A 288,358-nucleotide genomic window follows, 5' to 3' on the forward strand; every position below is an offset into this window, starting at 1 on the left:
TTAGCAGATTTACACAGCCACGTGTTGCCAAGTGAAAGCATATGCACTACTGTGACAGCATGGCATCATTAACACAACTGCATGCGAAGGCTCCGACTGGTGGTATCGTATCAGCTATAACATAGAATGAAGAGCACTTATTCCCGTTTTCAGTCATACAGTCTTTAAAAGCCTACTTCCAAAGCTTTTTATTTACGTTTCTTTATGCATGTGTTAGGGGGAAGGGCATGAGCATTGTGACCATGCAGTGAGTCAATCTGTCTAGCTTCTATTAAAACGTCACTTTGACCATATGCACAGCTGGCTTCGTTGCCGCTCATTCCAGCGTAGAATTTCACAGTACTGCATGCTTGTAGAACTAAATAATAAGCAAGCTAACATTCTGGTTGCAACCTTACACTAAATAGAGTATTTATAGGTCTGTTCAATTTGCCTGCACCGTGTGAACTGGTTCATGAGATGCTGTACCCTGCAATTCGTTTCAGCAATGCAGCAATAACACCCTGTGAGTTGTGCCATTAATTTCAAAAGACCCAGGAAAAGTGCAGGGCTGGTTAACAATCTTCCTGGACCCTCCCTAATCGTTGCACCTATTGGTGCAGGCATACAGGTGTGAAGCAGCAGCGCAGCAGAAGATGCCATACATAGGCGCAAGCATTGTTAAAAAATTTTAATTATGGGGTTTTACGTGCCAAAACCTCGATCTGATTATGAGGCACGCCATAGTGGGGGACTCCGGCAATTTCGACCACCTGGGGTTCTTTAACATGCACCTAAATCTAAGTACACGGGTGTTTTCGCATTTCGCCCCCATCGAAATGCCACCACCATGGCCGGCATTCGATCCCGTGACCTCGTGCTCAGCAGCCCAACACCATAGCCACTGAGCAACCACGGCGGGTATGCAAGCATGTTGAATCCATGGTTTTGTGTATCAGATGCGTCTATGCAACAAGTCCATGCTATGTTGTTTACATCCATTTTTATGCATCTGTACACTAGTATCTTGTGCACTATTTGCAAAAATTCGCAATTAAGCTGTCTTTGCTGAACAAACCAATGGTATTTCGGATTAAACGTTTCTGTCAACAGGTCAGCACTGGTGTTTATCTTTTTATTGCAGTATAAAATAAAAATAGAGAAAGAAAAAAAAAAGAAAAAAAAAAAGAAAGAAACTGCTCGCATGCTCGCTAGCGAAGACACAAATTAGGTTCAGTCGAAGATAAGTTCTATGGCGTACATTTCTCTTAGAAATATGCTGCCGGATTGTTTGCAGTGTTAGAACGGTTGCTTTCTTGCTGTATATGTAGATCAAATGCCTCAGATGGCGACCATACCTGTGGTTTGGGACCGGTCACTATGCTGTACCCCACCTCGCAAACTTATGCAGATCGCATACATCAGACAGATAAACATAAGGCCTGCACCGCATCTGGATCTAGAGACAGTTCTAAGTTCTAAGACAGGCTCGACAGTTCTAAGTGTTGTGTTGTGCCTGCATCGCTGAAATTCAGCTGCACAATTTCTTAACTTGGCGACAGCTATTATCTGACACCAGGACTACATGGACTAGAGTCAACATTGAAACAAGTTTTCTTCTCGAAAGCAGATTGTTTGGATGCATCTGTGTATGTTTACTCCAGCCGATACCAGACAAAACTGTGCAAGACTTACTGTGCATATTGCATTAGCTATTGTGTCACTTCTTCACATTATGGGCAAAATGCACTTTGCAAATACAAGTTTTCATAGCAGAGTGGATACAGAAACAGCGCCAGGATTTTACTGTTGGAGAGGCACAGCATGATTCTCAATCTCTTTGGGAAGCCGGTGAGCACTCCATCACTTGGCACTATATAGTGGGAGGGGGGCAATGGGGGGCAGGAGAACATACTGGGGGACCAGCCTCTGGCCCTCGCTCCCCTTAAAAGCCACCCCCTACACTAAACAGCTGCATTTGCACATGAAAACACACATACATACACGCACAACACGCAAAAAGCTATTGTGCAGCTAGGCAAAGCACTTTTCTCGAACAGCCAAGCACCGCTGCAAGTGGCTGCACATGCCAGCATGGCAGCAGAGCCCAGCTATACGCTAGATGGCGCCACTTTCCCAAGATGACAGCATGCAAGTTAAAAAAGGTTCACACACTGGTTGGAAGAGAGAAAGTAGCTGTACCACGGGGATGTCTGAATAATCGAGCAGATCCGGAAATTCGATTGGCAATTCTAAACAAGTTAGTCCTTGATTGTCTTTGCTACGAGCCGTGTCAGTCGCAACGTGACTTTTTCACCAAACCTGAAACATTTAAAAGGTGATGTGCAAAACATGGCGTCCACAATGAGTTTTCAGCTTAGCGTTTTACTTCTGGTGTGTGCAGCCAGCAAAAGCACATCCTTTGAGACTGGTTTATTACTCGGTGCGAGCCGTTACTGAGGTGTGGATTTGAAACCACCTATTATACATGTTTTCAAGTTTACAGGTTTCCAAGGCAAAAATTCAATATTACGCATTATTTTGTTACAAATATTCGCACTAACTTTGTTTTGTGCTCTACATGGACTCAAAGAGTGGCGCCATCTGTGTATGTACTTCAGAGGCCACAACAAGAAATACTGTAGCAGATAAAAACAATGTGTGCAAGTTCAGAGGATTGCAGTGTCCCCTGTGAAAGCCTGATGCAGTCGCAGTAAACGACTTCAGCACCAGAGGAATTGCTCAAGCCTACCGATTCTTTTTCCCCACACCTTGTTTACCCATCACTGCCACAGTACAGAAGGCTGCATGAAGTGTGTTTTACTTGTTCGAGTTGAGTGTGTCGGGGATTGTGCGAAAAATTAGATTTTATCAAAAGCCATCAGCAATATGATTAACCAAGAAATTTTGGGTAGTCATGAAACACGATAAAAAATTCAAGACAAAGCACTTCTTCAATGTATGATGTATATTTCTTTTGTGAATACATCTGTTATGTACAATGAGACTATCTTATCACTGCAGTTAGTTACAAATGTTGCAGGTCCCACAGAATTAATGTGTGAAAATTATAAATGCCTACATAAGATTGCATGTATGGTTGCTTAATATGCAGTCATGTGCATTACAACATGGGAACACTAAGAGCTAAATGTTTCTAATGTGCGAAGCAAATGCCACAATTACACAATAACAATTAAGACAGAATGCTTCACAGAATAATAACATAGCTCCAATGAATCTCACTGCAATAAGTAGGCTTTTAGCACTAAATGCACTAGACCCCCAAATTGTACTTAAATATGATGTGGCTTTGTGGTATCTTTCCTCGTATTTAAGGAAAAAAAAATGAAAAAAAAAAACTTGTGTATAGTCTAAGTACACCTAACTAATATAAAAAATTGTAGTGGTCACCACTCTGTTATCTTTTACTAATGCGACAGGAAATCATTTTTTTTCAGCCTTTGAGTTCCTTTCAGCCTTGGGGTCCTTCTCAGGATTGCAGTCTCGGCTCCGCATACTCGTCAAGTTGCCCCTCGTTTGCTTAAGCACCATCTTTGTCTTGTTCACTGCAAAGACACCCAATACATCAATGTCAACCCAGAATATTGAAATAACCAGCTAAGAAAAAATGGGACAGTGGCACCAAGTCTGCTGCGCCATGTACACATTCTCTCTCACGTACACACTAAAGGCATGATTTAATAGCCCCTTAACTGCCATGAGAAATTTTTAAAAATTGATGAAAAGTCTGGATATTTTTACACCTGCAATTTCCTTGCCATTTTTTTTCTAAGGAATGTGATACCAGCAATGCTTACAGTGCTTTTGTATCTGGCCTATCTTTTGTATCTGGAGCAGTATCACTCAATGCCACACAAACCTTTGCTGCTGATTTTGTCACCGAGTACACCTATTTTCATAATTTTTGGAGCTTGCTTGGATAATACGATTTTCAGATGATACGTTTTATTTTCTGGTTCCCAGAAGATCATATCAACGAGATTACACTGTATTAGACACTATCCAATTGAGGATTGAAGACACTATCCAATCTTTCCCCAAATTCATGTGTAGAATGGCCCAAAATGCTCAAAGAGGGAGGTATGTAGCATTTTTTGTAGATTTAGCTCTTGCCGACATTCTTTTGCACTCTTCAGGAGCACCTGCATAGTGAATGCTGACAATAGCATAATCATATGGTTGTTTCATAGAACTCCGGCAATGCTTTAAAGTATTGACAATGTGCAATACAGTCTTAAAGCTGTATTACGAAAATAAGCGGTTTAAACAGCATTAATCAGACATTTTTGCATTTGAACCCACTTAAGGTAGTTATAAGGCTTAGTTGTTATCTTACATGACCTCTGAAGCACTGCAAGAGTGCTCTGAAATAAACAGTAGAATATGCCTTAACTCTACCATCTTCCTCCACCCTCGCATTTTGGCAGTTTTCTCACTTTTAGTAGGTGTGCATTAACTTGTTTAACATTGCACTTCAGTCCACCCATTCAGAAGGGTCACCTATAAACAGTCAGGGTTCGTACAGGTTTCCAAGGCAAAAATTCAAGGAAATTCCAGGACTTTCCAGGACCTGTTACAGCTTTTTCAAGGACTCAAAGCGGCATCCAAAGTACAGGGTTCGTACATGTTTCCAAGGCAGAAATTCAAGGATATTCCAGGACTTTCCAGGACCTGTCAGCAGGTTTTTCAAGGACTCAAAGCGGGGTCCAAAGTAGGATTTCTCTACTCTAACATTTCCAAAAATGACTAGTTTTATTGACTTACAATACATAAATGTATATCACAATTATAAAAAAAATGTCTAGCCTTGATAACTTCTCAAGATCACAACACAAAATCAACGTTTACAACAGCAGCTGAGATTTCTCCAGCATAGACTGGGTAAAGTTCACCACAAATATTCGAAATATTCAGCATAGGGTTATTGCACTAAAATAAAAAGAAATAAATGTATATCCCAATGATGTTAATAATGTCCAGCCTTGATCACCTTGCAAGTTCATAACAATACCAAAGAAAGTTCACAAAACAAAATGAATGCTCCCAACAGCTACTCTGACTTCTCAAGTATTAACTGGGCAAGTTTACCGAAAATTTCCAAACCATTCAGTGTAGTCTTCCTACATATCCATTATATTATAACAAATAGATGTATATTGCAATTTTGTAAAACATGTCTTATCTTGATCATTTCTCGAGTTCGCAATATTAAAAGTTAACACAACGAACACTCACAATAGCTGCTCAGGCTTCTGCAGTATTAGCTGGGTTGGTTCATCAAACATTTTCAAGACATTCAGCATACCGTATTTTCCGTGTATAAGACGCGTTTTTTGCTGAATTTTTCGTCGGTGCTTCTTATATAGAACGGTGCGACCTATGTACGTTTTTAACAGTGAAGCTGTTAAGCCAGCCGTAATTTGTGGTTTGTAGCAAGAAAATATGAAGAAATAAAAGAAACTTTCTTGCCGAGGCCGGATTCGGACCCACGTACTCCCGGTCCCAAGGCGAGCGTCGTAACCGCTAGGCTATACAGCCTTTTTCATGTAGGCTATACAGCCACGCTTGCAGAGCATGCATTTATGTGGGCCATATGATTGCGTTCAAGCGTCGTCGTCTTCGTCCACAGCTTGCGCGTTCGCACGATCGTGCTCTGCGAGGTGAAGAGGTTTTGCGCACTATGAGAGAGAGAGACGCATTCACGGAGCAGGTCTGCTGGAACGTGTTGTCGGCATAGCAACGTGGTGTCGGTGTTGCAAGCTGTGCTATGCAACGCGCAGTGACGGCCGTAAGTCCGAGACGCGCGAAAAGAAATTATCATCATCATGAGTAATAAGATGAAAAGTTTGTGCGCACTACCGGAAAATACTGGGCTACGATCGCCTAGCTTCGCTGTTCAAGCGTTGTGCGGCCGAGTACAAGGTTAAGCGTTTTTTCCTCTTTTTTTTCGGAAAAGCTACCGTCAAAATCGGATTCGATGTTATGGCCACGCGAAGCGCGCTGGTTGACTTAATTGCTACGGGTTCTGTGCGCGCTATCGAGGTGCCGGGTTCTCGTGATCAAGTTCTGGAGCGCCGTGCGAGAAGGATGGAGCCGCAACGCAAGCGGCGGTAGGCCGACCGCGAGTCGATCGACCCCGAAGTCGTCGCATCTGCAGACAGATCGCTGTCAAGATACGGCGCGCGCTGCTGGGCAAACTACGCAGTTGCTACGAGAGTACAGGCACCCCCCCACCTGCCTCCCAGGCTGCCTTCCCGCTTTCCTCCCTTGTGCGCGATTCGGCTCACTGTCGCACGCTTTCACTCGCGGGGGCGATATTATCGCCCTTGGATTTTATACGGAACATCGCGGCAACCACGACGGCAGAAATGCGCCTGGAGTGGAAATATATGGCGCTTGCACGCGTGACCTGCGTTCACGGAGCAAAACATCATTGTAACTTTTAAAATCACTTAGCGAAAGAACAGGTGCGTTTTATGCACCGGTGCGACTTATATAATGTTTTTTTTTTCGGAAAAAATACCGTTTTGAGGAGGGTGCCTCTTATGCAAAGGTGCAACCGGAAAATACAGTAATGCTATTGCACTTATCTTATGATAAATAATATTATAACAAACCTCCACTCAAAGGCACTGAGCATCAGTGGTAAAGTTGCTCTCCACTATAGCTCCCTTTAGCTTCACTGGCTTCAGCTCGCGTGCAAAAGTGAAAGTGGGACAAGGCAGACCGACGGGCGAAGAGTGAAACAAACGATAGGGTGAGGAAAGCAGCGTAAACACTGCCAGCCGAGCAACCATCGAAGCGCGGGACGGGTCTCTCGCTCCGTTCGCGCTTTGAGGAGGTGAAGCCTTTTATTTTTTCCGTGCAGTTCTGCAAAACGCAACCATGTGTGCTCTTGCCATCGTATTGTTTCTGAAATGGGGAGTGTGTTAGATCGACGCCGATCTACCACAGAAAGGAGGTCGCAATGTCAATATCAGAGTGCATTGCTCATGAAATTAAAGAATTTTCAAGGAAAGAAAAAAATTCCAGGACTTTCAAGGGCCTTGAAGACACACTTTTCAATTTCAAGGGTTTTCAAGGATTTCAAGGACCTGTACGCACCCTGAAAGTAGGATTTCTTTACTCTAACATTTCCAAAAATGACTAGTTTTACTGCACTTACAATAAATAAGTGTATATCACAATTATAATAAAAATGTCTAGCCTTGATAACTTCTGAACATCACAACACAAAATGAACGTTTGCAACAGCGGCTGTGATTTCTCCATATTAGGCTGGGTAAAGTTCACCACAAGTGTTCAAAATACAGTTAAACCTGGATATAACGAAATTGAAAAATTCCCGAAAAAATTCGTTATAAAGAGGATTTCGTTATATGCAGGTTCGGCACGAAAATTCGAAAAATAAACGTTTACCGTATTTACTCGATTCTAACGCACCCTCAATTGTAACGCGCACCCGTTTTCCGTTTTCGTCGAAGCACTCATCCTCGGAATGTCACACCAGGTACCGGATGTGTGGACGCGTGTCGTTTCGCACAAGCGCGAGGCATCGTAAACGAAGAGCGAGCGTCACGATGGCGTCGCAGCGTCGTATAGTGTTACAGTAGAACCTCGCTGTTACGTTCCCGGGGGCTCCGTTTTCCAGGCTGTTACGTCGTTTTCGACCGGTCCCGGCACAGCTCCCATAGAACTCAATGCATTGGTAACCCCGCTGTTGCGTCGCAACTGTGGGACCGTTCCCGCATCATACGTCGCGAACTGCCACCCCGCGCCGGCCCGAGCGGTCATTTTGACGTTTCATGTCGCTTGGCTTGGTGGCTTGATGATGACATTTTGGCCGCCCAAAGTGCCGGGGGCGACGACTATGACGTAGTTTCGGTTTCCGCCAGCAAAAGTATGGCCCTTGAGATCCGTATTTGCTATATAAAGATGGTGTCCATGACGCGTTGTGGCCCTAAAATTGGTTTTGGCTCATAGATATTCCGTATATAAGGGTACGGCCACGCTAGCGGCAAAAAACGTGCGCGTCATGCAGCGAGCGGCAAGTTGCCGCGCGTCAGCGTCAGCGCCTTGCCGCGAGGCCACCGTGGCACGCGCGTCTCGCCGCGCGGCAGCGCGATAAGATCTCTCGCGCTCTCCGAACGGGCGAGCAACACCGCGAGCGCTGGTCGTTTCATGCGAGACGACGATCGTCGATTGAAAACCCGGCGCGGACCGGCGGCGTTCCGGTTGTGATGGCTCCGTGACGTCACCCTCGTCGCTCTTGATTGGTTCTTCATCTCGCGGCACGCGGCATTTGCCGCAGAACCCATTTCGCGCGGCACGCCGCAAGACCCCCGATTCCTGCTGCTTTTGCCGCGCGTTTCTGACGCGCGTTTTTGCTGCGTGTTTTTGCCGCTAGCGTGGCCGTACCCTAAAGTCCAAGGGCGATAACGCAGTCGCCGCGCGCCGTATGCTGTATGTGCGAGTGAAAACGTGCGAGGGGAGCCGACGACCGCGTCTAAATCTCGCGCGCGCAAGAAAAGCAGGGAGGAAGCGCGCCTTCTTTCGTTGCGCTCGAGGCACCGGCGAGGGGGGAGGGATAGCGGGGCGGCGCGCGGTCGCGCAGGACGTATCTTGAAAGCGATCTGCGTTGGGGCAGAGTCTAGCAGTGTAGGTGCGTCGGCGGCTCGTAGCTTTCTGCGTGCTGTGTGTTCTTGGCGCTCAGTTTGCGTTGAAGCGATAGACAACAGCACGAAGGTCACTTCGCTCGCTTCTCCAGCTGCGCCTCCACACGCCGCCAGCGTTTGACAGCGCGTGTCCCCGCTCATCGAGTCTGATCTGCCACAGCGTGTACCAGCGCGTCGGCAACATCAGCTGGAAAAGGAGAGAGTGCCGGCTTGGCAGGCTAGGAGCAAGCGGCAGGATCAGATTTGAATGAAGGGAGGGGGAAAGGTCACGCCCGCGGCGGCAAGATCGCCGGGTCGAGGGATGCAGGGCCGCCTCGCACACGCACGCACGCACACCACGCACGCACACGTGCGCTCGCTTCGCATTCCATCGTGGCGGAGAAGGTGCTTCCGGTTGCTGCTCGCGCAAAAATGACAAAATTTGGGGCGAAATCTGTAGGTGGTCGGAGGGGAAAATTCGTTATATCGAGGGGGTCTCCCGCTGCCACTTCGTTACGTAGAGGTCTCAAATACATGTGCTTCTATGGAGTAACAACGGGGAAACGAAAAAATTCGTTATATCCAGGAATTCGTTATATGGAGGTTCGTTATAAGCAGGTCTAACAGTATTCAGCATAGGGTTATTGCACTACAATAAAAAGAAATAATTTATCCCAATGATGTTAATAATGTCCAGCCTTGATCTTCTTGCAAGTTCACAACAATACCAAAAAAATTTCACATAACACAACGAATGCTCCCACAAGCTACTCTGACTTCTCCAGTATTAACTGGGCAAGTTTACCGAACATTTCCAAACCATTCAGTGTAGTCTTGCTACACATCCATTATATTATAACAAATAGATGTATACTGCAATTTTGTAAAACATGAGACGTCTTCTCTTGATCATGTCTCGAGTCCACAATATTAAAAGTTAACACAACAAACACAACAGCTGCTCAGGCTTCTGCAGTATTAGCTGGGTTGATTCATCAACCATTCTCAAAACATTCAGCATACCGTATTTTCCGGAGTATAACACGAGTTTTTTTCAGATTTTTCGCCAGTGCGTCTTATATAGAACGGTGCGACCTATGTACGTTTGTAACAGCGAAGCTGTTTAAGCCAGCCGTAATTTGTGGTTCGTATCAAGAACCTATGAAGAAATAAAAGAAAATTAACTTTCTTGCCGAGGCGAGATTCGAACACGCGTACCACCGGTCCCAAGGCGAGCGTCGTAACCACTAGGCTTTACAGCCACGCTTGCAGAGCATGCGTTTATGTGAGCCATATGATTGCGTTCGAGCGTCGTAGTCTTCGTCCACAGCTTGCGCGTTCGCATGCTCGTGTTCCGCGTGGTGAAGAGGTTTTGCGTGCTATGACAGAGAGAGAGAGAGACGCATTCACGGAGCAGGTGTGCTGGAACGCGTTGTCGGCATAGCAACGCGGTGTCGGTGTTGTAAGCTGCACTATACAACGCGCAGTGATGGCCGTAAGTCCGAGACGCGCGAAAGGAAATTATCATCCTCATGAGTAATAAGATGAAAAATTCACACGCACTTCCGGAAAATACTGGGCTACGATCTCCCAGCTTTGCTGTTTTGCATTGCGTGGCGGAGTGCAAGGTTAAGCATTTTTTTTTCTTTTTTTTCGGAAAAGCTGCCGTCAAAATCGGATCCGATGTTATAGCCATGCGAAGCGCGCTGGTTGACTTAATTGCTACGGGTTCTGTGCGCGCTATCGAGGTGCCGGGCTCGCGTGATCAAGTTCTTGAGCGCCGTGCGAGAAGGATGGAGCCGCAACGCAAGTGGCGGTAGGCCCATGCACCGCGAGTCGATCGACACCGAAGTCGTCGCATCAGCAGATCGCTGTCAAGATACGGCGCACGCCGCTGCACAAACTACGCAGTTGCTACGAGAGTACAGGCAGCCCCCCACCCCCACCCTGCCTGCCGTCCCGCCTTCCTCCCTTGTGCGCGATTCGGCTCACCGTCGCCCGCTTTCACTCGTGGGGACGATGTTATCGCCCTTGGACTTTATACGGAACATCGCAGCAACCACGACGACAGAAATGCGCCTGGAGTGGAAATATATGGCACCCATACGCTTGCGCATGACCCGCGTTCACGGAGCGAAACGTCACTAACTTTTTTAAATCGCTTAGCGAAAGAGCAGGTGCGTCTTATGCACCGGTGCGACTTATATAACGTTTTTTTTTGTTGGAAAAACTGCTGTTTTGAGGGGGGTGCATCTTATACAAAGGCGCGACTTATAGACCGGAAAATACGGTAATGTTATTGCACTTATGACAAATAATATTATAACAAACCTCCACCCAAAGGCACTGAGCACTATATCTCTCTTTAGCTTCACTAGATTCAGCTCGCACGCAAGAGTGAAAGTGGGACAAGACAGACCGAAGGGCAAGGAGTGAAACGAACGATAGGGTGAGGAAAGCAGCGTAAACACTGCCAGCCAAGCAAGCACGGCACGGGTCTCTCGCTCCGTTTGCGGTTTGACGCAGTGAAGCCTTTTATTTTTTCCATGCAGTTCTGCAAAACAGAACCATGTGTGCTCGCGCCGGCGTACTGTTTCTGAAATGGGGAGTTCGTCAGATCGACGGCGTTCTACCACAGAAAGGAGGTCGCCATGTCGATATCAGAGTGCATTGCTCACGAAATTCTAGGACTTAAGGAAGGAAAAAAAATTCCAGGGCTTTCAAGGGCCTTGATAACGCACTTTTCAATTTCAAGTGTTTTTAAGGATTTCAAGGACCTGTACACACCCTGACAGTGTTGCCAACTTTTTTTCAAATATCCAAACATGCATTCCTCTACTGTTGGCATGCCAGAAACATTACATGCTGTACTTGAACAGAGCGTCACCATTATGGTATTTTAGCTAGAGTGGCACATCAAAAACACCTAAAAAATAATGCTGTCATGGAAATGCTGCAGCCGCACAAGAGTAAGTCTGACAGCTTAACTGAGTGGGAGCCTACGTGAACTACTACTATCATCCAGACACAGAGCCAATAGCGAGATCACATAACATCACCAGCTCCAAGCTTGACATTTTAAAGGAATGTGGTACTGAGCATGTTTTAGGACTTTCACTATTTTATCCTTACATAAAGCTATGCATGCAGAGATGTTGCATAAATATATGCATAGATATAGTGGCTTTAGAATTAAATTATCGTAGACTTTCGTAAATTAGACTTTTTGGTGAATTTGATCCCAACCAAAGGTCCTGGTCAATGCCCACACATTTCTGTGTGCCCAAACTTTAATTATTTCGATTCTAAAGTTAGCCTTAGTCGAATAATTCGAACTTGATTGGTCAGCACACATGCACCTGACCCCAATAATGAACCCTTTAGCGACAGCAGCTGTCTTTGCGGAGCTTAGGGGACAGTGAATACACTGAACACATGTCATCCCCCTCTAAAGATGCCTATTTTTGGTCTGCCCTAAGAAGATATTCAAGCGAAAGTGGTAGCTCACAATGAATGATTACAGTATTTACACAATTCTAACGCGTGCCTTTTTGCCCCAAGAAAATTGGTCGAAAAATTGCCTGCACGGTGCAATCCAATACAAAACAAAAAATTGTGTTCACGGCGTTTGCAAGAGCCTACCGTCAGAGTCAGTCTAGCCAGCATCATCGCTATTTCCATCGCAATATGTCAATGGCATAGAGTTAGTAAGAAAATGTGTGGTATATAGCATCCTCCATATTCTTGTCTAGTGTGGTGATGGTGCATAGCTCTCAGTCCTTGATTACGAAAGCTCATTCAAAAGATAAATTATTTTACATGCTAAGCTAGGGGCAACAAGTCGTGTGACGTGTTTTTGGCATTCCCTAGAACAGCATGCATCACTGGACGAACTAAAGAAGTGATTAGTCTAGGCGTGGGCCACAATCTCGTTTGTGATGGTGCGGAGTCATTCTGTTTATCAAATGACTCCATAAACAGAATATCAAATGCACAATGGATCATATGGAGGACAGGTGGTGGTTCATAAACAGCAATAAAGTGCCATCTGAGAGTTTTGATGATGGACAATGGGTGCAAATAAATTTCTATTCTGTGAAATTCGCTGTTCTCTTTTTTTTTTTTTGCTTTTTTTTTGCTCATCACCAGAATCAAAGGCATGCTACATTTTTCGTTAAAAAAAATCGGGTGTGCGTTTGATTTCTATTTTGTTTAAAAGCTCTAATGTCATTTCTACATTACTTTTCTACTTTGCACATACAAAAAGCAGGTGCACCCAATCAAAGCAGAGTTCTTATTTTGTCACCCAAGTGTTTTCTGAAACTTACCACATTCCTTGACAACCAAAATGAGGTGCTTAAAGAATGTGCTCATCCACAGTGGAAGCATACGGTCTGTACAGCCGAAATTACCGAGACAGAGTAAAACTTCTCTAAACCCCCAGAACTTCTTTGCACTGCATTGTGATTCCATGCAATCATTCACACCATTTCACCTCTAAAATATTTTATGGTTAGTGCCAGTAATATTTGAAAGGACAGACAATATAGTATCTTGGAAATACAATCACGGTTGATATGAATATGAAGAAGATAGATGATAGAAGATAGGCATTCCAAAAATTACCCAGCCAAAGTCCCTTGTGCACAAAAGCTTTGGGGTGATGTATGAACACTATCACGCTGCTCTGGAGGACATGAATCCACCAATCACAACCGTGAGCACTAACATGGTGAGGAAGCCAATACGTGTTTGTAGTTTTTACCACTGTGGCAAAAAAGTAGGCTGTAACGTGTAGATGGCCAGTCCTTTTGCTGTTGCAATGTCTTGCAGATAAGTTACCGCACATTAATGTCTTTGCTTAACCCTTTCAGACGCTGTGTACACAATTGTGTAGACCAAGATAGTGCATCAACAACAAACGTACTCATGAAAGTATTAATATTTAAAATGTGTCACATATATCTTGAAAGACTTATGATTGGACTTGTGCTGCAATTTTGGATAACATGTGCAAAATGTTTCAGTAAAATGAGGGGCAAGGTAGATGGTTGTGTTTTCCTGCTTGGTGTCAGTATGTTGTTGTATGTAGCGGGTTTAAGTCTTTCATGGTTTTTGACAATGTCATGCACCAGGCATAATTATCAAGAGGCTGGATAAGTGCCTTTCAAGCTTTTCAGTACCCGAAATAGTTGACGTTCTCATATTTGATGTTCCTGTAGTAAGTTTTCGCGTGGAGTCCCCATTTTGTAAACTTGACAAAACTCACTAAAGAATTGGAATTCTTAATCTTTTCTGCAGCTGTACACTTTCTATAATTCTAAATATGCAAAAAATTTAGCCAAAGTAAGTTTTCAATCAACCAGGGAAAGTGGCGTCTGAAAGGGTTAACAGCCCGGCCGACTGCCCAAGCCCTATAGTCTGGCCATGGCATTCACTTGCCCTACCCTATCACCCCAGGCAGACATGCATCGCTGACACCGCAACTGCCATCCATGCTGTATGCAGTCTGTAAACATCGTACTAAAGATTTTTCACAAGCACACGCAAACACGAGCCCAACTGGTGGTCAGCTGCGGAGCTGAGTTCCTGTGTATGTTTATCAAGAGGAATTCAGAATTTCAGATGATACAAATAGTTTACCTATGAAATTCTGTTAGACGCAAGGTAAGATTCTACAGTAATCAGCCAAGCTATTAGGCATGAGGACATACCATGGTGCCGCCTGCCACCAGCGCCTGAATGAGGTGTAAAGTTGGATCCCGTGCCGGAATGTCTGCTTCAACGCCATTGTGCACTTTGTTTTTTGTTGTACTGCCGCAAACTTTTGGTTGGTTGCTGTAGTTTTACACAATGGCACATGTTCTTTGTTTTGATTTTCAGGATTTATTCACTGTATGAGAATATCAAGTGTTTGTGCCAATCTAGGTCAAAAGGATTCAATTCTGGGGCCAGAATTTGCTCTACGTATTAGGGCAGAAATAAAAAGCACTACTATAACTTCTACAGAAGCTCAATGGTCGTAAAGTCCTGGTGGAAAATTTATGTACAAAATAACAAGTTCCATTCGTAAGTGTGAAGCACTTGAATACTTCAAGCAAGATATATGTGACTAATGCAGCCAGTCATGTGCATGGCACAGCAACATATCTCTTAAACATACAGCCTTTGGTTGGTTTGAATATTTTAAGGGATGTTGTTAATATGTTAAGGAATGTGAGGAGTGGTCCTATTTTTGTTTTGCACAGTAAAATTTACGTAACTTTATCTACTTTATGTATAAAGGCCATTTTTATTAATGCTGTAGATAAAAAAAAACACACAAAATTATTTCTTGTTCACTGCAAGAAACGCCATCACCAACTGTAACCTGGCTGTGTCACATCTGACAATCTTTGACAACTTACTCGTAACGAAATTCCAAAAAGGAATCTAACATATTCAGGCTGTTGAATATTTTATGACCAATTTACTTTCGCATAGACTAGGTCTTGTTACTGCATTCTAAATTAACAACCTGACCAAAACAAGAACAAATCCCAGCCTTGGCTGGATCTATTCCGCAATGAGCGTAATTGGCTCCAGAGCAACTTTTTTTGTTCTAATACAAGGAGCAACGTTTATGAACAATGAAAATAAAGTGCATTTCCCAAATCGCAGGATAAAACTGCCGCATGCACTCTCGCCATTGCGAAGCAATGTCAAATGATCCCACTCTCAACACAAGAACGACTGCAGTGCCGGCACTTCCAGCGGTGGCCCTTGTGCCCAATGTTGGTAGATTATGCTTCTGTGACTGAATAGGCAAATCTTACTATGAGCAGAGACTTAGTAAGCTAGAAAGGAGAAAACTAAAGACTCGTGGCAACACCACTTTGAAATTCCTGAGCCTACTCCCCATGACATCCAAGTGATTCCATTGAATTTGCAAGTAATCAAACATTCAGCCTGGCAATTTTTGTCGACTTTTCTTGCACAAAAGGGGCCCAGATATGCCAAAATACTGCAAAAGCTGGACTTCAGAATGACAGAATGGGCACTGTGGTTTGGGTGAGGAAATTAAAGGGCAGTTTTACCTCCAATTTCGCTGCTACTAATCAAGCTTTGTCCACCAATGAAATGCAAATGGGATTTTGAATGAACTTTTATCAGTCTAGAACAATTTAGTGATCAATAATTTATTCACATTAATTTAGGGCAATAAATTTATCCCTATGACATCATTTGTGTTGCACTTGGAGTGACAACAAACAAGGCATTAAGCACTTGATACAGGCGCTCAAGGCCCAGGTACCAGATACAAGGAAGAATCTATTCTAAATCTGCAACTTAGTTGGATCCCGTATTTGTCCTATGCCCTATCAAGCTTATTGTAGTACCACACATTACGTTCCTGTGTGCTTTATGTCAGTATGTAATTATTCGGTCTAATGCTTCGTATATGCTGTATATGTTTTGTATAACTCTGTGTAATGCTTCTACCTTTATGTTATCCTTATGTTATTATTTTTGTGTTCAATTTTACTTTGTATGCCCCTCCCCTCTGTAATGTATTTATACCCTGAGGGTACTGAAAATAACTAAATAAATAGTCAAGAAAAGTGAAGCGGCAGTAAAGTGGCATACACTAACAAGGCGCTACTATTTGGTAATCCAAGTAGAAAAGACTGCAGCCAAGATGAAAACTTACATTGACGAGAAATGGCTTTCTCCATTCCTTCCTTTTTCTCCTTGAACGCCTGAAAGAAGACCAACGAGTGTAAATAATTCCCAATGATAACTGAGAAAATCACTTGCCATAGTTGACTCATCCAATGCTGCACTAAAATTAGGTAACAAGTTGGCTAACATTACAAGAAAGAGCTAGTGATTTAAATTGAGCAGCATGTTACCAATGGCCTTTAAAAGTGCACTAAAGGCAAATATTAGGTCAAATATTATAAAAATATTTTTTCAGAAATCTCGCAACATCTATTTTGTGCCAAGAAATGACTTAGTTGCAGAGTACAACTGAAGGGGCCACATTCCTCTGCTGCAATTCCAATAGCTCACGACGAGGGAGGCAGTGTGACACAGCATACACTATCACCCCCATTTGCTACTGTCGGTGAATAAAATGCCACCTGAAAGCTGGCACTATGGTTTTTTGTGCAAAACATGGAAGGATTGGAAGAAATCAAGCCAGGACAGTGCAGTATCTGTGTTAAAGAGGCCCAAAACAAACAGCCTGTTTATCATCAATATGACCTGCCAATCATTTTCAAAGGCTCGTAGAGATGGGCCTTTATAATTCCCTCAATAATGATACTTTGGCTCGTGATGCTGGACTCGACTACAGCAATTTAAGCGTGCCAAGATGGCATATTTTTGGCTGCTTGCAGTCAGCACAATCTTAGTGAGTCAGCAGAACCAGCGCAGCGCTACATGATACCAAAACCACTTAGACATGAAAGCGCAGTCGGTGCGGGGCTGAGCGCAAACGAAGCTTTTTGATTGCCTCCAGCGTAACATGAATTAGTTAGTTTTGAGAATCGAATAGAAGTGGACAAGTAGAATTTTCTTCCATGTTAGAATGCAATGTAATCCTCTTTTTATTATTGGCAGAAGAATATACTAGTGCTAAAAATTGTAAAAAGGCACTGTGATGTCATCGGGCTAGTGTTGATATATCCCTTTCGAGTTCTACACATTTGCCTCATTTTCTCTAATACTAAAGCTCTGTCCTTTGTAATATTCATGCCATCGACATTTTTTTTAGCATTACTCTATCACTTGAGCTTGACTTAATATTTGCCTTTAGTGACCATTCAAAGGATGAAACTAGATGAACAAAGTTTTAATTACATCATTTTTTTATTAATCTTGGCTCTGACTGCAAATGATGCAATATGCACTTGCTAGTTATTTCTTTTTTTTTGTAAAAACCCATCTTAGCTACTTGTCACACAGCAAGCAGAACAACTTCCCAGAATATTAGAGAAGTGCTGTTAATGTTTACTTATTCCTATGGCAGAACTTGAGTCATACTGAGTGACAATGGACAAGGCACTTGAGGCACAGGTATTAGCTACAAGGAGCAATCTATTCTAAATCTGTAATAACTGCAAAGTAAGGACCAAAGTTCTATCTTTAACACGTTCTGCTTCACAGAGATACTGTGAAGCAGAACTGGCTTGAAAGAAGCACATGCCAATCCTGCCCATCAATCATTTTGTTTACATGAATATTTTTACACAAGTACTACCGATGAGATGCGTCTCTGCTTCATTTTTCAGTCACACCACAAACACTGATGGAAGCCGACTGATACAGTGTAGACCGCTTATAACGTAAGTCACCCGAGTCGCGAATATCCGCACTATAAGCGGTACCGCACTATAACCAAAGCAACAATTTTCAAGGCCCGCACATATGCAAAACATGTGCACCGAGGTGCCACGCGTATGCGACAGTCGAGGATTGCGGCTAGAACGTTTGGATTCAACTTGCAGTCGAATCTCGTTAATTCAAACCAAATCACGCGGCGGCGCCTCCGACCAGCATTGCTCCGGCACCGCCATAGAGTAAAAGCTTAGGAGAGACCCCTCAATGTCTCGCGCGAATAAAACAAAGAGGAAAAAAAAAAAAGCGCGGTGGAAATTTCACCTTCTCTCAAATGGCAAGGTCGCCGATTCTGTGTTGCGACGGAACATGAGTGTACGTGCCAACGTCTCAGCCACGCGTAGAAAATGGCAGTGAACCCTTCATTCTCCTTTATGCTTCCTCTACTTTCTAGTCACGTGTTGACCTTGCACGCTGCAGCTACGGCACAGAGGGAAGCAGCAGCGCTGTCCCAGGCCGGCCAACGAAACTGCCCACGCCGGCAAACGCCCGCTTCCTGATAACGGCAGAAAACGAAACTTCGGGGAGATGGCGCCAGGCCGGCTGGAGCGGCGGCGCCTGCACGGCGGCGGGCGCGCACGGTGACAGTCGAAAGTGAGGGAGCTACGAGGGAGGGCGAACGGAGCCACCGAAGCGGCGGAGTTGCTGAGGCGAAATCCGCTTCCCTGCCGCCCTCCTCCCTCACATTCCACGGTCTCCGTGTGCCCCCTTCGCCGTGATGTGACGGCGCTGCCCGCTCCCTGAAGGTTTGTTTACTACCGTTATCGTGAAGCGAGCGTTGGCCGGCGTTGGCAGTTTCGTGGTGCTCGCTCGCTATGCGCGCCGTGATATTTCACGACTCGCACTCAAGATTCTGGTTTCAGCCTCACTGGCTGTTCGTTCGCACCACGTGCCCTTCTCCTCCACTTTGTCTCTCTTTCTTCCTCGAGCACTCCTTGGGGCGCCCATTTGAGGGGAGCATTCGCCGTCTTCGCTGACTTCCGTACTCCCAGGCAGCCATACTGTAACCGGTATTTCGCTTCCCGCAACTGCACTATAAGCGATACGTGTATACATGGAGTGCTATGGGAAAATTAACGGGAGTCTGAAAAGACCGCACTATAAGCGGTTACGTTATAAGTGGTCTATACTGTATAAAGGTAGTTTATATTATAAATGCTAACATCTCATAAATGAAAGTTCAGTGGATATGAAAGTGCACTGCTGAACTCAAAGTCAAGGGTTCGATCCCGGTCGCAGAGGCCACATTTAGTGAAAGAGCCCACTGTCTTGATAAGGATGAAAGTGAAAGGCATATGCTTAGCTGCCTGTGGAAAAAACATTCAGAAGAGTCAACAGTACGTAACTTTTAAAGTAAAGCTTTCTTGAACTACTTTCCCGGGTTTGGCGTGGTTACTGTCCACTGGGTCACTCAGTATCACAGCACAAGAAATACAGAATTCTTAAATGTAGCTAGACGTATGTCGTACTTCTCTGTACATATACCTGCCATCGCCCTTCTTCCCTCAACAAGCACCATACATTGCCTTCGTTCTTTTGACATCGCTGCATAGACGTCTCACACTGGGCATCCGCCTGATTTGGTGTTTTCATTTCGGCATGGCTTGCGAGCGGTGTGTCAGGTGTATCATAAAAATTGCATGATATTAAAGATATCACCTTTGTGATGAATAAATATAAACATTGCATGAGATTGCACAGTGCATAGGATGAAAGTTAATGCAATTGTACGTAGTGCCGCTAGTTGTACAGGATTTAATTACCTACTTCACTAATGCTTCGTTTCAAATTGATTCCAACATGTGTGCTGGATTTGCATCATTTTTTGCAATATTTTTGCACAAAGAGCAAGAAATAAGTTTTGGCCAAAAGTTAATAAATATGTATTTTTGAATTTTTGCAGTTGTACGTCTCCAACATTTACGGTTATGTTAGAAAAACAATTCTGTGGCGATTTAGTGGTAAATGTGAGAGAAATGCATTAGCATTATGTCAAACCTTTGAGGTCCCGGATCCATGATTTAAACCTCGTTCACCACATACACTTTTTTCCACTTTGACATTTCTAATGCTAACGCATGAAAAATCTGACCATTATGTACACAATATGTCACATCGAAAAAGGTAGCTGCACACTACTACAGTATAGACCACTTATAATGTAACCTCTTATAGTGCAGGACCGCATACGATACGGTCTTTTCAGACTCCCGTTAATTTTCCCATAGCACTCTATGTATACACGTATCGCTTATAGTGCAGTTGCGGGACACGAAATACCGGTTACAGTGCGGCTGCCTGTCGTTGCCAGTCTGTAGTGTACTGGGAGCCCCTATATTGTGATGCTGTTTATATTGGCCAGACCGGCAAGTGTGTTAACGCCAGATAAAGGGAACATTGATATACTCTGAAGTGAAGGATCATGCTCTTCTGGTGTCTGACTATCGCAAATGCAGGTGAAAAGCATGTTTCACATGATGCAATTATCCTTGCGACTTTGCACTTGGAGTTGCACTTGATGTTGTATGCCATTGGCCCCTTCATTGGCCCCTTCAGCACCTTCAAAAATTTTTTTTGAAGGTGCTGAACTTCCCTGCAAAATCACACATGCAGCATGAACGGGCAGCAAATATGTAACAATGTGGATCATTAGACAAATCACTGTGGCCTGCCTGCTTGTTTTTTATTTTGGTAGAGTAACGAGTTCAAACTGGAAAAAATGTTTCTCTAGAGCAGTTCCTATTTTGCTTTACATTGTTTTTACGAAAGTGGACTAAATAATCCTGCTCCAAGAATAATTCACTCTTCCACTAGGTGCTTGCAAATGTGAAGATTGCAGCCGTAATCGGTGCTAGTAAATAGCAATATACAAAGTCCACTGTGCTGCAAAATGCACAGTGCAAAATCATTCCGAGCCTTTATTCGAAAGAAATTGATATTGAATGTTGCCACCTTGACAAGATAATGCATGAAATAGTCGAGGCTTACCACATGAAAAAAGAAATTCCTTGTGCATTAGCCAACCATCCTTGCACTTTATGAAAAATAGCCTTTTTACCTAATTAATTATGATGTTGATACTCATGTCTCTCCAGCTGCAGTTTCATCTTTTTGCAGCCTGCTGATAAATATGACTGTTTAAGGCCAGTTTGCATGTAAGTATGCATGTACCATCGCTTTCATAGTTGTTTTTCAAATAAACCTTCACTTGTTGATGAGTGCTCATCCTTTCTAATCCCTCTACGTCTCCGTGTGTTCGTGTTGTTTTCTTCTACCACGTGCAATGTTTACAACCTCACCCAGATTTCACTTCTACAATGTAGTAAACATCGCATGCCACTGTTTTATGTGGAGACAGATCATTTCGGAATGGCAAAACTGTAGCTTGCTCTTTGCTATTACACTGACAACTTATTGCATCCACTTGCATGGACCCAAATGCACAGGTACAATTGACCACATTGCACAGATTTTTGCTTCTGCAGACCTCATAGACCTCTTCATTGTACATAATGCACAACAGCACTTAACTTTTAAAGTGAAGCTTTCTTTACCTACTTTCCTGGGTTTGTCGTGGTTACTATGTGCTGGGTCAGTCAGTATCTCAGCAGATATGTTAATGGCTATACATATGAAGGTTATGTGTGCACCGAGTGATAGTACTAGCGAATGGGTTTATATAACCCAGCGATGCTCCTCTACAGTCATAGGGCAAAAAAAAAAAAAAAATGTTTAGGTACGTTCAGTTCCAAAACTATGCACTCACTGCAATTTCCTCATGTGCACTCTGAAGTTCAGCAGTCTGCTTGATGTCTTTCTCTCGGAGTTTGCACAGTTCCAGCTGCAGCTGCTTGTGCCGAGAAACAAAAAATATCAGATAATTAGCAAAAATTTAGTAAAAGGTATTACATATGTTAGCTGAAAGGCAGGACCACCTATGTGGTCCATGAAACAACCTCAAAAGCGAGGCTGGCACCCCAGAGGAAAATACTCCTCAAAGGCTCAGATGTCAGTCTGAGCCCAGCAGCAGTACCTATGTAACGCAATAAACAAGTTCTCGTAGATCAGACTCCCGAACCGTTCTTCTGGCCTCAACCAAACAAAGAAGGTGATATCCCTACTGAAGGAGACCTTCGCCAGGTTTGACATATACTTGAGGAGATCGTCAGTGACAACGGCCTACCTTTCAACTTATAAGAATTTAGAGCCTTCTTGAAAAGTTGGGGTATCATCTACAAATTAAGCTCACCGCATTACCCATGGTCGAACAGAGTCAGCGAGCGATTTGTCCAGACTGTCAAGAACAGCCTTGAAAAAATCTGTGAAGGACGGAAAAGATGCAGATTTTTGCTTCTGCAGCTCTAAAGCCCTAAAGCATCTTTCTCTGGTTCTTCTCTAGTTGAGAAGCACCCCGATGGACAACGTGCCCTCGCCAACCGAGCTCCTTATGGAAAGACGACTGAAGATTATGGTACCTCTTTCACCTCAGCAACTAGAGTCGCATTACGATTGAGATGCAGCAAGAAAGCAGTTTCTCTTTTGGCAGCAACATGAACACAAATACAGTGCTTCAGCAAGGGTAAGAAGTGTTGTTCTACTGAACCACAAAGAGACACCTGATCTAATCTGCCAGGCTGAACCACAACCGCCGATCGTATATCATCATAACTAAAGACGGCTCCACATACTGACGCAACAGTTTTCACATCAAACCAGTCAGAGGTTACTTCGGTGTAAGTGCCACGGAAGACTACTACCCACCGACTGAAGATACCCCGATGAAATGCCTGATGACACGCACAATAGGCACCGTCCTACACTCAACCACCACACAGCGCCCAAGCATTTTCGACTCCATTGTATATTAGCAGGAGTGGAAGACAAATCAAACTGCCCTTAACTTATATAAATTAATTGCCTGAAAATTGAACAAGCACAGAGCAAAAAACACTGGAATGGTGGTGGCACTCTTCAAACAAACATCTGACATGTGTTATATAATAATGCACAAGTCACCTCAAATGCGCTTTGCTCTGGCACTGGGGCAATGGTGAAGCTGCAAATCAATCTGAAGCTATCAGTGAGGCAACCTTTGATGGTCTGGCATCCCTTTTCAGCATCCTCGAGCAGGCTCTTGCATTCTGGAGGCTGCAACAAGTAAAATACAAAATTAAGCAAAACAATGTGGCTACTAAAGAAACAACACACATTTTTATGAGTGAGTATTTAAAATGCTAAATTTATAGTCACTGGCCCAACAAATGTGCCAGTGACTCTCTGTTCCAAAATATCTTAACTGTGAACAAACATCCACCTTAACACTTGCCGTACCACGCCCATTGGGCATCGTTAGGCAGCTATTGATGGTTTGAAATGCCGCTTTCAAGAGCTCCTGCGCCGCTTAAAGACACACTGCGCCATCAGACGTGAAGGGGAACTATATTTTTGTTTTCTAAGCAGTTCGCTTTTTTCCCACCAGATGGTAATTTTTGAACGTGCTCCAAAGTTTCGCGATCGTCAAAGCAGAAAGCAAAAATGGCCGCCTCCAAGAGAGGCGCGCATGCGTGGAAAAGATTGCAAATCTCGTGATTTCACTGCGTCTGTGGCTGATTTTATCGATGGATTGAGCAGAAGCGTGTCTGAGGATGGTGCTTTTTCGTCGGACTTTGTCTCTGCGAGCGACGACGACGCAAACCAGCCCAGAACAACGGCGGCCGTAGCCCGGCACGCCCAACTGTACTGCTTGCAGTTAAATTTTTGTAGTGGAACACCTGTCCAATGAAAAAGTTAGATTTTTTCGGAGATAGTGCCTATTAGATGGCAATACATTTTGTTATATCTCATAATTTTCGTTACATTTTTGTCTTAGTATATACAAGCGTGTCTTTACAAACTTTGTTCAATTTTATCCCACATCTTGATTCTGGCAATTTATCTTTTTTTATGACATATCTCGTTACTAAAGCTTTGATGCGTTAAAAGTGCATTCATTCTGCTTTTTGTTTATGTGTTACATAAAATATTGAGTGCAGTAGTTCCTTCAGAAAAAAAAAAAAATCTGGCGTAACCTACAAAAAACACCTATTTCCCCCATGGTAGGGAAAAAGCTGAAGCACATAATTCTTTAATCAACGCAAAGCTTCCTCTATCTTCCTCCTCATGGTTTTGCATGTCTGCTTGGTCAGTTCCTCACGGAGGAAGCGGGCAGACCCCGGAGGCAATGTAACAGTAAACTAGGCTGATCCTGGAGAAAGTATAACAGTAAAGTGGGCTGATCCTGACGATAGTGTAATGAAAACTGGGCTGATCCCAACAATGGTGTAATAAAACCTGGGCCGATTCCAGAGAAAAATACACGGTTGCAAAGGTCACGTAGGTCGTGGGGTGGGAGTCTCCGTGGTATTGGGGTTGCATGGGTGGGAGGACATGGGTAAAGCTGAACATATAAAACACTCATTGTGAAACTGTGTGTGGCATTTGCACCTGTGCCATGGGACCGAAGCACATTCTTAAAGCCAAGAAGACGAAAATCTTGATGGGCACGCATGTGTTTGCTCCAAAGCCAAGCGACAAAAAGCTTCTGTGATGGGAGAACGTGGCAGGCTCTGGCATCATGTCTCTTTGCATAGCATTCAATTGCAACATTCCAACATAGCTTTGCTTAAGAAGATTCCAACAAGTCGTTACAACTCTTTAGTCCAGTAAAACCTTGTTACTTTGACCCTTGTTAATTCAGAGAATCTGATAATTTGGACTCATCCTCTGGTCCCAGCAGGCGTAGGCATTATTTAATGGAATCAAACTCTCATTAATTCGGATGTATTTGGCCACACACCGGTTAATTCGGACAACTCATGGAGCTCGGCGTATGCAGAGTGCTACAAATGTACGACGCAAATAAGCAAAAGCAGCGCTAGTGTCCAATTGAAACGAAGCGGCGGAGTCCGCATTGCCATTGTCATCAGCGGAAATCGTACATGAACAGGAACACCAGAATGCTTCATGCCTATTTGTGCCGTTATAGCCTTCATTCTTGTGTTTACCGCTGCGCATAACACTGCGTCGGCCACGTGCCTACAGAACTGCATCGTCGCCGTCTATGATCGCATCGATAGTGGCTGCAGTTTCATCCACAGCGCTTGTGGCAAACAGTGGTTTCGTTTTGACTCAGTGCAATGACTACGCATGCAATGTCACAAACACGTATGACAGAAGATGTTGGAAAAAGCGTCAGCGAAACTACTATGAACGGACGATCTGTTGGCGACCAGCTCACTGGCGAAAAAATAATCGGGATGTGTGCGTCGTAGTGAAAAGCGATTCTTGGACTGAACGTGCGTATTGGACTGTGGCCACACTGTGAAAGAAGGCCTTTGCCGCTGCGAGCGCTAATCAGTCACGAGATGACAAGAATTGCAGCTTCCGCAGTGCTCTTGTGCAAAATAGAAATAGGATTTGATGATTTATTCAGTAAATAAAAGTGTGTCAACCTTGTGATGCCCAACGTATCATATATGCTGCGCTGAGTTTCATGCCTCAAAATGCTGACTGAAGTGCGGAAAATCTAATACAAAGCCCATAGTTGCATTTTTAACATGCTGGAGTGAAGTTTTAGCAGTGGACAGTGTACCTAACCATTTGCTAATTAATTTGCTAATTAATTAGTACAGTAATTAAGTTATAATTGAAAAACATTTCTTTTTTTTTTCTTCTACTTATGTACTCTTCATGACCAGAAATAAATGTCAACAATTTGTTCCAATTTTTCTTGATGTGGAACTGTGTTTGGGCATTACAGGGTTAAGGTAATAAGCACTTGTTTATCATTTTTCTAATACCCTCGATAATTCGACATTCAATTAATTCAGACATTTTCTTTCGGTCCCGTAATATCCTAATTAACGAAGTTTTGCTGTACAGTATAGACCACTTATAACATAACCGCTTATAGTGCAAGACCGGATATAACACGGCCTTTTCAGACTCCTGTTAATTTTCCCATAGCACTCTATGTATACGCGTACTGCTTATAGCGCAGTTGTGGGAGACGAAATACCAGTTACAGTGCAGCTGCCTGGAAGTTCGGCAGTCCACCGAGACGGCGAATGCTCCCCTCAAACCGCAGGTGTACTCCGACGCAACGCACGTCGAGCTCCACGGCATCATGGTGGCCGAACAATCGGCGTCTATACTTCAACGAAATGACGCAACCGGTGTGTCTGGTGCCATCGGGCGCATTCTAACATTGCTAGCACGTGAATAGCTCCGTTCCTATTTTTCCTCGCGCAGAGCGGGCAGAATGACGTAATGGCGGGAGTGCATGAAAGCGCGTCCTCTGCCACGGCTCTCTGCGCATTAACAAGCATGGTGTCACACGCGCACAAGCAAACATGAACACATCTCACTTGATGACCGCGGAAACTCGCTGTCAAGACGCTATAGTGAGGAAGCGTGGCAGCAGCAGCGAGCGAATTGACCTTCATTCTGCGTCTCGCATCAACGCGAACTAAGCCACGAAAACTTGGCGCATGGCGGACTGTGCTGTCTTTACGGCGCAGCATCAGCTACACACATGGCGAGAGCCACGAAGTTTCTATGTTGCTTCGGCTGAAAAAGTGCGAAGTTCGAAATGTAGACTGCCATGGCAAATCATTATGATCAACGACATAAACGAACCATGATCTCCTGATAGCGACATAGTAATCATCAACTCTTTGCAACTTTGCATGGAAGCGATGCATCGTGCCGCGTTCAGCAACGATAAGATAGCAACACATAAGCTGCCATTGGTCCAAATTGTCCTAGTAGGCGTAATGCACGTGGTGCCACATGGAGAACTGTGCAAAAACGAGTGCGTCGCCGTCGTGACCTCAAAGGTTTCAAGCAGTGCGGCATAGAGAACTTCACAAAGAATGCCCCCGCCGTGGCCTCGAAGATAGCACCGGTGTGCATGCCAGTGCTATCTCGTAGGCCTCCACTGCCATGCACAGGCTGCCTCGCCCTGATACACGCTGGAGACATACCTTGAAAGCATGGTTACCCTAGTATGGTTGAAACAGAGTGACTTTCCTTGTCGTTTTTGAAATCCACGTGCGGCTCACTCATTTCGCCGGTCATATTTTCATTGCATCTGGACAGAAGTGGGGGGTGCACTCTGTGGACCTAGTTCGGTCACACTTCCGTGCTTCGAAACTTTGTGTGCACCCTCCTTTTGCAGCGACCGGGTTTGAAGTATTCTTTGTAAAAGTATGGCACTTTTGGATATTTTCATTATATCTGGATGCAGTTTCAATAGGCAGGGTCAGAAAATCGTAAGTGCAGTGAAATGTGGTCGTTCTAACTGAGAATTTGTTATATCTGGGATCGTTATAAGCGAGTTCGACTGTACTAACATTAGAAGCCTTTAGAAGACTGAGCAGCAGCAGCAGCTGCAGAGTGTGGAAATGGGAGGAGAACAGGGGGGGAGTAGAGCGGTCACCAACATGGCAGCATGGCCAGTTTGGTGCACCGCCAAAAGGCCAACAGCTCACTGGAGTTTTGAACAACTGCATCAATTGGGTTACTAGAAGTGTCAAATGCCGCCATATTTCAGCCTTATCAAATTGACCTTCAGTAAATCTTCATTATAAACTAAACGTGGTTCATTATAGCCATTTAAGAAAATGTTTGCTTTCTTAAAATTATTTTTTTATGAGAACTTCAGGGGAATTCACTTTAGTTATACCTATTTCAATATAACGAGGTTTGACTGCACAGTGGCCAATCAACTTTACAGACTTGCTATTTTATTTAGAGTGTCACGGCACCACCACGTTTCCCAAGAACTAATACTTAATAGTGCCCCAATTCAGACACCATTTATTTTTTTTACAAAATATAAAAAATGTGTTGCTAATATCGCTCTTGTAAATCATGCAACTAGCTGCATTTCTCAGAGTAAGATGTCTAGGCTTTTCGATGCTCTGCTTAACTGCTCAGAAGGCTTTCTGGGTGTCATTTTTGAGTTGTTTAAGCCAGAAGTGTTGTGACATTGAGCACATTATATGTCATCATGTCGCTCCGAAAGTCACTGTACTCAACAAAGACAGTGATTATGTGTGTCCTTGCCTGGCAATGTCTCATCAGAAACTCAAGAGGTGATCATGATCAGAAGTAGTTTGTTGATCTGCCACTGACAAATGGTAAATTTGGCTAAGCTTAGAGGGTGCCAAGAAAAACCTTGCATTTCATCCTAAGAATCTGCCAGGGCTCATGAACGACTGGCAGCATGCAGCTGTGTCACTTAATTGTGACCACCATACTTCGCTGCATTTCTACCACAAGCATCAGACTGTGTGCCTGAGAATGTAGAATGCATAATTAACAAAAAAATTAAAGCAGGCATTATTGCATATGAGAGCAAAGCCAAGCAAAATCCGCATTAGGTTTTCATGGTTAAAATTGCATTTCCCCCATAATTTGGACTGCATGATTTTTCACTCTTCCCTTTGAGAACAAAAATCTTGGTGGGCAACTAACTGAGTCCAACAGTAAATCATTGCCGCCTGGCATACCTCATTAGTGTGTATGCACATTTTACACGTTGAAAAGAAAGTGGAGAAAGCACAAACCAACCTCTGTACAGTCAGAAGCAAAATCAGCAAGAGCATCCAGTGCTTTTTCAACAACGCCTTCTACTCGACGGATCAAGCAGATGCTCTCATCCACCCTCTTCTTAAGCTGTTCATGGTCTGATAACTGAACAATGGCACACATCCGGATTCCAGGCGATGAAAAGCTGCAGGACATTGCAGGAAGTCCACTCTTTGAAGCTGGACAAACAGAAAAGGTGACGACACAGTCATCAAACAGCCTCTCTCCCAATGCTGCAAATTGTTTTGTACCAGTCAGCCCTCATCATTATATGAATCTCAAATAGCAGAGAGATTTCAAGCAACAATTATTTTGCAAGAAATTGACTCTACAGATTGATAAAATTCATAAATGATAAGATGTGCCCCCTGCCCCTTCTCCCAACCCTTATTTTCAGCACAAAATGGACAAAAAAATTTTCAAGTAGGTATTGTGACACTAATTCTGATTATTTATAGCATTCTTCTCACTTCAATGTAACACCTAATTATCACCTCTGCATTTGCAGGTGTCTAGGGAAAACATTTGTGCACAACATACCATCAGGTGTTCACATACCAGATATCCTTCCGAGACTTTAAGACAAGTCATGGACATATCATTATTCGAGTCTGTTCTTATTACCAACTGGTACGTTATGAACATGAAGTTTTTTGTTTAAATACCGCGGTTGTATACAGAAAGCAGAGTGTCCATGTATGCGGAGAAAGTAACAGTTTCACATAGACTTAGAATTTGCCTTTAATGTCCCTTAAAGGTTACTCCCAGCACTATGGCAACTTATTCCTTCTGGTAGTGAAAGAGAAAGTTCGCATCGGTCTGAAGGTTGTATGAAGCTATAAATAAAACCATACAGGTTCCTCAGGAAAGAAGCTTCCAACTGGATTTCATTAGGTCACTTCAACTTATCGTGTATAACGCTTGATTGCTCCACAAGCTCACTCAATAAATATGCCCTCTGCACAAGAATGATTCTTTATGCAATTGATCAAATTTTTTACATGGAAAAGATTGTGCAAACAGCAAGGTATTTCTGGCTGGTTTGGATTATCATTGGGCATTTGAAACACTCTCCGGTTAAAAACTCAAACTTTAAGGGCTACAATGCAAGCCAACTGCCACAGAAAAAAACAAAAAAAACAATGCCTACGAGACTGAGAGTCGGACCGGTCCAGCAGATCTCCAGCTGGGCATGTTGCATTGGCCTTCAGCTTCCATAAAGAAGCATTGTCCTTGCCTTGCTGGCAGGGCTGGCAGTTACCTCCAATGCTGTCGGGGGCCGAGTGCACAGTTGAGAAACTCCAATCAGCCCTCATGCGGTGCTGCCAGTGCTCCTTGAATACTATCATTGAATCAGCATGTGCTGAGTAGAACTCGTGCTCTGGCGTAGGATCCGAATCAATACCCAAGTCGGGAGAGGTATGTTGCGACCTGGACTGGGAAGTGGAATGACGACAGGCACCCAGAGGGGTCACAGGCTGCCTCAAGGAAGAGTCTGGAGTGGCCTGGTGGGGGCTCAATCGAGGAGGCGAGCTGCTGCTAACAGCACTGATGTACCGCAGCGATGCATCTGACGTGTTCGAGTTTCCTGCACCTAGAGAACGTGATCATTTCATATTACCAAGGCATTCACGTTGCATTACAGTCATAAAAGTTCATAAGAAACTGTGGCCGCTCCATTTTCCAGACAATAACTATTGTTTTCTTGAAAAGGCTATGAAATCAAACTGCACGAAATGCCGTTTTATACTGACAGTAGCATAGAATGCAGGATTTCTTTTTATAATAAAAACAGCACAAAAGACGGGACAAAAAAGAGAGACAAATACAAAATGTTGTGTTTGTCTCTCTTGTCTCGTATTTTACTCTGTTTTAAAATGTTACGTAACAACTAGCCCAACAGCAAACTCTCCTGCAGGATTCCTACTGCACGAAGAGCAGTTGGAATCCTGGCACCAGGCATGCTTCAATTTAAAAACCACAAAGCGTGCCATAAAATAATTAAGGGCCCCAATTACTTTTGTTAAATCGTTATTTCTTTACCATGCAAATGTTCTCCTCTTCAAGCAATCCAGCTGAAGTGGCAGAGCTGAGCTATTTGCTGTAGGCAGTTTTATAAAACTTAGTATAGCCCTTAAAAGGTCAGATATAGGCTACCTCCACTCATTAAAATGGCTGCTTTCCTAAGCCACATTAATGCGATTTTCTTGCGTGCCTCAGCTATACATATGCAAAGTTTCACTTTCTCTGTAAGTTCAGTCAAGTATTTGCAAACACTGTTAAAGGGACTCTGAAATTATTGCCAATTGTGTTTGAATACATGCAATAGGTTGTGAGATATATTGATGAAAAGTTTTGAGCATCCTGCACAAGCCTTGAATTACCGTATTTACTCGATTGTAACGCGAGTTTTTTTTTTCCAAATTTTTGCTACCTGAAGTCTATCCTCGCGTTACAATCAAATACTGAAATTCAAGTTGTCTAAAAAGTACAATGATGCACCCAATTCTAATCAACGATTGAAATGTGCGAGTTAAAGCACGCGAGGGACGCGTGCTTTCACGGAGAGAGAACAAACGGCAGAGAGTAAACGCGAGAGCACGGTCTTCCGTCGTGCGAAAAGCCGTGGAGAGATGGGAGGGAGCGGAGGCGACATTTAGCTGCGGCTCCAAATGCGTATTTTGCGACCGGGCGCAAGGGGAACTGGCGACTCAATCTCCCACGCAAAAGTAGGAAAGTCGGAAGGCAGCACGGGAGGAAGGGGGTGTGGCTTCTACTCTGCCGGTAACTCTTTGCGCGGCTGCGGGATGTCGCACGCACCGTATCTTGAAAGCGATCTGCACACGACCCTCCTACATTTCTATGCGCTATGCTTTCACCGCTCAGTTTCCGTTGAAGCGATAGACCGCACGAACCTTTGCTCGCTGCTGCTGCCACGCTTGCTCAAGCCAGTGTTTCGACAGCGGTTGTGTGCAGTCATCGAGTGCGATCTATTCATGTTTGCTTGTGCGCACTGACACAATGCTTGTTAATTCAGTTAGTAAACAAATGTGTCCAAGTTAATGCAGCCGATAAAACTACTATTCTCACTCTGTATAGCTCTCTACTATTTTGCTATCACAATTGATGCTTCGCCTTTCGGGCGATACTGCGACTTTTTTATGCATCCGGTAGTCTCGTGTTACTTTAGCGGTTTTCTTTTATTTTTTAATTTTTGCTGGACGCAACAAAGAGTCACCTCTCACGTTACTTTCGTGGTTTAATTTTTTCTTGATGGTGATGTGTGGCGTTTATTGGCGCAAGGGCCAGCTATGGCCAAAGAGCGCCATGACATATGGTAATAAAATGTTTATGTATTATGAATGAAGTGATTAAATTGAGTTGCTAATGTACATGTTATGTGGCTGTAAAGAGGCCTAAGAACAGGTCGCTGTAAACAGCGTAAAGTAGAATGACAATGATTCATGACAAAATAAAAATGAGCATAAAAGTTTCACTACAAAAAGGTGATATAATAAGTGACATTATACAAGGACTTCTGCCTCCACAGGGCTCTTGAAGTAGAGAGCTGAGAGGCGTGTGGTATAAGAACTTATGTCACTGCGGCTACAGCCTTGAAAGCGAGGTTTTATTTTTTCTTGATGGGCGCAATGAAAAGTCACCCCTCGCGTTACAATCGAGTAAATACGGTAATTTACAGTCAAGCACCTTTATAAAGAAGTGCTCGATACAGGTCACTTTGTTGTAAAGGTTGCGCATCGCACCACCCACAGTATAACTGGGACATAATTATTCCTTCGTTATACAAGTCATTTCTTTGTAGAGGCGTTCAACTGTATAAGTATTGCCCTTCTCTCCTGGTCATAATGATGTCACTTCACATGTTATTGCTTGCCTCTGCCCATCTGACCTCAACTGGGAATTCACAAAACTTCTATTATAAGTTCTGTCTGTGATCAGCCATTGCTCTGGTGATTGTCTTGTTATCACACCAACTGCTACTATGCGTGGCAGATGCTCGAACATCAGCAGATAAGGAGGTGCTCTTATGTAAGATAAAGTTTTGTGAACATGAGCCCAACATGAAGCAGGCGAGCAGTTCCTGCATATCTATTAACATGGCTGCTCAATCAAAACACACAGGTGCAGGCTGCTGTGCCACTCCGAAATGCATGAGTGCGGGCAGGAGAGTGTGTTTACACTCTTACCCGTGTTGGCACTAGTAGTCATACACCACTACAAAACGCCACGTGTGTTTCCAGTATGAAAATGCATGTTGCAGCGTGCGCAAGCTCTTTAGAACGGCGGTATTCATGATGAATCCCTCACATCTTGACATATTTTATTATGCAAAGAATGCTGTGTAATGTGTCCATATAGCGGAATCCCGTCTAGGGCTACCCCAAATTTTGGGCGGACGCTGAATGCTGGCAAGCACGGCTGACTGACATATCTAGACATATCTGTAGGGAAAACAAACCAGGTGGATAGTGTGCTATCTGTTCCGTTTTGCCTTTGAGGACACGAGCATGACCCAACGTTTTGACCATGCGATTGTGCCACAAGGACAGCCCAAAGTCTGGCTTCTGAATGCAAGTGGAGGCCGAAAATATACCCATAAATTGTGAAATGCCTATAAATGATCGTGTCAGACAGCTTTTAAGTCATTTTAACAAGAATATAAGATTAACTTGTTATAAGCCCACAGACAAGGTAATGTGCACGAAAGCATGAGAAACACGAAAGCATGAGAGCTGGCAGTCACAAATAATATATGTGTCCGCTGCACTAAGTCAGTTTCAGAGTAGAAAAACAGCTGTGATTAGACAGTACTGCTTCAATTCTAGAACATCTCTATGCACAGCCAAATTAGTGAAATCAATTTAGCTGCTTTACACATGTTGTAAACTGGCAAAACATCCCCGAGAATGTGTTCACTCCGCAACAACGCTACTGCTCCGCTACCTTCAGCCTGTGGCACCACGAGCTGCGCCAGAAAGTGCAACCCATGCTCCCAGCGATTTCGGCGCACGCAACAGGCTGCACTTTGTGTGTTTTGATCAAGCGGCCATGCTGTTATTGTCAAAACAGCAGTGTGTAAATGTTCTTTTAAAGGTATAGTTCAGAAGACATGAGTGCTGCATGCCATCCTTTGCCTCTTGGGTACCATTATGATCGCCAACTAAATGCGAAAAACTCATTGGAACATGTGGGGATCACTTCAGCAGGCAAGAGCTACTAAAGGCTCAGCAGAGAGATCCATTTTGTTGCCAAATCATTGACGGGCTTGAAGAGCCGAGCTCCCCAGAGGAGAGGGGTGGCAATGCTGTCAGGCGCACACGGACAGCTTGTATTGCTGTTGGCGCCGAGTGCAACACAGCTGGTACTGTTACAGGCACGTTGAATACGCGTCGTACTTGACGCCAATGGAGTTCTGCGCTATATCCCCTCTAAGGAGGCTCCCCAGGAGTCTTTCAAGGTGTTGATACCCTGAAGTCTAAGGAAAGCCACCATGAGCTTTTTTTCATGACTTGCCTTTGGCCGGACATGTGAATGGCCTTAAAGGGCCCCTCCCCAAGTCTGGCCATTTTGAGCTGACAAGCACAAGCGCAGTGCATACAATGTGCCCTAACGATTGTATCTGCTAAGTATTACATCCCTATGTGCTGCGGAAAGAGCTTAAATTTCAAACCAAACGCCATTTGCCCTTCTCCTCCCGGGCGCCGCGCTCCCAGCCAGAGAGTCGACGCGCAAGTGCACTTATGTACATGGCAGTGTTGTGACGTCGCTCTTAGTGACACGAGACTTCGAGAATTATTCAAGGCAACATCAGTTAATATTTGTTTAATTTGTTGCTTCAATAGATGAATGAAAGTTTAGAGAAATAATAAAACATACAAACTGAATCTTGGCATGTTTTTGTTTCACTTCATACTGTAGCAAGAGAGATGTAATTCCGTTTCATCTGCTTGTTCTCATGTCGTGCAGTCGCGCGCACAGAGAACGAAACTATTTCATTTTCTACCGTGTTCCAGCACCGCAATCGTGCTCTTTTATCTTCTCACGCCTGCCTCTTTGCTCGTGATTGGGGCACTGATCAGGTGTTCTCGTGCAGAGTGCGCAAAATTGTCCGCTGCGTGAAACTAGCCAAGCGCAACGGCTCACGCACGAGATCGTCACCGGAAATGCGCCACACAGCAGAAATGAGCGAGAGAGAGAGAGAAAAAAGAAGGTGGTGCTGTGACGTATTCGTCACACGATCCTCTGGCTTGTGGAGGCTCCATGTTGGCGGTGACACTCGCCTCCTGAAATCATGGGTTCGCGCCACTTCAAATAATTCTATCTCTGCTATTAATGACCTAATTTGAAAAATTGTTGCAGTAGCACACTCCTTGGAGGGCACGTAACAACTTCCAGTGTACAGTTAAACCTGCTTATATACCGAAGTTTTTTATATTCCCCGCCGTTACTCCATAGAAGCACATGTATTTGAAATCTCTATGTAACGAAGTGGCAGCGGGAGATCCCCTCAAAATAACTAATTTTCCCCACGAACAACATAGAGATTTTGCCCCAAATTTTGTCATTTTTGCGCGAGCAGTAACCGGAAGCACCTTCTCCACCACGACGGAATGCGAAGCAGCGGCGTTGCGCTTGGCGAGCTCGAATTCACGGCGACTGCGAGGCCAAAGCAAGCGCACGTGTGCGTGTGTGCGAGCGTGCGCAAGGAGGGCCTGCATCCCTCGACCCGGCGATATTGCCGCCGCGGGTGTGACCTTTCCCCCTCCCTTCATTCAAAACTGATCCCGCCGCTTGCTGCAGCTGGCCTAGCCTGCCAAGCCGGCACTCTCATTTTCCAGTTGAGGTTGCCGCAAGTCTCTGCGCTTTACTTCACTAACCTGACACTAGGTGACACTATACGAAGCTACGACGCCATCGTGTCGCTTGCTCTTCGTTTCCGATGCCTCGCGCTTGTGTGAAACGACACGCATCCAGGCATACAGTACCTGGTGTGACATTCCAAAGATGAGTGCTTCAACGAAAACAGAAATCAGGTGCGCATTAAAATTGAGGGTGCGTTAGAATCAAGTAATTATGGTAAGCGTTTCTTTTTCGAATTTTCGTGCCGAATCTGCATACAATGAAATCCTCTTTATAACAAAGTTTTTCGGGAATTTGTCAATTTCGTTATATCCAGGTTTAACTGTATAACCAAAATTTGCTATGTGGCCTGGTGAGGGGCCCTTTGAGACTCTCCAAAAGTTGTGCTGCTCCGCTACCTGGCCAAGCATCAAGCAGGATGCTCTTCACTACGCCCGCTCATGCCGCGCGCACCAATGCATGAAGCCTCGTGTGGAAAAACCCCCCGGCTCATGCAACCAATCGACAGCCAGCTACCCTGGCAAGTCCCAGCCTATGACATTATGGGACCCCTCCCCAGAAGCTGAGGAGACTACATTTTTATCCTGGTTGTCACAGATCACTTCACTAAATGGGTTGAACTTTCTGGGATAAGTTGACTGAGGTCTTTATTCGTTTCGAACTCTGGAGAGTGAGCTGTAATTTGCGAGGTCCAGCAGTGGTGTCGGTTCATGTATGGCTTGCGGTGAAACTTCGGCTAGGCACACGGACGCAAGTTCGCTGTTCAGGTCCTGCACCGTCAGTGTAGCGCAAGTGTTCAAAGGCCAGTTACTCTCTGGTTCGGCCAACCACAGAGGCCTGGTCCACCACTTCGTCTCTCGTGCTAAGAGCGCTGCTGATACTCCGCGTGTCAAAAGGTCTGCCAGGTTGTCTGCACTCACGCAATGACGCCAAGTGTAACCTTGGGTCAAAGTCTGAATCTCACGAATACGGTTCCTTACGAAGGTCTCCAAGCGATTGGCGTCACCAGAGATCAAATGCAAGGCTATCGTTGAATCAGTCCAGAAGGAAGCAATACATGATGAAACCTCTGGCATTTTCTGGATGTAATGCCATAATCTCGCTGCCAAAAGACAAGCAAGCAGCTCTAAATGCGGTAGAGAAATCGTATTCAGTGGTGCAAGGCGAGACTTGCTAATAAGGCGCCGGACTGTAACACCGCCGTGGGCTAGTTGTTGACGTACAAACACTGCGACTCCGTATGCATGAGGGCTGGCGTCAGTGAAGAAATGTATTGTCGTGCTTCCTTGGTTTAGCGATGCTAGTGAGATGCAACATTGAATGCGAAGGGTAGACAGGACAGCCAGTTCCGATACCCAGTTCTTCCACAAATCCTCAACGTCTGGTGGCAGAGGCTCGTCCCAATCGATGCCGTGCCGCCATAGTCATTGAAATACGAGTCGAGCTCTCACGTGAAATGGAGCAACGAAGCCCAATGGGTCGAATAGCCTGGCGAAGGCTTCTAAAACAGTTCGCTTCGTTGATGTCTGAGTTGAAAGGTACGAAGGGACAGCTTGGGTGGTGAGGATGATGTCATCGGATGAGTGGTCCCAAAGCAAACCAAGTACCTTGGACTTGGAGCCCTGCTCACTGACATTCTCAAGTGTGAGGCCGTCGTTCAAGAAGTGAGTGCAGAGTAGGCGGGAGTTTGAGCACCATTTTCTGAGTTCCATTCCTGCGAGGGTAATAACGGCACTCGCTTCCCGGTATATCTCCAGAGCCTCCTCTAAGGAAGCCGTGCCGGTTACCAAGTCGTCCACGTAGAATGACCACTATAGGCGACTGCAATGTCCGGGTGTTTCATCTTCCATGTTTCAAGGTGGTGCTGCAGGGTTGCTGACAGCAAGAACGGGCTAGAAGAAGCTCCGAAAGGGACGCGGGTCATGCGCCACTCGACGACTGTCCGTATGGGATGCTCACATGTCGGTAGTCAGTCGATCCACAGAAAACGGAGAGCATCTCTATCTTCCGAGCAGATATATATCTGGAGGAATGCCTTCCGGATGTCAGCGGTGAGAACAAATTTGTTGCACCTAAACTGCCAGAGCAGCTGCAGTAGTTCGGGACCAAGCTTGATGCCTTTATTGAGCACGTCATTCAAAGACAGTTCACCGTATTCATGAGATGAGGCATCGAACACGACGCGCACCTTTGTAGTCATGGCTTCACGTCGTACTACAGCATGATGAGGTAAGTAATAGACAGTCTGTCCGAGCGGTTCAGACGGCACTACTCTCTCCGCATGGCCTTCCTTAAAGTACTCGCTGATGACTGCATTGTATTCGCGTAGAAGTTCTGGCTGATGCTCAAACCGCTGAAGCTGACGCTTGAGCCTACCTTCAGCTACCGTCCGGTTCATGCATGACGTGAGACCTGGCGTCTTGATCGTCAACGGTACTACGTAGCGTCCTGCGCTCTTGTGCACTGCGCTTCGAAAGTGGATGAGTGCTGGGTGCTTGTTGACATTGTGATCACCCTGTGTGTCGGTAACACCAATGGCATCCAAACGCCACATCTCTGATGGTTCTCCTGGTATGGTCTCAGTGTGCCAGGAGTCGGAGCAAGTCAGGAAAGGGGCAGTTGCACTGGTGTTCCGCGATGACAGCGGGTGGTAGGTACTAGCGTACATTCCTTGATGAACTCGGCCAAATATAGTCTCTACTGCACATAGGTTGTCGGTGAAACGTTCGACATGTCTGGTCACTACCCTCCAATAGTTGTCTGACCGGATTAAAACACTTATTGTCGAGTCTGGAAGCTGGTCCGCTGGAGCTCCATCCGCGAAGGCTAAATTGTGGTCACGAATCACGTCGATAACGGTGTGCTCTATGGCCGGACTCTTTATGGTACAGACCTCCGGAACCTCCAGAGCTTCTAGATTGACTTCAATAGACTCTGTGCGGCCGCATAGTGTGACGTTCACCCTTCAACACTGGTAATGCCGTGTGTATCTGGAGCCGCCGAATGTGCACACGTCTAACTCTTCATTTCCGGTGCAAGGAAGAGATAGCTGCTGCGACAGGTCTTTACGTATAAACATGCGTTGGCTGCCAGTGTCAAGCATCAGCCGTAATGGCACGCGGCTACGGTTCCCGGACGCCCACACTGTGGCTGTCTAGAGCAACACAGATGACGATCGCGTGCTGCTCGCAGGAGATGTTACCTGCCTTTCTCGCATGGCCGCCTCTCGGTTTTCAGCTCTGACAGGAGCAGTGGATTGCGGACTGTGGGTGACAAGTTGGCTCCAAATCTCACACAATGTAGAAAGGTGGCGTCCTGAGCATCGGTCACACTTGAGCCATGCTGCGGTTCGGCAACTGCGAGCAACGTGCCCCTGCTTTCCGCACGTAAAGCAGCATTGCTGGCTGGCGCTTATCTTCCGCAGGTAGTGTAGTCCGGCAATCACGCATCACATGTCCTTGGAGACCGCATAGGGGACACGTAGTCGGTCCAGGTATTGAAGTGGCACCTGGTGATGAGGACAGTGCTGCTAGTGCTAGGGCAGACGGTAGATGAGGCGGTGTCATGACATCCGCTACTTTGCGGTTTACTAATGTCCTCCCTGAAGGGCCCTTCTCGCGTGACAGACGACCTTCCTTCCTCCTTTCCACTTCAACTTGAAGGAACCTCATGATTGCCTTCACTTTTTCTTCTCTTGATTGGATTGATCTGCAGAGGTCCGCGCCTGCATCGGACTTCGTGCGCTTCTGGTACAAGATCGGCAGGTTCTCTGGCAATGAGCGCATCAGCACTCGGTTCAAAACAACCACGTACTCTGCAATGGCACCACAAGACTGTCCAAGCAGCTGGTCCTGAACTGTGTTTGCTCCTACAGGTCCCGCAGCCTCGATATTAGTGACGCTGACTTGATTGGTTCAATGGCAAGTAGGCTGTCGATTTGGTCACATATGAGGATGTCCTTACGGCCAAAACGGTCGGTGAGCACCTTGATGGCGATCTTGTAGTTGGCTTCTGTCAGGAGTATTCCCACGATGGCATGCTTTGCAGCTCCAGCCATTAAGTCCTCACTCAAATACTTAAACTTCTCGATGTCAGTGAGCTCGGGATGCGTGTGAATGGTCGCCTCGTAGTGCTCCCAAAACCCCTGCCACTCGCAGTTTTCATCGCTAAAGACAGGTACTTGAAGATTAGGCAAGGCGACTCATAGGGCTGGTGCTCGTGGACTGCTGTGATCGGCGAGGTCTTGACCACCGATCGAGTGAGCCATTCCCATGGCCCACTGCTGGATTCGTCACGTCTCGGCTGGTTGCCTTCGACGATGGCAGGACCAACCGACGCACACATGTTCAGCGCAGACTGAAGTCAGCTGACGGCGTTGATGATCTTTTCGTGATACTCGATGGCACCCTTAATTTCTTCCTAAAACTCGTCACCCTCAAAAAGATCTGCAATTGGTTTATCCAGATCAGCGAGAGCTTTGTCTTTGTCGTGCAGCCTGTCGTGCAGGTCGGCGGAAGACGGTTGAGTGCCTTGCAGAAGCACCTCCCTGGCCGCGGAAAGGAGTTGTATAGTGGCACCTATAGGATGCCTCGATGCCTGCACAACTTTTCCATCCTCAGTACGGTATTGGTGTGATGGATGTCGGCCTTCTCCTGGGTTTTCGGCACCAATAATGTAGCGGCAGAGAAGAGACCGACACCCGCGGTTCCCTGGTCAAACACTTTCTCTTTTTTCTTTTATTATGTGTTCACGAGCCGCGCTGCCACCTGGATCGCCACCTTCTTTCGGTTTTTTTCGTGCCATGCATGGCGTTTCCCGCCAATGCTTTTCCCGCGTAGACTCAACAGTGCGAGCTTGACAGAAGGCCCAATACGACTGGTCACATAGGGACGTGCACTACGGTGTCAGCGGTCTCGTTCTCAGGCGCAACCACGTCTCGAGTGATGCTGCCAAAGGCATCTCTGCCTCCTTGTTGGCCAAGTAGTTGGGCCCAAACTGAGTCGAGACCAAAATGTCCCCTCTGGTGTAGAAGTTGGCTGACTTCCAAGGGAGACCAGTCTGCAGTCCAGTTACCGTCTGACCTCAAACCTTTCGTTGCCAGAAGCAGCAACTGGAAAGAGGGGGATGCAGTCATCAAACTGCAGGCAAACCATGACCCTGCTGGCCCCAAGTCACACCGTCGATACAACCTGCAGAAACGCATCTAGGCAGCCTTTCTCCTCCTAGCTGGTAGCCGGACTTCATTCCCTACCATGCCGATGAACAGAGGAATGCCAGTACGGTGCAAGGGCACACACTGAAGCAGTTACAGGCCATTTCTGCCTAATACACTCTCTTGTGCTGACCTGCCTTATGAAGTGCCTAGTCAGCTTTCTCCCATTAGCAAGTAGCTGAACTTTATTCCCTACCGTGCCAGTGAACAGAGAAATGCAGCTGCGGCGTGAGGGCGCATACCAAATGGTGACAGGCTCTTGTGGCCTCGTGTGGCCCAATCCTAAGCCTGGCAAACGCCCCCCTTCTTGGGCAATATGTCAAGCAGGATCCTTTCTTGGCAATCCGGCTATGCCGGGGAGCTTTCCTGTCCTTACCCCTGCATCATCCAGTCTTCTCCCTGTGCCTGGTTCTACCATGCTGCCAGTCTGTTGCTGGCCACGAGGCCTGCAGTCTCTCAGTCAGCCACTACGTAGGACCCGCAGTGGCTGACTCCTGACTTGGGGACCACGAACTCGTGCCAGCTTTGCTGCAATCCTGTTACCTAGGCTTCAGCTCATAGGGGCAGATCTGCCCAATCAAGCTCTGGCCGCTGGTCGAGGGTGCTTGCTCTGGCTACCGCTGCTCTGGTTGCTTTGGCTGTCGTGTCATGGGAACTCTTGACGCTTTCCAGAGAGGGTGCCACATACCTGTTGGGACCCCCACCGCTAGGAAGGCTGGGACGGCGACAAGGGGACTCGGGGAGAAAGACAACATGGCGTAACAATAAGCGCGTCATTCGTTCGTACTCGTAAAACCTGACATCTCTCAATCTTCCTCCAACCCCTCGACAACACGACACTGACTACTGCGGCTGCCCATCATCCTGGCCAGCCGTTGCAGTCAGCACGCAAACCTGGAAGCCCAGAGACTTTCGTGGTGGCTGCTGCACCAAAATGGCAGCTATGTCTCGCGCGTTCCTGGCAGCTCCTGTCTGGTGGACCTAAAACGTTGCTGGCTGACCCATGGTGCCGTCCCATGGTGCCGTCTCACGGTGCCGTCTCACGGTGCCGTCTAATGGTGATTTCCCATGGTGATTTCCCATGGTGCCGTCCCATGGTGCTGTTCCTCCCCATCCTTCCTCGCCTGCCAACTTACCTCCTGGCAGTGGGCGCCCTTGCTGGTGTGCGGGACCAGCAAGGGCGCACCAGCAAAAGTGGTATTAAGAAAGTTACAAGTGCAGTAAGGACAGCTACAGCTTGTTGGTGATGCTAGCACATACAAGAAAGAGCTGTTTTACCGACTTATGTGCACGAGATGCCAATATAACAGCGGAAAGAAATGGGAGGCACAGCCCAGTTTTTATCTCAGAAAGTATGTACACTAAGCATGTGAGTACTCAATCTATCACGTGGTTTCTGCGGTGGTAGAGGTGCTGGCAGGCATCTGGACTCGCATCAAGTAAAGCGACATTTGAAGGCGAATCAGAAAGTCTTTGCCCTTATTTTTTATAAGCCAAAATAAGGTACATACAAGTAATTACAAATATACATACTATTCTACGTACCTTACACTAGTTTTCCACAGTCTCCACGCCGGTTCAGACATTTGTTCCATTGCGGCACTAAATTTTAGATGCCCCTGTGGTAGAATTCGTCCGGCTGACTGTGGAACCACCGTCAGACGGCTGTCTTGGTTCACAGCCTTTTGCGAATTCACAACACCACCACCTCACATTTCTAAAAGCGAGACACCTTTCCCCACAGGTGGGCTGCATTTCCCTGTGGATTTCGATGGGCGTTCGTCCCTTGCTCCATAGAAAACGAATCACACTTCCTTGCTCGAACACCGTGGATGTGTGAAGCACAACCGCCATCTTCAACTAACAGTAGCGCCAGGCCATGGAGCTACCGGCAGACAAGGCCGAGACGGTCCAAGAAAGGTCCAACGCTGGGAATGGATAAGTTGACTTCTCATTTACAGCCATAATTTGGCTAAAAAAAATAAGGACAAAGACTTTCTAATTCGCCCTCGTATTTGCCTGTTTGAACTGCTGTGGCATCTTCTTCCTCTCCTGGCTCTGACAAAGATGACAACGCCCTTTTGGACTTTGCCCCGCTGGCTTAGCCTTTCTGGCAGAGTCAACCTTGCCATTTGGTCTCGATCAGCTCCTTTGCAGGCTGGCCTCTGTCTTTAGGAGGGGGAAAAATGGAGATCGAGGTGCCTTCCCACGCCTTGTCCCCCAGTTCGCGCACTGTGCTTAGCTCAATCTACGGGAACCGCCGCCCCAGTGGCAACATGGCGGACAAAACTAGCGCACCGAAGCTAAATTCCCTGGCAAACCGTGCTTCTCCCTAATAGCGTCGAGTCACTGCGCGAGCAGACGTCACCGGGACGCACCTTGATTGGCGGCCCCCGGGCGCCCTCTCCACCCTAGCTCTCTTCCACTGAGCACTTCATTGCTGCAGCAGATGCTCACAGGCCCGCAATGAGTTGGTTACAGGGGACCTTTGCTCCTGCGACTTCTCATTCTTACGCTTGATGGACACGGTTAGTTCTAGCGCAGCGGGCACACATACTCATGTCTTGTGATGAACCTTTGTCCATATGCGCTCTGACTGTTGCACTGTGCTGTATCTTTGGTTAATAAACCCATGTTTGTGGGCGATCTGATTCCGGAGCCTTCTCTGTGCCGTATCACAGAGCCATAGCACCTTCATGCGTTGCATCGTGCTGTTTCCCAACTGTCGCTCGTAGGGTGAGCCTAGCACAAACCCATCTCCACAAATAAAGTGGATGTGTGGGACTGTGCTCTTTCATACCACAACAAGTAGACAGCGCACATTCACAAGTTGGCATTGTGTGCTTAGTGGATAGCAGCCACGTAAAGTAACATCTTAAAAGGAAGCAAGGAGGGCAATTTCGATAACATATGGTTCTTTTGATGTAGTGCACTGTGACAAGATCTATCATGAATGGCAGGTATTTATTATTTTATTTTATATTATAGTTATTTAAGCAATACCCTTCATGTTTAAAATTATTTTGTTAGGCTAAAGGAATACAGTCATGCCTCATTAATATGAACACTGGTTTCTGAATGAATACTGTCCAAAAAGAGAGTTGTCCCCAGTAATGAATCTTGATGGAAAACACTTATTAGGAAAAAGTACAGTAATTAGTGTTTCTGCTCATTACGTTATTATGGTCGCCGGTGTCTTCAAAATATTGTGGTGCAATTTGCAGTGCCTCGCAGGCCACGAGTATTGTGACAGCAGGCGTCACATTCATGGAATTCCAAAAAAGTTACTTTTTAAGGAAAGTTACAAGTGCAAGAGGGACAGCTACAGCTTGTTGGTGAAGCTAGCACATACCAGAAAAAGCTGTCTTTACTGACTTCTGTGCACAAGATGCCAATAGAGCAGCTGAAAGAAATGGGAGGCACAGTCCAGTTTTTGTCCCAGAAAGTATGTACACTTCAGAGAGCATGTGGGTACTCAATCTATCCCGTGGTTTTTGCGGTGGTAGAGGTGCAGGCCAGTGCGGTAGGGCCAAAAGTGGTGTGTATCGCCACCGCTAGCATGCCACACACATTTTGCAGTCAATGTACATAAGGCTTTCAGCGCCTTTCTTTTCTACTTTTTGTGCATTTCTGCCCTGTCTACTACCCAAGCAGTGATTTTCTATATTAATAAGGTGCAATGTGTTCAGTGCCCACGAAAACTGTCTATAATTCCAGTCGTCCATGTTAACAAGGGTCGTGATAATGAGGCACAACTGTAGTTATTTCTAGGGCACTGAAAATAAACCACACTAGTCTAAACCGAACAGTTCAAGAAAATTCAATTCAGCTATAAATCTATGTAAATTTTGCTTCGCAATGCAAATGAGATTGACAAAATACATATTTTACTACGTAATGTAACTTCACATTGTGGCAATGCAATGCATTGTAAGTTTTTTGATATAGAACATACTAGACAATACATGAAATGTAAAGAGCAGCTAATACTTGAGCTTTTAGTCACGACCAGCCTTTCATTATGAGCTGTTACTGCGGCAACCAACATTTTAAGGTAGCAAAGCTACAAACGCACACTTTGAACTTGGAAGACAACTTTAGCCAAGATATACAACAATCTGCATGTATAATGCCTAAGCATCCGGATAAGCAACAACCAGGTGTATGCATGCAGCTGAACTATTATCTACTATAAAACACTTTACTGTTGCATTACAAAACAACAAGCATGGTGCACTTGATAACAGCTTAAGTAAGTAATTTATATGTACCCTTGAGCATGTGCACAGGAAATGAGAGGGGGAGGGGGGCTATAACATTTGTGTCAAAGTTATACACTACAAGTGCCACTTATCTTGTTTTGTGGAACTTTCTGGGCTGATTTAATAAGAAAGTAGCTCACTGAACTGTTAATATTGTGCTTGCTTCTACCAATGCAATATTCATCCTATAATTTATATAGAATTTCATAAAATGTATTGGCCTGTTGTTGGTTCCTTTAAAGACAACAATCTCACAAGCTCATACTAGTTATGTGATCAAGAGAGAAAAAAAAAAGCTAGCATTAAAAGGCAAATAAATATAAATAATAAATGTGGAAGAGGGGAAGAGGGTATTAGGAATGCAGAAAATAAGGAAAGTCTTACCTGAAGTGCTTCCAACTTGGAACTGTTCTTTTGCTTTGAGCTCAAATCGCAGGCATTTGTTTTCATGCATTGCTTTTTCTAGCTTCAGCTCGAGCTCAGTCACTGCACTCTGCAAGCTGGAATGGGAAGGTGTGGGGCATAAAAGTAAGAAATACAGCAGTTGTAGAAAGTCAAGGTACCATTGCTTCCATATGAAATTCTGTCCATACACTCCGAGATTGAGCTAAAGTAAAAAGTACTTTGAAAGATGCTGCAGGTATGGTATTTACTACGGTTTCCCTCTACACTACCACAAATATATTAGCAGGTGCCTTTTGGCATGTTGTATTTACTCTCATGAATGCATGTGTATACGTGCATAAATATCACCGATACTCGCACAGTAAAAACAAAGACACATAAAAAATGCTACAAAATGTTTAGGAATAGCAGCAAATTTACAAAGCAAGGCAGTGAATGAGGTGCACAAAAACCAGTATGCAAAAATGCACAAAACTTGAACTTCACCATAGCCTGAAATTGTGGTGTGGAAACATTGTAACAAAATGGCCAATTGCATTCTTGATGTCACAAGGTTCCACGAACAAGCTGAAGAAAGAACATGCTTAGCATTCTTCCTATGAAAGACAAGTGTAAATGTTATGCTTGTCAGAGTGAACACTTTTCAATATTGCAGCCAAAATGGGCTAGGTTGCAACTACAACCAGTGTAAAGTGAAAAGTTTGTCTAACCCTACAAAGTGTGGCAGGTATGAATCAGGGGAGAGGGAGCAGACACAGGCTGTAGTTTATAGGTTTACAAGTTTATTGCTTCAAAGTGGTTTTAAGTTTTGACATATGAAATACAGAGGGAGGTCCCAGAGTCAGAGACTGTATTGGGACCTCAGTGCTTAGTTTTATATTGTTTTCTGACCTTACATTGCCAGTGCAGATTTAATGGTTTGGATGATTAAAGTTTACATCCCAGTAGAGGGAACAGCATTGATTAAGGTTGCCAATCGTCCCAAATTTAGCGGGACAGTCTCGACTTCTGAGTAAATGTCCAGCGAAACACTTGACCCAGTTGGAAATGCCAGATGGCCAGAATTTTGTTTACTTTCTACTGGATAACAATAAATAGACCACATTTTCAATTTATAATGCCTGACAGCTCATTTTTTTTCTGTTCTGTTGCATTGTCACAAACATAAAGGCAGACTCATTTTTGTCGTGGCTCCAGTTCTGTTGTAGGTAGTAACCATTGACAATACCTCAACCCATACTGGTAGCCACATTAGTCAGGCAACTATACTGCACTTGTCTTGCTGTAAATCATGACACTACAGGACCAAAAAAACTTCATTGCACGTGCATAATAGCGGCTCCTGGCACTCACAGGGTCGGTCATTGCCGCTGCCACTGGAGATGACTGTGTTGGCTTATGTGCAGAAAATGACGATTATGTGTAGAAAACTATTTTCTATACCATGCGGTTTTTAAGTTGTAACATTTTGTGACACGATAACGCGATTTCCTCACTTTATTTCTGTGCAAAACAAGGACGTATGTGGGAAAAGTCTCATTTCCATTGTGTGGAATGGTTTTCCTACCCAATATAAAAACTTGAGTTAAAATAAAAAATATTTGGGACCCTTTTTGGGACTGTCCTTATCTGAACACATCCAGCCGACTCCTCCACTGCAGTGACATCATTGTGCTTTTCCGCTAGGCTGGTGCATCGATCATATAAACGGGGAGCATTTCAGATAGCAGGTATAGCAGGAGTAGTGCCCAGAAGTAGTTTCCCCATACCAGCCTTAAACAGCTTGCTGTGTACGCTCTCGCATGCTTGCCACCTTAACGTACCGTAGCAAAAAATATGGACACAGAAGCTCTAAAAACTAAGCTTAGCTCATTTCATGGCTGTTTGTGTGTGTGTGTGGTACACACACACACGCACACACACACCCACTGGGTGACCCAGTGCCCTCAGCACAGCAGCCCAATGCACTGCCCATTTCACCACCGACTACCCAGTGACCCAGGTAGATGGTCACTGGGTCATCCAGTGCGTGTGTGTGTGGCACACAGACACATTGAGTTCCCCCAAATCTGCCCTTATCAGAACTACTGTTGAAGAATGCTCAGTGCAAACAGTATTTTCGTATTGGAATTATCCATAAAATCAACTGTCCATTAAATTGCATAATTTACATAAAATAATAAAAAAAAGTCATACAGCAGGATAACAATGCCTCAGCAACTTAAAGATGCTTTTTAAACGAGAGAGAGAACAATAAACGAAAAAACAATAAACATAAACAAAAAAATAAGAACCTATAAAGCAAAAAGCCTTTGAAATGTTTTTTTCTAAGGACTGCTACAGAGAAGGCATGCGGTGTGACTGCAGTGCACAGAAGACCTTGACCTAATTTGTGTACTTTTGTGCTTTCTTTGTTTGAGAGATGTACCATTAAGCACAATCATTTGGACACTGTACTGTAGTTAAAATGTCTCACTTCAATTACAAAAATCAAATTGGATTCTAGGCTTACTGAACACTCATTTATCTTCCAGAGATATGTTAACATTGTGGGAAAGCTGGCCTCTCAACATTTTAGCGAGAATAGATGTGCAGATACACACATTCTCAGTATGCAACGAAGTGAAAGTGCAACAATATTTAAAAGGAACCTAGAGCAGTCCAAAAGCTAAATCTGCTACAGTAATTTGTCTTTGAAGAAATACAGACATGAAATTTTCTACTTTTCATTTAATATGATGGTGTTGGAGCACCCTAAATACTTTACAGGTATAATTTATTTATTTTATTTATTTATTTCAATAAACCAGTTTCAGTGCCCAGGAGGTGGATGTATCATGACATCATACATTGGCTTGTTTCATTCTTGCAATAGCAGGGGCTGCCACATGTGAGCACAGGGTGAAGAAATGCATGCAGCACTCTTGTTCTTACTGTTGCACGACGTTGGAAAATTTCACTCCGTGTCGTGACATCACAATAATGTGTATTTCTCAACCTGCATACTTGTTAAATACCATCGTTTTACGTGCGAGAAGCATGTGGTAAAATTTCTACAACATCAAAAAAATCCTTGGTAACTGGCCTACACAAACAACGGCGCGAGTGGCCCTGAAGGCACTGCTGCATTATTTAAAAGACACCGGACTCAGTGACAAATTGTGACTCTGCACTGTGTTACGTAGGATGGAACGTTGACACTATGCAACACGAGAACGCCTTCGCAGACTGCGTGACAGTGCCCACAGAAACGGTTCCGTTTTGTGTGTGTGTTTGATTTTCTTTCCTTTTTTTTACCTTTACTTGTTTTTCTCTCTCTTTTCTTTTGCATCCCTTTACCTCTCCCCCGGTACAGTGTAGCCAACCGGATATAACTCCCTGTCTTTCCTTTACCTTTTTTATCTCTCTCTCAAAAAATGTGTCGGTACAGTAAAACCTTGTTAATATGTACCTGTTCAATATTTAATTTCGGTTTATATAGCTACGATGAAGCCCACAGCCTGTCGCCATTGAACTTCATGTATTGGATGACTGCGTAAGCCATAATCACAAGCCCCGAATCAGGGAAATGTTGTTCGCGCAGACCCCTAGATAGTGAAATTGCCGCGCATGGACATTTCACGGACAGCAGTCCCCACTGATAGTGACATCTAAACAGGGTGGTCATGACACGTTTCCTACTCCCATAGCGTCTGGCGCTTCCACGTCATTGACGACGTGGAAGTGAGTGACGGCCCTTCCGTCCCCAATGCGGCATGTGCATTAACCGTCATGAGGGCGTTCACAGTGCAGTGGGGCCTGGCACTGTGAACGCCCTCATGACTGGCTTGTGGCCTTGTGGAGTTTGAGGATACTGTCGCCATTGCAAGGCTGCCATGGTGGCAAGTGAAGATCAGACTTTTTGCCGCCTGCTCGCAAGTAAAACTTGTCTTCGTGCGTGTTGGGGGAGCATAAAGAGGTAGTTCTTTTCTTGCCGGTAAGTCTTAATACAGTAAAACCTCGATAATTCTAACTCGGTTATCGGTTAATTCGAAGAATTTGAGTGGTCCCGTCATTGTCGATGCAAATTCTACTGGATAATTATCCGAATAGAGCTGCGCGGCTCTATTCGGATAATTCGAAAGTTCCGGCTGGCAGAAACATGTGGCTGTTAGGCTAGGGCGCTCCGCACAGTCGCCAACCGATTTTCCGAGGTCGTGGGGACCGAAAAAAAAAATTATTAGGCCCCTTAGTGCGGCTTAAAAAAATCTCTAATAATGCCCTGCCTCATACTACGCTTGGAGGGGATCGACTTGCTTGGATTTGCGCAGCAGTGACGTTGTCTCTGTGTACAGTCGACACGAACGTCACCGCGTTGGCGATCTCCGCCAACGGAGTTCACCATGGAGATCAAAGAAACGAGCTTCGCACCGCTTAGCTCTCGTGAAGGCACAGGAGGTAGCGCTGATCACCAAGACATGGATCTCCGAGACACTTGCTCAGTGTGCACTCCAAGTTCAAAATAGCAACCGAAACTTTAGAGAAAAAAAAAACTTGGTGTGGTGTCAGCGCGCACAAGCAAACATGAATAGATCACACTCGATGACCGCAGACAACCACTGTCGAAACGCTGGCGCCAACGTGCATGGCCGCCACAGTGAGCGAAGGTTCGTGCAGTCTATCGCTTCAACGGAAACTGAGCGGCGAAAGCACAGCGCATACAAAGGTAGGAGCCGTGTTGCAGAACGCTTTCAAGATACGGTGCGCCCGACCGCCCGGAGCCACGCAAAGTTGCTCACAGAGCAGAAGCCGCAAACCCTCCCTCCCTCCCTCCCTCCCGCTCTGCCTTCCCGCTGTCCTCCTTTCGCGTGGGAGATTGCGTCGCCATTTCCCCTTGCGCCCGGTTGCAAGATACGCATTTGGTGCCGCAGCACAGCGTCGCCCCCCCTCCCTCCCATAACCCCACGGCATATTGTGTGACGGATGAAGTCGCGTTGGCACTCCGCCGTGCGTTCTCTCTCCGTGAAAGCGCTCGTCCCCCGCGCGTTTTCACTCGTACATACGGCGCGCGGCGACGATTTTATCACCCTTGGACTTTATACGGAACCTCGCAACGGCGGCGGCAGAAATCCGCTTGAAGTGTCCATATTAACTGCCATCGCAATAAAAAACAAACTTCCCACAATAAATGGTTATGACGATAGTGCTGACCGCATATACTAGAAAGAAAAAAGAAAAAGAGCAGTACTCTGGAACGTTTTGTCAGCCAAGACAGAGCGGGCGTGGCCTCCGAGACTGAAGGATGGCGCGAGGTCTTTATTGATATCGCGCTCCTCCCGATCTTGGAGGCTATAGAGCGAGCCACTGGAATCCAAGCCAGTGCAAAATCCAACATGGCGTCCTGCAAGATTGGGTAGCGTGGCTCGGAATGAGTGATTTAATCCGGAAAATCGAACTTTGGGGTCTCAATTCTTCCGAAAAATTGAGTATGAAAATGCATGAACTCAATGGGAACCCTGACGGTGCATTTTTGAAAGCCGGAATATCCAGCAAGTCTAAATTTTTGGAGTCAAGCACCCGCACACCCGCTTTGGCGGCAGTTATCGATTCCGCAAACATTGTCCGCAACTTTGTTGTGTGCAGTGCGGGTGATGAAGCACGTAGCATATAAATATGCTACGTGTTGTGAGTCAGCTGGAGAGCATGGCACTTGGGGCAGCGAACTACCATGCCAAGTAATCCGGACAAGGAAACTAAAGGTGATTTCTTTTTGCGGCAAGTTCTTGCTTTTCTTTTTTTCATTCATTTCGGTTATTTCAAAAATTCACTTAATTCGAAGAATTTTTATAGTCCGGTGGCCTTCGAATTATCGAGGTTTTACTGTAGTACCTCACTTAGTGCACACCTGATCCACATTCCCTGCCAACTACATATTAACGAGATTTTCCCAGCAAACCACAAATATTCATTGGACGTACCACAAAAGTCCAAATATCCAAGACATTTAACGACGTATAGTTTACATCTATAGTATGTTCGACTAGTACGTGGCAGCCAAGGGTCATCCAAAAGACATCGAATGTCTTTGTGATTTGTACATCTCTTGCACATTCAAAGCTTTCGCACATTATCGTACATTGTGCGTTGTGAGTAGATGCACACACTATGCCACAGAAATACAAGCAAATTGTCTCTAATGTCTAACAATAGGAAGCTAGGAGAGCCAAAAGTCACGCTGTTGCCTGTTACAGCCCTGCAGCGGGGCATTTACTTTGTTTTTCGACATTATCATCACTGTGCATGTTCGAGAGCCTACGAGAGGGAAAATGTGTACCTGAATTGCGAAATAGCCATCTCTTCATTCTGAAAAGATTCAACTGTAGTAATAAAGCCCAAAATTTCAGTTATGACCACATTTATTTTGCAATTTAGCAAGACCTCTGCACGCACTGCTGGAAGTCTAGTAACGTTGCTGCTGGACACCACGCGCAAAAGTCAATACTTTCGGCATTCTTTCTCTATGCTTTCGGTCTTGGTTACGTTATTTTTCTTTCTCATACAAAAATGCTTTATTTTTCAGTTATATCTATTAGTACACTGTTAAAAATACGTAATCATTAACTTGCTGATATATTACGACAGTTTATAAAAAAAAAGAAGCTTGAACTCGCAATAGCTTTGACTTCGCATCACCACTGATGCGCAGCAACACGCGCCCCAACGCAAGTGCGCGACAATGTTCCGCGCGCGAGCAGCGTGTGCTTTATTAGTGTGTCTTTTTGACTTTTGTACGGTTGACCATGGCCCTAGTGCGTATATACTAGGCAGAACTGTACAGTTGCGTACTGGAATTTAGAGCTGTGCTTCTGACTGCTATTTGTGGTATGTTTGTTCGCTTTGAGGAGCACTTATGGAAATGTTCTGAGGGCAACATTTTCATGGTTCATTTTCGCACATGCTTGTATCGCTTGGTTTCCGGCGCTCCTATTCAAGTGTCATAGATATTTCTTATTTGCAATGCCTATCTCTAAGTCTCTGGCAGCATTATGTTATTGGCACTTCCGTGGTGCGAGAAGCTGCCTTGAATCCGGTGGCCCCAGAAGCAGGTGCTGGCAAGCAGGCCATGCACTTTTGGTCATTAATTAGTATGTGCTTTTACCTCCTACTAATCAGTTTTATTCTTTTTAAATATAATTGTGGCACTGTGCCTACTAGTCATTCTCTGAGTGTTAACACCCTTTTCTCGTTACTTTTGTTTTAGTGAAGTTTAATTTTCAAGAATCTGTTTTTATTTAAGTTTTTTTTAAGTCAATGTTTAGCCTGTTTGTATACAGCTAGAACTTGTAATGAATATCTTCATACATGTGCCTGGCTCAGGGCCCATCGTTTTTGTAATAAAGCTTTATCAATTGTATAAATAAAAAGTAATATTGGTATGACATTGTGAGTTCCACTGGTGTGCTTACTGAACTCACTATTTTTCATTTAGCCATTGCAGGATTTGTAATGATGCATAATGATCAAAATGCAGATTTAAAATTTTGTTAGCACAGTTTTCGCATTTTGATGAGCGCTAGAACTATATATAAAAGTTGACAGTCACTTTAGCGAACACTGAAGAGGATGAAGGAAAAAGCCTGGCATTAATTAAGTTACAGTGGAATCTCGATGATACGATCACGGCTAATACGAATTTTTCTGAGGTCCCGGCCAAGCCCCATTACTTTGCAACGTGCTAAAGAACGGTTGTTACGAATCGATTTTCGGCCCGCGTCGGTTGATACGAATAAACGCCGCCCAACTGACGGCCGCGAAAGAACAGCGAGCAGTCACGCGACTGCTCTTTTGGTGCGGAGGCGCGGACGCGGCGCCGGACAGCGCGGAAGCCGCGACTGGGCGCGAAGAGTTTGAAGCAGCGGCGCTTTTGTTGCTTTTGTGCTTTTCCTTTTGTCTCTTCACTCGCTGCGGCGGGCGTCCGCTCTTCCCCACGTGCGGCCGCCGCAGCAAGCGAAGGCTCGTGCGGTCTATCGCTTCAACGGAAACTGAGCGGCGAAAGCACGGCGCATACAAAGGTCAGAGCCGTGTGGAGATCGCTTTCAAGATACGGTGCGCGCGACAACACCGTCAGCCGGCACAGGCGGAAAATAGAAGAACGCATTTGTTGGCAGAGTAAAAGCCCCCCCACTCCCTCCCTCCCGCGCTACCTTCCCGCTTTGCTCCTTTCGCGTGGGAGATTGCGTCGCCAGTTACCCTAGCGCTCAGTTGCAAGATACGCATTTGGTGACGTAGCACAGCGTCGCCATGCCCCCTCCCCCTCCCTCCCTTACCCCAACGGTCTCTCGCGCCATGGAAGTCGCGTTTTCTCTCCGCTGTGCGTTCGCTCTCCGTGAAGGCGTATCCCCCGCGCGCTTTTACTGGCACATACGGCGCACAGCGACGATTTTATCGCCCTTAGACTCATGCTCCACGTCTCATGCTCCTCCTCCGCATCACCCTCGTTGATCTCCTCTCCCATCGGTGGGCACACCTCGTTGAGAAGCGTGCTCGCTACCGCCCTTGTCGGCGAGATTTTACCGCGGAAGCCGCATTATAACCGGTATTTCGTCTCACGCGGCTGCACTGTAAGCGGTATGCGTATACATGGAGTTCTATGGGAGGGTAAACGGGAGTCGGAAAAGGCGGCATTGTAGCCAGTTCTTCACTCTAAACGGTTATAAGTGATCTATACTGTAAATGCTTTTTATGTGCATGTGCCTGAGTGAGTTCACCTCTGACTCTTAATTTAGCAAGCTTTAATTGTGTTTCGATGATACGAATTTCGGCTAATACGAATATTTTTCGTTACCCCGTGAGATTTGTATCATCGAGGTTCCACTGTATTTGTCATTCTCATTCAAATGCGTTGTTACTTCCGATTGTTTTCTCCTACTGAACTTGTGGGCTCGAGTACCTTAATTACCTGTGCCTTAATTACCTTCGTCATAATCACCAATGGTTGCGGGTTCTGCTCCCAGCAAAGGTCGATGGTTTGAGTGCCCTTAGTTAATTGTATCTTAATTACCTTAATTAACACCAAAAGTCGTGGGTTCGAGTGCCTTAATTAACTTGCCTTATGTAACTTCACCCTAATTAACACCCAAGGTAGTGGGTTCGACTCTACGTTCACCATGTCAATTGGAATCTGACTTGGAGATAACTTAGGGATATGGCCGGTTTGCCCATATCTCCAAGTGGTTTTGACTCCCAACAAAGGTTGTGGGTTAGAGTGAGTGGCTCAATTGTCTCTATCTTAATGAACTGTGCCTTAATTCGCTTCGACCTAATTAACACCAAAGGTCGTGGGTCCGACTCCTACCAAAGGTCAAGGGTTCAATCCCCAATTTTGGTGCCATTGAATTTTGGTGCTGTAACGCCGGACATATAATTTTTCGACCCATGAGTCATCTAAGGATTTCAGCTTAATCAGTGTTGCAATTTATATTATCACATTCGCACGTTTACAAAACATTTCAAACAAGGTCACTAGCTACATGCCGACAATGGTGGTAACTGTGCCATTAGTGTGCCTCAACAGATGTACCATCGAGGCCAAATTAAATGCGAACAGCGGAGCATGTGGCCGAAGTATAACTAAAGGTTTACGGTTCATGTTGTCTGCCAGTCATTGTCCACGTGCGTGGGGATGTAGTTCTCGAGGAAGAGTGCAGCGCTGCTCACCCTATTGCGATAAACGTCACCCGTATTTTGTCCGAAAGTTGTTTTCTCATTTCTCCATGGCAGTGCCACATCAACCTGGCAGTACACTGTTATGGTGGCTAGCACCATCGCTACATCTGTAGCATTATATAGCTGGCACGCACCCGGCTTGCTAATGTGTGTTTGCTTTGCTTTTGTTATTACCATCAAAGCTGCCAGTGTCTAATCGTAATTTGAATAGCATGAAAAATGTATTGCATTGGATGCGCAACAGCAGTGCTAGCCACCTTAACAGTAATCGCAGATAGGAATGGCACTGCAATGGCGGGGTGAGAATACAAGCTTCAAACAAAATACAGGTGACATAATATGCACTAGGACAAGCAGGCTAGTGCGTATTATCGAAACCACATGCATGTGTACAATGATGGCTGGTCAACGCCGCACACTGTGCTTTTAGTTATGCTTCGGCCACACACTCTGCTGTTTACATTTCATTTGTATTTGATAGTACATCTGCTGTGGGGGCACTTGCAGGTATGCAGCTCATTACAGCGTCAACAGGAAAGATCCACTAGATGTTCTATGGACCTCCTGCATCCCTAAAATGAGCATCTATTAGAGGTCACTTATGTCCAGCTGCGACATCCTTTCAATGTTACAACAACGTGATCTGGATGGGACTTAGATTATCCATGGTACGTATTTGTAACGTTTTTTGGAGAAATATAGATATCTATAGGATGTGTGCAATGTTTCAAACATGATGTTCTATGGACATCTATGGGACATTAATGGTTCACTGGGTTACTGTTCTCTAAGCGCCATCTTCCCAAGCAACAACTGCCAAGTTGCAAGTGCATATCGCCCATCAATGCAATGTGCCATTTCTTATCACGATGTGCGCACACGTTTGCACACATGGCTCGTGTAGCTGGATGTTGGCAATGTTCTAGCCACTTCTTTTGATTACATTTCTGTGTGTCAACAATTAGTCAACACAGCAGTGCAGCCACATGTACTACTATGAAAATGCACTAGGCTAAATATTCAGATATAACTCACACCTGCAACTTACTTTCAAGATTCTGAAAGTGCAAGTTATACACATGAAACTGTGGCAGTTTCAAGGAAGTAGGCCTACCTTTTTTTACGATCAAGTTCCGCAATGGCCATCATGTGCTGTTTGTCAGCATTCATCTTTAGAAAGCTCTTGCTCTGCTGAGCTTCTCTTCCAACCGCCTCCAATGTTCTTTGTAGTTCATCGTTTCGCCACATCAGTTGTCTGTGTGCCTCCTTGGAAGCACCCAGTTCTTGTTCTAGGTGGTTACAGCGAGAGTTCATGTTCTCGAGTTTTAACTTCGTGGCACTGATTTCTTCTCGAAGTTGCTCACTCAAGCGCTCATATTCTTCAAGCTTCTCAGTGGAAGCTTGCAAGACTGCCTCCAGCTCAATCTTTTGTGTCCTCAAGTTATTGCACTCCTCTTCACAATTTTGAAGTTTACTAGTGATCCGCTCAACCTCATCTTCCCCTGCACTGACTTCAAGGATCAGCCTCTGCTTTTCCTCATAAAGTGACTGCTTTTCACACTGCAGGCCATCCACATGTGATGATAAATCAGCTATTTTGGCAGCTAACTGGTCCTTTTCCACCCTCAAAAGCTTGTCGCTTTGGCTGAACTCATCAGAAATTTTTTTTGTAGCCTGCAGTTCATTCATGGCTTTCTCTAGCTTTTCTTGCAGCTGGCTCTCTTGCTTTCGCAGTGCAAGCAGAGTATCTCTTAGATCCTGGTTTTCTACTCGCAGCCCTTCTAGCTTTGAAAAGGCTCTGTCAATATCAAATTCCAGGTTCACCTTTTCCCGAGATAGGCTGTCGCATCTCTCCCTCAGACCCTTGATCTCGTCTTGTTGGTTCTTGTTCTGTGTGGACAGTGGACCTAGCTTAGTCACCAACTCGGAAATCTTGTTGCTTGTGGACTCGGCGAGTACTTCATGTTCATGCTGTGCTGTTTCCAGCTTCTGTAATAGCACTGCTTTCTCCTCCAAGAGGTTCATGACCTTGTCCCTAAGCAGCACTTCTTCTTTGCCCAGTCTTGCAATCTCTTGAGCTTGCTGCTGAACCCGTGCTACCAAAACACAATTATCATCACACACCACTGCTTGTTCAGAGTTGGGCTTTTCAATGCTTGAACTCTTAGTTTGCTCCAACCTGGTGGGGCCGTCAAGCCTCTCAAGAGACAAATGGTGCTGGGGTTCCCTTGTAATGGAATCAGCCCTCCTTTCAACAAGGGCCTTGTAGTCTTCTTGAAGAATCCGGTGTGCTTCATGAATAGACTGTAGTTCCTTTTGAGAGTCTGCCAGTTCTTTTTCCAAATGCAATTTTGAGTTTTGTTCACGAACTATGGCTCTCTTCAGTATCTCCTCCCTCCTCTCCTTGCACTCAAGCTCTTTCTTGCACTGGTTCAGTTGCTCAGTAGCATTCACCCTAGCATCTGCTCCAACTCCTGAAGGAGTGCTGGCTTCTGCAACGACCGCTTTTTCAGATGCTGCAATGAAAAATGCTTTTGTCAGACGCAAAGTAAAACCAGCCCTGATATAAACATTTATGAAATTCAAAAGTGTAGTAATATTTTTCCGAACGATGGCATATTTTTGCAAAACACTGATTCAAGCTGCTAAAAATTGACTTGAATTCTTGAGTTTTACGTGCCAAAACCACGATTTGGTTACGAGACATGTCGTAGTGGGGGTACGGACTCTGGATCAATTTTGACTACCAGGGGATATATAACGTGCCCCCAATGCACAGGACACAGCCGTTTTTGTATTTCGTCCCCAACAAAATGCGGCTGCGTGGCGGGATTTGATCCCTTGGCCTCATGCTTAGCAGCTCAACATCATAGCCGCTAAGCCACCGTGGCGGGTAAGCTGGCATAAATGACTGCCACGTGGAAGTAAGAAATTTCCAAACCATACAACACTTTAAGAACCATAAGGCACCTTTTAAACTGCCTTTTTCTTTTAACATATAAATCTGTGCTATTAAAACAAACACCGTCTTTAATTTGGTGGGAACATGCAGCTCTGCACAGTACTTTTCATAGCAACAGAATTGGTTTAGGTACCACTTAAATCGTGCCCCTCAATGTGAAAACCTTCATTTATGCCAAATGTTTCTGTCTGTAGCTAACTCTTACACTTGCAATGCGTTTTGTACCAGGTCAAAGTCAATGAAAATGAAAGTCAAACTGCAATGAAATTTCACTTTGGCTAAATTGGTCATAAATGAGTAGTATGAGTAGTACAGTAGAATACCATTAAACGGAACCTCAAGGGACCAGAAAAATATCTTCCGATTAAAAGGAATTCCATTTGCCTAAAGAGATGTGCATAGGTGTAGCGCTATATGTTATACACCCTCTAAACACTGTTAGACATGTTAAGAATAAAGAAGCGAATGTAGCAGCTAGCTTGTCTCATGGTTTGAGCATGGTAGACAATTTTTTAGTTGGAGGAGGCAACGGCAACGCACCAAAGCAAAAACATAGCTTTTACTGCTGGACTCTGTGGCCGAATTAGCCTGCTGTTGTGCAGGTGAAGTCCAAATTATCAAATATCAAACGGTGCGCTGAAAGGTGTCCGAAATTTCAGTCGCGCTTATTTCGGTCGTCTATGGGGCGAGTGGCGGTGCTGCAACGCTGTCCAGACTGCACATGCTATGAATGAAATATTAATATATTAATTTTTCTGCTTGCTTGAGTCTTTCATTGCTTTTTGAGGATGACTATGCAGTAGACAGGTGTCACAAAATAAAAATCCGATTTCTGACTTTTTCTGAGGGGGAAAAACACTTTAGAGCTTGCTTCTATTGTTCCGTTTACTGGGTTGCAAAAATTTTGGCGCCAATTAACGAGAGCTTTCTTGCATTGGCCAAATACAAAACCAATCAATATTATTCTGTTTAACCAGCAATTCTGTTTAAGTGATTGCTGTTTATCGAGACTCTACTGTATATACCATCAAAGAAATCTTGGTGAAGCCGCAATGCTGGTAATTGTATAATTTTATTATTAACTGCCTCTAGTTAGCACCTAAGCGGATGATGCAGGCACCTGGCGGCTAGTGGATATAATGTGGAAATCCCCAAAAAGGCTCCCAAAACTTGCAACACCCTGCAGGTGCTACCCGATATCAGAGGTAATGCCTAGGCATGTGCCAATTCTAAACGTTCCAGGTTTTGTCAGATTTTCCACAAGCAGTGATGGCAGCATTTTCTTTGGGGGTTTTGGTATAAAAATATTTCATTGTGGGGTTTTGATGTACTGAAATTGCACAGCTGGTTATGAGAGACGCCTTAGTGCAGGGTTCCGGATTTTTGACTACTTGAGGTTCATTAACCCTTTGACTGCCGGGTATCTTTTTTCCGACTACTTGTGAGCCCCTGCTGGGTTTTTATTACGTATTGGTTCAGCAGACATTTCATGCTACATTGAGGCAACTTCTTCATCCTCACTTCCTCCCAAGTGAGATTTCATCAACAATTCATAAATACCCTTGCCTGTCCAAGATCAGATGAACCTGCCAAACTAGACTGCCATGGCTGTCCTGATAAGTCCGAAGGAGAGAGACACGAACGGGACATGTGTTCTACCTACTCTCAAAGTATAGCTTACAAGTTTTGTTTCTTTAAATTCCCTCTCCATAGATGGCACAACTCACATTCAATGGTCTTTTTAGCACAAGTTGCTGCTGTAGAGGCAGTAAGTGTACTGAATACGCAAAATGAGTGTACTCGGCAGCACTACGGGCTGTGTGAGGGTCGGTCACCGAGATATCTCGGGAGTGGAGGGTTAGCATCCACCCAATACACTTTTTTTTTTGCATTCTGCCCCCATCGGAATGCAGCCACTAGGCCGGGATCGAACCTGCAACCTCATGCTGAGCTGTGCAACACCACAGCCACTGAGCTATTGTAGCGAGTGGTATCAAAAACGTTCAATTTTGAAAGCTTTTCGCGACTCACCCACTCATGTCTCAACTGTAAAATTTTGCATGGATGCTGCTTCATATCTACAATATCTGAAACTACTTATTACGCAGTCCAAAATTTTGTAGCAGTCGGCCTTTACAGTGGTGGGAATGTCCATCAGCATTTGGAGCAGCCACTGCAGCAGGCAAAATCTAATTTTGGAGCACCTACTGCTGTGTTTGGAGCAGGTGTAAGCCTTCCACGAAAGTGCATGCAGAAAAACAAACTATAGTTTAGTGTTCTCTTTAGTTCACATAATCATTTACTTATAAAAACTGGGAGCAAAGTAAGTGATTCACCGCAGCAAGCTACGACGGCAGCGGCAAGCATACATTAACAGCGACATGCTACCACGCAAGGAACATTAAAGGGTCACTATAAAGAGAAACATTCTTAAATTTCGTGGTATTAAGTATATTTATTATTAGAACAGCAAATGAACGTCACAGTCCTCAGTGCTACCTTGATGTCATGGATTTCGAAGTACTTTTTCGTATTTGGGCCGTTGTGGACCTGTAAAAGCTTTTGGAACTTGCCAAGTAGTCTTCCGCCCTTCTAGGATGCAATGTAGTCCAACTCCACCGAAGAAAAGTTATCTGGGCCCGAGCAATCGCCATAAAAATCTATGACGTTATGGTGAGCTGGGGCGAGAAATTCAAGGCGCGGTGCCCACTTGTTTTTCGTTCTTGCATCTCTTTTGGCTTACGAAGCCTGTTTTCACGATGAGGGTAGCTCTTTTGTTATTTATATAAGTAATGTAATAGTGCAGCTGAAATCATCTTTCTTTTATTTTCCTATTAAAGGAGGACCACTTTGCAGGTTTGATATTCTGCATATTTCAATTTCGTTTTATGAGCCATATCAGGGCGGTGCGAGCATGTATTTATATTCTTTTTTCCGCACCTGATATGCACTTGCAGGAAAGGCGTATAGGACTAGACTACTTGCTTGTTCGCGTTCAACTTTTTTACCACGAGCTTTACGAAAGGCACATGTATTACTAAAGACATAGTTGACAAAGAGTATGAAACGTGGTCTAGTACATGATCAGCATACATTTGGTTATAACGCCGAATGCTAAATTCAGCAACTTCAAACCCTATTAAAAAAAAAAAAAGTAATGCAGTGCCACTAATAAAGTTTCAAGCAAGCAACATGAATAAGTATGGTGGACACTGATCAGCTTTTCGTCTACAAAGCACCATCACACCTCAGCCCTCAATGCGTAGAACTACTGCGTTGATCACACCATCACAAAGCTAGCATGCCCACCCAACTCTTTGTAGCCTCATGCACGCCTCACAGTTGGCGTATAAAAAGAGGCATCAAGTAGATTCTGTGACCTTTCATAGCACCAGTCCCGGCTGTAAGGCCCTGAATGAATGCGGCCAATGAATGCAATGGTGCCATGGTCTGTTTTGCATTGCGTGGTAGCTTCAGAATTTTCACACCAGAAAAATTACATTATGGTGCAGCAGTGGCGCAATTTAGGTGAAAAAGACAATTCTGGAGCAGTGTGGAGAAACAAATTCCAGTCAGTGCAGATTGGCGCAATTAGCACAGCATTCCCACCACTGTCTTCAAATGCTGCAAAAATGAACAAAATTGATGACTAGGTATTATTTGGTCTTGCATACAGCTCTCACCATTCTGTAAACTGTAAAATTTTGCACTGAGGCGGCTGCATATCTACAATGTCTGAAACTAAGCTTTTTATGTGGCTTAAAAATTCGTTGCAGTTGGCCTTTCAGTACTACAAAAGTTAACGAAATTATTGGTAAGGTAGAGTCAAATAGGTATTTCATCTATACGCACCAAGATGTTCCGTGAGAAGTTCCTGCAAAACTTGATTATTTATGAACATTTCCTCCAGCCGAAACTCTAGTTTGCGCATTGAGTTGCCGTGAGATTCTAGCAAATCCGTTTGCTTCAGCTGCCGAGACTCAGTGGCATCCTGAAACATAACAAAATAAAAATATGCTTCACCAATCACAGGAAATGGGTGGGTCGGTTCAGTGATTGAAACTACTGAAACTAATGATGAAATTATTGTTCACGGCATTATAAAGAGAAATGGAGAGAGAGCAGGACACCGCCAGGGGGGTCCGAACAAACATGAACTTAATAAATGCAGAAGTGATAATTTTTTTTAAGATAACGAAACTTTTAAGTCCTTAAATCACACAATTTTAGCCATGAGTAAAGCAATGAACTATAATATGAAATGTATAGAAGTATATCTCTTGTCCATGGTTTAAATGTGTACAATTAACTATAGCCTAAAACGTAAATAATATGCGTCCTGTCCATGGGCTTTCAGTAAGTTCGCCACAAAGATGAAATGCAGAGAGGCAGCTGCTGTGTAAAAAATGATGAATGAGCACTCTTTGCAGAAAAAAGTACTTGGACTGATTCCATTGTGATCTTTTCACAGCCCACCTCCTGGTTTTTGTTAAGAATTTCTTTAGGCTTGTGATACAACCTCATTCATTACGATGTTAGAAAACATGTGCAGCTTTCCTTGTGGCTCACCATCAGCTGGATGACCTTCCCTCTAAAAGCAGGCTGATGTGTTCAGCTCTTGACTACCACAGAAGGTTCTAAATGGCATCTTCGGCATTGCTCATAATGAATAAATCTGTTCACACAGTTAAGGTTGCTACAGGGGAAAGAAACTCATTACAGGGAGTCACACCTTTCCTTTGAGTGAAAACTTCACCATGATAAAACTTGCACACAATTATGTTAAATCATATGCTTGATATAAGTGTTATTCCTATCAGGTTTTTGCACTCTGCCGCTATTGCTAAAATGCAAAAATACATATGGGTTCCTCAAAAATCAAACTTTGCAGTTGCAGAAAAATTTGTTGAGGTCCGAGAATCAAACCTGGAACAACTGAACATGATGTACTGTAGCGTGATAGACTTCACACAAAGCGAAGTAACGCACGGACCAAGTGCTACACTCTGGAGCACTGCACAGTCCGTTTTTTCTGGCCAGAGCCCAGCCCAAGCCTGCAAGTGCCATGCGCTGGCCTGCCCAAGCTCGGCCCGGTATTTTCGAACGCCGTCCAGCCCGACCTTGCGGTATCACTCCGCAAGCGGTATCACACGCTGCTCAAATATCGGTAAAGGAGTTGCGTGCAGAATGCAAGAGAAAAATAAATATCCTGCGAGTTTTTCTTGCACAGTTTGCGTTTTTCTTCGCAGCACCAGAAACTGGCAAAATAGTTTTGGACCAGGACAGCCGGAAAGTGGGTAAAAGTTTTGGACCGCAAAGGGTTAATTTAGTTTGTATGCCTATGTTTACAAGTTTATACGGCCGATAAACCTACTACCCTTACTTCACTAGCTGTCCACTAATTTGCTATCACAATCGATGCTTCACCTTTCGGGTGAAACTGAGACTTTTTTTTAATAGATATCTCTTATTGGCCAATTCGCACTTTCAGGAAAAAAACTATAGTTTTGAAACTAAATTAAAGGGAAACTGAGACATCCACCCAAATGTAGCAATTGCTACAATGGAAACCCAACCGGGTTCCTCGAAAGAAAGCCTCGCAGTTGAAGAAAAATTCGTCCTAGTCCGGGACTGGAACCCGGAATCGAGTTCGAGTCTCGGGTTCGAGTCCCGGACCAGGACAAATTTTTCTTCAACTGCGAGGCTTTCTTTCGAGGAACCCGGTTGGGTTTCCATTGTAGCAATTGCTACATTTGGGTGGATGTCTCAGTTTCCCTTTAATTACTTATCTCCACCTAGCGGATTTCCACTGAATTATTACGTCATAGTTTTGAAACTGCAATGATGAAAACTGTTTGCAAGATTTTTAGGCTAAAAATTTGTGAGGAACAAGACTATAGACGTCTTGAATTTCTAAATTGCTTCTATCAAGAAGAAAAAAAAAGATTTCTGGATCCCCATAACAAAAAAACAAAAAAAGAAGAAAAAAAAAAGTTTTTCAAGTGATGCAGTTCCTACAGAAAAAGCTATAAAATTGCAAGTGGCTGCCGCTATCCTGTAATCTAGAGCGTCCTGAAGACATTTATTCAAAACATTTCATATATCTTTAAAAGTTTTTAAAGTACAGTTTTCCTAAGGTAACACCCTCATTTGCTCAATGGGACATGCGTAATTTTTTTCTCACTTGTTCCAAGGTAATGAAATTTACAGCATGCTATAATCCTGACAAACCATCCTGCCAAATGTGGTTAAAATCTGTATTTTGGTTCAAATGTTAACCTTTCAACCACACATCCCCACTTAAGGGCACCAGCAATTCAAATCTGATTCAGACAATAGGAGCGCTCTCTAAGCATCAGGTGATGGCAGTAAAGGATCAAGACCACAGAACCTCCTTGTTCGCAAAGCTTGCTTTTGCTCTTCTCGCTTACTTCTTTTGCATTAATTTTTAGGAGGAGAAATATGCTGCCGTGGTTATCTGAAGCTACAGTCTCTCCTCTTTAATATGGTACAAAGATGGCGGCACTGTGTCAATGGAGAGCCCCGTTATCTGCAGTGCAACAGCATCTTTCAACTCAATTTTCTATCCAATTTTTTGCCCCTCTTACATTGCCTGCATAGCCATAGGAAGCTGCTCGCAAGTATGAGCAAGGTTTCTACTCCAAAGGGTTTTTTTTAGCAGTTTATTCAAGGCTTGAAGAAATCCCTGCCACACCTGCGACAGAACTGTGTGCTTCTCTATAGCTTAAGTGCATAAAAAAATTCGCCTTTTTTGAAGGCTCCAGTAAGGATTTTTTATTCAATACACCATCAGGGTTACAATAACATGCTATATATCAATAGAAACTTATAAAAAAAAGCTTGATTTTCAAGAAATAAAGTTTCAAACACATTTTAAGGTATAATGACTAATATACTTTATGAAAAACTAACTTTATTTAAAAGTATAGGAAATGTTTACAATGTTGCACTGCTAATATAAAAAAGAATAGAAAACGCATTCTCAAACATGCAAAGTGTTCTCACTCCAATTCTTCCTTACAACTCATGAAAGTTTCTGTAATCTAGCTCATGCGATGTGTGCTAAAAAATATTTTCTGCCTTGTGGAAATTGCCTCTTTCTCATAGGACCCACAAATATTGGGCAAACGTCACAGTCTGCTGGGCTGATGACAACAAATCTCCACCACATCCCGTAAAACACTGTAAATAAGACATTTAATATTGCCAACATCATTATGACATCTCAATCAGCACAAGAAATTAGTCAGCTGCTAAAATCCCGAAAAAAACAAATTTCCAGACAGCTGACAACGCTCGGAGCTGGTTTTGCAGATCTCAATCATCCGAATTAAAATGCCATGATCCGACATCTTCAGACTGATTGCTACTATTGGTATCCAAACAATAATTTGAGAGTGCAGCAGAATCGCGAAATTGTTGTTCTTGCGAGGGCTCAGCACTCAGCTAATGTGCCAGCCACCTTTGCGATCAATGAGTGCACAGCTCTGCGCACTTGCTAAAAAAATTGCCTCCACAACAGCAAAAAAAACCTTTACTTAGGAAACGAGTCTACTCCCTAGTATCTTAGACTATGTTGTAGGTGACGCATTTATTCCATAAGGGTGCCTAGATCCTAGAATTAGGGCACGGCACTCATGGGTCACTCGTGATCCATGTGCAATGGCCACTATAAGGAGTGTGAATAAAAGAGCATAGTTTTAAAATAACAAAATTTCAACAAAAATGACATGACTTAAATTAGGGGCATACCTTACTACTGCAACAGCTTTATACATTCTTCAGTTAATGTGAACATATGAGCCACAGATAATATCAAAGCAAGCAGGTCAGCTGTACCACACCAGTTTTGTAAAGACCTTACATCACTGAAAACAAAGCCCCGAAAAGTAAAAGAAAAAAAGTGACCTTTGGGCTTTCTCCCAAGGCAGTCTCCAACAGTTTCTGGCATGATTCCTTATGCAAGGCCAAGGTGTCTTCAAGTCTGGAGCCACACTGTTGAATTCTCCGCAGGAGTTTTTCAAACTCGCGAGTTTTTATGTAGCTGGCCGGTGTGGCTCGTTTGCTACACCCTAAAGTAGACAAAGCTTTTAGTCAAGTTCCACTCTGAGTTCCAAAACAAGAGCTAGCAACATCCTGGCACTATCACATGATGAAAGCTTTAGACACTGGAGCTACGGAAGACATTAGGAAATGTTTTGGGTCATTGCCGAAAAGCCGAATCGACAGCCTGCACATGATGTAGGCTTGGCTCCCACTGACCACAAATTGATTTTTTTTTGTTTTTTGTTTTTTGCGAGCAGAGGGAAAAAAATAATAATCAAAGAAAGAAAGAAGGGTATTGTAAAGAAGTATCAGTGCAAGAAAATTGACCAGAGCAACTCCTAGGTAAAAGTGTGATTGAAGTTAAGAAAACAGATTTCCTACTTAATACTGAAAATGTTTCCTGCATACAAAGCAAACATTGCATTACAGATCTGCTCATGTAGGTATATTAGGGTAGGCTTTGCTTGACGCTGAGTGGCAGCTAAAGCATCTGTTAAACATGACATAAAACGACACACAAAATTTCAAATAAATAATCATGCAAGAAAGCATGCAGCATAAAGTAAACGACCATGCAGCTAATGTCAGCATAGGTATTCACATAAATGCAAGACAAGCAACATTAAAAAAATCGCTTTAGTGGAATGTAGCACTTACATACGATATGATTTACGGTAGCCCATTCTTAAATAAAAGATCTACTATAACAGAATTTTTTTTTTTTTCAATAAGCAAAGACGCATAGACTAAGTAATGGCTGCAGGCTTGTTAGAACTTAGCTGTGCTGAGCAGCTTAACACAGCGTGGTGATACTCTCCCCCCCCCCCCCCCCCCCCCGCCCCCTTCTGCTTTTTCTTTCATAATGAACTCCTTTCCCAGCTGAAAACCTGAGGTGCAGGTATCACATAAAAAACTATGTAAAAGGTTGCTTGAAAAGTTTTTCAGTAAGCATGTATTCATTCATATCTTGCAGTATATCTCGACACAATTAGGCAACTGTGCACAAATTGGCACCTCTGCACGATTGAGCACAATCTCTTTGCCTGCCATACATGGATGATAACACTTGCTGCAAGTGTACTGAAAATGCATTGAAACATTTCTTCCAAAGCGTTTTCAAAAAAAGAATAAACCGTGCAGGTACTATTACAAGAGTGCAGCCATTACATGCATTTATAGAGTAGCTGTACAGGCAATTTAAGCAGTAACAAAGGAGGTACGCTTAAACATTGCATCTCACAAACACAAGCTTTGCTAATGGGGATGCCAGGTCACATAATTAGTGAGAACCATTTTCGTCATCCAGTCATGCCAACTTTGCTCCGCATGGGGAATCACAACTAAAGCACAATGTCTCAAGCATTGGTAACCAAACAATAAGTAAGCCGCTGACTGCAAACAGAAAAGAAACAGTGCCTGCAACTTCCTCGTACAGGCAAGTGAAAACCAGAAGTTAATCAGTGGAGGGCAACCAAGTATATGGCAGCAAACCAAAACGAAAACAAAGCTTCTAGGAAATACAGGCCCAGGTGACAGGCCACTAGCATTCCCTCGAGGCAGTGCAGCAGGCTTGTGCAAGCATGGCACCCCCACCCCCTTGACTACCTCCATCTGCTGTTGGGCAGCTGAGCCGTTTCCCTCGGGACACGTCAGGCCAAGTGTCCTTGGCTTTCTTGACCCCCGTGTCTGAGCCTGGCTCCTGCCGTCCACCAACCACAGCCTTTCTTGCCTCCTTGGGCGACCTACGCGGCTGCTTGCTCCACTCTTTGCGGCAGACACCACCCATTCGCTGTTCTGAGACACTACGATCTGGCTCTGACCATATGTCTGAATCTGAAGACCAGCACTGGAAACGGCCAATAGGCACTAGCGGCTCTTGTGGTGCATTGTTTTCCAAAGCCGAATTGCGGGAGTCTTTCCATCGCAGCAAGGAAGGAGATGAAGAAGAGGAGTAGTCTGCATCTGCATCAGCCTCCTCCGCAGCTACAGCTGAAGCCACTGTTGGGAGGTTGGAGCATTCAGTGGTATTCAGGGCTTGCTTTTGCCAAGTGCTCCGCAGGTAGACATTCTCAGGAAGGCCCCTCTCATTCAGCAGGAGCAGGATGTCATCACTGTCACTGGCTTGCACTAGAACTACCTGGTCCTGATAACGCCACGATGCATCCGTGTCCTCCCCTTCACAGAGAGATGCCGGTGTGCCAGGATGGCGACGCGAAGGGCACCTACCTCCAGTTGCTGACGATGCCCTCTCAGGACACTCTTCCTCCAGCCGCCTAGTAAGGGTCGAGATCTCACTCTGCTGCTGCTCCACTCGATCTCGCAACCTGATGATGTGCAGCAGAAGCATATGGATAATGTTACTGAGTTAATTTGCAAGACATGGCTTTAGCGTGTCCCCAGAATAATAAGACAGATGGATCATGATGCTTTGGACAAAATCTTATGTTACAAAAGTGAAAAAGCAAGAATATGTTTTGTTTACACGGTATATTTGCATAGTTTCACAACGGCATGCAATTCATCTCTCAAATAGTAAAGATCTAGCAGCACGTAACACGCTGACATGCTTATTAACTCCATTGCACTGACATATTTTTATGTCACCAAGCTGCACTCAGAATATAACTGTAGTGGAGAACTCCACATTTACTTTGACCATTTGGGCACCTAGGTTTCAGTATATACATGTAGTGCACACCCAAGTCTCAGTGTATAGGCGTTTTTGTGTTTCACTTCCACTGGAATGGAAATGCAGTAGTCAGGAATTGAATCAGTGGCCACATGCTCAGCTGCAGAACATCGCAACTACAGAGCCACTGCAGTGGATTGCTGCTTTATATGTCAAGATTAAGTTCACTCAAAGCGCTAAACACAAAAAGCGTAACAAACTGAAAACAATAGGCAGCCATGGCAGCCATGGTACTAAATGTGCCTGTTCAACATATGCAGTCAAGTGCAATGTCTACAGCTATGTGCAGCATGAGATATACCTTACAGGGAGGACTGAAAGAGTACTTAACTGCAACAATAACAAGCAAACTGAAAATGAAGCCGAAAAAAACCACAGGGAAAATTTATTTCCCCTTTACTAATTTCCTCTGTTTTCATCCGCTTCATTGTTTTATGGCTTCTTATTACTAATAAAAATTTAGCTCTTCAATCATCAGGAACTTCAAAAGCTAACTTGTGAAGTAAGTTGGGAAGTATACAAGAGATAATTGAAAATGCAAGAAATACAGCTATGAAGCGAAGACATCAGTAATGGTCATCAGGCAGTATTGCAGGAGTATTCTTTCGTTGTGTAAAAATACTAATCAAGTCTCAGTATTATGATTTACTACTGAAGGCAATCTCAAAGTATTCTAAGAAAGGCAAGACAATAACTCCTTTTAGATTTGATAAGCCTCAAAGTTTGGTGAATTCTGTTATATATACAGGGTGCCCCAACTATTATGTACCAAGATTTAAAAATATGCCAATGCCATGTAGCTGGACTTAACCAAGGTAATGTTGTTTGCTGTCACTTGGAGACTCAGATTATTTTTTGCACTCCACCTAATTACCTAATTAGTCTTAATAAATCAACTTCTCATATGTTATAATTAGATGAAAAGTGTCAGTGAGAAAATTACAGAGCAACTCCTGATACAGCTTTCTGTTGCTCAATACATGCTACATATAAGTGTTTCTCCGAGCGTGAAAGAAGCCCACGAATACACGCAAAATTGCCATGCGACTGGCTGCTTGAGGCACCGAGTGTATTCGCAGGCTTCTTTCACACTGGGAAAAACACTTTTATTTAGCACGTATTGAGCATCAGAACGCTGCATTGGGAGTTTTTCATGTTCTCTACAATTTTCTCATTGACACTTTTCATCTAATTATAATACCTGACAAGTTGATTAATTAAGACTAATTGGGTAATTAGTGGAATGCAAAAAATTATCTATGTCCAAGCGACAGCAAACAACATTAGCTTGGTTCTGTCCAGCTATTTGGCATTCTGTCCTTATCGGAACACACCCAGTATCTGCTGTTGTACCTCTCCCAGATATAAATAGCTCGGCAGACACTGAAGTTTAGGCCTAACGAGAAAACTTTTGCCATTAAAAGCTTCTTTCTTCGGGCAACATAGCTTGAGAGGAATGGGACAGTTATGTTGAAGGTGGAACGGGATGCTGTCCCATTCCTCCCCACAATAGTGCTGATGATATGGGTAGCAAAGCAGCAGAAGGGTTGAACCATATTAGCCCCATTAGGTCTATAAATATTTGGTGCCGTGAAAATTGGATAACAGATAGGTTGTTAAGATAACAATTCACGTTAGGTTACAAAATTTGATTTGAATCTTTAGCGGCATTATAAAACGTACATGTTGTTCCAATGAATGGTTCTGATTACACCTTCGCGAGTGGCCTGGAATAAGAGCATGAATGGTAGGCTAAAGTAAGAGTGCATAGAATTCTAGTTAAACCACCATAAAACCACTTTGTGTATGCGCTTATTTACATTTGTCCATTACTGCTCCATCTCAATTTGCAGAATATACCAAGAGTATACAAAAGAAAGCATATTGAGAGGGCTCAAACATCAGTTTCATGCTGGATGCTGTGAGACTGGTATGTGATCAAAAGAAAACTATAAGAGATGTGGCAAAAGCTCTTAAAGTATCAAAATCATCACTTGGGCAAGTTGAAAATAAGTACAAGGGTTGTGGTGAGAGTGGCAGTAGCCTTTTGAAGTCCAACCTGATCTGTGGAATAGTCTTTACAGCAGAAGATGAAGTACTTTTGAAATAATATTTGCTGAAGGCAAGCAAAATGCATTATGGGCTTGCAAGGATGCAGGTTCGTGTACAGGCGTACCAGTTTGCAACAGCCTTAAACCGCAAGTGTGCAACATCATGAGATGCCAACAAGCTAGCTGAAAGATACTGGTTTATGGGATTCATGGACCGCCATCCTGAACTATCTCTTCAATTGCCGGAAGTGACCAGTCTCAGTTGGGCAACAAGCTCTAACAAGCACAATGTCAATGCTTTCCTTTCAAACCTAAAAAGCGTCTATAACTGAAGCAAGCTAACTCCAGACTGCATCTACAATAGTCACCAACGGTCTTTACAACTACACACAATCAATCAAAGATTGTCACAGCACATAGAGAAAAGCAAATTGGTGAGTTCACATCAGCGGAACGTGGCAAATGAGTGACTGTCTTGTGCACTATCCGTGCCACAGGAAATGCCCTGCCTCTGGTATTTATTTTTCTGCGGTTGAGATTTAAAGATACATATATTTCTGAAGGGCATCCCAGCTGGAAGTCTTGGTTTGGCAAGCAAGTCAGGATGAATGTCCAGCGAACTGTTTCTACTGGTATTAAAGCACATAGACATACAAAGTGCTTAAAGGAAGAACCTATTGTGTTAATTCTTGAAAATCATGGAAGCCATGTCAGCTTCAGCACCATCAACAAAGCCAAGGAGAGTGGTGCCATCCTGCTTACGTTTCCACCACACTTTAGCCAATGCCTGCAGCTGCTTGACGTGTCCGTATATGGACACTTCAAATCTCGGTACAATGCTGCTTGCAATGATTGGCTCATAAAGATACCCAGGAAAGACCATCTCTGTCTACAACATTGGAGAACTAGTGGGATCTGCCAATGTAATAACGGTGATACAAAAGAAAGTAATCTCCGACTTTTAGAAAACTGGTATTCGGCTTTCTAATAGTGAGCCCTTCATTGTGGATGGCTGCACGATGTCTGTCACTGACAGACCCGGCAGTTCTCGCAACGAAGAGATATCGCCGAAGACGGACATCATCAGTGAAATGGACAGCTCAAGCCTTCTACAAAATGTGTTGAACTCCTATACAAACACCAGCACAGCTAAAAATGCCTTCGCAGATGTCTACACATCTCAGTCAAAGAAGTGTCAGCATTAATTGCTTCGCCAAGCAGAACTGTTCCAAGCGACTTTCGGCTATACCCTAAGGCTGCACCGCGTAATATAGGGAAAAAAGGAAGGAAGAAAGGTAGGACAAAAGTGCTGACAGATACCCCAGGGAAGCATGCAATTGAACAAGAAGCTGCGGAGAGATTGGCATGGCAGAGTGTAAAAAAAAGAGTGCTAAATACAGCTAAGACTGTCACCAGTATCTGAACAATAAAGAAACAGCATCGCACAAGTGGAGTACAGACTGTTGCCATTACCTTTGACAATGCCGACAGTGACATATCAGGTTTATGATGCTCAGCTGCACGGCATTTCTGAGGTTGATTGGCAGAATGAAGCTGTTAAATTGACAAATGACAATTCTGTTCTTGTCAGGTTTTCTAAAAAACAATCAAACATCTATTACATGGGTAAAGTCAAGAGCAGTGACAACTTTGATGTCAGTGTCTGGTTTTTGCGGAAGAAACATGAGTTCGAACTTTTACTTTCCTCCTCGTGAATATGTAGCCATTGTACCAATGACTGTCATTCATTGTAATGAAGCTGCCAGTGCCAAGGACAATTGGGGGAACAAAGTGATTGCAGTTCTACTTCAAGATTGATCTGGAACTATCAGCTTTATAATGTTCACTAAAGCGGTACCAAATGCTTTGTTAAACACGTCCCATTCCTCCCAATTGATGTCCTACTCCACCCTAAGGTAGAGATGGAATGGGACAGATTTTAGTTGCAGTAATTTTTTTACACTAGGAGTACTATGAACCAGTGCTTCTCGGAATTTGTGCAGGGTATTTAGGTATCACTTGTAAGCCATCTAACATTTGTTTGTGTTCGAAATAAACAAATAAAAATATATTCATGAAAAGTGTCCCATTCCTCCCAACTCTCCCCTATGTTTGTTATGACTTCGGACACAAAATAAGCAAGCCACGTTTCCACACTTTAGGTCATCACATTCAGCTGACAAGGCATACCATTTCTTTTTAACTAAAACAAAATATTGCATCATACAGGGAGTCTCGTTTTTGAAAATGTACACAGAGAAGGAAAGGCTCAGAAGAAAATTCTAGGTTGAAAATGAGAAGTGGATGCATCAGAAATGGCTCACAAAAATCCCTATTTCTGAAACCAAATTTAAAGATGCCATTACCATTTCTGAAAGTGATGCAGAACAAAGGAATCAGACTTCCACTTCAGTGTGCCCAGCAGCCTTTAAAAAATATACTTAAAAGAAAAATATATTTTTCTTGGCAACTGCAACTGCACAGAGACATTGAGGGTCCCAAGAGCAGTAAATTTTCTTTTATTATTAGATGCCTAAATATATTAGAAAAGCTTTCATTTGTTAATGTGGACTGCGAGTAAAAGTAGTATGCACAATACACTACTTCAATTAAGAATATCCAGCCTTTGAACTTCCCTGCTGATGCCAGAAAATCATGCATTAACATGTTCACTGCAACGGTACATTTTTTGAAGTCTTGATTCCTGTGCGGGATGACCTACCAGTGGGTCCCTTCTAATATTTCTCTGGTGCGTTGTGACCCATCTGTGAGTCACCAGGGAGTTGTGCTTCTTTGAAACTACCTCAAGCTGTGGAGGGATGGTGTCACAACTCTTTAAATCAGAAGCAACAATAATTTATCCTGTCCTTTGATTTCAAGCAAAGCCTTTGCTTGCTTACTGCAGGAATGCCTTGCATAGCCGCACAGGAGGAATAACTGCTGTGACCAATGCCACAGTGAATGTGTTAAAATTAATGACATAAAAATTTCAAGCCATTTGAGGTGTTAGTGCCATAACGAACACATACATTTTCAGCTCGTCTTCCATGAAGGCAAAATCTTCTGGAGAAGGTGGGATCATCTTGACATCCAGTTTGCCCGTTGATGGCTTATTCATGTCAGCAGTCTCGTCTTTACTTCTACAAAATAAAAAATAAAAACTAAGCATAATCACACACTAACAGCACTTAAATTAAAGATCAGTGCAAAACATACTTTCTTGAAAGAGATAAGAAGGACTGCATAGTTTTGTCCAGTGAACCTCTCTTTGACAGGTGATCACTTAGAATACTGCTCGTGTCAGAACCTGCAACGAGAAAATACATAAAAACACTGAAAGTCCTAATAATAATTGAAGCTTAATTTCTCAAAGGTGCACCATGAGCTATGATTCATTTAACTTTTAAAGGTCCTTGGTTTTTTTTTTTCCATTCTTACCAATAGGAATGTGCCAGTAGGGATGTGCCAGTAGGGGTGTGAAAATATTCGAAACTTTCAAATAATCATCACATAGTGTCCTATTCAATTTGGTCTTCAAATCAAATAGTGACTATTTATAAATGCAAATATTTTTCTAATGCTTCTCGAATATTTCAAAACTTCAACTGCACCCAATGAAATACAAGATTGGAGCAAAAGTATGGCAAATTTTCACCCCTACCGGCATAGCACAGACATAAAACATTAGAACTTGCGTAGTAGAGCAGGCTACGCTGCTTAGGCAGCCATACTTTACAGGCTATACAGCAATCATTCCCACTTTCTGAAGAATCCTGTGCACGTGAAGAAACTAGTTTGCTCTTAATGCTCCATTTGTACTTATAATAAACCATGTTGCATAACATACTATGTAATGACAGAAACGTGTTAACTTTAGGAATACCAGGATGTGAATATTACTTTATAGTAATTGTGATAACGACTGTTCATTATTCTAGAACTATTCGATAATCGATTCGTGTTTGATTCAGTCTCAAAAATCGCTATCCACACACCCCTAATTACCAGGTTACCGGTGCTATGGCCCGCAGTAGCAAAGCTGGTGGCGACATCCTGTGACAATTTGTTTAACTACAATGCATTCGATTTTTTTTTTGTCGCATTAGTGTTATTATCAAAGGAAATTATAATAAAAGTATGTGTGTCAATGATTATGTCACTACCAACGCTTTACATAGTAGTTGGGTAGAATATGAAAGTTGAAGTATTAGTTTTGTGTGCTCTCTGGTTAGACATTGCGTCCCCAGATCATACTGTGTACTGAACTTACGTCCAACGAAGCATTACAATGCTGTAGCAATGCGCCGGTTTCCCACCGAACTAGCAGACTAACAGGAGCACAGATGGTATGGTAGATGGTGCGCTAGTGTGCGTCCCTGGTCTGCGTGCTCACGCGATCATCGCTGTTCTACAAGCATGCCTCTTACGTCACGAGGCAAGCTTATCAAAACTGAAACCAGGACCCTTGTCGTGAGATACGAGCATATAACTAAACAATTGTCGTGCGCTGGAGCAAACAGGTTTCATTAGCATGATTACTGGATCAATAGCTACTTAAAAAACAGAGCGCGGAAAAATTTGTGCCAGTACTCTTTTAAGATATTAGCGATTCAAATGAATCCAAAGTCTTTGGATTCCTGTAACATAAGCCCGCAAAAAGGAAACCACGTGAAAAGGAAACATCAGGAGCAACATGTAGCAATGTTTTAATGTGTCAGCATTCTTTGGGCACTTTTCGGGGGCTATGTGCATATCTAAATGTCTTCCCCGCTTCTCTGGGTCACTGGGTAGTGCGTGATCAAATGGGTAGCACATTGGGTTACTATGCTGGAGGAAGAGGGTTCAAAACCAACAGTTAGACCGACTTGGGTCAATGAGTATGTGGCAATGTGTACATATGTACCGCTCTTCAACGAAACTCTCTCATTCTGACATGGGTCACGGAAGATGCGGGACTGGGTAGGTACCGCTGTTTGAAGAAACTTGGAGCACTGGGTATGTGCCACTCAGTCTGTGCTAGTCTTCTATGAACCTCTTTGATGCCTACTTGGGTCACTGGGTATGTGCCAGTAGGTGTGTGCCACTCTTCAATGCACATCTTTGACGCCAACTTGGTTACTAGGTACGTATGAGCCACTTAAAACGTGTCACTCTACAATGACGAAAAATATCCCTAAACTCCTCCAATGTTGAGCGGAATCTAACCCACATCACAAGGGCTCTTCAAGGACAGCAACCCGAAGCATTAGCGTGTCACAAATGCACTGCATATGTGCCGCCTTTCAATGAAAGCTTTTAACACCAACGCTTTAGTGAGCTGCGCATTCAATGAACTGGGTATGTACCACTCTTCAATGAACTTCTCACCAACTTGGGTCACTGAGTATGTGCCACTAGGTGTGCAGCAAGCGAAGGAACAATTCTCAGTGTTCACAGGCACTGGTGCACCACGCTTCTCATCTCGGAGGCCATGTGCAGTGCCACTAGCTGGCACAGCGCGTCCAGAAAGAAGCATGAGCGAGGAGTCCGGTTGCTGCATGACGCGTGTCTCAGCGTTTGCACACAGCGGCGAGCTGTGCAATTCTGAGGCCACGCACAGGCTTCACGGCAGCAACGGCACTAGATGGCCCTGAGAGTTCCTAGGCAAGCGTGAAGGAGGAATCCCAATGCAGTAGCCTCCTACAAAGCTCGTTTCGATAGTGGCAATACGTTGCGCCGCTATGTTGATTCAATGCTAATGCATTACCACCAACAGTCATTATGAGATGGGTTCTGCTGCAATTTTTTTCCACACAGTAGCCTGAATAAAGCTTTCCTTCCATGTACAGTTGGGTGCATCTACAACGAATACCTCTACTATGAAATGACCTGTATAAGAAAGAAATAATTCTGTCCCTGTTTTATTCTCAGGTGTGCTACGTTTAAACAAGGTGACCTGTATAATGAATGATTTCGGAGACACTTGCTTACAAAGGCGATTGACTGTACTTGTGATTCTGTGCTATATTGCACATAGCAAGCACAATGGCACACTTTCAGGCTTACAATGTTACCCCTTTATAGACGAGTGTTGCCTACAAGCAACTTCCCAGAAAAAGAAAAAAAAAATCCTAGTTTCGGTATTTAGTACGGAGTTTCTGGCTAAATGTCTTCGGCCAACACTGAATGACAAGGGAGCAAGCGCGTCATTTGTTGGTTTAGAGCAGGAACACAGGACAAGGACTTACTTTCTTTTGAAAGCACGGTCAGAGGAGACAGACTGATAGACATCCAGCCACAGTGGTATCACACACACGTAATGTAAAGCAAATGCAATGTACACCTATGGTTCACATATGCTGAGAGCTGTCTGTAAAGTTCCAATGAAGCCATAGGTGGTGTGGGGTTAAGCCCTTTTCTACCTAGTGTTGCCTACCTATTGATAAAAAGGTTTCCAGAAAATATCTTTCTTTTCGTTGACTAGGCCTATTCTCCGAGTATTTTGCCTCGGCGAAACTGCATTGCGATAGCAAATTACTAGACAGCTATACGAAGCAAGGATAGTAGTTTTATCGGCCGTTGTGGGGGTCCACTCTGCGTAAGGCTAAGGCTGAAGGCAAGCTCCGGATCTAGCCACACACAGCCGTTCCGACGTACTCCCATATCCGTAGCGCGTGCGATCGCAGCTTCGTAGGGTTCGGGCGAATAAGGCAACGAGCGAGTCAATTCAACAACATTTATTGCTGTGGGCAATAATACACACTTGCAGAGAGAAGTCCACTCTGTAATAAGGAATAAATAGGCTTGCCTCGTTGCGTGTGGAAGTCACGCAAGCGAGGTCACTCACGGGTTGCAGCGGGTATCTCCATTCCGGCAGGTTAGGTGTAGCGACGCCAGGGAGACCGGGGGTCTCCCAGTCGCGCTCTTTTATACCTTTTTACCTTTTCGCGAGGGGAATGTCCTCCTCGCCCGTCGGATACCTTCCCTCTAACCGCGACGTCGTGAGAGGCGAGCGAGAACCGGGAGAGGGCAAAGTGCCTCTCTCTCGTGTCTACCCGGCTCCCGCTGCGTGCGCTACATGCACATGCGACGACGAGCGTACACGAGAGAAGATGGGGGCGTGTGCTCTCCACACCGTATAGACTTGGAAATATTCGCTTACTAACTAAATTAACAAGCATGTTGTCAGCATGTACAGGCAAACATGAACACATCACAATCGATGACCACGAACACTCGCGGTCAAAACGCTGGGGTCAGGAAGCGCAGTAGCAGCAGCGAGTGATGAGACCTTCGTGCTGTGTATAGTTTCAACGCAAACTGAGCGGCGAGAACACTGGTTGCACAAAGGTATGAGACGCAAATTGCTTTCAAGATAAGGAGCGCGTGACCGCGCAAAATCCGCAGTTGGGTCTGAAGTAGAACGCCGCCCACCCTCCCTCCCGCACTGCCAGTGCACTTCCCTCCCTGCACGTGCGAGATTGAGCCACAATCGTCAGTTCTCCATGCACGTGGTCGCAAAATACACAGTTGCTGTCGGAGAACAACGCCGCCCCCCCCTTCCTTCCTTCCTTCCGTCCTTGCTGCCCTCCCGCAGCCTTTCGCCCTCCCGCAGCCTTTCGCCCTCCCGCAGCCTTTCGCCCTCCCGCAGCCTTTCGCCCTCCCGCAGCCTTTCGCCCTCCCGCAGCCTTTCGCCCTCCCGCAGCCTTTCGCCCTCCCGCAGCCTTTCGCCCTCCCGCAGCCTTTCGCCCTCCCGCAGCCTTTCGCCCTCCCGCAGCCTTTCGCCCTCCCGCAGCCTTTCGCCCTCCCGCAGCCTTTCGCCCTCCCGCAGCCTTTCGCCCTCCCGCAGCCTTTCGCCTTCCCGCAGCCTTTCGCCTTCCCGCAGCCTTTCGCCTTCCCGCAGCCTTTCGCCTTCCCGCAGCCTTTCGCCTTCCCGCAGCCTTTCGCGTGACGGAAGACTGTACGTTTCCTGTCACTTCCTTCTCTTGCATGTGCCAGATTGAGCCATGATTGTCAGCTCCCCTCGCGTGCTTTCACTTGCACATCCAGCATACGGCAACGGCAGAAATGCGCTTGGAGTGCCCTTATAATTGCTATCACAATAAAAAAAATTTCTGCTATGTATATATCTCCTCTTCAAAAGGGTTAGGCAAGAGTTCCTTCCAGCATGTCAAAGTTCTGCTTTTGTTGGGTGCTGATCACAAACGCAGCCTTTTAAAAGCGAAGCTTTTCTTTGTGAACCTCGCCGAGTTTCAGGACTACGGGAGCTGCGTGGCTGTTTTGTCGCCAAATCGGATAAACAATCACAGCGAAGCACGCACGCCATTTTGCGCCGATGCGTTCCTTGCAGCACCACCAGATGGCTCTCGCTACCATGCATCCGCTGCACCAGCTGTATGAGGTAAATAAAAAAAAAAAAGACCCAGAAAGCTCGCCTTTGCGCATCTACAGCTGCACGGTAATGAGGAAGTAAACGCTTCTCGAGGATAGAATGGATTCAAATTGCACTACGTAAGTATGTGCATGCTGCCTCTGAAGTCATGACGAGTTCAAGGCATCAGTTGTACTAGCTAGTAGTCAGCAACTCCGTTTAACAAAAGGCTCGGTATAATTTGTGTGCGATTGTGTGTGTATGTGTGCGTGCGTGACTCTTTATGCACTCACACAAAGCTTCACCGTATATACATGTAGATTCCAACTCGTTGGATCTGCAGCATTTTTACCAGTGAAATTGCTGCACTTGCATGACGCAAGTTTTCAGTAGCTGGAAAGGAGGACATCATGGCCGCCCAAGTGAGGGCATCAAGACGATGCACACATTGCTTCATTACTCTATAGTACGACCGAACATCCAAATCGCCGTCTGCCTGCCCGTGCCATGTTCAAGACTGTCTTCAACTATTTCCATTCCATAGGGTCTTCCCATGTTCAGAAAAGAAAGTGTCCTGCCAACAAAAATGAGGATTTGGGCACAGCTGTTCTAGTGTAGGTCAACATTAATCCAGGCAAGCGTAAGAAAAATCACAAGGAGCTCTGGAAGAAGTACAACTTCCATTTTGAATGCTCTCTCCAGGCACAATTGTCATTTATCGAATGTTTGTTTACATCAAGCCCAGGATCCCAGAATGTTCCTTGGACTGGTGAGGTGCACTTTTGCAGGAATTCCCAACTTGCACAGTGTACACTACAATACTCTATCTCAGAAGTTCTTTGCAGCCCTGTGGAAGCTGAAGGACTCCTTAGCCAATAGAAAGGCCAAATGCCCCTCAAGATATGTTTATCCATGCTGTGCCCTCTGCTCAGCATCTGCTTGCCATCCTGTCGATACATGCTTCACGGTTGGTGAATTAACACAACAAATGTTATGGCGTTGTAACAATATGCTGTGTTTACATGAATGCGACAGCGGGGCTTCGCTTCATATGCACGCTCTCTCAGCAGTTCCTTGCTGCCTTCTTAGCCAGTAGTAAGGGTGAACGTGGTTATAATTGTTTACCAAAGCCACATCGTCTGCTCAGTGCCTATTTGGCGTTTGCTCGCCACCGCCATCATGTACCATGCTAGAGTGCAGTAGTAAATTAATGATACAGTGAACAATTAGATCTTTATAGCGTTCTGCATTGTCAATGCATGACCAGTTCCAATGCTGTGATGCCATCTGCTAACTGGAAATAAAACCATTTTTATGACTTGGCGCCACCTCTGTAGTCCTAGCAACATCAAAACAAGCAGCTGATCTCAATAACAATGACAAAACATGCCTAATGTTTTGACTGCAGCGTGAGATGAGACTAAGCGATGTGATTTTACCATTTATTTCTTGCTGTCAGGGTGGAGAGCCAGTAACAAGCGCGAATTCGGATCGAAGCAACATGGGCACTTCCATGTTGCTATGCACTCACGGTTAGGGTGGCTATTACGGTTAGTGGCAGTAACTGCCACACTAATTCGTGCTCTACAATATGCATGCTGAAAGGGCCTAACATGTAACGTATCATGTACAAAGCTAAATTGAAACTAACTAATCGACCAAAATTGGACAGTTACACTCGGAACTATATTGCACTGTACAAGGATATTGCTTGTGTACACCTTGTACCTTCGGCAGTGCTGCAAATTAGTTGTGAAATAGAGTATAGTGTGATACCAATCCACATGTCTACATACACCAATACAAGCTTTCAGTAAGATCGGCAGCAAATGTGTGGTGCAGTATTTTTGAAGGCCATGTTCTCAGTCTCCACTTTAGTAAAAGAACTTTAAGAAATACATCAGTACATTTTGAAAAGTGTGGTGTCCAACATACAACACAGCTATGGTTCCAGCACTTTTCCGATTCAAGCTCGACTGTTCCTCAACTTTCGGGGCCAGAGGTCAGGATGAAGCTGTCTACCAAGATCACCAGATGAATATTTTTTTTTATTTGGGAATACAGTAAAACATCATTATAATAATTCGAGGTTTGTAGAAGCAGAAAATTGTGGAACAGAGACACAGAAAGGAACGAACAGACGTGGAAGTAGCTGCACCGTCAACTGATTTCTTTATTAAAATTCCCATGCTTTTTATGCCGTTGCCAAATCTCATCTTTTATCCTCCTGGGGCTTCTCACAAAAAAGCTACTTCTCTTGTGAAAGCCACTGACGGTGTGCTTACACATTGCACTCCTGTTCGACTTATCTCCCGAGTTAACCTATCGTCATTCTTTTTCAGCACATCATGCAATTTCGGGGTGCACGTGCGAATTTGTTTCTCTTTTCCTTTTTTGTTCATTTTGCAATCTTTGCAGTGCAAGGCTAGATAGCTGCCAAGGGTCCCTGATAGTGATTATGCGTGCTCTCTTGTCTGGTCATTTAGGCTGCTTCTTGTTTGCCTTATGTATTGTTTTTCACAGGAATGGGGGATAGTTTATACAGTCAACAACCGATTTTCCGGATGCCTGATTTTTTCGACATGCCCAATATTTCTGACCCCTTCATGGTATCGCCATGTACCCCATTGAGTCAGTGTATAAGAACGTCTGAAATTTCGGACGCAAAAAACCTTCACCGTCCGATTTTACGGACTTTTTCCCATGACTGCAGGTCTAAAACGGCATTAATCGAAACCACCACTGCCGCCACTTTTATTATCTCGCCACCTCGAACTGGCGATCTCGCACGCACATCCGCTGGCAGCCATAGCCACCACCTTGGCAACGCTAGGCCCAGCTACTTCGACATTCGCTACCAAGATTCTTGTTCGGTGCCGTGTTTTTAATTGAAACAATTCACCGCTATTACCAGTGGTGCCGACTCCGCCTTTGTAATCCTCGCCAATGGCTTCGAAGTTCAGACGGCACGATGATGCAAAATGCCGGTTCCCGAAAGTCAGTGAAGCATATGCAAAGTATTGCAGTGAAGCATATCAAGAGTGTCAAGTAGCAATTGTCACGGGACACTGTCTGTATTCCTTAATTATACACGCGCACGCCCGCCGTCTGCTATCACAGTACGAGCACCGATACGCCTATTAAATGTACTGGCAGGCCTTTAGAGCTATTTCGGACGTGCCTGTGGATATTTGAGCCCTTGAGCGCAGTAAAAGGCATGCATTCATTTTTTCGGACTGCTCGATTTTTCGTACGTTTTCGCGGCCCCTAGGGAGTCCGCAAAATTGGACGTTGACTGTACTACTATAATTTCATGCAACTGCAGTATCTTGTCTGGTGTGCGATCTGGCATTGTGGCCTGTTTTCCTGGTTGGCTCGTGCACAGATACTTTTTGCCTTGTTTGGTGCTGAGCACACTACTCGGACGCTGTGCCTCTTACATTGCAAAATGACAAAAAGGAAAAGAACCGAATTTGCACGTGCACTGTCAAATTGCATGATGTGCAGGAAAAAGAATGATGATAGGCAAACTCAGGAGATTCTTGAAGCATGAGAGATAAGTCGAACAGGAGTGCAATGTGTAAGCACACAGTCAGTGGCCCTGGCAAGAAAAGAAGTAGCTTTCTTGCGAGAAGCCCCAGGAAGATGAAAAGGATGAGATTTGGCGATGACATAAAAATCTCAGGAATTTCAATAAAGAAATCAGTTGACAGTGCAGCAATGTCCACATCTGTTTGTTATTTTCTGTGTCTGTGTTCCACAATTTTCTGCTGCTACAAACCTCAAAGAATGAACCAGCTAGCTCAGTTAAACACCCTTTTGACAGTCATTATAATAAATCGTTTACTGATCATTTTACACCCATTAGGCAGAAATCTGGTGTCACATGATGCTGTTTGTAACTCAACTGATCCAGCAATTGAAAACTCCCACGAGATTTCCCCTACCTGGCAACGTGTAAAACCAGCCAAAACTGTCGAGTCAGTAGCCATACACACACACTGCTGCCACCTCACCACTCTCTACCAATGCTGCAGACTCTCTCACTCTCCTGCACTCTGTTCACACAGTGTGGTGCGCCTTGGTTGAAATTTGTGCACTATTATGCCATAATGAAATACAAACAGTGGAGCGCATAGCTTGCAATAGATGGAGGAAGGATGCTTCAATACATGCTGCGCCGTCTATCTTGGCTGCGATAACGTGCTGCACATGCATAGTCAAGGGGCTCCGCATCCTGGAACCATATGTTATAGCAATCCATCATCTTTATCAATTGTTCTCCCTTTGTGATTGGCTTAGACAAAGCTGAACTGCTGTTATCGCATTATTACTGGGATCACAGCAACGGCAACTAGTTAGCATGGAAAATTAAATTACCTAATACCAAATTTAACCACTGGCCATGTTCTTGATGATCGTTTGGCTTAGCATTTCATCAACATGCTGGCGAAGTATAGCAAGCCTCCAACTTTGTACAACGCTTGTCACTGTACGCAATGGATACAGAGCTCCTACAAGCCTCTTAATTCACGCAATGGCTGTTGCTAGATGCCAACATAACGATATGCTTTTTTCTTTAGAAGTGTCCGCTAGTGAACAGTGATGAGCTTTGCATGAAATCATAAACTTGCAGCGCTTGACTGGCATGCTCACTTAACACTGCAACACCAAAGAACGTAACTATTTGTGTGCACACGATGATGGAAAAGATGGATTAGCATTCACAGCTCAGACAGCTGCATTGCATTAGAGAAAGGAGTCATCTCACTGATGAAGATGTAGCAGAAAATTATCTTTTAATTATCTTTACAATCCTTCAGTGGTGCACAGTGAGCTTTGCATTGGCTTATTAAGTGGTCACTAACAGTACCCTGCTTGTCCTTCTTGGTGGCCAGTGTCAGCCACAAAACCAGGCAATCGTTATAACAAAGTAATGGGTATAACAAAGTAAGTACGGCTCCCCCTTCAACTTCGTTATAGCAAGGTTTTCCTGCATGTGAAAAGTTCTTGCATTCAAACCCACTAGCATTAATTTAAAGTAGCATATGAAGAACTCTCTTCAGAACTTTTTGTGAGACATGCTTGTGTCAACACAACATAAAAGCACTTCCTTCTTTGTATCGCAATCGAGGAAAAACACTGAGCACCTCTTGTGACCATGATGCCGTTAGTGTTGAAATTTGCATTGCTTTTGTCCTGTAGTATAAAGAAATAAACTAATGGTATTCTGAAATAAGTTCTGTGGTAATCAGATACCATGGCTGCATAGTGGTACCTTAGTAACTATAGGTATCACTTCTTTTGAAGACAAATAGAATAAGTCTTATCTTGCACAGTTCCTCTGCTTTATGTCACTAAGAGAAAATAGGAACTTTTTACTCAAAAGCTTATTTTCCAAGTTGATCTGGTGAAAGCAAAAATGCAGTCTGGATGTAACCAAGCAAATGCTGACTAGTGGGCATGATGGATATTTACTGAAATGGTCATGAAGTGCATAATCATTGTTTCTTACTGTACGGTGGGGAGATAGTGAAGAAAAAAGTGGGGGAAAGGGCTGGGGGGAGCGGGCTGGTGCTTTCAGATTAAGAAGTACAGAGAGCTACAATGCACCATGAAGCAAAGCTCTTGACAAGGTCAGCCCCACAGCGACAAGTGTCGTCTTGATACATCGAGGCCGAAGGCAGGTGCACACTGGGAGCAAGACTCGCGTCAAAATAAGGAAGATGGGCAAATGTCACTAGCTGACATTTCTTGGACATGTTGTTCCTTGTGCTCCTCAGGCATTCAGTTCCAGTTTTCCATGGAGAAAAACAACATTTCTTGTAGCCGCGGCGCGGGCATTACAGAGACTTATTGCGGATTTTGAAACTGATATCAGATCAAATTGTCAGCAGCCACAAACCTTCCATTATCAACTGCCACTTAAATACATTAATTAAAGTTTATTATTATAAAACATGTTGCTGGGCTAGTTGATGCATAATGAATTGGCAGAATTGTGGCACGGCAAAAGACGAGGGACAACAGAACCAACATACGACAACAGCAACGTATATGTTGTTTCTGTTGTTCTTTGTCTTTTGCTGCATAACAATTGTAGTAATTAATTTATTATTATAATTATTTAAGTAGTAAACGACATTAGAACAGATGACCTGCTTCCTGAATGGACTTTTAAACAAGCCCTGCAATGCTACATGCAGATTTACAGAAACTAAACAGCTCAGTTGTCTTTCATGGATATATGCTCTGAGCTCACCAAGAAAGCTTAGCGAGAAGGAGTGGAAGGAGTTGGACATCTCCTTGCTGTCTGCGACGAACTGGCGTATCTTGGCCACCATGGCTGACGAAAGAGTCACGGACCCCAATGATCCAGTCTCGTCGTAGGCCAGCAGCTGCCCTAGGAATTTTGCCAGCTCTTCCAACCGGCACAGAAGCACTACTGACATCTCCTGCATGTCTTGCAACTGCTGCTCCAGGGCAGCATTCTTCTCCAGCAGATCAGCATCTGTCAAGACTGACTGCTCATATGCAGCAGGTTCATCCTTGTGCTTGGAGACCATCACCTGCAAAAGTACAGATAACCACCTCAACAATTTTTTTTTTCACATTTCTTGAAAAAAGATTTTATCAAAAAATAATCTTTCTCCTACTATCTTTTTTACAAAGTTCTAAAAGCTGACAAAGCATCTATAAACATTCCATCAATGTCAGCCCTGTTTCATGTCTGGAGTATTTATCTGTTGCTTATTTTGTTATGATCTGTCCTTACTCACTTGCCCACCGAGTACATCCCACGAAGAACTAACATGCATTACATTGCAGCAATTTTGCCTATCCAAGAACATTTGGAACAGATTTCGCACATTTATGGCAGACATCATTGCATAACAAAAAGGTGTGCTCTAAATAATCAGCCCATCAAATGAGGACATTTTTTTATTCAAAACATCAGAGATCAGAAAGAAAGACTCGATTTATACAAGAAAGGATCAGTGTGTTACCACAGTGAACAATGGGCTGCTGCAAACATGGTGTGGCAAGTTCAGCAGAGTTTTAAGGACAAGTTGTTTCACTATACCAGAGTTGCGAAGTGGGACCCTCCATTCGATTCCGGAGAGTGGAGATCCCCCATTATTCAACTCCTTTTAACTTGGAATGGTGAGAGTTGGACCATTCCCACTCCTGGAATGGCTGAGGTGATTCATTCCATTCCTCTAATTATAGTAAATGAATGCTTTCTCTATAATTGACTACTTGTGTTGGTTTGCCTATAATAACTAAAAACATATTTTTGAAGAGTTAAGAGCTGCAGTATACTTAGCCAGCGGACTCCCCGCGGTAACTTGCGACAGATGCGAACAGTACAATGTTACAGAGAACTGTTTTGCATAATAAGTATGCCTGTTATTTGTGAAGCGCATTGTTGTCTGTAACCTCTCTAACATCTACTGTAACTGAGAAGCCTTTTCTCAATTGTGGTTTTGGTAAAAACCTCTCTGCCTGTGTTTCCAAAATGATCATGAGCACACCATAGCATTGCACAAACACTCGGACGGCAGAGCACATGCCTGGTCAATAAAGTACTCATACTTAGGGTCCTTATTGCACAAACACATATACAAGATGAGTATGCAAGAATTACATGTGTAATAGGAATAGACAAAGAAGACATAAAACAATATTATATAAAATTTATTCTCCTGCTTGTCAAATAGCTTCAACAAACATATCTTAGCTGTGCGGGTTAGAATTCATGAATATATGATGTGATTGCAAACTACACTCGGTTCTTGTGATCAAAATACCTCCCAAACATGTCACTTCGTGGTGACAACCTGTCTTGCAGTACCCTCTTTGGAATCCCTTCACTAGTCCATACATGGACAAAAGTGAAGAAACAGAGCAAAGGCTTAGCCACTCTATATAGGCTTCTTCAAAGCCATAATGCAAAAAAGAGGGGGTTCATAATCATTGATGCCTTCAGATGTGAAATTCAGATGTGCCTTCAGATGTGCCTTCAGACGCTAATTTCTGACATCATGGTGAACCGATTTTTGAAATAAATGCCTAAAGCTGCCCACTGATGAACGCTGAAGTTAACTTCACTTTGGCTGCACCTGTGTTAGGCAGTTCACTACCACGTCGCACGCTGTGATATTGTCACGTTCTAGGAGAACAGAAGACCTGAAGCGTTGAGGTGTTGAGCGTCGAGTCTCTGACCGCCAGCTGAACAAACGCAAAGCTCAGGCACCCGCGCGTGAATCGGAGTAACTTCGTCTGCCTCTTCGCTGGCGCCCGTCAAAGCAGATGCCGGCGCATGGCGCGTGGACTAGCGCGCGTCTTCGGCTTTCTAATTATGTCCCACATGTTGCAAGGTGTGGCATTATTCTCCCTCCTTGGAAGAGCATCGACTCGATGCTAAAAGAAGCACACACACTACAGGGCGAACGTAGAAGTACATGCGTGGAAGACACATGCACACACGAACGCTGGCTGATGCGCAGTCATAAAACGCAGGGCAATGTCACTGAGGCAATGATTGTCCATGACAAAAATAAATAAAACAAAGGGAATGGCATGGTCCACAAACTATGGTGGTTATGGAGTGCGGTATGGTTTCAGCCGCACAACGTGCACAATCTCGGGTAGTGTCTTTCGACGTCGTGTTGGTTGGCTGCCGTCAGGAAGAATTTCGTAGTTGAGGTCACTCACTCGCCGCAGCACTTTATAAGGTCAGAAGTACCGGCTGAGAAGTTTCTCGGATAGGCCTTTGCAGCGGACAGGAGTCCAGACCAGAACCCGATCTCCTGGTTGGTACTCAACTTGGCGATGGCGGAGGTTGTAGTGGCGTGTGTCGATGCACTGCTGTTTCTTGATGTTCGTGCGAGCCAGTTGGTGTGCTTCCTCGGCTCGTTGCACGAAAAGCTCGGCTTCTTGGTCAAGACCATCAAAGGTGTCGCATGGAAGCATTGCTTCAAGCATGGTCTGAACTTCACGACCGTAAACAAAGTAGAATGGCGTGAAGCGGGTGGTCTCTTGCGTCGCGGTGTTGTACGCAAACGTTACGTAGGGAAGTACTTCATCCCACGTTTTGTGCTGAACGTCTACGTACATAGAGAGCATGTCAGTCATAGTTTTGTTGAGCCTTTCGGTCAGGCCATTTGTCTGCGGGTGATAGGCAGTCGTCTTTCGATGCGTCGTGTAACTTAATAGGAAAACGTCTTCAATGAGCCGTGCCGTAAATGCCTTTCCTCGGTCGGTAATGACGCACGAAGGGGCGCCGTGACGCAGTACAATTGTTCACAAAAAATAGCGCAACATCGGAAGCAGTGCCTTGAGGCAGAGCCTTTGCTTCAGCATAGCACGTCAAATAATCTGTGGCGATGATTATAAACTTGTTTCCCGAAGATGACCGAGGAAACGGGCCCAAGAGATCCATGCCAACTTGGTCAAAAGGTCTTCGAGGTGGGTCAATGGGTTTCAGTAATCCCGCAGGCTTCACAGCTGGCGACTTCCGGCGCTGGCACTCACGACAGGCTTGGACATACAGTTTAACGCAAGTGGCGAGTTTCGGCCAATAGTACGATTTGCGCACTCTAGCAAGGGTTCTGGTGTAGCCTAGGTGGCCAGACGGAGGTTCATCGTGGCAGGCGAACAGAATTTCGGCACGAAGCTCTGCTGGCACGACCAAAAGGTAGGTTTTGTGGCTGGCAGCGGAGTTCTTCTTGTACAGTACGCCCTGTCGTAAAGAAAAGGACGACAGTCCGCGAGCTAATCGACGGGGCAGAGTGGCGTTGCGGCCTTCTAAATGTTCGATAACAGGCCGCAATTCCTCATCTACGCGCTGCAGTTGGGACAAATCTGTCACACTTACAGCCCCAAGGAGAGCGCTGTCGTCCTCAATGTCGTTATCAGGAGATTCGACAGGCGCGCGCGACGTGCCGGCGTCTTCGTGCGTGCGCCCGGACTTGTATGCGATGGTCACATCGTATTCCTGCAGGCGTAGGCTCCACCGTGCCAGTCGTCCAGAAGGATCCCTCAAGTCTGCCAGCCAGCACAACGAGTGGTGATCTGTCACGACCTTGAATGGGCGGCTGTAAAGGTAAGGCCGAAACTTTGCAAGAGCCCATATGACCGCAAGGCACTCTTTCTCCGTAGTGGTGTAGTTGGACTCCGGGCACGATAGAGTGCGACTTGCGAAAGCGATAACTCTTTCAACGCCCTCCTGCCGTTGTAGGAGTACCGCACCCAAGCCAATGTTACTGGCGTCGGTATGAATTTCAGTCTCGGCCTGTTCGTCAAAGTGTCCAAGAACGGGCGGTGAAGCTAAGCGGTGTCGGAGCTCGGTGAAAGCGGCTTCTTGGTGAGTGCTCCAAGTGAACGGCATATCGTTTCTTGTGAGACGGGTAAGCGGTTCAGCAATCTTCGAAAAATTACTGATAAAGCGCCGATAGTACACACACAGACCCAGGAAGCGCCGGACACTTTTCTTATTGGTAGGGGTTGGAAAAGCGGCCACAGCAGCAGTTTTGTCGGGATCAGGACGGACACCTTTCGCGCTGACGACATGACCGAGAAACTTCAGCTCTTGGTAGCCGAAGTGACATTTCTGAGGCTTTAGTGTAAGGTTAGCCGATCGGATTGCCTCGAGTACCTGACGGAGTCGGATAAGATGCTCAGAAAAACTGGCTGAAAAAATGACAACATCATCTAGATGCACGAGGCAGCTTTGCCACTTCAGGTCGGCCAGCACAGTGTCCATCATCCGTTGGAAAGTTGCTGGAGCAGAGCAAAGACCGAACGGAAGCACCCGGAACTCATAAAGACCGTCCGGAGTGACAAAGGCAGTTTTTTCACAGTCCCGCTCGTCGACCTCAATCTGCCAATAGCCGCTTTTTAAATCAAGAGATGAAAAGTACTTCGCTCATCGTAGCCGGTCCAGAGAATCATCGATGCGCGGTAACGGGTAAACGTCTTTTTTTGTGACGTCGTTGAGCTTTCGGTAATCAACACAAAAGCGAAGCGTGCCATCCTTCTTCTTGACGAGTACGACCGGTGAAGACCACAGGCTGCTTGAAGGCTGGATGACGCCATCGTCAAACATTTCCTTTACTTGTGCTTTGATTGCCTCGCGTTCTTTTTGCGAGACACGATACGGCTGCTCGTGGATAGGACGCGCATCGTCGTAGGTGATTATTCGGTGTTGTGCGATTGGCGTTTGACTAACTTTAGAGGAAGACGCAAAGCATGCCTTGAATTCCAATAATAGTTGTCGCAGTGCCTTCTTTTTCTCCTGCAGCAGCTCGTTATTGATGTCAATGCCTGCGAGCAAGGCTTCATCGGCGTCGGTTTCTTCAGAAGCGAAGCACTCAATCACGTCCTCCAAGGCTTCAGCGTAGGCGATGGCAGTGCCGCGAAAAATGTGTCGATGCTCATTGGTAAAATTTGAGCAATATTTCAGCCCGGCCATCTTGAAGGTCAATGATGCCTCGTGCCGCGCAAATTCCGAGGTTCAGCAAAAGGGACATGTTGCCTTCTGCTAGGACTTGACCGTTGCGCGCCCCTTCAGATATCACCTGAACCATAACGCTGGAACGAGGCGGTATAGTTAGGCTGTCGTCGGAAACGCGAAGTCCGGCTCTATGGCGGCAGGCATCATCTTGTGCCGTAGCGTTCCTCGCAGAGAAAGTGATGTAACGCTTCCTGAGGTCGATGATGGCACCATATTCCCGGAGAAAATCCATTCCAAGAATTAAATCACGGGAACATTCACGCAGGACCAATGCAGCTAGCGAGAAACGTGCAATTTCGGATTCGTATCCTAACGGTGCTCACGCCAAGAGGTGCAATAACGTGTCCGCCAGCTGTACGAACTTGTGTCCCAGTCCAAGGCATAATAACTTTCTTGAGAAGGCTCGCCAATTTTCCGCTAATAATGGAGTAATCAGCGCCGGTGTCGACTAGCGCACTGACATTTCTCCCGTCGACGAGCACAGGTATGTTCATCGCGAACTTGTCTGCAGGCTGAGGTACAGGCGTCGTTAAATCTCCGTCAGGTCGCGGTTGCGTCGCTTGGAGGTCCAAATCTCTGGGTACAGGCGTCGTCGAATCTCCGTCGGGTCGAGGTCGCATCGCTGGGAGGTCTTCAGCACGTCGCGCGTCAGCGGCCTCGCCTCGGAAGGTCGCTGACGTCAGTTTTCCAGGCGAGGGCTCGGAGACCGTCCCTGCGTCATCCTCGACGTACCTTCGCAACTTGGATAGGATCGCCGCGGTGATGGCGATCGCGACTGGCGTCTTGGTGACTGAGGCGCGCGCTGCTGGGCGATGACCGCTTCAATTTCGGGCGGCCTCTGTCCGAACCGGGGTCGAGGTGAATTGGCAGCGTAACCCTGCAGTCCAAGTTGGCGGTAGTGGCACTCGCGGTATACGTGACCCGCCTCACCACAATGATAACAAAGCAGTCGGTCGGGCGTGCGCCAAATGTCCGATTTACGTGTGACAGGGCGGTTGTCGGGAAAGTAAGGTACTGCCTGTGCCAAGTGGAGGGCAACGGGACTTGGCGGAGCTGATGCAGGGATGGAGCGGCTCAGTGTGTCTCCATACGTCTCACGCTGGAAATCGGTCGCCGCGAGTGGGGATGTTGCCGATGCGGGGAGACTGTGCCTCAACGCGTCAGCGTATGTCGTGCGCCGAAATTCACTCGCCTGGGGTGTTCTTTCGGGGCGAGGTTGATAACAGGTTGATATAAACACAGCTTGCCATCCAAATTATCCACCATTTCCAATAACCTGTAAATCTTCCGAAACTATTTTTATGAGAGTAAAGCAAACTACAAAATAATATTATGCCATTGTGCATGCCATGTGTCAAGCTATATTATTCTGTCACTTTGATGATTAACAAAAAAGTGAAACACGGTATGTTTTGCAGGGTGACATTTTTTGTTTTACATCTGCTGGCATATTAATGGACAGCATTTCTTTCCAGGATTTCACTCTGACCTCCTGTTATCCTACATTGTAGATATTTGATAGCGTGCAAAAAAAAAACAAAAAACAATGGCACACGTTACAAATTATCGTGGACTCATGTAAGGTCCATTTAAGACTTCATTCTTGGCCTCAATCCCTGTGTCGTAGGTCATGACTGCTCTTGCTAAACTGAATAATTCTTGACAACTAGAAGTTGTCCTCTTTAAATGCACTTCAATTTTGCAGCGCAGAAACGTTTTCGGGTCTTCAGAAATGCAGAATGTGCAGGCAGAATACTGTGTTGTTTATAATTACCGCAGCAGAAATTGTCACCTTTAAGTGGATACCAGAAGAACTAGTAGGAGAAATAAAATATATTGGGAAAGTCTGGTTTAGTCTAAATGGCAAATTTATTGGTTTTGTAACAAGTCTTGCATAAAATCGACATTTAGTGCTCCAGTACAAGGTGCCCATTCTATTCCCATTCCATCCCGGGTGCTTAAATATGTGTAATGATTCCAGATTCCAACTCCACAGTTGCCACTCCGCAACTCTGGGCTATACAGCATAAACAATAAAAACAATGGAAGGTCACACGTTCAGCAGCATACATCACCTCAGAACTCTCCTTCAGTTGCCTCTCCAAGTCTTCAATCCTCAGCACAAGAAAAAAGATCTCCTCCTGGAGTTCAAACACATTTTCCGACAGACCGAACTCTGACATCTTCTGATTTGTGAGCTGTTTTCGCCAACGCCGATTGGCTGACAATGCAGACTTCCGGGGACTCTGACTGGCTAGTGAGCCATGATGGGGCAAGTTTTGGTCTATTTCAATCAATGGCTGTGCATTTGGACCAGTGGGGGACTCTGTTATCTTCACTGAGAATGAGTCCTTCAGGGACCTTTGTAAAAACTTGACCTATGGATATGGGGCAGTGGGAAATGAAGATGAACAGAGGAAAAGGTCAGTCAAAACAAGGGGACACATTAAGCCTCTCATAAGAGAAACCATCCCATGCTGCTGCAGCACTGAGTTTGTTCTTTGCTACAGTTTTGCAGCTTTTACAGCTGCCCTGATTTCCAGCTATTGTCCTGCCCACTTCTTTCCCACATTTCAACTTGCACTGGCTGAAATGTCTCACATAATTTATGACGACACTAACTAGAACTGGCTTAGGAATGCTCCCTACTTCTGAAGAGGAAAAATGAGTGCCAGCCCTTTCAAGTAGTGACTAAACACTGCCTCAGGCCAAACATGGTAGAATGCAGAAGCACCAAAAAGCTGCATCCCTGAAACCTTGATGCTTTTAGAACTTTCTTTCCCATGACCCATGCTAACAGAGGTGTAACATTTTTAGGTAGCAATCTTGGCTGTGATGACACTTTCATTTCTACAGTATAAAATCGCGAAAATATTTTACCACATGATGTACAGCCTTCCGCATTTTCAACTATATCGTGCGAGCATCCATCACACGTCATTTAAGCACCTTTAAGTGGCGATAATCAGCGAGACCGGCAGGAGTACTCTCAAGTGCACTAAGCACTCTCCTGTGCAAGAGTCATCTAATGCGATGTTCCCTTCAGGACAACGTATGACCATATTATAGAGTTCTAGCGTGATATAGTTAAAAATGCGGGAGGCTGTACATGCTCCATAACATTAGTTACTGCCATAGTCAACAGTGGAGAGTTTTTTCATAAATTTTCAACCCTGCGAGATCTGTTGCCATGGTGTGGCAAGACCTTCAATATCCTTGGCTGCATCAACTCTAGAAACTGTTTCTTCCAGTGACCTGTCTCTGACGAGGTTTGAGAGGGTTGGATTAAACAAGTGTTCAGATTTCAGAGATACCTCTGGATTGTACGGGCAATTCACAACAGACATCATACAGAGGCACTGCAAGCCAGCCCCAAATGATAGCCAAGTTTTAATGCTCTTAAGATGCAATAGCAATATCACACTGCAACACTCTGACAAAATCTGAAGGAGTGAGTAACTATTAATTAATAATAAACACTATCATGCTACAATAAGAGTCAATTTTAAGAGCAATTTTTTTCCATGACTGAATACTCTTAATGAGTGCAAAAACAATGTTCTGACAACTTAGCTCTCAGAAATTTCAGCTCTCCCTCAGCCTTCCCTTGCTTTGGAAGAAACCCCTTCATCTCCCACTGGAAGGAGAGCACATGACTCCTACGTCTCATCGTGTCTCTTCTCTATTCTTTGCATGACCAAGTAAGAAGCTAGGTCCAATTCCTTTCAACTAACCCCCTTAATGTGCTTTGCATAAAGTGTTTGGATGCTGGTAACACAGTCAGAAAGTCAAGATTCAACAAGGATGCTCACTTGACAGGGAGTCAAAACTTATGGTCACGTGTCCAACGAAAGAAAACAACACAGGCAAACATGAACTGACATGAACTGACATGAACAATTATCCTTAGCCTCAGGCCACATTTTTCTCACACAGTTTCTAGTTTCCTCTAAAATGAGACAACGAGCGCACATTACACCTATTCAAGCTGTCTTATCAGGTTCTCTCACATGAACTATTTAGAGTATTATGTGATCCATAAAAAGAACCTTTCATTTCCATAACAAGGTGAAAGACATAAGGGTGCATGAGCTGGCGCATGAGCGCATGCTTTGTACCACTGCCTGCAGCATGCAAGCTTTGCTGTTGTGCTAAGTGTGCCTTATCTCATGTGCTTGAATTATATTTATTAGTCAGTACCTGCACATGTGAATGCCACAAAAATGTGTAGAACATACAGCCACAATTAAAATCTGCAGGGCCATGCAACTAGAATGTTGCACATGTAACTACAATTGACTTCCCACAGAGTACTGGGGCTCCTATTGCAGCCACAATGCTCCAAGGCTCCTTTGTGTGAAGTAAAATCTAACCATCCCCTTCAAGAGCTTTGAAAGACAAGCAGCATCAAAGGGGTGCTATCAAAAAGCACAGAAGATGTGATCACGCAAATTAAAATTAAATTCTGGGGTTTTACATGCCAAAACCATGATCTGATTATGAGACATGCTGTAGTGGGGGATTCCAGAATCATTTTGATCACCTGGGGTTCTTTAACATGCCATCAATGCACAGGACACGGGCGGTTTTTCATTTCGCCCCAATCTAAATGCCCCCATCTAAATGTGACCGCGGTGGCCAGGATCTGACCCCGTGACATTGTGTTTAGCAGCGCAACCCCATAACCGTTAAGCTACTGTGGTGGGTGGTCATGCAAATTACCGCCTGTAAAAGCTGCATTTTGCAGAGATTGCCAATACTGTTGCTTTGCGGACCATTCTGCATAAAGACCTGTGCACTTTGTCGCTGGGCTAATGAATCTGCTGCATTAGGCCTATAAAAAAAATGTTAAAATTATCAAATACTGCCCTGAAAAATTGAACGTTTCAATGACTGGTGCACAGCACAGTTCGAACGTATGCATAGGCTAGGTAAATTTGGAGATGGCAACCAGACCCATAATAGCCAAATTGATTTTCTTTAAAGGGCCCCTCACCAGCTCTGGCCATTTTGAGCTGACAAGCACAGTGCATACAACGTGCACTAACGATCGTGTCTACTAAGTGTTACATCTCTATGCGCCGCGGAAAAAGCTGAAATTTCAAACTCAACTCTGTTTTCCCTTCTCCTCGCGGGCGCCGCACTCCAAGACCGGGGGATGACGTATATCAGCAAGTGTGCCTACACACATGTACAGTATAGACCACTTATAACGTAACCGTTTATAGTGCAGGACCGGATATGGTACGATCTTTTCAGACTCCCATTCATTTTCCATTGGAACTCCATGTATACGCATACCGCTTACAGTGCAGCCGCGTGAGACGAAATACCGGTTATAATGCGGCTCCCACGGGAAAATCTCGCCAACAAGGGCGGCAGCGAGCACGCTTCTCAACAAGGTGCGTGTTCTCGGCCGGCGTGTGCATTATTCAATGCAATCAAACTCTCATTAATTCAGACTTATTTGGCCGCACATCGGTTAATTCGGACTACTTTCGCAGCTCGAGGAGCGCCGCAAAAGAGCAAGAACGGCGCTAACGTCCAACCGAAACGAAGCGGCGGAGTCTGCATCGCCACAGCCATCAGTTGAAAACGTACGTGAATGACAGCCACGCCGGAACGCTTCGAGCCTATTTGTGTCTTTAAAGCCTGTATTCTTGCGTTTACCGCTGCGCATAACACCGCGTTGGCCACGGGCTTTCGTAACTGCGTAGTCAGTTGGTCTTTATTCTATGGCGTAGTCGTCATCCACGATCGCGTCGATAGCGGCCACAGTTTTCTCCGCAGCGATTGCGGCAAACAGTAGTTTCGTTTTTACTCGGTACGCGCGCCGGCCGCGTGCCTAAAAAACTGCATAGTCGTCATCGATGATCGCATAGATAGCGTCCGCGGTTTCGACCGCCAGTTGTTGCAGCGAATGGTAGTTAATTCGTCCAGACTTGGTGCGTGCGTCGATAGCGGTCACGGTTTTTTCCGCAGCGGTTGCGACAAACTGTTGTTTCGTTTTGACTCGGTGCAAAGCTGTCGAACCTAAAGAGCACCGGCTACCTCGGGATTGTGTTTTCGCCAGCTCACTGGCGAAAACATAATCGCGATGTGCGCGCGATAGTACAAAGCGTGTCTACATGCTTGGTCTACATGTTTTGCACACGTGCAGGGCTTGAAAATCTTTATTTTGGTTATAGTGCGGTACCGCTTATAGTGCAGATATTCGCGACTCCGGTGACTTACGTTATAAGCAGTCTACACTGTATATGCTGCGACGTCGCTCATAGTGACACGTGACATGTCGAGAATTATTCAAGGCGACATCTGTTATTTGTGTAATCTGTTGCTTCAATAGACAAATTAAAGCTTACAGAAATAACAAAACACACAAACCGAATGTCTGTGTGATTTTGTTTTACTTCGAACTACAGCAAGAGAGATGTACTTCCATTTCGTCTGCTTGTTCCCACGTCACGCACGCAGACAGCCAAACTCATTTTTTACAGTGTTACAGTGCGCGATCATGCTCTGTGATCTACTTGCTTCTGCCTCAGTGTTCGTATGGCACTGACATACCACTAGCCGGGCGTTCTTGTGTGCAGCGCGCAAAATTGCGTGCTGCGCGAAACAAGACAAACGAAACAGCTCGTGCTCAAGGCTGTCACTGGAAGTGCGCCACGCAGCAAAAAAGCAAGCAAGAAAAAAAAAAGAGCTGGGGCCCCTGCCATATGTGTCATGCGATTCTCCGGCTTCGGCATGGGGAACACAGGGAAGGAATTTCGCTTGCGGAGGCTAGACGGGGCAAGTCTCTCTCTTGGCAGTGGCGCTTGCCTCCTGAAATCATGGGTTCGCGGCACTGAAATATTTCTATCTTGGCTATTAATGAACCAATTTGAAAAATTCTTGTGGTAGAATGCTCCTTAGAGGGCACGTAACAACTTCCAGCATATAACCAAAATTTACTATGTGGCCTGGTGAGGGGCCCTTTCAGGATAAGCAGCAAGTCCTTGCATCTGAACTGAAGGGCTTTAAATACTCAATCAGAGAAGATTTTTCACTGGCTAGACAACAAGCAAGAAAAGTGCCGATAGAATTTGCTAAAGCACAAAAGAAACCGTTTACACTCTCAGTCGACAGGATTGTGCATGGACGGCAAAACTTATATACTCGACCACGTCAGCACAGCCGTTGTTTTGTCAGAAAGATGGCTCACAAATAGCACATGCGCACGACAGCACAGCCAAAAACCCACATGACCTCTCGCCACTCCTTCCTTTCCGATATCATTCACTAACATTCAAAGCATAATTCCCAAGCACAACGCAATATGCTCTTTACTAGAAGACAATGATTCAGATATTCTCATGCTCACAGAAACTTGGCTGTCCCTGCAATTTCCAATAACAAGGTCCTTGCTGATAGTAAACGCTATAACATATATCGCAAAGACTGCATCGACAAAAGAGGCAGCGGTGTCCTTCTTGGTGTAAAAAATACACTCACTTCGTACGTGCTAGATCTTGACTCGACCCTTAAGATCATTTGGATAGTCTGTGCGACTAAATACACTAAAATTCTAATTGGGACTTGCTACCATCTACCTGATTCTAGCAATACTTTTTTTGTACACGAACTTCGTAATAGTATCGCTAATGCCAAAGATCTTTGTCCCACAGATGTAATTTATCTCTTCGGAGACTTTTATCTTCCACAAACTGATTCAACCAATTTATCGTCACCATGTTGCTTTTCAACAGAATTCATTAACTTAGCCTTAGACTTTAACCTGTTTCAAGTCATTGATCAGCCGACCTGTGGTGTGAACACGTTAGACCTGTTACTGACAACGCTCCGGAAACACTTAAGACAGTGCCTTGCCAAAAAGGCTTTAGTGACCATTGTAACGATCGGCCAGTGGGGGTGGCGAACTTCCTGCGACGAATCACTTCATGAAGCTGAAAATACATCCCATGGGAAAGACCAGCGGCGACATCATGGCGAGGCATGTTTCAATGAATACATGGTTGCTGGATGTCACCTGGCCGCCGACCATGACGCTGAGACCAAGGAATTCTTGGGACAGTGCACTCGACACTGTTTCGTTGCAGCCTCTGCTAGCTGCTAAGGCCGTTCGACAGACGAGCCCGCTAATGGCTGGGCCATCCCCGGAACCAAGAGGCACCAGATTGAGTCAAGCGTGAAACCTCCCGTCTACGAGCGTCCCCTCCGTTCTTTGTGACAGTGAGCCACGTGCGCCCAAGGCTACTTTTCTGAGTATGTTTAAGGAACAAAGGCAGCGGAGTGTTTATGTGCACCCTCGTCCTCAAAGCGGAGCCTTCGGCAACATTGGACGCTCCGGTTGGAGGAAGGTGTGACCGCAGGTTTCCTTGGCCTAAGGATCTAGGGAGGACAAGGTGAACTTAAGCAGACTTTTCCGGCTCATCTAGTGTGCTCTCCCAGAGAGATGTAGCTTGGTGCTCTTCCATCTGCTCTAACATGTAGCTAGTGCTCTCCCAAAACGATGTAGTCAGCTCAGATGTAGTAGCGCTGACATGCTACGACGTACTGCGCTGCGTACTGCGGCTAGTACGTGTGTCCCCTTGTTCTGCAAGTTTGCCTTTCCTATGTAAATAAACCCTCTGTTCCGTTTCTCCTAACTCTCGATTTCGTACTCTTCACGAACGAAGCAATTCTCATCAAGTCTGCTCAGACGATGCTCCTCACCAGCTCGCAGCGTAGGCCAGCTACCCATTACGTGATGCACCGGTGGCGTAGGCTAGAGAGCGACCCTCAGTTTGACGTCAGGACTGAGACCACGACTCCCGTATCCTACACCATCATTTAAACGAAGTAACATCAGACTTGCCTCTACAATTCACAGGAATATCAAAAAGGAAATCAGGGACTACAACAAAGCCGACTACAGTCAAACCAAGAACTCACCTTGATTTAACGAAATTTGCGATGTAACAAACTATTTTCATTTCTCGATCTTAGTTCCATTAAAAACCGTGTATTTTTTTCAATTTAACGAAGTTTTAGGCAATTTCAAGCATGTAATTGGCGCCGTTATGGCTAAGGTTATTTCAAGCATCCTTCCGCATGAAAAGTCTGAGCGGCAAAAATGCCGTCAAAGCGCACGCCGGGACGCAGTAGGCGAGAAACGCCGCTGCACCATTTGTTGCGTTGATAAACAAGTTGCGGAGGCGAGGCTCACGGCAGCTCGCAGTGCTCAAAGAAACACCAGAGCTGACAATTCCTTCTGCGCAAGGGGGATGTGGAGGGAGTGAATGTGCGGTAACGTGATGAGAGGAGGGGGCAGAAACGCATGCCTATCTGCCTTCTCCTCGCGCACGACCTTGCGCGGGTCTCCTCCTCGTGCACGACTACGCGTGGGCCATGCGCCGTATCTTGCAGTTAATATCTTTGCAGCAGGCGCAAACACCTAGCCAGAACGGTTCATGCCTTCGTGCACATTGGGTTCCCGCGTGTCTAGTGTTGGCGGTCGCGTAATCTCAAGTTTCCAAGACACAATGCAAAGCATTCGCTCGCGTTGCAACAGCAAGATTGTGGTCATCGAGTGAGATCTAGTAATGTTTGCCTGAGTGCACGGCGACACCGATAAAACTACGAACATTACTTCGTGTAGTTCTGACTTTTTATTCTTTTTTTTTTGCTGAGGACGAATATCTGTTCTGTTTACACTTTCGTTTTTATTTTTGTAGGTGCCAGTCAGGGGCACAAAGCGCGGTTTACGGCGCCGCACGACACTACGCACGCAAATCTCGGACATGCTCAAGCCACGTCGATGCATTGCTCTCTGCACAATCTGCACCACACGTGCTGGAGCTCATAACCGCACTAGTATTGTAGCCCGACCTTGAGATTTGTTTATAAGTGCTTATTAACAAGACACTATCCACCAGGAATGCTCTGGGAATTTTTTACTGCTGAAACCTTAACACCTTGAATTAACGAAATTTGCAATTTGACGAAGTTTTTTTGCTGCAAGTACAACTTCGTTATATCGAAGTTCGACTGTATAACAAAATGAAGGCAGAGCTTGAAGCATTTTTCAATCTAGTTTTACTTCTGTCTTTCTACAATCGGTCTGTAAATGAAAACTGGGTGCTTTTCAGGGACAAAATGCCCTCGCTTATTAACCAGTGTATCCCAATTGACACAATTTTTAGCGATAAATCTAACCCCTGGTTTACCAAATCTCTTTGTAAACATAGAGGAAAAAATGCTTGCACTGTAATGCGAAGCACACTGGTCCACCTTCTGCTTGGGAACAAAACAAACAGTGCTAGATGAATTACTGTTCTGCAATATGCAATGCCAAAGGTAAATATTTCCACAATGATTTGCCTTCCCTTTTGCAAAATAATCTAAAGGAATTCTGGAGCTTCATATCCACTGACCAAGGTACTAACCAGTTATCATTACTGCATGAAAACAACATTCCTCTTTCAAATTCTGGTTCTACTTTTAATACGTTTTTCTTGTCTGTATTCACTCAGGAAGATCATTCTGACGTGCCATATGTCCCTGAACACAACTACCAGCACATGCAGCACATTGAAATCACGGTGGAAGGCATCACATGTTATCTTAAGCAGCTTAAGGAATCTTCATCAGCCAGTATTGATGATATTAACTCCAAGACGCTAAAAATACCCTTTTCATATCCAGTGCTATATTATACCACATCTTTTGACAGTCACTGTCGTCTGGATAACTGCCAGACGGCTGGAAAATTGCTTAAGTAATACCTATTTTTAAAATCTGGCAATAAGAATTCACCTGAAAGCTACCATCCCATATCACTCACATGCATCTGCTGTAAACTTCTTGAGCATATAATTGCCTCCCCAGTTAGGCAAGTCACTAATATACACAAGGAACACTAACGGCCCAAGCGACTCCCCTGAGGAACTCAAGACGTGACGTGACTGAAGGTTCAGTAAGTTGTTAGCAGAGGTGTACTGTAGTCTAGATGCTAAGGAATCAGTTATCCAATCTAAAACATGGGGATAAACACTAAGTCCTGAAAGTTCAGCCAGGAGTCTGTAATGAGGCACATGATCGAAAGCTTTGGAGAAGTTGGGAATGTGGCGTCAACCTGGAATCTGGCGTCAATAGATGAATACAAGTTGTGAAGAAATCCAGTGAGCTGTGTGTCACAAGAGTAGCTTTTTCAAAAGCCAAGCTGGTATTTAAATATTAAACTGTGATCTTCCAAGAGAGTTATTGACTTGTGAATGAATGTGTTCCATAAGTTTGCAAATTGTGCTTGTTAATGATACTGGTCGGTAGGTAAGGGGTGAGAAACTTTAGCCTGATTTATAAAACTTATAAATATAAAATTATATTGAATATTGCTGACAGTACTCGAGAGAGACCCTGTGACACATTCTTGAGAAGCTTGTTGTTAAATCCATTGTGATCCAGTACAGATGAAGTTTTTAGTCGGTTTACTAAGGTAAGAATGACCAACTCATTAATAACAATTTCAGACATGCTAATGTCAGATCATGCGGGCAGGTCAGGGCATGTAGTGACATCTTCGCAGGTGAAGACTGAACAAACTGTAACTCAGTAACTACGTTGCCACCATTACTAGTTAGGATTACGTCAGGCTGAGAACAGGCATTTATTATGCGCCAGGATCACGAGGGTTATTCGTCAGTAAGGATACTAAATCATGGCTGTAAAAGTGCCGACATGTGTATTTAAGCAGCGATTGATATTCATTGTGATATATTTTATATTTTTGCCATGTCTTGGAATTTTTGTCTGCTTTATTCACCATTCTATAAAGGTGCTTCTTTTTATTATTAAGGTGGTGCAGGCGTTTACTGAAGCTTCTTCTTTTTGGCGTTTTACGTGCCAAAACCAGTTCCGATTATAAGGCACACCGTAGTGGAGGGTCCGGATTAATTTTGACCACCTGGGGTTTTTTAACGTGCACTACAATGCAAGCACAGGGGCGTTTTTGCATTTCACCTCCACAGAAATGCCGCCGCCACCTCTGGGCGTTTATTGAACCAAGGAGTAGTATAATTGCATCTTATGGTAAGAACAATGACGCATGTTTCGATAAGATTTGCAAAGGTGTACCTAACATAAACCAGTTCTTGAACGGAATGTGTACCCATGAACGTGTCTGCGAAGGTGACTAATTCAAAGTTAAAGCATGGGTTCATTCATTTTTTGAGGCGTCACAGGCTGATCAGATTTCATTGACTGGCCGAAATTTCGAGACGTAAACATTAAGAACATATTCTTTAAAATTAGGGTGATAAACAGAAAAGAGGGCACGTATTAACAAAAGAAAACCTGGGCAAATACATGTGTGTGTATCAGATTAAGTAATTGCAACTTGATTGTAAGTGAAATGTATGGTTGCTGTGTGGACTCAATATCTCACTTCCTTGCACTAGTGTGTGCGTGTTTCTTCATTTCAGTTGCAGTTTGATGTCTAACCATGCCATTTTTATGCCTGTCATTTTACGTTATTTTATTTTAACTTCAATGCTAAAACCAAAACACTATTCGCTGAAAAAAAAAAGGGGGGGGGGGGGTCTAGCTGTACATAACTTCACCAATAAAACTGAAAATATACGCAAAAAAATAAAAACTGAAACAAGTAGGCCGGATTTTAAAAATATATAACAGGAAATGCTGAACCATATTTATAACTAAAAATGCTGAGAATCCACATACCCTCGCATACTGCTGCTGCTCTAGACTGCACAGATACAAACAAACCCGATTACATCAAACCTGGTTAAGAGGCATTACTGTTTATCAAGAACTTCTGAATATTGTGAGGCTGCATTGAAAACACATAGCATAATGTACAATTACATGAAAGAAAAATAATATTCACACTTATTGGATAACTCAATGCAGCACTGAACAGCCAAGTAATTTTCTCTGCAGACATGACACTACCATGCCAACAAGGAAGAAAAAACACTGTTCCTTCTGCCATGACGTGTACAATGTGTAAATTGCTGCACCTCTGCACCAGATAATGCCAAGCCAACAAACTCTCGATAAACATGCACACATGAACATTCATCAGGTGGTAGCATGACGCACATGGGTCCATGCACGCCGGTCAATGAACATGCGATTTCGTGACATCAGAGTGCTCGCCTAACAGCCAATAAGTGCCTGTTCTGGTAAAGTAAGTCCCTTTAGAAAATTCAGTAGTCAATGTCGGGGTTTTAGTACCCAAGCGCCAAATGACTTTTATAACAAATTACACACTCTATCAAACTCATGGGTGCTTTTATGCAAGTGATATAAACAGGTTTGACTGTACACCCCCGAGCAAAAGTAAACAGACCACAAGCTCGCTGAAAAAACAATTCAGAATTCAGACGCACATACTGAAATTGACTAGTCACTAGTGCACTGAAAAGTTCACAATGCCAAGTTTGGATTACAGTCCTCAATTTTAACTTACATACATAGGTGGGGAAGAACATTTGTTTTATCGCGGAATCCATAGCCAGCATACTTTTGCTCAAGGGACATAAGCACCACTAAGGTATTATATAGTGTATGTGTCACAATGTCAAGCAAACAAGAATTCTGTCTGTAGTACAGACCCTACAGGCTCAATCTAAGACCCAATGTCTGTTTCATCCACTAGGCAAATTAAATTAAAATTAAGTTGTAGGGTTCAACATACTGAATCTGCAAAGTCAATTATGGGGGACACCTGGGGTTCCTTAATCTGCACATAAATCTAAGTACAAGATAATTTTTTCCCTTCACCCCCATTGAAATGCAGCCCCCGCAGCTTCAGCGGGTAACCTGGGCCGATATTTTGTAGCGATGCATTATGCTTTATTCTATATTAGTCTTATCATCCACTGCTCATGGCCGGCTGATCCCGTTGATAACGTGAGCAGACCATTGCTCCGACCACTGATCAGGCGCGAAAAGTGCGAAAAAGCATTAGCATCAGAAAGGCATCGCTACAAAATACCGGCCCTGCAGCTGCTAGGCAGAAGGCATAAAAGACAAACCTTCAATCTCACTGCACAGTTCAATAATAAAATGCATTATAAACTAGTGCTCTAGCTAGTGAAGTCGGAAGTGGCGTGCCTTTTGCTGTCTGTCCATTATTGCAGCAGAAATCTGCAATCCCACGAGAGCTATTAACACTGCATGTAATTAATCAACGAATTCATCACAGCCCAAGTAACAAAATATTTGAGAGACCTTGCTTTTAATGTACTCCCCTCCTCACAGAATGCTCCGACGTTCGGAGCCTGTGAGGCGGCGTGAATAAATAAAAAACATAATAAAATTAATAAATAACCTATTGGATTATTAAAGGAGACCTGCATGTACACTTCCCACCAGTCATACTACCTACTGCTAGGTAATTTTTAAAATAAAGATATTGTAATTGACTTTTTGGATTATTAGAAACAAACTAAACTGTTGCCAATATTTGCTACATCTGCCAGCTTAACATAAAGCCGTCAAAATGCACATACACTTTAGCCAAAGTATATGTAATTCAGGAAAATGGAGAAACATTATTCTAGCACAGTATGTGATGTACGAGAGCAAACAAATTTACCTGTGCTTTTGCATTTCTGAGCTCATTCCTCAAAGACTCCATATCGTCATCCGCTTCTTCAGTCTGCACAGACGTTTCCTGCAAAAATTCAGATGACCAGACATGGCGATAGCTTTAAAAAGAACTGAGAAAAAACAAGAACCGCTCAGTTCTTATGCTCACCATAGCAAAGTGCTCATTTCGCTTGACAGAATCGAGGGGCACTGGAATCAACTGTCCTGTTGAATCAACAGCAAACACCAACTCATCTGTGCTTCCGGCCGTCTTCTTAAGCATGCTTGTGGTAGGTGTGAGAGACAAAGCCTCGACTTCACTCTGTAGTTCACCCACACATTCCAATGCAGAGTCAAGTTCCCCAAGCAGTTCCTTCTGATAATCTGCAGCTTCTGAATTGCCACATTCATTTGAAAGATGTGGGGATGTCATGTTATTGGAGGTACTGCAAGCTGCCTGACCTTGACCTTTCAGTGGCCTTGGATCCCCAGGAAAGGCTGCTGGATCCTTTGAGTTGTGGATTGACTCTCGCTTTGCTTTCCCAATGAGAGCATCAACGACACCTACTACATCCATCAGACAGACTGGTAAAACAGAGTACTCAACCCCAAGCAGGAGGGACAGCTGCTGCAGCTTTTCTCCAAGATCTATGGGCACGGCTACCTGCGAGGCATCTGGCCCATTGTGCACATGCCCGGTGTCTTCCAAATGCTCATCATTCACAACGCCACTCTGACTGGGCATGCAGAACTGCAAACCCCTCTCTCGTGCGCTGTTCAAAATTTCAATGAGCTCTGGAACAGTACCACTATTAGGAAAGTTGAATGTGGATAGTTCAGGAAGAACTTTTGACTCCTGCGCCAACTCGCAAACAGCCTGACACAAATCCTTCACTTCTGATGTGCACTGAGAGAGATACAAAACAGTGGCTGTATCTGATCCATCAGGTGACGTTGGTGATGCAAAAAAGAATACTTTCCCACCACGCTCAGGTGTGGATTCCACTGAATAAGGAGCAGGTAGGCTTTCACGAGGCTCGTATGAAAAGTCAGTTAAGTTCTGCTGCCGAACAATCAATTTTTCAGGGGTTGCAGCTTCTTTCTGAAAATGATTTAGCTTAGCCTCCAATTCCTTTATAGACTCATCCTTCTGCTTAAAGGACGTAAGGAAGTCTTGCAATGTCTTTTCAGTTTCCTCTACAGCCTTGTTCCTCTCTGAAAGTAGCTCCTGCACAGAGAAAACATTTCAGGGTTTCAGACAAAAATGCAAATGCCATAGCACATAGTTGAAAAGCTATTATGAAGAGAAAAACATGAGCAAGTTTTTCACAGCTGTGAGCATTACATAATAGAGTTAAACCTCGATATAACGAAGTCGGTAAAAGCAGCAATCTGCATCGTTACATTGAAATTTTGTTATATTGAAATTAGACCTTTTATGCAAATAAGTACAGTCGTCAACAGACTTTTCTAACCAGAAGGAGCCACAAAATATCGAGAATCGAGAAATTGGAAAAAGCAAATTTCAATGAGAGAAAATTCGTATTGCTAAATGTGAGAGTTGGCAACGAAATATACGGTCTCATGCAGTGTTCTGTTCTGTTTCACTGTCGACCAGCTGGTTCACATATGGGTAGTATGCTCACATGTGGGTAGAAAGCACAAGAACTGCACAATGTATGATCATGTGATATGCAAGCTCAAATTGTGATTTGCTCTGGCGCCACATGTACTATTTGCCAACTATTAAACACAAGATGGCGACCCATAAAGAGGAGGAGAATGGGCAACTATGAAGGATAGGAGAAGGAAGCTTCCACATGCTGAGGTGGGGAGAGGGCTGGGTTCCCTAGAAGATAACTAAACTTTGAAGGGCGAAGTACCTTGCCTTGTGGCGTGGCTTCACAGCAGCACGCATCATGCTGCCACGAAGCCACACCCCTCAAGGAGAAATTTGCGTATAACCCGCACCCAGACATTGCTATTAAATTTCTTGAAGTATTGGTGCGGGTTATAAGTGCAAAAATATGGTACCACGCTCCTACCATGTCCACAAATGGCAGTTGCCTTAAATGTTCTCTGTGCCTCTCGTGATATCGGTGGTTATAGAGCCTTTTTATGGAGTATTTTGCTCTAGAGAAACGAGATTGCACTACTGGCAGTGCGCCGCACATTGCCTCAGGCGAAAGCACGCAAAAGCGCACGAATGTGAAACCATTACTGCTTCTACCCTGCTACTATGTAATCAGCTGCCGGAAATGCAACCGAGTGATCGCTAACATACTGTGCTTCATTCATGCTGCAAGATGTGGAATAGAAGAGGGAAGACCTGTGCAGTAGTTGGCGGCAGAATAGTGACTGGCATATAGAAGAATGAAATGAATCTCTATATGACCAAGTCCACAGACTGCTGCTACACAAGGACTGCTCGTGTTGCCAGCCCTTTGTGATGCACGGCTTTCCTCGAGGATAAAAAAATTCACTCATTTGCCAACATTGTATCGCTAACCTCCAGAGGAAGGACTTCAATTCCATAATGTGAGGTACCAATCGTTGCACAGTGACAAAGTAGCAGCGCCGTTTTCCGGAATAGTAAGTTCCTTGTACATTGTATACACACATCCACCCCAAGACCCACTCAAACTTACGCCCACTCTATCACTAATGTTTTAAGAATAAGTGAACGGAATCAATGTGCAGAAGAGTGCATGACGATTACACCAATAGCACATGAATGTTTGAAGCTGAATGTTTTGTGACGGTGCACAGAGTAAGCAAGTGACTAGTGATAATACGCTTTTGCTACAAGCTATTATGCAGTACAGAACATCTATGTTCCAAGCCTTAACTGTGAGTGGCAAGAACAAATCTACCGCAACTGATCACACCCGCGAGTGATAAGGCAAAAAATAAACAATCAGATAGCGACCACACCGAGGAACGTTACTCAGTCAGAAACATAACAAGCTGCTGCCTTCAAAGTGATTGGGAAATAAAAAATGAAGAGCAAAAGACACTATAATCCTGATTTATTTCAGAAGCACAACGTTTGGACAGATTCGAACACATTTCTAGACCCGCTTCTAGTGCTAGCGTCGTATATGCTGCTCGCAACGTTTTAACAAGGCGTAATAAGCTCAGAAAGTGCTTACATGTCCTCTAAAGCTCTGGCCAAAGCTTTGTGTCGTCCACCCAATCACTGTCTACAAAACTGAGGTTTGCTGAGCCGAACCAGCATTATGCACATCCATTGTAAACATGGAGGAAGCCGAGGCAAGCAATGGACGCGTCACCATGCGATCAAACATGGCGGCGCCCATGGGATTGCCATGAAAAGGGTGTATATTAGAGTAGGCATTCATCACGAACAGGTGCATTAGTAGCAACATCATATGAGAGTGTGCTTAAAGGGGCCCTGAAACACTTTACTAACCATAGAATGACCCCACTATTACAGGACGTCATTTTACGAATCTCGTGCCACAAAATTTTTTCAAATCCTTCAAGTATAAGTGGAGTTATTGCACTAATATGTGGCTCTCTCTTTTTGTCTTCGCTAGCGCCCTGGAAGTTACACAGGGAAAAAGCCAAGGGTGAAAGGGCTTGTCACAGCAATCCGTGGTGATCGCGGTAGACTACACTACGCAGCACACACAAGGTCGATTCACATAGGTCGCGAAGCTTCTGGCGAAAAGCGGTCCAGAACGAATTGTCACCGACATAAGCAAGGATGGTTATGGGAGCAGCGATTGAAGCGCGACTGTGTTTGGAGGGAAAGAAGAAAGTTGGGAAAAAAACAAGTGTTTTATAATTAAAGAGACACAGTTAGATTCATTCAATGGAAATAAAATTCCTAATCAATTTTATATACGCATGGCAAGAAAAGGAGACAACTCTATTTTACTTTATCATTATCAATAAACACCTTTTTTTCAGCGTCTACCGTAAGAGCGCCCATCGATAGCAGCAGGCGCTGACGCCGCTATCACTTAGAATGCAATGCAGCCCTTGAAGTGTGCAGAAAGGCGCGCTCGTAAAGTTCACCTGTTACAATACGCCCCCCTCACATGTGTTCTTTTGCTTGTCGATGTTTGTCTAAATTTGGTGATGCGGGTAATTTCGTTGTTTAACCTGTTCAGTCAATAGCAGTCAGTTGCGACCGCCAGATAATTGTTTAATTTAGTTGTTTTCGTGCGACAGCATTGGCCGACGGGCTTGGCGTCCGACGAAAGGATGAGCACTCTACGCCCAAAGCGTTCGTCGGCCTCCAAAGAAAGTATGTTCTGTGTAGGGATGCGATTTTGACACCTATACAGCTGACCTTTTCCTGCATTGCTTTCCACGCTGAAAGCTCGGAACGCCCATCAAGTCGAATGGCGGGGCATTTGAATATACAGCTGTAATGGCAGGCCTCTGAAAACAAATTTCGCGTCTTTGAGAACAAAATGACGTCACTTCTGTTTTTAACGGATATAACGTCACATTATTTTTTCTTCCACCGGAAGTGTTCCCTCCTCACACAGATGGCGCTAAGCCCCATGTGCTGCCGATGAACTGCCATGTTTTGAATGTATGGGCTTCTATGGAAGCTTTGCTACCAGGCATATTTACCTTGGCACACCACTGTTATCTCAGATGTCACATGCAGCAGACACAGATACGTGCAACTGTCGTGCATAGACCGGCAGCGCAAAAATGAAATTATTTTTCTGTCTCTGAGATCGCAGACATATACATGTTTCATTTATTTAACTCAAAATTAGCAATTAAGTATTACTGAGAATGTTCTCACAATCATGAAACCAGCCAATAGCTGTTGCCACCAACAGCTATTAGCTGGTTTCATGATTGCATGATTGCATATTACAGAAGCAAGAGCAAGCGACTATCACTGTTTCCGATACGAGCTTTTAATTTCCCTGCTGCATGAAGTGCAATAATATTTGGCTCAAATGTTCACACGGGCCTCTTGTACAGACTGGAAATATTTTCAAAATGTTCAAAAAGTGCTTCAGGGCCCCTCTACAACTAATGGACTGTTTTTATCGCATAGCTCTTTTACATCAGGATGCAAAAAGGCTGCGTTATCAAGGTTACACCACTGCTAGAGCTTTTGCACCAGCAGTTGATTGTAGATCTGACTGAAGTTGATTGTAGATGCTCATGGCAATAAGAGAGCTTTAAATGGAGTAGGTTATGCTGCTGCTCCTGCACTGACACCATGAATGGCAAGATCAGGGTGGTTAGTAGAAAATCCACTAGAGACCAAGAATCGGTAGTGTGTACATAAAGATAAATTTGAAGAAAAATTGCACAGCTCTCAGTCACACCATTAGGTGCACATGACTGCAGCCCCCGCAGAATTCAAATTGTACAGTGATACATGCACCTAAAAAAGTCAGTCGCTCTTTAAAATAATTCCACAGAAGCACATGGCTTTTTCTCTATTTTTCTATAGCCACAGATTTAACATAACTAACATGCCTAAATACCTCTACCACTGCATTTTTTTTTCGGCTAAATTATTACTCCACAACATTGCATGCCGTGAACATGATGTGGTATGGCTGAAGCTAGGAAAATAATGTTTCGCAATGGAAATGCACTGCCCCTACTTGCATGAAGCATCAGCCTACACATTAAAGTAGCTACTTCAGTTTAAACTCCAAAGTTCTCAAATTTTACTGCAATGATAGTTAAAAGCTGAAAACTGGGCTGTTGCGTCAGTCCATTTTTTGTTACATCTTCATCGTTATGCCACCGTTATTGTGTCCTTGTTATTGCATTGTCATTGTTGGGTCACCTCATCGTTTTAAGCTTCACTTTCACTATACGCCCACCGATACAGGGACTCAAGCTCCGGTGCTGTGTCAATGTGCTACCATGCAACAGCTGCACTAGGTAATTTATGCAGCATTTTGTGTGCCAAGCAGACTTGGAGAGTATTGTGGCATCTAAGTATTCATTTCAGAGGTTACACCAAGCAATATTGTAGCAGACAATGTTGTGCACATTGCAAAAAAAAAAGGTTGTTCTTGAGAACATATTAGTGGTTATGGTGGCTAGAAGGTATAGGTGGCGCGAACGGGAGGGGAGCGCTGCTCCTTTATTTCATGCCTCGCGTAGGTGGCGCTGCTCTAGTCACCTTGATGCATGCTGCTCGCGCTTGGTGAAGCTCGCTTCAATTGCGGGGCTGTCGCCACTAACAAAACACCACAATTATTTTATTCGCTTAGAGTATTTGAGCCTGACCAGTAAAATAATCAAGTCAAGGGTGACGCCGACAGCAATTCCATTCTACGAGACCGCGAAAGCAGATGATCATTGCCCCTAAGCTTGAGCGGCAACTGCACCAATTCTGAGCTTTCCTTGTCTGAATGCATATATCATCTGAATGCGTATTTATTATCTTTCCGCTTCCCGATGCACACAATGGTCGCAGTTATATAGCTAATGTGTGTTTTTCTATTCTTGACAGAGGTGAAACTTATCCAGATGTGTCACGAGAAAATGTTTGTCTCTTTTACAGTATATAAACATAGTATGAAAAACAGCACTTCAGTAGAGGAGAAAGAAATTGCAGTTTCAGTGACAGAAAACTCCCACGCAAAAAAACAAACATTTTTTATTGCACTTAAGGACAAGCATGTGCCAAGAGAAAAGAGAAATAATACAGTGTAGAGATAATTGCTGAAATGTACATTTCGTAGCAGGTAGATTGAAAACATCATTTCCAGGCAAAACTGCTCAGTGAAACATTAAATTAAAGCACACATCTCAGTTTGAGCGGTTTCATCCTTTGTTGCCTTTCTTCTCGCAGCGAATTCTGCGTCTAAGTAGAAGTGTAGTCTACTTAGAACGTAGAACTTTATCACTTTGTTTGTCGCAGATATGTACTGTGTTCATGACAGCCAACAAGCTGTAACTTGGCAAGTTTCAAGAAGGACACCAAGCCCAAAATGCTCTCTCTTCGGACTTCGTGCACACTAAAACAGTGAGTGAATGTGTGTTCAAGGGATGTCAGAAGGGCATTTAGGTTTGGCGATGGAAACAGAAGACCGCCTCAGTCAACTGCACTGGTATAAGACAGGCTGTGTCTGGAGCAGTTCCGTCTTTGAGAGGGAGGAGTTGTCTGCAGCACTCTTCACATTTTGTTCCAGCGATGCATTTTTCCACCACATAGCCAGCGATGTAATATATCAGCCTTGAATCACTCGCCTGAGTGATGTGTGCTCGATGCCACACTTTTTGAGCACCTCATTTGCCTCACTGAGGTCCCCCACATCGAGAAGCTGGTCAATCCTGTTCCGAGACCTTGCCTTCTTCACGTCTTCAGTCCCGATGAAGCTGTCCAGAAGTCCAGTGGGCACATTTCCATGACTTGGTGACTTTGCCAGGTATTGGAAGGTCAGGCAGTTCACCGAAATTAAAAACTGTGTAGGGGTGGGATGGACGTTGCACCTCGACATCTGCCTAACAATCCCAAGGAGTCTTTCAATGTGGTCCTGGCTCAGCCTGGACGTCATCAGATATCGATAGCCGAGTTTTGTTGTGACATAAGAGAGAAGAGCCAGGTGCTCGAAAGTGTGACGCAAAGTCCTTCGCTTATGCTCTGACTGAGGTAGCCTTGCGATTGTGACCCTGCAATTCTCTCCCAAGAGTTCAGATAGGCCAAAAAGTCTTTGATGCATTTTTCACGGGCTTTGCTTGGCCTTAGTTCATCAGAGCTACACCTTGAGGTCATTGCAACAACTAGTGCTCTCATTTTGTCCACAAAGGCAACAGTAGCAGTTGAATTTCCACACTGCCTCTCAATTTCATCTTTGTACAAGAAGAGGCCTCGTGGGGCCTCATCACTGAATAGGCAGAATGCGTAACTCACCCTCAAATTTTCTAGTCCATTTGGATGGACAACTGATTTGTTCACATGTGGCATTGCTTTCAGGGTTGTGTCGTGCCTCTCATCACATTTACAGGCACAGTCCAAGTGATCAACACAAGCATGTCCTTCAGGAAGTTTAAAGCCAGCTTGCACAAACCTATTCCTCACACACTTAACAAGGTGCGGAAGGTCCGACAAAAAATAGAGAAAGCGTTCTGGATCAGTGGGGTGCTGTCTTCTGCAATTTATTTTGTCTTATTTTCCACATATTCCAAATGAACGCCACATACTTCTGTTCCAAGATGCTCCGTCGCAAGTGACAAAATCAATGTGCAGTCCTGCATTCTCGCTCATAATTACCGCCTCCAGAATTATCTGGCAGAGGGTATCCGATTTGACATTGCTACGAGAAACAACCACACCAAGGATTTGATGCCAACTCCCCGAGAAAGGTTGAGACATGACAACTAGTTTCTTCTGGTTGTCTGGGGTCAGCTTCCCAAGATCAACGAAGCCTTCTATGTTGCCATCAGGTGCAAGCCTTGTACGTTCCGACAGTTTCATCTCATCGATGAGAAGACCACCATGACGCTGAAAAGGCTCCATTGATCTTGTTTTTCTGCAACAGCAGCAAACACTTCCTCACTTAAACCAAATCCACTATTGTAGCACTTCAGATAGCTATGCAAACAAGTACAAGAAGGCAGAGTCATTATCCTGTTTTTCCTGATGTGCTCGTAAAGGCGAGGGCTTTTCAGGCACATTATAGCACATTCAAGCACCCACTCGCTTTTGTACCTCATTCCTTTTGTGCTTCATCGCTTTGAAGCAGTGAGGCAAGCCAAGATCTGTTGCTGCTGCTTGATGGGCATGCCTTTAATCCTCTCTTTAAACACGGAGGAATCAATCTGAATTCTCACGTTTGAGAGTTTGGATTAGGGACTTTGCCTTCAGAATACAAAGCTTTGACCTATGCAGTTTCGCTGTCTTCATTTTTATCTTGTATGAAGGCCTTTTAACCGGGCCTTTGGTGTTCTCTTTTTGTAGGAAGCTTGATTGAGAAGCAGTTCTCTCAAATACTTGCATTCAGGGCAAGGTTTACCCGCTGTCCGACTAATTCCTGGGCAGGATGCGCTGAAACACTTGCCACCACAAGCCTTCGTCCTCCATTTTGCACTTGCTTTGAACTCGCCCTCTTCACCAAAGCCTTTGCCCGGAGTCATAGCATCGACTTGACGAAGTATGTATTCAACCATCGCAACGTTTGTCACTGACGTTTTTCACCTCTGTGGCTTGCAGAAACACTGCAGCATGAATGCTGTGATCCTCTTTAGTACACAAAACCGCCTTTCCAAAAACAAGATTCTGTCTGTTTACACCACACACGCTAAAAGCTAAAAAACTACAACGTTTTCAGCACCAGCGATTGATGCATTGCCCAGTAACAGCATGGCAACTCGCATTTCAAGAGGTCAAGCAACGGCACGATGTAGTAGTCAGGGGGCTTTCATCATTTTGTTCCCCTTGAGATTCACTCCTTTTGTCGTTCGGAGAGACACTGCTGTCAAGCCGGGTGGTCTTAAAGGGCAAGCCGGAGGTTGAATTCTTAGATTTCCTTTTCCGTGGCGCTTTGAGAGATACCATGGCACATTAGGATATATGGTAGGAACAGCATCAGCCGACAATACAGGGCGATCATGCGAGATCTTCACTGTCTCTCCATTAATGATGTGCATGAAATCACGTATTATGTACTAAGTGCAGTTCACAAAGCACTGACTGCGCGTCGAGAGGCTTATCCGCATGAGGTACTGCTCGACTCCAGGCTTTGTAGCGTTCTGGATCCTTTGGCACTACGAACAAGGACACACGCCGACCATGCTTCCTCGACGACACATATCCAGACGCGCAGCCAGGTGCGAAGCAGTGAGTTTGCGCCGCCTTCTTCAATTTCACACCACAGTCCACTTGTGAAGAAAAACACTGGGAACACGAGATAATCAGAAAAGTGCACACACTTGTATATCAGTGATTGCACCACAGAAGGAAACTTGCATGACAAAAACGGAAAACGGTAGAAATCGAGCTCGGACGAAGCAGAACGCAGTATAGCTGAAGCGGCAACCACAGGCAAACAAGCACGAGCGTGCCGGCGTGGGCCTGTCAGGACGCATCGTTGAGCCGACAGCAGCGCCACAGCGGCCACCAGTGGCGGTGGCATGAACCGAAGGTGCACTTTCTCCTAGCGGCGGAATGGGCGCTCACGCCACCTAACCTTTCAAGCCACCATATAGTGGTGTCTGCTGTGAGAACATGCTGCTGTCGCAGCAAATGAGTTCAGAGTCAGAGAATTTGTTAATATATTTTTCGAGATGAGCCTTCACTGACTTTACTTTAAAATTTTTTGTGTCAAGCTTGGCGTTTATATATTGCCACGCGTTAGTAACGCTAGAGGACGAGGACGAAGAAGTGTTGTTGGCTGCTGCGGCCGAAACAGTAAACAGCTGTTCGCTCGGAACTGACTGCCCACTGGTGGAGTTGCTGGGTACACATACGCCCTATGCCTGCTGGTACTGAACCAGAAGCTACCAACGCCAGTACCTCAGAGACTGCAGAAATCCATCGAAGCAGCTGTCGCCTCCAAGGTCTTCCACCGCAGTACAGTCCCCTGGCAAACTCTGCGATGAAAATGGCAACAACAACCGCAAGCCAAACCGAGGAGATCCCAAATGCTGCTGTACCTTGCATTGTCAACGCGCCTCGCACGCCTAACCCGTTCCACGGCGACGCCTTTGAGGACGTCGAGGACTGGTTCGACCATTTCGACCGGGTCGCCACCTTTAATGACTGGGATGGTCGCCGTAAGTTGAAGAACTTCTACTTTTCCCTTTTAGACGCGGCAAGGGTATGGTATGAGAGCCACGAAGCTTCGTTTACCAGCTGGCAGGAGTTTTACCGCCTGCTTCGTGACGCCTTCAGTACCCCCGAAAGGAAAGAAAGAGCCGAACAGGCACTATCTTCCAGGTTCCAAATGCCAAATGAAACCGTCCCCATGTTCGTGGAAGACATGACACGATTGTTCCGTCGGGCCGACCCACTAATGCCAGAAGACAAGAAGGTGCGCATGTTAATGCGAGGCGTAAAAGAACAGCTTTTCGTGGGCCTCCTGCGCAATCCTCCTACAACGGTGTCTCAGTTCGTCCGTGAGGCAACAGTCATGGAGCACATGCTTCGGCAGCAGCTATCGCAGTATGAACGCCAGACCACCATGACTGCGGCATGCTCGCTTGTACCTGCAAGGGATGACAAGGAGTCCCTTACCAAGCTAATACGGCAGGCTGGAGAAGAACTCCAGAAGTATTATGGATCGGCACCTCCGAGTGCCGCGGCTCTTACGGACGTCATTCGGGAGGAAATCAGGCAGGTGGTTCATCCCTCGCCACCAACGCGAACCGAACCTCCGACGCTCTCGTACACCGATGCTCTTCGGGTTTCTACGCCATCGACGGCCCGTTTCCCACATCCACCTACAGGGAATCCTCGACGCTTCCCAAGCCCAAGCCACCGCACGACTCTCCAATCAGGCTTTTGTCCTGGTCCGCGGAAGTCAACGGTATGGCGCGCTCCCGACAACAGTCAGTTGTGTTATCACTGTGGGGAGGCTGGACACTTCTATCGCGACTGCCATTACCGACGGAATGGTTTGCGGGGATACTATCTGGACGCCCGTTGCCCGCGCTATGGCGAACGCCCACACGAAATCGAGGAGTACTTGGAAAGCAACCGTCTTCCTCCTGTCCCTCAGCGAAGACAGTCGCGGTCGCCGTCACCTCGTCGGCACACATTACCAAATCGCGCTCGACCTGCCTTTGATTCCACTGGAGTCACCGGCGGAAGCCCGCGCCGGGGAAACTGAAAACGGCGACCTCCGGGGTTGAGGCTGCTGTCATGCGAACCGTCAAATATCCTCCGCCGACGCCACCCCCTCGCGACGTACTGCTGACGCCTTCCTTCGAAACCACCAAAAGAGCTTCTGCTACTATTACTGTTTCCGTTTACTTTTTTTAGTGAATAAGTATCTGGTTTACTAAATGACACTGAGGCGCGTTGTGCAACTACACATACTGCTCCTCAACACTGTAGCTACATCCAATACGCAGAATAACAAAGCTTTCCAGAAGTCTATAGGAAGGGTACAGTACCACAGGGCAAAGTGACTATGCAAGAAATAAGAGTAACAAAGCTTTCCAGAAGAAGTCTATAGGAAGGGCACAGTCCCACAGGGCAAAGTGACTATGCAAGAAATAAGAGTGCATTACATATTCAAGCCCACATAGAATGATCAGTAGTGGCCCAGCCAGTTTAGGATTTGAAGCAATTTTTGAAGCAGGAAAAAAGCATTTCTGGAGCCGTTTAGGAGCAGCCACACCAGTTTTTGTAGTAGTCTTGGAGCAGAAAAATTGCCTTTTCTGGAACACTTCGAGCAGTAATGAGTAGTCATTTGGTGCATCTTGTTATTTCTGTGCAATCGGTAAATGCTGCTCAACAGTAAAGGAAGACATAAGGCTAACAGTCAGCAGCAGCCAATTTAGCATGTCTTCCCACACTGGTATACCACACACAGTATGTTGAAAACAGACTTTAATTTGGGTAGGTAAGAAACGTTTGTAAAAAAATTAGTGGCTAATCGGCAATTCGTTCCGAGATCACGCATACAGGTTTTTGACAGCCGTTGTAGCAACCGGCAACTACTGTGAGTGCGCATTGAAGTTTGTTTGTGTGCTCAAGCTGTGTTCACGGAAAGCTTCGAACTGCATATGCAAATGTGTCTATCTGTGTGTGTGAACATGAATATCTGATACAATCTGTGTGCCTTATTCCAGTAGCCAATCAGCTCTATCTTCGTACATGCTATCGTGCTTTCCATAGTGTGCCGCTGTTGTCGCCGTTCCCTCTTGGCATCGCGTATGCGAATTGTTTCAATCGTTGTTGTTGACCCACATGAACCTTGCACCGACACAGACTGAGCCCCGTGGAAAGGCTGCGTGCAAGGAACCGACCTCAGCCGGGTGTTGTTTCACTGAATTAAAATTAAATGATGCGGTTTTATGTGTCAAAACTTCAACCTGATTATGAAGCACGCCGTAATGGGGGACTCCAGATTAATCTTGACCACCTGGTGTTCTTTAACGTGCACCTAAATCTAAGTACACGGGCGTTTTTGCATTTCGCCATCAAAATATTTCAGAAATTGAATAGTTTAGACAAGTGAATCATGAACTGAATTATCTGAACATTCACTATCCAACTTTTAATCACATACAGTCGAACCCACTTATAACAATAATCAAAGTGCCAAGAAAATTAAATAGTTATAAACTGGGTTGGACAAACAAAGCAGAGGAGACAAGCATCAATATTTTTCAATTAAACGCAAAGAAGCACAGTCGAACCCACTTATAGCATTATCAGTTTTAACAATATTCGCATGTAACAATGAGCAGCCATGGCACCTTGAGCTTTTGTGTGTTGTACGATAACATAAATGGCTCACTACAATGTTCTCATGCAGTTGGCTATAACAATTAAATCTAGCTACTGGGTGACTATGCCGGAAAAAAAAAAAAAAAGAAGAAAACCGAAATCCTGAAAAATAAAAAAAATGCGAGGTGCCACACTCGTTTTCCCATGCGCACCCCACACGGCACAAATCCTCCACAGCATCGCCGGCTTGAGCGCCTCTCCCCCATCTCCCTTCCACTCCTTCAAAACACGAGTCCACTGCGCTGACTTCGAAGGGGGGGGGAGTGACCAGAGAGAGGTGCGTGAGGAGGGTGCGACTGCAACGAAGGCATGGCTTGCAGAGTACGTAGCACAAAGGCGTGTGTGGTGAAGGTGTGTGACACGCAGGCAGGTGTGGCTTTTTATTTTTTTTGGCACAGTTGGCGCAAATGGCACATGCGTGGGTGCAGTCAAGCAGAATTGTAGCAAAATGGTGCAAATGGCACGGCTGGACCATGTCTGAATGATATTTTATTTGCAACATTATGCAAGTACAGAGATCCAACGAATTATAAAAAAAATAAGGTAGGCATGTCTCTATGCTACCACCACTGAACTTGCTCAGCTCAGCGTGAAGACTGCAAGAACCCACGCCTGGGCTCCCCTAACCTCACTGCTCACTCCTCCCTGCTTGTCGTTTTCATAGCAGCAACAGACAAAGTGGAAGCAAATAAGAAAAAATGATGCAAATATTGTATTTTCCCGTCTATATGTCACACCTTCGTATAAGTCGCACCCCCCCACAAAACAGCAGTTTTTCCTAAAAAGAAACGTATCTAAGTCACACCGGTGTATAAGACGCACCTGTGGCACATTTATTCAAGGCGCATTTCTGCTGTCGTGGTCGCCGTGATGTTCCGTATAAAGTCCAAGGGCAATAACATCGTCCCCGCACGCCGTATGTGCGAGTGAAAGCATGCGATGGTGAGCCGAATCGCGCACATGGGAGGAAAGTGGGAAGACAGCACAGGAGGGAGGGGGGGTGGCTTGTACTCTGGTAGCAACAACGTAGTTTGCGAAGCGGCATGCGTTGTATTTTGAAAGAGATCTGCAGATGCGACGACTTCGAAGTCAGTCGACTCGCGATCAGCTTGCCGCCGCTTGCATTGCTGCTTCGTCTATCTCGCAAGGCGCTCGGCACGTCAATCACAAGAACAACCCGGTACCTCCATAGCGCACACACAATCTGTAGCAAGTGCCAGAGGAGATCAACCCAGCACACTTCGTGTGGCCATAGCACTTAATCCAATTTTGACGACAGTTTTTCCCAGAAAAAACAAAACAAAAAAAAAACGTATACAAGTCGCACCAACGAAAAATTCAGGAAAAACCTCAACTTATACACCAGAAAATACGCTACTATTACATCGTCATTTAAACATCAGCTTTATGATTTCATTTGTGACCAATAGCAAGCTTTCATCATACGTTAATCTCAGAGGTAGAAATGTACTTTCTCTTTTTGTGCTAATGAATTATTTTGTGTGTTTAGTACTATTACTGTATTATTGTTTGTGTAATACGTCCACTGCTGGGATATATATATATATTATAAGAGGTCTTTTCACTAAGGAACCTCTTTCTGCATGATAAATGTACCCACTTCTGTATATGCACTAATAAAAATGAATGTACAACTTCAACAACAACTTGGGTGGCAGGCTGAAGCGTGACCTTGACCTTGCTAGCTTGCTTGCATCGTAGCTCACATCAGCATTTGCCGTACCTTTGCCGTACCTTTGCCGTATCTTTCTTGGCTTAAACCGAAAACACTGCACCCTAGCTATGACATGATGCTGCAGTGAAGGGCTCTGGATTAATTTTGACCACCCAATGCACAGGACATGAGTGTTTTTGCATTCAACCCTCTTCGGAATTCAGTCGCGGCAGCCAGAAGTCGACACCCGCCCTCATGCTGTGCCTGTGGGGATGCGCGACTCTCACGCGTCTCCTGTAATCCGGCTTCACCGCGTGGCTAAGTGCCGGCGGCGGTCGTGGTGGTTGCGGCGAATTACGAGAGATGGCGCGAGTGTCGCGATGCTAGCGCCACCGAACGGTGGGGTGACTTGGGAGAAAAAGGTCAAAGGCGCTTCCTCTTTGGCTTGGGATCGGCGACCAACACGCACGAACGCATCACGCGTGCGCCGGCCCGCTTCGCGGCACCGTCTCGTGAGGCTAAGAGCAGGACACCAGTATGGACGAACACGGATCGTTCGAACTCGCCACCGTTCGCGTGACCGTGCACGTGAATGACTAGGCATTGGTGTCATAGCATGGGGCGAACATATTCACTCGCTATCCGGTCGCGGTGAGTCGGACTTCCTTGATTCGGTGAGTCGGACTTCCTTGATTTGTCGCGCGCCCATGTGAATGTTCTATGGGTAGTACCTCGGCTAGCATGCATTAGTGTATGAAAGGTGCAATAAATGCCCTTTTGATTGTTTGCACTACTGTGTTGTCGTCCCTTTGTCCCAAGAGTGCGTGTGAGACCCCACATCTGGCTGCCCAATGTGGACCTCTTGGGGCATCGGACAATAATTTTAACACTTTTGCTCGGTCCGAGACAACCTTTGTTTCAAGCGAAGCATAGTCCTAGCGTGGATTTTGATCGCTAGTGTCGGCGGCGTGCTTTCTTGAGTGAGGCAACGGTGGCTGTAGCGTGTTTGAACTTTTCAACATGCTAAACCTTTCACGAGTGTTTTGTTGAAGTACACTCGTCGGTACGAGAGCCACGTGGCCTGCATCCTGGGAGAGCGAGGCCTAGCGCCCACGGAGCATTGACAAGCCTGAAGCGAGTGAGTACAGAAGCCTCGTGGGTGGTCCGAATTTCTTATGTAAATAGCTTCTTCTATATCTTTGACTTCGGAAGTCGCGGCTCAGGGAGCCGGGTGGCCGCGGGCCACGGGTGCCGCTAGGGGCTGACTGGTATTGCGGCCTGGCACCGGGCGCTCCGACACCGTCTGGGACGGTGAGCGCCGTCAACTCGGATGCTGTGTGCACCGAGCGGGGTAGGACCACCTCACAGAGCTAACGTCTCCTCGCGGCTGCCTGTTGTGCCCATTTTGTGTGATGTTTTTTATTGCGATAGCAATTATATGGACACTCAAAAGCAGATTTCTGGCGTCGGCGTCGCCGTGAGGTTCCGTATGACGTCAATGGAGATGAAATCGTCGCCGCGCGCCGAACGCTGTATGTGCGAGTGAAAGGGCGCGAGGGGCGCGCGCTTTCACGGGGAGTGAACGCACGGCGGAGAACAAAAGCGCGTTCTGCGCCGTGCTCGCTTAAGGGCTACAGAAGTAGGCGTCTCTTTCCTCCTTTACAATCACCATATATGTAGAGCAAACGCGCCTTCTTCCGACGCGCGAGAGGCCGTGGGGGAGGGGGGGGAAGGAGAGGGAAGGGAGGCGACGTTTAGCTGCGGCACCAAGTGCCTATTTATATCAGAGGCTCCGGCAACAGTCACCAACGCCGCACGCATTTTGAGCGAACGCGGGCAAAACGCCGACGGCGTCGACAACAGTTCTGCGTGTTGCCGGTGCTGCTGCATGTCCAAGTTTATACAGCTGATAAAGCTAATATCATTACTCCGTATAGCTCTCTACAAATTTGCTATCGCAATTGATGCTTCACCTTTCAGGTGAAACTGCGACAACTTTTTTTTGGATGCCGGTTGTTGTCAAAGTAGCGACGCATTAAGTCTAAGGCTTTACACAGCCGCCTGTCGCACGTTGAGGGACACAACCTAGTGGACCGTGGTGTTGAGGTGTCGCACATTGTTTCCCTCATTAGTTCGCCTCACACAAATTGAAATTACTCGTTCGACTCAAGAAAGCGAGCTTTGTTCCCGTGAACTTAGCATCTGAATAGCCGCCCGAAATTTTGCTAGCCGAATTGAACATCGTACCACGTGGGCGATGCGTATGGCGAATTCCTCTCCTTTGCACTACTTTAGCGTTTGTAGAGTGCGTTGAGTGTACGCAGCATGAGCGGATAGTCACCCCTGGTTTGTTGTCACCTGCACATCGTCGGCGCTGCTGCCCCGGACTACAATTGAGCTACCCCAGGCGATGTAGATGCCCGTGGCCAGTTCGGCGGCCACCTGTGTCCGCCTCGCAACCCTCGGCGCCTGGGAAAAGAGCCGGCAGTCACCAACGGCTACAGCGGCTCTCGCCGGCAGGACGCGTCGGCGCGAGCAACGCTTGCTTGTGCCGACTTCTGCGTCACCGTTTCCGGAGTCCTGTGCTGGAGTCGTGCCATCGAATCTGCAGAGGAGGTGCTGTGACCAACGGACGCCAGCGGTGAACCCCAGAGACATTGTCGGCTCGCATGTTGTGGATAACGTGCGAACATTTCCTTGGCGCGGCGGCCACTGTCCCATGTACTAACTTTTGTTCGCGACGCGCGCATTGATAGACCATGTGACATGTTTCGCCGGAGTATGTGTAGTGATTTAAAGTTGGGGGGATGTGGTTGATGCGCGACTCTCACAGTGTCTTTTGTAATCCGGCTTCACCGCGTGGCTAAGCGCCGGCGGCGGTCGTGGTGGTTGCGGCGCATTACAAGAGATGGCGCGAGTGTCACGATGCTAACACCACCGAACGGCGGGGTGACTTGGGAGAAAAAGGTCAAAGGCCGCCAGCGGTCTTTCCTGGGACCGTCTCTTTGGCTTGGGATCGGCGACCAACACGCACGAACGCTTCGCGCGTGCGCTGGCCCACTTTCCTGGGACCGTCTCGCGAGGCTAAGAGCAGGACACTGGTATGGACAAACACGGATCGTTCGAACATGCCACCGTTCGCGTGACCGCACACGTGAACGACTAGGCGATGGTGTCAGCATGGGGCGAACATAGTCGCTCGCTGTCGGGTCGCGGTGAGTCGGACTTCCTTGATTTGTCACACACCCATGTGAATGTTCTATTGGTTGCAATTCGGCTAGTGTGCATTGGTGTATGAAAGGCGCAATAAATGCCCTTTTGATCGTCTGCACTACTGTGTTGTCGTTCCTTTGTCCCAAGAGCCCGAGTGAGACCCCACATGCCATAGCCACTGAGGCACTGTGGCGGGTAAAAGTTTGCATTAATGAAAGTGAACTATGGATTCTACAATGGCAGAATTATTCTTGTCAGTGATAAAATACTGTAAATGTTTTTTACAACACATACCTCAATAAAACTTGCTTTCTCACGAATAGCTGCATGTAGACAATTGCATTCAGATTCAAGTTCAGCCTGGCGACTTTTCAGCACGAGTGCCTCCTGTAAAAAAAGCACATACCATTGACAGTGCAGTCAAGCATGCATATATTACATTGAAATATTATTGCAAGACACTGTATATTGCATTTCATATTAAAGCTTGACATTTAACATTTTGAGCCCAACTGAAATGTAGAAATGATAAGGTAACGGGAAAGGAAAGTGTACGAAAAACTACTAGCCATGGAAGCTAAACCCACATCATCCGCATTATGCATGCGATGCACTACCAATTGAGCCATTGCGACGCTTTGAGCACTTTTATTGGCTTCATTATCTGTTGGCTTCGTTTGGTTGCGACTAACGAAAATCAGGCCCCTCAGACTCCTTTCTGAATAGGTTGTCATGGTATGCAAAGCATATAAGAAATGCGGCATCTCAAATGCCGTGGATGGCACCAATAGTGATAGGGCTGTTGATAGTGATCAGGAAGCCTCCAACAGCAACAATGAGTAACACCCCGTCCCACTGTGGCTCATATGTAATCAATTTTCTTATTCAATGTGAAAAGAAATCGCCATTAGTCTCCCTTTTGGAATGAAAATCTTAAGCGTTCAAAGTAAAAAGTATTACTATATTTTCAAAAACGTGAAAATGCGGGTATGTAAAATGCAAACTGTCCCTTTCTTCAATCAAGCACATACACAGCAACAGTGGATGCGCATTGCCAGGACTGTTTTCTGCAAATGGTGCAACTCGTGGAAAGTGTCGGTGCTAGTTATTACATTCCTACTGCAGTCGAGACAAATTTTATTATCTGCAGCTAGCTCAAGCCTAAACGGACACTAAAAAAAAGTATCAAGTCAAGATAAACTGATAAAAATGCTCAAAAATGGCTAAGGCATCAATATTACAAAAAACAAAGCTCTAATAAGTGAGAAATTGATGTAAGTGTAAGTGCAATTGCTAGCCCAATCATGTCAAACTCCCTCATTATAGTTGCGTCACTATTATTCAATCACAGATAATCAAAAGATCATTTATCTTTACAGATTATAATGAGATGAAAACAACTAGTGCACCTGAAAGGGGCACAGTTGCATAGTTCACCAGACTGAATATGGTGGTGTAAAGCCATAAAATATGTGTAGCACGTTCTACCAGACTAGTATTTCAGAACTGATAACAGCTCAGTTTTGACACGAAGGCCTCCGCAGTAATATTTAGCCATTAGAGGTCTACCTAATACGTTACATCAAGCCTTATTTCCCGTGAAGTTGATATGTTCACATTATGCTACTTTCAATACTAATTGGGAGTTCCCTTTACAGCTCAGACCACTTATAATGTAACTGCTTGTAGCGCAAGACAGGGTATAATGCTGTCTTTACACAACAGCAGCATGCTGGTTGCCTAGGCAACGAAGCCTTTTGCTCCAGCTGCTTGTCAGTGGCGCACAGTCCGCCCCGAGTGCTTACACATTGTCGCTCTTTGACTCTTCGGTTTGAGTGCGGAAAGTAAATACAGTCGCCGAATGATATTTTCGGACATGGATGTGGTCTCAAAAATGTCTGAATTATCGGGCAGGCCGGAAAAATGAATTTTGATGATAAATTGAATTTGTTGTCTTTTTACAACTTCAGCACAGCGGAAAAATTGGCTGAGGCCGTGTGCGCATTTCGCATTTGCACGTCGCGACACGTATTGTTGCGACGTGCAGATATAGTGCATGCGACTGCAACTCCGCAACACTGTCAGTTGAAACTTGTGGGGATTGAGGTTTGCGCCGGCGCCAATGCATGGGCTTCACCTGTTCTGCCATTCCTACGCCTCCCCCCCCCCCCCCCCCCGTCCTATTCACAACTGGTTTCAGTGGTGGCACTCCACTTGCAATGGTTTTCAGTGGGGGCAGGGCGCTGACGTCGGGACGCGGCCGCGTTTGGCTGCTGACTACCGAGCGTGGCTCTCTTGCCTCTGGGACAGCGCAGGGTACGTACACGCTTTCCTCTCATTCGCTAGACACCTTTGCGACTAGGACTTGAGCTCACATATGGTGCCTTTGTCCGTGCAGTGAGCACGTACTTTGTGCTGATACTTTGTGCTGACACAAGGCCGAAGAGCGGTGCCTAGTGCTCACACAAGGTCACACCACACCAAGCCACATTGCCGAAGGCCCAAGCCGAAAGAGATTGCCCGAGCTCTCGCAAGTTGGCCCATTGATTATCACGAGGGCAAGTAGCATAGCCGCCGAGACTTTTCCTAGCGGCGTGTCCCAGCTTGAGCCTGTGCTCTTGCAGTGACGTGCTATAAGCGCCCGTGTCTGTATTTTCGCCCTTGGTGCAGGAACCCTTTGGTTCCCCGCCGTCCGGGTGTTTGTACAGTGTTGGTGCTGCTGGAGGCAATAAACGGTTTCCATTAACTAAGGGCAATACTCTGTTCTTGCATGTGTCGCTAAGTAGCCCCTTGCAGCCTGAGCTCGCGCGCAGCGGTGCTGGAGGCGACAGCTAACACGGCCCTGTGGCTTGCTACGTTTGAACCCGCGATGATCGGTACTCCTGGGAGACCCTAAGACCATACAAACTTTGTTCCACAATTTCATCAGTCCAACATGTTGTCCACACGTGAGCTTTTTGCCGTTGAGTATGCGCGCATACAAACGTTTGCTATTCACATTTACAGTAGTTGCTGGCTGATCACCAGCGAACCCCACTTCACGCACGCTGCCATCAATTCAGCCTGTGCATGTGATATCGCGCCAGATCTCCGTGTATTCATCTATGGGTACGAATCAAGGGCAAGCTTTGCACGACGGCATGCCCCCCCCTATCGGGTAGGCCTAACCAGCGCCGTCTTGTCAAGAGTCAGTGGCCAAAGTTGCGGTTTGGTGCCAAGTCAACAAAATGCTTCCCAGTGGCTGCACAGCACTTGGAAAGCAGAGGAACCACCTCGCCGACGAAAGTGAGGGCACATCCCTGTCATATGCTTCGATCTCCGCACACACACGGCAAGTTTTGAACATGCAACAGCCTATGAAAAATGCCGCTTTGGTTACAGAGTGGTACCACATATAGTACAGAAATTGAAGACACCAGCAACTTATAAGGAGTCTATACTGTAACAGTGCACCATACTGCACATACACAGGTGGAAAACCCCATTCTATGAAGTTTACAAAAAAATGAGCACCTTAGCTTGTCTCTTCAATTCATGGATCTCCATATTAGCGGACTCCAGAAGCTTGTCTTTCTGCTTACACACGGTATCGTGCAATTGGGAAGCCGACCTAACTTCCACTTCAAGTTGTCTCCGTCTCGTCTGACTTGCATGAAGACGGGATTTCAAGTGCATTATTTCATTGTTCAAACTCTGAAATGAGAAGCAGGTTATGGATGCAGGTGTTGTACAGAGATGCTCAAAACACCTGAAAGCAGCAACATTTCACAACAAGATATGCAGTGAATCTCACTAGGATTCAAAAACTAAGCGTGTTTAAATAATAAAATTTTTCAAATTGAATTGAATACAAACATTCAAGAAAATTGACCAGCGAATATCGAAGTGAGTATTGAATTTTTGATTCCAGACACAGCGAAATATGGTGTGCATGGAGTCCTCTTGAATTTACATGAATTATTTCTAGGCCTATTTAAATGCATGTAATGTTTGCAAATGGACCTCTGGTCAACTGAGAAGCTAGTAAATGAGAAACAACTACCTTCCGTTATCTGGCGCACATGATAATGACACTAACGAATAAAAAAACAGCCCATCACCAGATGCAAGTACTGTGTTGAATTCATTCAAGGAGAGAATTGTGATACATCACTACACATTGTTTTAAAGGGATGGAAACATGATACAAATTGCCAAATAATAAATAATAGTTCGCATATAGGCTGCCTAAACGTGAAGCATTCATAGTGAATGACTGTAAATTATTGAGTAGAAGTTATCTGTCCCGTGCATCCACTCGGGAACTGGTGCCCTTGTGCAGGAACAGTGGCTTGCTTGCAGCAGAATCATTCAAAATAGTCCTCACTTCCATCATTCTCTCTCCTTTGAGACTTCAAGAAATATATCCCTTACAAATTAAAAAGAAATGAATATTTAACAATTTCAAAAAGCGAATTCTTGAATAAAAAAAAAATCTGACTGCAGGAAACATCACCTTATGTCTGCATGTCAACAGTGTTTTTATTTTGACAGTGAAAGGAATACGAAGGTGCTTTAGTACTGAAATATAAAGAGGTAAAGCAACCTGTTCTTTGTATTCATATGACACCCCAAGCAGAATCCGACTTGACAACTTATTTTTCATCACCACATTCATATGCTTTCCCTTTACCTCAAATTCATTTACTGCGGGCTAAATCACCCACATCACATCATGCCACCTTCACACGTATCCCAGTGCACCAGCTATAGATTGCGAGTTGCTCGTCCTCACAACCAAAACTCCATTTCAAGGTACAGTTTTTTCTTGGGTAGCTAAAGACTGGAATGACCTTTTCTACTATATTGCCGCCATCATAAGTCATTACATAATTATTCTTTCTGGGGTTTTACGTGTCAAAACCAGTTCTGATTATGAGGCACGCCATAGTGGAGGGCTCCGGATCAATTTTGACCACCTGGGGTTCTTTTAACGTGCACTAGAATGCAAGCACACGGCATTTTTGCACTTCGCCTCTATCGAAATACGGCCGCCACGGCCGGGATTCGATCCCACTACCTCGTGCTCAGCAGCGCAATGCCTTAGCTGATTGAGTCACCCAAGCGGGTCATTTCATTACAAAATTCTGGAGATTTACCACTCATATTTTACATTAATCACCTGTCTTTTTCCTATGTAATTGCTATCCATCTTTATGTAATAGTACACCGAATGGCGTATTTAAGGTAATAAAGTGAAGTGAAGTGAACTGTCAAAATAAGTGAAGTCACTGTGAACATGAGTGTTGCCAAGTCCTTGCTGTGCTGCTTGGAGGGCGACAAGCATTCAACTACCTTCCAAGAATCTTTTCAAAGACCACTGTGGATGACAGAGGAGGCCAAGCAGGTGTCCCAGAGTTAGCTGCAGTTATGCATGCAATGACTTAATTTATTTCGACCCGTGTTTCTCAAATTGCGGACCATGACCACTAAATGGGTCACAAGCCTTTTTCTGGGGGTCGTAAAGGGTCCATCTATGTGTACATTCTGCTTGACGGAATAGAGATTAATTTTCAGTCTCAGTGCCCATACTCTTTCAACACAATTTTCGTTAGAAATCATGTTTTTTATGCAGAGTGTAATATTAGTTTTGGCCACAAGATGGACATCAAAGCGGCAAGACAAACAGCGATCTAAACCTTCGACCGCGACAATGAAACTTGTGGGGATGCGCAGACTCTCACGCATCCCTTGATGTTGTTTTCCCCACATGGCTCCCGTCACTTGCAATCCGGCTTTGCCACGTAGGATTACGGCGGCGGAGTTGCAGCGTATTGCGAGAGATGGCACTAGTGTTGCGTTGCTAACGCCACCTGACGGCGGGGGGTTACACGGGCGCAAAGGGGAGAAGGCTGTTCCTCTGTCGGTAGGGGTCGGTGAGCGATGCGGACGTCCCGCGCGTGCGCCGATCCACGCGTCGCGAGACCGTCTCGCGTGGCTAGGAGGAGGGCACCGGTATGGACGAACACGGATCGTTCAAATGCGCCACCGTTCGCGTGACCGTACACGTGACAACTAGGCGATGGTGTCATAGCATGGGGCGAGAACATATTCGCTCGCTATCCGGTCGCGGTGAGTCGAACTTCCTTCATTTGTCGTGCGCCCATGTGAATGTTCTATGCATAGTAATTCGGATAGCGTGTATTAGTGTATGAAAGGTGCAATAAATGCCCTTTTGATTGTTTGCACTACTGTGTTGCCGTTCCTTTGCCCCAAGAGCACGTACGAGACCCCACAAACTCCACTGAACATAGCCTCCCAACTGCACCCAGTTTTGATTCACTGAAACTGTAGAATTGGGGTTCAGCAAATATGGTTGTATCAAGAAAGAAAATACATCCTTTTCATTAAAATACAATAATAAATCAGTCCTTGTTAAAAAACATTACCAAGCATTTTTGGTACCTCTCTGCAGTCGTTAATGCAGTGGTTAATGTATCTGTGTCATTGAGAAACAAAATTTTCAGAAGGCTTATCAAAGTAGGTGTAGTGGGCGGGGTCATGGTAGGTTAGGTAACTACTAAAAGGGGTCACGTACTGTAAAAGTTTGAGAAACACTGCTTTAGACAAAGACTGTGAGGGTACAAGCAGCTTAAGCTTACCAGCAGCACTCTGCCATAGTAGTTTACATAATGTGACAGTGTTTACTGCAAACTACATTAGCCATGTAGAATATATAGTGTATCAACATGAAAGGAAAAACCAAATTTCCATTTAAAAATAGTAATTTTCATTGTTTCTGTGCTGAAATGAAGAGGGGATTCTTCAATGCAAGAACAGCAAACAGCAGTGGGTGAGATTCTGACTTGCATGTGCTAAAATCAAGTGAAATGTGCTACAAGTGACATGAGTACATATGAAAGGTTCTCCATGGCAAGATATTTAACATACAAAATTTTGATTGAAGCCCTCTTGTATGTGCCAAGGTCATAGAGCAAAATTCTTTCACGTACAGTAAAAGCTCATTAATTTGACCCTCATTACTTGGGAAAATCAGACACCTGGACCAGTTGTCTTGTTCCAGCAAATGTGCATATTCTGTAGCACCATGTGCTTTTAACTCGGGCTTGCTTTGCCATGGATTGGTTAATTTAAACATGCTACAGATCATGGTCAGTGCAGAGTGCTGCTAACGTGATGGCAGACAAGGGATGAAAAAGTGATGCTAGCACCTAGCCAAACAAAGTGACTTTGTATGAATTGCTAAGATCTTAATTCATAAAGGATCCTTTTTCTTTTTTTTTTTTTAACTGTGTGCATGCAAGAGGTGCAACAAGCAGTTCTTCCTCTTTCATTCACTGCGAGACATGTAATGGTGAGACAAATGCCGTGGAAACCATCAGTGGATAAAATGAAAGGCACTTTAGTGGTAATGTTCAGCTTACTGATTACAGTGCAATAGTTGATTACATTTCTTCAAATCATGAAGGACAAATTTGTTGTGCCACCACTATTGCACTCTAAAGGTCATGATGCCATCATCAATGACACCTGTCAGGTGAATGTAATGATGTTTACGTTCAGGGGCGGATCCAGGTTTTTTCTGAGGGGGGGGTCAGCTTCTGTCAATGATGATGATGATGATAGTAGCCTTTCTTATTTACCGAAATTCACCGTTTCTGCTCATGATAAACCCGCGTTTTATACGTCTAGAGCAACACCCGTAGCCCACCGTGGTGGCTCAGTCAGCTCGGGCGTTGCGCTGCTGAGCACGAGATGGCGGGATCGAATCCCTGCCACGGCGGCCGCATTTCGATGGAGGCGAAATGCAAAAACGCCCGTGTGCTTGCGTTGTAGTGCACGTTAAAGAACCTCAGGTGGTCAAAATTAATCCGCAGCCTTCCGCTACGGCGTGCCTCATAATCAGAACTGGTTTTGGCACGTAAAACCCCACAAAGAGGCAGAAGACCTGTAGCGAAGCCAGATATCGGTTTCTCCGAGCTTATAGGTAAAGGACGTTACTCAATACAGCCATGTGCTTGGCGACTGTGCCTGATAATACAGGGTGTTGAAAACTAAGCTTTACGTTTTTCTTAAAGTTAGGCACTGGGAGGCACGCGAGGACCACCTGTGCAAATAAGTTATGTAGCCAGGGGGGCAGAAAGTGAGATCATAATAATCGCTGTGAGCAGCCCAATTAACTAAAGTTGAACAATTATTTTTGTCGACTGCAGTAAGTGGGTATGTTTGTATTGAAGACTTAGAGGCAGTCGTGTTCCTTAATGCATTCAATAAAAAGTTAATTATTCTATCTTAGTCAATTCGGCTGCTGACAGCGATAATTATCATCTCACTTTGTGCCCCTTGGCTACATAACTTATTTGCGCAGGTGGTCTTCACGTGCCTCCCAGTGCCTAATTTTAAGAAAACCATAAATCTTAATATTGAACACCCGGTATATCTAGCCTGTATTGCTTCTTAAAATAAAACTTGGGATGATCTGTTGCAGGTTTGTTATAAATGCGTAAGCACGGGTCCGTCTTTGGAGTTCTGTTGGGACACCTTGTTTTCCTTAAGGAGATTCTTTGTGTTCGGCTGAGACACCTTCGTTTGCATTGGAGCTCTAACGCGGCAACCACTACGCTGGTTGTTTACGATATGGGTATCACCGTGTATGAAGACTCACGACACCACCTACAAGAAGAACGATGTAGTGTCGTAGCCGAGAGCACGAACCAGCGCCTTCATGTTTTGTTTCCCACGCGACGCCATCCTTTTACACAAGGCGCGCATCTGCTCCCATTTCTCTAACTACGCGACGCCATCCTTGGCCCGCGCACTGGCGTTGGCCGCTGACGTCACGCTGCCCCACTTCGCAGCCGCTGCTCGAGACTTCGCCCCGCTCCGCGAGAACGCCGACTCAGATAAACGGATCCAGCGGCTTTGACCCTCCTATGCTTAATGTACGGCAATAAAACTCCGAAGTTACAATGAAAAACTTGTAGCGTACGAACGGTACTGTGCTCGTACTGGATATTGTCAATGTGTAACTGTGATCACAATGAGTGCTACAGTTAAAAAAATAGTTGCCCATGCGTAGTTCTTAGTTTAGCTGTTAGTTGTCATTATTTATACAGGGTTTGTCCGAAAAGTAATGTCAGTGAGTCGATTAAAAAGAAATTATTCATCAGATCGGTACAACACAATAAAATGTTTCAATATAGGCTCCTCCTGCATCGTTACATCGCTTCTAGCGAGATTTCAAACCATCGAAGGCGTCACGGTAGGCCTCCTTAGGAATGTCCTTTAGAGCCTTGGTGCAAGCCTCTTCGACTTTGCTAACTGTCGCGAAATGATGTCCTTTCATGGGAATTTTCAAGGGCAGAAAAAAGAAGCCTGGGAGAGCCATGTCAGGACTGTAGGGCGGCTGGGGAGCCGTTGGCATCTTTCAATCGGCCAGGAAGCCGGTCACGAGGAAGGCGGTGCAGGCTGCATGGTGCGTTGTCATGGTGAAGTTTCCAATCGCCCCCGATATCAGGCCTGGTGCGATGAATCGTTCGTTTGAGTCGCTTGAGCACTTTAACGTAGAATTTGGCGTTCATGGTTGTACCATAGGGTACAAACTCATGGTGGACAAGGCCACTGATGTCAAAGAACACAATGAGCATGGTCTTGACCTTTGACTTGCTAATTCTGGCCTTCTTGGGGCGAGGGGACGCCGAGCTGTTCCACTTGGCACTTTGCCTTTTTGTTTCGGGGTCTTAATCAAACACCCAAGTCTTGTCACCTGCGATGACATTGTCCAAAACGTGGGGGTCATGTTCGCACAAGTCCCAAACCTCCTGGAACGTTTCAACTCTGCTCGATTGTTGGTCGTCCATTAACATTTTGCGCAAGATCATCGCGCACACTTTTTGCATCTGAAAATTATTCGTCACAATCTCGTGAACGGTACTTTTTGGAATGTTTACTGTCTATGTCACTAAACGGACACTCAAACGAGGGTCTGAGTACAAAAGATCTCTCGCGCGCGTCACATTTTCGTCGGTAATGGTCGTTGATGGCGGTACAGCGCGGGCTTCATCGTTGACCTCTTCACAACCTGCTTAAAAGACCTTGTGCCCCCGGTAAACTTGACGTTCTGACAAACTGTTATCACCAAAAGTTGTCTTTATCATAGGAAAACTTTCCACTGCAGACTTGCAGAGTTCCACACAAAACTCGATGGCAATCCTCTGTTCCAACGAGCGCTGCATTACGGCTTGCACAGTAAATGAAAATGAGTTGACGAAAAACCTTGTCCTTACGCTCCAGATGGTCGCAGATGACTGAGCGACCACGCCTGCGTAAGCTAACTTCCCCCTCCACCAATCCCAACTGGTCTTAGCGCACTGCGACGTATAGTCGCTTCACAATGCAATCACTCACATTACTTTTCGGACAAACCCTGTATATGAACACTTCAGCAAGTGATCTCTTTCTTAAGCAGGTTGGTCGCGGAACCGATGACAGCCAATGAGGCAACCGATGACACCCCAAGGGGCAACTAAGTTGATCAGGCGCGAAGGCGCTCACGCGGACATCGGCGTGCTTGGCAAAAGGGACGCCCCCTCGTTCATTGGACGCCACCGACGGGACGAGTCGCCGGCGCCAGGAGGTCCAAGGTGTTCATGAGAAACAACAAGTACAGCAACTTCGCGACACCACACCCCGACGGTATACAACTAAGCTTGTGAGCGAGCTAGCTTTACTTCTACATGGCTGATATCACTGATACTCGCGAAAAATACTTTTGAAGAATGCTGGTGGCCATATTTTTTGCGACAGGGCCATCCCCCTGTCAGCGAGGGGGCGATGCAGAAATCTGAGGGGGGGGTCAGGACATCCGGACATCCCCCCTGGATCCGCGCCTGCTTACGTTAATGATGGTAACAGTCATGCTGGCAGACTTGTTTCCTTATAAGATCTTTCACATTGTGAGCAGGCCAGTACAGAAAGCAACACAATGCACCGACATGCTAGTTGCCGCAGCTTAGCTTAAAGAAGTTCTGCAATTATAAAGCAGGAGGTGACCCGCCTCGACAGCAACCAATTGACAGCAGCCACTTGGCACATTTATCCCCAAGGTGATTTCTTCAACATGCGTTTTTTACAAGTGGTCAACAGTGGTTGAACCAAAAAAATGTTGCTGGAATCAATGTTTAGACAAGGGGACTTGTCTTCATCAGGGTCTTTTGAATGTTACCAGTGCAGCTTGCTTCAACAAAGCCTTCAGTTGACAGGTGTATTAACTCTTCTTTACTTTTTAATTTTCTGGTGAAAAGTCTCACCTGTAGAAATTGCAGGCAAATTTTCAGGATATGAATTAAACAGTAGTCAAGTAAAACATTCTTATCTTCGATCAATATCACTCACGACAAAAAATAATTGAATGTTAAGCAGCAGCGTTGCCTTCACTATATCTGGTGTTCGGCATTTTCAGTTTAAACGAAAATAATTATAAATGGCATGCCAATTCTTTTTCTCCAGCGATTGGTTTTGAAGGGACACTAAGTGAAACTATTGAGCCAAATTAGATCGATAGATTATTCGTCTAGAAGTCTATCACCATTTTCCAAGTGCCAATATACGAGTTTATTGCATACAAAATAGCCACCGAAGTCCCGCTGCCGCTCGTCAATTTTAATTTTCCCACAGCAATAACGGCCGAGTTGACATAATCTTCACGTAACCTTCCTCTCTGCCGCTCTCTGAATCGGTCAGTGCCGACGTCGCGAGATACTGCAGCTCAATAAAGGTGGTGCCACTTCGATTTACCATTTTCTTCATTTTCTAGCTTTCTAAAGCTCTGTTTTCACTACAAATGATGAATTCGTTATTACAGAAGCCAGGCCCGTAGCCAGGCCCGTAGCCAGGAAGGGGTGGGGGGGGGGTCTCCAGCAGGGCTGCCGCCACCCCGCTGCGCAAAGAAACTTGTCAACAGCTGCTCACCATGTGCCAGACTGAGCAGATTGTTTTGTGCTCATGTCATGTCCTACAGCGCTGAGTACATCAGCCGAACGGGCCGCCACGTAAGCGATACGTAGCATCACGAAAGAGCAGAGGATGCCGCACCCAACAGTCGGCACCCGATAAACAGAAAAGGACGGCTGCGCTCTCTACTTTTCAGCCACTGCGACCGTTCCGCCCCTCTTTATTCTAGTATTTAAAAATCACGTAATTTACATACTGCGATTTTTACCAAAAATAATTATTGAAAAATAGGTGCTTTCCTCAAATAGTCAAGGCCTTCAGCAAGTGGGCCCCTCCGAAAAAAAATTCCTGGCTACGGGCCTGACAGAAGCCTAATAGTCTTTCTGTCTAGCTCGACTTGATATTTTCCCTTAGTGTCCCTTAAAAACGGTCAGTGGAAACAACTTTACTAGAGAGTTGAGACTGCAATTGGTGCGTAGCTGCTAGTCTACATGCAGTCAAATGCAAGGAGCCTGAGAGGTCATAATCGTGCATCAGGCTGCTGCCCAAGAACTGAAACAGTTAAGGCACGAAGAGCATATTTCAAGGTTCAGTTTTTCTCACGGCTTTTAATGTTAGAAGTTTCATTCTTTTTGTGCACGACTCCGAAGACTTACTGGGACCGATACCTATTCCTTATTTTCTTTTCCATATTATTTGTGAGAGCTCAGAACCCACACAATGTAAAAATTAAATCCCACTTTATTGATATTCATATCTCAAATGCACACACACTCTTGATTCCTGTTAGTTATTGCCATATAGTGATGTGCTGTTCCCAAATGGCTTGTTTGGAGCTTGGTTATTCTTTATACTGAATGCAACTAATATTGGAAGAGCAACTAGTATGTTCAATAGGGGAAAAAAGAACACTAAGCTGAACGTAACAAATTGTTTACTGAAAAAAGCCAGTGAAAGTTGACAGGGAAAAAATACAATTTTCAGGCAGCAAAAAGAACTGAAATAAAGTATATCTATTTTGAAAAATAAAAACAGAAGACACTGAACGGTACTTATATCTGGTATTTGTTGTAAGCATATATTCGTTGCATGCTGAATATATGCTTATAACTTACGAGAAACATTTTATATTTGCTTCCCTATATCTGATAATACATGTCCATTATATCGATGTTCGACTGTACAAGAACTTTAATAAGCGGGAACTTCTTTTCTTGAATTATGGCAAGATTTCAATGGAAATAGAGAACTTACATCAATCAGCCTTTCATTTCCATAGCCAGCTTCAAGACTGCTCCTTTCACCCCGACGCACAGTGACAGTATTTGGCACTACAAAGTGGTTTCCAGCTGACCTTGATGGGTAACGACTCTTGGCAATCTGTTGAATATAAACCACAAAATTATATATGATATAAGAGTTGATTGCCAATAGTATCAGGCATCCTACAATACCCTTGGGGGGGACATGATACAAAAACATAAGGGTTCAGCAAGAAAACACCATGTCAGGTGTAATGTTTTGGTCAGACTTCACACCGCCATCTACAGTGAGACCTAATCTAAGACGCCAACGAAGTACCCGCTGTTATTACATGCAATAGCTACAAATCTGATCAACACTTGCTACATGTACATAAGTTTCCATGCAAACAAGGTTTAGCCCTAGCGAAAATTCCAATACAAATTTGTATTAATCTAAACAGTATTTGCGTTTGATGTATAAGATATTTATTAGTGTGATAGGAGTTCAGATTTGTCTAGTACAATTGGTTATTAACTGATTAGTTTGTCAGTCCATCAGGAATTTGTATTGAGTACATATTTATTTAACTATTTATTATTTATTTATCTATTTATTTATCTACTTAATTATTTCAAAATACCTTACAGGCCCGAAGAATGGGCATTGAGTAAGAGGAGCTTCAAGATATTACATGGTATAGACAGCGTATAATTAAATCAGTCTATAGGTAACCTGTATTTGTGCATATATAATGCAATACTCCTTACTGATAGGCTAATAGAAATACATATTAGGCCCACCATCAATCTACTAGGACTATTACAGATAAAGCAGTCTGGCCTTATAAGTTGAAGTAAGCTAAACTCGTGCATATTGGTGTTGGAATCCCCTTATCTATTTAACTCCAACTATCCCCTCATCATATTTAACGCCTCTCTCAAGCAGAAGCGAGTTCCAGACTGACTGGTGGTGAGGATTGTGCCAATGCATAAATCTGGAGATTAACAAAAAGTTGAGAACTACCATCCAATCTCTTCGACTTGCGGATACTCCAGAGCATATTATATCTAAATCTATGTATATATACTTAAAGGCACAAAAGCATGCTTTCCTAATCGTGCTCCACAAAAACCCAACTCCTTGAAACTATTGACGACTTCACATATGCCTTCAATAAGGCCTTTGACAAGGTTCCTTGCACTGAGTTAAGGGGGGACACGGGTCTTAGAGACCAAAAAATCGCGAAAAAAATGGGTTTCTTGAAAGTAGTATTTTCATAATATACAAACACTGCCCCACGTTCTGACCAAGTTTCCCGCGTCATGGATCAATATTTTAGTCGCAATATCAATTTATGTAACCATCGCGAGCTATATTTTGACGAAAAGAAGCATAAAAAGGGGGCTTTTTTCATGCCGCGTCGCTGCTGAACGACGTATGCTGTCACGGCCATCTTGGTCGTGTTAGAAAGAACTACTTCTCTTCTTCAATTTCCCACCACATTTTCGTTCGTCACCCTATTCGCTATTTAGAAATACCGCACCGAAAAAAAGTCCCAGCGTGCGACCCCATTGGCCCATTTAGTGCACGTGACCAAATAAAGTCCTGCGATTGGCTTAGGCGGCTGGCATCGTCTGCTGCGGCGCGCGGACGCGCTTGAAACGCGAATCGCGACGCCATTTTGAAAGCTGCTAGCGCGGTGATGTCGGAGTGTCGGAAGTTTGCCACTCGACACAAGTTTTGCAAGAAAAGAAAGCCAACGAGCTAAAACTTCGAAAAGTGCTCCAATACTGCCGAAAAACACAGCGATGACCACCCGCCGGCAGTTTCAAGCGACGGCTGCGACGCGGAATGCAACGGGCCTGGCGAGAGTGAGCGAGGCCTAACGACGTCGGCGGCCGATAGTGATCGCAGGAGCAGCGTTCGGCACTACACAAAGATGGTGCAGCCAGCGGAATTGCTCCAACGGCAGAAGCAAGCAAGGGAAAACCTCCAACAACTGGCGGGAACGTCGGTAACGAAGCGGAAATTGGACATATGTACGAGCGTCAACGACGGTGGGGACGGGCCGGCGGAGATGCGAGTCACGCTTTTATGTTATCAGTGCGGAAGCGATAAGCGCTTTGCTCTCGCGTCTAAAGTGCAGTCTCTGTGGCGGCTCCGTGACTTTTGACACAGAGGAGCGAGAATGCCGCCTTGCCGTCAAGCTTCTCGTCATTTGTGAAAACTGCGGCGATGTTTCCGAGTAGAGCTCGCCGCGCGTGACAAACAGCAAAACGGTCAGCCCCTTCGCAGTGAACATTCTCGGCGCTCGTGCGATGGTTAGCACTGGAAATCGACAAACAGCGATGAACAACGTTTTTACTGCAATGAATATCTTGCACCGTGGCCTTCATAACAAAACGTGGCAAGGCTATCTCAAGCAGAAACTGGCGCCAGCGGCGTCGTCTGCTGCCTAAAAGCTGATGGGCGCAAGTCATTGTATAATGACTTGAAAAATGACTTGAAACTTTCGAACTCCGGGAAATATAGCAGTATCCTTCGATGGCTCGTGGATGATGCGCGGCCATTCGTCGCACATCAGAGTCGGCACGGTCCCAGCATGACCCAAAACAATAACGAATGCTTGCATTCCATGATTTGGACATTGGCACCCAAGGAACAGCATGCCTCGCTTTTTGCCGTTGACGCTGCTGTGGCTGAGGCAGTAGTGAAATTTAATTCGGGGAACGAAAGAGCTTCATCTGCCTACTCCAGGAGCTTCATTTGAAGGGCTACCGAACCAGCATGAGAATGGCCGAGAAAGATAACCGACGAGCAGCAGCATCAGCCCGCAAGCGTGCATCTGCAGAAAATCTGTGTCAAGCCTTCAAAAAATGCCATTTGGGTAGCTGTAGGCAGATAGATTACATCCCTGGTGGCTACTGACCATTTAGATATGTGGGATATATCAATGCTTTTTGTTATATTTGAATAAAAATGAGCTTGTCTGTTTTTTTGCATTTTCTCAAAACGTGATTTTTTGAATCTTTGCATCCTTCCAGGAGCGATTTCGCAGTAATCGGGGCACCTAGAATTGTAATTTTTGTTGCAGTACTGAGCTACATGAATAATGCACACAATGGTAGGAGCAGATTTTTGTATCTCAGTTTTAATTTTTTTTATTGTCCGTACATTAAACAGCCACTTTGAACCCATTCGAACAGAAAGCTTTGATGTGCTGTATAATTGTTAATAATTGTTATACTAAAAATGTGTTCCTACAATTGTGAAGCTTATGGTTCCTAGTATCCAGCTATGTGCCTAAAACAAGATTTTGATGAGTAGTTTTCACTCCATTGTTCCCATAAACGATGCTAATTTTAATTACTTTAGAAATAATTGGCATACTTTAAAAACAATTACATATTTGGAATCAGCATAAAAAAACTGAATAAGACTGTGAAGTTTCATTAAATTTTATAAAGGGGGTCTTACTGAGTACACCTAGGCATAAACTCTAACATAGTACAGTATAGACCACTTATAACGTAACCGCTTATAGTGCAGGACCGGATATAGTACGGTCTTTCAGACTCCTGTTAATTTTCCCATAGCACTCCATGTATATGCATACTGCTTACAGTGCAGCCGCGTGAGACGAAATACCGATTATAATGTGGCTTCCACGGGAAAATCTCGCTGACAAGGGCAGTAGCGAGCACGTTTCTGAACGAGGTGCGGCCACCGATGGGAGAGGAGATCAACGAGGGCGATGCGGAGGAGGAGCACAAGTCCAAGGGCGATAAAATTGTTGCCGCGCGCCGTACGTTCGAGTGAAAGCATGCGGGGGACGCGCGCTTTCACTCAGGGAGAGGAGGGGAGGGAGGGAGGGGAGGGCGACGCTGTGCTGTGGCACCAAATGCGTATCTTGCAACCGGGCACAAGGGAAACTGGCGACGCTATCTCCCACGTGAAAGGAGCAAAGCGGAAAGGCAGCATGGGAGGGAGGGAGGGAGGGAGGGGGGGGGGGGCAGCTTCTACTCTGCCAACAAATGCGTTCGCACCTGTGCCGGCTGTCGGTGTTGTCGCGCGCACCGTATCCCCACACGGCTCTGACCTTTGTTTGCGCTCTGCTTCAATGAACATCTTCCGACACCAACTTCGGTAACCAGGTATGTGCCACTGGAAATGTGCCGCTTTACATTGACGAATATTATTCCTTAAGTTTCTTCGATGCTGAACGGAATCAAACCCAAACCAGACGCATTAGCAGGCTTCGCCACAAATGCACCGGGTATGTGGCATTTTCAATGCGCTCCTTTCACGCCAACGCTTTAGCGAGCTGCGCCATGAATGCACTGGGTATGTGCCGCTCTTGAATGAACCTCTCGCCAACTTGGGTCACTGAGTATATGCCAGTGAGAGTGCAGCAAGCAAGAGAACAATTCTCAGCGTTCGCAGGCACCGGTGCACCACGCTTCTCGGTCTCGAAGGCCATGCACGGACTTCTTGGCAGTGCCATTAGATGGTGCAGCGCGTCTAAAAAGAAGCGCAAGAGAGGAGCTTGACTGCTGCACGACGCGTTTCTCAGCGTTCGCACGCACTGGCGCGCCATGCATTTTGGAGGTCACGTGCAGGATTCGCGGCGGCGGCGCTAGATAGCGCCGAGTGTTCTTAATGATGCGCGAAAGAGGAATCCCGCTGCAGTACACTCCTCATACATAGCTGGTTTCGACGGTGGCAATACGTTGTGTTGCTACATTGATTAAATGCTAACACAGTACCGTCGACAGTCATCGTGAGATGTGTGCTTCTGAAATTTTTTGACTGTCTGAAAAAAATCAGCCTTTTAGGAGCGGTAGAGCTCAAAAACAACCACCTTAAGATGCCATAAGTAGACCGTGCCAGCCTGCAAACAACCACCAGCAACAGCAGCTGAGCGTGTACCTGGTATATAACACAAAGCTTTCACCCAAGCCAGCATGGCGCGCACTGGATAAAATAGTGTGAGGAGAGAGCGGCGGCATAAGCTGAACCAGAAGCAAGGCAAGGCATGGTTCTCGGAGGCTGCACGCGAGGTTTACTTGTAGTTGCCAGAGAGAGGACCAGGTGGCGCGAGTGCATTGGCTAGAGGGGAAGGAAAGCACAGGTGGCGCGGAGTTTGGTGTGGTTTGTGCAGAGAGACAGCATGTGGACAGCGTGGGGGAAGAGTCACGGAGTGCTGTAATAAAGTGAATGTTTGCGACAAACTTGTCGGCCTGTCATCGTTCATAATAAGTGGGGGCTAGTCCGGGATTGACATGGACATGGAGGCGGTGAACGTGACCAACGAGTTGCTGCAGCAGCTGCTGCAGCAGAACAACAGCTCCGCCATGCAACATGAGCAAATTGCGGCAGCAGTTAAACAAAGACTGATAGCGGCAGAGGCAGTGCCGGGAGGTTCTATGACAGCAGCGACGGCAGTTCGATCTTCCGGCGACGCCACTCCATTGCAAGGCAGCTCCCAAAATACCATGAATTCAATGACACCCAGTTCCTCGAGGAGTATTTGCACCAGCTGGAGATGTTTTGTTTGGTCTCCGGTGTTGCCAGCAACAAAATGCTCACCCACATTGTACCCACTGCTCTGGAAGTAGTGTGAAGTTGTAGTGGCGCTTCGTGACCATGTTTGCATCGTGGGAGGCATTAACTGTTGCCTTCATTGCAGAATTCTCTTCTATTGACACGAAGCGCCACTTGAAACAAGAACTTGAGCTCTGCACGCAGTACCCAAAAGAAAATTTAAAAGAATTTATTTACACGATCGCGGCCTATTATGACCAGATCGGTGGCGAAGTAGCGCAATCGGAAAAGCTTGACCACGTGCTGCGGGGAATGCCCTCGCAACTCCAAGACTTGGTAGAAAGCAAACAGTTTGCCAATCTAGCAGAGATGGATAAGGCAGCTGACAGCCTCATGGAGCACGCTTGGAGGCAGTTACAGTACAAGCCTTGCTTTCCAGTCAGCTGTGAAGGTGACTGGCCTGCCTGGAACGCAGCCCAGAGTGTTGATGGCTGCAGCTGTCGCGCCGTTTCAGTCTCTGCCGGCAGCATCCTACTGGCCGTTGCATTGCTTGGCAATACAGCCATCCTACCATCGAGATCAGCTGTACGGACTGACTGCTCGTGCTATAAGGCCACCTCTCGCAGTGATGTCACAGGATACCAACAGTGCAACTCCGGGGAATTTACCTGCCATCGCTAAGGAGGTGTGGGTCACCTAGCTTGTGATTGCCCCACAGATCGGCGTACCGGTCCGCTCCACTGCTACGAATGCAGCAGAATCAGGCATTTCCAATCACAGGGTCCCGAAAGCGGGAGGCAGTAGGTGCCACCTTGGTGGGCAGCTACGCGACTGCGCTGCAGGTAGTGTTTTCAGCCAACAGGAAGGAGACCCTGTCGGAGGTGCAGATCGGGAAGACTACGTTCCAATACAGGCTCAAGTGTGAGCTTATTTTGAATGCCGGGGACAAAGGTAGCAGAGGAGACAGGTGCCATGCTAAGGACACAGGTATGTGCATTCCCCCTGGCAACAAGTTGGTCTCGGTCTACCACAGCCCTAAAGTGCAAGATCCAGTGGCTATGAGCAGCTGCAAGCAGCCCTTCCTGTGTGTGCCAGACCTACGTCAGGACATTGTTCTCGGTAGGGACTTTTTGAGTGCTACAGACATCTCTATACACGTAGCACTATGCGGATGGACTATTGGCACCGACCCGCAATGCATTGTGCTGTTCGCTAATCGCGACAACGGTCCAGCCACAGTGCTCACAATGGAGGATGATGGAGAGTCTTACTACTCGCACACCCTCTTTGAAGAGGTTCTTGCAGATCTTGACATAGGGAGTAGTAGCATTCTAACCTGAAGAAGGCAAATACTGCGCTGTAGCAACAAAACTACAACCAAGCATGAAGAAAGTGCTTGACCTACTTCAGCCCTTTGTTCACTACAATTCCTGGGTGCACCACCCTCGCTCAGCACTGCATAGACACACGGAATTGTGCGCCTGTGAGATGCAAGCTCTGTTAAAAATTGTTGAAGGCTCCGTACATGACCTCCTAGAGCAGGGTATTACAAGGCGAAGCAGCAGCCCTTGGACTAAAGCCCCAGCGCTCGTCGTGAAGAAGTCTGAAGGCTACCAGCTTGCTGTAGACACCGACTGTTGACTGCACGAACCAAGGCACCTGCCTACCCAATGCCTTGAACGGACTTGCTGCCAGCACAACTTTACCAAGCTCCGTGGTTCTTAAGCTTCGATATCTCTCAAGGGTTTTTACAGATTCCCGTTTGCGACGCTGACCTTATGAAAACGGCCATCTGCCATCAGGGTACGTGTTAATTCGTCAGGATGCCCTTCAGAGTGGCAGGTGGCCCGGCAACTTTTCAAACCTTGATGGACCGTGCGCTACAGGGAATTAATCACCACTTCACTATGGCATTTTTACATGATGTTCTAGTCTACTCGGAGACACTTGAGAGTCAGGTTGAGCAGGTGAGGGAAGTATGTAATGAAGGTGCTGGCCTTACGATTAACCCGGACAAAATAAAGGTGTGTCATCGGTTCCTTAAGTTCTTGGGCCACATCATCTCACCTGGGCAGTACAGACCAGATGAAGAAAAGGTGCATGCTGTGCTACGAGGGCGATTCAGAAAGTAATGCCTCCAAGCCCACTACTTTGCCAATAGTACTGCAATCATCATTATTGCACTGATGTTTAAGCTATTAAATGTCACTTGCCTCACCATCCTATCTCTTCTCGTTCTAGAGTAATCGAACAATCCATGGCATCCAGTGGTGACGTCCGGTTGAAACAGCGGGCTGTAATTGAATTTGTGACTGCGGAAGGTTGTGCACCCATCAACATTCATCGCCGTCTGAATGCAGTTTACGGGAATGCCTGTGTTGATGTCAGCACTGTGCGGAGATGGGCAAGGACTGTGAAAGACCAAAATCCAGCCACATAAAATCTCCTGGATCAGCACCTAAGTGGATGGCCCGCAACGGCCCCTGATGAGGATCATCAACATCAGGTGAACGAGTTGATTCGGGGCAATCGCAGGATCAAGCAACACGAGATCGCAACAAAATTCGCCATTTCCATTTGTTCAGTGAACCACATCATCAAGGACCTCCTGCGTTACAAGAAGATTTGCGCTCATTGGGTACCACGGCAACTGACAACTGACATGAAAGATTCGAGGAAGAGAATCTGTCAGCAGCTGTTCCTGCGATATGAACAGGAAGGTGACGACTTTCTTCACAGAACTGTTACTGGCGACGAGTCATGGACACGCCCTTACGATCCGGAAATGAAGCATCAGTAGATGGAGTACCGCCACACGTCCTCTCCCCCACCAAAAAAATTCAAAGTTGTCCCATCTACTGGCAAATTGTTGTTGACCCTCTTCTGGGACTGGGATGGTGTCGTGCCTACTGCATTTCTGCGAAACAGTCAGACAATATACTCAGACCGCTATGTTGACACCCTAAAGCAACTGCAGGCCAGATTGCAATGCACTCGCAAAGATAAACAGGCAATTTTGCACCACGACAATGCTCGTCTGCACCCAAGCCACAAAACTCAAGAAGCACTGCAGCACCTGAGGTTCACGGCCACTCTGCCTCATCCTGCCTATAGTAGTCCAGATCTTATGCCCCGAGACTTTTGGCTCTTCCCCAAACTTAAGGATCACCTTAAGGGCCAATGCTACAGTTGCGACGCGGAGGTGGAAACAGCAGTTCGGCAATGTGTTGCCAGCAGCCCCTACAATTCTTCGCTGACGGCATGAAAAACCTTGTTCTGCATTGGCACAACTGTGCTGCCCGTAATGGGGACTATGTTGAAAAATGATGTCACCATTTGTAGCTGACATTGCAAGCTTTCCACTGATACCTGTATCGGTGCTATCTGTCAAACACAAGTACAGGTATCACCTTGGAGGCATTACTTTCTGTATCACCCTCGTAGATTACCCAAGACCCAGCACAATTAAGCAGCTGCAAGCCTTCCTGGGGCTTGCTTGCTATTATAAGAGCTTCATCCCACACTTGTCAATGACAGCACATCCACTCACGGATCTTTAATGAAGAATGAGCCATGGCAGTGAGCAGAGTCAAGAGCAGGCTTTTGCTGCCCTCAAGAAACCCTTAGCTCAAGATGCAGCATGTTGTGGGCCTTCCAGATCTAAACCGACCTTTCGTGGTTGAAACTGATGCAAGCGGTGTCGGTATTGCAGCTGTGCTAAATGCAGGCTGGCCCTGATGGAGTGCAGCCTGTTTCCTTCATTAGCAGGGTTCTTACAGAGGCCTAAAGCCATTATACTGTCCAGGAACGAGAGTACCTTGCAGTAGTGTGGGCAGTGGACACGTTCAGGGCCTATCTTGAATTTACCAAGTTTAAGATTCACTGTGACCACTCGTCCTTGTCAGAGGTGTTTAGCACTGACCAAGCTTCGCCCAGGGTCAAGTGTTGGGTCCTACAAGTGCAGGGCTTCAATTGCCGAATCAAGCACAGATGGGGACTGGCAAATATACCTGCAGATGCCTTGAGCAGAGCCCCTTCTCCAGTGTGAAGACCACTCAAGTGACAATCTGCATGAGACATTGTTCCCCATTGCTGCTCCAGAACCTGAAGTGAAAATTACATTTGAGCAAGTAGCAGTAGCCTTGGAAGAGGATGCCACACTCTTAAGTGACACAGGACGGCTCATCCAAGAACAAGTTCTTGACGCCCATCTCTCAAAACTGAAGACTGGTCCAAGGGACTAGGCTCTCAGGCTCGGAACCTGATCACTACTTTCTTCATGATCTGGTAGAGACAACAGAACTGGAGCCAAGCGGACTGCTGGTTCAGCAATGAGGCAACAAGAAGGTACCGTGGCTACCAGACCAGATCTGACACCTGGCACTGAAGATGGCACATGACCATCCCACTGCAGGCCATGCCGGATTTCTCAAAACCGTGAGACGTGCCTCAGCACAGTTTGTCAGGCTGGCAGTGCTGTGCTGTCTGTTAGCGCACAAAAGCTTGTAGACTCTTAGGGTCTCACAGGAATACCAACCACCGCTAGTTCGAGCTTGGCGAGCCACAGGGACGTGTCAGCCGTCACTTCTAGTGCGCCGCTGTGCACGCGCTAAGGCCGCAAAGGGGCTACCAAGGGCTATGCATGCAAGAACACAGTATTGCCCCGAGTTAGCAGGAGCTGTTTATTGTCTCCGTAGGCACCCAATACTGCACAAACGCCCGGTCCCGGGGCAGCACGATTACCAAAGGGCTCCCACGCCAGGGTCGAAAATATAGACAGAGGCACCTATAGCACGTCGCTGTGAGAGCAAAGGCTCCCACTCGGACACACTGTTAGAAAAGTCCCGGTGGCTGTGCTACTTGTTCTCACAATAATCAACGAGCCAAATCGAGACAGCTCGGGCAATCTCCTTCAGCTTGGGCCCCCGATAAGTGCAGCTTGGCGTGGTACGACTCCGCACAAGCACTATACGCCATCTCACAAGGTGGTTGCAGCACTGCCGAAGGTACGAAGCGTACACAGGCAATATCACTGCAAAGCGGTATATAGTTCTGGGCGTAACTGGCTGATTATTCGCTACACTAAAGAGGTTTATTTTTGCTCGCTACATGATACGGTACAGCGATACGAGACATGTTAAGACCTTTGCACATGCATGTCGTATACCGAGAATTACTGGGGCAGGGTCCACCGGTAACCGTAATAGCCACCCTAACCGTGATCACTAACAGAAAGATGGCAGCCCCCATACAGCGCCGACCACCCACTTCGATACGAATTCGCGCTTTTTACTGGCTCTCTGCCCTGTCAGCAAGAAACAAGGGGCAAAATTCGTCATCGCTAAACCTCATCTCAAGCTGAGGTCAAAACATAAGATATGTTTTGTCATAATTATTGAGATCAGCTATTTGTTTTCTCGCTGCTAGGACTACAGACACGGCACTGAGCCGTAAAGCTGGTTTGATTTCTAGTTAGCAGCTGGCACCATAGCATTAGCATTGGTGATGCGTTGACGATGCGAAACGCTATAAAAGCCTAATCGTCCATTGTATCATTAATTTAATACCCCGCTCTAGCATGGTACACGATGACGGTAGCGAGCAAACGCCAAGTAGACGCCAAGCAGACGCTGTGGTGCAGGTGAACGTTTGTAAGGGCATTCGCCCGTACTACTTGCTAAGGAGGCTGCAAGGTAACTGCAGGGAAAGCGTACAGGTAAACTGAAGCCCTGCTGTTGCATGCATGAAAACGCAGCTTATGGTTACGGCGTCAAAATTATTTTTGCGTAAATCTACCAACCATGGATCATGTAACAGGTGTGGGGATGCGAGACTCTCACGGATCCCCTGATGTTGTTTTCCCCGCATAGCTCGGGTCTCCTGTAGCCCGGCTTCTCCACGTAGCTAAGCGCCGGCGGCGGTCGTGGTGGTTGCGACACATTGCGAGAGATGGCGCGAGTGTCGCGATGCTAACCCACCGAACAGCGGGGCGACTTGGGAGAAAAAGGTCGAAGGTGCTTCCTCTTCGGGTTGGGATCAGTGAGCGATGCGGACATCCTGCGCGAGAGCCGATCCACGCTTCGCGAGACAGTCTCGCGTGGCTAGGAGCAGGGCAACGGTATGGACGACCACGGATCGTTCGAACGCGCCACCGTTCGCGTGACCGTACACGTGAACGACTAGGCGTTGGTGTCATAGCACGGGGCGAACATATTCGCTCGCTATTCGGTCGCGGTGAGTCGGACTTCCTTGATTTGTCGCGCGCCCATGTGAATGTTCTATGGGTAGTACCTCGGCTAGCATGCATTAGTGTATGAAAGGTGCAATAAATGCCCTTTTGATTGTTTGCACTACTGTGTTGTCGTCCCTTTGTCCCAAGAGTGCGTGTGAGACCCCACATCTGGCTGCCCAACGTGGACCTCTTGGGGCGTCGAACGACAATTTTAACAGTTCTGCTCGGTTCGAGACAACCTTTGTTTCAACCGAACCGTAGTCCTAGCGTGGATTTTGATCGCTAGTGTCGGCGGCGTGCTTGAGCGAGGCGACGGTTGCTGTAGCGTGTTTGAACTTCTCCACATGCTAAGCCTTTTCACGAGTGTTTTGTTGAAGTACACTCGTTGGTACCAGAGCCACGTGGTCTGCATCCTGGGAGAGCGAGGCCTAGTGCCCACGGAGCATTGGCAAGCCTGAAGCGAGCGAGTACGGAAGCCTCGTGGGTGGTCCGAATTTCTTATGTAAATAGCTTCTTCTATCTCTTTGACATCGGAAGTCGCGGCTGCCGGGTGCCGCTACGGGCTAACTGGTATTGCGGCCTGGCACCGGGCGCTCCGACACCGTTCGGGACGGTGGGCGCCGTCAACTCGAATGCTGTGTGCACCAAGCGGGGTAGGACCACCTCACAGAGCTAATGTCTCCTCGCGACTGCCTGTTGTGCCCATTTTGGGTGATGGTTTTTTTTCAGATGCCGGTTGTTGTCAAAGTAGCGACGCATTAGGCCTAAGGCTTTACAAAGCCGCCTGTCACACGTTGAGGGACACAACCTGGTGGACCGTGGTGTTGAGGTGTCGCGCATTGCTTCCCTCATTAGTTCTCCTCGCACGAATTGAAATTACTTGCTCGACTCAAGAAAGTAAGCTTTGTTCACGTGATCTTAGCATCTGAAATGCCGCCCGAAATTTTGCTAGCCGAATTGAACATCGTACCACGTGGGCGATGCGTATGCCAAATTCCTCTCCCTTGCACTACTTTAGTGTTTGTTGAGTGCGTTGAGTGTACGCAGCGTGAGCGGAGTCACCCTGGTTTGCTGTCACCTGCGCATCGTCAGCGGTGCTGCCACGGACTACAATCGAGCTACCCCAGGCAATGGACAAGCCTGTGGCCAGTTCGGCGCAGCGACTTCGGCGGCCGCCTATGTCCGGCTCGCAACCGTCAGCGGCTGGGAAAAGAGCCGGCAGTCACCAACGGCTACTGCGGCTCTCGCCAGCAGGGCGCGTCGGCACGAGCGAAGCTTGCTCGTGCCGAATTCTGCGTCGCCGTTTCCGAAGTCCTGGGCTGGAGTCGTGCCATAGATTCTGCAGAGGTGGTGCTGTGGCCAACGGACGCCAGTGGTGAACCACAGAGACAATGTCGGCTCGCATGTTGTGGATAACGTGTGGACATTTCCTCGGTGTGGCCACTGTCGCATGTACTAACTTAGGTTCGCGTCGCGCGCCTTGATAGACCGTGTGACATGTTTCGCCGGAGTATGTGTTTAAGGTCGGAGGGATGTGGGGATGCGCGACTCTCACGCGTCCCCTGATGTTTTCCCTGCATAGCTCGCATCTCCTGTAGTCCGGCTTCTCCACATGGCTAAGCGCCGGCGGCGGTCGTGGTGGTTGCGGCGCATTGCGAGAGATGGCACGAATGTCACGATGCTGACGCCACCGAACGGCGGGGTGACTTGGGAGAAAAAGGTCGAAGGTGCTTCCTCTTTGTGTTGGGATCGGTAAGCAATGCGGACGTCCCGCACATGCGCCGATCCACACTTTGCGAGACCGTTTCGCGTGGCTAGGAGCAGGGCACCGGTATGGACGAACACGGATTGTTCGAACGCGCCACCGTTCGCGTGACCGTACACGTGAACGACTAGGCAATGGTGTCATAGCATGGGGCGAACATATTCGCTCGCTATCCGGTTGTGGTGAGTCGGACTTCCTTGATTTGTCGCGCGCCCATGTGAATGTTCTATGGGGAGTACTTCGGCTAGCATGCATTAGTGTATGAAAGGTGCAATAAATGCCCTTTTGATTGTTTGCACTACCGTGTTGTCGTCCCTTTGTCCCAAGATAACGTGCGAGACCCCACACAGGATGGGAAGCAGACGCTGAGCAGATGACGTGGTGCGGATGAGCACATCTCGAGGGGCATTCGGCCTTCCTATCGGCTAAGAATTTGTGTACCTTCCACAGTGCTGCAGCCTGCTCGTGAGTTTGAGTATAGGCACCGCTCTTTGGTTTAGCATCCGGAAAGGATCAACACAAAGTACGCGCTCACCACACAGGTAAAGGCACCATGCTTGCACAGGCTCAAGTCCTAGACACAGAGGTGTTGGAAAACGAGAGGAAAGCATGTGCGTGCCTGCCCAGTGCCGTCTCGGAGGTAATTGACCCGCGCTCCGTCGTGAGCAGCCGACGGCAGCTATCCCTAGCTAACTCGCGATGCGAGCCCCCCCCCCCCACCACCAACCATCGCCAGTGGAGCACCACCGCCAACAACCGTCGCGAGTGGAATGGGGAGAGACATAGGGACGGCAGAACAGGTGAATGCCTGCACAAAGCACCGGTGCATACCTCAATTCCCACAAGCTCGATGCCAGAAGCCTGAGGGCCTCATAAACAGTCAGTGGGCCACAGCTCTCATGGAAGAGTTTCGTGTCGATATTATCAGGCCCTTGCCATCTGCACCTCAAGGCCACAAATTCCAGAGCTCTTCCCTCTGTGAGCGACAACAAGTGCAAAACTTTTAGAGTGTATGACTGCAGTTTTTTGTCGCCGTGGCACACCTGTGGCCATCACAAGTGACAATGGGAAGCCCTTCGTGAGCACTTTATGGTGCAACCTCCTAAAACACTAGGGCACAAAGGACCATCCTACTGTATCATACCGACCGGCAGGACAATTGCTCGAGCACCACAATGGCACCATTAAGCAGTGCCTACGAGCATACTGCTCCAACCAGAAGGACTGGAACTGGCACATAACCGAGATCGCCTTTGCAATGCGTACTGCAGACAGCATAGTCAATGGATATACTCCAGCCTTGCTGTGTTACGACGGTGAGCTCTGCACCTCATGGCAACCCGCAGGTGACAAGGAACATACAGAGCCTCTGGCAGCGGCACACCGCTGTTTCTGAGCAAATACGCTCAGAAACATCAAGCAGCTGCTTGGCAAGTGCAGAAGTACAGTTACAACCATCATCGGCAGCCAACAACCATTAAAGACGGTGACCTAGTGCTCTTAGATAGTCACACCTTGAGTGATGCTGTCAAGGGTGTCTCAGCCAAGTTGGCACCGCGGCGACGTGGACCTTATCGCGTAGTCAAGCGGTTAGGTGACAATGACTGTTTTGAAAGATCCCACTACGGAATATCATCGAACTATTGCCCACGCACACCAGTTGGTGCTCTACCATGAACCGCAGCTTCTCTCTTTCCATATTGCCTCACGTTTTGAGGGGGGAGAGTTGTGAGAAGAGAGTGGCGGCATAGGCGGACCGAGAGCTCCAAGTGAGGCGAGGCAAGGCACTGTTCTTGGAGGCTGTGTGCGTGGTTGACTGTAGTTGCTAAAGAGAAGACCAGGTGGCCCGAGTGTGGCTACGAAAGGGGAAGGTAGACGTGAGTGGTGAGGAATGAGGTGGGGTGTGCGTTGAGGGACAGCATGTGGACAGCATGGGGGAAGAGTCGCAGAGTGTCGTAATGTAGTCAATGTCTGCGATGAATGTGTCAGCCTGTCGTCGTTCCTAACAATGGCCATAGCATGTGAAAGAGATACACAGTGAAGTAGTGGGTAAGTCATTGGAGTGAACTGCAATTGTTGGTTTGTGCATGCTAGTATATTTTGAGTGGCGAGCATTTGCTGGACCAATTGGGGCTAATGGGTCTCGATGGGACAAAGAGGAAATCACAATGTTTTATTAGGCTGGGCTATTGGTTGTCAACAAGCAAATAACTAGTGTTGGTTTTGCTTGAAGAACTCTTTAGGCTAATAGGCTATTAGTTGTCAATATCCTTATAGGATACTAGTTCTATTGGAATTTTCGCTAGGGAGGTGCATTAAGTGTTAGCACACTACTACAGTTAAACCTGAATATATCGAAATTGACAAATTACCGAAAAACTTCGTTATAAAGAGGATTTCGTTATATGCAGGTTCGGCACGAAAATTCGAAAAAGAAACGCTTACCATATTTACTCGATTCTAACGCGCCCTCAATTGTAACGCGCACCCTTTTTCCGTTTTGGTAGAAGCACTCATCCTTGGAATGTCACACCAGGTACCAGATGCGTGGACGCGCGTCGTTTCGCACAAGCGCGAGGCATCGGAAACGAAGAGCGAGCGTCACGATGACGTTGTAGCATCGTATAGTGTTACAGTAGAACCTCGTTGTTACGTTCCCGGGGGCTGCGTTTCCCGGCTATTACGTCGTTTTCGGCCTGTCCCGGCACAGCTCCCATAGAACCCAATGCATTGGTAACCCCGCTGTTGCGTCGCAACTGTGGGACCGTTCCCGCATCATACGTTGCGAACTGCCACCCCCGCGCCGGCCTGAGCGGCCATTTTGACTTTTCATGTCACTTGGCTTGGTGGCTTGACGATGGCATTGGCCGCCCAAAGTGCCGGGGGCGACAACTATGACTTATTTTAGGTTTCCACCAGCTAAAGTATGGCCCTTGAGATCCGTATTTGCTATAAAAAGATGGTGTCTATGACGCGTTGTGGCCCTAAAATTGGTTTGGCTCATAGATGTTCCGTATAAAGTCCAAGGGCGACAACGCAGTCGCCGCGCTGTATGCTGTATGTGCGAGTGAAAACGTGCGAGGGGAGCCGACGACCGCGTCTAAATCTCGCGCGCGCAAGAAAAGCAGGGAGGAAGCGCGCCTTCTTCCGTTGCGCTCGAGGCACCGGCGAGGGAGCGAGGGGGGAGGGATTGTGGAGCGGCGTTGTACTGTACTCTGGCATAAACTGCGTTCTGCGTGGCGGCGCGCGGTCGCGCGGGCCATATCTTGAAAGCGATCTGCGTTGGGGCAGAGTCTAGCAGTGTAGGTGCGTCGGCGACTCGTAGCTTTGTGCGTGCTGTGTGTTCTCGGCGCTCAGTTTGCATTGAAGCGATAGACAACAGCACGAAGGTCACTTTGCTCGCTTCTCCAGCGGCGCTTCCACACGCCGCCAGCGTTTGACATCGCGTGTCCGCGCTCATCGAGTGTGATGTGTCACAGTGCGTACCAGCGCGTCGGGAACATCAACTGGAAAAGGAGAGAGTGCCGGCTTGGTGGGCTAGGCCAGCTGCAGCAAGCGGCAGAATCAGGTTTGAATGACGGGAGGGGGAAAGGTCACGCCCGCGGCGGCAAGATCGCCGGGTCGATGGATGCAGGCCCGCCTCGCATACGCACGCACGCACACGTGCGCTCACTTCGCATTCTGTCGCGGCGGAGAAGGTGCTTCCGGTTGCTGCTCGCACAAAAATGACAAAATATGGGGCGAAATCTATAGGTTGTCGAAGGGGAAAATTCGTTATATCGAGGGGGTCTCCCGCTGCCACTTCCTTACGTAGAGGTCTCAAATACATGTGCTTCTATGGAGTAACGGCGGGGAATAGAAAAACTTCGTTATATCCAGGAATTCGTTATATGGAGGTTCGTTATAAGCAGGTTTAACTGTACAACTGCCCTCTACACTTAAACCACATGTCTATCACATGAACCGGGCCATATTGGTACGGATCATGCACTATGTGCTCTCTTAGAATAGCACAAGAAAAGCCAGCAATAAAATCGCTATGAGGTGTTGATAGTTAGCAGGTGAATGTGGCAATACCTCCAATTTATGCCTGTGCGGTTAAGGGTGCTGCTGAGCATTACATTGTATTGAACAATATCCTATGTGTTCATAGTAAGCTGCAAAAGTGGAAGAAGCTCACATCGAATAATTCTGTTATACACCTTGAAAATTATGAGCAGGCCTGTACAGCAGAAGAAACAGCATCAACTTATTTAAAGTAGCAAAAGAGTGCTAGAAGACGAACAAAAAATACAACTCGAGGTGTACAAGGGGGAAACCTTGGGCCGGTTTCACAGGGAGCCATTTCCCACTGCATTTTTGAAACCAGTGATATCGATGGATTCGGAATACATCTCTTATAAACATGCACCTGTCATGGTGACCGATTTTCACATTTGCAAGCACGCAGTGGCAGACTGAATTTATTGAAGGCTTATTTAGTCCACTTCAGTGGGAAAAAAAAAAGGAAAAAAGCTAGAAACTGTTGGCATTTGAACCCATTACTCAGTCAAAAATTTCACTGTGCGCTACTTCGTTCCTTGCATCCCTGAAGAACTAACCCTCCATGCGAGGGCCGCACACTGATACCATGACAGTACAATGGCGATGGCATTGACGGCACGATCACGCTTCAAAAAATAAGCAGATAGGCTACCATAATGTGTCTGACTAGCCATGTTGTTAGTAGTTTCCTGTCCACGCCACACATGCAATTTCACAAGGGTGTTCAGCACTTCCAAATAAAATTGCAAGCATGCAGGGGTTGATGGCACAACCCAATTATAAGCACCTCTGAATCCAATGCTCACCCAAATTTTATAGTACAAAACAATGTGCACCCAAATCTAAGGTATACCAGATTTTTATAACAACAAGTACCATGTTGCCCGCTCTGGCAATCACAAATAAGATGAACCCTTATAGAGTTCACCTTCACATAATGTAAATTTATTTATGCTTAATGTCCATCTTCGTCAATCTCAGATTTTTATTGCTGTATACGAACTACATCATCTTCCTCCGTGCAGGCCACTGCATCTGATATTCTGCATTTCCTGAACGACACCGCAACCCATTACGAACGAGATGGTGGCCTACATCTAGACTGACCGCTTTGTTAGTTCATCTTGCAACACGCGCAGAGCGCCAAGAACACATGATGCGACTTCATTAACGCTAGCTTAGCACATAAAATAAAACTTTTGAATGAGCCTTTGTAATTAAGACCGAAAACGGTGTTTGTCGTCACCGCAATCCTACATAACTTTATCTGCAGCCATCTTGTCACGGCAATGACACTGGCTCTGATGGTAGATAGTTCCTAATGCCGAGAACACTCTTCCGGTTTCTTATGCGACTATGCGCAGGAATTACTGGCCACTTTTCTTGTAAAAATGGGTGCACATTAGAATTGGGTAAGAACAATAATCACTCATTGTGAGCTGCCATTCTCGCTTTGAAGTCTGCCAAAAGCAGCCCAAAAATCGGTATTCTAACAGTCCACACTGACTTAGTATTTGCCTTTACTGCCCCTTTAACGCTGTCTGTAAACCACAACATGACGTGCTCCGTACAGTGCATTGCACATTTGATATTCTGTATTTATCAAATGGCTCTGCAACAATCCCAAATGGGATGGTGGCCCACGCCAAGACTAACCCCTCCACTAGTTTTGTCCAGCGACCACACAACCCTCTAGAATGCCAAAAACACATGAAGAGACTTGCTGCTGCTAAATTAGCATGTCAAATACAGTAGAACCTCGCTTCTACATTTTAGACAAAAAACAGGAGCAAAAACGTACTAACCGGGAAATGTACGATCTGAAGTCACTAAAAAACTGGCAGACTCAACTGTAGTTGACATCTACATAATACGAATGGTTGCAGTACGAGACAACGATGCATGCCGAGCTGGTAGGGCCCAAGTGGCCCAAGACGCACGTCACTTTTGCTGCTTCGGCAAGCTTACGTTATCACTCCTCGAATACAGCCTGGGTCAGCAGCTTCTATGGGATGGGCGCTAGTTATTTTTTTCATGTACATGGAGATGCAGATTACGGCATCTAACTGTGGCATTCAAACTTTAAAAATTGTTTTTTTAAGTTCATAACATAACAGTAGACAATAAAAACCACCTTGAAGAGCGATTATGTCTCATAGTTGTGTTCGAGTCTCAGGAGGTTACGTGGGATCTAGTAGCCAGAAAACGTATCGTAAGATTGCAGTTCGGCGATGTACTGAACATAGGTCCAAAAGATCGTATTTTCTGGGAACGTATCAACCAGCAAAAAAGAAGCGCAAGTGCATTGGGTCATTTTTTGTGTTCTTGATAGTGAATGTTGGCAACAAGAAATTGTATGAAAGGGGATCGTATGAACGATTTTCTACTGTAACTTCTCTTATGAACAAACTTTTGTTATCAAAGACTGAAAGCAGCGCATCATCGTCTTCATGCTACACGAGAACTTGTTCTGTTGCCATCTTGTGATGGCGATGGTGATGTCATGCCTGCTAGGCTGGCTCTAACAGTAGGCTGCTACGAACATTGTTTTAGTTTCACATACGAATGCACCATGCAAGCAATTTCCGGGCCAAATTTCTTGAAAAAGTATTTGTGCCTCAGAATCAAGTAAATACTGTATCATTCATTGGAAGCTACCATTTTCGCTTGAACACGTTCCTAAGGCAGACCAAAAATAGAAGTTTTTGGCGGGAGATGACGTGTGTTCTACCTATTCACTGTCTCCTAAGCACCAACGAGATGGACACTGCGGCTATTGGGGTCACCATTGAGGTAAGGCACTCAACCATTCACCCATTGCAGTCAGGCACGTGCATCTGACCAGTCAAGTTCAAGTTATCTGGCAAAGGCCAATTTCAGGATTGAAGTAACGAAAGTTTGTGCTCATCAAAATGTATGGGCACCGACAGAGACCTTCAGTCCAAATCAAATTAACTGAAAAGTTGAATTAACCCGATTAGAATTAACAGGAGCCTACAGTATACTCTTTCATGAAAAAGATTTTCATGCAATAGATACCTTACCTCCATCGTGTTTTCATTGCAAGGTCCAGCCTCAAACCTGCTCATCTGACTCCTCCTCTGCATGGTAGTGGAGCATTGAGCCTCAAATTCTTGTGGACATTGCGACAATGAGAGGGATGAGCAGCAAGTGTCGGCAATCTGGTTAATAAAGGACACAAAGTTACAACCAGTACTAGAGACCGCTTCTGATACGAGGGATATGACTAATACTCTTCTAAAGAATCCTGGTTTAACAACAAGAACAGCCCCTATTAAGAAAGTAGGAGTCTCACATAAACCCATCTCCCCATATGTAAGGTGTCAAGTTGGATTCTGTGTGGCTTCTTAGATGCAACAGATTAGATTTCGCCCACATTCTAAGTCAGTTACTAGATGGTCAAATAATTATTTCCATGGGGACAAACTTAAAATGATGCGTTAATGGTTTTTATAAAGTAGTTTCTTTTCAGGAGCCACTGCATAGGGGCTTACAGACTCCTTTAAGTGTGCGAAATTTAAGAACATTAATCTTTATTTGTGCAGTAAAAGTCCCCTCTTCACTTAAACCATCATTGACGACAACTAGTGCATTACTGTCTCTTGCAATGCACAGTAGAATCTCGATGATACAAATCTCTCGGGATGGCGCATACATTTGTATAACCCGAAACTTGTATCACCCAAAAACACACAAAAAAAGGGGGAAATTAAGGTGGGACATGGCAATGAAATGGCAGACTTGCTAAAAATTTTTTATCTTATAACATTTTTTCCTGCAATCCTAAGGCCTTCCTTTATCTCCCAGCAAATATTTGGAAGAAATACGCAGCAGAATTTTAGAAAATTACACTTTAGTGCATTCTTTTCGAAATCAGCGAAAGAAAATCAGGCTTCGGAAGGTGCTATCGCACTAATGATTACGTGAGCATGGCTTTCTGTTGGCACAGAGCCAACGCCTTGGTATCGCCGTAAACATGAGAGATCGGAGATTCAGATAGCTGCAGTGCTGTATTTCTCCATGCAGAAATAAAAGCAACAAAAGCGAGCATGGAAAGGAAAACTATCACCGCGATTCGTTACTGCAGTCACATGGCATGCAAGGAGCACTCTTACTAGATGACACAAATTATAATTACTGGCGCGCTTGTTTCGCACACATCTTGGCAGGAGCGAGCTGTGCACTTGGTGTGTTCCGAAGCTGACATTTCAAGATCTGCCTGGTTATCTTGAGTTTCTTTCGCTGCTACATCCTAGCTGCTGGCAGAAAGTGATAAGGACATGATTTGCACAAGATAAGGGAATCTGCTTACCATTCTTTGCGGCTAGGAAGCTACTTCGTATTGTGCAATCTGATGGGTGCAAAGACAGCTAAATTTCGAATTATCATCGAGCGCCGAAGATGGCGGAAGGCGTGGAGGTAAGGCTACCGATAGAAGTAAATGCTGCCGATCTTGCTGATGCGGCAAGACTGGGTCGCGTGTGATTGCCAAATCCTGATAAAGTTGCAAGGTATTTGAAAACAGCCGACAAGTTGCGTGATACTGAACAAAATGTCTATTTTGGGGAGGGGGGAGTCAAGGCCCAGCTACACAAGTCGCCCTGGAAACAGGAATGCAACTGTACACAGTGGTGCAGCTGCTCTGCCCAACATTGGCTCTGCCGTCCTGATAACAACCAGTGTCTGGTGCTACTGGCATGCCAGGGCCTCCTCACTAGGGATTGTGCAGCGGCTCGACCGTTCGTATGGTCCGCTGTGGTGCAAAAAGCAGTTCACAACATTAGCACATTGTAAGCTAATGAACCGGCGCCGAGACTTTTGAAAAATTTGTATCATCTCGAAATTTGTATCAGGCATGATCATATCACTGAGATTCTACCATAAACACATGGATAACTTCAGCCTATCTGTCGAGATCCATATACATGTTCCCTAAGGAAGGACAACCAGCAAAGTAACATCACACTGAGATAATCCCAAGCATAATTGGTAATTTACTGAACAGGTAAAAATAATGGCCAGAAATGAGAGAAATAAGCCACAAAATACTTATCAGTACAGGCTTGATATCTGACCATAGCAGCTGCTTCAATGCACCAAGCTAACTTTTGATGCACAACTGCAAATCAGCAAAACGATTTGGCTACAGGACCACAAAGAGAGTTGCTAAAGACCTTTTTTTTACAATTGGCTAATGACAACTGAAAACAAACTTCGAAACACGTTTATCCCATAATTGTTTTTATGCACTTCCATACTGACTGACTGAAATAGTGCCTTTAGCTCACACTTTTCATACCACACCCAAAAGTGGGCGAAGCCAAGATATTCATAATGAGCTCAAACCTTGGGAGATGCTCAAGTTGGACATTCAAGCTTAAAAGCCAACTGCAACAAAATTCTGGATCGCGTAAAGAGCCTTGTTTAAAGAATATAGATACCGAGAAGCCTACGTGCAAAATTTTCCGTTTGAAATACAAGCTCGTAAAAATAGCCGCTTTTGATACTGAAGAAATACACCGCCATTACCGAATGCGAGAACCGGCACATGACCTAGTGCGCAGCTCCTTGACATGACCTTTGAAGATCTCAGAGGCCACTTCGTATGGTAGATACTGCGGATGCTGCGGGGTGCCATGACGAGCCCTCTCACTGCCGAGACACTTAACTATAGCATCCTCTGATTGGTTTCTGTGGTTCTCTAGGCGTGGCAACGCAAGCAAGCCCAAGCGCCCAATATCCGCGGCTGCCCGCAAAGATCTGAAAATGGCTGAAAAATCTCGGACGTGGCATGCAGAGAATTATGTCATAGCGACACCACAAGGTGAATGCATCGTCTGCCGAGGTGCTGTTAAGAGGGACACTAAAGGCAAATTTGGAGTCAACGTAGACTTAAAATACCCTTCCAGAAATCAGAAGCCTCACAACGCTTGTTTCGTGCCAAAAAAAAACTTAGTTTAAAGACCAAACTACACGTAAGCTTGCCGACACGCGAAAACTAGCACCCACACGCCTCACACATGCGCACATGGTGCAGGACACAACATTTGCGTCGAAGCACGGCGCGAGCCCAGATACGCAAGGCGCATGGGCGTGAGCTTTTGTGCACTGGTACGTGTACATGTAGTTTGGACTTGAGAGAAAATCATGTCTGAAGGGTCCGAATACCTTTAGCGCAATTTAAATGGCCCGACCAAGAGCAGGGGAGTGATGACGTTGCATACACCATCACCTCCCTTTACTGCCTGCCATCAGTGAGTAAAATGGCGACCAACGAATGGCGCTATAGTTTTTCACGCAAAACGCAAACGTGCAGCCATGAAGAAACCGAGCCAAGACATAGCGCTGGATTCACCGCTGCCGCTGCTTTTGGTCAAAGTGGCGTGGACCGTACGGGCATCCCGCACCATCACATGGACATGGAATTCTCTGCTACATGCAGTTTGTGAGAGTTTCGCGAGCCAGCAAAACCAGCGCAGCCCTAGGCAATAATGAAACTACTGAAATGTGAAAGCACAGGTGGCGCAAAGTCGAGCGAAAACGAAACCTTTCAACTGCACACGTCATTGTCAAGGGTAACATCAATGAGCTTTTTTCTAAACATTGAACAGAACTGGAAAAGCAGCATTTTCTTCCGTATTATAATGAAATGCAATAACTTTTTATTACAAGAGGTTGAGTACTAGTGACGGAATCGTAATGAGGAGTGCCTACGTTGTCGGGCTAACACTTGAATGTTTCGAGTGAGTCACAAATCGTGTATTGCATGTATACGTCAATTTCTCTGTTACTAAAACTTTATTCATGATAATATTGAGGCCTTAGGTGTTCTCGAGCATTAATCTATCACTTTAGCTTGACTTAATATTTGCTTTTAGTGGCATTTTAGAGGTTGCTAACAAAAAAAACGATACAATTGCCAGCTCTGCGGCATTGCCAAGATTTGTTCAGTGGTAATACCTACTCACTTATAACAAATTTACCCAAAGTTAAATTTCGTAGCAGTTGGCCTTTAAAAGCACAGTAAAAATGTTAAGTAAACTAGAAATTTAAGCTACAGGCACAGCAGATTTTTTTTTAATATATTCAAACAATTTGTCGTAGAATGATAAATAGCAGAGGTGGGTGAACATAAACATTTTCAAATATGAATCGAATACAAATACTAGTAAGTATCGAATCAAAATATCAAATAGTTAAGCAAGGAGGCATACATTTACTGCAGGAATATTCATTTCGGTATAATTAGGTACCATGCCTCTAGTGAGTTGGGCAGAAATGACAGCTATCAGGGACAAAGGATCAATTTTAAACACAAGACCACTGATTGTCATTAACAAAACTGCACAAATAGCCAAACAACTTCAGAGCCTGGCTGCAAACAAGCTTTTAAAAAAAATATGGCTGCTGTATGACTAGCTTTCTAAAACTTTAAATAAATGGTTGTGAAAAAAGATGAGAAGTCGTTTAAAAAGAAAGAAGAAAAAAAAAGAAAAAAATGCTGAAGGACGTGTAAAAGGACACATGTAAAAGGGCCCATTGTGAGGAAAACATCACAGGTCTTAGCACAAATAAAACTACTAAATGACTAGATTGCCAAAAACACAAAATGACAGACAGCAAGCAAAAATCGCAAAATGCAGTGCATGCAAAATCAAAACGAATGCATGCATTACCCATTTTGTTTTGGCATTGCTTAAAAAACTTTTGAATAATTAAATTTGCAAATCGAATATATACTATTAGATTTTTTAAATACTATTCGGTGTAAGACCCAAGCAGTGTTGCATGTTGCGTTTGCCACGAAGACTACCCAGTGCTCTCCGGTAGCGCAAAAGTGCCAGCCGCCATGTGGTCGGAGTATCGCATTTCAATCGCTGAGCACTGTACCGGCTTTTGTAGATATCGGGGAATAAAACCCTTTGTTGATTCAAGTGCTGGAGCCGTCTCTACACATTGGTGATTAGTCAACAAGCCCACAATGGCAGTTCATTGTGCACATCACGTAGTGAGGATGGGCAATTTGTCTCACTTTAGACCTTAGTCAGCCAGTTCCAAGCACATTAGTCTGTAAGCCACCACACATTTAAGACATGGTTTCACTTCATCTTAGTATTCAAGCGAAGCTTGTATTGCCTCACTCGTGTCGGCATCGGTGCTGACGTTGGCATACGAAAAAACCCAAACTGTGCGAAAATAAAAATTTCTCGTCTGGCTGCGGACTCGAACCACTGACCTCCGGGTTGCAAGACCACCACGCTAACCGATTCAGCCACTGTCGGTTCATCACACGCGCCCTTTAAAGTGGGGTTTTATATGCATTAAGAAGCAGACGCAACGCTCGCAGCTGGCGCCTGCGATCACATCATACCCCCAGCCAATCACAGGCGTCCCCTCCCTCCGGTGGAGGGAAAGGGTGTGATCACGTGTTCACTCGCCTCGCGCCCGCCGTTTTCCGCCAGCTCAGACCCGGCAGTCAGATGGGGAGGCCGCGATTAGTTCGTTCTGCTGAACAGCAGGCTGCGTTAAAGTAACGGCAGTGGCAGTGGGCCCGTGAACGTCTCAAAAACTCAAAAAACTAACCAACCCCTCCCCTAGGGTTGGACAAGCTTCGCGTGCACCCCTGTTCTCGGTAAGGAAGGGGTTTTAATTTTTTTTTCATTATGGTAAAATGTGTACCTATATTAATAATTCTGTCTTGAATTTCCGTTAATTTTGCAAAACTACTAATATAAGGACATGAGCAAACTACATTAAAGTCCATTGAACTTAACTTCCTTGCAAATACAGTATAATCTCGTTATTTCGAACTCCAAGGTGACTGGAAATTTATTCGAATAAAACGGAGTTCGAACTAAGGAGAGCCATTATAAATATAAACCGTTTTATCAGTGAGGAGGAACATAGCATCAAACCAGCGCACCCTGCCCCTCTCTTCCTTGCACTGGTACAAGCGGATCGCCACTTCTCCCAGCGGCATCTTGGTCTGTGATTGCTGTGATATCTGATGACTCAAAGTCAAAGGGCTACCACTGTGCTGTATTCGGCTGCAAAAAATAACTTTCAGTAGCGAATGCGAAGCGCGTTTTCAGCTGCGGCGACAATGTAGACTTCACCGCTGCAATTGCAGAGAAGCATCAGCTTTGGATTGCCAACATTAACAGAAAGCACTTGACGCCATCAGTTTCGTTGCGTGTATGTTCAGAAGATTTTATTTCCAGTGAGCGCACCGAGACAAACTCGGTACCCATAATCAAACTGGGATATGAACAAAAGGTGCGCATCTGAGTCGATGAACTAGTGCCAATAGACAAAGTCAACTATTTCTTCGTGCAAGCACATTAAAGTTATTCTGTTCAAATGTGTCCCAAGATTATCCTGCTTGGCAAACAACACTCTGGTGGAACCGGGGCCGTATAATGAAAACAGTACAAGCCGACGAAGAAAATGAAGGCGTGTCCTCTTTCGTTCTGTAACCAGAGCCATGCCTATCGTGTGCCGGCCACCCCTAGTTCCCATGGGCTCTCCCGTGCTTGAGAGTCTTGCCGGCAAGTAGTCTGGCCCGATGCTGCTCATTGCGCGCTGTATTACTTCAGAAAATTAAGTTGCTATTGCAGACAGTAGTTTGTTGTTCAGCTCTCGCGAGTCCGAGGTGCCCTTGCACGTGCACCACCCGAGACCAAAGAGTGCACATGTTCTTTCAATGCATCACATGCGTCTGGTTGATCGCGCCATATTTGTGGTCACTGTCACCAGGTCATTTTATTGAGTACTCCATGTTGACTGCCCTTCCGGTCAAGTTATATTAGAGATCTTTATTTTGTAAAGCTTTACGCTCGGTTGCCACGTAAACAATGCTTAGAATATTGTACTGCGAGAATTCTAGGAGCACGAAAGCTAGCAAAACTTGTTTCCCCGGAGCTTTGCTAGTTACCTGAATTGGGGTGTACACTGGTGCAGCCCACCGCATGGCACACAGAGACACCTCTGATTGTTTTCACCTGACTGATAGCTTAATAAAGTTCAAGGCTAGGCATACAATAATAACACATACAATAATAATCGAAAAATGTTCAGACCTGACTCGCCTCCTATTTTAATCGCCGGCAGAGCTGTGGCAGCGCCTGTAGACCCATCACCCATCGATATTGCAGATGTATCGAAGCTCAAAGCTTAGTAACGGCACGCCAAGAAGTTTCCTGTTCACAAGAACTTGTTGAGACCTCTCAGAAAAACGCGAAAACTTGCCACTCATCGAAGACAGCACATTTGCTGTGCACTCTCCAACATGCTCACACATACCAGCAGGGCGCCAGACGGTAGACGGCGCTGAGATTGCAAAATGGCGATAAAACGGTCTATACAATCAAAACCCACAATAACGAAATACCGCTACAACAAAATAGTTTCGTATCCTCAGCGAAAGCCCATAGGATTCAATGTATTCCGTACCTCTCGACAACAAACTATTGCTGAACTACAATCCTGCATCAATGAAATTTGCCAGAACGTGGCATATTACCTACTCACGCAAGGCCAGCAGTTTCCAAAATGTGCTCAAATGCATTTGCTCTGCACTAAAATTGCGTAAAATACCACCACATTATGCTTGCATGGGCGCTGCCATTTTCGTTTACAAAAACAATCAAGCACCGGAAGCGATCGCATGCCCCGGAAACACGTCATGGCCACCATCTTGTTTGTTGATCGCCCGTTTGAAGTGGTATGCGTGTTGCTCCAACATGTGAAAACAGTTTTTGCACACCTGGTACAGTGCATAATGTGTGGCTCGGTGAGAAAAGTGCACCAAAACAATGAAATCCACGTCCCATTGATGTGGAGTTGTTTATGGCACTTGAGATGGCGGCCGATGCGCAGACTGCCATGCATCAGGCTGTGATTGAGCAATCGTCCGAGAATACGAGTCTGTTGCTTCTAGAACGCCGGTTTCAGTGCCACCCGACAGGCATAGCGTGAGGATTCGGTGCCAGACGTAGATTTGCGCAAAGAGGTCGTAATCTCAATAGAGTACCTTCAGGGATGCGGCACCAGACGCGTCGGCGTCTATGGGCAACAGCGTACGCTGGAGAACAGCTGCTGCGAGCTTGGAGCGCTGTTCCTCCTTGCCTGTGCCGAGTTATGCAATATTTTGCAAAAGTGATTGTACCTCCAAAAGCAATCGACTGAGAATATTGCTCCACGGCAATGCCACCACTGCTGATTGACGCATGGGGCGCACTTTGTGCTGTCAACAAAGTGGCTCTATATCCTCAAGCAAGGATTGCCAAAATAGGCTAACGAAATTTTGACAGTAAAGTTTCATTCTACAACGCACTCCTTATCTGTGCTGTCTCATTTCGCAACAATGAAATTGTCACGAAACCTAATTTTTTCACATTTCCCGCTGATTTCGTTATTGCAAGATTCAACTGTAGCATCCAATGAATTGTACAGCGTGCAAAACCGTCACTGGACTTGCATTGAAAAGTGTTATCTCTCCTCTATCAGCGTGTTACATGTGCTGGAAGAAGCCTAGGTTCCGTATAAAGTTCAACTGCTATAAGATCACACCTTGCATGCCCTTTGCTGTCGGTGCGAGGGACATGTGAGGGTGAGCAGATAAGAATGATGGCTTGACACCCACCGTGGGAGATAACGTGGGAGATAACGTGGGAGATAACGTGGGAGATAACGTGGGAGATAACGTGGGAGATAACGTGGAAGATAACGTGGGAGATAACGTGACCAGTGCACACTGGGAGGGGGGCATAGGTGACAGCGTGATAATGTGATCAAACACGAGCTAGAAGCAAGAGGGGGGGGGGGGGGGGCAGTGAGCACACAGTAACGTGATCAAGCGCGTGCTGGGGGCTCCTTCCTACTACTTTTAAGCCGGATGGGAAAGGAGGGCCCACGCTGCTCTGCTTGCTCCAGTTTGGTGTCGGCTCCCGCCACGGAAGTTTTTTCTCTATTCCAATACATAGGACTTTGCCGGGACTAACAGAGCTGTTCAAATTATCCATCAATTCGAATTAAAATATTTTGAATTATCGGGATTTCACTGTACCATCCTCAGGCTATTACAGCACAAAATTTTATAAAACTGTAATAACGTTCATTCAAAAAGTCAAGTCTGTTCAAACGAGTCTGTGCTTATACAGGACATGTCAGCAGGTCAAGTAATGCCACGTGCATCCCTGATAGTCAAGCTTGGAGTAAAAGGTAGCATACCGTGCTTAGCTGCCTCTTAAAGTCCTCCTTGGCTTGACGAGCCTGCTCGATGTCACCTGCTGCGAGAGAGTCGTCAATCAGCTGCAGGAAGGCTTCAACTCTTGGTTGAACAGAAGACCACATTACTTCCTGGCTGTTCGGGGACTCTCCCGTTTTCTCCAGCTTCAGAGCATGCACAGAGACCAGCTGCTGGGTCTTGGTTTTACTTTTCACCTTTGGCTTCTGGCTGAGAATGTCCTTGTCCTCAAGTTCGCCAAACCTCTGGCCCTGCAGAGCAGAAACAAGAAGCAACACTTGCTATCTGGGGCACTATGACAATCAAGTGTGTAACTATGAAGATTTTATCAGAAATTCAAATTCATAGAATAATGCAAAAACATCAAATTACTCAAATTTACAAAAATGTCAAATGCCTAAACAAAATTCCAAATTTTACGTGAATTTTCAAAACAAGCAAAGCACTGCTTCCACAGGACAACATGCACATTTGTTCCTTCCTAGCACGGTGACAGACCAATTGTCATGATCTATTTTCATGTATACATGCCAACCTGTGAAGTTTAGCATTTGTAACAATCCTGCAGACACAATAATGAAGGGTAATAGTACACATTACTTTGTTTTTTTTTTCTAATTTTACCCTACGTGCACACCTTTAGTGGGATACATATGCACTTTATTAATGATGATTTCCTTTTAGATGCAGCACACAAGCTGTAAAAACTTTGAACAGCAGAGAGTGACAGGATTATTTTTAGATTACAGTGAACAGCACAGATTGAACTCCCCAATTCCTTGGTTTTTCAGATTAAGCCATAATGATGAAAATTTCACTTATAATTATTTCTAAACAAAATGCATTTTTTTTTTTCATTTATGGCTTAACAAAAGACACACAATTCTACTTGTAACTAGCACCGAGTTGATAAAAGCAACTATAGGAAATTTATTTGGGCCATAAAGGGGCCAGACGGAGTAAGCACAGCTGTGCAACGAATCCCACCCGCACTACTGATGCTGCACGCAACCTTGTCTCGTTACGATCAGTCGCAGAAAAAGTTTTCATGCTGCATCAATCCTGCTTTGGCTATCTACACAAAAAGCCTGTAGCATGTGTTGCAGACAAGCTCCAAAAACATGACAAACAGCAGTCAATAGTAAGATCAGCCCTTAAAAAGACACTAAAGAGAAAGAACAAATCAATCTATACTAATAAGTTATTTTGTCAATACTGCATATTCATTATTATAAACTACTCAACCCTCACACGGGCAACGATGACAGAGCAAACGCGACCGAGCCGTATCGCAAATCGCTTTGTGCAAACCGAGGGAGCACTGAAGGCACGGGTGCTGTATGCATGATGAGCTTCTGCTGCACTAGGGCGGCCGTTGAGCGCAGCTCATCGTAATCAGAGTTCTAGTTTGCCGGTGCGATGTGCACTATTCGCTAACTACTAAACGCAATCTGCTCCCTAAAGAGGAGCAGATTGGGCGACCATGGAGGGGAGAGGGGAGCTTCAACACGCAAGGGTTAGGAGAAGATGGGGTTCCCTAGGAGATACCGAAACTAAAAGGCAGAGAACCTGGCCTTTAAGGGACACTAAAGAGAAACCGGAAGTTGAGCTTTAATGACTCAATGCTCTGCCAATGATAAAACGGCAAAAGAGCCAGAGAAACCGATGGTGGGCTCTCTGCATTTCTCGCCCTCGGATTATATATATAATCCTGCCCTCGGAAAGTATCTTGGTGTGCCCCAGAGGCCCGTCCTTTCTCGAGCAGCTGTTCCCTCAATGCGGCCTTCATCAAACCCCCTACCGGTGCCCCTGCAGCAGTAAACTGGAGGCTCGTTGAGTGCTGAATGTCATTAAATAAAGTCACGAAATAACCATACCGAGTACGTGCGCAACTTTCTACGCTTGTTCTGTCGGGAACATCATCGCCTGGCGGACCGGACGCCTCGCCTTCCGTCGACGAAAGCGGCGCGCGGCTCACCGCCATCGCACAAGGGAACACCTACCGCTCGAGCACAGATCATTTTGCGCTCCGTTTCACTGAATATCGCTGAAATGCAGTCCTGCTTCCCTGGCGAGCTCTTCATTGCAAGGTTCAGCGGCAGCAACGGTATCCATCGCGGCTAACGCAAACGCAGCGGCCATGCAACCATGATGCAGCCAGCGCCTCGGCCGTTTACGCAAGCGGTGACGTATCATGGCGCATTCCGATTCACTGAGAGCAATGAAATCTGTGATGACACTGATTCAGCGCCAAATCTGGGGTGAGAGAAATTGAGGAAGAGATATTTGGTCTTTGTTTACGAATTTCTCCGCTAATAACTCATATTTTTGCACCCAACAAAAACTGCATGCATTCCTGAAGGTCCCTCTTTTATTCCAGCTGCACTTCCCGTTTCTCTTTAGTGTCACTTTAAGGAATGGCTTCAAGGTAAAATTTAGATCACACGCTGCCATGAAGCCACACTTCCAAGGTGAAATTCGCATATAACCCGCACCCCAACCTTACTGTTAAATTTCTTGCATTTTTGTTGCAGGTTATGCACTCAAAAATATGGTAGAACATTGAATAAACGGCTCTGTCTCTAACCACTTCGCTTCAACAATATAGTGCCGTGACCAGGATGAATACTGTCCACCGTTGAAGATCACTGCTGACGTAGCAAGCCTGTAGAAAAGGCGGAGGCCGCCAAATATTAATCTCGCAACGCAGCAGTTGTCGCAACACAACAGTGGACCAGCTGTTTGGTGCAACATCCTGTGCAATGCCTCCCCATAGAACAACTCAAACGAAAGTGTGGCACAGTCAGAGCTTCCTTGGCACAATTTTTGAAACTTGAAGAGACTTGCACTCAGTGAGATGGACATACAATAAGAACATGTAGATGATGCGGACCTCAATGAGGAGTTTGACAAATGCGAACCAGTACCAGAATTCTATCGCTTTAACAAAGTCTCGAGCCGAACGACACTGGTCAGAGCTTCGACTCAACGCGTCAACATACCAACAAAGATGTCCGGTGCAAAAGCAAGAAAAATTTTAAGTGAGACTACTGAAGGTGTAAGCACAAAAGTACGACGGAGATATTTAAAGTTACCAGCGTTTTGGGATCAATTTATACCCTCCATTCATTCGAAACAAATGTAGATAAGTTAAAATATCTGCGCAGCTTTCTATTCGGACAAGCTGAAAATGTGATCCACAGATTACTGATAATTAACGAAACTACGCAACAGCACTTGAACTACTAAAGCAAAAATACGGAAGGACCTCGCAGATAATTAATGAACACATGAGCAAGCTTTTGAACCTATGCGAGGTAAACTCATTGGAAGATTTGAACGGACTCAAGAGATTACATGACACAATTCAAATTCACGTGAGATTACTAAAGAACCTTGGCGTTCTTTAACAATCTTTAAAGTGCTCAAGGTCTATATTTATGCATACCTTTACTTCACCTTCCAACTCATTGTTGTGTTTGTCATCCTGAACACCATCCCCGTGGGCACAACAACCATTTGTCACCTGAAAATACATGTAAATGTACAATCGATAAACATGATAAACACAAGACATCAACTTACCATAGTTGGTGTTTCGTGTCATAAGCACATACAGTGCTTGTAACGAAATAACACACAGATCAATGTGAAGATATGCAATGTTAAGAAAACATAATAAATTCACTGAAATGGCAAGAAGCTTTAATGTTATAGCCAAAATTGATTTCTAAACGTATGAAGCAAATGTGGTTACAGACAAGCATGAATAATGTAAATAATTCCCAGTGTTCTTGCTCACTTTACAGGTGGCCTCAAACCCACACCATGTTAAAATATGACAATACCTTACAATCACTCCAAACTTGCTCTAGCTTTAATGTCAACTGGTAAAGAGCCAAAATAATCACAAATACATCGCAGTGAATGCAGAATCCTGTCACACCAAATTAAATTAATCCAAGATAGAAATCTAACTTAACCGTCACTTTTGGAATATCGGGAACTAAACGAGAAGACAAATACAAAAAAAAAAATCTATTTACACAATGAGCAGCAAGCATTAAAGGGCCCCTCACCAGGCCCCATAGCAAATTTTGGTTACATGCTGGAAGTTGTTACGTTCCCTCTAGGGAGCATTCTACCACAACAATGTTTCAAATTGTTTCATTAATATCAGAGATACAAATGTTTCAGTGCCGCGAGCCCATGATTTCAGGAGGCGAGCTTCACCGCCAACACAGACACTTTCTCCACTTGTCCCGTCTAGCCTCTGCAAGGGAAGGATCGGAGCTGGAAGATCGCGTGACACATATGTGACGGGCCTCGCCTTTTCTAGTTTTCTTTTTTGCTTCTAGTTTTCTTGCTGTGCAGCACACTTCCGCTGATGGCGTCGCATGCAAGCTGTTGCGTTTGTCTTTTTGCGCACCGCACGATTTAGCACGCTGTGCATGAGAACACTTGACTAGCGTTATAAGTCAGTGCTACACGAACACTGAGGCTGACGCAAGCAGATCACAGAGCATGATCGCTCGCTGAAACACAGTAGAAAATGACAGTTTCGTTGCCTGCACACGCAACTGCATGGTGTAGGAACAAGCAGACAAAACGGAAGTCTTGCTATGGTACAAAGTAAAACTTTTATTTCTCTAAACTTTATTTCATCTATTGAAGCAACAATTTAAAGAAATAACTGATGATTGCCTTGAATGATTTTCGAAGTCACATGTCACTGAGAGTGACATCACAGCATGGCGATGTAGCGCATTTGCACGATTGATGTCACTCTATGGCTGGGAGCTGGCGCTCGCGAGGAGAAGGGCGAACGGCATTTGGTTTGAAATTTTAGCTCTTTCCGCGGCACATAGCGATGTAATACTTAGCAGACACGATCGTTAGCGTGCATTGTATGCACTGCACTTGTCAGCTAAAAATGGACAGCCCTGGTGAGGGGCCCTTTAACACAGGCCACTGCATTTCATACAGATTCTTTAAAAGAAACTACTGAGTGTTGCATGAATAGAAGTGCCAGGTGCACACAACTCTTCCTGCTAAACTGCTGGCTCATCTCTGCTCAAATCCTTTTGCATATAGTTTAGTTTAATAGTACTATGTTTGCGGGCATTACTTAACCTCCAGTTTCGGTCACAATAACTCTGAAGTGGGTGTTGTCTGCAGTGACAACATTCAAAACATGTTGATTCCACTGCAATGAAACAGTTGCACCATGTGTCATGGCTATGGTGAACACTAGTTTTTGCATTGCCATGATAGATGATGGCACCATTCCATTGCAGTAAAATAGAAAATTTTTTATCAGCATCACTGCAGACAATGCCCACTTCGAATTTAACGTAGATGTAACTGCTAAGCAATGCCTGCGAACATGGTAATAAGCTGAACTTTATGTAAAGTGATATCTCCGCGCAAAATCTGAGGGAAAGTCAGCCAGTGGTTTAACATGATGAGTCGTACACCTAGCGCGCCTATTTATGGAACACTCAGTACCCTGTCAGCTGGTCACAAAAATGTTTAACGATATGTACAGATCATGTAGCACTAATGCTTGGTGAATCTTATTGCTTGGTAAAGCATATTAAAAGGTTGAATCTGAATGTATGTACTAATTTCCCGCCCTATATCTCAGTTGTATTAACGTGTTAAGCATGCTAGTGTTCTTACTTAATTCTACCAATGTGACGGATGTGCTGCAGCATGAGAAAAGCAGCAAGCACATAACACAACAAAAATCAAGTTATTAAACATATTGAACAGAAATGAACACAAAAATGCCGCAGTAATTTGAGAAAACTGTCTCCGATGTTGTGCATGTTTATGGGAGTTTTGTTACAAGCACGTGAGCGCATCCACAAGCAAAATACAGAGATCATGAGTGCCATGAAAAGTTTCTCGAAAATGAATGGCAGCTTAGAAGAAGTTGTTGCGTAGAACTCAGTGCACTCATGAATTTCAAGCCACATGTCTAGCTAGTACAGCTTTTTGCAGCATCTGTGGTCTATATACTTTTACTCATAGGTATACGATCAAAGCTGCACACCTTCATTATTTTCCAAATCAAAACGCGATGACAATATACCTGTCATACAACCACATTGGCATTGAAAGCAATGACCAGCGAATTAAACAGTAATTCCAACATCGCCTCAGAGGATTTATGTTGTGTGTCTATTCTTCATTAATTTCATCACTGTCAAAGGCTAATCAAGCTCTGACCTTTTAGGAAAGTAAGAATAAGTTTCTGAATTTGGCTTTTAGGCACCGACATGGCAAATGAGGCAGGGATTCCCCTGCCATCATTTAAGCAATAGAAAGAGCTTACCTGCACTCCTTTGGCCAACACTTTCACCACGCAATAACTCGTATTCATGCAAACAAGTATGAGGCTGGGAGCAGACTAAGAGTTTCACTTATTATGTCCAATATGTGTACATGAGATTTAATACGCAAGCTCTGTTGATAATATTTCCAGTGCCAGTCTATGCTCACAATGGGAGCTAGCAAGGGCAGTTGTTTTGCTAAGGTAGCAAATTATCATCCGTCATGTTATGTGATCAACAGGATGCAGAACTATAAAAAGGAACAAAGTTGGTTGATAAACTAACAAAACACAGTTTAAGTATACAGTCAAACCTCGATATAACGAACCTCGATTTAACAAAATTTGTGATGCAATGAACTATGTTTATTTCCTGATCTTAGTTCCATTGAAAACTGTGTATTTCTCTTTCACAATTAAACAAAGTAATTTCGGGGCAGATTTCGATTTGAAAAAGTTTTTGGCCATTTCAAGCATGTATATGGAGCCTGCATGGCTGAAAAATCTAGCAAAAAAAAGTATAAAAATCTCGGCCGACGAAAGGGTTATTTGCAAGCATCTTTCCGCATGAAAAGTTCAAGCAGAAAAATGCCATTGAAGCGCGCACTCCAGTATGCAGGAAACAGCGTTGCGCCATTTGTCACATAAGAACTTGCGGTGGCCGCAGGGTGCACGGCAGCTCAGAGTGCTCAGAGAAAAATAAGAGCTGAAAATTCCTTCAGCTCAAGAGAGCTAGGGAAGGGGCAATTGCGCAGTAACGTGATCAAGCACGCGCTAGAGGGGGGAGGGGGCCAGGCGACGCACACTATCCACCCTCTCCCCCTATCATTGCTGCAGCTGGCTGTCCATATATGGGAGGCATGGAGGTAATCGATGTCTGTATGCCGTATCATGGAGGTAATCTTCAGCAACTGCAAAGGCAGAGTTGACATGGTTGGTGCCTTCACGTGCATTTTGTTCCTATGCATCTAGTGTTGGCGGTCGCGTAATCTCAAGTTTCCGAGGCACGGTGCGAAGTGTTCGCTCACATTGAGGCAGCGAGTGTTCTGGGTCAACGAATGGTCTTTGCCCAAGCACGTGTGACACCGATAAAATTATGAACCTTACTTTGTGTAGTTGTATCTTTGCTACTGCCATCAATGCTCCACTTTTCTGACGATACTGCGGCATCGTTTTTTTTTTTTTTCTTCTCAGAACAAATATCAGTATCTTTTTGCACTTTTCTTTTTTATTTGAGGGCGCCATATGACTACGGCTGCGGGCACTAAGCACAGTCAACCATGGCATCCAAGATTTACGGTGCCGCGTGACGCAACACGCTAATATCGGGCACTGTGAACCATACCGATGCATTGCTCTCGGCGCAATCTGCACCGTGTGCACTGACGCTCATAACCACAATACTATGGCCCGACCTTCTTGCGATTTGCTTAAAAGTGATTACTGACAAGATACTATCCACCGGTAATGATTACTGACAAGATACTATCCACCGGTAATGTTCTGGGATTTTCTAAAATGATTTTCACTGCTGAAAATTTAAAACCTCGAATCAACAGAACTCACGATTAAACGAAGTTTTTCGCTGCAAGTACAATTTCGTTATAACATGCTAGATTGTATTTGCATAATATCTTGTTTACTGAGAGAAGTCTTTGTTGGCACAAAATAGTTTTAAGTATATATTGGCACATTTTGCTAATAAAGGTGACCTTGTAATGAGCAATGATTGTGGCTGTGACAGTTCTGTGTATCTATATACCTTGAAAGGGATCATTATCAGCAAAATTAGGATTATTAGTGCCACAGCAGAATAGTATGTATGAGCATGCTATATACTTACCCTCTTCCATTTATTTAGCTCTTTGTCAATCTCAGACTTGTCTTGATATGCACGCTCTAGGAGTTGCTCTAGTTCATCAACCTTCTTCCTATAAAACAAAAGGGGGGGGGGGGGGGGGAAGCTATTACAAGACTGCTTCAAGACCTTGTAAGATATTTAAATGAAAAAATCTGTAGTTCCACCCAAAGCACTCAAGTCATCATAAGCATAATTACTAGAAAAGGGGGGGGGGGGACAAAATATGCCATTAGCCCCCCCACTTTTGAAAGCAGCCACTTTTGGCTGCACGCTAGAAAGTCCAACAAAACTGCAGCTGAAGCGAAATTTGCTTACTTAATAGAGTGGCCACGTAAGTAATGCCTTTCTTTACTACATATCCCCTGCTTGGACAGCGAGGATTGTCTTTAGTGCCTCCTCGGGACGCGCTGTAGCGGGCGCACGGGATTCGCCATACACGCTCGCGATGCAGAGATGGCCTGGCGTAGGCAGTTCCAACACTGGTTCGGAGTGAACAAGCCTTGTACTATCTAGGTGTTGTTGGCAGTTCCCACCCCAACAAATGTCATTTTGTGCTATTTGCATCATACCCAGCTTTTTGGGACCGTTATATCAATATATGAAAATGCAGCAGCTTGCTATATTTTACCTGCGGGCGAGGGGGAAGTCCAGATAAAATACTATAATCAGTCGGGCCCAATGACTCGCATGTTTTACAGAATGAAATCGTTGGATTATGAAATGCTGGAACTATTGAATCTCCGTCCAGAGATAGCAGTTTCATATCTTATCACCATAAAAAATCTAATCAAACTACTTACAGGTATCACTGTCGAATTTCAGCGTGTTATCACTACTTATTGTAGATATGTTCGTGAAAATGACCTTGGTCAAACGTGCAGAGCGATTTCAATACCAATAGAACACTGACTTGGATTTTTTCTAAAGGCGTGTGTCACTTCCGACTACTACTTGTTTCCAGGCAAGAGCTTAACAGCAGATATTTCATATTTCGAAGAAATGAGGACCACTTTTGGTGACGTGCGAATTGAAAGTCAATTGTGTAGGTACTGACTTGGATTTTTTCTAAAGGCGTGTGTCACTTCCGACTACTACTTGTTTCCAGGCAAGAGCTTAACAGCAGATATTTCATATTTCGAAGAAATGAGGACCACTTTTTGGTGACGTGGATTGAAAGTCAATTGTGTGGTTGCTTATGTGCTCTGAAAGCAGTTGCTGATTACTCGCATTCTCCCAATTTTTATGTGTCAACATGGCATTTAGTTGCTGCCCCGGTATCCTCAGTAAACTATGCGGGGCACAGTGTTTACATTTAATAGAAGTACGAAACAGTGTTCTCAGTGATGAGCGATAAATGTTTATCTTGCGTAGGTTCATTGCGACCTTTGTAGAAGGTTACTCATTCAAGCGTTTCAGGGTGTCATACTGCTGCTAATCGAAATGTTTCCCAGACTTCTAAAACAACAAGATTAGATGAAGTTCTGTGCAAATAAGGAGAATTTTAAGCGCAATGCATTGGCAAACCTATCACTTTTCTGCATTAAATGCAAGTGTTCCAGATATTTACTAAACCCTCGTTTTTCCATGCGTTTTCGTGCATATTACGAGATTCGCAGCTTGTTTCTCCGGTGTCTTCAGTGAGCTAAACAAGGCATTGTTTTGGGTTAAATGCACCTTTTCCAGTAGAATATGTATGCAAGTGGTCCATAGCGTTATTAGGCGGTTTTACGAGCGGCGTAAAACTTAGCCGGCTGCGCTGGCATAATTGCAACTACAACTGAGGTCGAATATTGCGAACATAGGGTAAACAATATATCAAATTTATTTGCGATAGTAAATGTGCGTTTATCAAATACAGCTTTAAAACAATTGTAAGCAAGTATTCGAAAGTATCACTCTGCTGTTATTAGATAGGTTTCCCGATGTCCCAAGAGAACTTTGCATTTCAGATATTTTATACTTTGAAGGAAGTGGAATTATTTTAACTGCAGTGTGTTTAGTAGATTTAACGTTTCTGGCTTATTTAGCAGCATTACTAATAATTATTGAACCCTTATTTCTTTTTCTTACTTTTTCATGCGTGATATGTTAGGTTCACCTGGTGTCCTCACTGAACTAAAGGAGGCAGCTTCCATATGTTTGGCAACTGTAAGGACATGTTAGGTGGGGCTTCTGCTCTTGCGACTTTTCGTTCTTGCGCTTGGTGGACCGCTACCTGGTTAGCCCTAGCACAGCGGGCACACATACTCGATCGGTCTTGCGATGAGCTTTTGCTCGTGAGCGCCGTTTGTTTGTTTTCTCTAGTGGAGTTTGTGCATACTAATTAATTTAGCAACATGGGTTTACAGAAGTGTATTATGACGTATGCAGGAGTGACCAGAATTGCGGCACAGCAATAAGGTCAGTAACGATAGAAACTACAGATACAGGCACTCCTTTTTGTGCTGTTTCTATCATCTGTGTCCTTACTGCTACATCACAATTCTAGTCAAAATCATGTAACAACTAGCCCAATGTGTTTTTATTTTTATGCAAGACACTTTAGATACCATTATTTTCATTAGGATAATTTTGATTTTGAGCCATTGTTTTGCTGTGTACACATCTACACTCAGCGCCTGAAAGGAATCTACTAATGATTTAATTTCAGATTTTCATCTCTTTGGACCCCTTCTAGGATGAATTGCATGGAATAAGGCTTGAAGGTTAATGCATGACTCGCGCAGTGAGAACATGGCTTTGTGCACAGAACAAGATGTCTTCTTTCTGGGGTTTTACGTGCCAAAACCAGTTCTGATTATGAGGCACGCTGTTGTGGAGGGCTCTGGATTAATTTTGACCACCTGAGGTTTTTTAACATGCACTACAACGCAAGCACACGGGCGTTTTTGCATTTCGCCTCCATCGAAATGCAGCCGCCGCGACTGTAAGGTCAAGGTAATGGGGTGGTATGCAGGTAAAGTTCAAAATAGATGGGTAATTCGGGCTTTCACAATAAATTACGTATGGAAAATCTCTACAGAGTTATGAGCGTGTCTAATGAGTGAAGCAGAATTGAGCCCGCTGCCTTGGCAGAACTCTAAAAAACACCAAGACAAAATTTAGCCGAAAATTGGTGGTACGCTATGGAAACACTATGGAAATTAAATGTAGTTGGATTAAACAAAGCCTTTGCAAAAAATTTCTTAATTGTTAGAACATGCGACATGACCGCTATCAGCTATGTATTCTAGTGTACTGACATAGCTGTAGGTTAAAACAGGTTTATATTTTGTGGTAAGGGGAGGCGGGTCATGGTAAGTGCAATGTGCAACAAAATTTTTATGTTCCTGGTCCAGTTAGAAACGTTGAAAATAATTACATTTGCTTAAATATGTAGATTTATTGGAGACTCATACGTATATTTAAATATCTTGTTGCGAGGTTTTGTGCATACAAGCAGTAAACTTTGTTTCCAGCAACACCTTTATGCCCTTTATCAAGTTGTATCTTCGCTTTGTATATTCCATTCTGTCTTCGCATTTATAATGTACATTTTGCAGAACTGCTTTTTATATGTACTCACTATTGCGACTATAATCTCAGTGTAATTACAATACACCACCAGTAACAGCTGCTCCTGTGCAATCTATTGCATCGAAGGACAGCGTCATTGAGGTTTTCCCCTGGCCGTTGCATATGTACAAAAATGTAAACAAGGTTCTTGAATAACAAAGATTCATTAAAATATTTGTCCTAAACTTGTTCTTTTCATGGCCTTTATGTTTTTCATATCAGCTGCATGCACTGCTTTGCTGGTTTCGAACTGATATAGTTCTAAAGTTCGTCTGATATTTTCTTTAATAAATAGACAAAAAAAACGCAGTAGCATTGGTATCAGTTATTTCTGCCACAATTTTTGAGACACACGAAAATATTCTTTCATGAAAAAATGCATATTTTAATTGACAGTGCGTAGCGTTCAATAAGTTGTTTGCAGCATCTAATATACAATGTGATTGGCAATTGCAATGCAGTTATTATTCATGTATTTGATCCCTCGACAAATTATATAAGGATGAGGCCGCACAAATTTTGAAGGGAGGCTCAGAGTAAAATTGATCGTGAACGACTGAGGAATATGGAAGAAAGTAGATGGGGTGCGAGAGTGTTCAGGTATTTGTACAGGCAAAACATTGACTCAAAGTGGAGGAAAAGAACTAGGAAGCTTACCAGCAAGTACGCGACCGGTATACTAAGTAACATGGCAACAAAGAATGTCAAGCGTAAAGTCAGAGAGGCTGAGACAATCTTATGGGTGGCAGCAATGGAAAAGAAACCTAGTATGAGTAACTACTTAAGAGGAAAAAACGAAATCAGGAAAGAAACAATTTATAATAACTCAATAGAAAGCTCTTTACTTTTCGAAGCGAGATCCGGATGCCTTAGAACGCGTACTTATAAAGCGAGGTATAATAATGAAGAAGCATGTGCTTGCTGCAGTAAAGCTAGGGAAACGATGGAACGTGTTTTATTGGTATTGGAAAGATTTTAACTGCGCTAGAAACAGGGACAAAGAAAGACGAAAAATAAACCACATGCGCATGCTTTATTGGAATGTGAAGATATCTACCAAGCTGCCAGTTCAGGCTCCTCTGGCCTCCTTGAAGCATTTGGGTTCAGGGATAGCAGGGGGAAAGTAAACATGTCCGCTACAGAGATTAGTAAGAGGCGATTGGAGGTTTGGTGGCAGAAAAGTAGGGAGACTCCAAACAACGGAAACATACCAAAACAGAGTTCCCAGTAATGGTTAAAAAAGTTTGATGCTTGGAATTCTTTGTACTGTGGGTAATCTCAAAAATATAGGTAGGACATTAGACAAAATAAAAACAAGAGCTTGATGGCACAATCCACCACCCCGTTTCAAAGGGGACGCTTATAGTATCCATCCAACCATCCATCCATCCATCCAACAGATTGTCTCAATACCCAGCAAGTAAACCAAATCATGATTACACACTATTACGCACATGAGACTAGACACATACACTGAAAAGGGCTGAAATTCCATAGGGAAATAAAACATGTGAAATATATAGAATCAGCAATACAGAAAAGGAAAATAGAAGCACCGTAAAAAACAAAAACAAAAAAACAAGAAGGCAAACTGCCTTAAAATAAACAGTTTGAGACAACAGCAGAAATTTCAAATTCTGTTCATAAGCTATCATTTTCTGTTCCAAGTCAAACACACTTGCATCTTCATATATATATATATATATATATATATATATATATACATATATATTATATATAGTCACAATCATAAGCAAACAGGCAATGACACCAAAGACAGCATGCGGGAAAATATTGGTAGTTTTTAATTGACGTAAAGAAATTATAAATAAATGAAATGAAACTTGTATGAATAAGAACAACTGGCCACAGATGAAAAACGGACGTACGTCTTTGAATTACGTGTGCGATGCTCGTACCAATTGAGCTCCCACGGCGCCATTTTCCCATCCACTTACTGAGGTATTTATGCCTGTCTACTAGAACTAATCTCCTGGAAGTGTAAGCCAGCGCAACCAATCACGGCCATGGCAGTGGATGTAAAACATCCTATCTAACACAGGCGTCACTGTAGCATGTGAATTTACTGGATGAAGGCAACTGGTCAATATGTGCTACCAGAAGGCATCAAAGCTGCCAGATTCGAGATTCTCGATATGTAATGAATGAGAAGAAAGGAAACCGAGGGGCCCAATTTTTATTAGTCACAATTATCAGAAGCCAACAGGCAATGACACCAAAGACAGCATGAGGTAAAATATTAGTAGTATATAATTGAAGAAATGATAAATAAATGAAGTGAAAGTGGATGAAAAAACAACTTTCCACAAGTGACATACGAACCCACGTCTTCGCATTACGCATGCACTGCTCTTACCAATTGGGCCCCTTGGTTTCCTTTCTTCTCATCAATATATATATGTGTATACATAGCCCACAAATACACACAAAATTGCCGCGCGACTGGCCGCTCAAGGCACTTTGCGTGTATTCGCGGGCTTCATTCACGCTCGGAAAAACACTTATGTAGCACGTATTGAACAACAGAAAGCTGCATCAATTGAGTGTCAAATTTTGCGAAAGCGGACGACAAGAATATGAGTAAACCACTTTTTTACAGTTACACATGCACCGTACTTCACATCCAGAATGAAGATTTTGCGTAATCACTTCCGAGTGAATTTCGAAAAAATGTTTTTCATGCTGCTCTACAATTTTTTCATTGACACTTTTCATCTAATTATAATATTAGAGAAGTTGATAATTAATTAAGACTATGTAATTAGATGGAATGAAAAAAATAATCAGTATCTATAAGCGATGGCAAACAACATTAATTTGGTTCTGTCCAGCTACGTGGCATTTGCATATTTTTAAATTTTGGTACACAATAGTTGGGACCCCCTGTATATAAATAAATATATATCCTCCTGAGACTCAAACACAACTATGAGACATAATCGCTCTTCAAGGGCGTTTTTATTGTTTACTGTTACGTTATGAGCTTGAAAAATAACTTTAAAAATTAAATATCACATTTATATGCCAAAAGCTGCATCTCCATGTACATGATTCAAAATAATTATCTCCATCATCTACTCAAGCTTGCTATGGTAAAAACTGCATTTCATTGGATAAACGCATAGATGAAGATGGAACTACGTGTATTACATTGCCATGTGGCTGCCCCCGTCCAGTATTTTCACACAATCGTAATGATTTCGAAACACTCCTCAAGGTTGCTTTCGGCCGTCTGAGATGACACAGATGTCTAGATCAATTGAGTGTCAAATTTCGCGAAAGCGGACGACAAGAATATGAGTAAACCACTTCTTTACAGTTACACATGCACCGTACTTCACATCCAGAATGAAGATTTTGCGTAATCACTTCCAAGTGAATTTCGAAAAAATTTTGAAGGCAATGTGCAACGTATTGTACAAGGGGTCTTGGAGGATATTGTAATGAAGCAAATGCACCTCGTGTTTTCAGTAGCAGCCCATGCTGTGATTGCAAGAGAGCTTGCGCTGTTCTATGATTCTAGACTGATCTCCAACGATTATCCCCTTTGTAATTAAATCGCATAACATTATTAACATATATATATATATATATATATATATATATATATATATATAGCTGCACTGCATTCTGCTTGTTGAACCAGTGACTTTCAGGCTTATGGCAAATCATATAAGGTTAAGCCCTTTTTGCAATAAACCAACACACATAGCGATGACCACTACAGTTTAGACATTGTTTACAGAAGAAAACTGGGGTTGTGTTTTTGCATCCAGTGAAACATGGCGCCAAAGTACTGCCGTACATCTGCTTCTGTCAGATTAAAATGACAGCCTAACATTCAGAAAAGAATACCTTTCATTATCACGACGCAGTGGTGAGTAAAGTTTGTGGGGATTGAGGGAGGCGCCGGTGCCATTGCGCGGGCTCTGCCATCCCTCGCCATCGTTCCCCGCTGGCCTCCTTCTCCACCCGCGCCGCCTAACCGATTCCCGCGGTGGCGCTGCGCACGCGGCGGTTGGCGGTGAGGGCGGGGCGCTGACGTCACTACGCGGCCGGTTGTCGGCTGCTAGCGGTAGAGTGTGCCTCGGGACTTCTCTCCGGGACCAGCGCACGGTACGTTCATGCTTTCCTCTCATCCGCCGACACCTTTGTGACTAGGACTGGAGCTCGCGCACGGTGCCTTTGCCCGTGCGGGGAGCGCGTACTTTGTGCTGATCCTTTCCCGACGCTAAGCCGACGAGCGGTGCCATTAGTGCTCGCGCGAGGTCGTACCTCGCCGAGCCGCACTTGCCGAAAGCCTAAGCCGAAGGATATTGCCCGCGCTCTCGCGAGTTGACCCATTGGTTATCGCCAGAGCAAGTAGCATAGCCGCCGGGACTTTTCCTAGCGGCGTGTCCCAGCTTGAGCCTGTGCTCTCGCCGCGACGTGCTATAGGCGCCTGTTATTGTATTTTCGCCCTGGTGCGGGACCCCTTTGGCTCCCCTCCGTGCGGGCGTTTGTGCAGTGCTGGTGCCGACGGTTTCAGTAAACGGTTTCCGTCAACTCAGGGCTTTACTGTGTTTTTGCGTGCGTCGCTCGGTAGCCCCTTGCGGCCTCTGAGCTCGCGCGCGAGCGGTGCTGGAGGCGACGGCTGACGCGGCCCTGTGGCTCGCTAAGCTCGAACCCGCGGTGGTTGGTCTCCTGTGAGACACCAAGAACCCACAAGTTCAATGGCACAGGTAAACACGAAAAATACGGCCAACTGGCTTTGGAGCCTGTTACTGTAGCTTTGCCATTTTATGTTGCTACAAATCAGAGTTAAAAAAATAAAAGAAAGAAACAATGATTTTGCATAACTGCTTTAGCTCATCCTGAAAAAACTTGCACACCTTATTCAGCTACAAGGAGCAACAAAAAAGTGTGTTCATAAAAATGAGTTCTGCCAACTTACCGATATCTGTCCAGGAGGGCATCCCGTTCTTTGAGAGCTTCCGAAATTTTTTTCGTTTCCGTGTCAACAATTTCATGCTAAAGCAGAAAAATAGTGCAAGTTTTAAAAAATTCATTTGAGACGTATATTGGTAAGCAAGCTAAAATAGTGGTATTGGTAAGCACTATAATATTGGTATTATATTGGTAAGCAAACTAAAAGTATGCAAACCATTTGTATATCCACAAAGAACTATAATTACTGTAGTTACTCGCATGATGCTCGCATCCCCCTACATTGGCCATCAAAAATTACAAATTTTTTTAACTCCAAGTCATCATCGTACTATTGGAAACTGCTGCAGTGACAGTCCGCTTGTTCCGATGTCAGTTGTGACACCGACTCTGAGTAAGTTGAGCCCAAGTCACTTTATTCTAGGTTCAGCTAGTGCCTGGAAATAAAGGGTCTTTGCAGTTTCTGCTTGTGTAGAACTTGTGTTCTTATTACAAAGCTAAGTGTCGTTTATTCATTTCAAATACTGCTAATCCCAATGACAGGGGTTGTGGCAAAGTGGTACTAACAAATAAGAAATACATGAGAAATATGCAATTCGAACTTGTCAAGAAAAATAAAATATAAGAATAAGATACCATACTCCCCAAAAAAGGAAAGCATGAAAAATAACAAGGAAAAAACTAGAACACACACACACATCAAAGGCACCTCACCAGTTCCAAAAGATCCTCCCAATTCATTTTGCTCAACTATATCAGCGTTAAGATAATTCCACTCAATTACTGTTCAAGGAAACAAGGAGTACTTAAAACTATTGTTTCGGGATTTATAGAGAGCTAATAGAGAGTGAGAGTTTTAGCAGTACCCTGTTACGGTACGGTAAGTGCAGTATACGGTACGGTATTACCTTTCTGTACTAACCTACCGCGATGACCAAACACGTTTTAGCTGCGTGTTTGGCTCGATGCGTACGGTAACATAATAATGATGCTAATGGATAACATTCAGACCTTGCAAAATACAAGAATTATGTGTTGAGTTCCAAATATTCATTTTAGTGAATACTAGAAAGCTTTAGTTTGTCCATGCACATATTACTCTCTACAGAAGTGCAGGGTTACAGCAAACATGGATGCCAGTCACAAATCCGGTGGCGACATGTTGCAACGCTTTGTCTAAAAACACTTAAAACTTTTTTTTTATTACGTAACCACATAAAGCCAACAGACAATGAAGCCAAGGAAAGCATGGGGAAATTAAGTGTGGTTGAAATTGGAATGTATAAAATAATGAAGAAAAGGGAAATGAAAGTGGACGAAACAATAACTTGTCGCTGGCGGGAGCCGAACCCGCAGCCTCCGCATTACGCGTGCTACAAGTTGTGCTACGGTGACGGCCATCAATTGGTCCGCTAACTTGGGCATTTATGTTTACTAGATCTAGCCCTAGGAGAGTTAGCCAGCACCCCACAAGACCATGGTGGGCGGATGTGGAACATCTCTTTTAGCCCGATGGCGTCACGCAACACGTAATGAACCCTGGCATGCTATCTAATGACATCAAGGCTGCCCGATTTGAGACCCTCGCAATGAATAAACGAGTAGGCACGTGGCTAATAAACCCTCGCATGCTATCTAATGACATCAAGGCTGCACGATTTGAGACCCTCGCAATGAATAAATGAAAGAAGGGGAATTGACGGTTATGATTAACAATATCGAGCCCCTCGGTTCCCCTTCTGGCAGCCTTGATGTCATTAGGTAGCATGCGAGGGTTTATTAGCCACATGCCTGCTCTCCCAAGATCACGCGTTACTTGACGCCATCTAGTTCCACATTCGCCCACCATGGTCTTGAGTGGCGCTGGCTAACACTCCTAGGGCTAGATCTAGTAAACATAAATGCCCAAGTTAGCGGATCAATTGATGGCCGTCACCGTAGCAGAATTAGTAGTGCTACGCACGCGTAATGCGGATGCTGCGGGTTCGGCTCCCGCAGGCAACAAATTATCTTTTCGTCCACTCTCATTTCCCTTTTCTTCATTGTTTTATACATTCCAATTTCAACCACACTTAATTTCCCCGATGCTTCCCTTGGCATCAGTGTCTGTTGGCTTTTTGTGGTTATGATTAACAAAATCGAGCCCCTCGGTGTCCCTTCTTTCGTTTTCGTTACGTAGGTGTTTTTGTCGAAGCAATATATAAAAATAGGACTGTTTGTTGCAAATTGCACCGCTGCCAACACTTTACACAGCAGATAAGTAGAATATAGTTAGTTACTGCAATAAAAACTGCGTCCCCTTCAAGTAAAGGCTGCGTCACTAGATGGCGCACTAACCAAAAGTGTCCTTTCTTCTTTTTTTTTTTTTTCGTTCTTTTTTTTTGGCACGCTTTATGTTCCGTTTCTTTAGCCGTTTTTCGTTTAATCTTTTTTCTCATTTGGCCTGAGTATATTATACCTGTGTCACACGGGCACATTTGGAAGGCCTTCCAGTCAACGGCCTTCGAAATGCCACAACTCTATCGACTCAAAGGTGTTATCGCGCTGCTACACGGCACTTTTGAAAGGCCGTTGAGTGGTTCAGGGCGTTTCTCGCAAAATTGTGTGGCGCTGCGGATCTTTATTTTCGTTTTCGTGTCACCAAAAGTTAAACAACATTAAAACCACTTAACAGCACTATAATTTCTTTTATATTTGTTTATACGGCGAAATGGCGGCAATATGATGGCAGCCGGCAGCACATGGAGTAGAGGGAGAGTGTACGAACACAAGCACGTCGCTGTTGTCGAGAGTATGTGCAGTTCGCACATATCAAGTGGCAAAAGTACTTGATTGAATAATTATTAACACTCATAATAGTCTTTTTAGAGCATTTTGGTTTGATTTGTTCTTTCTAACCGTGAGTACGAGCACACTGTGAACGAGGGGGCATGTTCGCGCTGTTTCCACTTCCGTTGCTCAAAGGCCATCGAGATTTCGATCGAGTTGTAGGGTGCTCCGTTGACTCGATAGACTATTGACTCGGCGGCCTTCGAAACCGCCCGTGTAGCAGCTCTAACTTAACCTTTGAGTCAATTGACTATCGGTTGGAAGGCCTTCCAAACACCCGTGTGACACGGGTATTACTCGCCTGTTACGAAGGGTACAGCCACAAGCTCGGTTCAGCTCAGCTCAAGTTTATGCTTCTGGTTAGAAGTGCTGTCATACTTGCTGCCACTTCATCGCGTTGCAGAAGGTGAATTAAAGTTAACTCGTCCCTTGGTCCTAATATATCGAAAAATGCATGCTAGACGCAGACATGCACGGCATGGACTCTGTGGCCAACACTAGTTTCTCGCTATGTTTTGGCTTGGTCAGACTCGTCTCACAAAACACGGTGCGCACGTTACAATATGCGGTATAGACTCCTTACCATCTAGTAAGCCACACGGAAAGTCTTTCCGTACAGTAAAGTGTGCGCATGCAGAGTCCTCGGTTGGTACGTATTACCGCACTTACCGTACGGTAACTTGTCGTTGCTAAATCTCTCTAATGTAAATTTATGTTGGCACCAAGTGGCATATTAGGAAGAAAATTCAACAACATTCATAGTCTGGCTGTACGGCCCACTCGATTTCTCTCTTTGATAGTCACTTAGATTAGCTTTCGTCAGTAGCTGAGAAATTGATGTTTGTCCAAAGCTATTATGAACTGTAATGCCTTACTTTGTACTGTAATTTGTTAACATTAATGTTTGTAAAAGGGTCCCAAACCACATTTGCATAATCAAAAATTGTTACTATAAAAGATTTATATGCAAGACATTTAGTGTGTCTTGAAGCGTCGTGAAGAGAATGTTTAAAAAAACTAAGTTTAGTCATTGCCTTATTACAAATGCGAGTAATATGCTGATTCCATTTGAAATTGTCACAAAAGTGGAGACCAAGTATTTAAACTCCCCTACACGAGGCAGTATGTTACCACTCACTGTGTAAAAACAGTCAGGTTGTTTCTTATTAGTTACGGACATTACACATTTCTGGTAATTAAAAAACATCTGCCATGTCTTACACTAATGCACCAAGTTGTCTACTTCTGAACAGCTTTTGCTGATCATTAACAGAACTTTTCTCCGAATACATGACGCAACCATCAGCATACAATCGGATAGGGACCGTTATACAGTTAAACCTGCTTATAACGAACCTCCATATAACGAATTAGTGGGTATAACGAAGTTTTTCTATTCCCGCCATTACTCCATAGAAGCACATGTTCTGATCTCGAAGGCCATGCTTTTGTGCGTGGCAATCGGCAACAGCTATACGAGCAGGAAATACGTCACGGTGGCCATATTGCAAGTACACTATCGCTGGCGACTGTCGTCCGGGCGTCGCAACTCGAGAATCGAACGTCTGCGCACATGAGATTTTGCAGATTTTGTGCCTGTGCGTGTAGAAGAAGAAAAATAAATGAGTGACTACGGCTTAAGCGGTCAGCCAATAGCAATGGGTTCAATAGGGGCTGGATGGGGGAATCTTCGCGACTACGTTTAAACCGCAATTACGCATTAAGCGGGTACGTTTTAACGACGTTTGACTGTACTATCCTTACTTCATATAGCTGTCTGCTAATTTGCTGTCGCAATCGATGCTTCGCCTTTCGGGCGAAACTGGGACTTTTTTCTTCATCGCAACTTTAGTGCATTGGGAGTAAACCTTGAGCAGTAGTACATACAGTAAGCGTTTCTTTTTCTAATTTACGTGCCGATCCAGCATATAACGAAATCCTCTTTATAACAGTTTTTCAGGAATTTGTCAATTTTGTTATATCCAGGTTTAACTGTATTGTCAACAATGTCATTAGGGTCATTCCACGCCAAACGTCCCAGACATTGCTCAGATTCTATTAAAAAAAATTGCGGTCAATCATTTTTGGGGCACTATTTGCCCTCAAACTATTTTTGAATTAATTTTTTTTTTTCTGTCCTTTACAGCGACTTTAATGTTGCAGTGGTGGGCAAAACCTAGGTTGCAAAAAAAAAAAAAAAAACACCTGGAAAAATATAATACTAAACAGAGTGCCTTAAAAATCTGTTGGTTGCTAGAAAAGGAATTGCGCTTCATTATTACCTTCCATTGATGGCCGCTACTTGGTCTCGCAGTGTGCTTTGTGGTGAAGCAATACAATTCTTTTCCAATTTGACTATTTTTACAAAATTCTACAACCTTTACAGACACAATACAACTGCATCACTTGGCTGGATAGTTGGCGGTAAGTGTGTGATAAAAGTACAAAGTCGATGGGCGAGCAGTTTCAAAGTGGAAGAGGTGCAAACATTGAAAAATGTGCAAAATGTCTCATGTTAGGGCACATTAGATTGGTGATGCGGTCCAAGTAAAAAGGCATGCTTGAAATCTTTTGGAAGGGCGTACAAAGATTTATTTCTGATAGTTCATTCGGAGTACTCTTTGTTTCAGACGAGAAAAAAAATGTTATATTGAGCGTCCCATCGCGTTCCTGTGGATCGGCCCGCAAGTCCACTTGCGCTCACACTTCTCAGGGGCAACGGAAAGATGCGGCAGCGCCGCGGGGTGGCAAAATCGTATGCTGCTTTGTGTTTTCATGTTGCTGGCAACTTGGAAACAGTGTGGCTGGCTGGTACGAGGTTTAGGAAGTATCAAAGGCTGCCGATTAGTTCTAGGGGCTGCTATTTCAGTGCCACGTCACTACATTGGTGCAGGTACGACAGACGCAGTTGAACTTAGTTTGTGTGCCCAGTTTTGGCGCTTTCAAGAGGTCACAGTCTTTACTAGCGTCACCAATGTATGGTCTTTGCCAGTTGAAACACCTGTGTGGTTGTGTAGGAGGCGAGCCCAGCATTAACAGTTTTAAGTGATGATGGCACAAAATTATGAAAGGTGTGCATACCTTTGAGGGAGATCGTAAACTCAAACCTTGCTGAGAGTTCTACTTTTTCGTCAACGCTTCTCTCTGACACCCAAAGCATAGATACCCAGAGCACAGAGCACTTGATTTTTTCTGACCATGTAAATAGCTGATGGGGTGTAAGTATATGTCCCTTGTAGGGTCTCCGAATACTTGCACTGGCTGCCAACCACTTCACGGTGCCGCCAATGCCATCGCAAGCACTCTTGCCATAACACGTTGCAAAAAAGTTCTTAAAGGGGCCCTGAACCACCCCTCGAGCTCGAAGAAAAAACATTGTCTGCGGATAGCATATGCTGCTGTGAACATAGCCAAAGCTTGCAGTGGTGTGCAGCGCGTGTATCTCTCAAGCGAAGTGCGAAGTCACGTTTCTCTCAAACACTCTTTTCAACAGAAGCGTGCTCCTCACTCTTTTCTGGACACTTTATTTCATAATAGTATAGCAGATTCCCATATGCGGCTGCTGTGGCCAATAACTGACATCACTCAAAGAGGGTGTTTGGATCAGTGCGCTTCTTCCTACAGTTACTTTGTATATTTATTGATGTCGTTTAATAAACAGGCTGAAGTAAGCGAAAATATGCTTTAGAATTTCGATAATTACATACTACAGGAAGAAACCGACAGTCGTCGGCTCACACTCGGCTGCGGCCACCCGCGTAGGAATTAAATTTTAGCCACCCTGCTTATTAGTGCCGTAGCCGTCGGGTCTCACTGATTTCGACAACGGGCTCTATTCTGGACATTCCGCTATTTTCTTCGAGGCGTGACGTAAGGGCGACACAGTACAAAATGGCACTGATGGCCCCGTTTTGCTTACGTGACACAAACTTGACGTTTCGCCTAAGAAACTGAAATGAAGGTACTGAAGCTAACGTTCTTGATAAAGCAAAACAGCTTTCCTCAGTAAAAATAAAGCAGCTAGTTCAAAGCGTATAATTATTCCGTCGAAAACATGTCTCGCCTCCGTCGCCTGCGAAGTACAAGCCATCGTCTGCTTCATTAGACAAGATGCGTGTCCCCGAGTAACGGAATAAGTCATTGCATATTTGTGCCCATGCGCTTGTCTTCTACCTTGAGACAGCATACGCGACCGACCAGTGGTGATGAGCGCATGTTCTAGGCTGTGTTATCGCTATCTCGTGAAAATGCAAGCGACTCAGCCAGACTAGGCTGGTTTAGAAGCAGACGAATATAACCAATAGCAATACGCACGCCACAGTCATTTGCTTGCGACACAAGCATCAGCACTGCCATCTCTTGTTCACTTCGCTGTTTACTCTCATCACACCAGGAAACTTCAAGGCACTGCCTTGCGTACATTTCCTTTTATAGATTAAAAAGCTGCTGTTGCCATAACATCTGATGATGTGAAAAGTCATTAATCTTGATTACAACTCAAAATTGGCAGTGAAAAGTGCCAAAAGTCGCAGAAGGTTTGTAATGTTCAACCAACATTTTCAAATAAGCGCATTTAAAAAAAAATGATGGCCCAAAAAACAAATGCCAACACCACCCAAGAGCGATGCAAATGCTATGAGCATGCGTTAAGGACAAAATATTTTCATGGTCCCAAACGACGGGGGAAATGTGGCGATACGCATGCCTCTCAGCTGCCATTGCATATGGCCACTCATTAGCATAATTTGCATGGCTCGTCGCACCACAAATTATATCGGAAAATCTCTGCAATGGTGGCCCAGCTTAACATCATGCAACGTCACATTGACGTTTACGAAATGGCCCTTTGTGTGACACTCCTCACGGGATATTCCTTCAGCCAATCAGCAGGCTGACATAGCTGCTATCTTGGACCGCCACCACATATTTGCGAAACTGTAGATGCATTGCACGGGATTCTGCACGCTACCGTTCAATTTCTTTTTGAAGCGCTGTCGCAATATAGCTGTGAAGGACCACAAAAAAAGTATTAGTCGATAAAATTTGCAGCTCCACGTCACGTTTCATCATCTTAAAGAAAATTAAAAATTGCATTTTGCATAACTTCCAGCACAAATTTCAAAACATGTGACCTCTCGACAGCCAATCAGTGTGTCAACATGGCGGATAATGGCAGCCGTACAGCCGCCAATCAGAGTGTCAACATGGCGGATAATGGCAGTCATGCAGCCACCATGCGTGTCGAGAATAGAGCCCTAGTTTTGAACACTCAACTAGCCTCAAACTATGCGAAACTTAAGGTCAGACCACACTCCTGGCTGCTCCTGGTTAGACACCTTGGCAAGACTTCACAATCATCGAGCTATTGATAGCGCTTCAAAATGCGCAAGTTGGATGTGGCTACTATCCATCAATCAAGCTGGTGGAGGACAAATGCGGTCTGTACCACGTAGCACAGCCAGACAGGAGCATATGAGCGCGAGCGTGGTCTCTAGCCCTGTCGCACACAAAGAAAGCACTGCAGTTGCATGTAGCTGCAGTCTGCTATATAGCATAGATACCACAGCCGCCACAGGGTGGGTGCCGCGACGCATCTACTGGCTGAATGCACTGCGGCTCACTGAGGACAACCGCGTTTGGCATGTTTGGCGCATCATAGGCGCCAAAAGCTAAAATAGTGGTGTCTACGAGAACACCCAAAATAGAATTCGAACTGCGCGCCACAGTGACGTTCAGTAGGTGGAGCGTTGTGGGCACACCCTGCTCCACCGTAGCCTTCACAGTGCAAATCATTGAAGAAGGAGCGGAAGTACCGCGAACGCTATGTTTGATTGCCACTAACTCTGCTTCTGCTGAACACATTGAAGAACTTTTTACAGCAAAGTATTTCTGAAAAAGTCTAAATTAACTTCAAATGTATTTCTCGACTTCAATAAAAAGTGGCTCAGGGCTCCTCTAAATATTTTGCTTGCTGCTCCTACCCTAGTAACACTTGCAAGATCTGCAAGACTCAGGCAGCATTGCTTCCCCACATGCTATGGGAATGTAAACACCAATATCCGACAATTAATACCGTGACCCTCTCGTCGAGATGGCACGCCACCCTGCGCAGCTCCCACCTCGACGACCAACTCTGGGGTACCCAGCAAGCCTGCGAGGCAGCGAAGAGGCAAGACCTTGATGTCCCCACCTGGGAGGCCTAGGCCCAGCCAACTAAACTGCTGGTTTCAATAGAAGTTTGTTCCTCCTCCTCCTGCTCGCTCATGAAGTGGTGCAATTTGAGCTGCTGTACATGTCTAAAAACTCATAAAATGCAGTGAGACTTAAGATTACTGTTCTCAGCCTGCAGCGAACACCACTTATCCAATGCTGAACATGGAGGTAGCTATCATTATCGGTATCTACTATCTAGGGATGGTGTGCCCTCCAGCATCCTCTGAAGAGCATTGCTGCTTGGGCACACACGACAGCAGCCACACATGCAGTGTTCGTTTTCAACCTAGGGTACAATTGTGCATAACAGCTTTTGTGGTGTTTGCGTGAAGCCTGTGGCATTGAGCATGAGTTTGAAGTTCTGGTGTGCCATGTACACGCAAGCTGTGTGGGTGCCCCTGCCTCCGGCCAAAATGCGATGTGGTGGGCACAAAGCTGTGAATGAAGATATGGCTGCCGGATAAATACTTCAAACATCTCATCAAGAGCCCATTTGAGTTGCATGAAGTGCGTGTTACAACCCTGTCAGACGGGCAAATTCAGTGTCTCTTTAAGCGAGCGCCCCCCCACTTTGCTGTTAGTGTCATTTCCAGGCTGTCACACGGAAAGGTGTTTATGAAATAGCCATTCTCCTTTATCTAATGAAATCCGTGTTGTTTTTAGGAGTCTATGCTTCGCTACTGTCAGGACTTCTAAATGCACAGCACGTTGCTTGAATGTTGGCTGCAATGTCATCTGGTCTTCACTCGTGACAATTGATAGTGTTAATGTTATTTTAAATAGTGCCAAAAATAACATGTACATAGTGCTGGCTGATTTACCAATTCACACTGCCATCAATTCCAAATGGCATTTTCCTTTCATGTCTAGCAGTGCACAGCCATAGTGACACTTTACTAAATTTGCCTATCTGACTGCTGTATTACTGCTTATGGCCACAGAAGCTATGGCCAATCTTGACAATTATCTGTGATGGTTTCTACACTAATTGTTTGTCTTTTTGAAAGTTACCCTCTATGTTCACCAGCACTGTAGCAGTTTTTTCTTCACCTCACAAACGTTAAGTCCAACCTGAAGATAGATTTCTTGTAGGTTCCAGATTTCAAGTGTGCTACAACCAGCTCATGAAATGATCATATTTCAACATGATGTGCAGAAAACGAAAGAACTCATGTTGCATATTTCTGTGAGGTGTCCTGAAAAACTATGTGAGGCTGTAAAGTCAAACATGAACATGCTCACCAATTCTGCAAGCTGTGCAGCAGTCTCGGGGTTACTTTCGGTGGGATCATATTGATCTTGCTTCACAAGGAAGTACAACCGTAGCCGTAACTGTAAGTTGTCCCGCCGGAGTGATATTATGTGCTGCAATCATATAGATTCAATAAGAGCCAAATCATAAACAGGCCCTTTCCCATCAATGAGCAATACTGTCACCTCTCCTGCGGCAGTAAGTATGGAACTTTAATGAGGCTGTTAAAAGGGTGCATTTTAGGACCCAAGAATAGGTATTTAAGCAATTTCACTTGCCAATTGGCAAAAGAAAGGTTTTAGCCAAATGGTGCTAATTACACACAAGAGCAGGTGGCTTGCCATTATCTTCAGCAAGAGGTGGAAGCAGCAAGATATGAGAGAAAAAAAGACGGTACTTAAGGAAGCTATGTCCATTTGACGCCAATGAAAAAGACAATTATCTTGGTTAGCTGCACTCATCCAAAACATAAGAATGCACATCCAAAAAAAAAATTGGAGGACGCTTAAGCTTCGCCCTAATTTAAGAGTGGAACGCGATAGCGTTATTGGGCCCCGTTCGCATAGCATTTTTCTTTACGAGTAGGCTTCACTGCAACACAATGTGGGAAAGCCTGCTTACAAAGTCGGCCTTTTTATATTATTTTATTAATTGTTTGCTATTGCCCCGACGCGTGCACATGAAAAATGCATTAGGCAGACCATGTCCCAATTTGACCTCCCGAGGATGCGAGCCCCATCTGGATAGGATATTCGCAAGTAACCTAACCGAGCGCACCGCTCTTGGTATGGTAGGAATGCTGGAAAAGGGGTTTGTGTTTGAGTTTCCTCCTAACAGAATTATGTTTTCTCGTACATTCAAATTATAATCCGACACCACCATGTCTGTAGGTTGCAGTTAAGTCGTACTTTACCATTTTTCTGACAGATTTTACTGTGACAAATTAATTTTTTTTCGCTAACACCTTGCGCCAAGCAGAGGGCCTGCGCAGTCGGGGTGGTTCGGGATAATTTTCACCCCCAGGGACTCCGGCGCTTACGCCAACACAGGATTTTCTGCGACACGGGGCCCTTAGCACTACCGCGTTAGAAGGGTACTGCTAATCCCACAACAGGTTGACCTCTGAATTGTTTTGGATAAGCCTAGCTCATCCTCATGAAGCTGTGCCAAAAATGGTCTAAGGTGCTGCCACACTAGGCCACCAAACACCAATGCAGACAAGATACCAATGTGGATGATAAGCAGGCAATTGCCTGATGGTCTGAAGACAATCTGTGGTAGACCAAGGCCTGTTTGAACAAAGATGTTTATCCCAGGACTAAATTTACACTGTTGTAAATTGGAGAATAAAAATCAATAGCACTAAGTATCCTCCCCATTGACTGTACTAGGAGCAGTGAGTCTCTATGACCAACCAAGAAAGCTAATACACTACAAACAATGCAGCTGATGCAGCTTTATCACAATGATACCCAGACATGCAGGATCACATGCACATGCCTAAATAGCTCCATTCCTACAATGTGGGAATGGAGCTCCCGCTGCACTATGCTAGTGGCATTCGGTGACATTTTCATATTGAATCGATTGTGTATAATCAGAAATACTGGCTTTAAATATCAAACCAAATATAAATATTTACTCTTAAAGAGCATAACAGAAAGGTTGGATAAAGCCAATATTTAAGTAAACAATAATTATTTATGTCGATTAACATAAGTAATGTGCTATCACGGCATGCGTTATGCAGATTACACTACACAGATATGCACAGCGGTATTGTGCCAAGTCACCAGAAAAAATCATGACCACTAGACTACTTTTTTACACTACATTATTTCCCTTTCATCACACTTATCTATGACCGCTCATGCTGTGTGTCAGTATGTTCCCTTTGACAGCAACTTAGCTTGTCACATTTTAAAGCATATACTGGGTGTTTCAGAGAACACTTTAAAAAATTTTTAAAGGTTGCCCGTGGCAGATCGCACAAATCTATTTCATGAGCTGGTCTACTCGAAGAGTAGACCAGCTCATGTGCATTACTTGCACAAAAAATTGAAATGCATAATCGACTAATTAGCAAAAACTCACTAATTAAGTTTTGAACTTTATTACCTTATGACCCATATTGCAATTTACAAATTTCAGCCATGGAGTTTGCAAGGCGGACACTTGGAACGAATTCTCAAGATGACACCAGTTTCGAGATATTAACTTTGCAGAGAAATGCATTGGCATTCCAGTTACTTTCTTAACAAAATGTCGTTTTATGCATTGAAGCACGAATTCCTTTCATTAGACATGTTTGGTTGCTCTTGCGAGGAGGGCTTTTGTGGACTGGATACTTCTGCTTACATGACCAGTGAACAGCTGGGATTACATAACACAACATAACATAACTGACATAATCCAAGAATTCATGGTAGCTAGACAGGCATTTTAAGTCAGTGTTTTCATTTCATTTTATTTCGGCATTATGGTACATTATAACATGTACAAAATGCTGGGGGCACAGACTAAAAGCCAAAAAAAGGCTTGACAGGGTCTGTACCCGATAATTGCACTTTGACAGGGGCAACAACAACAACAAAAAAGTTCCTATGCGACAAGCTTACAATAGAGCAGGCTACGGGCTGAGCTGGCTGTTCCATAGCACCTGTGATTGTGCCTCGGCTCCCAGTTGATCATAGCGGTGGTTGTGGATGCTGACCCACAGCAATTATGTGCATATAGCCTATAAGCCAAGCACCATCTATCTTTGGCACGTTAAGATAAAAATAAATCCTCTTTCTTTCCAATTCCCATTCCAATCCTATTATTTCCAAATACAAGCATTGTTTGGGTTTTTACAGGGTTCTCTCTGCAGTGTTTTTTGCCACAAACCAGTCCAGCTCACCATCTAGGTCCATGATAACCCACACATAAGTTGATTGTGTCCATTGATGGCATGATGTATGAAAGCAGTGCGTGTCACACTGATGCACAACCCACCTACTGCACAAAGGATGCATCAAACACTTTTCTGCACACGAAATGCACCATGCAAGGCCAATAAGTTAACCTGTGTACAGCAGCACAATTGCATATGTATAGACACGAGATAATAACAGTGCTTCCACAGGTACCACTGCTCACTGCTCAATAAAGAGGATCTGGACAGAAGGGCCTTGAAGGGCCAGCAGCCTTGTGATCATGTGAACCCATTTGTGAGACAGCTAATATACAGAGCACTCTCAGCATGGTTTATTATGCACAAAAGTTAAATTTAATACAAAAAGCTTTTTAATATGGCATAACATTACATAACAGCAGATGCGAAATGATATCACTTTGGTAAGCATGAGAATGTAATGATCATCACCTGCTCGTATTCCCGCAGCGATTCGAGTTGCGCAGGTATCAAGAAGCGAAATTTCCCTGAAACACAAGCACATATCAGCCTCTATACAGAGAGAATGCGCGAAAACAATATGACGCAGGCACTTTAGAAACATGTTAAATACTAACAGCAAAAGGTCAAGCTTACCAAACAGGTCCATCTTGGCCATTAATGTGTCCCCATCCATCCTGGATAAAGAAAGAAAAAAAAAAAAAAAACAGGTCCAGCAGCTTTTCTAGGCACTAATATTCTGTGTTTTCACACTAATGTCTAGTAATTATTCTCTGTTCAGGACCAATTCCCCACACAATTTCATGGTGAATTCCCATCAAATGACCCAGTGTTTTATACACCAAAATGCATTGTTGATACATTGGCAGCAATTGGCACGACTACATCTTAAGAATAACAGGCACTACAGGTGTCCTGTAATTTTACACAATATACGTAGACATCCACATTAGTAGACACCCACAGAAGAGGAAGAGACAAATTCTAGACAAATTCGGAGTTTAAAAGAGGCCCTGCAACACCTTTTATGAAAGGCAAGGAATGTGTATGGTATTAAAGGGCACCTCCTCATGAATTTCCTCATACTGGGCATTTCCTCATATTGGCAATCAAATACTGCTACTGCCACGCCCTCGTGGCCTTCCCTCCTCAACCTCTGAACTGCTCTCAGAGTTCTCTCCTTGCCGTATGAAAATATGCCCACCATGTTCCACCCATTATCGCGTCGAACTTTTGTAAAGGCATGACCTCAACAGAGTGTGGCACCAACCTCCAACTTGTCACCATCCTGATCTCAAAGGCCATTGTATTGGTGCAGTAGTATTCTCCTTCCCCAGATGGTGCAGCTGCTATATCGCATTCAATATCTGTGCTTTGTTTTATGACAGGTGGGTCATTACTGTATAGTGTACCACCAGCATAAATTAAAATGCGAACAGGAAATAATTGATCAGAGCGCACCTTTTCTGCACAATTACATGGAAGTGCGATGTGTAATCGCTCTTAGTCAGTTTTTAATTATGTAGTAGTCTTGAGTGTAAGTTCTGAAATCTGAACTAAGCCACTGTTACATATGCAGCCGAACGTGGAAACTGAACAACACACTTGAGCAGTTTCGGAATTGTATGCATTTGAGTTTTATGCATAGTAAAATTCCTAGTCACTTCATACATTTTTATAGTGGCCCTTTGGATGGCAATCCATTAAAGTACAAAGAGCACTTACAATTCGCGGAGTTCACATAATTTGCCTATTCTATATCAATTGTACCCAGATTATTGTACCCAGATTTACACAAATTTCACTGTTATATGCAGTTCACTTTCATCACTACAGTAGCTACTGTTGCAAAAATGTAGTTACACAGGGTGGTACCAAATGTTTCCAAGAGTAGCCCCATTTCCAAGAAAGTTATTTATGTACATTCAAACTCTATCACCTTTGAAATAGTCCCCTTGCGCAGTAATACAGCCCTCAGTGTTCCTGCCACTTTGCGAATAAGTTCTTCTTGAAGTCTTCTTTCCTGTACAAGTTCTGAACCTTCTGCGATCCATGCTTGATTTCAGCAATCGTGTCACAGCAGCAACCTCTGAGCTCGGCATTTAATTTGGCTCCCACCGACTTCATTCTCTTCCCAAATTGGCAGGAACACCGAGTGTTGTATTGCTGCGCAAGGGGACTATTTAGAAGGTGGCAGTAGTTGAATGTACCCACATAAATAAATTACTTTTTTGAAAACAAAGCTAGTCTCTTTTTCATGCCACCTCGTATACAGTATAGTGGTATGGTACATTGGACTGCACTGTAATTAGAAAAAAAAAAAAAACAGCCATGAAGCAGGACAGCAAGAATGACAGCCCCATACACTGCGATGCTGCTTTGTCAGCATGTTATCCTGTCGTTCTTGCTGTCATCCAGTTTCAGCACTGTTTGAGTTTCTATGTACTATCTAGCTCAAGTAAGCATCATTCTGAAGAACGCACTGTATCTTAGTGGGACATCTTAGGCGTGAGCTAGAACATCATATCAACAATCTTTGTTTCAAGCTAACTTTCGAATCACTGACTTGTCAATGCAGATTACTTAAATATGACTGAATCAACATTCAAAAATAATCTGAAAATGTGAATATGGGCTATCCAAACCGGTACTCAATTTTTTTTTCTTCAGAACATACCACTCAAGCAGACATACCTTATAACATGTTGACATACACTGATCTGCATTTTCTTGGCAATACTCCATACATATCTTGACGCTCTTACAAAATTCCATTTTTTCCTCCCCTTCATCTCTTCACAAATGTCCAATGCACTTTGGCAGGTCCTTAGAAAGTCACACTGTTGCTCAATTCATTACAGTGAGGCGTAAACAATCATGTTACTCACTGATGTAGAGCTCCAAGTCGGGCTAGTTGGTTGACATGCATGGCAAACTTTCTTAACTGCGCTAACCCCCACGGACAAGGCAGACAAGATGTGCGCACGTCTTAGACTGCCTCATCTTTGTCTGTGTGGGTTAGCGCAGTTAAAAAAGCTTACTCCCTGGTGTCTGCTAAAGGCGTAACAGCTGCGTTCCTCGGCAGTTCACTTTCAGGTTTTTTTGTTTTGTTTTTTTCACTGGCTACAATGCTCTGCTGCTGAACATGAAGTTGTGGATTCAGTCCCCGGCCGCAGTGGCCACATTTCAAGGAGGGCGAATTGCAAAAACCCTAGTTAACTTACTGTGCGCTCGTCCTGTGGTTTTGTTTTCTCCGAGATTTAGGCACATGTTAAAAGAAACCCAGGTGCTCAAAACTGATCCGGAGACCTCCATGGAGCTAAAGCATCTCTCTCACTCCAAGTATTGCTTTGGGAGGTTAAACCCAATGAATAAATTAATCACTCTATCAATCAATAAGTTTACGTTTTTTGGGTAAAATTAGACAGAACTCACTATGCTTCAGAAACTACCGGCACCTTTAAGCATGTCTGGGACACGGAACCGGTTATCAACTTCAATGGCGGGCTTCAATGTCTAATTGAATTAGACTAACTTTACTAACTACCACTGAGTCATTTTAGAATGTGCGACTCTGGTAAAAGCAAGCCTGAGAAACTCAATTATCGCACCTTTCCTATTTTTAAGGAACTGTGAATGCATTTTCTGAAACACCCTGTATACTATCACTGCTGTAGTGGTTATTGTGAAGACTTGAGCATCATTTTCATCAGCCACAACAGACGAATTTGGAGGAAGAATGTTGAATTTAGGGGTTTAACGTACTAAAAGTGTACAGGAACGCCGTAATGGAGGGCTGAAGATTAATTTTGGCAACCTGGGTTTCTTTAACATGCCCCCAAATATCTAAGCACAAGAGTGTTTTTGCATTCTGCCCCCACTGAAATCTGATCACCGCAACAAAGAATCAAACCCGCGACCTCTTTCTCAAGGAACAATGTTGATGTGATCCTCACTTTCTGCTGATCTGCCACTGCCTTTGATGTTTAGTGTGAAAAAAAAAAAAAAAAAAGTGAAATCCCATGTGAGCTCATATGGGATTTCAACGGGTTATAAGATTAAAGACAAGTTGGGCTGCCCATCTCAAGAAATTCAATTGGAGAGTATTAAACGCGAGGACGAGCTTCGCTCAGAAGTATGAATGCTTCAATTATTTTTTTCAACACACACACGCGCGCACACATTTTAAAAATAGAGCAGGTGGTGCAATAAGTATGCACTCAAAAACAGGCATACTTGTGCCAGGTAGGAAGAGTTCCAAGCTCTAAGCAAACAATTTCACAAACTTGGGAGCCTATGGGCTAAGAATGTCTCCTATTGGATGAATATGGGAGCAATATTTCCATTCCTCTACAAGCCCTACCAGTACAATTAATTCCTAATGGTTACGGTAACCTTTTTCTTACATATCCACCACTCGTAAGGCGCGCAACGCAAGTTACATACACCTGCGAGCGCATTATAAGTTCAGCTACATAAACCAAAAGCATACGGGGGTTAAATCGGTACTTACAAGCGCACCTGCAGCTGCGTGGGAGGGAAGTAACTATGTGATCACCACGGCAGCCGAATACAATTTAGATGCATTCTGTGTTTGTCCCCAGCCTCGGCGAACATTGCGCACACCACCTCTTTTGCGTCAATGTCGACCGCAAGATGCAGTGGACGCCTACAACACAAGGTTCCATCATGAAAAACCGCGACACCGCGACGGCTGACCGGTAAATGACGCAGAGAAGATGCAGCGGAGTGCGAGATTAACAACAACAAAAATATATATATCCAAGAACACTTCCGGTCCTCTTCTGCGCCTGCGCAGTTGACACCCATGTTAACACCGGTCGTGGTTAACACCTCACGCCGTCTTCCGAGACCATCTGACCATCTTCCTTCGTGCGCGTTCACTAACGAAACAAACCGTCACGGTAAGCGAGTCGCAAGATCAAATGAGTTAAGTTATAGGGATTGATTATATCGGCATTATCGAGTCGCGCAATAAAGGTCAATAAAGCAAATAATGCAATTGAAAGCTATGACACCAACCTTTTTTTTACCTCAGTGTTAATTACTTTTTTTTTTTTTTAGTATAACAAGCGAGCAAGGTGACGGAATAGTCATATTATGCTGAGGTGTATATACTTCAATTTGGGCCAGTTGGTGCGACATACTGCAAATCTAATCAGCGCAAATAAACGAGGACGCAAGAACACATACACGGGACCAGCGCTGTATGCGTTCAACCTCTACTCAACTACGACAATGCATTAAAGCTAAGTGCCTGAAGTATTACAAAGTGCTGTGTTTCAATCTTGTACGCCTCTAGTTATGCCGCCTGTGCCTACGGACTCTGGAACCTCAATAATACAAGTAGGTCGAACAGTACAACTGAAAGACGTACGCGTGCGTATAGTAAAGTCTAACAAAATAAGGCATCGATGTTCTTAACGCATGGTTCCCACCTTCGGACATAAGAAAATATAATAATAATAAACCACTATGCTGCCGAGCACAATACCGCATTCCTGGCCGTGGTTATGGTCATGCATGGGGAAATTCAAATCGCCCGTGTGCCGAGAACCTAATTAATACCACATTCTTCGGCGCATTGCAGCCACTTCTGCTCTGGGACGAGACCTATTCAACATAAAACAAGATCATTCATACGCAAAAGGTCCCATCCCGACGCTTAAAACGCTGGAAAATAAAGGCGAGGTTTGATATGTGCAAGAAATCAAAAAGGCACATATAGCTGCACATAGCCCAGCAGAATCGTGCAATGGGCATCCTCCGAAGAAAATTAGTTTGCAGCTTAAGTCAAGATGTGCTACCTAGACATCTCCAGCGATCAATGTATCGACAAAACAGTACTTACCCAAAGCAGCTCGACTCCGCGAGAGAACTCTCGTCGACTCGCGAATCGCCCATCGCTAACGAGGTTGAGTCTTGGCGTAGCGATACTTGGGGCGTACCGAACGGCTGGGAACGGTCTGAACACGGCCGTGAGCCTCAACGCGCACCTCGCGCAACGCTCGCGTTGATCGTGTCAGACGGATATGCACGAGCTGCCACGCGCAGCGATCGTGCCAGTCACACGGTTTAAAATTCCGCCATAACGGTTGGAATGGCTGGAACGCGCCAGAACCCGGTAATTCGCAGAGCGGCGTTAACGGACGCACGTTGCCAAAAAAGAAAATTAAATCATACGAACGTTATCGATTGAACCCAAATAAAATTTATAAACGCAAAATGTACTTGTTGCAAAAACATTACTGCGACTGCTCTAAAACTGTCAGCCAATGAAAACGCTCTTTCAAAGCGCGGCGAAGCACCGCCGCACCTCAAGAGCAAGCTCCCGTGAGAGTTGTTGACGTCCTATGACGTCCTGCCCAAGTGTTTTCTGGTTCTACCTGCTCTGCATTTTGTTTCTGTCGTGGTTTCTGGTGTTGTCCAACATCCTTCTGCGTTCTGTGCCTTAGGGTTGCAGTTTTCGCGAATGACGTCGCGTTAAGTCGACATAACGAAGTCTAAACTTCGTGACATATCGGGAGTCATAGGGGTTCCAAAATGTGAAATAAGTTTTGACTTGGTCGTCATAGCCAGTGCATTGCTTGTGTATTTTTTTTATGCTTTCTGGCCTCTTAAATCCACTATTGCTTATCTAATATGTTAGCTTCCGTGATTATTTGGTAAGTGGTGTGCAAGCACCATACCGCATAACATCCGCGAAGCACCGCCGTATAATGGTCTTAAATCATTTAACCACTAAGACCCTTGGAAACCGAATGCGAACACATGCCGAAATTTGGAATAAATATTAATATCACGTGCGAGATGTTATGGCACATGTAACCATAGTTTCTGGAACAGGTTTAAAAAAAAAAAAAGAAAATAATGTTAGGCAAACCAATAAACTGTCTTAAGAGCCACAAATCACGCACATTTGCAAAGTATATAATTAATTGATGCCTACTAAAGTTGTCATAAATGTGCCACGTCAAAGGTATATCCACTGATATATGAATAACAGGGAAATAGCACCTGGTGGTGTAAGGAAAGCAATGCAGTTCAGTCCCTCAATATAAATGTACATTGTGCAATGTAGTGACTGCACTTAAGTTCACACAAATGTGCAATCCTCCTGTGGGTTATTGCTGTTCAGATAAATGTTCTGAATAAGTTTGGCCCAAGCAACAATTTGGCATGGAAAGTGAGTGCCACATTTGAGAGCATGCACCCACAGAGACACCAAGGGAAGACTGATTATGTAATGGTCATGTATAGGTTCAGCATAAGTTCATTACCCATACCAATGTCTCTGCTCTATGTTTTATCACTCAAGTTTCATCCCTATCCTTCCATTCTCACAACATATTGTGCCAATCTTACCTTGCAACAATGTGTTAACTGCAGACCTGTGTACTTGATAGCTTCTTTTCCACAAGGGGATTTCATGCAAACTTCAGATGCACAAAAACCTCACTGTACTGGCAGGGTCAAAAGTTTTATGGTATGCGGAATCTGAGAAAAAGAATATTTACTTAGCCTGGGCATGCAGCCTGTACTTCAAATGTGCTATATATATACACACACTGGTATATAGGCCGAATTGGCCAATGCGTACTAGATCTGTTGTGAGCTAATTGTGTGAGTATGCGACCAACCTATTGTACTGATTTAAATGGCTGCAAGCTAAAATTGCGCCGACATGTAAACTTTTGTGGAATGTAATCCCATAAACTCTTGACCCTGCCTGTGCATATGGAATGCAAGGAGGAAATGCAGCAACTCTAGTAGTCTAGTAGCAGCTGGCTTATTTTCTTGACAACTGAAACTGCTCTACTTTGTATTTACTTTCACTAATGTTGGTGTAATTACCATATGTTGTGGGTTATTTAGGAAGCATTCTTATATTCAGTTAACTGTTAATATTCTTTTTTTTTTTTTTTTACAAAGGAACTTTAAAGTTATGCTTAATTTGCTGGTTGGATAATACAACAGCGCAAGTGTTCCCTCTTCGCCTTCACTGTGCAGCCATGGTGTAATGGTTTAGCTCCTGGCTGTGAACCCCACCAATGCTACTTTGATCCCAACTACTATGACTCATCCTTTGAATCAGTAGAGCATTTAATTGTGTGACATGCATATGTGGTCCAGATTTCTGTTGGAGCCAGTCATATAGACTGTCACAACATATAACTAGCTGCAGCTGCACTAAGTAGTTGCCACAGCTGCAGTGTAACATGTTGGTAGACCTGAAGAAAGTTGAAGAGAGAGTTTGGCTGCAGAGAGAGGAACTGAATGGAGATTTGGGCTGCTCCACACATGCTGGAGCAGCCCAGGACCAGCACTTTATCTTTATTTTATAATGTGCTATGGTGAATCTCACCTGTATTAAAAATTATTGCATAAGGGCAAAAGTGAAAGCATATGTTTTGTTAAAAATTAAATTCTGGGGTTTTATGTGCCAAAACCATGATCTGATTATAAGGCACGCATTAGTGGGGGCTCCGGAATAATTTTGACTACTTGCAGTTCTTTAACGTGCATGCAATGCACAGTACACGGTTGTTCTTGCATTACGCCCCCATCGAAATGTGGCCGCCGCGACTCTGATTGAACTTGTGACATAGAGATCGCCATAGCCACTGGGCTACCGTGGCAGATCTAGGCTTCTTGTATTTTCAGTTTATTGGAATTCACAGGTCACTTAGAGAACAGTCCTGGAAAGGACTAATGTTGGTCATAATGAAATGGCGGAAGTATAAATAAAGGAAGGCAGAAATGAGCATCCCTTCAAACGTTGCAATTATTTCCTGTGAAACTGCTCTACTTTGTATTTACTTTCACTAATGTTGGTGTAACTACCATATGTCATGGGTTATTCAGGAAGCATTCTTTTATTCAGTTAACTGTTAGTATTCTTTTTTTGTTGTTTACGAAGGAACTTTAAAGTTATGCTTAATTTGATGCAGAAAAAATTTTGCTGGTTGGAAAATACAACAATGTGAGTGTTCTCTCTTCGCCTTCACTGTGCAGCCATGGTGTAATGGTTTGGCTCCTGGCTGTGAACCTCACCATCATTGGTTGAAGAAGGTAGTAGAAGAGGTCAGAGTAAAGGTATTGCTAGTAAACTGTCCAATCCTTCCCAAAAAGTAAACAAAGAGGGCCCTAAGAAACAAGTGTGAAAAGAAACTTGCACAAAGGTGCTGTGTCATTGCATGGTTACAGCAAAAGGGTTGTTGATTGTTGATATGCTGTTTTAGACTTCTTTCACCTGCAGGCACTGGTATATAGGCCAAATTGGCCAATGCAGAAATGACAGACTTGGGCACCATGCACAATAGATCTGTTGTGAGCTAAACTGGCAGAACAATGTAGAAAATATGATGGCAAATCAATGTTTGAAAAATGCACTATTTCACACAGAAATTGAGGTGAGATTTGTGAAGCTTACAACTTTACCAAAGCAATTATTTGTGTATGTGTGCCTCCTCTTTTACTGCACTGCAAGTGAACTTTGCTATTTATTGAGCATGTGACAGTATATATTATTTTCTTTGTATTATTACATGGTTCATACATGCACACACATGCCAATAGGCAATAAAAAATGGCTGTTTGTTCAGTGCTGTGTATAATCTCTGTTCCACCTATCACACTGTTGCGCCTGATTCCGCAATTCTTTTTTTAAACATTATAGATGGTCGGGAGATTTGCAACTTGCAGTAGTTAAAGGGGCCCTGAACCACTTTTTATCGAAATGGAGAAAGACATTTGAAGTAAAAATAGGCTATTTCAGAAATACTTTGCCGCAAAAAGTACTTCAATATGTTCAGCAAAAGCGGTGTTATTGGCAATCAAACACTGCCTCCATTGTGCTCCCATTCCTTTTTCAATGCCTTGCACTGCGAAGCCTACGGCGGAGTGGGGTGGGGCCAAAACGCTTCGCCTTCGAAATGTCACCGTGGCGTGCAGTTGAAGTTTCATTTTGGATGTTAATGTAGACGCCACAACTTCCGATTTTGGTGCCTACGACGAGCTAAACGTAAGCCAAACACGGTTGTCCTGAGCGAGCCACAGTGCGCTTAGTGGACTCGTGGCGGCCGCGGTGTAGTCGACCGCAGCGACCAATAGCAATCGGCTATATGAATGTGCTTTATTACAAAATGTAGCACCCAGAAAAGAGTGAGGGCCATGGCTTCTGTTAAAACGAGAGCATTTGAGAGAAAAGTGACTTCATGTTCCTCTTGCGAGCTCCATGCACTGCGTACGACAGCAAAATTTGGCTGAGATATTCACAGCAATGTATGCTACCCGCGAACTATGTTATTTCACCAAGCCAGAGGGGTGGTTCAGGGCCCCTTTAAAGCAAAACATTGCTTGAAGACACGCTCTTACAATTTAGCATAGCTTTGGCTTGCTTTCAGTTGTGCATGAAAAACAAACTATTGTGCAACATTGATAAACATTAAGAAATAAAGTTGATGAGGGTAGCTACATAGGCTTGTTAGTATGGTATCATCTACTTTGCTGTAACACATTCAGAATGACGGGGACACAGTAAGGCACATGCCTCTTGGAACAGCTAGGAAAGAGCCTATTGCAACGTGTTTGCTAAACTACGAATTATACTGACTCTCAGTTATTGAGAAATTTAATCGGCAATTATCACACAATTTCTTATGTCTGCTAGCTCGAACGCGTTGCTCCCCAAAATGATCACTTTATATCTACTCTTTATCTCTGCAGTGCTGCTTTTAAGTATTACAGCTGTCACAGATACACCTGGTATCTATGCAGTGAGGCTGCATAGACTTTTTTAGGTTGTACATGGATGGCACTAATTTGGTAGGGGAAGACCTTGTAAACATTAAGGGCCCCCTTTAAATTCCCTGAGTGACTCTTTTAACAGTGAGCAAACAAGGAAAGCTTCAGCCCAGAGTTATCTTGCCCAGTGTTTTATGCTTCAATGCATAAAACAGCATTTTCTCAAAAGGGTAACTGGAACGCCAATGCATTTCGTCGAACACTTTGAAAATTAATATCTCGAAACTGGTTGTCGCAAAAGTTCGTATTGCGATTCGTTCCAAGGGGATATGCTTTGCGAACTCACCGGCTATAATTCGTAGATTGAAATATGTGCTGTAATGTAATTCATTAAAAAGTTAATTAGCATAATTATGTTAATTATTCAATTAGGTATTTTGATTTCTTGTGGAAGTAATGGCCGCCTCATCGAGTAGTTTAGAGCAAGGATTAGAATTGTGCTATCTGCCACAGGCAATTTTTAAAAACTTGGTGCAGCTAAAATAAAACACTGTATATATATATATATATATATATATATATATATATATATATATAATTGGCTTAAAGATACACATCCCTACTAATCAAAGTGACATCTTTAAATGTCTCCTACCCCTGCCCACTCTACATAGAATAGGTGAGTGATGTAACTCAGGAAAGCAAACTCATTCATTTTCCTGTTGCACATCATCTGGAATACTAGCAGCCACAGCATTGCTCAAATCCCTTTTTTAATAGCATAATTATACATTGTAATTTGTTTGCCTACAACAAATAAAAACAAAAAAGGCAATAAACACAGATTTTTCAAGGCAGTGGCACACATCTGGCTGAGAAAGTGGACTGTCTACTGCAACTGCTACACGTGTAATGTATTTGTCGACATGTGCAATAAAAGGAGTAGAGTAAAGAGTGTTCAGGAAAACTTGGCCCTGTGGAAGACCTATTGGGCTGCATGGAGGAAGGAAAGGGTGAAAAAGAATGCAACAAAGGTTAACTACTGCAGTGGCAACCGCTGAATGAGGTGCGAAACAGATAATTTCATATGAACTTGTGCTTTTGTCCATTATGAAGGAATTAGGTTCTGCAATGCCTCATCTGGTATGAGAAAGAAACATGTCCGGCCCTTGGATGCACCTGACACATAAACATGTTTGGCCCTCAGATGCACCTGCCACATTGTGACTTGTCTGCGCTGCACTCTTATTTCCATCTCAAGGGCACAGCTGAATCAGAATTTCTCTCTTTACACTGTAGGTACTTGCAGGGAGTGCATGCTGTTGAAGATACGAGAACTGCACCTAAACTAATTTGAGGCCATCATCACCACAGTAACGAGAAAGAATGAGTTCGAAAGAGATGTGGTCGATTTCAACTGACCGAAAGTAGGCACGTGCATTACTGGATGATATGCCGAAAGAGGCAGGACACAGTCATAGCTGCACAGAAATAAGAGTTGGGGGGGGGGGGGGGGGAGGAGGGGGAATACCACAGTAAGGTAATTTTTAACCAAATTTATCTCTTTTAATATAGCACGCTGTCATAAAACATTTATGAGAATGGTTTTAGTGGAAAATGCTCTTCTAGGTTTAAACAATTCTCTTAGATATGACAAAAACTCTTTTAATACCACTTTAAGGAGTTTATTTGTAGTATCTCTTATTGGGGTGAAGCCATTGACGCTAATTAACTGGATGCAACACTATTGAAGACTGGCTTCCATAAAATGACAGGAGCATTGTGGTTAAATTGTAATGCTGGGCAAATTCACATTAAAGTTAGAGCTTCTGCTTGTGTCACTGAAGAGAAATTTGGCACATGCCATGCTTTGTGGGACATGCAGCAAGCTTCAAATGCAGGTAATAGCAGTTGTAAAGGATATTTTAACCCTGAGCCTCCCAAGCAAAACTCACTTAAGCAGCATATACACAATGAAATAAGAGCATGTGTGTTCTGCCAGATGGAGTTTTTATAGGTGTGGAGTAGGCAGAGGGATTGAGATGTATGGAGGAAGGATCTGGTGGATCAAGTTAAGGAAAAGAGCCTGCTGGTCAGTAGCGAGGTTGTAAGTGTTCACCATGGCCTTGAATCCAGTGTACCCTGATGCAGGCAGCTGTATTGCGATTAAGGGTATGTATCACCCAGCAGAATTCCATTACCTTGTGAACCTATTTAAGACCTTGAATGGCTACTGGGGTGTCTGAAACATCTCAAAGCTGGATCATTGGCAACTTAGAAATGACAGCTTGCATGGTGATGTGGAATAAAAATACCATTACCAGGGAACCAGCTTCTTGAGAGGCATAGCACTGGTGAACTCTGATGAAATTGCATGTTGGCCTGAAAATCTGCACTCACCATCTGAGCATGGTAGCAGCACCTGCAGAGACAAGACTGTTCTCATTACTAAGAAAGTCAGAAGTGATGCTTGTTGATGAAGCTGCGGAAATAGAACCTAGTGCAAAGTTCGTATTCGAAAAAGTTCATATACCAGTCATTACACAATGTCTGTATGAGCTCCACCTCTTTTTGATGTGCTTCAATAAATAAGTGTGCTTGTGGAAGTCTGCTTTATCTTACAGAGCCAGCTGGGCCCCATTGCTCAACTAAACAGAAACAATTTACTGGAAGAACAATGCAAAGACCACCCTGTCTTGTTCAGTCGTGATATAGCTGGATTTATGAGGTGAAATTTCGGATGTGTCTTATGCATACATAATTCGATCAAATATCAAGGTGACAAAGTGCTTTTGCATCTTTCTGAACAATTAGTTGACAGAAGAGACATTTTTATAGTAAATTCTTTCCCAAGAAACATGCATTGCTCATTTCATTTTTGACACCACCAATTGTCTCCACTGTGCAAAAGTAAATAGCATTTCTGTACATATGAACTTTGAGGTGTACTTCAGAGTGCAACTATGCTGGCAGATGCTTGATGGTGCTGTATACTACACAAGTCAGTTTTTGGCAGCAGCTAATTATTAGTAACTTATATAGTTACCTTTTCTTTTGTACGCAATAACTCCAAGTAGTGCCTTTGCAGTTAATTTTAGGTAATTTTTTTTTTTTAGCAGACAAGATTGAATAAAGGAACCCTTGTAAACTAGCATGGAAAGAAAGAAAGCTTGTCAGTGTGAACTGGTCCTGAATTGATTTTGTACAAACGTACTGAGTCGTTAGAGTAGGTCCTCCTGATCATTAAGTGACGCATTTATGTGCTCCACGTAATGCGTGTAATTTATTATAAGGTTTTAAACATGTGCATTGCTACCGACTACAGCGGCGCCACTCCCCGAGTTTTCAGCCGCCCCCTCCCAATTGACATAGTTAGCCCAAATGACAGGAGTTGGGCGAGCGATCCAATTGGCTACCCAGGTCTCATCATAGATAATTTTTCCAACTTTATGGTGAACAAATGTTTTTCGCAATAGTTAGAATGTTGGTTAATTTATTTTATTTAAAAAAAAGTAATAGAAAGAGAATACACAACAACAATTTATCACTACACGCAAGCACTTCTGGCACATAGCAGGTGACGTCTGCCTGTGTTATAACATTCTCCGTGTTGACGCGAGCTGCGCGGTCAGTGTTGGTCTCGAGCATTCTTTTCGCGAGCACCATGGATCACCCTTGTTACATTGTGGGCTGCAAATCTAGCGATCGGTGACATGTCAAGCTGCAATATCGTGTCCCTCTGCAAGGCTGCATGCGAGTGGAGTGGCTGTAGCACATCGGGCTGTCAGTATCCGATCGGCACCATCATCTACACGTTTCTAGCCATCACTTCACACTGGAGGATTACTACCACAATAGAGAGTCTTAGCGTGTCTGGTATTCGGGTAAACACAAGTACAAGCGAACTGTGAGTTTAACCGGATGACGGGATGAGTGAAGGTGCAAATGTGAATGCCATGCACGTTGCCAGCCACCTGCTGGCACAAAGCTGAACCAGGCAAACACAGAGCTAATATGGCAGTAACTAAGTGTATTCTACTTTGCTGCTGGTGTAAATTTTCGGCAGAAGTGTAATCGTGAACATGTTGTCTTTTTAAATGTTTAAAATGTTTGACACTTGGTTACAGCAATAGTAGCTCTGTGTTTGCCTGGTTAAGCTCTGCGCCACTAGGTGGCTGCACCATGCAGGCCACTGACGTTTATGTTCAATAGAGTGACCTAGAATTCTAGGTCACTCTAGTAAGCAGTATGGAGGGGCTTTATTTTCGCCTCCGCCCATCCGTCAAAATGGCCAGCTTGCCTGCGGTGACCCGAATACTGGGCATGCTAAACGCTGCGAGATAACGCTCGCAATGCACACTGCTTGGATAGTTCTCACAGGGGATCGAGGGCCAGGTGGCTAGTGAGGAGGTTGGAGAGGCTTCACACAATGGCTCCTAGACAATTGCAAGTAGACAACATCACATCGCATCATGACGTAGAGCCAGCGAAGGCAGAGCTTAGCCCCGATCACTCAGCGAACGAGTTGAGGAGAAAAAGCTTGGCTAGGGAGGAGGGTAACTTGTAATCCTGCGTAGCTCTCTTAATATGAGACGCTTCACTTAAATTGTGACGCGAATGTTTTACTGTAGCTGTACCCTACGCGTCTATAAAATTTGCCTAAACCGTTTCAGGAACCTTTTAATGAGACATGCTCAACAATAACTTAGCAGCTGTGTCACATAATTAGTATTTTTCTGTGACAAAATAATATTCTTGAATTATGAATTAATGGTTGCAGGTGGCCAGCATTATTGTTTATTTTACCAACTCTAAAAAACGCAACTTTTTTACCAGTACATTTACGCTTTATTTTTAGCCGTTTTATTTCTTAATTCACAATTACCTGCACCACATGGTATATGTGGCTAGTCATAAAGCGAAACAGAGACATAGGAAAAAAATGTGAGGACACCTAAGTACTTATGGGTTGTGAATGTGAAAGCATTAATGTCCAATTGGAGTTATGAACTCCCCGCGGTCAAGCGAGCGCGTTGAGGTGCTTGGCGCGTTTTGATTTGGCCTTACCGAGGTGCAGTTAGAACTCAGGTGAGAGCTTGTGCGGACAAGGAACGTGTGGATAACAAGCAACCAGAGATTGTCTGCATACAGCATTTAGGCACTGTTTCTGCTATTCCCTCTCCCCTTACACAATACCTGGCATGCCAGCGCAGCAGCATGTGTTCCGATTTGCCCGCTCTGCTCCTTCAAGGTGCGCTCATGACGTGGCGTCGCAGCCAATGGGAGTTTAGGTGCTGTTTCGCTGCTACAGACGCTGCTGGATTTTTCGCTCAGTGGTTGCATCAAAAAATTTGTTGGCAACTAAATTGAACTTGAAAATCATGTTTTGTAGCACACTTGATTGGCAATCAGGAACATCCCCAAGTAGTCATTTCCATTTGGCAATGACATGTGTAAGAATAAGTTCTTAAAATCACTAGAACAGCACTGCATTTTCGACATATTAACATTGTGTACTGTTGCAACAAGGAAAATGAGAAGACAAAAGGTAACACTCCCTATGTATCAAAATCTTTTCAAAGCATAGGCAGTTTCCCTGAGTTACTGTACACACAAGGGAGTCCATAATGAGCTGGTTTTTATAGAAGTGATGCTGGGATAAACATAGTGATTCGGCACGAACCTGGCAGCTCTATTCTGTACACGTCCAAGCGTAGCACACAAATTCGCAAAGTGAGGGTTTCAAATCATGAATGCATTAGAGCAATAAAGCAGCTATTGTAGTGTCAGTGATGCTTCACTAAAATTATTTATAAATTTCAGCATTTTGCTAACTTTCATGGACATATTCAACGAGTCTATTTTATGTAAAGTTAGCTGAAAAGCAGACACTAAACATTTATAGTTTGAAACTTTTGTCACCTTAACATTATCAACATTGTATGCTGCTAAAGATGGAGTGCGCTTGTGCATAATTGGTATATGTAGACACTTAGAGATGTTCAAGTGCACTCCACTTTACGCACCACTGATTAATGCAGTGCATGTGCATAAGAGACAGTCTTAACCCTGTAGTAGGTTATGCAGTTACCAGTGTAGAATTTTATATAGTTATTCTATGTGTGATGTAATTTTTGTAAACCATACAAAGCAAATGCCCTAGGACTGAGCATGGGGGACACCAGATTACACAGGAATTTATTTGTTTATTTTGCAACAAGGGTGTTCATTCAAGAAGTGCCTACACAAAGCCTAATCAGAAGTCTTAGCTGAAAACAGTGAGCACAAGCCAATTCCATCAACATCTTCCTCTTTTTCTGTATTAATAGTGTGCCTGCTGGCACCGATATTCTTAACTACAATCTACCTAACGATACTGCCGGCTGCCTTTTGGAAGTCCTGGCAAGAGTGGTTACACAATATGACAAGAATGCATACTTTCCCTTAAAGGAAGTAAGAATAAAAGCACAATAAACCAAGTAAACATTTCCAAGCACACGTCATGAACAGTAGCGACAGAGTGGCGTAGATATGGTTACATTTTCTGTTAAAAAGACAGAGGAGGGCTCAGGACACCAAACATAAAAGAAAAAGAAAACAAACTGCATTTATAAGTGCACCTGCTCTGCAGATAAGGATTTGGGAGTGGTGGAGTTGACCACAATTTGCTGAAGGACGTTCAGTTCGCTTATTGTTTTAGGGAAATGATTGAAATGAAATGAGAATAAGCTATTTCTTTGCCCCTGCTCTCTCTTTCCTTTCATCACTGCAACAAAACTTGTTCAGGCCTTGTGCAGCACTTGTACAATTGACAATGTTTTGGCTACTGATGAGCAACCATTATCACTTTTCATTTTTGCTGATCAGCTAGTGAATGTGCTCCACTCACCTAATCAAGCCCTTTCAATATATTTAACAAAGGTATAATACACATTGTGGTGCCATTATCATCAGCCTATTTCTATGTTCATTGAGGATGAAGGCCTCTCCCTGTGATCTCCAATTACTTCCGTCTTGTGCTAGCCGATTCCTACTTGCGCCTGTAAATTTCCTAATTTCATCACCCTACCTAGTTTTCTGTTGTCGTCGACTGTGCTTCCCTTCCCCTGGCATCGATTCTACAACTCTAATGGTCCACGGGTTATCCACCCTACACACTACATGGTCTGCCCAGCTCATTTTTTTTCTTAATATCAATTAGAATATTGGCTATCCCCATTTGCTCTCTGATCCCCACACAGCTCTCTACCCATCTCTTAACATTTACGCCTAACATTTTTCGTTCCATTGCTATATGCACAGTTCTTAACATGTTCTCGAGCGTCTTTATTAACCTCCAAGTCTCTGCCCCATATGTTAGCACCGGTAGAATACAATGATTGTACAGTTTTCTTTTCAGCGACAGTGGTAAACTCCCAGTCAGGATTTGGTAATGCCTGCCATATGCACTCCAAGGCCGCTATTTTGTAGCGATGCCTTTAAAGTAATAATGCCTTTTCGCGCTTTGTCAGTGGTCAGAGCGACGGTCCGCTCACGATATCAACGTTGATAACGCGAGCAGACCGTGGCTCTGACCACTGACAAAGCGCGATAAGCACGAAAAGGCATTATTACTTTAAAGGCATCGCTACAAAATACCGGCCCAACCCATTTCTATTCTTCTGCAAATTTCCTTCTCATAATCAGGGTCCCCTGCGAGTAATTGACCTAGATAAACATACTCCTTTACAGACTCTAGAGGCTGACTGGCGATCCTGAATTCTTGTTCCCTTGTCAGGTTATTGAACGTTATCTTTGTCTTCTGCATATAAATCTTCAACCCCACTCTTACACTTTCTTGGTTGAGGTCCTCAATCATTTGTTGTAATTCGTCCCCATTGTTGCTGAATAGGACAATGTCATCTGCAAATCGGAGGTTGCTGAGATATTCGCCGTTTATCCTCACTCCTAAACCTTCCCTGTCTAATAGCTTGAATACTTCTAAGCATGCAGTGAATAGCATTGGAGATCGTCTCCTTGCCTGACCCCCTGACCCCTTTCTTGACAGGTAACTTTCTACTTTTCTTGTGGAGAACCAAGGTAGCTGTGGAATCTTTGTAGATATTTCCGAAGATATTCACGTATGCCTCCTATACTCTTTGATTACACAATGCCACTATGACTGCTGGTATCTCTACTGAATCAAGTGCTTTTTCATAGTCTATGAAAGCCATATAGAGAGGTTGATTGCACTCCGCAGATTTCTCAATTACCTGATTGATGACATGGATGTGAACCATTCTACAACATCCCTTCCTAAAGCCAGCCTGTTCTCATGGTTGACTGAAGTCATGTGTTGCCCTGATTCTATTGGAAATTATCTTGGTGAATATTTCATACAATAATGAAAGCAAGCTAATGGGCCCATAATTCTTGAATGTGTCCCTTCTTAGGGATTAGTATAATGTTGGCATTCTTCCAGCTCTCTGGTACACTTGAAGTAGTGAGGCATTGCGTATAAAGTGCTGCAAACTTTTCAGCATGATGCCATTATAATGCCAAAATATTACAAAGGAGTGACAAGATGGAGCAAAGAGGGGCATTGCAGAGCCCCTCTAAATTTGAGTTTATTGTGTGTGCATGTTTATCATTGATGAAGAAGCAGAATGTGCTGTTCTTAATGGCTTCATTGCAATGTACTTGAGAAAATATGGTGGACCATGCAAATTGAAACTCAGTGATAACAAACATTAGGTACACTAGCTCCCATATAGTGGACAGGGGAACTGAAAATTACATTTCAGATGGCCTATGGTGCAATGTAGTAGCAGTTATCTACAATGGCCAGCAATGTCAGACAGGTGTATACTGTTTGTAAGAAGCCTTTGCCATGTTCAGAAATGATAAATTACTGGTTTGTCAAGGTTACCATTAATTTATCTTGCATTTGAGTGCGGGGATTTTCTCAGCGCAATGAAAACTGCAAAAGTATCTGTCATTTTTAAAGGGGGCGGCCAACATGTACCAGCAAATTATAGGCCGATTTCAGTATTCCCTGTGTTTTCCAGAGGTCTGGAAAAAGCCATTGCTTCAAGAATAAGTTTTTTAACAAACATAAGGTACTATCCGAGTCACAATTTGGTTTCAGAACAGATAAATCTACAGAAACAGCGTTATTAACAATGAAGAAAATTATTTTGAACAATATTAATGAGAACTTGTATACAGTTGGCCTTTTCCTTGATTTTAGTAAGGCTTTTGACTGCTTAAATCATATGATTCTTGTTAACAAACTTAAAATGTACGGAATCTGTGGTAAACCACTCACATTGCTTGAAGGATATCTCCAAATCAGAAGCCAGTCGGTGTCTTTAGATAATGAACTTTCATCCCTTTTGCCTATCAGTTGTGGTGTCCCACAAGGGAGCGTATTGGGACCCCTTTTGTTCAATACGTACATAATTGATATTGCAAGTACAGATCCTTCCATTGATTTTGTGATATACACGGATGATAGCACACTACTTCTTTCAGGCCCTAATCTTAAATTAAAAATTAAATTATGGGGTTTTACGTGCCAAAACCAGTTCTGATTATGAGGCACGCCGTAGTGGGGGACTCCGGAAATTTGGACCACCTGGGGTTCTTTAACGTGCACCTAAATCTAAGTACACGGGTGTTTTCGCATTTCGCCCCCATCGAAATGCGGCCGCCGTGGCCGGGATTCGATCCCGCGACCTCGTGCTCAGCAGCCCAACACCATAGCTACTGAGCAACCACGGCGGGTAGGCCCTAATCTTAACGATTTAATGGTGAAATGTAATGACCTACTAATTAAATTGTCTAGGTGGTCAAGGATGAATAACTTAAAAATAAATCCTACAAAGTCCAAGGCTATAATATTTCGCGCAAGAAACAAACCGATAATACAGCACTGCATGCTTCACTTTGAAGATCACCAAATAGACATAGTATAAGTGCACAAGATTCTTGGAGTATATTTTTCATGTTATTTAAACTGGGATGCCCACACTGACCTTGTCTGCAAGGAACTCTCCACCAGTCTGCGGGGCTCTGTCACGATACTTTACCTTTGAAATGTAAATTACAAGTTTATTACGCACTTTTTTTTTTCTCACCTTAACTACTGCAGTTTAGTATGGGCCACAATGACCAAAACAAACATAAATAAAGTTCTTGTATTGCAAAACAAAATTGTTCGAATAATCGCCAATGTTGATAATACAACTACCTCCGAGTATGCCTTTGAAGCACATAACATTGTCAGAGTCAATCATTTGTATAACTTTAAGTTGTTACAAAAAATGTATTTTTCGACGGCATCCATTGCCCATTTTTATTCTACTCTGGCATCCTTGGACATGCGTCGTGCTAACATACACACAAGAACTACTAATACATGGAATATACCACGTTTTCGCACTAATTATAAATTACAAATGTCTTATAACCTGCCCCATGTTCTAAACACGTGTAAATATACAATAGGATATACCAAAGCTGAGCTGCGGAAATATTTTGCTGAAATGCGATTTTATGTCCTCGCTTGTAGATGCTGCATGTTATGCTTTATTATTACTGTTATTATTTCTGAACATATGTATGACCATTTCAGCGTTTCGATTTTTTATTTTATTGTCCGAATTTTGTGCAAAGATTATTAGACTCTGTATGCATAAATGGTGAATGTTCTCTTTATTGAATGTGACTATTGTATGTGTGTTTTGTTGAATATTTCCTGTACCACTCGTGTGCTACTGCTTGTAGGAGTTTTCTGGACACAGTCAAGCTGTGCAGGCAGCTTTTTGCCAGAAAACCCTCCAGTTGAACGTGGAAAATAAACTTATTATGCAGGCAAGAACCCACAAAGAGTCGCCAGTGGCTAAGTAAATTTTACACTAAATGACACAGCCATTGACAGTTTAATACTATTTTGTGGTTTCATCTGGCAGGTCACTTGAAGGTTATAAACGGGCCTTAGAGACTGCCCTGCAAAATGCCAGAGGTCATGAATGGTTGCCTGCAGCTGTAAGTTTACAAAATGAAAGTTTCTAAGCCAGGATATTGTAGAGGCCACGTTCTGACCCCATGACCAGAAGCCATCCCAAATTTTTTTACAATTTGAAGCATCAATGCACAGACTATGTCAGTGACAAAATTCATGACCTCCAAGAAACAATGAACCGTGTTCTTGGATCTCGAATCTCTGCAGCTGATATGGCAAAGCTTCTCTTTAAAGGGACACTAAGGGAATATATTAAGTCGAGCTAGATTGCAACATTAAGCTTCTGTAATAACAAATTTTTGATTCGCATGCGAAATAGAGCTTTCGCGAGAAAAATTATGAACATGTAAAATCAGAGTAGTGCCAACTGTCGCAGAGTATGGTACGTACCTCCTCCTTGTGACGCATGGCGTGACGTTGGGGCACAGGGCGGTTGATGCCGCCCACCATCCGGTAGACGAGATATGTTCAAACACTACAAGCGAAGGGCGGGCAGCAGAACATAGAACGAGCCAAGACGGGAGGCTCGAGGAACGCTGCCGACACGAGTTGAGAGAGTGGCCGATTCGCAGATACGAGAGGCAGAGGTGGCGACGTGGAGATTATCTCATGGCCTCAATTTTGGTGTGAGCAATTCAAATTGAGCAGCGGCAGCAGGATGTTCGGTGGCAGTTTTCTTCACAACAAAGTCATATATTGGGCCCCAGAAAACGATGATAGACTTCTAGAGAGATAAGCTAGTAGATGAACTCAATATTTTCCTTTAGTGATCCGTTTAAGCTTCGGAGAGGAAAATATTAAGTAGAGCTAGATTGAAACAATAAGCTTCTGTAAGCAAGAAAATGACGAAAATATAAAACAAGTGGTGCCACCTGTCATGGAGTATGGTACGTACCTCTCTTGTGACGCATAAGCAACTGTAAGCAATAGGAGTCCCTAAAGCACGTTCTGATAAGGCATTTTATTCGCACATGAAGTATCACCTTAATGCCCTTGGCAGTGCAACTTATGCCACTCTCAGCAGAAAGGTCATGCAGTCAGATAAGAGTACTGACGGTACGCTAGCACTTTTAATGCAATATCCTTATAGTGCAACTCATTTTGGACGGCACCCATTTTGTAGGTATCCGTCTGACGAAAAATATGGGCCCATCCCGAAGACAGTGCAGTCTAACACAGCATCTCAAAGCGCTAGTTGTCCGAGAGAAGAATGCAAGGCACTGGCGTGCATTTTGTTTAAAGCTTACCTTGAGCACACACCTTTGGTAGGATACATAAGCATTTACCATGATTTACCTTTTGGCACAGCACACAAGCAGCAGCAGCAATCTTTGAACAGCAAGACCTGATATGCAACACATTGGTTTTAGATTATAGTGGCTTTGGGAACTTTTCTTTATAAACTTGCACAACTCAGGTACCCGTCTGGCATCATTTTACCATCCGAAGACTCCCAATGGGAGTTTGGAGACCGACAAGCGAGATAATTTTATGAAAATAATTTATTTTTCGTAAAACTTGGTGAAACGATAGTAAAATCATAAAACGAGCCCAGATTTGTAAACATTAGAGAAAATTTAGGAGAGTTTGCAGGTGTGTAATTGAATTAGACCTACCACTTTCACTGCCACAGCCAATCTAGGCATGGGGCTGGGAGACTGTCATTACGAGGATCACAATGAAAATACACTGAAGCGAAACACTACTGGTGCTACGGTGAAGTATCTGTCAAGACCTTATATGCATTTATGCGATGGAAAAATGTTGGTTATTAGCAGAGAATGACAAGGTTTCTCTGTAAATTTTTTACTTTACCTGCAGCTCCAGTACGTTACTAGTATATATTGAATCTCAAAGTAGCCACACGTGTCCAGGCCATCCATATTCATAAATGTTCTCAAAACTTATTAGGCTCAGTTTTTGGATCCTTTAGCATGCAATGTAATTTTTGTTTATCTATAACCTATCAAGTCATCTAAATACCGACTGCCGTGGTGGCGTAGAGGCTTTGGTGTTGCGTTGCTAAGCTCGAGGGCATGGGATCAAAACCCGGCCACTGCGATCGCATTTCAATGGGGCCAAATAGCAAAAACGCCCATGTACCATGCATTGGGTGCATGATGAAGAACCCCAGATACTCAAAAGTAATCAGGCATCCCCCACTACATAGTGCCTCATAATCATATGGTTTTGGCACATAAAACCCCAGAATTTACCATTTACCAGCCAGTCCTTGGTCTTTACGGCTTATCTGGCTAACAAAGACTGCTCCCAGTAAGACAGACATTTCTGGTATTCCAGAACTGTCATTTCCTAGGGGTGAGAAGTACTCTGAATTTCGAATATGAATCAAATAATCACTGCTATTCAATTGATATTTGATTAGAGAATTTACTACTTCATATTCTCAAATATTCATTTTTGTTTAATATTGGAGCCTCGAGTGAGAAAAAACAGCATGCGAGGACTGTTCCAAATGATTCTGTTGTAGGACTGCTGCACACACACACACACCAGTTCCCGAGTGAGCGCACAAGGCAGATAACTTAAAACCAGTAATGCCTCGCTTTTAGGCAGTATACAAATTTTTTGTTTTATTATTTCGCCAGTCTCACCACGTTAGCATCTTAACACAATGTGTACTGTTGTAGTATCTACACTTCTCTCCTTCAACAACACTTTACATGCACCTGGTGACATGTTCCGTTGTTTCATTACTGCCTTTGTTATGGTGCCAGAGATAAACAAAAGCAGTTGTTACTGACGAGTTCATCAGTTGTCTGGACATCCAAATGCAAATGGTACCATGTATGTCAAATGTATGTGAGCCTAATTTTTTTCACCACATGGGCTCCACACAAACTTCACATTTCACTTCGTTTAAAATTGAAAAAATATTCAATATTCAATTCAACATTTGGAAGTCATTTTTCTCATTGTATTTAATTTCGATGTTTCACTATTTGAACACCCCTATAATTTACCAATCCAGCTTACATTAGTGACAAATTTTAATCATATTTTTTGTCAACCCAGTATAAATGCACTACGAAATCTCAATTTCTCAAGATCACATATAATTGCATCACCTTTATATGCAACTAGTCCAAATGTGTCCTAAAGCAGCGTGGCTTCACATGTGAAGCTGGAAACATATATCATGGAACCCTGAGGTGATGGTGGTCTCGTGGTAACCTACAACACTAATGCATGCACTCGCACCATGACCATACCACTGAAAGCTCAGTCCATTAAGCACTCAACAGGATGTGTGGGGATGTAAGCTGAAAAGGACCCCTGCATTCTGAGAGAAGCGACAGCAGAGGACAAGGCTTTTCCATATTTGAATGCGAAGCAAAGAATGAAGAAGTCTGGCACCTCGAGTGTACACCACTAAGCAACATATCATACTTTGTCTACTATGGCCACCGCGTGAAATTTATCACATGTTAGCCCCAATTTTGTTTGATCAGTGAACACCGAATCGAATTGTACAAAATTCAAACCATTTCAAAAAGTTTCAAACATTCACATCTCCTACATTTAAGTGTAGGGATGAAACATAGCTACGTATCAGATGACAATGGGCAACACAATAATGCACATGAGCAACTAATAGAATTGGTATTTTCCATGTTCTAAAATCAAGAATATTTATCAAGCTGCAATTTGCACAGGCAACCACTGCAGTGTCCATGAACTTCTGCTGCTGCATTGTAATAGGGATGGAATACAAAACATTATGTATTCATGCAGAAATTCAGTGCACATCAACACTTAGCATACAAAACAGCCCTTTATTATCCCCCCCCCCTTTTTTTTTTGTTTTCTGTTTGAGAAAAAGAAAAATTTCCAAAAGACTGCAATAATATATAGTTATAGCAGTCTTTTTTATGGAATGCTCACTCGTGATATGGGGTAGTAGGCATTAACTTAACATTTATTTGCAAATTTAAACACACGAATGATTGCACAAGTTTTAGTCGCATGGAACCCAGCAAATTCACATTTGCCAAGAAATGGGATAGAGACTGGATGTTGTACAGTGCCATTTTCCAGACCTACCGTCATAAGCACCAAACTTTTACAGCAGGGTTATGACGATGGTCCACCTAGATTTTGCGCCAATTTTTCTCGAACTCGCAAGCAAGTTACCGAGCCAACTTTAAATATACAGCCAAACTGGCATAGACTAGCAGGCAAACATGTTATGTGTCTGAAGTTGACAAGCAGCACTCAAAGTAAAGCAGTAATCAGTGCTCCTAGCACAACTTCCAGCAAAAACTTTGTGCAGTCATTTCTTGGTACGTGTCTGCAAAAAACGAAAAATCTCTAGGATGCACTTGAGCAGCAGCAGCAGCCTTCAAAAACCATGCACACATGGTGTGCATGCTGCATACCATGCACTCAAACATTAAACAATTTTGCATGCAAAGGAAAAAGCAACCACCACTCATTGTCAGCAGAACATAAAATATTTGTCACTACATAAAATACTTATAAAATACAAAGAACTACACAAAACACTTAGAGCCAAACAGAGTTGAGATCAGAACACAGGTGAGGAGTGGGGAACAAATTGTAGCACTTGTCCCCCCCCCCCCCCATCCCCTCTCCTCGCCTTGGTCTGTGTTCACTTTCAAACTTTCCATTCCAGCCAGGAACAACTGACATTAAAGTGGGACAGGCACACTAGGGAGATTGCTGGGGGAAGCCTCTTCCCAGCAGTAGTATGACAAGGCTGCCAACAGTGCACAAAGAAATTACTGCCATCTTTTCAGAGCAGCAATATTCACTTTAACCACATGGCAATTACAAAAATTCATGGTAGAGGTGTCCACCGTTGCAGGTATCATGCCTTTTCATTTTTTTTTAAGTACCACTGCTACTACATATTGCAAAACATCCACTCAGAAATTAAGAAACGGGCAGAAATGAATAAGCATATGGCACGAAATACTTGTCATAATTTTGTCTTTATAATTTTTGCAAATGGGGAAGAGAAGCTACAGCCAGCAAGAGCAATAGCAAAATAATTTTTTTACAAGGTATTCAAGGTGTTTCATCATCACTGTCAGTGATCACAACTGTTCCCTTCTTAAAACGTCTGCGAACCACCACATCATCGTCATCATCACCGGTACTTGATTCGGAGGCATTCTTTTCATCCTCCGATGATGACACAACATGAATAGAAGCCTGGCTTGAATGAGCACCTAAAGTTTGTTGCACCTTCAGGGGTGTCACATCCTCTTTAGCATATTCTACAGACTTTGCAAGGGCCTCCTGGAAGGGACTTGGTGGCACCTTTTGGCATGATGATGGTGAAAATCGCTGTGGTGAGCCTACAAAAAATGGTGCAATTCGCTTGGGAGGAGTAGACAATGGTGTACTTTGAAGCCTTTGCTGGCTGACAGATGGCCTGGCAGGAGATGAAGCACTGCTTGCTGCCATTCTGGGCAAAAGATTTTGCGGTGTGCCAATATCTTTTTGTGGAGTTCTTGTATCACTGTCACCTTCCTTTTGCAGGACAGATGGAGAAAGCTGAAAGTGCTTTGCCTCTATCTGAATAAAGGATGAATGGCTGGGGGAATTCCACAAACGCTTCTTGAGATGTCTCTTTCCATGTTCAGCGGTGTGCAAATATTTGCTATGGGTGTCCTTATTGAGCTCCCCGCTGCCTCCATCATCACTAAACAAGGATCTACATGCTGACTTTTGAGCACCTTTGTCAAAACTTCCTTGTAGAGTGGCCTTGCTAGTGGGGTTGTCTTCCATTTCTTCTAAAAAGGAAGGCAATTTGCTTTGTTCCAATGTGCTGTGTTTGTCTTGCACTCCGAGCATCAACTCTGCAGGCGATTCATGCAGTTCTTGAAATGAACGGTCAGCCATTAGATCTTGTTGATCCTTGATGAGTGGTTCCTTACCCGCCTGTTCCATATTCACAATTTGCACGTCACACTCCGCATCATTTCCAAGCTGATCTTCAGCCTTTGCAAAAACTCTGTCGTCAGCTGTGCTCAAAGCAAGAAAAGGTTGCTTCTCCATCTTGGAACTTGCAGTGCTGTCCACTTCTTCCAAAGAGTCTGACAACTCCTCATCTGTGTCTATCACAATAGAATCCATATCTTCGCTAGGAGGAAAGAGCTCTTCCTCAGAATCATCAACTATGATGCTACCATCGTTTTCTGATGTCTGGACAGTCATGTTAGCTAATGACTTGTTAAGCGAATCGACACCATCAATGTGGACATCATCATCAATCACCACCAAAGCCTTGTTCCACTTGGATGACATACCCTCATCTCGGTCCTTAGGCACACCAGGCAAGAGATTACGCTTAGGTGACCTTGCTCGTTGCTCTGTTGGTCGAGCTTTCACAGCATTATTGATGGGCACAGTGTAGGATTCCTTGTTTTGAATCTCATCCAGTGCCATGTCACTTTCCACTGTGATCATATGTTGTGCCATCCTGGCACGCTCCTTTACACGCTCGATTTCTCCAGGCACGAATTCATCTTCTGCATCTTCCCGAGATTCTTCGGAGAACATAAGGTCATGATGACTGACACCAAAGATGTTCTTCCTTTGCAAAAGGGCAATGTGATCTTGAAGGGCAGGGTTAGTGTCTTTGTTCCATGAGTGCATCTGAGAAAGCTGAACCTGTGTGCCAGAGTGGTTGGGGTTTTCAAGAGAAAAAAGCTCCCTCAACTCTTGTTTTGTGAAATAGCGCATGGGGTCCCTTTGCTTCCCAGTTGTCTGCTTTATGATAGAATCTTTAAATATCTGGCGGCGATAGATTTTTTCTTCCACTGTGCTGCATGTTATCAAGCGATAAACCACAACATTCTTTTGTTGCCCTATGCGATAAGCACGGTCGACAGCTTGAGCATCCGTGGCTGGGTTCCAGGATGGGTCATAAATAATGACCCTGTCAGCAGAAGTCAAAGTTAGCCCAACACCTCCAACCTGAGTGGTAAGTAGAAAGACATCAGCATTGTCCTTGCTTTGAAACTGTGTGACAATACGGTCACGTTCACAGAGTTTGCTGATTGTACCATCAAGTCGAGTAACTCTAAAGCTCCTGTTAGTGAGAATTCGATGAATAATGTCTAAGATCTTTCTTGACTGAGAGAAAAGAAGCGTGCGATGACCTTCAGCTTTGAGAATTGTCAAAAGCTGTAGAACAAACGTCATCTTTCCAGACTCTTCAAGCAGATCATTATCTGATACATTACCAATGGACACTGACGTTCCTTCTTCCCTTTCAAGAAATTTTTCAATTTCTTCTCTGGTCATGTCGTCATACATACCCATTTGAACACATGCTTGCTTTGAAAGAAGTCTCGGATGATCACAAATTTTTTTAAGTACAGTGAGTTGCACAAGGGGCGACTTCTTGGTCATGAGAATATTGGCTACTTCATCAGACTCAAGGAACTCCCGATATATTTTCTTTTGTAGCTCAGACAGGTATATCCAGATGACAAGGTCATTTTTCGTTGAAGTGAATGCTAGCTTAGGGCGCAAAGAAGCCTTGCCACCTTCGCTGTTCTCTTTGTTCTCAAGCACATCTTTCTTTGTCCTCCTCAAAAAGTATGGCTTTATCAAGCACCGTAGCTGTTCTGCTATCGCAACGCCTAGAAGTTTCTCTCCTGTAGTGGCATCTTTTTCACGTGATCTGTTGATAGGAGTCTCATATTGACGCTTAAATGTAGCCAATGAGCCCACAAGTGCACCTTGATGTGTGAAGTTGAACAGTGCCCACAGTTCTTGAAGATTGTTCTGGATGGCTGTACCCGTGAGCACAAGCCGGTGCTTAGCTGGAATCTCATAGATGGCTTTTGTTGTTTTCGTCTGGTTTTTGATCTTGTGGCCTTCATCAAGAATCAGATAGCACCATACAAACTGTTGGCCATTTTGGGTACAAAATGCTTCATAGCTTGTCTGTGCCATGCCATAGCTTGTCAAGAGGACACCACCACGTCGCTGGACCCTGGCCAGGTTTCTCTCTCGCTCTTTCTTGGACCCCGAGTGGTATTCATACACACTGATGCCTGGAGCCCACGCTTCGAATTCTTTCTTCCAGTTGGCAATTAGGGACACAGGCATAATGAGTAAGACACTCTTTATCATTTCGCTGTCAAACATGCCTGAAAGAAAGGCAACAACTTGAATAGTTTTGCCCAAGCCCATGTCGTCACCCAGAACACCACCACGTTTCTTTAGGTGCAACTCCCACATCCAGAGCAAGCCAGCTCTTTGGTATGCGTAAAGCTTTCGTTCAATGGCTTGATAAAGGAAAAAACCATTGCCGATTTCAACCATGTCACTGTCACAATCTTCTTGGTCTTCCTCGCTCTTCAAAAACTCTCGCATTTTCTCCATTTTGGCGTGCAGGCGGTCGTCAGCCTGGCACTCAACAGCTCTTTCAAAAGCCTGTAATGCTCCACGGACATTCCCTTCCTTCAGAAGCCTCTTGCCTGAAAGAGTTGATAAGAAAACGTTTCAATGAAAAACAATTTTAAAGGCTCTATCTATTCTCACAGCAGCCAAAAGAATTTCTGTCTATAATTTCTCACGGCAGTCACCTCCCATTGGCTGCCCAAGAGGATGCGGTGAACTGTCGGTAGAATAGAAACGCGTCTTTAGCCATGAGCCGAGATCACGCCCAGCTCTGAAAAAAGCCCCTTGTACGCTCTTTTTCATTTGTTGGCCGGCCCACAGCACTTCACGCCTGATAATTCAGCCGCTATCACTATACCGGGTGTTTCAGCGAACACTTTCAAAAATTTTTGAAGGTTGCCTGTGGCAGATAGCACAATTCTAGTTCACTCGAAGAAGCAGACATTACTTGCACAAAAAATTGAAATGCATTATCGACTAATGAACAAAATTTCAATAATTAAGTTTTTAACTAATTACCTTATGGGGGCCATATTGCAATTTACAAATTCAAGCCAAGGAGTTTGCAAGGCGGATCCACTTAGAACGAATTCTCAGGATGAAACCTGTTTTCAAGATATTAATTCCCTAACTTTATGGAGAAATACATTGGCGTTCCAGTTACTCTTTTGCTTCAATGCATAAAACAAAGTTTTGTTAAGAAAGTAACTGGGACTTTTTGAAAGTGTTCACTGAAACATCCTGTATCACGAGTGCCTTTGGCTGCCACAGGAAATTATGGACAGAAATTCTTTCAAGGTTCTAACTGCAACTTTTGCAACTGGTGTTGCAGAAGTCTGTTGCCAGACCCAAGGGTCTACAAAACTGATAAATGGAGGCCTCAGGAGAGTACCCGAGATAAAGCGGAGAGCGCAGGATCTACAGGGCACCCAAGGGGCAATGGGGAGGGTATAAAGCTGGAACTAGGGAGGTCCGCGGGCTGGGGCTACTGAGGCCAGAGCACGCCGGGGGGCAATCGCATACAATATACACCACAGGTATGTGGAGGATTCGGCAAGCCCCTAACCCACAGACAAGTCCAGGTTCCAGCTTTGGTTGGCCCTTTGATGTCCAGGAGGCACCAAAGGGGCAGTTTTTTTTTTTTTTTTATATTGATAATTGTGAAAAAATACAAGATTTTTCCTTAGGTGCTTGCCTTCATCTGCAAAAATTATGGCACTTAAATTAGCATAAGTAATACATAAAAATGCCTCATTTTGCCCCAACTGTGGGGCAAAATGAGACATCCCCCCAAAAAAATAATTCCTTGCTTGCAAATGAGGCTCTTGTAGACCCGTGGGCTCCCGAACGCAGGCGTCACGGGCACATTTGTTGCAACTTGCATACCAAGCACTGCCAGTGCCCTTTGGTGCAGGTCTTGTGGATGGCAGAACACAGTTTGTTCATAATGCAAAAAGGTAAGGCGTACAAACACGGACACAAGAGAAGTGGACAACACGAACGCCGACTATCAACTGAAGGAAGCATAGAGGCGAAAAAAGAAAGACACAAAACTCATCTGCACATGCTCTGGAATGATAGCACCACATGTCAATCGGGTACACATGCCGGTCTACGTGAGAGATAACTATTAAGGCATTTGATCTCTTCCTTATGTAAGGTAATCGAAAGTTGACTCACGCACGCACTTCCACCATTATTGATATGCTAAGCCTCGACCATAAGACTCGTATCTTCATTCTTATGCCTGTACAATATCGCGCATTCATCTAACTCGGGCGTGCAGTTACAATCTAGGCAGTCGTGGCAATGTAAGGAAAGATTAGAAGGCGATCCACCGGTTAACGACCTTTAATATTCCATTAGTCTCCAATTACCTTACATAAAGAAGAGATCAAATGCCTTAACAGTTACCTCTCATGTAGACCAGCACGTGTACCCAATTGACACGCGGTGCTACCATTCCAGAGCATGCACAGATGAGTTTTCTTTCTTTTTTTACCTCTGTGCTTCCTTCAGCTGATAGTCGGCGTTCGTGTTGCCCACTTCTGTTCTCTTGGGTCCCTGTCTGCACGCCTTACCTTTTTGCATTATGAATCCTTACCAACTAGCTCAGCTTTCTGTCGTTCCAATTTGTTCATGTGCTTGTTAACTGAATAGGTGTTGTTGCATTTCGTTTTTTTTTTTTTTTTTAGCCTTCTTTAATTTCTATTTTCCTGGGTGAGCGAAACTTCAGAACTTCTGGCAGCCTTAATGTGCCCACCTCTGCATTATTTGCTTTAGCTTTTATTATTGTTGGCACTATAGAAATTTCTTGGCAGCTTTTATCACTTTCGGCTCAACGTGCTTTTCCGAACGCCTCTACGGCGTACGAAAAACTTGTCTCGCAGTTCAAATAAAGCGGGTCCGCTGATGGACGTTCAAGTGCTTATTGCAAGCTATTTTCGGCGAAAGCAGCACTCGCTTGTATGCCTAGACCGTCCTAGACAAGAAGACGGCAATTACATAAAGCGGCAACCAGCAATTAATGAGCACCATAAAAAAAATTATATCAGTGCTCATGAAGGCCTGCATGTCGCATTTTTTCCGTCTTAAAGAAAAAAAATAAATTATGGGGTTTTACGTGCCAAAACGATCTGATTATGAGGCACGCCGTAGTGGGGGACCACCTGGGGTTCTTTAAAGTGCACCTGGGGTTCTTTAAAGTGCACCTCTGGTGCAACTCTGGCCAGCCCCAGTCTGAACCTAAATCTAAGTACACCAGTGTTTTCGCATTTCGCCCGCATCGAAATACGGCCGCCGTGGCCGGGATTCGATCCCGGGACCTCGTGCTCAGCAGCCCAACACCATAGCCACTGAGCAACCACGGTTGGTATCTTAAAGAAAAGCATAAACTTTCTTTGACTGAGAACACTATCGAAACTGTGGTCAACTCGCTCGAAAAAAATTGAGCTTATTTCTCGGCCTATCGCAGGCACTCGGACCGTGTAAGCTATCTTTCGCGCAACAGTGACAAGCGACGCGATGGAGATGGCTGCCGCGTCCACTCGTCGCCTACACAAGTCGAACCCCACGCGAGCGACTACTATGAGCGACGTCTCCACGGTGTTGCCGGTATCTCTTATGTCAACTGCCCTATCACCATAGTTTCCTAGTCGAGCAAAGTGGATATGTAGGCACACCTGTAGGCAAAATACCACGCCACTTAGATCGCAGTTACAATATAGGGAGCGGTAAGTTCAAAATGACGCGTTATGCCCCATGTCTCACTTTTCTCCGCCCTTGCCCCAAATCCGCAAATTCTCACTTCTCTCGCGGTCTGGTAGAGGAGACTGGCTTGCACCGGCAGCTCGATTTACGCACTTATACAACGCCAGTCAGGTTCTTCAGACGAGTAATGCGACGTCTGGGACAGTGTACGCGACGAAAAAAGCGCCCCAGGACTTCGGCAACACCAGTCGGAACCTAGCCAAAATGTCTATGTTCCTTACCTTCAGACTTGTGGAGCTTGAAAAGCGAGGGCTTGTTTTCTTCCGTGTCTGTTTCGCCAGCCGAAGCCATGATGCAGCAGTACAAGGCGGCAATGTCAGCGAGATTTTGCTGCACAAACTCTGGCCAGCATATCTCCTACAGTGTGCGTTTTCAGACTAGCACAAAAGACGTAAGCAATTCACACCAACCGCCACAAACAACACGCGCCGGCGCGGGTCCGCGCTTGCGCGCGCCTTTCGCCGCTAGGTGAAGGCAGTGAAGGCGATAGCGATGATGGCTTTGTACCTTGCAATAGGGTAACAGACCAATAACAGACATAGAGTTTCATATTACTATAACTTAATTAGAAACTCTATGTTTTTTATTTAGAAACTCTATGGTAACAGATAACGAATCGCTTTTTGACCCCAAACCACTGCGACAAAGCCAACAAATTTTAAATGGCTAATTAATACGGCGAAACTATACACAACTCTATTACCATTAGTTCGTATGCGTCGTCTCTTGATTATGGTTGATTCAGCACACACTGAAAAAAAGTTTACACCGAGCGGGCTCGCAGAGTAAAAGAAAGGAAATGCGGAGAAGACAGCTGACGGCAAGCAAGCAAGCAAGACAGTTTTGAGGCAACAACAACAACAACAACAGCTGACAACGTCACAGATGACGATTGTTGTATTAACATCGTCCTTTTATATGCGCGAAAGCTGCATTGCAGCGTTATATTATATTTGCTAGCGTTATAATAATCTTTTCTCATAAGTATTTTGACAGAATTTGTCGCGTATCTGTCGATCTTGCTGCTCTTGTTCGCGACCGCTTGCCTCGTTCATCCCTAGCGCTCGGATTTTTTCTTTCGTTTATGAAAAAGCTCAGATTTATTTTCTCGCGTATTTGCTGTCAATGATTGCTTACAAGCTAGCTGGTTTTGATGTCATCGTGCACGTTGGCACTAACAACACTGTTGACAATGTCAGCGTGTGCATCGCCAAGTAACGCCAGCTCGCTCAGGGGATCATTGAAAGGAAACCCATGGTGCATGTAGCTTTTTCTGCCATTCTTCCTCGGGGGCAGAATCAGTACTACCCATGGGAAGCTCAGACCTCTTGGTTGAATGACGGCTACATAAAGGTTAATGCTGCCCTGATGCAGTACTGCCAAGAGTGTGGCTTCGCTTTCTTCGGTGGTCTCGTGGACGACTGGCCTAGCTACCTGAGCAGAGATGGTGTCCACCCGAGCCGCTGTGGTAACTAAGTGCTGGCAGACTACCTGTACCAGGAGGCCTGCACCCTGTCCATCCATCTGAAGAGAAGGCACATCCAGCTGTGCTACAAGGAGACCCAGGTACCTTCTTCATGGACCGGCTGGACTTGGCAGGACAGCATCCCTGCCATCTCCGAGGCTAACTTTCCCCCACCTGGTTTGCATATTTTCATTTCTTCTCAAGCAGCAAGTGGACCTTCCACAGCACCAGCTCCTGTCTGGAAGCCAGCACTGCTTCCTTGCAGAGGCACGACACCAACCAGCCGACCAGAACCCTTCAAGGTGCTGGCTTTTCACTTGTTGGCGGTGTCCGTGTCCGTTGCAAGGGTAGCAAGGCTTGGTGGACCTGGGACAGCCTGCCTTCCCCTGGCACAAGTGTTCCGAGCAGGGGAAAAGCCGAGGGGAGGTCTGATGAGCCAATGATCCCTGGTCGAGGTGCAAGCACCACTTGTGTCAGAACTAGGAGAGCCACACAGGAGTATGAGAGTGCTCCTGTTGTGTGCTCTTCTGTGGGAGGAGAGGGCAGTGCTCGAGAAGCAGCTGTGCCTGAGGCTGTCTCCCAGTGTGGTGACAGTGAGTGGAAACTGGCAGTATCGAAGAGGCAGTGGTGGAAAGCTGCAGCACTGCACAAGCAAGAATGGAGTTGTGACCTGGCTGCAGACAGGGAAGGCAAAGTTCTTGCTGTACGTGACAGCTGCCAAGTTCTTGAAGTTCGCTTCACCTTTGACAGTAGTTGTAAGCCAGAAACAGACAAGCATTGACAGTGGAAAGTCTGAGTCTGCTTCTTCTACTGTCTCTGATAGCAAGCTTGAAGGACAAGCCAGTGCCTCTCGGGATGCCATTTGTGATAGTTTTGGCAAGGTGCAGCATGTGGCTAGCAGGCAGAATAAAGACTGCTTGGTAGTTGCTACAGCTGAGTGCAGACCTGTCATAAATGGCGTTCTAAATGAGGTCACTGTCTGCAAATGCTGTAGGCCAGGAACAATGCAAGATGGAGGGTAGCACAGAGGCTGGTGACCTTAACAAAGCTGACAAGTTGGTGACCTCACAACACCATGCGACATAGGTGTTGTGAGGCTGCTTTGACATCCAGCTGCAGGCCTGCCAGTTCTGATGCCCAGGCTGTTCGTGAAGGAGCTGGTGCCAACACAACCAGAGTTCCTAACCCTGTGAATGTGTTACTGATAACTTTGTTTTAGGCAAAGATTTGATGAGTGGTGCAGGGAGGATAAGCACATAGTCACAGTAAGTAAGTCTCACAGAAGTCCATTTTCAACAGAATCTAAAGAGTTTGAGTGTATTAGGATTTCGTATTGCTATGTTCATGGTCGTGCCATAAAACCAAGGGGCACAGGAAAGCGACCCACGCAAGCATACAATGGTACTGGTTGTGAAATGGCAGTATCGGTAAGCCTGTGCAAATCGCCTACTCTGCACTATATAATAACCAAGCAGCAAACTAAGCATAATCACGCAACGAAGTATGATGACTTGTATCCTCAAAGCAGGCTTCTGAACGATGCAGAGAAGACAGAATTCTTTGATTTTGCGAAATGTAATATTGGCCCAAAGCATTTAAAAAATTTGGTCGGACAGATAACAGGCAAGAAGTTAACTACGAAAGATGTTAACAATTACAAGCAAAGGTTTTTTATTCCTATTCGCAATGAGCGGGCTCACGGAGAAGTTGTTTTAGAAAAAATAGACACCTTGTTAGCAAATAATCCAAACTGGGTGATTCACTATGAAAAGAATCAAACTAATAACCTGCAGTTTGTGCTGCTTCAGACAACGCACATGCGTGAGATTTTGGAAAAGTATCCAGAGATTTTATTTATTGACAGAACATATAAAGTAAATATTGATGGCCATGTCTTGTACTCTATTTTAAATAGATTGAAGACAGTGGAGGTCGTGGGAGACCTGTGTGTTATGCGTTTTTACGAAATGAAACGACTGAAATTGTGCAGGCTATGTTCGCCAAGTTCACAGATTTTAACCCGTTTGTTGTGTCGGCTTGCAGAGTAGTCATGATAGATATGAACGAGCTACGTAGTTTGACCAAGATTCTTCCTAATTCTGAAATTTTGTTGTGTACATGGCATGTGCTGGCACTGCTTTCAGTAAATGAGAAAGCTAAACTCCAGCGTGATCAGTTACTTCTTCTATTAAAAAAATATGTTTATTCCTTTACTGTGCAGGACTGCTTAGACAGGCTTGCTGAGCTCGAAGCTATGGCTTCTAAAGATGTTATTTCTTATTACGTGCAGAACTGGCACTCCTGTAAAGAAATGTGGGTACATGCATATCGGCAAAAACTTCCTACTTTTGGTAATAACACGAATAATCGCATTGAGTGTCACAATAAAAAGATTAAAAGTTCTCACTTCAAGCATGCATTTGGTTCAAGCAATAGAGGCACTAAAATTTTCTAAGTTTAAGGAAATGAAGCTGAACCTAAATGTAAGTGATGCCAGTGAGCCATTTCAGCTAGCCTTGTCCCGTAATTGTACTTCTGAGGCCACAAGTAAAGTACTTGAGCAGCATGAACGGCTTAAAGAAGTAGGTTATCTGGTCACTTCCACTGCTAATTTTTATGTAGTGGCTTCAGCAAGTTCTGAGCACAGTGTTTCATTATGCCTGACGCGTTGCATGTGTGCTTTTTATAATCGGTACAGTTTGCCTTGTGCGCACATTTTAGCAGCTCGCCATTTTGCCCAGCAAGACCTTTTTGACAAAGCATGCATACTGGACAGGTGGTGCAAAGATCATTTCCTGAGCGATACCTGCATGGCCTCTAGTGCCACACCAGTAGTGACAAGCAGCATTCAGCTGCCGCCATCTGTGAAGCTGGACACTGCACAAGAAAAGTATTCTAACACCTACAAGACACTTTGTGAAATGCCCAAGACTGTTGCTGATGTATTAGCTAATTGTGGTGAGAAGGAGCTAATGGAAAACTCTGCATCATGCAAGGCATTCTTCAGGAACTTAACCACCTTTCCTAGTAATCAAATTACAGTTAGCTTACAAGGTACACCTGCTCCATTACCCCAAATGACTGCTACAAGCAGTTGCAGGCATGCAAATAGTACAAAGCTTGTACCTTTGGTGAAAGCAAGAACAGGACGGCCAAAGAAAGCCAAAGCTGTTAAGCGCAAGTTTTTGTCATCGCAAAAGAATATAGTAGGCCTTGCAATGGTAACAGCAGAAATGTTAAACGTCTGCAAATGCTACTTTCTTTCAGATGCCGATTTAAATGCTTTAGTAGAGGGCACCTCAATATAGGACAGCGTAATTAATGTAGCACAATACTTCATGAAAAATTTCCTCATTGGGATGGCTTTCAAGATGTGCTTCTTGGCCAGAGTTTACTGTATACTCAAGTAAAAAGCTCTTTCATTCAACTCTTGCATGTCCAAAACCCCGATCACTGGCTTACAGTAAGCAATGTTGACGCAGATGAAAACACAGTCTTTGTATATGACTCAATTGAGCAAGATACTCCTTCTGATGCCATCGGACAAATCTGTCATATGCTAAAATTAGTCGCCAACGCTGACCATTCGCACTAAAGGGGCACAAAATTAGTGCAACACGCTTGACTGTGGCTTGTTTGCAATTGCGAATATGTATTATGTAGCATCAGATAGGAGTGTAGAAAATTTAAACCTTAATCAGAGTATGCTGCGCAGACATTTGCTGAAATGCATACAAAAAGGCAACGTGGAAGATTTTCCACTCACAAGCTCTCTCACTGTTCGTGTGCAGCCAAAAGATTGCATTTACGAGTTGCATTGTGTGTGCAGGCAACTGCTATATGATGGAGTAGTACTGGACATTTCTAGTGGATATTGTTCAAGAGGATTTCACAGAGCATTCCTTGGCCCTTTAGCAGATAAATTGGATAACAAAGTAATTGTGTGCTCTAAGTCATTTTTGGCTACTGCCAAGGAAAATATCCCTACTCAAAGTACATAGCATTCTTCTCTTTGTACAGTTATACAGTGAAACCTGAGTACAGCAAACCAGACCAGCATAAACTGAATTATCCTCTATATTGCACACACAAAACTTGCTGACTGATACACATGTCAAACACTTGCTCAGCTTTTTTTTTTTTTTTTTTTTTTTTTTTTTTTTTTTCGAGCCTAAATGCGAGAATACTCGGAAGCATGCCAGCAGTGTACAACAAGCAAGATCCAATCGAGTCACCATTTTTAGCGACTGGCAAGCTGTTCAAGGCACAAGTAAAAATTGCTGTCTACTATGCATAGTTTTGTTTACAAAAAAGCAGGTGCCTTTGGCTTAATTTTTCCACTGAAGACAAAAACTGTGTGGAACAAACACAATACAAAAGTTTCATTTTGTTCATAATGAAACTTTTGCGCACACAACACGAAACCACAACGAAGAAGTACACAAGGACTAGCGCAGAGATGAGGGTACATAGAGAAAGAGCCCGAAAAACTAGAAATGAACTGCATTAAAACGGATAGGCGGGCTAGTTGGTTTGGCATCATAATGAAACTTTTGCGCACACAACACGAAACCACAACGAAGAAGTACACAAGGACTAGCGCAGTGATGAGGGTACATAGAGAAAGAGCCCGAAAAACTAGAAATGAACTGCATTAAAACGGATAGGCGGGCTAGTTGGTTTGGCATCATAATGAAACTTTTGCGCACACAACACGAAACCACAACGAAGAAGTACACAAGTACTGCGCTACACAAGGATGCGCTACACAAGGACTAGCGCAGTACACAAGTACTGCGCTAGTCCTTGTGTACTTCTTCGTTGTGGTTTCGTGTTGTGTGCGCAAAAGTTTCATTATGATGCCAAACCAACTAGCCCGCCTATCCGTTTTAATGCAGTTCATTTTGTTATAGTTGAGTTTGGATTTAATGAGTTACCTAATATAGTGAACTATTTTTAGTGCATAGGCCTGCTTGTTCTAATCAGGTTTCAGTGTATCCACAAGCTACCAGTAAACACTGACACAACCCGGTGATGTGAAACTTTTTTTTTATTGTTCTAGTCAGTTTTCAGTTCTAGTCAACTCTACTGGCAAAGAAGGGCAACATTTCATCGTGAAGGTAGCTGAAACTTTTTTTTTTTTTATTGTTCTAGTCAGTTTTCAGTTCTAGTCAACTCTACTGGCAAAGAAGGGCAACATTTCATCGTGAAGGTAGCAGAACTAGTTCTAGTCAACTCGTTTCTGGCCAAGAATTGCCACATTCATCATGAAGGAAGCAGAGTAGGGCATCATTTCATCGAGAAGGCAGAACTAGTTCTAGTCAACTCTACCCAAACTAACCTAACCCCGGTGGCAATTTACAATTTATTTTTACACTTCAATGCTGTTAAGAGGTTTATTTGTTCATTAGCAATGCACTAACATAGTTCCATTGGTAGTTGTTAAACTACTTTATGGTTGCCTGTGGCATCGGGATTGTTAAGGCTCAACTATATAGTTCCCAACATATTTTTGGTCGGTTATTTGATTTGGCATGGGCAGACTTCAGCATCTAAAGAGCGTCACCTCCAGCATTGCATTTTTCTTGACACCGCCAGCTGGCGCCGACAATCCCTCGGGAACTTGTTTCTTGTGGGCTTTAATGTGGGCAGGTTCACTTTGTATTATTCAATTTGCAAACCTGATCATTCTGTTTTTAAGTAGTGCAAGTATTTTGGATATTCAAGTATGTTACAAAATTTGCTTTCCATCGGTCTGGTACAGCTTTAGCAACCAAAATCTGTACTTACATTGCCCACATTACTTTCCTGTTGCTGCAAATCTCTCGGTGGAGCCTGACCGCTCCAGAGCGCATTCTCGGGTGGCGGATAGAGAAAAGTCTTGTCATGAAGCTGTACTAAGCAGCTTTGTACAAGACGGGCACTTGTGTCCGCGGACCAACAGGCTAGGAAAATGCTACACAGCAGCACTCAGGTTGTCACAGTGACATGTTCATATTTGAGTGCAAGTTGCAGATTCTTTTTAATCCTTTGTACTTCACTATTGCTTCTTTTTTTTCTCTTTTGTACAGGTCCACTAGATGTACCAGCTGCGTGCATTCACTACCATCAAGTCATCAGGAGTGTGGGTACCTCTATGTAAATTGTACACTATTGTCTAAGATGGAAAATCAGACTTGTATAGTTTGCTGTAATGGTTCTGCCAATAAAAGTTTGGTTATGAATCTTTATTTTCTTGAAAAGCTGGCATTGTATATTTATATATACAATGCCCTCAACATTGCCTTTGACAGAAGAAAGCCCTCGACAGAAGTAACACATCGCGAAATCAAACGAATGCATGCACAGTGTGCTTGTGCTTAAGGTGAATGTAAGCATTTGCTACCGCTCCGCTCAAGATTAAGTCTCAAAGCGTGAAATTCGGTCATATCGTGCGACATCATAAAAAATTTGTCAAACTTTACCTCACTGCCCAAGCATTGCGGTAAAGCCCGCGGCAAAAGTAGGGCTGCATGAAATCGCATGAATGCACAGGTGGCGCTCTTGCGCGTGATGTGAAGTGAAAACATTCTCTGCCGCTCTGCACTAGTATGCATTTCAATGTGTTTTTTTTTCGAGCAGACCATGTGATGTCGTTACAACTCCGTCAAACTTCACAACACTATGCAAGCGTTACCATAAATCTTGCAGCAGAAGTAGCTAAGGCTTTAGTAAGTTTAATAAATACATTGGCAGCGCTCAAGTGCAGTCGGTGAATGCAAACATTCATTCTCTCTTTGCACAAAAGTCTGTGCATAGCTGTTTGAAATGAAAGTATTGCTGTGCAGGGGGGGGGGGGGGTGCGATATTACATATATCAACATTTACACACTTCACTGCAGTACTTAAGGATTCTTAAGCCAGTGTGCTATAGTTAAAATACTAAAAATTGTGAATCAATAAATTATTTTAATCATGAGGTGAATGAAAATATGCTATGCCTTACTGCACACAATTCACTACAGCACTGCATAAAAAAAAACTGGAAATTTCAAGGAACCTCTAGTAGATATATGCAACTTTCAGATAATAGCATGCATGCTAAAGACAGCATCAGCTGTCAAAATTAAGACATATCTCTCAACTCCTTACGGTCTGTCGATCCCTTTGTTCCGGAGTGTGCAAAGCACTGCAAGCTCTCTCTGCTGCAGCCTTCTTTGTGCAACGCTACTCTGTCACTTCGTCAGAGCCATTGCGGAGAAAAAAAAAGACACAAACAGTTTTGTACCCAAGCTTGACGTCAGACATCACCACCATCTGGATGCCCCCAATGCTTGACATGACGTCAAGCAATCTCCACCTCTCCAACTGTTCCCTGCCTCCAAGCAGTCCTTTTGCACATTTTTTGCTTATAATATAAGCAGAGAAGTTATGCACATAGTTTGTAAGCACCATTCTGCGATAAGTGACAGTGTACTCATGCACTGAAACCTAAGCTTTTCATTGTTGCAGTTTCAATATTGAATAGACGGGCTTGAATAGTGAAATTTTCTAATCAAATTGATACTAATATTCATGAAAAATTACCTCTAAATATAGAATCGAACATTGAATATTCCCAATTCCTAAAACTGTGAAATGAAAAATGCCGTGGAGTCTGTACGGCAACAAAAGGCTTGTTAGCATTATTGGATGCGTGTAATGCCATTAACAACTAGATGTCAGGTCAACTAAGAAGCTTGTAAATGAGAAACAAAGGAAAGTACGATCATATCTGGTCGTATAAAAAAATTAACAGCATGTCCCAGACACGTGTAGTAGAATATAGTAAAGTATAGAGCTCATTGAAGGAGCTAAGGGCAATACTGTAGCCCTGCATATCATTTTGAAGGAATCCACAAACATATGGTGAGATTGACCAAACAATAAATTGCTTTGTCTAATTAGACAGCAAATGCAAAGTCTGCCAAAGGCAAGACATGCTTACTCAACTATAGCACAAATGACCTCCTTCATATTTCTTTTTCAGAAACTAGATCACATCTGCACAACGACCACAGTTCTCCTGCACCAAAATTATTCAACGAGTCTCCATTTATATCAGTCTTTCTCCTTGTAGACTGCAAGAACTGTTGTTGTCCTTTATAGTATTTGAACAAAACAAATACTCTATTCGACAACTTCAAATAGTGAATTCTTGAATCGAATACGAATTGAATAGCAAAGACTATTTGATTCATATTCGAAATTTTGAATATTCGCACACTCCTATTATGAAATCGTAAGATTGGCTGTATGTGACGTTGCGTGAATGAATTTACAGTTTCCATTGATTTCTCTCGACCTGGTGGTCGGTCTATCCTTTGGTAGCTGCTTTGGCCCTCAGGAGTGTGTTCTAGACAAGTGTGTTGTCCTCTGTACTTAGGCACAGAGGATGGCCTGTCTATCCTCCCAGATGGTGTCCTGCTTGTCTCCCCTCACAGCCACTAGATGAGGACGGTGGTTGCAATTGATACAACCAATGCATACAATAATGCGGAACATAATCTAGGTAAATTTTGAAACATGGAAGACCTTTGTCTACCATGGCAGGTAAAAAAAGTGGTACACATATTTTTGTGTCTGAGAACAATTTCTGCACATGTGGATTGTTTTCATATTGGATCCTAACTGCACTTTAAACCAGTGTGTCACATGGCTCTGTTCTTGCCCCCTTGCTGTTCATCATTCGTCCTGCATGGGGGCTACATCACAAGCACTGAGTTTTTTATCTATGCTGATGACATGGCAACCTGATCAACATATGAGAATCTTGATATGCAATGTAAACAGCTACAAAATGCTCTTGTACTCACTGAAAATGTACACACTGTTGGTCCCCAGCTATCAATAGGAAAGTCCTGCTAAATTCATGTTACTAACAATTAAGATAGGTAAAACTAAGGTCAGTCTTCTAAATTGACTTTGAGCTAGGAATCAACCCGTCAGTAGTCATTATAAAAACGAAAAAGTTACCTCTCCTACAGTCATACAGTCATAAGTAAATACAGTCAAACCTCGATATAACGAACCTCGATTTAACGAAATTCGCGATGTAACGAACTATTTTTATTTACCCATCTTAGTTCTATTGAATTATCGAAACCTCGATATAACAAAGTTTTTTGCTGCAAGTACAACTTCGTTGTATTGAGGTTTGACTGTAAATCATTCGGGTTCAGGCTCGAACTGGCCTAATACCCCTGTCACACGGGCATCCACAAACTCCTTTGAACTCTGTCGTCTTTATCTCGAAGGAGATGCGCTCGGTGTCACATGGTCTCCCTTTCGCCAAGGAATTTTAATGGAGCTTTTCCCGAAGGGAGTTCGGCAATGACCATTACGGCTGGACAGAGTACTCTCGTTCCCAGATAGCTACAGCTAGCTGTGAAGAAAACCACCTTAATAAAATCGTAACTGGCTCACTTACAAATTTTAGCATTATTATTTGTTTTGCCTTTGGTTACACACCACGTAATTGGAGCTTTCAATTAGTTTTTAAGGACATGAGCGCCTTTACTCTCTACACCATGCTTCGCCATCCCGTATGGGAAAGTGTCATTCCGCCATTTCGTATGTTTATCCGCGCGCGAGCCGCACGTGTCGTATGGCAAAACTCTCCGAGGAGAAACACCGCAATCAGCGATCCCAGTGCCTATACTTTAACTACCTATACTTTACTTTAACGGCGACTATATATGTGAAAAGTTGCACGGGGAAGTAAGCACAGCAGCGCCGTTTCTGTCCCATGCGGCGCCCATCGAAAGCTTGCACTGTGTCGTGTAGCACCGTTGCAACTCCATTGCCATAAATCTCCATTAGGGAGTTTCATGTTCAACGGAGTTCACTGGTGCCCCATGTGACAGCGGTATAAGCCAGTCTTGAAGTAATCGGCCTTGATTCTACACTTAGTATGCAGAATTGAGCCAAGTACTGGTGGAACTCGAACTGAGGTGGCACACGTACCAACTCGCAACTTTTGTAATTTGGCCATGTATCTATCACCTATCAAGCACAGTTTCAGTGATTGAGTGCTCAGCAGTGGGCTAGACTGGGTGTCACCATCTGAGAAGTGAGGGCAAAGATGGACTGAATCGTGCCTTATCTCAATTCAGACACTTAAATTGCATGCCTAGCTTAACACATTTATGGAACTTAAAAAATAATTTTTTCCTTTTTCTACACACACCTGTCTGTTTGACACAAAGAAATGGCATAATGCAAAACTGAGCGACACTAATTATGCAGGCTATGAGATCCTGCCACACTAAATCACCTAGGAAAGTTGGTGAATATCCTAGACAGCATAGAAGAGAAGAAAAATTGAGACAAGGAAACTATGGGCAGGCTGGTGTGTACTTTTGGGCTCTCATTTATTACTGTAAGAATATTCTAGGTTCATATGTAATGTCATTGTGATGAAAAAAGAAAGAAGTTAGGCAAGGTTGTCAGCTCCTATGGGGTGTGCTTTATTAGAAAGTATCGGCTGCATTAGTACCTGTGTGGGTAATTAAACCAGTGTGTTCCGGTGCCTTAATCATCATCCAAAATCTCATTGCGTATTCTTCTAGTAAACTACTCAAACCTTAGGTTATCTTCACATACTTCTCCATAGCTTTTGACTGACAAAATTCCTTCTAGTACTTCACAGCATGGTTTCTGGAAAGAAACCATGCTATCACACAACTAGCCACGCAACTTCACAGCTTTGAAAAGTTGTTAATAAATCAGGATTACTATATCTGATGTTTAATAGTACAAGGGCCCGGAATGACAAAGGAGTGCCGTGAATGTTTCATGATACATACAATAATTGAAAATGGATTGCTATGAATAATCAATATTGGCTGTATACAGGCCTAAAAGTACTAGCTGTATAGGAGCCTAAAAGATATATAATGCTAAAATTACCAGCCTATAAGTGATGTTTGTTTTTACTAAAATGCATGAGGAAATGAGAAAAAACATTTGAACTGGTATGGTCTTTTACCAAGCACTCTGGGCCTTGTCATAGCCCTTATGCACAAGGGTCTGGAATCCAGTGCTCCATGTGCACTGCAGCATTGCAGCTTAAGCCTCCAACTAGAGACAATGCTATGATTTAAGACTTTGAAGACACTATATATATCCAGCATACCTACATCATTGAAAAAAGTACATGACACTTTTGTTATTGAAAAGCAGATTGTTGCCGAGGAAAAGGGCTGTGTACACAGGTACACTTTATATCCCACTTTCTGTCACAGCCTATGCAAGGCTAACAGTATTTGTCAAATAAATATTATATAAAAATATAGTGTCTGTAATAGAAAAAATGCATTGTTATGTTGTTTTATGGATCGCCCTTCTATAAACACATGAAGAACAGGTAGTCCCTCCACACTTGTTGCATGTTAATGGCTCACTGCTCATCAGAAGGTAAGAATGTGTACATGCCACCCATTTTTAATCTACACATTCCAAATTCCAGCCACCTTGCTTGTCTTTCCAATCGGATGAGGCTGCACTAAGCGTAAAAGGTAAAAAAAAGCACAGTCTGGTTGCCAAACAAAACATGTGTCCAAGTGCGTATGCTGCTAACTAGACGTGGTATACCTGATCGCGTTATATTGTGGCGAGGTCCAACACGAGAGTGCAGGAGCACCACCATCCCTTCTATTCATCTCGACCACCTTAACATTTGGCCAGTCACTGTTACTCATGTAGCTGTAACCCCATGCTCAATCACACACTTATGCTTTCCCGTCATTGTAACAAATTAATGAGCGAAATAAAGAAATGTATTAGTCAGGCTTATTCTGCAACCTTCGTGACCAAGAAATGCGATTATCTAGATGACGTGTGCTCTAGAGTGAAATGATTGGTTGTTACTTTTTTACTTTTGTCCCTTCTTTGGTTTTTACACGTCTATTCTACCATGCTCTGTCATTGTTTTGTGATCCCGTGGCTTTGTGAATCTACTTTTTAAATTTATTTTTCTTCTTGTTTACTGTTGCCTCGGGACAAGCTAGGAAAAGGGAATTCCTATAGGAATTGTGTTATAAATAAGACAATGTATGTGTGTATATATATATATATATACACCAGGTGTTCAAAATTAAGCTTTGAGGAATTTTTAAAAATCACCTGTGGCAGGTAGCGTAATTCTTATCATTGAGCTGGATTATTCGAAGAGGCGGACATAATTAGTAGCATGAGAAATCGAAATACATATTCAACTAATTAAAAAAAATTGACTAATGAACTTCTTTGTTAATTACTTTAACGACACATATTGCAATTTACGAATCGTAGTGGGTGAGTTTGCAAGACACATCCACTTGAAATGAATTTCCAGGATGACACCAGTTTAGAGATATTATTTCCCAAAGTGTGGGACGAAATACATGGGCGTTCCAGTTACTTTTGTGCCTCAATCTATAAAACAGCATTTTGGTAAAAAAGTAAGTGGAACAACAGTGCATTTTTATGGCGAGTTTGATGGTGCATATCTCCAAACTGGTGCCATTCTGGAAATTCATTTCAAGTGGATACGCCTGACAAGCTCACCGGCTACAATTCGTAAATTGCAATATGTGTCGCAAAGTAATTAACGAAGAAATTAATTCGTGAATTTTTGTTAGCTTTAAAATTAAGGATAAAAATGAACACCCTGTATATACATATATGAGCGTTGTCCTTCAATAAAGAAATTTCTTCTGAATGCAGTCTATCTCTTTATTTTCTTGACCTTTCTTCCTTCATCTGTGTTGCATCGTGCTGCCAAGGCATTGCTATGAATCTGCACCAACTTGCCCACCTTTCAGTCATTCTGCCCTAAGTGTAATTCATTACTGACTTTTCGATATTCCATGTATCTTGCCAACAGCTTCTGATCATACTACACAAGAATAGCTTTAGGTCCATGAATGAAACAGGAGCTTCACTTTCATGGCCTCTATAAGTGATGGATGTCGCTTCCTGATCAGCAAGCCAGAGATGGAACCTGGGCAGCCTTCACGGGGGGGGGGGAGCTTTTAAAAATGTGCGGAAGAGAAGGGGGGAGCTCACTGCATACTATAAGCGCTAAAATGCCGGCATTCCCAGAGAATGTCCGGGCCCCTCAGGGCTCGGAATCTGCCATTGCCGCAAGCTCATTTCATACTAAGCCTCGGCGAGCAAGCACCCAACCCTGTCAGAAAAAACAATTGACTCCATTTGGGAAATTTCCAATTGGCCCCAATTGGAAAATTTCCAATCGTAAATTAGTATATAGAAATTGGACCAATTGGACCAACTGGAACGTGACCAATTGGTTTTTGTGGAGTGACCAATTGTACTCAATGGGTACCAATTGGTTTGAAACCAATGCGTACCAATTGGTTGGATAGACTAATTGCACCAATGGGCAATACCAATACACATATATACCCCACAAGGTGGCCGCATTTCGATGGAGGTGAAATGCAAAAACGCCCGTGTGCTTGCGTTGTAGTGCACGTTAAAGAACCCCAGGTGGTCAAAATTAATCCAGAGCCCTCCACTACGGCGTGCCTCATAATTAGAACTGGTTTTGGCATGTAAAACCCCAGAAAGAAGAAGAAGAAGCAAACCTGAATAAGATTCCAGCTGTCAGAAACAGCTGTTAACGTCCTCTCCTCCCGGTTTTGCAGCCACCATCCTGGTGCACTCGTCGACACATACCAGGAATGCTTGGGTTTTCCTAATACCTTCGGACTTTTTTCCGGAGCTCATTGAAGCCCAAGTGCACAACTTTTCAAGTAGTTAGGCAAGGTCATTTGCCGAGTAGGTTGCCTAAATTTCGCTTTATTTATTTGACATTCATAGCACGATTGTATAAATCTTTTGGTGTCTTCTTTCATTTTTGGCCATGTAAATCGTTTTGTAAGCTTCATGTATTATTCTCCAAAAGCCATCATGGCTGCCTGAATGAGGGCTGTTATGACACAGATCCAAAACTTGTGGGACCAACGTTGGAGGCACTGAAATTCTTCCCTTCTCAGTGGGCTGCAAAATTTCGGTTCCCTCCAATACTTTGGTGACGTTCATTGTTTCTTGATGAGCCTCCTCTTGTATGATCGCCAACCTGGATAGCGAATCAGCATCTTTCATTGAAGCACCTTGGTGAATGACTTCGAAGTCGAACTGCTGATGTACTGCTGATGTTTGGCTATCCAACGTGCAATCTTACCTTTAGGCTCTGCCATTTTCAATATAAACGTAAGTGCTTAGTGATCAGCGAAGAGCTTGAAATGCATGCCTTCCAAGTAGGAATGAAAATATTGAATCGCTTTCAAAACAGCTAGTGCTTCTTTCTCTGTTGTGGTGTAATGTACTTCTGTTTTTGTGAATGTGTAGCTGTGGTAGCCAGCTACACGAAGTTGTTGATTTCTTGCTCGGCTGCAGTCTTGCTGGTACAGGACTGCTCCGGTTCCATAATGAGAAGCATCTGTACTAAGTTCGAAAGGAAGGGTAAAGTTGGGAAGGCAGAGGACGGGATCAAAGGAGATCACTTGAACCAGATGTCTGTAGGCTGCCTCACACTCCTCCGTCCAGCAGAATAATACATCCTTTTGTGTCATCCTTGTCAAACATCTTGTTTTCAAGGCATAATCTTTTATAAATGCTCTAAAGTGACTGGCCAAGCCCAGAAGCACACGGAATGAATGTCATATGGCTTAGCTAGCTTTGTGATACATGTCACAGACTCTTCCTTTGTGTTTTTGGTGGTTCCGTCCAGCACTCTACCCAGAAAAGTCACTCTGTACTTGAAGAATTCACTCTTCTTAAGGTTGACTTTCAGAGCCACCTCTGAGACAGCTGTGAGCACATGTGCCAGCTAGCTAGGTGTTCTCCATGTAAATGCTCATTCTTGGAGTATACAATGATGTCGTCCACGTAAACGTTACAAAAATGGCCAATGTAGGGTTTCAGAACAGTGTTCATCATCTTTTGGAACCAACTTGGCGAATTCTTCCAGCAAAACAGCAGGCGATTGTATTCATATAGATCAAAAGGGGTAATAAAAGCTGTATACTGTTTTGTTTCTTCTTCAAGTGGCATTTGCCAAAACCCTTTGCAAATATCATTCCTAGAAAAGCATGTGGCAGCCGCCAGTTTCATCAATAATGCTGTCTATCTTGGGCATTGGAAAAGGGATTAGGTGCATTTGGTTGTTGACCATTCTATCGTCCATACAGAGCCTCAGGCTACCATCTTCTTTCGGAGCTATTGTTATCGGTGATGCAAACGCGGACACGAACGGCCGAATGATGTTGGCATCCAGCATCTTTTGGAGTTCTTCTTTGGGCCACACCTTCATTTCCCTCGTTAGATTGTATGGCTTCTTTCCTACCACACTTGTGTCATTTAGCTTGAATGGGACATTAAACTTGGTTGTGGCTGGTGGGTATCCTCCTAAACAGACCAGTTCTGGATAAACTTGGCGAATGTCATCCCCGTTCTTTGGTACTCGCAGTGGTTTCGAGTTGGGTTCTGCATTTGCGTTATCCACGCCAGGGCACACCGACACAGTGTCATCATAGTAAATATTCAGTTTCATTAACTTCATGTCTGGGCGGGAGAGCAAGAAATCGTATTCCACGCTTTCAATAGCAAAAGCCAGTACTTCCGTAGTCTGTGACTGATATTTCAACTTAACACATACCCGTTCACAGTGTTCACGTTCCTTTCCGTCATAGCCCCGTACAAATATTCGTTTGCCAGGGAATATATGTTCTGGTTTTGCTTTGCTTTTCTTAATGATGGACCTGAAGCACCACGGTCCACAAGAGCTGGCATAGGTTGTCCGATCACTTCTAGCTGAATATACAGTAGGCTTGACGACATCAGCAAGACAGTCTTGGTAGCCAATAAGGGCGCACTTTTGATATCTGTTCTTACTTTTCGCTCTCCCTTGCGAAATATTTTACCACATGCGGGATTAATTGGTCCTGAAACGTCCAAAGCAAGTTTGGGAGTTTATTTCTTCCTGCATCCCCTGTGAAAAACGCTGGTAAGTGGTGTGAAAACTACAGCCCGATATCTTGGGAGGATCTTGGCGATGTTTGTTGGCTCTCTCCACCCAGTAGTGTGGAAAAGCTTGCAACAGCTCTAACATTGCTTTGAGCGTTTCAGGACATCTAACCTGCACCAGCCGCCGCAGTTCCTTTGGTAGCCCATGGGTAATGAGCGTTAAGACGGATTTTAACGGCAGCTTCGGCTCAGCAAGCTGAAGGAGGCGTTGTTTTTCAAGGAAATACTCTAGTGGAGTACCAGACTTGAAGCGGTAGTAAATAGCCTGGTTCCATCTTTCAACTGAATTTCTTTGAAAGGTTGTTATAAAGCTTGCTTTCCATTTGGACCATGGTTCGCCTTTCCAATCCAACAGCCGAGACTCATGCCATTTTCTTGCTAGTCCAGCAAGAAATGGTCGCATGTTAAATACACATTCTTTGTCGGACTTCCATTCGTTGTATTCTGCAGCCTGCTTGTCCACAAGAGCTGGCATAGGTTGTCCGACTCCAACTTTCTGGACTGTCAGAGGAGCCATCGAATACCTCTGGCCGTACACTTTCGAAACGACGACTGTCACGAAGGTTCACTGCTGACATTAATGTTTCCATGAGCTTGTTTTGCTGCGACAATTGCTGCTGCTGTATCTCCAATGAATGTAGAATGGCTGACCACACGTCAAATGGAGATAGCTTAATGCTAGGGCATGTCTAAAGCCGCATCAACACAAGTTTACAGAATAAGGGTGTCGGTAGATTTACTTTTGCTGACCCCTTGTCGAGAAGTTCCTTGGATGAAATGGAGGCTTCAGCCAAGACAATGCCGATGAGCTCACCTGTGGTTATATGTTCAGGAAGGTCGAGGTAATATTCGTTTTGGACCTGGCATTTCTTGAAAACCAAGCGGCCACCACAGTCTTCAGCAAAGAATGTCACCACATCACGGTCTTTATTGTCGGCTGCGCCAAAATATGTAATGATACTGTGCATAATAACACAGAACAAATATGATGCATGTCGCCATTTGTCACTTCTTCTTTATTCTCCTTGGCGCTCCCCCCTTTCACACAATTAAGCCATGCACAGATACTTGTGTAACTAGCTTAGTACCACGTTTTTATGGTTTTTATATGTTTCCACTACTTTCACTGTGCTAAGGCAGTCAGTGTGTAGTAATAGAGCTTTATGAATGCTTGTGCCTATAATATATTTTATGGCGAAAATAACTGATAGTGCTTTAGTTGTAAGGATGCTGCAAACAACACTCTTGCTTGTGGGTTTGAGGCGTCAGTGAAAAACTCTGAGCATGCATACTTATATTTCAGTTCTAGATAGTGCAGTCGTATATGTATATGCTAACCTAGCACGACTTGATAGTTCAGCGGAAATCCGCTTGGTGGAGATAAGTAATTAAAGGGAAATTTCTTCAACTTCGAGGCTTTTAACAAATTTTTCTTCAACTGCGAGGCTTTCTTTCGAGGAACCCGGTTGGGTTTCCATTGTAGCAATTGCTACATTTGGGTAGATGTCTCAGTTTCCCTTTAATAACCTAGCACATGCTTGGACGTTTAAGAAATTAGTTGTCGCACTCTTTGCACTGCCACTGTCAAGGTGGCAAATGTTTAGCAGGGGTCATTAAATAATTTTCAAGGATCGATATGTCTAAGATCTGGCAGCAATGGCCCTAACATGCATTGTGAATGGCAGTCTGCATGTCGGCCATGTAACTAGATCAGATTATTCGACATATCTACTACAGCGTGGCAGCAGTCTTCAGGATCTGAGTGAACCTTAGCATAAGGCTACTAATGGCATCTTCGGCTGGCCATTTCAGAACGCTCTAGACAGCTCTCGTGAGCGGCATTGTCTTCGGCTGGTTGAAAGAGGGTGCGCGCTTTGCGTTCGGCTGGTTCTTTTCGATCGCTCTCCTCCATCTTCGAGCGCTCGTCGTCGGAGCAGTCGTCGAGAGTGTTTCCAGCAACGTCATCACAGCACAGCGTTGCCGCTGTTGGCGACGGTCCACCGTAACCTAGGCAACCTAGGCCGCTGCATGCTGGCGTCTCAACGAACGCTCGTCCGACCTTCGTGTCCGCCGGTTTAGCTTTGGATAGGCGAAACATCGAACATTAGCAGTGGTCACGTGGTTTCGCATCTGCCATTTCCTCCTCCGAGAGCGAGTCACACGTTCGGCTTGCGTGCTTGTCCTCTACCTCCGAGTTCGGGGAACGCCGGATCTGCCTGGCTCTGCTTCGGGGGATGGAGGCGGCCAGTCGAAGATACCATAAGTGACGCACTTGACTGGCGACAGAGAGGGTAAGGGAGAAGAGGAGGGAGTGGAAGGGGGCATTGCCAACCACACACATACATAGACATTTTAGGGAGGGGACGTTTCAGTTGTGCCTCCCCTGGCTATACGCAACTGACTTTGCTACAGGAGCCGAGCACTTGGGGCACATTTCTTAGTCAACTTTAGGCGATCCCTAAGGCCAGTGGATGGATGGTGTAAGGGTCACTCCAGGCAAAAGTCTCCAAAGAGATACTTTCTGTGCCCAGGTAAGATCACAATTAAGGAAGCAGACATACCAGGGAAGTAAGGCACATATATATGTGTCCCACCAGAGGTTAGATTTCAGTGTGTAGTGGAGAACATGGGGATCAGATGGAAGGAATACAGCTATAGGTCTCACATATGAGGCAGGTGATTGAGCCAATTCGTCTGCCCAAGTGGTTGAACCAAATCCATCTATGCCCTTGTACTCAGGGCGCCTCAATAATGAGATGTGAGGACTTGTAAGAGCCTGTAGATTTATTGACAGATTTATAACATTCTTAATTGTAACTTGTTTAAGGTGCTTCACTGCAGTAAGTAATTGAGTCTTTTGTCGTAAGTGATCGAGAGTGATTTGTACTATTGTGATGTTGGGTGCTGTACTGATGGACTTGACGGCGTCGTGTGAGGTTTGCAATTCAAGTAGTAGTGAGTTGGGCGTTTCTACCTTGTACGTGATGGAAAATCTAATAGTGGGCTGAGATCAGCTCACATAGTTTTGTTATGCTCAGCATGTCACAGATGCCCATTAATTCCTGGTAAGTCTCACAAGATATACCATAGCGCAAAGTTGTGTTACATACAAGCTTTTTCCACATCTCGGACTATAGATAGAAAGAATCTGATGGGCTCAGTGTATACAAATTGTGGTTGATCGTCAACTTGCCCTCCCTAAAGCCGCATTGATTACGGGATTAAGTAGCTTTCTATGTAAAGTGTAGGTGAAGACGATTTATCATTTTCTTGAAGACTTTGCATAGACAGGTATAGTAAGTACCACAGCCCTGTAGCTAGTTGCCAAAGATGGATCCCTTGCTTCCTTAAGAACAGGACTTACAATGGAATATATATATTGACACGTATACATGTTTATCTTTCACCGGTGGCCGCTTTCCACCGGCTAACAAATGTTAAACGTTATCGCTCGGCGCAGGACGCGCCTGTATCGGAAGTTTCTAGAACGTTATCGATGCTTCTTTCCGTTGCCTGTTTTCACCGACGCTTATGTTATCTGATTGTATGACCGACGCGAATTGTCTAGAACTTTCTGGAAGACACGCGGGCATCAGGGATTAATCTGGAACCTTCGATGTCTCAGGTATAAAAGCCGATGCGCTTCGCCGCTGATCAGATTTTCGACGATCGCCGACTGTGTTCGCCGCTATCGTTGTGCTTTGAGTGTAGCTTGCTTTTGTGGGCACAGGTTCGCCCAATAAACAACCAGTTTCGTCATACACAGTTTTGCAACTGTTTTCTCTACCGTCACTACTACGTGACAATATATATATTTTTTAGGTAGTACAAAGATGCCCGAAATGACAGATTTTGTTATAATTTAAAGGATCATTATATAGTGTTTCAGGGTGCAAGTGTTTTAATATGTCGTGCATACATAATTCGATCAAGTTCCAGGGGCAGACTTATTACAGAAATTTAAGGAGGCTTTAAGCTCAGAATGATAATGGATATAATGTGGAGCATACTTGCAGTTGAGTTGTCGTTCAGCCATTTCATATAAAGAATCTTATAATGTACATTACTAGGAAACATGTTGGAAATTTGTAGCTCCCATCCTCCCAGGTGAATTCTTTGCCTGACCTCATAATGTGTTCCCTTAATTGATAATTAGCCAATGGCAAAGCGCGGGTTTGCTTTCGTGTTAGCCTTCCAAGCCCACCAAACAAGACCCACGCGTCTGAGTTACCTTTCAGTACAGTCCTGAATACAGTTTCAAGATCTCCGGGATCGGCCCAGTTTACTATTACTCTTTCAAGAATCGGCTCACTTTACTCAACGATACGCACGAGGACGCGGCTAATCCCGGGGACGCGGGAAAATAAAGCTTCTGTTTACAGCTGTGGTGCACGTGCGCAATATAAGAGGTACGTTCCATTCGCCTGCACCGCCTGAACCAGTTCACGAGGTGCTGAACCCTGCCCTTCGTTTTAGCGGTGCAGCAATAGCGCCCGCTGAACTACGCCGTTCGTTACAAAAGGTTCAGGGCTGGTTCATGATTTTGCTGCACCCACTCCACTGTCGGTGCCGCCTTGGTGCAGGCGTACAGGTGAACGGCAGCAGCGCAGCAGACGACACAGCACACGGGTGCGAGCGCCGTTAAAACCCCGCTTATGCACGTCTGCTGTATCTACGCAAGTGTGGTGTGTATTTACGCCCCAGAATTCGATCATATCTGCAGTTCAGGACATCTCAAACTTACGCACTCCGTGCACAATTAGTCGGACATAACGCCTGCACCGCGTCTGCACCTTGGCATTCGTTTTGAGTGTAGCGCCGTGCCTGTACCACAGAAATCGAGCTGCACAATTTCTAAACTTCTCGTGAACCGCCGTGAACTGGTTCACACTGGTTCACAGCTGCCGCATCGGTTTCTCCGCGGTCCGAGTTGTGCAGCTATGATGACACAGCGCTGCAGCAAACGCGGTGTCAAGACTGGTTGCTTAGATCTCGCAAGCGATTCGTGGTGACAGACTGCAGTTTCACGTATCCGTCACACTACATAAGTCTATATTTAACGTTATAATGTATTTTTAAATATATTTAAAAAATTTTTTTGGTCGGTGTCTCGATCTCCTCCTTTTAAGTATGCATCATCCCGACCAGACGGGCTTCCGTCATACTCTCGACTTCATAAGTCTTCAAGGTGAGTGCTGTAAACCATCTGTAAACACAGCGTGGCGTGTGGCGGTATAAACGTAGACAAGTAATGTACGCTTGCAGCGCTTGTTGTCGTCTGCTGCACACACGCTCGCCAAGTGACGTTACCTGGGAAGAAACGGGGGAGAAGCGTGCGTGTTCTCTAGGGCCCTCGGGTAGTCAGGTGACGCGCCGGTGATGCGGCGCACAAGACGGTCAATAAAATTGCTTTCTTTCTCTGCAGGCACCTGCTAGCTAATATGATATTTTGCTGTCTTGTAATATTGAACGCTAACTATTATTGCATAAAAATGCATGACAGTATGGTTGAAAACATTTTGCGATGATGTCCTTAATCAAAAAGTGTACATTAATTAACGCTTAAGACAACTTTCTTTCATATCTATGTAAGTTCACCGCATTGCCTAGTAATATTTGATATATTTCGATTGTTTTTAGTTTAATTTATTAAAGTGACGTCACTTCCGTGTATTGGTGTATTCGTCACTTCCGTGTAGCGCTGATGTATTGCAAAATAATGGTAAGGCGTTGCGCTGCTGAGCATGAGATCGCGGGATCGAATCCCGGCCGCGGCGGCCGCATTTCGATGGAGGCGGAATGCAAAAACGCCCGTGTGCTTGCGTTGTAGTGCACGTTAAAGAACCCCAGGTGGTCAAAATTAATCCGGAGCCCTCCACTACGGCGTGCCTCATAATCAGAACTGGTTTTGGCATGTAAAACCGCAGAAAGAAGACGTGCACAACGGCTCCAAACCACCAGCGAAAGTCGCCATTTGTACTGACCTCGTGGGGTCTTTAAGATAAATATTGACACGTATAGATGTCTATCTTTCACCGGTGGCCGCTTTCCACCGGCTAACAAATGTTAAACTTTATCGCTCGGCGCAGGACGCGCCTGTATCGGAAGTTTCTAGAACGTTATCGATGCTTCTTTCCATTGCCTGTTTTCACCGAGGCTTATGTTATCTGATTGCATGACTGACGCGAATTGTCTAGAACTTTCTGGAAGACACGCGGGCATCAGGGATTAATCTAGAACCTTCGATGACTCAGGTATAAAAGCCGACGCGTTTCGCCGCTGATCAGATTTTCGACGATCGCCGACTGTGTTCGCCGCTATCGTTGTGCTTTGAGTGTACCTCGCTTTTGTGGGCACAGGTTCGCCCAATAAACAACCAGTTTCGTTGTACACAGATTTACGACTGTTTTCTTCAGCGTCACTACTACGTGACATCTGGTGGAGGTGCTTTTGTGTCCATGCAGCGGACGCCCCCGCAAAGCCGCGACCCAAGCCCGAAACCGGAGGACGAGACCAACGTCGCCAAGGAGCAGCGAGCTAGCCGTAGGCAGCAAGGTCTTTTGCCAGAATACGGACTTCTTCCCGAGAAGACCACAGCGATCAAGGCCAAGTCAACGACCTCAATGGCAGCCCCAGCGTCCCCCATCCTGCTGCAGCAACCTCGGGAGCCACCGACCTTCCGTGGATCATCAGCTGAAGACCCTGAAACATGGCTGGAGACGTACGAGAGGACCGCGACATTCAACAAATGGAGCGACGATGACAAGCTGCGCCATGTCTATTTTTCGTTGGATGACGCTGCTCGGACATGGTTTGAGAACAGGGAGACCACCCTGGTGACTTGGGACCTATTTCGGGAGAACTTCGTGAGGACCTTCACGAGTGTCGTACGAAAAGAAAGGGCTGAAGTTCTCCTGGAAACCAGAGTTCAATTGCCGAACGAGAGCATCGCAATCTTCACGGAGGAGATGACTCGCCTCTTCCGCCACGCCGACCCCGACATGTCTGAAGAAAAGAAAGTTAGGTTCTTGATGCGGGGCGTCAAAGAGCATCTATTCACTGGATTGATGCGCAACCCGCCCAAGACTGTGGCAGAATTTGTTTCGGAGGCGACAACGATCGAGAAGACGCTTGAAATGCGGGCCAGACAATACAACCGCCGTGCGCTGACAAACTACGCCGAAGCTAAAGCTCTAGGCGCCGACGACCTGCACGAGACGATCAGAGCTGTTGTACGGGAGGAACTACAGAAATTATTCCCAAGGTCGCAGCCTCAGGTGACTTCAATCGCCGACATAGTTAAAGAAGAGGTTCAGCGATCACTGGAAGTGCCAGAAGTTCTGGCATCGCCTCAACTACAGCCGCAAGCGATGACCTACGCTGCCGTCGCCCGTCGTCAAGGCCTCCCTCCGCGCTCGCGCCAGGGCCCCGTAACGCCGCAGTTCCGTCGTCCACCGCCGCCGCCGCCAGCACGCCCGCCCGTCGCCCAGCGCAGCTACCAGCGGAAGACGGACATTTGGCGCGCCCCCGACCACCGCCCGCTCTGCTATCACTGCGGGGAAGTCGGCCATGTCTACCGCCGATGCCCATACCGCGAGATGGGCCTACGAGGGTTCGCCGTCAACGCGCCACGTCCACAGCTTGGCGAGCGACCACGCGACATCGCTGACTACCTCGCCGGAGCCCAGTGGCAACCACGACGACCCTCACGCTCACCGTCACCAGGACGTTACCTGTCGCCGCAGCGCCGACCATACACTGGCCCAGCGCGGGGCCGCTCCGTGAGCCCCTATCCGGGAAACTAAAGGCAGCAACCGATGGAGGTGCGGTTGCTGTACGACGCAATACCGAAGATCCTCCGCCGCCACCGACGACGACAACTCACGCATCATCACAACGAGGTACCAGCACACCGCCTAGCAAGAGCCTTGACGACAACACTTCGCCGCCGAAAGAAGACCTACCGACGCGACGTAGCAGCAGCGAAGCAAGCCGACGTAGCCGTGATCCGACGCCATGACTTAACCGCAACGCCAAACGACGGTCTACCGACTTAGACGTGGTAATCGATGGTCATAGCGTCACCGCTCTCGTCGACACTGGAGCTGACTATTCCGTCTTCAGTGGCCCGTTCGCCGCCAAGTTGAAGAAGGTGAGGACGGCCTGGCAAGGACCTGATATCCGGACAGCGGGAGGCCACCTAATAACGCCGGCTGGAATCTGCACAGCGCGAGTCACGGTTAACAATCGCACTTACCCGGCGAGCTTCGTAATCATGCAGCACTGCTCCAGGGACATCATCCTAGGCATGGACTTTCTAAACCAACATGGTGCAGTCATCGATTTAAGGTCCAAGTCAATAACGCTTTCAACGCACAACGCGATACCACCGGATACAGACATCAGTTACCATGCCTTGAATGTGCTAGAACAAGTCACCGTTCCGCCTCGCTCCAGTGTAATGATTTCCGTCGGTGCCGAAGTGCCTGCAGATATGGAGGGCGTCATCGAGGGCGATCATCACTTATTGCTCGATCGTGAAATTTGCGTCGCTAGAGGCATAGCTAAGCTACGTGAAGGGAAAGCAAGAGTGATGCTCACGAACTTCAGCGACGAATACAAGCACATTAACAAAGGCACAACGGTCGCCTACATCGACGAAATAGTACAAGCCGGCAGTGCTTTTGCCTTCACGGATTCTAGTGCACCTGCAACGAAGACTGTAGTACTTGAACCAACTTTCGACGTCAATCAGAACCTTCCTTGGCATAAGAAAGAACAGCTAAAAGCTCTGCTCCTGCAATACAAGGACTGCTTCTCGTCGTCGTCAAAAGTTCGACAAACCCCGGTCGCCAAGCACCGCATCATAACCGACGAATATGTCCGCCCACTCCGTCAGAGCCCGTACCGAGTTTCGGCGCGCGAACGCGAGGCCATAAGGCAACAAGTCGACGAAATGCTACGCGACGACATCATCCAGCCGTCCAAGAGTCCGTGGGCGTCCCCCGTGGTGTTAGTGAAGAAGAAGGATGGAACCCTACGTTTCTGCGTCGATTATCGTCGCCTCAACAAAATCACGAAGAAGGACGTATACCCTCTCCCACGGATTGACGACGCCTTGGATCGACTCTACAACGCAAAGTATTTTTCGTCGATGGACCTCAAAACCGGCTACTGGCAAATCGAAGTCGACGAGAGAGACCGGGAGAAGACTGCCTTTATAACACCCGACGGACTGTTCGAGTTCAAGGTCATGCCGTTTGGTCTTTGTTCGGCACCTGCGACTTTCCAACGGGTCATGGATACAGTACTGGCAGGCTTGAAGTGGCAGACTTGCCTCGTCTATTTGGACGACGTCGTTGTGTTTGCCTCAAGCTTCGAGGAACACCTCCGGCGCCTTGAAACAGTTCTTCAAGCTATCAAGACCTCCGGACTCACGTTGAAGCCAGAAAAGTGCCGCTTCGCATACGAGGAGCTCTTGTTTTTGGGCCATGTCATCAACAAGTCTGGAGTGTGCCCTGACCCACAGAAAACGGCGGCCATCACTGACTTTCCTCCGCCCGCCGACAAGAAGGCAGTGCGTAGATTTCTTGGCCTGTGCGCCTATTACAGGCGCTTCGTCAAGGATTTTTCACGGATCGCCGAGCCACTGACATACCTCACGAAGGCCGACGTCGAGTTCAAGTGGGAGACGCCGCAAATCGAAGCATTTGAAGAACTGAAGCGACGCCTGCAATCGCCGCCCATTCTTGCGCATTTCGACGAAAACGCCGATACCGAAGTCCACACCGACGCAAGCAGCGTAGGACTCGGCGCCGTGCTTGTGCAGAGGACTGACGGACTAGAAAGGGTTGTAAGTTACGCTAGCCGGTCGCTATCGAAGGCGGAATCAAATTATTCCACAACAGAAAAGGAGTGCCTCGCCATCATCTGGGCTACATCAAAGTTTCGCCCCTACCTCTATGGCAGGCCCTTCAAAGTTGTAAGCGACCACCACGCCTTGTGTTGGCTAGCTAACTTGAAGGATCCTTCAGGTCGCCTCGCACGATGGAGTCTGAGACTTCAAGCATTCGACATCACCGTCGTCTACAAGTCCGGCCGAAAGCACTCTGACGCCGACTGCTTGTCTCGCGCCCCCGTCGAACCGCCGCCACAGGACGACCAGGATGACACTTTCTTGGGACCCATCAGTGCCGACGAATTCGCTGAACAACAGCGAGCCGACCCGGAACTAAGGAGCCTTGTAGACTACCTAGAAGGCAAGACCGTCACTGTGCCGAAGGTGTTCAGGCGAGGATTGGCGTCGTTTTTCTTGCAAAACGACATTCTCCTAAAGAAAAACTTTTCGCCTCTCCGAGCCAACTACCTCCTCGTGGTACCCTCAGCGTTGCGTCCAGAGGTTCTGCAAGCTCTCCATGACGACCCAACGGCTGGACATCTCGGTTTTTCCCGCACGCTCGCGAGGATACAAGAAAAATACTACTGGCCTCGCCTCTCTGCCGACGTCGCCCATTACGTAAGGACATGCCGAGACTGTCAGCGACGCAAAACTCCGCCGACAAGGCCAGCCGGACTTCTACAGCCGATCGAACCACCTCGCCGACCATTCCAGCAGATCGGGATGGACTTACTTGGGCCTTTTCCGACGTCGACGTCCGGGAATAAATGGATCGTCGTAGCTACGGACTACCTCAACCGCTACGCCGAAACAAAAGCCTTGCAATTGCCCAAAGGCAGTGCCGCCGAGGTAGCCCGATTCTTCGTTGAGAACATTCTCCTGCGTCACGGTGCTCCAGAAGTCCTCATCACCGACAGAGGCACGGCCTTTACGGCAGAACTAACTCAAGCCATCCTGCGATACAGCCAGACAAGCCATCGCCGGACCACCGCCTACCACCCGCAGACGAATGGCCTTACCGAGCGCCTAAATAAGACCATCGCCGACATGCTGGCAATGTACGTCGACGTCGAACACAAGACGTGGGATGCCATCCTTCCGTACGTGACCTTCGCATACAACACGGCCGTGCAAGAAACGACGCACATGGCGCCGTTCAACCTGGTCTACGGAAGGAACCCGGCAACGACGCTTGACGCCATGCTACCGGACGTCACCGATGAGGAAAATCTAGACGTTGCCACCTATTTGCAGCGTGCCGAAGAAGGTCGACAGCTCGCCCGCCTGCGCATCAAGAACCAGCAGAGGACCGACAGCCGACACTACAATCTTCGACGACGCTACGTCGAGTACCAGCCCGGAGACCGTGTTTGGGTCTGGACTCCGATACGCCGACGAGGACTTAGCGAAAAACTCTTACGTCGCTATTTCGGACCATATAAGATCATCCGACGTATTGGCGCACTGGACTATGAGGTCGTGCCAGACGGCATTTCGCAATCACAGCGGCGCCGCGCACGACCCGAAGTCGTCCATGTGGTGCGTCTTAAGCCTTTCTACGCCCGCTGACGAACTTAGGTACTTTGTTACGCGTGGTTTTGTTTTCGCTTTCACATTTGTTTGTAGCATCGGGACGATGCTTTTTAAGGGGAGGGCATTGACACGTATAGATGTCTATCTTTCACCGGTGGCCGCTTTCCACCGGCTAACAAATGTTAAACTTTATCGCTCGGCGCAGGACGCGCCTGTATCGGAAGTTTCTAGAACGTTATCGATGCTTCTTTCCATTGCCTGTTTTCACCGAGGCTTATGTTATCTGATTGCATGACTGACGCGAATTGTCTAGAACTTTCTGGAAGACACGCGGGCATCAGGGATTAATCTAGAACCTTCGATGACTCAGGTATAAAAGCCGACGCGTTTCGCCGCTGATCAGATTTTCGACGATCGCCGACTGTGTTCGCCGCTATCGTTGTGCTTTGAGTGTACCTCGCTTTTGTGGGCACAGGTTCGCCCAATAAACAACCAGTTTCGTTGTACACAGATTTACGACTGTTTTCTTCAGCGTCACTACTACGTGACAATAATATGAAATGAAATCTCGATCTCTATTCCAGCCGCGTGGCCAGTGAAATCGTTAGCTTATGCCTGTTGAGAAGGCCGGTGAAATGAATAATTTAATTTAATTATACTTGCCACCTATTTAAAGAAAATGGTAGTGTTCTGAATGCTGTGATGGTGACAGAAGACAAAACAGGTCGCACAGCTTGTGATGAGGTACGTATAATTCTTGATCAAGAAGTCGCCTTAATTAACAGCTCCAGCTTGTTTATCGTCGATGCAGTTTAACTAAAGCCTGCTTCAAAAAAGCAGTATTATAGAGACATGCATGGTTCTCGCTGAAGAATGTTTGTTAGATCTTATGAAAACACGTACAATATACGGGATCGAAACATAATATTGTACGTGTCTTCTGCATGTACCAAATAGTTCTCATATACTAATCAAGCAACCATCCTTCTCAGCTCACCCTGGCAAGCTTTCGCTCGTACCTACATATAATACAGCGTGCGGCCGCAATATTATATATATCGCACTTGGATTTTATATACGGAACATCACGGCGACGGTGGAAATTCGCCTGGAGTGTCCACACACAATCGCAAAAAAAAAAAAAAAAAAAGCAAAAGTGCAGGAAAGTATGGCGAAAACAAACAATCAAATAGGAGTAATTCCATACGTACAGGAAAATTCTGGCAAGTGAAGCGGAAGTTAATATTTTGCCCTGAAAGAGCAGCTCTTGCTGCACGACGTAAGTCGCATATCACGGCATGCGATACAATGGTGAGTTTGTCAAACGTATCATGATGAACACGCGAAGCACATATACGAGCATCATCAAAGAGAAGTCATATATACAGGTTTTTTTTTTTTTTTTTTTTTTTTTTTTTTTTTTTTAATAGACAATCCAGATTTTTTATAAAGAGGCTATATAAGAGCAGCCAACATAGCATTGTCTTGCAGATGAGTTTCGAGGCTAGGCGGAAATACATTGTCGCTAACAACGTGAGGTTCAGAAGACGAATTAACAAAAAAATTATTAATTTCCTTTTTTATACAGTTGTTGAACTGGCGAATATGAAGGCACTCACATTTTAACGCACGTTATGTTTTTTTACCTCGAAAGTCGCATTTAATTCGATATATTTATGATCAAACTTCGACGGTCAATTCATGCAATACGCTGGAGCGCAGAAAAGGCGACCGCGCGCTGTCGTATCACGACAAGCGCGAGAAAGTAGCAAACCGAACGTCTCAGCTGTAGTCGCGGCAGTTACTGAAGCGTCCCATATTCGATTTGCCTGGCAAGCATGTGCGGCTGTGTGTTGAGTTAGGATTTGCCGCTGTATGTTGTCATTCGAACTTCGCCGCACACTTCTTGAATATATCGAATTATAAGGTGCGATTCTCCAGGTCTTTAAAAGATGCGTGTGGATGAAAATGTAACTGCCTCCTAATTTGCCGTTTAGACAACGGTCCCCACAAGGCCCGAATAAATATGTAATCAATAAATTTTTGCTAATTAGTCTACTGAAGCTCACGTTATTAGCGGCAATGTCCGCCTCGCTTAAGAACTCGTCGGCGAAAACACCAGGTTCGCTTCGTTCATTACTTTTTAAAAATAAAAATCAGTATTATCTAAAAAAAAAAATCCTATATATATATATATATATATATATATATATATCTTCAGTTTCACAGGTCCATCTAAATTAGGCATTCTTATTCTCTATTAGTAAAACGTCGCCGAATAAGTACGCTTTAAAAATCCTACGTTGCAATCACGGTGGTTGCAATGAGCTGGACTGTAACGAATGTAGTGGAGGTTCGACACTCGAAACAGAGCTAGCTGGTACGTAAGCTCAAACGCAGGCCGCAAGCAGTAAATAAGCCTTCTTATAGTCAAAAGAAACCCTATATTAGAAATCACCTTTTTACATGAGAAATTTACTGCTCCTACGGCTTTATAATTACAAAAAGCGCAGCAGCCCCTATGTGAAAACAAGGCGGTCTATGAAGAGCGGGTGGCGCCGCGATGGATGGATGGATGAGGCTGAACCCTTTAAATCGGGCGGTGGCATACGCCACCTAGCCATGGCTATTAACATAATTTGTACTTTGTGGTGGGTGAAATTTCACCCCTGCCTTAATTTTATCCACCAATCAGATAACCTCTGTTTGGTTATTTCTACCCGCTTAAAGTCTATTTTGCCTTCACTGTCCCTAAACCGCGGCACCCGCACTGCAGAGCTCCTAGCGGCAGCCGCCGACATTCATCGCAAACGGTGCCACCCGGAAGGCACACTAGCCAGTATATTCTAGGCACCCGGAAACTCTCGAGTTCACCAAATGGCCACAGAGGGCGAAAAATCAACCGCGGCGCGTTCCAGCATAAGCGCGCAAGTGGAGCTACTGTAATTTGGTCGAATACTTTAGTTTGTACTTTTTCTGCTAGGGGCGCTCAACACGACTCAATATTTGAGCTATTAAAGTACATATAATAACCGACAGACACAGTTACAGTGTCATTTTTTTACAAAATAAGCAGTCTATTGTTTTTATTGGACTTCTGTTATTAAAGCCCGTGCTTTGTTACTTGAATAAAGGTTTTGAGGCCTCACTGACATGTTATCAGCGGCAGCCCACTGGTATCGATTGCAGTCCGTGCTGTTTATCGATTCAAATTGTACGGCGGTTATATTTGCGAACGGGGTGGTCGTTTCCTTTGAGCAGCATCACGCAGGTTCATTTTAATTAGATATCAATAATACCTCAGCCAGTTTATGCGTCCAACATTCGATAGCTGCCACCAAGCGAGTGTGTTTAAAGACGGTGAATTTTATCAGCTGCGGCGTTTCACTGGCGGCTGCATGCACGGCTTCCGCCGTTTGTGATCTGCCGCGTTGCGTCTGGTTGCTCGAAAAAACGTGCTGGCCAGCACGAAAATTCATCGCTGGAACCGAGCACAGTCTGCTTGAAGATTACCCACGAAAGCTGATTAACCTTGCAGCCCCTGGGCTTGTGCGCCGGTGAGTAAAAAAGCAGTGTTTCGCATTTTCAACTTTGAATTTCTTTGCGTGCGAGGTGGATAAAGCAGATTCCTGTTGTCATTTCTTAAAAGTAGAAAATAGTAATAATTATAAAGTTGTTGCCCTTCCAAAGCAATTCAAACGAGGCTCTTGCTACTTTGCCAAGTTGCTAAAATTGCTAACATGAGTACAGCATAAATAATAAAGTTTTGGCTGTTTCTGCATAAATGTACACCGCGATAAATTCACTGCACATTAGTGACAAGTGTACTTCCGGTGATACAGTTAGATTAACTGCATTTGAGACATAATAAGATGACTGTGTTTATTACTAGTATCTGGCAGAAACAATTGTAATCTAATCGAGACTTGACTAAGCACAGCCCACACAAGGACACCACTGAAAGAAATGCACACTCAAAACAGTGTTGTGTGTGTGGGTTTGTGCGTTTTTCTGTCATGGAGCGTTTCGTGCACTGTTCTCTGTCATACATGAATCACAAACTCACGCACACTTCCACCATAGTAATTTAGGCTCTTTTTTCTTTCGACTCCAGCCTCCAAGACGCTGCTCATATTTGGACTCATCCCTTTGGACTCTATTGTCTCTGGACATAGAAGTCAACCGTGAACGTGTCTCCACTGGAAGTATCATCAAGGGCCAGAATCCTCACAGGGTATGTTTCTGAACACTTCAACTAGAACCGTGATTTTTCTTCATTTATGGGACTGACTTTTGTTTCACCATTTTTTGCTTTCATGTGTGTCATGGCTTTGTCATTTCTCTTTTCAGGAAGACGGACAAAAGAGAGATTATTGGTCTGCAAGCTGCCCACGCTAAGCCACAAGATGCTCAACTGTCACCACAATGACAACAGGTCCTCTTGAACTACGTGCCTCACTATGAAATGTTTGGAAGTTTACCAGATAGAGAGGTGTGAGCCCTATTAGGAAAACAGCAGTCTACAGTTCTGTATCATACTGAGTGGGAATGAGAAATTTGACATACAAGCTTAGTTGCTTTTAAGGGCACTTTATGACAATCGGAGAAGTAACATGTTGAGTCCCAACTTGTTTCTTTTGCAGTCATTATAGCCATGACGACCAGAACAGAAACAATGTAGCAAGCTCCTACTTGCTAATGCACAAACTCTGTCATCTGCTATTTGCAAATCAATTTGACGGGCATTAGTACCACGAAGTATCACATGCTCCCTCACAACGATAATTTGTTACATGACAATGCAAAGAATTTTAAAATGATCAAAAGCGCTTAATGCAATTTTAAGGAAATGACACTTCATGTTGACTGAAACTCATTTTATTTTTTGCTTAAAGTACCCTCGGGGCCACAGGCATTAAAGAGGGGAGTGGTTACAAAGTAGTAGAGTAAAACAAACAAGTGCAGTGAGTTCTTGTAACATAATGATTCTCCTGATTATACAATGTTAGCTAATGTTTTGCAAAAAAGTTTGTTATCTGTGATGGCTACGATACTTGGTGGTTCCATTTCTGAGATGTACGGGGCATGAAAGAAAGACTTCGTGTTACATGAATCAATTCCTACCTTACTGCGATGATCGACGCAGTTTGAAATACACTGAGGCCGCAGTATGAGGTCATCATGAAGTGTGGTGTGATAGAAAATTTTATGAAATAGCAAACGATGGTCGACTTTACGGTGATTAGCTAGTGGAATGAGTGCTAGGCCAGTTTACATTGAAGTTATGCTTGCGGTACGGTTATAATTAGAAATAATGAAACGAGTAGAGTTACTGTGTACTAGTTCAAGTGAAGTAATAAGATTAACGCGACTGGGATCCCGTATTGCAGATGCATATTCAAGTTTCAAGCGAATTAGTCTTGTAAAGCTGTAGTTCTAAAGTAGACGGTGCTTTGGAAAAGTTATGCCATAAGTACCCGAGCATGTGATTAGCACTGCTAATGACGTACTTTATATTATTGGTCCAATTTAAGTTATTTATATGATATGACAAAATCTAAGGGAACGTTAGCATGGCAAGTGCTAGGATTAGAATTAGATCTGGAAATGCACATGATTTTACATTTGCTTACTACAAGAGGCTCATATACAGTTTGCATGAAATCAATAACTAGGCTAGTACTGCACCATAAGAGATAGCTAGAAAAGGCAAGCTCACACAACCGGTCAGCCTATTTCACACTTCACAAACATGAGAAATCACTAAAAGCAAATTTTCTTTCTCTTCAAACAGCAGATGACAAAACCTGCGCACGGTGTGCTCCCAAAAATATTTTCAAATGTACTCACAGAATAAATTCAGCTTAACATTCAGCTAATCAACAGTGAACGAGCAAGGGAAACCTCAGCGTGGGAACTGGTCTTCGTCTCGGCCCTCACTAATATGTTTGCTTGGTGAAACGCTGGCTCCAAGCTGAGGCTTCCCTTGGTCACCTGTTACTCAACTGAAGTGTTCATCTCCTTGCAACCTCTTTGCTGTGTTTGAATACATATACCGAGATTATTTTCACCATGAAACCACAAATTCCATTTCCCAAGGATCTGTGAGCATTAATTGGGCTTGCTTATATGTTGATTTAGTGCCCTTGTTTATTCACACAATATTTCCAGAAGTCCTTGTAAGCACTGCTGTCTCCATAACGTTCTTTGGTTTCCTTACAAGTACTCCACTTGTGTCAAAGCCTTTGCTGGCGCACCTGAGCACTAAATGTGCAGCAGAAAAATATCAAGAGCAGAAAATGTGATGTAAAATTTAGCATAACGCCCCCCTCCTACACTTCGTGCCTCTCGCCAATGTGTTATGAGAGCAATGAGACATTGCAGCTCGAGCTTATTTTGCTGACAGTACATTTTTGCCGAGCAATTTTTTGTGTTCCTTTCTTTAATCTAGCTGAAATCGTCGAACGCAAAGAATGTAAAAGGTCAAGCAGCACTGTACGCAATCCAAGTACGAGGGCAGCTCAGCATAAATATCACTGTCTGAACCTTCGTTCTCCCTGCTTTGCGGCACGCCGAACACGATGAGAAAACTTCGCTCGATTTCAGCTTTGGGTCCCAATAAATAGATGGTTATCTGTGTTGTAAACTCAGTGACGGACAACATTAAGTCCACCTGAGCTGTACGAAAATTGTGATCATGTACTGCCTCATTCACCATTGACAATAAACAATGTGAGCTTACTTGTTTGAAGTGTTTTATTGCCAGTTGAGGCCTCTCGGTCACCTGGCGACATAATGAAGATATCTGTAGTCATGTTAGAGTACAGTACACACGAATACCTCCCCGAAAGCGGTAACCAAACGACCAAAAGCGGCGAGCGAGCAGCGCGACCAGCCCTACGAACCGCTACCGTAGCGGCCATATTGCTCACTACATAATGATGATGATATTAGTTTTGATTCTGCCAGCGCCATCTCTCGGTCGCATACTTTAGTTCACAACGCCACCGCTACGCTTATTTTCAAGTGTTGCACTGTGGAAGGTACAGTTTCCCTTCTCTAAGTTTATATGGGTGTTCTGTGACTATAGCCGATCGCGGAGCGGAATCTGGGAAGCCGCGCAGCGCACGAGGCGCTGCCTGTTTTTTCGAGCAAGAAAAGGCGTTGTTTCGAGTTGATGGCGAAGCTGAGCGCACGCTGGTGTGTTTACAGTACCTATAGTACACTCTAGTTTACAGCTATTACAGTGCTCCGTGAGGTTGTATTTTAGAAGTTCGTGAGTTGCCGCCATGTCTTCAAGTGTAATTGTTGCTGGCCTGGCTCTTGCCGCTGTGGGTTTCACAGGTCGTGCCTTACTACGCTCATCGAGAGCGTGGTCGAAGACTTTGCAAGAGAGCTTGAAGAACTTGCCAACCGCCGAATCTTTTGCGGGTTCGAAATACTACAGGGGTGGATTTGAGATGAAGATGAGCAAACGAGAAGCTGGTCTCATCCTTGGTGTGAGCCCGTCTGCGAGCAAGTCGAAGCTGAAAGACGCGCACAAGAGGATCATGCTACTCAACCATCCGGATCGTGGAGGCTCTCCTTACCTGGCTGCGAAGATCAACGAAGCGAAGGACTTACTTGAGAGCGGCAAGTCAAAATAGCTGTGAAATTGCGTCACAGTTGCGCAGGTTTAGTGATGGACCGTAGTATTTCTTCCAGTGAGTGATGTAGACGCTTGAGCAGACGCAAGACCAGTCAGCTTTGATTGGGATTGTGTTTTGAACTTTATTAAGTGCCTTTGGTACTGACATGCAAGGTGCTGTAGTTGAATTTCGGGAGAAATTCATCAAGCCATCAAAATTAGATGAAGCCGCATCAATACATTGGCTATGGTGTGTGTTAATTAAAACATATTTCCCCACGCAGTCTTTGGCACGTGTTTATTCAGTTTCAGCGCACATACGAATTTCTGATGCCATGATGTGGCTCATTTGTTTTGCTGTAAGACGCTACATGCTGCTATCATTTATAGAGCTCAAAGTGATACAAGCTGAAGCATTACTCAGCTGAAATCATGATGGGCATCGCCAAAAATTGCATTTCGCATTTATGTACATTGTTGGTATTGTGCACCAATGCATTTTTGTGCAGCTCCGTTCAGGCCAGTAGCGCAAATTTGTAGACCAGCAGCATTGCCTGTTGTGGGGTGACCAATAAAACTGCAGTCTTTGCATAGTAAGTGCACACTGAAGTCAACTTGTGAAAGCCACATCATCCCTGAAATGCTGCATTAAAAACGCCATGGCTTGGAACTTGCACGGTTGACAGCTGCATCTTTTCGTTATCTGAAAACAGATTTGAAAATATCAGTTGTAGGGACGCATGAACCAGTTACAGCAGTTCTTGTGAGGATCTGCCACACAAGATGTTATAGTGCAGCAAGAGTGGGAACATGTCAAAGCTTTTGTGAACAGGATTATAACGCATCTACTGTCAGGCTCGGTAGTGCCTTTTTCGATTCGTGCAAGGCCATTTGAGAGAAAGCAAAAAGTGTACTATGATGTGCGGCAGTAACTGGCAAGATTCCACTTTTTATGTTCCTTTCTACAGAGTGTCCCTGGGGATCACTGCTGGTTTTCACCAGTGCTCATCATCATCATCAGCCTATTCATGTCCTTTGCAGGATGAATGCTTTGCCCAACGATCTCCAAATACCCCTGTCATGTGCTGGCTGGCCCCATCTTACACCTACGAAGTTCCTTATTTCAATATACCACTGAATTCTCTGCCTTCCTCGACTGCGTCTCCCGTCTCTTGGCACCCATTCTTTAACTCTTAACAGACCGTTATCCGCACTACACATTACATGGCATGCCCAACTCCATTTCTTCCTCTTAATGTCGACTAGAATATTGACTACCTCCATTTGCCCTCTAATCCGCAGCAATGTCTACCTGTCTCTTAATGCTACACATACCGTTTTTCGTTCCATTGCTTATTGCATGGTCCTTAATTTCTCAAGCTTCCTTGCTAACCTCCCAAGTTTCTGCCCCATATGTTAGTGTTGGTAGAATGCAATGATAGTACTGTAGGCACTGGATGCTTAAGCTTTCCATACTGACAACAGTGCCAGATTACGTGGCCTAGCAACCAGAGGAATTGTATCTTGTAGGAAATTGTGTTCACAATGCCTTCTAGCCAGCGTTCATCTCGAGGCAAGTGTTTACATGTTCTGCAGATATATAGTAGAATTGTGCATGCCATATGCATTTGAATGTTGCGCTGGAACGAGCACTGTTTTGCTTGTGAGGTTCAAGCAAGCCATGAAACAAGTGCATGTCTGTTGCTGTTCATATTAGTGTATTGTTCCTGTCGTAGCTCAAGTCGCAAGCATCAGCAGGTATTGTAGGACGCTGAAACAGCTGCAATTCCATGTGGTCAGTGCGCAGTAATCATAGGCCGTTTTTCAGATCACCCACACAATTTATATATACATTGTTTCTCTGTTCATAATTAAGGTACTGTTCTCACCCCCATTCACCTGCTGGGAAATATGGCAAAAGTTAACCTAGAGAATGTGGCAAAGTTCTGACTGGTGTTGCAGAAGTCGCTGGGCGCGGTAGCGCTAAACTTAGCGTCACAAGTTGGTGGCTGGGCGTGATTATGTTGTTGTTTGTTGTTTATACTGTCAACCCAATTAAGGGCCTTTACAGAGTGGAAAAAAAAATAGAAGAAACAAAATTCTGCTACATCTCGAGCAAAAAAAAAAAAATTACAAGGCAGTATAATGGCAGTATCTATAAAAAGTGACATGCAGTGAACAAAGACAAAACTTGTTTTATGCGCACCAGAAACAGAAATACATGCTAAGACGCATTCATATTAGAGAAGATAAAAAAAATTATGGGGTTTTGCATGCCAAAACCACGATCTGATTATGAGGCAAGCCGTAGTGGGGGGACTCCGGAAATTTGGACCACCTGGGGTTCTTTAACGTGCACCTAAATCTAAGTACAGGGGTGTTTTCGCATTTCGCCCCCATCGAAATGCGTATATCAGAGAAGATAACATTCTCTAAACCAGCAGTAAAATCACTGACGGAGGAAGGTGTGACAACTGAATTTGGTAATTCATTCCATTCCTTAATAACCCTGGGAAAAAAGCTGTACTTGAATGTATCATTTCGTGTAACTGGCAGCTGTATGTATAAGCTGTGCCTGTGTCTGAAGCGTTGATCCGGTGTAATTGCGCAGTATTCAGATAAATTTATTTTAACCTGGTTATGAATAATTAAAAAAAATTTAATCGGTCAAACTTCGTCCTTAATTCTAACGCGGAAAGGTTTGCACGACTGCATAGTTCAGTAGGAGAGTGCACGCTCTGATATTTATTAAATGTAAATCTAGAAGCCAGTCGTTGAACTCTGTCCAATTCATGACGGTTAGTAGCAGTGTGTGGGTCCCATACTATCCTAGCATATTCAATGATTGGCCGTATTAGACCTTTGTATGTGCTGTGCTTACGCCGCTCAGTTTCCATTGAAGTGATGCACGAACCTTCGCTCGCTGCGGCGGCGGCGTTTTGACAGTGGTTGTCTGCGGTCATCGAGTCTATTCATGTTTGCTCGTGCGCGTTGACACCACGCTTGTTAATTCAGTTAGTAAGCGAATGTGTCAAGTTTATGCAGCTGATAAAACTACTATCCCTACTCCTTATAGCTCTCTACTAATTTGCTATCGCAATTGATGCTTCGTCTTTCAAGCGAAACTGAGACATTTTAAAAAATTATTACTTTGTCTGCTTCATGCGAAGATAGTGGGTACTTGGACATTAACGTTTAAACATTCGTAAACTTAAACGGATGCAAAACGCCCAGTCGCACGCTTTGATTCTCGGATACGCGCAGCTGCTTGGTCTACATGTTTTGCATACGTGCAGGGCTTGAAAATCATTGTTTTGGTTATAGTGCGGTACCGCTTATAGTGCAGATATTCACGACTCCGGCGACGTACGTTATAAGCGGTCTACACTGTACTGGGCGTTGCGTTGCAGAAGGCTGTTCGAAAGGCAGGTCTGGCTATTGGCGAGCGCGAGCTAGAGCATCAACAACAACCACCGATCATCATTGTCTTCTTTTCCCATACATCGAAGCGCCTGTCATTCGCCTTCAGTACAATTACTCCCCATGGAATAAGGAGCCATCCTGGCGACCTAGTGGCAAGAAAACAGGGGGATCTTAGCACTGCTTGAGTTGGGACAGGTGGACAATTTCTTGGTCGCAATGACGATGATCAGAAGACGGTTCTAACGACTCGATGAGGTAGTTCACTGGAGATGTTTGGTTAAGTACACGATATGGACCCTGGTACTTGGAGACCAGCTTCATTGAAAGGCCAGGAGTAGTGGACGGGACATGCAGCCAGACTAGTGAGCCAGGAGCATAGCACGTAGTTGTAGCGGATGCATCGTGGTGTTGCTTCTGGCGCCACTGGTCTTGTGATATGAATGAATGTGCAAGTTGGCGGCATTCTTCAGTGTATGTATATAACTTCTTGAGATAGAGTTGTGGACTCTGAGGCATCGGGTTGGTATAAAGGAATAGTGTCCATGGTGCAAGAAGGTTTGCGTCCGTGAAGAAGAAAGAAAGGCGAGAATCCAGTTGTGCTTTGAATGGCGCTGTTGTAGGCGAATATAACAAAAGGTAGCACTCGGTCCCAATTGGAGTGGTCTGACGAGACGTACATAGTGAGCATGTCACCTAGGGTGCGGTTAAAATGGTCTGTCATCCCGTTTGTCTGTGGATGACAGGCACTGGTGGTGTGGTTAACGACGCGGAATTCACGAATCAATGCTGCGATGACCTCGGAGAGGAACACACAACCACGGTCACTCAGCAACTCTCGAGGAGCTCCATGACAAAGGACAAGATTGTGAAGAATGAAAGTGGCAACGTCTTTTGCTGTAGACAACTGAAGAGGTGAAGTTTCGGGTTACCGTGGGAGGTGATCGACTCCGGCGATGTACGTTATAAGCGGTCTACACTGTACTGGGCGTTGCGTTGCAGAAGGCTGTTCGAAAGGCAGGTCTGGCTACTGGCGAGCGTGAGCTAGAGCATCAACAACAACCACCGATCATCATTGTCTTCTTTTCCCATACATCGAAGCGCCTGTCATTCGCCTTCAGTAGAATTACTCCCCATGGAATAAGGAGCCATCCTGGCGACCTAGGGGCAAGAAAACAGGGGGATCTTAGCACTGCTTGAGTTGGGACACGTGGACAATTTCTTGGCTGCAATGACGATGATCAGAAGACGGTTCTAACGACTCGATGAGGTAGTTCACTGGAGATGTTTGGTTAAGTACACGATATGGACCCTGGTACTTGGAGACCAGCTTCATTGAAAGGCCAGGAGTAGTGGACGGGACACGCAGCCAGACTAGTGAGCCAGGAGCATAGCACGTAATTGTAGCGGATGCATCGTGGTGTTGCTTCTGGCGCCACTGGTCTTGTGATATGAATGAATGTGCAAGTTGGCGGCATTCTTCAGTGTATGTATATAACTTCTTGAGATAGAGTTGTGGACTCTGAGGCATCGGGTCGGTATAAAGGAATAGTGTCCATGGTGCAAGAAGGTTTGCGTCCGTGAAGAAGAAAGAAAGGCGAGAATCCAGTTGTGCTTTGAATGGCGCTGTTGTAGGCGAATATAACAAAAGGTAGCACTCGGTCCCAATTGGAGTGGTCTGACGAGACGTACATAGTGAGCATGTCGCCTAGGGTGCGGTTAAAATGGTCTGTCATCCCGTTTGTCTGTGGATGACAGGCACTGGTGGTGTGGTTAACGACGCGGCATTCACGAATCAATGCTGCGATGACCTCGGAGAGGAACACACAACCACGGTCACTCAGCAACTCTCGAGGAGCTCCATGACAAAGGACAAGATTGTGAAGAATGCAAGTGGCAACGTCTTTTGCTGTAGACAACTGAAGAGGTGAAGTTTCGGGTTACCGTGGGAGGTGATCGACGGCAACGATTATCCAACGGTTACCATCTGGTGTGCTGGGAAGGGGACCGTAGATGTCGACGCGGTAAAACGGTTGGGCGGGGCTTCGCAGAGGTAATAAGGTGCCGGCGGCGTGTTGAGGAGGATTCTTGTGTCGCTGGCACGTGGAACATGACTGAACATACTGTCAAACAAAACGGTACGTACCACGCAAGTAGTACCGAAGTCTAATACGAGAATACGTCTTCAGGAAACCTGCATGGCCATATTGTGGGTTGTCGTGTAAAGTGGAGCAGATTTCGGAGCGCAGGTGGCGGGGAATGACGAGGAGCCACTTACGGCCGCCGGGATTGTAAATCCGGCGGTACAGCACATCGTCCCATCTGGTGAAGTGCTCAGCCTGCCAATGCAACGTCCGAGAAGTGGGAGCAGGAGTCCGACCAGACAGAAAGTCTAGAATGGAATTAACCCACGGGTCCTTGCGCTGCTCAGATGGCATGTCAGAGATGGTGAGAGCGGCAGTATCGCAAGTAGTATTTGTGAAGCAGACAGGGTCGAGAGGCAGGGGCGAACGGGAGAGGGTGTCTGCGTTCGAATGTTTCTGACCAGGGTGATACACGACGCGGATGTCATATTCTTGGAGGCGTAATGCTCATTGGGCGAGGCGACCACTTGGATCTTTCAGTGACGACAACCAGCACAGGGCATGGTGGTCGGTCACTACGTCAAATGGGCGCCCGTACACGTAAGGATGAAATTTCTCTATGACCCAAATAATGGCAGGACATTCTTTTTCAGTGACAGAATAGGTGCCTTCAGCTTTGTTAAGAGTTTGGCTTGCATAGGCAATGACCTACTCTTCAAACCCATCTTTTCATTGCGCAAGAATAATGCCTAACCTGACACCGCTGGCGTCTGTGTGGTACTCAGTGGGTGCAGAGGGGTCGAAGTGCCGCAGTATAGGAGGCGATGTAAGGAGATGGCACAATTCGTTGAAAGCATCGTCGCAAGCAGGAGACCACGCTGAAAGGTTATTACTGCCAGCGAGGAGCTTGGTCAAAGGGGCGATGATCATAGCGAAATTGCGGATAAAGAGTCGGAAATAAGAACATAGATAGATAAAGCTGCGGAGATCTTTCATGGTACTTGGTTTGGGAAACGCTGAAACGGCTATAAGTTTGGCAGGGTTGGGGAGAATACTGTCCTTCGAAACAACATGCCCTAGAATCGTAAGCTTTCGAGTGGCGAAGTGGCATCTTCAAGTTCAGTTGCAGTCCTGCAGCTGAGAGGCAAGCAAGCACTTGTTCGAGGCGGGTTAGATGGGACACAATATCGGAAGAGACAACAATGTCGTTTAAATAACAGAGGCAAATATTCCACTTGAGGCCTCGAAGGATCGTGTCCATCATGCGCTTGAAAGTAGCAGGCATGTTGCAGAGGCCGAAGGGCACGACTGTGAACTCATACAGGCCGTCGGGCGTCACAAAAGCCATTTTTTCGCGATCGGCCTCCGCCATTGGTACCTGCCAGTATCCCGAGTGCAGATCTAAGGAAGAGAAGAATTCTGCTCCGTGTAGGCAGTCCAGGGAATCGTCGATGCATGGTAGATGGTAGACGTCCTTGCATGTTATTCGATTAAGATGTCGGAATCCATGCAGAACCTGATGAATCCGTCCTTTTTCTTCACCAGCACAAATGGAGAGGCCCAGGGACTGCTGGAGAGCTGGATTATTCCACGTTTCAGCATATCATCTACCTGTTCATCGATGACACGGCATTCTGCAGTCGACACACGTTATGGGCGCTGGCGCAATGGTGCTTGTTGACCGGTATTGATGCGATGAACAACTGTTGATGTTCGACCTAAGAAAGACTGGTTGCGGTCGAAGGAGGCTCGAAAACGCTGCGCAGGTGTGAGGTCAGAATCGATGGCATTGAAGAATATGTCGACAGGATCATTGGTGTCAGCGGCAGGAGCGACAGCACAAATTGGTAGTGATGCCTTATCTCCAAGCAATGCATCCTCAAAAAGGTAGTAAAAAGTCTCGAAGCTCTCCAGACACTCGCTACGTAGTAGGAGTGACAGACATGCAGATGCATTGCACACGTAGATTGCCGCAGAAGCATTGCAGAAGTTGATGACAGCAAACGGGAGGAGGAAGCTTCGGCGACGAGCAGGAGCTAGCTGCAGATGGCGAAAACAAAACAGGTGAGTTAGTGACAGCAGGCGAAAACACAGGCACCAGAACGGCCTACAAAGGGGTGATGTGGACGTCAGTCGCGGCAAACACTTTAGGGGAAGTGTGGTCGTCGAGGTCACGGCACGGCGTTGACAATGTGAGTTCAGCACAAGCACAGGTCCATGAGGGCGTAGTGCGTGGAAAGAAAATCCCATCCTAGGATTACGTCATAGGATGATCGGGGCAGGACGACAAACTTAACGGCATACATAACGTTTTGAATAATTACACGAGCTGGGCACTGAGTGGTAGGCTTGATGTGATGCGAGGTCGCTGTATGCAGGGAAACATCACGATGTAAACGCGGTGGTCACTTTTCTCAGATCGCGGCACAATTTTTCACTAATTACAGAAATGACAGCTCCTGTGTCGACAAGTGCACGTACGGCAATAGCTTTTACCAATAGATCAGTTTTGTTAGGCGGGTAAAAATGAGGTCTTGGAGAGTTCGAGGACAGCGCAGTTCTTGCCTTGGGAACTGTGACTGTCAGTTTACCTGTCGTGCTGGGCTAGGTCGGCGAAGCATCGGGGAGATGGATTGGCGACAGGGAAAAGACGACCGGCGTGAGTCAAACAGGTGGCGTGTAGAAAACAAGTCGGCGACAGGAGAAGAAACTCGTTGCGAATGCTGAGCAGCTTGATAGATTGGGGAAGCCACACTGTCTTGAGAGTGGAAGCTGCGACGATGACAGTGGCGAGCTATATGGCACACAAGACCACATGCGAAGGATATCGGCCGGTTATCAAAGGTATGCCATGGGTTCACAATAGATGGTCCGGTGGGCGAAGAAGGATGGGGCACCGTGCGTGAAGGTGGCGGTGACGTTTAGAAGGACCCGGTGGCTCTGTAGGCACCAGAAAGAGATGGGGCCTGTGGTCTGGCAAGAACGGCAGCGTAAGTTAGTGGTGTGGTGACAGGCAACGGCGGAGGGGCAGCTGGTAGTGCCTGGGTGACTTGCGTCTCAATAACGTGATGAAGAGGTGGGTCTAAAGATGATGTCGCTGGCTCAGATGTGTGGGCGACAAGGGAAAGTTGATGTGCAACTTCCTCGTGGATGAACTGCTTTATGTGCGTCAGTAAAACGGTGCGATCAGCAGCGGCGTCGTTGGCAAGGGTGGAAATGCCTGCTGTATCTTGAGCAGCGCGGCGCGTCGACGCACGCTGCTTTCGCAGCTCGTCGTAAGCCTGGCAGAGTTGTATCATGTTGGCTACTGTCTTGGGGCTCCTAGCAACAAGCATCTGAAATGCATCATCGTCGACTCCTTTCATGATGTGCTTTATTTTTTCCACTTCAGCGAGAGATGGGTCAATGCACTTGCAAAGGGAGAGAACATCTTCGATGTAGCTTGTAAACGTCTCCTCCCTGCGTTGGACTCGACTGCATAAACACTGTTCCATGAGGAGCCGGCGCACGGCGGGACGACCGAAAACCTCCATGATGGCTGCCGTGAAGGTCGACCAGTTCATCATCTCGTTTTCATAGTTTTTGAACCAGAGGCCGGCTACATCAGTGATGTAAAGGTGAACCTTCGTGAGCTTGGCACGGTCGTCCCATTTGTTACAAGAGCTCACTCATTCGTACTCGACGATCCAATCCTCGATGTCCTGGTCGTCGTTGCCGCTAAATATAGGTGAGTCACATTGTCGAGGCACGCCAGCACAGAGGATTGTCGTTGGTACGGGAGCAGCTTGCGATGGGCCAGGATCAGTCATGGTGAAAGCTGATGGTAGCGTCTGGCTGCGAAGTTTCAGGATGAGCAGAACCTCAGCACCTCCACCACTTAAAATGGGGGCGTTGGTCTTCAAGCAGACCTGGGCGTTGCATTGCAGAAGGCTGTTCGAAAGGCAGGTCTGGCTACTGGCGAGCGTGACCTAGTGTGTCAACAACAACTACCAATCATTGTCATCGTCTTTTCCCAGACATCGAAGTGCCTGTCATTCGTCATTCGTCTTCAGTACATTGTAATAATGTATGCGTCTGTCTACTATTTATGCACATATCACTGTACATTCCAGAGTAATCGCTGGTGCTCACATGCATTCTAGAATCTGCAGCTCTGTTTGGGTGCACAATTTGATTAGATGAGACTTTGGGTGTAGAATTGGTGACAACATTAAAGCATTTTTGAATACAGTATGTATCCGCATCCTGCGCCGAGCAACAAATTCGTAACAGTGACAGTCTCGTGAAAAACGATCACCATAAAAAAAAAACAATGTATGTGTGATGGTATGTAATGTACGGAGAGATTTAATGCATATAGACAATTGCACCATACACACCTTAGTGAGTTTGTGTTCAAGCAAAAATTTTGACTGACACCAATTACAAATAAATATTATTTTAGCTGGACTAGTTAAGGTAAGTGGTCCAAGCTGGAAAGTAAATGGGGCCCAGTTAACATATATACTGTCACTGGCACCAGTTTACCTCTAGCAGGAACCGGCTAGCTTTTTTGATATGGGGCCAGTTTCACAGAACTTAACATTGCACTAATTGAGTCTCAGCTGGCTAAAGTTTACATTTTGCTGGGACTAGTTCATGGCCAATTGGTCTTCAAACATAATTATTTCTGGGTGGGGTTCATTTTGTGTGTAGAGAGAAACGAACACACCACAGACATCCTATGTTATCCACAATGTGACTGCAGCTGTTATGTACTTGTAGCTGTCTTAATTGTAATTGAAAAACCAGTGGAGTTTCATGCACAGCTTATTTAGCCACACACTGTCATGGTTCCAGCTTGGATGCACAAACAGAAGTGATTTGTTCAAAAGCTGAAGCTTTAAAGCTTTAACTGCATTAAAACTGAAGCTAAGCTGCAGTATCAAATAAAAACACTGTTTTCATGCCACTGCGACACTAAATAAATAATTTCCACACACGTCTTCTCCAACATAGTTTGTAATGCATGCCATTGATGCTTCTTTGATATAGTATTGCGAAAGAAATTCGGTCAGGGTACCCTCCTGTGTGGTGTTTAGTGGTGCCATCAAATAAGTATCTTTCTAACTGCCGTTGTGCAGGGTTATTTCTCTTATGCTGTGGTACTTCTGTTCCAATGTGGTAGTATATCTATAAATGGCTTGCCTTAAACTTGTTGGTGAGATTTTGCACCCTGATATGCACTGGTTCCTGTTGCAAATAAAAGTGGTTTCAATTTGCAACTGGCACCAGCAACGAATCTTAAGTATAATTAGGAGACCAGACTCAATTAACTGATGCCATTAGACCAGCTGCAATTGGAAATGTGTTTCATGAGTCATGTAGACAGAGACCAGTCAGGTCCTAGCTTTTGATCGAATTATTTGTTTTTGGTTAGGATACAAAATAAATGGAAGCAAACTCTAATAGCAGGTATCTTTCTTTACCTTCCCTTACAGTGGTGGCCATCACTCTATATGTCAAATGGCAAATGCTCAAGCATGACAACATTTACAGTTTCCTGGGCCACCTGCATTAGATTAAATTTTTCGCTGTCTTCTGGGTTAAAATTCTAAATTGAATTTTTGTATGCAGAAGTAGAATATCAGAGCATAACATTTTAAGCAAGAAACTGTTTGAACTAAATCAAGCTTTTTGAGTGAGGTACATTTCTTTAGCCACACCTTGCCTTTTTGATGTCATATTACACATGTCATAAATGATTCTTCATGTAATGCAGTTTGTTTGTTCATAATCCAAAATGCCCCTGAGTAGAAAAGAATCCTTGAATCCAGGTGGACTTCTAAATTGTGACTTTTTGTTTGTAAGTGAGGTTTTATAGGCATGCACGGATCCAGGGGGGATGTCCGGATGTCCTGACCCTCCCCCCCTTAAACTTGTGTGGCCAGCACAAGTAAAGCGGCATGTTTGAAATACTTCTTGCTTTAAAAAATTGGCCGCCATCCCGCCCTGCGAACATGAATGTCCAGTAAAGCTTTATCAAACACTGCGCATGGTCGAGCATTGTATTCACGCTGTTCTTCTGGTGTCTTTAATTTCCGTGGTCTACCCATGGCAGTCTTAGAATGAATTGAATGAGTTCCTAGACGGGTCACCCTTTTATATATGAAAGCGTGGTGACGTCACTAAGTATATATACAGTGAAATCTCGACGATACGAATCTCACGGGGTCATGAAAAATATTCGTATTAGCCGAAATTCGTATCATCGAAACACAATTAAAACTAGCTAAATTAAAGAGTCGGAGGTGAACTCACTCAGGCACGCGCACGTAAAAAGCATTTACAGTATAGATCACTTATAACGTAACTGTTTATAGTGCAGAACTGGCTACAACGTGGCCTTTTCCGACTCCCGTTTACCCTCCCATAGAACTCCATGTATACGCATACCGCTTACAGTGCAGCCGCGTGAGACGGCTGCACAGCCGCGTGTAAGCATACCGCTTACAGTGCTGCCGCGGCCGCGCGCAAAAGCAAGAAAAGCGCCACCGCGTCAAACTCTTCGCGCCCAGTCGCGGCCTCCGCGCTGTCCGGCGCCGCATCCGCGCCTCCGCACTAAAAGAGAAAGGGAGAAAGCCCGTGAGTGCGCGCTGTTCTCTTTCGCGGCCGTCGGTCGACGCGGATCGAAAATCGATTCGTAACAACCGTTCTCTAGCACGTTGCAAAGTAATGAGGCTCAGCCGGGACCACAGAAAAATTCGTATTAGCCGTGATCGTATCATCGAGATTCCACTGTGTGTATATATATATATATATATATATATATGCTGTATGCTTAATTGCAAAGAAAGATATGCCGTTTGCCTTCAATTGTTAACCTGGCATTTTGTGTTTATGCCACGAAATTTTCCGACCAATGAGAGGTATACAGCTTCACTGTAAAAGAAATAAGTTGTTAGCACACTCACTGGGACGCAAATAAATTTATTTCTATTATTATTGATAGTATAGGCATCCGTGCAGTCATCATCATCATCAATCACCATCTCAAGTCAGTCACCCCCTCCCTTCCTTCCTCGAAAAAAAACAAAAAAACATGGATCTGCACCTTGTTATAACCTCTGCACTATATACCATGGCAATTACACTGGAGTGACAAAATACTGGGATCATGTTATGCAACTGGACTGCATGTGCAGTGGAGCAATTAGATGTGCCATTTTGAGCGTGCTTTGCGGAAGGTTAGAGTCTGGCATTGCAAGCACAGGAACATTACATGTAACAGTGAAAAGGCGAATTTCTTGGAGTGTGCAACCAGACTCCTGATGTGATGAATAAAATCCAAGGACACCTAAGCCCTTCTTATGAGTTGTGAATGCGAAAGCATTAATGCCCAATTGAACTCCTCTGAGCGGTCCTTCGAGTTTTATTTTGCGATTAAATTGGTGCGGGTTAATATTTTTTTTTTACAATTTCTATGTTAGCCTGTTAGCTGCAGACCAGAGTCATTTGGACGATATTGTTGCGAAATCAAGGACGCCGCAGGCCAACGACGTCCTGCGCAACGAGAGACCGAGGACGTAGCACTGGGCGCCAAGGCCGGCAGGCGCGTGCAACAGTTAAGCCCAGTGGGGGTGAGAGAGAGAGATATGGGCTGTGTGCCAGCTTCCGAGAGCGAGACGGTGGCACCTGCACGTGGGCGTCACGTAACTGCCTTGCCACCGACAACTAATCTCGCCCGGTGGCATAAGTCACCGTATCTGCTCCGTCAAAGCGCGCTGATGACATGGCGTCGCGGCGATGCCCTCTCCCCTCACGCACCACCTGGCGCTCTTTGCGGCAGCAGGTGATCCGATTTGCCTGCTCTGCTATGTTTGAGGCGCACTCATGATGTGGCGTTGCAGCCAATGAGAATTTAGGTGCCATTTTGCTGCTACAGACGCCGGATTTTTTGCTCAATGGGCCATATCGCATCAAACCTGAAACACTTTTTAGAGGGAATGTCAGTGAATGAGCATGCACATCATAATTATATATGGTGTCAGCACATTGTAAATGTCATGAACATGAACAGCCCCCTTTTAGAACAAAAAAAAAGGCAAAATGTTGTGCCATTAGCAGAGGTGGGCAAATGAAAATTCCCTAATTTTTTTGTTTTCCTCCCTTACCCTCATGCTGCAAGTACCATCCTCACCCTCACCACAAAAAGCTTTACCCACCCTCCCACACCCTTACACTAAAAAGGTTGCTATCCTTCTCTTACGTTCAGTTTTCTACAATTTCAAATAAACCATTTGCTTGACTCGTGAGCTTGGTTTACAACACTGATTGTCTAGTGCCATTCATGTTGTCAAAGTGTGCCTCACTGCTTTGCTTTTAGGTGCTTGACCATGGGTCGGCAAATAAACGGAGCTCACTCAGACTCACTCACAAATAACTTTTGCTTAGAGCTCACTCGTACTCAAACTCACCAAAATTCTACTCAGCCAGGATCACTCAGTCTCATTAGAACTATACTTATAGCCAGGTTCAATCAGATTCAAACTCACCAGATCTATTTATACTTTGCTGGGCTCACTCAGTCTGAAACTCACTAAAATTTTATTCAGCCGGGCTCACTCGGACTCAGACACTCACCCGAATTATACTCAGCCAGAATAACTTGGACTCAAATTCAGCAAAATTCTACTCGTCTGGGTTCACTCGGATTCACTAAGTCAGACCCAAAAAGGTCTTGGCCCCATAGATCTTACGAACTCAGACTTTCTCTTGAATTGAACTTATCAATGACAAAAATACCTTCATACCAGGCGAATATATAGGGAATGCAGAAGGATTACAAATGCTAATAATTTAGAAAAGAGTATGAATGAGAGTCATTAATATACAAGAAATGTCCTTATTTCTTATTCATCACGATGTCTTGTAAGAACCAAATAAGTGTGACGCTCGACCTTGGCAATGCTGGATTTATTTCATGCTAAGATAAAATGTGCAAAAGGAGTCTTTAAAGAATATGCAAATTCTTATTTGTTTGTGCATGCGTGTGGTGTGCACACACTTTTGTTTCTGTGGTACATGTGCATTTTTGGCAGTTCAGGATTGATCACAGTTCTTTCTTTCTAGCACTGTATAAATGAAAGCTCGCTTCGTAAACAAAAGCTTTCCATGCTGGAATTGTGCATTTATCCACGATTTACTATGAAACCGCAGGAGGTCCAGCTCGCTGTAATGCCTTTTGAGGCGTCGGACTTAACACTAGGCGCTGAGGATTTCTTCCGACCTGTTTGGTCCCCAAAATCAACTATAGTTTCATCTATGACACTATATATGTATTATAAGTGCAGATGTGCAATTCCAGCAGTGACACTGCTGACAACCATATTTGCTGTCAATTGCGCTGAACGCGAGCATAAAACATAGAGGATGTAAGATTAAGAGGGAGCGTCATGTGATTGCCGGTAGTCGGGACGCAGCGGCACCTACTTTCCCCACCGGTGCTCCGCGAAAGACACGGGTAAAAGTGGAGGCGGGCATTCATGAAGGCGAGGGGGAAATCGCAGTTTAGGCACAGAGCCGTACATTCCCATGCTTGATCTTTTTTTTTATGCACTCGTGTGATATATCCAGTATCATATTTCTGTCCCCGCCATAAATTTATCTATTATGTTGTGTTTAGATCAACGAAATAAATGGAACCCCAAAATATATTTTTTGCTCAGGGCTCACTCGGACTCGAACATGCCAAAATGCAACTCAGCTGCATGGTTGTCGCGTTCATGTGCAAGCACTGTGTAACAATATTAAGAGATTTTGTCCTTAATTGTTTTCGTGGTGGTAAATAATCTGATGGCGATGTTAAATTTGTAGAAATACAAAATTCCTGAGTTTCCTGAGTGCATGCCAGCCGTGGTGTCTCAGAAACTAATGCTGCTTTTGTCAAGCATGAGGTTACATCTTCCATTTATGCCACAGCAGTTGCACATCGGCAGTCGGTAAAGTAAAAAAAAAAGAAAAGAAAAACTTTAGTAGTAACTACTACACTTCGCTGGTAGTTAAATAAGCCTACATTAATGCACTGAACAGCCGAAGCGAATACTTTTCCAGCAATAAATATGTTTGTTAACAGCATGAAGCTGACCATTATTTTTTACACTGCATGCCTATGGGTGGCAAACTAAATGGAACATGAATGTATGTGCTTAATAAATCGCTAGTAGTGTTTTCATGCCGCGTGTTTCAGGCTGGTTACAGGAATTTGAAAACAGAATTTGTCAGAATTCACCACACCCTCCCTCGCCCTCACCTCATTCTCACCAATCTTCCTGAAGGCGATCCACAACACAACAGGTGAGGGAGGGTGCCTGTGTCTGGTCATTAGTATCTTGACTTTTTCAGTCTACGTATGCTCCACCCTTGAAGAGCATTATTCTCAATCTAGTGACTACAATGATGCCATGAGTCAGAGGTGATTTATTGAGACAGCTGTCAGAACTTGGAGGTATGTGTCATAAAAATGTGTAATGTATGCCAATGACAATATTTTGACTGCAGAGGAGCTTCAAAATTATTGCAAACTGCACTACTGGGAAATTTAGTAAGGTGAAAACTTGACACAATGCTTTGCGTATGCATCCATTCATGAGAGAGCTGTTGTAGACAGCCCACATGAAAATGGTCAAGGGGGATCTATAAGTCCTTGTGGATTTTCAATTACCATACTTTCCTGAATCTAAGTAGTGTATTCTCAGAATGAAAGGATCTAATAATTGTTTTGTATGCTAATTTATAAGTGGGACTCTGTGTTCTTCAGCAGGCTGTAGCTGTTTCAGTTCACAAACTGGTACAGTATAACAGAAGGAGCATTTGTTTTGGGATAATGATAGCAAAACAGGCACAGTAGCCTGATTGGCACTAGTGTAAGAGGATTAAACAGTGCAAGTGAGTGGTTAGAGCCAATTGGCCAGTACTATTCAGAAACATGCCATAGCAAATGCAGCAAACAAAGGAAAATATACAGAGTATCACCATTTCATGCACAATTGTTAACTTGCTAACAAATATTAAAACGCAAATTTTCTCACCTTGACGCAATGTTAGAATTCAGCATTTTAATTTGGCTGTATGAATTTCAGAATCAAGCTCTTTAATTTGCCCTCGAGTTTTATATGCATTTGAATTGGACAGAACAAAGTAGCAATCTTTCTAAGCTTTTAAGTGACTCCTGTGAAGAACACAATAAGCATTAGTGAATGAAATATCATTGGAAGTTCCAACAATAATTACAAGATCAATGTACTTAGAAGCTACCATTAAATTGTTAATTTCATACTGTGTTAGACTTCCGAATGAGCAAGGATGAAATTAAAAATAAGCAGGAAGTTTGTAAATCAGGAAAGTGATCCATTAATTGAAGACATCATTAGTATAGTGTCTCATTCTGCTCTTAGTTTACATCAGATAATGCAGTCTGCATGGTAATGTGCAGCAAAAAATGAAAGCTGATTCTTTTGCATACGTGCTATTTTCCATCTGATATGGTTCAAGACTGACATAGCAACTAGCTAAAATGTAGTATTACATTACAAACCATAGTTGGCACATTCCTTAAAAATTATGAGCTTAATGTTTCAAAATCTTTGTATTCCAGGTCTCCTAAAAGTTCTGTGGGACTTACTCATATTTTCATCCATTTTTGTGTAGCTAATGACATGATTTTTTTTTTTTGCATGCAATGCAAACCAAGACTTACGCTTTGTAGTTTCAGCTTCAGCAGCAATATTGTGGGAGCTTGATTTTGAAAATAATTTTTTGTATATTCCATAAATGCCACACAGAAGGAAGCTTAAAGCTATCATTGTGAAACCATAAAGCCATGGGAATAGTAGGGCTTGCTTTTGTTCCTGAAAAGAAAGAAAGACATACAATTCACATTAATCAATGCAGCTCACACATTTCTCTTGTGCATTTGTATGCTTGGCTGTAATAACTGAGTTACACTTAAGCAAGAGGGGCGATAAAGTTTGTATAACAACACTAATGAATGTCATGGACTAATGGGCATACATATACAGTAAAAGCTCGATGATACGAATCTCACGGGGTCACGAAAAATATTCGTATTAGCCGAAATTCGTATCATCGAAACACAATTAAAACTACTGTCGAATCTCGATAATTCGAACTCGAAGGGGCCCGAAAATTTGTTTCAATTAAAAGGACGTATTTTTGAAGTATTCGTGCACCATAGCACGATGCACGAACGGTGCGAGTCGTGAAATATCGCGGCGCGCAAGCGCATAGCAAGCGCGGGCCACGAAACTGCCCACGCCGGCTAACGGTCGCTTCCCGATAACCATGTGGTCTGTCACTACATTGCTCAATTGTCGACAGACATCATGAAATACGAGTTCTGCCTTAATTTTTTTTTTGTCGAAAGTTTGTACAGTACATTTTTTAATGTCTTTATTTGCTTTGGTGTGCGCATGACTCTTGTCGTTCATTACCAGTTATATTTTTGGCACGGTGAACTACTGTCTTCAACACTGTTTTCTAAAAGTAATGCATAATTTTGTCACAGCAGCCACCGATCTGGGCCGGTATCTTGTAGCGATGCGTTATGCTTTATTCTTTACTAGTCTTATCACCCACTGCTCACGGCCCGCTGATCCCGTTGATAACGTGAGCGGACCGTCGCTGTGACCACTGACCAAGCGCGAAAAGGCATTAGCATCGGAAAGGCATCGCTTCAAAATACCGGCCCTGCAACATGAAACTACACAAGGAAATTTTATCGCACGTGTTGTTTCACGCCCGCTTCTTGTTGGTGGAATATTATAGAGCAGGGACAATAATTGAAGAAAACAATATTATAGTGTAATAAACCAGGTTTATTAATTGCGTGGCGCGAAGAGGAGAAGTGGATGACTAAAGTTCTCTGTAAATCAAAGGGTACATAGTCATAGTCACAACATATATGTAATAGAAAAATTCTCACATACTACTTTAAATCCACTAATTAAAAAAGTGAAAAAGTTCAACCAAAATAAGCGTGTTTGCAGTAACAAACATGGCACCACCATACCTTTCTTGATGGTGGTGCTGTGAAATCTGCCGCATCTATCGAAATGCGTATATAGAGCTTCTTGCACATTTCCTGCTATTTGCACATCGATCGCTCTATTATTAAACAGCAACAGTAACAAAGTAGGAGTGCGCAAACATTCAGGATTTCGAATAAAACGACGCTAAGCTCACCGCTTTTCAAGAACGAGCCTGGCGGACGCACGTGCTGTCACTTCAGGCGAAGTTGGTTCGCGATAAGTCCAGGAGTAGATGTGTTTAAAATTCATTGTGGGCATGGTGCTGTGGACGTCCTCAGTACGTCCCATAAAAAGCTCAGACGTTCAGATCTTTCTGGCACATCCACGGGATGTTTTGTGTTGTCTGGGACGTGCCTCCAGGCTGGCAACAGCAACAGCCATTTCGTGGTGGTATTCAGGGTTCATGTTGTTTCGGGGCTCTATCGCTCGTGGCTCCAGAGGGTTCATATTCCCAATGCCACCTGCCTCGGAGGAAAAAGGTTTCTTCGGAGAGCGCCAGCAGGGCCCCATGCAAGGGATTGAACAACGACTCACAGCATGCAACTATATACAGCTGCGTTAATTGTGCCGCCAACAATTCTCCAGCGAAGAAGCCCATGTGCACTCATGGGAGCGCGCACGGCAGCTTCGAGTCACGGCCTGTGTCTGGTAGCCTTATCACAGATGCAACTATAGAGTTTACTACAATTCTAGTACACTCTAGATGGAACCAGCCCCAGGTGGACCAATGGGCTTTCGGAGAGAAGGAATCATGGCAATGATTAAACGCTAATATGAACAACAGTTAGAAAAAAAATATATTACCTATGCACTCAGACTGAATCGGGGAGACTGGGAAGTAAAGACCAATGTAATCTGCATGGCTGGTCTGGCAATCTCCTTCAGCGTGCCAGCAGGTGAAATGAAGTAGAAACATATGTCTCATTGAATGGTATTTACTATTCAGATTGTATTCAATTCTAGAATTCACTATTAAAAATTATCAAATAGTCGTTTCTGCACTTCAAAGTCTCAAGGTTGAGATGACCGATGCAAGTGAGGACTGTTCCGAATGATTCTGCTGCTGGGAGAGTCACGGCTGTTGTGCATATCTCGAAGTGCACCAGTTTCTGAGCGAATTAATGCACGGGGGTTGATGACTTCTGCTTAATAAGTTCCTATAGCTGTCACTCAATATAAACGCCCCGTTTTGTCTGCTAACTTGATTCCAGCACGTAATTTTTTTATGGGAAGGGGGAGGGTGCAAACGTGTCACCACGTTTGCATCCCATTAAAACTGAGTGGTGCATGTGCTAGCACATTTATCTCCTTCAACGAACACAGCAGCTTTACATATGTATCTATGCGTGTGTGTGTGTATGATAGCGCACTGGATAACTGAAAGCAGCCGTTTATAATATACAAGCAGCTCAGTTGAGAGGACGTACAGTTGGGGTTGGGAACGGCATTACATGCAGGTTTGAAATATAAGATAAGCATAACGTTTTTCTGGGAAATAAGACTCGAGAATGATTCCATTTTCTTTACACCCCTACACAAAAAGCCGAAGCACACAGGTATACCTTATTTTTAATGCGAAAGCATTATATGCCCCATTAAGGCTAACCTCTACAGAGCAAATTTTCACGACGGATTTCTTTTGATACGAGTGGTTACAATTTTTAACGCGTGGATTACCACCTGGCGACGAGCAGTTAAACAAATGGTAATATTATATTGCCTAATGTACAATGAAAGAATGTGTCAACACGCGACGATACTTGAAAACTTTCAGGACAATATTTAAATAATAGTTCATATCGATTGAGCAAGAAGAAACATTCCGCAATTTCTTGATTAACTCGCCATATGATGACGTACACTTCAGAGGCGGTACCCTCTCGTTTATTGGTCACGTCCTCCCCGTCTTCCACCTCTGGCTTGGGAGTGGCCTATTTAGTGACGTAAGCGGCAAAGTGAACCCGTTCGCATTCGGAACCATTATAACATCTCTAGGAAACTTCAAGGCCTCGCGTACATTTATTTTTATAAATTAAGAAGCCGCTGTTGTCATAACCTCTGATGATGTGAAAAGTCATTAATCTTGATTAGAGTACAAACTCAGCAGTGAAAAGTGCAAAAAATTGCAGAAGGTTTGTAATGTTCAACCAATATTATTTCAAATAAACGCCTTTTTTAGAAAAAATGATGACCCAAAACACAAATGCCAACACATCCCGAGAGGGATGCGAATACGATTGTTACAATTCGATTAGAGTGGCCATGCTTGGACCACATGCAAACACATGGTAATCGGCGTGCTTAACGATCTCGCTCGTCAACATGAATAGACGTGTCCGTCACGAGGGTCAGAGACGAAACCTGTCATGCCGCCTTGCAACCCCTCTCATCCACCGCTGGGGACGTTCACCCCGTTACAGTCAGCCACCATCTCTACTTCGTCTGGTTTGCCCCATGTCCTGCAGTGGGGGAGAGGAGAGGGGGAGATTGCCCGGATGTTGGAGGGTATAAGAAAGCCAGCCGGCAGCCACTTGGAGAAGACTTTTGCTTTGCCATAGCGTGCAGGTGCATGCACGCTGAAAGTTTCTTGTATGTTTTCTTTGGAGCACACCGCTCATCCGTAACCATGTATTGAACTTGTGTTATTTGTTTTTACGTTGCCTCGTCTTCCCTGCCGGACCATCTCCGATGGTCAACCTGGTTCGAGCTCCAAGCAGATATTGTTGAAGGTTCACCCATACCCCGGCCCGTAACAGAGTATGTGTTATGAACAAAAGATTTTCATGGTCCCAAACAACGGGGGAAATGCAGCGATACACATGCCTCTCGGCCGCCATTGCGTATGGTTGCTCATTAGCATTATTCGCGCGACTCGTCGCACCACAAATTATGGCGGAAAATCTCTGCAATGGCGGCCCAGCGCAACGTCACGCAGCGTCAAATTGACGTTTACAAAACAGCCCTTCCTGTGACACTCCTCACGGTATATTCCTTCAGCCAATCAGCAAGCTGACATGGCAGCTATCTTGGACTGCCACCTCATATTCACGAAATTGCAGATGCATTGCACGAGCTTCTGCACGCTACTGCTCACTTTCTTTTTGAAGCGCTAACGTCGCAATA

General features: G+C 44.6%; 5 protein-coding genes and 1 long non-coding RNA gene across 10 annotated transcripts in view; 3 read left to right on the forward strand and 3 right to left on the reverse strand.

Annotated features, from left to right (window-relative positions):
- Positions 1 to 2,927: 2,927 nt before the first annotated feature.
- LOC119436439 (rootletin-like) lies at positions 2,928 to 202,897 on the reverse strand. Of its 5 annotated transcripts, none has more exons than XM_049657691.1 (29): positions 202,492 to 202,896; positions 197,256 to 197,296; positions 197,091 to 197,146; positions 193,717 to 193,839; positions 183,440 to 183,516; positions 174,913 to 175,000; positions 170,181 to 170,258; positions 166,717 to 166,983; positions 157,509 to 157,646; positions 136,889 to 137,014; positions 127,196 to 127,375; positions 123,977 to 124,069; positions 105,538 to 106,596; positions 105,376 to 105,453; positions 92,849 to 93,151; positions 85,518 to 85,824; positions 74,122 to 74,212; positions 73,935 to 74,045; positions 67,771 to 68,489; positions 66,028 to 66,191; positions 61,951 to 62,089; positions 56,251 to 57,652; positions 45,411 to 45,526; positions 29,821 to 30,264; positions 28,653 to 28,849; positions 23,055 to 23,186; positions 21,805 to 21,888; positions 16,348 to 16,396; positions 2,928 to 3,548 (listed from the first exon to the last, which is right to left on the reverse strand). In XM_049657691.1, the coding sequence occupies exons 1-29, from the start codon at positions 202,542 to 202,544 to the stop codon at positions 3,427 to 3,429; spliced, it is 6,837 nt and encodes a 2,278-aa protein (XP_049513648.1). In that variant the 5' UTR covers positions 202,545 to 202,896; the 3' UTR covers positions 2,928 to 3,426. The 5 variants fall into 5 exon arrangements, with proteins under 5 accessions (XP_049513648.1, XP_037559213.1, XP_049513670.1 ...); XM_037703285.2 differs by having other exon boundaries at positions 21,805 to 21,885; positions 202,492 to 202,895; XM_049657713.1 differs by having other exon boundaries at positions 68,392 to 68,489; positions 202,492 to 202,892.
- Positions 202,898 to 220,615: 17,718 nt separating this feature from the next.
- On the reverse strand, positions 220,616 to 230,546 carry LOC119436442 (DNA excision repair protein ERCC-6-like). The gene is made up of 2 exons (XM_037703290.2): positions 230,289 to 230,546; positions 220,616 to 226,874 (listed from the first exon to the last, which is right to left on the reverse strand). Exons 1-2 carry the CDS (start codon positions 230,356 to 230,358, stop codon positions 223,444 to 223,446), a joined length of 3,501 nt encoding a protein of 1,166 aa, XP_037559218.1. The 5' UTR covers positions 230,359 to 230,546; the 3' UTR covers positions 220,616 to 223,443.
- Positions 230,547 to 233,675: 3,129 nt separating this feature from the next.
- On the forward strand, positions 233,676 to 237,753 carry LOC125940988 (uncharacterized). Its single transcript, XM_049657840.1, has 2 exons — positions 233,676 to 236,652; positions 236,745 to 237,753. Exon 1 carries the CDS (start codon positions 233,800 to 233,802, stop codon positions 234,838 to 234,840), a length of 1,041 nt encoding a protein of 346 aa, XP_049513797.1. The 5' UTR covers positions 233,676 to 233,799; the 3' UTR covers positions 234,841 to 236,652; positions 236,745 to 237,753.
- A 24,733-nt stretch (positions 237,754 to 262,486) lies between these two features.
- On the forward strand, positions 262,487 to 265,071 carry LOC125942714 (uncharacterized). Its single transcript, XR_007465317.1, has 3 exons — positions 262,487 to 262,573; positions 263,131 to 263,250; positions 263,367 to 265,071. It is a non-coding gene; the product is annotated as an uncharacterized LOC125942714 (long non-coding RNA).
- Positions 265,072 to 266,106: 1,035 nt separating this feature from the next.
- LOC119436445 (mitochondrial import inner membrane translocase subunit TIM14) lies at positions 266,107 to 266,926 on the forward strand. Its single transcript, XM_037703294.2, has one exon. The coding sequence runs from the start codon at positions 266,306 to 266,308 to the stop codon at positions 266,660 to 266,662; it is 357 nt and encodes a 118-aa protein (XP_037559222.1). The 5' UTR covers positions 266,107 to 266,305; the 3' UTR covers positions 266,663 to 266,926.
- LOC119436444 (ileal sodium/bile acid cotransporter) overlaps positions 266,925 to 288,358 on the reverse strand; it is a 187,406-nt gene continuing 165,972 nt past the window's right edge. Inside the window, exons 5-6 of the mRNA XM_037703293.2 lie at positions 283,885 to 284,035; positions 266,925 to 267,346 (exon numbers count right to left, since the gene is read on the reverse strand). Coding sequence (XP_037559221.1) covers positions 267,273 to 267,346; positions 283,885 to 284,035 — 225 coding nt within the window. The 3' untranslated portion in view covers positions 266,925 to 267,272. The remainder of the gene's footprint in view (positions 267,347 to 283,884; positions 284,036 to 288,358) is intronic.

The sequence above is a fragment of the Dermacentor silvarum genome, chromosome 1 (assembly GCF_013339745.2).
Source record: "Dermacentor silvarum isolate Dsil-2018 chromosome 1, BIME_Dsil_1.4, whole genome shotgun sequence".
Classification (NCBI taxonomy): Eukaryota; Metazoa; Arthropoda; class Arachnida; order Ixodida; family Ixodidae; genus Dermacentor; species Dermacentor silvarum.

What these genes read in the sequence shown, in the direction of transcription:
- LOC125940988 (XM_049657840.1), top strand. Translation starts at nt 233,800, where the DNA reads ATGTTATTTCTTATTACGTGCAGAACTGGCACTCCTGTAAAGAAATGT.
- LOC119436445 (XM_037703294.2), top strand. Translation starts at nt 266,306, where the DNA reads ATGTCTTCAAGTGTAATTGTTGCTGGCCTGGCTCTTGCCGCTGTGGGT.
- LOC119436442 (XM_037703290.2), bottom strand. Translation starts at nt 230,358, where the DNA reads ATGGCTTCGGCTGGCGAAACAGACACGGAAGAAAACAAGCCCTCGCTT. An exon ending in CAAGCTCCACAAGTCTGAAG is followed by an intron (nt 226,875 to 230,288) that starts GTAAGGAACATA and finishes CAACTCTTTCAG; the next exon opens with GCAAGAGGCTTCTGAAGGAA.
- LOC119436439 (XM_049657691.1), bottom strand. Translation starts at nt 202,544, where the DNA reads ATGGGCGATTCGCGAGTCGACGAGAGTTCTCTCGCGGAGTCGAGCTGC. An exon ending in CTTCTCGCTAAGCTTTCTTG is followed by an intron (nt 74,213 to 85,517) that starts GTGAGCTCAGAG and finishes TTCTCGTTGCAG; the next exon opens with GTTCTGACACGAGCAGTATT. An exon ending in ACTTCTCACGGAACATCTTG is followed by an intron (nt 57,653 to 61,950) that starts GTGCGTATAGAT and finishes TTTTCATTGCAG; the next exon opens with CATCTGAAAAAGCGGTCGTT.